At 40.9% G+C, this 213,182-nt stretch overlaps 6 protein-coding genes and 1 long non-coding RNA gene across 18 annotated transcripts; 2 read left to right on the top strand and 5 right to left on the bottom strand.

The window, feature by feature from the left end:
- Nucleotides 1-20,212: 20,212 nt before the first annotated feature.
- On the bottom strand, nt 20,213-42,199 carry CD47 (CD47 molecule). Of its 7 annotated transcripts, XM_040569106.1 has the most exons (12): nt 42,037-42,186; nt 39,946-40,293; nt 38,429-38,476; nt 36,281-36,370; nt 33,280-33,381; nt 31,488-31,580; nt 30,888-30,983; nt 29,289-29,381; nt 27,972-28,003; nt 25,687-25,711; nt 25,077-25,104; nt 22,324-22,528 (listed from the first exon to the last, which is right to left on the bottom strand). In XM_040569106.1, exons 1-11 carry the CDS (start codon nt 42,089-42,091, stop codon nt 25,079-25,081), a joined length of 1,008 nt encoding a protein of 335 aa, XP_040425040.1. In that variant the 5' UTR covers nt 42,092-42,186; the 3' UTR covers nt 22,324-22,528; nt 25,077-25,078. The 7 variants fall into 7 exon arrangements, with proteins under 7 accessions (XP_040425029.1, XP_040425063.1, XP_040425055.1 ...); XM_040569095.1 differs by lacking the exon at nt 25,077-25,104 and having other exon boundaries at nt 20,213-22,528; XM_040569136.1 differs by lacking the exon at nt 38,429-38,476.
- Nucleotides 42,200-42,387: 188 nt separating this feature from the next.
- Nucleotides 42,388-53,380, top strand: LOC121075655. Its single transcript, XR_005823087.1, has 3 exons — nt 42,388-44,890; nt 50,470-50,735; nt 50,832-53,380. It is a non-coding gene; the product is annotated as an uncharacterized LOC121075655 (long non-coding RNA).
- Nucleotides 52,473-76,680, bottom strand: IFT57 (intraflagellar transport 57). Of its 3 annotated transcripts, XM_040569067.1 has the most exons (12): nt 76,452-76,680; nt 74,170-74,332; nt 73,104-73,222; nt 72,070-72,160; nt 68,734-68,802; nt 68,099-68,221; nt 63,955-64,026; nt 63,231-63,362; nt 62,154-62,216; nt 60,407-60,473; nt 59,129-59,292; nt 52,473-52,636 (listed from the first exon to the last, which is right to left on the bottom strand). In XM_040569067.1, exons 1-12 carry the CDS (start codon nt 76,643-76,645, stop codon nt 52,571-52,573), a joined length of 1,323 nt encoding a protein of 440 aa, XP_040425001.1. In that variant the 5' UTR covers nt 76,646-76,680; the 3' UTR covers nt 52,473-52,570. The 3 variants fall into 3 exon arrangements, with proteins under 3 accessions (XP_040425001.1, XP_040425013.1, XP_040425005.1); XM_040569079.1 differs by lacking the exon at nt 63,231-63,362; XM_040569071.1 differs by lacking the exon at nt 52,473-52,636 and having other exon boundaries at nt 58,847-59,292.
- A 10,803-nt stretch (nt 76,681-87,483) lies between these two features.
- On the top strand, nt 87,484-96,672 carry HHLA2 (HERV-H LTR-associating 2). Of its 2 annotated transcripts, XM_040569034.1 has the most exons (7): nt 87,484-87,896; nt 88,660-88,749; nt 89,424-89,735; nt 90,196-90,456; nt 92,305-92,595; nt 94,285-94,379; nt 95,326-96,672. In XM_040569034.1, the coding sequence occupies exons 2-7, from the start codon at nt 88,686-88,688 to the stop codon at nt 95,344-95,346; spliced, it is 1,044 nt and encodes a 347-aa protein (XP_040424968.1). In that variant the 5' UTR covers nt 87,484-87,896; nt 88,660-88,685; the 3' UTR covers nt 95,347-96,672. The 2 variants fall into 2 exon arrangements, with proteins under 2 accessions (XP_040424968.1, XP_040424978.1); XM_040569044.1 differs by lacking the exon at nt 90,196-90,456.
- Nucleotides 96,264-143,133, bottom strand: MYH15 (myosin heavy chain 15). The gene is given in 43 exon segments (XM_040569058.1): nt 96,264-96,394; nt 98,211-98,348; nt 98,851-98,946; nt 100,066-100,170; nt 100,704-100,853; nt 100,855-100,875; nt 102,171-102,296; nt 103,615-103,818; nt 104,479-104,671; nt 106,745-106,860; nt 109,081-109,205; nt 109,941-110,290; nt 110,915-111,111; nt 111,584-111,702; nt 112,777-112,903; nt 114,377-114,766; nt 115,932-116,022; nt 116,584-116,729; nt 117,259-117,435; nt 118,039-118,281; nt 118,715-118,970; nt 119,350-119,486; nt 120,183-120,306; nt 120,544-120,661; nt 120,878-120,965; nt 122,899-122,966; nt 124,768-124,900; nt 126,225-126,404; nt 127,767-127,937; nt 128,707-128,856; nt 129,955-130,073; nt 130,649-130,787; nt 131,216-131,319; nt 133,660-133,758; nt 133,891-133,954; nt 134,916-135,008; nt 135,617-135,637; nt 136,956-137,049; nt 137,949-137,976; nt 139,260-139,416; nt 141,142-141,285; nt 141,816-141,919; nt 142,997-143,133. Coding segments are annotated over 43 exon segments (5,814 nt in total). The 5' UTR covers nt 143,088-143,133; the 3' UTR covers nt 96,264-96,376.
- Nucleotides 143,134-166,201: 23,068 nt separating this feature from the next.
- On the bottom strand, nt 166,202-192,383 carry CIP2A (cellular inhibitor of PP2A). The gene is made up of 21 exons (XM_040569026.1): nt 192,122-192,383; nt 190,482-190,629; nt 189,072-189,184; nt 187,418-187,512; nt 186,769-186,865; nt 185,668-185,790; nt 185,366-185,511; nt 184,579-184,654; nt 183,234-183,461; nt 182,579-182,738; nt 181,381-181,522; nt 180,592-180,691; nt 179,648-179,766; nt 175,596-175,785; nt 173,712-173,786; nt 173,517-173,627; nt 173,033-173,229; nt 171,419-171,532; nt 169,456-169,538; nt 168,815-168,954; nt 166,202-167,665 (listed from the first exon to the last, which is right to left on the bottom strand). The coding sequence occupies exons 1-21, from the start codon at nt 192,221-192,223 to the stop codon at nt 167,495-167,497; spliced, it is 2,730 nt and encodes a 909-aa protein (XP_040424960.1). The 5' UTR covers nt 192,224-192,383; the 3' UTR covers nt 166,202-167,494.
- A 72-nt stretch (nt 192,384-192,455) lies between these two features.
- SH2D1B (SH2 domain containing 1B) lies at nt 192,456-212,977 on the bottom strand. Of its 3 annotated transcripts, none has more exons than XM_040568999.1 (6): nt 212,873-212,977; nt 212,597-212,740; nt 204,387-204,611; nt 198,971-199,034; nt 195,197-195,365; nt 192,456-194,618 (listed from the first exon to the last, which is right to left on the bottom strand). In XM_040568999.1, the coding sequence occupies exons 3-6, from the start codon at nt 204,518-204,520 to the stop codon at nt 194,581-194,583; spliced, it is 405 nt and encodes a 134-aa protein (XP_040424933.1). In that variant the 5' UTR covers nt 204,521-204,611; nt 212,597-212,740; nt 212,873-212,977; the 3' UTR covers nt 192,456-194,580. The 3 variants fall into 3 exon arrangements, with proteins under 3 accessions (XP_040424933.1, XP_040424937.1, XP_040424945.1); XM_040569003.1 differs by lacking the exons at nt 212,597-212,740; nt 212,873-212,977 and adding exons at nt 205,788-205,959; nt 206,325-206,786; XM_040569011.1 differs by lacking the exons at nt 212,597-212,740; nt 212,873-212,977 and adding an exon at nt 206,325-206,786.
- Nucleotides 212,978-213,182: the final 205 nt, after the last annotated feature.

The raw sequence follows: 213,182 nt of genomic DNA, 5'->3' as shown, positions 1-213,182 counted from the left end.
ATCTCTTATTCTGCATTTGTTGTCAAGTGGTAAAATGTTGCTTTTAATTTTTGTGTCTTTCATCTACTTCTGTTTGAAATCTAACCTGGTGACTTTGTGTGAAAGAACTGTAGCTTTGCTTGTGTCAGGTGAGCAGACTCTCCGTGGTTTTGAGTGGTTAAGGTCTGTGGTTGAAAACGTTTTAAACTGCACCTACAAATGTAGAAATGATGTGGCTGAACAACAACAGCCTGAATGTGAATACCAAATGCCAGTGAATGCAAAAGTGACCCTCCTTCAGGCGCGGACTGGCTGTAGCAGTGCCAGACACTTGCAGGTCCATCCCTGAAGTACTGCTGGTATTGTTATAGTCTTGAGGCCTTGGGCATGTGTAGTTACTGCTGATGCAAAGACATTTTTATTCTCATATTATTGTTATTGTCATTGATTTAATCACGAAACATTAAATCAGGAAGGATGTCACAGACTTTCATAGTTAAATGTGTCACTAGACGATAGTTTTTCACCCACATGAAACTTATAAATCAAAAAAAAAAAAAAAAAGGGAGAAATTAGAATGCAGACAAGCCTATAGGAAAGGCCAGCATTTCAATAAATCAGATTCTGTGTATGCCACTTGCGTTTCTATGGTGAAGGCAGGTTAGCAAGTTGTTAAAATAGCTGTTCACTTCAGAAGTGGTAAACAGATGGATTCCCACGGCCAGTCGTAGGTGAGCAGCAGCCTGGTGCCACTGCTGTTGCTGTTTATTCATTTTCTTTCACTCTTTGGCAGTTGATTGCTATTGGTGTCATTGTATTAATTCCTCTCCATCACCAGCTGAGCGGAACTCATTTATGTGAGGTCAGCTCTGGAGAATTGTATTATGTAAAATGAAATTTCACAAATTGTCTTCACAGTAATGCTGATATTTCCTAATGATGTCTCACCTTGATGTTTCTGAGTGCCTGTTTATAATATCCCAGGGTCCTAGTTTAACTTCTCCTCCTCTCCTCTCCTCTCCTCTCCTCTCCTCTCCTCTCCTCTCCTCTCCTCTCCTCTCCTCTTTTTTTTTTTGTATCAGTCTTGTTTCCTGTAGATCAGGTAACTCTTAGGGCTGCTTCTAGCAGACGGTTAAAAACAGCTGCTTTTGGAATGCCAAACCCTCCCAAGCAAGAACCAGCTGAAAATATTTTAAGGATTTGGTGATTCCTGTCAATGTTGGGTTTTCTTTTTCTTATTATCAACTCGCCTGCAGTTTGGTGAACATTTTTCAAGACCACAAAATGTTGAATGAAAGCTCTTTATGGCAGCTTTTGGACTTGTATAGTGGTCATTTCTCTACACTCTTCTTGGTGCGCTCCCCAAGGGGTTTTTCGGGCCTATGAAAGAAGAGAGGTTTGTGATGGTTTGTGAGGAAGACAAACTTACTTTAAATAAGATGTGCAAAGAACTTGTGTGCATTACTAGATGAACAGCAAGCCAAGGCAGAAAACCAAACAGCCAGGCAAGATGTTTAACACATCCTAGGTTGGAGCAGGATAAGATTTTGGCAGTATTTATGTGGCATGGAGTCATAGGGTTGAAAGGACTTGGAGGCATCAGCTGGAGTGCTTCTCTGCCCCAGGTGGGGTAAGCTGTACTAACCACATACCTGACAGATGGTTGTTGAACCTGTCCTTACTCTCCCAGTGCCCAAGTACTAAATTTTAGCTTATAAGAAAAAAATACCTTATCCTCAAAAGATGTTAAACAAGTATGTTGTTTTTATAAACACAACTTTAAAAATACTGATTAGATAAAATCTGAGGCGAGATTTTTCACAGAGTACCAGCCCAACTGTACCACTAGCCACGGGACTCCCCCATGCCTTCAAAACTCTCTTCCTCTGAATGTTTTGTCAGGTTGATGGTTAATAGCCATACCAGAGAGGTTCAAAGCAACCTCTTTCCTAGCGCTGTGTTTTCTATCTAGCAGTTGCCTTCAATTTTTTTTTACAGAGGTCTGACAGTAAAAAAACAACAACAAAAACCCTGCTAGCTTTTTCCTCAGTACCCTTCTGCAGACACTACGAGTCAATCATTAAAGCCATATTACAAACCCAAACGAGGAAAGCATCCATCTCACGAGGCAGTGCTTGCAGCCAGTCGTGCCGAGACACTGCCTGTGCCTTCTTGCTGTCCTCTCGGCCACTGCCAGGCTGGGCAATGGGCATTTTGCTGGCTGTACCCCAAAAGCTGCAGCATGACCTGGGCCACTGCAGGGACATCCAGCAAAGCCTTGGCCGGGTGTCCGACCTGGCCTCTCCCTGGGACACGTGGAAAAACCACCGTGATGGTGTCTGTGGATCTCTACAACAGATGCTTTTTGCTTTGGTCCAGGGACCCAGGGTGGCGCCAGCCGTGCTCGCCCCCATCCCAGAACCAGGGCTGGTGGAACGGCACTGAAATGCTGAGGGGATGATGGAGCAAGCCTGACCTGTTTACAAGACCCACGCACTTGCCTGGCGGTTGGAGCTGTGAATTGACCGGGAGTTGCCATGGTGTGCCGAGGAGTCACAGGGGGACAGGCCTGGCTTTTCGCTGCTGTCAGCAGAAGTCGCAGGCTTAAGGGAAACGGGTCAGCAAAGCCTCTTCCACACCGACACCCTAGGCAGTGGCCGGGCGAAGGTCACGCCGGCAGGCGGCCTGCTTCTTGCTCTGCACGGGGCCCAGTTCCCTCATTTCCTCTGCACAGCCCAGACTGAAGGAAGTCAGGGCCCCAAGCTGCTGTCCATTGTTTGGCCCGGCCACCCCCAGAAGAAACGGCAGCAAGAGGCAGATCCTGCTGGAGGCATGAAGTGCCATCGGGTGCAGCCCTGCAGCCCCCGCCAAGCCGCTGCGTGTGGTGGCACACACCCGGGCACTGACATCCAGGGGGAAGGAAGGGAGAAGATCAGGGACTGGAGGCTGCCTCAAAGGGCTAAGTGAAGCGAAGCCGTGGGCAAGGCAGAAACACTGGGCTCCTTGCTCACTTGTTACAGACGCTATCTGGCCCCTGCTACAGGCATGGGTGTTGCAAGGAGTACCGGCGGGTAAGGGACCCAAGGCTGGTCAGCTGCAGTAAGAGCCTTTTAGAGAAAAACAAGTGAGACTGCCCACCGGCCGAAGGCTGACATTTGAAGGGCAGTATTTCCTCAGACACCCCTCTTCAGTAGCTGACAGCATCAGAGCGTTACGTGGGAAAGAATTTATCGGCTACAAGGAAAGCAGGTGCACCGGAGCCGTTCATAAAATGTGATTTCCTCAACAGCCTCGTGAGCCAGAGGAATGGCATTATAAAGGGGGAATCGAGGTGTGTGGAAGGAATTAGCTGATTTTCTCAGCCCTGGCAGGGACGGTGGTGTGCTGGGAATCTTTGGCTCCCAATTTTGCATACAACCTATTAAATAGAGTGGGTGTCTATCAAGCTTTGTTTTAGTTGCAAATTAAGCACCCTGTTCAGCCTTGTCTGGCTTTCACTGTCAATACAATCCTTCGTGATACCTGGAGAAGGAAAATTGTTTCCCTCCCAGTTTCCCCTGAACGGTATCCTAATCCCTCATCCTCCCACTGGTTTCCTCACCCTGCCTTGCAACCCCACCAGGGTAAACAAAACTGGGGTGCAGCAGAGCCAGAAGTGACAGACGAGGCTGCAGATTGCTGCGGATCAACTTGGGCACAACTCCACAATACACCCATCTCCCCAGTGGTCAAAAAGCAACAGCAACAGCTAGTGAAGGTGAAGCTTCAGGTGATTTTACATCCAGTGTAAGAGCTTCTCTCTCTAAATCTGCCTATTTTTTCCCATTCCAGCATAGCGGGGTGCATCTTGCATTTTCCCTGCTGCTGCCTATCAGTCCCATAGAGCCGAATAAGAGTTATAGCACCCACAGCCAGCACCAATCCTGCAGCCGCTGTGGGCACAGATCCTTTCTGAGGTACCAAATGTGGGTCATCTCCCTTCCCGTGTGCTGGCACGTCTATCTGCCTTACGCCAAGCATAGAGGAAGGTCCAGAGGTGTAAATAAGACGCAGCAATGCTCTGTGGTGATGCAGGAACTGGGGTAACTGAGTTTTCAGCAGGGTCCCCTCACAGTGGCTTTGCCTGCATAGGCAGAAGAACTTAAATCATGCATTGTACAGGTCAGCACCTCACTTTAGTGTATGCCTCTTTCCTCATGATACGTAGCTAGCTGTGTGTTCAGCATGGGTACCTGGGCGCCAGGGCAGGCAGTGGAGGATGCCTGCTGCTGCTTTCATAGCCAAGATAGCTTCTGAAGGCACGAGGATATAGCAGTCAGGGATTTTCTAGCTCTGCTGTTTTGTAAGCTGATGCCAAGGCTAATGCTGAGTTCAGCAAGGATATTGCTGCTTGGCACAATGCTAATTTTAATGACAGGTATGTTTTTAAATACAGTCCATCCTTCTTTTTTAATACTGCAAATATGTCCCGTTCCATCCGGACATCCGTCTTTAAAAACAGGCATGGTTAAGCTCCCCTATCCAGATGCCAGACTTACTGCGGGAAACAGTTTATCTATTGCCACACTTTTATTGACATACTTTGTGCAAGGCCAGCTCCTCATCACCAGAGTGGTGCGTGAGGTAGGGCAACTGTGTAACTGGCTGCTACCGCTGATTTATGGAGAGGGCTCTAAAAACACTTAGGGCAAGGAGTGTGTCAAATGAGTGGCGAACGTCCATCTTTGGGCATTGACCCAAGCATCCGAAAGGCGAGCAGAGCCAGGTGGCACAAGCGGTGCCCTTGGTCTTGCCGGGCCCTAATGGTGACGCTGCCGACCTGATGTCAGGAGCTGTAACAGCCCAGCTGAAGGCACGGCCCAAAACATGCTGAAAGCATCTCCTCAAAGAGAAGGCAGGCTGTAATTATTCAGAGCCGTGTGTTGTTAGCAGCCCTCAGAGCAGTGGCTGTGGCAGAGGGAAGGGTTATGCCCTACAACAAAACAGGTTGGGTGCTGCGAGGTCTGTGGGTGAGGCATTGCATCTTCTTCAGGTGGATGGATGTGGCCCTTTTAGTGCAGTTCGAGGAACGGGGGGGTGGCAGGGGAAGCACTTTCTATGAGAAATGTTCTTTTAGGTTAAACAAAACTGCATGTGCATACAGACTAGGTCTTCATAATGCGGTCTGGCTTTGACAGCGTATTGCAGCATTATTGCTATTTATAATCGACGACTACTAACACTATAATCAAGCAAACTTAGTGGTAGCAATTACAGCAACATAAATAGCAATCCAGACGACTAAAGGCATTGCCGTCAGTGTGGATGGCAACTACAGCATTAGAAGAAAATTTCAAGGGAAGATACCAGAAGCTGATATGCGAGCTTGGGTCTGCTAGTCTTTTATATACCATTTTTAATATACTTCCTGAAATGAAGCTTCAGAAAGGTACACTGCCTCTTTAAAATTAGTCTAGGAACTACAGGTAGTTCACGTTATTTTTAAAATAATAAATCTCTATATATATCTATATTAAAATATATATGTATACATAAGTTGGCTAGCCTACCTTATGGCAAGGCTGCAGCTGAACTAAGTCTGAGCTAATATTGTATTACCATGGTCTTCTGTTTTGTAGATAGCCCTTCCTTCCTAGATGAGGTTCTGTTCTCGCTCCACAGAAGGTGCCTGTGTATATAACTCCTTTGTATTGCTTTCTGCAGAGTCCCTTATATATTTCTTACTACTAATGCTGTGTAGAAAATGAAATCCAGAGATTTTACTACTGATAATTAACCATATAATGGCCATTAGCAAAATAAAGATTTAGTTGTTTGGGAAACAGATTATTTATATTGTGTATGGTTTATTGCCTGATAACTTGTTTGGTGACTGGATATTCTTTCCCTCCTCCTGGTCCTTTTCTGCTTTTTCCAGCTATGGTGTTTACTCCTCACTTTGATTATCTAGCAGGCAATAAAGTATATTGTATGTTTTGAAGCCAAGCAGTGTGCTTCTTGATTATCCCATAGGGGAATCAATGTCAGCAGAGGGCACGAAGGTGGAGTTGCGGCCGCCCCATGCAGACCAGAGCTCTCCACCATTGCCGCCCCTCTGACAGGAGTTTTTGGGCAAGATGGGGCCTAAGAAGCACACGGGCCACAAGCCCAGCACTTCCTGCTGAAAGAGGAAGGGAGGAGCACTACGAGGGGACGGCTGTGGCCTCCAGCAGCCCCCTAGCCTTGCTTCCTAACCATCTCTAAGCGCATGGGGAGACCACATAGGCCTGAGTCCTAATTTCATGCAGCAGCACTTTTCACTCCTCCACCCCAGGCAGTGGTGGCAGCACAGGTGCTGCTGGTGGCAGCTGCTGGCTCCCTCAAAGCCCGGTGCTGGCAGTGGTGGGTATTTGACCCTGAGGCACAGAGATCTGTGCACACACACCAGCCTCACAACCTCGATCTGGCTGGGCCGGGTGGGGTGGGAGCCCTGGCTGGGCACTGCCTGGTTCCCGCAGACAGTTCTACAACTCCTCTCCCTCCTGCCACCCATGGCATTACTTCTGCATTTCAGGAATTTCATTCCCCAAAATAGCCGGTCCTTTTTCAGGACCCAGGGCATGGCTGTGATGACCGAAGCTGCTCAGAGAACGGATGTCAGAGGGCAGAGCTGCTCCCTACCAAATCTCATAATAGGCAAATGGCTTTGGAGTCTGGGGAGATTAAGCTGCCAAAAAAACTCAGCCTCTGTCAAAAAAAAAAAAAAAAAAAAAAAAAGTTTATTTTTCCCCATTCTGCCACAAAGCAGAAGTTGAAATAGTGGCACAGAATTGGTTTGATCATGGCTCCAGTTCCCTGTGCCCCAAGGTGCTCTTGAGGACAGGCCGGAGCCCACCCTGGTGGCAGCCGCCTCCCATGTGCGCCCCATGGGCCTCCAAAGAGAGACCAAGAGGGCAAGAGCCCCTCTGCTGAGAATAAAAGCATTGCATGCGGGTGCTGCTGTGTCTCTGCTGGGCAGCCCTGCTCAGACAGGCAAAAATGATCTTCTGCTCATTTTCAAGCTGCACTTTCCTAGTTTGGAAGAGGGAATGCAATGTGACCCTCTGAGCTGCGCAAACCTCCAGTTTGGTCCTCTACCAGACTACCACCTCCTGCTGGGGGGGGGGGGGGGGGGAAGTGTTTTCCTGTTAACAAAAGTATGTAGAAAATTATTCAATTTGTTTTGCTGCCAACAAAGAAGATGAACAAGAAAACCACATTGAAGATGCCTGGCTTCATCTTGCTGCACTTGCTGCATTGTGGTGAGGAAAACAGGAATAAAAACTGTTTTCCATTCCTGAGCAATAACACTTCTCCATAGGCACATAAGCCCCCTAAACACTGGTCCCACATCCTCAGGTGTCTTGGATGCTTGCGCATCCCACCTAGAAAAAAAAATGCTGGTAATGTAGGCAGTAGCAAGGCTAGCAGCTGTGCAGCTGTGAGTGGGGCTACAACAGCCTGCAGTAACCATATTCAGCAGGTAGTGAGTGCTGGAATAAGGCTTCACTTATGAAGCGTGGGTTATATGTATGTGCCTTTACTTTATATATTTTTTCCTTTGTAAAATCACTTATTATGGCATATTTATGATTGATGGTGCACATTCCCTTGCTGGCAAAAGATCGGTGCTGACAGCAGGAGCTTGTTTGCTGCCACTTTGATGGCTGTGGAAGCAGATGCTGCTGGGATGTAAGCCCGTACTGCAGGCAGGTGTTACAAGGAGCTGCATGCCCTGCAGTGCAGCCCCCGACAGCTGCCCCAGCACCACCAGCAATTTCGGACAAGCTCGCTGCACGAGCGGGTGCTCAGCATTTACACCTGGTGTGCAGATGCTGTGTTGTGTTGGATTTGTCCTGGGCAAAGCAATCAGCTTGCTGGTATTTTGAGAGCTGAAGGGAAACTCTGGTTTTGCTCACCTAGTGGCTTTGATAGCCTCGGATTTTAAAATTACATTAAAAAAAAAAAAGCTAGGCAGTGCAAGCCATTTGCCATTTGGAGCAGAAATCCTCCTCCTCCTCCTCCTTACTGCAGCTCATCAGCTTCCTATTATTCATCTAGACAGGTCTGAGGGCATGCTTGGTGTAGCACTTAATTGCTTGGCTAAAGGACCTGTGCTTTTAATTAGAAGCCTGATACTGCAAGGTACAGTGAAGAATCCTAAGTGGCAGCAGAGCTCATGGATGTAAAACCTTAACCACAGAGTGTTCCACCTTTCCTGCTTTTATTTCTCTTTATCTAGATAAAAAGGGATTTTTGCCACTGAAATGTTTCACTCCTAAAACTTTTTAGAGTTTTCTTTGCTACAGGCGGTTGATATCTAGTGTGCTTTTCTCCTGGTGGCACACCAGGAGATTTAATAGCTGAAATATCCCCAAATCCCTTTGTCAATACACCAAGGGACATCAGTTCAAACTGCCCACAGGTGGAGGTTTTTCTCACCAGAGCAGGCAAGATGAGAGCAGGTGATGAGAACTTCAGCCACTCCAATTTGGCCCACTCTGGTGGTTAGAAGTGCCATAGCAGTAGGAGAGGGTTTGCAGTACAACTGAATACCAGGGACACTTATGAAACTTGCAGAAATTCCTTTTTATTCAGATGTAATCAGGGAAGGGGAAACCAAATGCAAATACTAATAAGTACCTGCAATCCCTTTGGATGGGAAATTTCTAATTTTTCCAGCTCTAAGACTCTAAGACCAGATCTTGCTTGATCTCCTTCCCACCCCCACCTAGAGAGGATGTTCTGCTGCCAAATCTCGTCCAGATTGATAAATCTGTTTGATTCTGAAGGTTTGACCCCAAGCTTTTTGGTTGGGTGATCTTGAGGAGGAAATTCAAAACTAACAGCTAGTTTTGGTATGATATTTTGTCCTTCCTTCCCTTCTGCAGACCTGAGGTTCTTTCTTGGAGCAGCAGAAAGTGTGGAGGGCTCTGCACATGTGCTGTGCTTGTGCTGCCTTCCTTTAGTTATGAAGGGAGATTTAGCTGTGTGAACTTTTTATGAAGGGGCACATAATGCGCATATGCACATCAGCCCTTGTCTACACCCTTCAGACCCAGCTCATATGTTTTGCTTCTACTGCCTGCCTTTAAAGAAAGGCTCTTCCACTTGCTGGTCTTTAAAAAGAGTCAAGACACTTTAAAACATGGCCATTCAATAAACGTCTTGAATTCTGACATGTGCTAGTGCTATGTCCTTTCCAAGCCTGCTCATTGTCTGGAGCCCCCAGTTTCTTGCCTGCCCTGGGTGGGGATGGATGGGGCCATGTCAGGAGTGTCACGGCTGGGCTTCCTGCCTCCGCCTCTCCCCAAAACCCCACTGGCAGGCAGTGTACCCACAGGGACGTGCTGTGGCCCTGGGCAGGCTGGGTTTTCACTGAGGCTGCTGCTGCTCCAAATGGGACCTTGGAGTACTCAGTGTCCTTCCTGGGAGGAGAGCAGGTCGAGTAGAAAATGTCCAGCACAGGCCTTTCCTTCTCAGGGTGCAAGCCCTGTTTCTTCCTACAGCTCACCTTCTTGGGGTTAATAATTGAAAGTGCTAAAATTAAGGCATGAAGGTGGAATTTGAGCTGTGATAAATACAGTGACTCCATTAAAGTGGCATTACAGGGGTTGTGCGTGAAATCAGAACTACAGAAATGCAGGCCCATGCCAACAGCCCCCTATTTATTGCCTATGTTGAAAAGCTGACCATGGACCACTTTAATATTTGAAGAACTGAATATTTTGAAGAACTCCAAATATTGCAGATGAGGTACAGGGGTTAATGCTCGTGGAAGGAGGGTGAGTGAGCTGGTCAGGGATCACCCTTCCTTTTTGTCACATAATTCATCCTTAAACATGAGCATAAAAAATTGTCTAATGATAAGAAGAGGAATCATTCACTAAAATATTTGTCTGAAACAGATGGCTTGGGTGACTCAGATAAAATACTCCCCCTGCTACAATCTATCTGAAAATCAACTGTGGTTTGCCATTTAGAGAAAGACGACACACTGCAGTGATGAGCCTGTCTAGGAAAAATGGAGGAAAAAAGAGGGCTCCAAGGTTTCCTTTACAAAGCCTTACCTGTCCCACTGCTCTTCCCATGTCCAGCAGTGGTTCAGTGGGGGGTGTGTGCATGGATCGGGGACGCTTCAGGAACTGATTTGTTACCCACTGTGTGTCAGGGTGGAGTTACACTATTTACAAGCTCCCAGAACACAGGAGAAAAAAAAAAAAAAAAAAAAGCCCAGGGGTTTGCATAAATACCTTATACCTTCAGCTCTTTGCTTTCAGACGCTTATTTGGCAATACCATTTTTTTTCTTTCTGGGGGAAATTACACTATGGGGAATTAATTATTTTGAATACAGCAGGCTTGTGACACTATAACAGCTTAATTTTGAAAGAATATAGCCAGTTATACAAATATGATGTTTAAAAAGAGGAAAACAAAGCATACAGTTTTGATTCTACATATACCTCAACTTTTGGCAAACCACTGTCACCACAGCTGCTGCAGGGTGAGCGGCAGGCAGAAGAATATGTCTTCCTCTGCCAAATACCAAGCCTGGTGTGCCCCAATTCTCTGTTTCTACCTTTGCAAGTTCTTTCCTTTTGTTGTTTCTGGCTACTGGCCAGCCAGGGCTTGTGTTTGCTCCTCTCCTCTGTCCATGCTTACAAATACCTGCCACCCTGCTCCTGCCTGCTGAGACTTCATGCTTTCACACCTCTTAGAAAATGTGGTTTTGGCCCTTGAAATAGCTGCTTGGGCTGTGGAGTTTGTTTTCTCAGTTTCTGCTGAAGGTTTCCCTTTGCTGCCTAAGGGGCTTCTCAGTCTTTAATTGAAGGCGTGGAAGGACTGGGCTTTTAATAAAGCCTATTAATAAAGCCTGCCAACTACTGGAGTAAAGCAAACATTCAGTGAAAAAACCAAAGGTCTGATTAATTACCTCTTTGTTCATTTTCCAAGCTGAAGTACCATTGCTGGTTACAAAATAAGGCTGCCCTTGCCTGTATTCACTCTGTATAGTGTGCTCACCATGCCTATATGCTATAACACACATCTGTATATGTATTTATGGCTGTCTGTATGTACATGTGTGTAATAACTTACCTTAACACCATGCTACAGGGGCAGACGCCCCTCTGTATATCCTTGCACTGGGGTAACTGCCGATCACCATATGGATGAGCAGGAACGAGTACTGGGCCCCTTATATCCATGCAACCGCAGCTGCCGTAGAGGCCACAGCAACACCAACGTGCAGTTAAAGGAAAATAAAGCAGAAAGGCAGCCTCTGGTCCCACCAGCGCTGGTGGTGGTGCCGCGGCAGCCCCACAGCAGTGCTAGCATCCCATCTGTCCTACCCAGCGTGGCTTCCCCTTCTGTAAGCTGTTTATCGCTGCTCCGAGCATCATGAAAACCATGGCATGGGGAGAGGGCTAGGAGGCAACATTAACAGGGCCCCCAAGGTGTTTTTTCCTTCTGTTTTATCCTAGTAATGGCATTTCTTAAGGGATGAAAACAGATGGCACTGCATTTCACTCACCTCAGCTCCCCGGGGAGTAAACATGGCTTATTTCAGTGTGTTTGTTACAGTGCTGCATAGGGGGGGGAAATAATCTTATAATAATATTAATTACTTTTTAATTTGTCAGTAGCACAACAGCAGGGAAAGTGCCACCAGCACCCTACGCTAGGGAATGAAGATTGAAGTTTTCCTACACCACAGTCCTCTGTAGGCTGCTTGTTCTTGCCTGGTGTGTGCGTATCTGGGCTTACACAGCACCTATAAGGCTTCAATGTCATTTTTTCTGTTGTGTAAAAAAAACAAAAGATATACTTCAAGAAAAATAGAAATTTCCTTGCACTAACCTTCCCATCCCAGCCTCGAAGTGCATGTTTGGCAATATTATAAGGTTTCACTTTAAAGACCTGTGTATTTACTGAAACAGCCTGTCCAAAAGCCAGTTTTCCTTTTAATCGCAAGTTGAGAGGTTAAAATACATGAGTCTTTTTAAGCAGTTTTTTTAACAGCTTATTTAAATCAGCTGCATTTAAATTCCTGCTCTATTTTTCTGCTTCCTTAAAGAAAAGTTGGTATTTCAAAAGCTCAGGGCTTCAGTTCAAGTGATTCACGCAGCTGCAGATACTGTAAGAATCAAAACAAAGCATGGATCCAAGAACCACACTCACTTAGGGAGAATTAAGCCACTAAAAACATTTTTTTTAATTGGCCTTTGTGAATAATCATGACTTATTTCCCCAATTGCTCTCTTAGCTCTGTTTTAGCAGATGTAATGCTAGTTTGAAGAGAATTATCCTCAAAGACAAACAGCATCTGGAGGCAAAACAGGCCTCGCTCTCAGAAACAGAAACACATGGGCTGGTCATTAAAATGTAATGTTGTCCACACGTCTCCTTGCAGTCGGATGGCTGTGTGTTTTTTGACGCAGGATATACACATGTTTTCAGAGGTATTGCCAGGGAATGGCAGTGTTTTGGTTCTGTTTTTGCAAGTCCCACAGTGTGCTCCCAAAAAGGAGCTGCTGCAAACCAAAGCAATAGTTGGGTGCAGTTGCTCCTCATGGGAATGGTCTTACCTGCTCCCATCAGAATGGACGAGCCTTTAAGAAAAGCACTGCCAACAGAAAGAGTCATGCTTCAATTAAGTGTGGCCATTCCTCTTTTGGGACACTCAGCTGGCGGCTGTCCTGGGGGTGGTGATCACCCGGCCTGGCCTTGTCCTAACCAAAGGTACTCATATAAGTCTCAGCTATGAACATCAGAGACAAACTTGCCCAAGGGCAACTCATTTCCATCTTAAAACGTCTTTCCTCATGGGCATGCTTTTTATCTTCCTCTCCCTCTTTTTTTTTTTTGGCCATTGAGTGTCCCTAGGTGAGGGGCTGACCCTCAGATGTTCAGCTGCTAGATGAGTAATGTGGGACAAGTAAGGAAGTCCTCTCCGCCTCCATCTGATGTAATCTGCAGGAAGGGCAAGAACTGTCCTCTGTGAAAGGAGGGTGCGGATCACTCCAGGCATCACACAGGAGGTGTGACATCAGGAATAGTTAGACACTAAGCACGGCTACAACTTAGGAAGAGGTTAAACACTTGCGCTACACTCAGTCTTGATAACCAGTATTTGTTTTCCAAAGAAGAAACAGAAGCTAGAGGAAATACAAAGAGCATGTAATCCTCGGTACCACAAACCTCAAGTTTTCAAATACATCTCAGATTGGAATTAAAAATAATTAAAAAAAAAAAAAAGCAGACAAAAAAAATGGGTGCAGGTTATTTTATTTTGCAGATTTTTCAGCATTCAATTTTCCCAGTCCTGGTAACCGTGGCTGCAGACCCGTGGCTGTTACTGCTGCTCTAGAAGGAGCACAACTGCGATTCCATGCAACCACGGAATCAGCACGCCCTTGGTGTATCTGACAGGAGGATAAGCAGCATGGATATCCGCCAGTCTCCTCACTGACTCTTCAGAAAACACCCACTTCCCAAATCAGACAGGTTAATATTTTAAAGTTGGACAAATCTTTAAAATTTTACTTCCTGGAGGTGCTGCTTCATTAACCTCGCAAAGGGCTGCAGAGGAAGTAAGAAGTAACGACGTATCATCGCCTCACTTTTGCCATCGCTTTGAGTCCTCTGTGTTCTGCAAATGGGAATAGGTTTGTGCCTAGAGCACTGGAAAGAACTACAGGTCCCCAGGTTGAAAACTTACACTGACTATTTCTTACCATAGCCATCAAACATCTGCCATGCTCAATCCTAAAAGCATTTATGTTTTTTGATTTATTTGCCTTTACATGAAAATGAAAGTAATCTTTCGCTTTTGTTTGCATAGGCAATTTTAATAGACTGCTTCAGTTTATTCATGCATTGCCAGAAGCGTTACTAAAGGAGAAAGACATGCTATTAAATCACAAGCAAATGAAATCTGGTACTTGTGCAGCATTGTAAGACCCTGGGTTGCTTTAATCAGTATTTTGGAAGAATATACTTCACAGAATCTGGTCAGCTTGGCTGAGTAATGAGAAGAGGATCAGTGCTGGCAGCTTGTGCGACGTGAACAGCCTCTGTGGACCTGAGGGCTCCAGCAGGAGCTGTGCAGGGTGAGGGTTAAAAATAATGGGACGAAATCTAAAAAAGGAACCTGATCTGCCAGCCACCATTCAAAGACTTGTGGCCATATGCATGAACTTCCAAAGGAAATAATAAAAACATACCCTCCTGAGCCATTTTTACACGTGCCTTTTACACGCCACAGCTCTCAGAGCACTCAGTCAGCCTGGGTTTCTGAACTCAGGTGCCTGGGAACGAGCACTGGTCTCTTACCATGCGCATGGTATGGCAGCAGTGTCTTTAAAAGAGCTGTCTTAGTCTCCCACTGTTTTTGTTTGTGTATGTTGGGTGCCCTGATTATATACTAGAGATGCCAGAACGTTGCTTTGGCATAATCAGACCATGGGAAGCGTAGGCCCATAAAATAGGCAGACTATTAATGCTGTAGTAAACAGACAAACCACTTTATGTAGGCCACCATTATACTTCTCTAAGATCACCCTTGTGTGAGGTATGAGGAGATTGAGCAATCTCCATGAAAGTGGTGATGGAAGCAAAGCTCTGCTCACTGCCATGCACCGCCCACCAAGTGCCACTGTGATGAAAGCACTCAGCCAACTCTCACCTTCATTCACTGGCAAAATGGTTTCTTGCTTCCTTTGGGGTCACCAGAACACCTTCAGGAATCTGACAGGTTGAGAGGTCGTCTCAGAAATGTCTCCAGACTTTCAGCTACTGAAAGGTATGTAACCTATAGAGCTTTCAAATGTCATCTGCTCTTTGACACTGAGGGAACTTAAGCACCAAAGTTCAGACTCCAATAAGATACAAATTTTGCCTAGATATTGTATTGGGTTTACGTGGCAAGAGTTTGGTAGCAGGGGGGGAGCAGAGGTGGCTTCTGTGAAAAAGAGTCCAGAAGCTGCCACATGTCAGGGCAGAGCCAGTTCCAGCCGGCTCCAAAAGGGACCTGCTGCTGGCCAGAGCTGAGGCAGGGAGCAGTGCTGGGTGGGCCTGCAGGACAGCAGATATAAGGAAGGGGAAGAAAACTGCTGTGCAACAGCAAGTGGGAGAGGGAGAGAGGAATGAGAAAATGAGAGAACCAGCCCTGCACACCCCCAGGTCAGTGCAGCAGGAGGGCAGGAGGTGCTCCAGGCAGGCAGCGGCAGTTCCCCTGCGGCCTGTGCAGGGAGAGGCCCCTGGTGGAGCAGGCTGTCCCCCTGCAGCCCATGGGTCCCACACGGAGCAGATCTCCACGCTGCAGCCCCTGGAGGAGCCCCCGGTGGAGCAGGTGGATGTGGCCTGGAGGAGGCTGCGGCCCATGGAGAGCCCCCGCAGGAGCAGGCCCCAGGCCGGAGCTGCAGCCCGTGGAGAGGAGCCCACACAGGAGCAGGGGGCCTGGGGGGAGCTGCCGCCCGTGGGGGACCCGTGCTGGAGCAGTTTGCTCCTGGGGGATGGACCCCGTGGTACGGAGCCATGTGGGAGCAGTTCCTGAAGAGCTGCTGCCTGGGGGCAGCCCCCGCAGGCTCAGTTCAGGAAGGACGGCATCCCATGCTGGAAGCACTCCTTCATGGGAGGAAAACATGAGGATGAAGGAGTGCCTGAGATAAAGTTTCATGGATTGTCCACATCACCCATGCCCTGTGCTGCTCAGGGGGAGGAAGTCAAAGGACCAGGAGTAAAGTTGAGCCTGGAAAGAGTGAGGGGAGTGTGGGGGTGTGGGAAGGGGGCAAGGTGTTTTTATCTTTGTTTTTAGTTCTCACTATCCTACTCTGTTATTAATTGGCAATAAATTGAATAAATCTTCCCCTAGCTGAGTCTGTTTTCCCTGTTATGGTAATTGATGAGCAATCTCCCCGTCGTTATCGCAGCCCACGAGCTGTTTCATCACATTTTCTCACTGTCTTGCTGAGGAGGGGGAGTGAGAGAGCGACGTGGTGGGCACTGTGTGCCCAGCTAAGTAAGGTCAACCCATTATATATGTACAGCTTTTAAAATAAAGTCTGTGTATGTATCACAAAATAAAGTGATTGTCCCCTCCTCTTTCCTTGGGCAAAGCTACTCTTTTACCAGGTTCCTTTCCAGGTGTGTGAGATGGCCATGTTCAGGAATGGAAAGCTAATGCCATGCCTACAACTACATGTACATAAATTTGCTTTATTAAAAAATGAAGCGGTCACAGAGTGACTGGCCCAGTAAAGTTACCTAAAAAGTCCAGAAAATAACTCCCTTTCTGTTTGTTTTGTGCATCACTAAGCTCCAATCAAAGCCCAATGCATACCAGCTCCTTGTAGGAACCAGACCTCTTGACATCAGGAAATACTTCAGCAAGAGATTCCCAAGTCTTCACATCAGTGTGAAGACTTCTCACATCTTACACGAAGCCTTCAGATCTTGCAGTGTGGACATTCTCCTTTTCTTCACGGAGGCTTAATATTTCTGGGAATTCAGGTGAAGCACGAGTCTTGCAATGGCCTGCATTTCACTTGCAGTTTCACTCCCTGGGGAGGGAGATTTTGCAAATGAAGGAATTTATACCGAGATGTGACTTCAGAGCTTTCTAACAAAGCAGACAGTCTCATTCCTAGTCTCCGGGAGGGCTGAAACCGACCTGGGCTCAACAGGTGATTGCAAACAACTGAGGTAAGCATCAAGTCAGATGGGGGTTTCTCCCGCCTGCCAAAGGGCCCGAGTGTCCTGCTCAGGCACATCTGCTGAACTTGCAGCTGTTACAGCAGCACAGAACCACGCTAAAGGCAAGGGAAAGCCTGGCCCATACTTTGGTAAGCTACCACCAGTTGCAGCTGCTCCATGCTCACGTGAACCCCCTCCCCGGAACCCCCAAGCTCTACATGGGGAAGATGTACCCTACAGTTGAAGCCCTCCCCCCAATCTGCCTCTTTGCCATCACTTGCTTTTTTCTTCCAGCCTTGTGAGCACCCAGTCTGATCTCTGCTGCTGACTTGGAACCAGATTTTGGCCTAGCAGATCCTACTGTATACAGAGTAGGTTATTTTGCTTTCCCAGTATAAGGCTGCAATCTAGATGAAGAGCAGTTTCAGGCATTCACACACACTGATTCAAATGCACGTGGGTAAGAGGGCGTGTTGGCAAATAAAAGAGTAAGTTGGTAGATAAAAGAGTAGTGTCTTGTACCTTTTGGTGTGGGGCTTTTTTCTTGTGCAGCTTGTTTTGTTTGAGCATCTTTTTCTTCCTGGTGCTCTTGCGTGCTTCATGCTATTAATTCACTTGCTGAGCCTGTCAAGAGCTCACAGGATCTCCAACGAAGTAGTTACACAAGTATTTGCTGTTAATTTAGCCAGCCCTGGGGGACGGGAACTACCTTCTCCCCTGTAGCCTTTATTGTGACTGGTGCAGTCATGACATGCACTATTGCTTTAATTGTACTTCCTCACTGATGTTGTAACCAGCTTCATGTCATGCTCAGCATGACATTTAGAGCTGTTTATGCTCTAGTGTACTTTCATTGCAAATGCCAAAGGCAGCCTCGTAGTCCAGAATTACTCGGTGATTTTTTTTTTATTTCCCGATCATCAATTGCTATTTGATATACAGAAAAAAGGGCAGCATAATGGGCGATGTAACGGGGCTATAGTTGTATGAAGACATCAGTGTTCTTAGACATGGTTTTAACTGCAGTGAGGTGTTACGTGTACAATGCACACCTGCCATCCTGCTCCAAATAACCGGCTCTACCGCACATCCATCCACACTCATCCTCATCCTCTTCCTGAAAGCCAGGCTGGGGCTCCTCCCTTCCCCATTTCTTTGAGGCAGTATCAGAGGAATGGGCAGGTCAGGCGTACTGTAGGGAAAAAGCAAGTCCCTTCCTGGACTGCAGAGATTTTCTGCCTTCTTTCTCCTCTAAACCTGTTTTTATGCAAATTACTTAACATTGTTATGATAAATAGCAATATTCTGGCACTGTTTGGCTTTCTCACTCCTGTATAAAGTTCTGCATTGCCCAGTTCCTAGGTACATTCCCACCATAAAGGTCTGTACACCTTACAGGACATTTATTTTCACTTCATGTTTACTGCATTGCTTTCTCTTTTCCATGGAGCTCAAGCTGTAGCACTTGTCAGAGAAACATAAATCGTCTTTTGTTTCAAGTGAAACCATCCTGACTGGTTATGCTCAAGGTTAAATAAAATTAAATGTAATGGATGGATCTTACAGATCCCTGTTCTTGTTACTGTCATCTTTGAACTCTTCACTGTTTGCTAATAACACAATGAACATTCTGGGGAATCGCAGAGTGAATTTCTGCCCACCCCCCTACCCTGTATGCTTAAGTTATTAGAAAGCATGGCTTTCTTGCACAGAAAAAAAAAAAACTACTTAAAAAAAACAAACACCCAAAATACAACCAAATGCTCTTGCTCTGAAAGCAATTCCTACTGCATTTATGGAAGAAAAAAGGGAAGTTAAATTAATGTAACAGATAACAATTTAACCTTAAAACTCTGACCAAATAAAATTGCCATAAAACTGACTCTGATGGAGAGGTTCTGGCAAATATTGTCTCCTTCATTTTTCATCTCTGGTTGCCATTCTAAGTTTAACCTGCACCTACCTTTTGTGCAATATTAAAGGAAAAAACATTTACTAACTAGCTAGAGCAACGAGTTTCAAAATCTTTCATTATCTGCAAGCACATGAAGCGTGAATGCCAGATAAGCTTTGGTACTTCCTTAAACAGGACGTTTCTAGTTCAAGCCAAAGGCTTTGCAGACCTTACTCTGCGTGTTGCTGTGCCCGAGTGGTATCACTGAGGTGTCTGAGGTAGCATGCCGACTTCACATGACAGCAGTTTGTTCCTAAATACGTCTACCTGATCCGGCTGTTAGACACAGAAGCTAGCACTATGTAGCCTTGCAATTCCCAACGGGTGCAAAAGCACTGCTGTTAGAGCTGGCTCGGAGAAGTTGCTCACTCTTCCAGGAAATGTGCAGTTCCTAAGCTCTTTAAAATACTTCTCTCATCAAATGCGTATTCATGACCGAGTCTCTCTTCTCTTCAGTTGCACCCACTCTCCAGCCCAATCATTTCAAAAGCCTCCTTTCTACAGCCTTCAAAAACAAGCAAGCAAGCAGAAGAACAGAAGGACACTAAAAATTGTTTCAGTGCTGCAGTTCTCCTCCCCCAAAACAGATGATCCTTGCCTTTGTGCTAATTATTTACATTAGTATATTATTAGCAAATTCCTTGCTAATTCATCAGTCCACTGAAATACAGTTTGGTTCTCCACCTCTCATACTTTATGACAACTCTTTCCCATTATGCCATAGCCCAGCTGCAAGGACAAGCATTCAAGTATTTTTCTTCCCCCCTCCCTGCAGGTTCGAGCATGCAAATTTTCTGAGATTCAGGACCAGGGTCACTCTCAGCAGGTCCATATACAGCAAAGTTCTAAAATTTTTAAGTCTCCTATCTCAGAACTACAGCTCCTGGCTTGTTTTGAGAGGAAAGTGAGGGTGGCAGGGAATCACAAAAGATTTCAGAAGAGGTCTTGAACAACCATGGTTTGAATCTGCCTTGAACAAGCTGAGAATGGCTAGTAAGTGGAACTGTTCACATCAACTCAGCTTCACTGAAGTGGATGTAAGCGTAAATGCTTCTAGAGAGGACTTAAACGTTTCTCTCATTGCTCCTCTCTGAAGAACGTCAGAAACAACTTCAGAAGACCTAGAATTTATGGAGTACTACTTTAGCAGTAACACGAGAAAGTTTTATCCCAGAAAAGTTAGTTCAGTGTTATGAAGACAAGAAGTATGCACTGCTCTGCTGTGTTTTTTAAGTTGTATGGGGAGCTTCTGTAGTTCATCAGCCCGTATTTCCTCCTGCAGCATATTCTGCTGACAGTTGATGATGGACATTGGTCAGCTCAAATGGAAGTTAAGAGGACAAGCTACAAGCTTCTTTCCCCAAATGGATGAGCTTTTGAAGGAAAAACAAAAGATATCTCAGCCAAAACCACCTGCAGCAATTTAAGTAACATGGAGAACATTCCTGTATATCTAAAAAGTCATCTGGGAGACAGGGTGTGTAAAGGGATGGAGAAGAAGACCTATGACTGAAGCAGTTACAGAAGTTCATTGTGACAGCAACAAGAAAATCTCTCACAAAAACAACTTAAAATGACTTTAATTAAAGTACATTAACACAATATTTACAAAATCCTTTCATGTTTCATAAATAAAAACATTTGCTTGAGTAAAGACTATAGATATTTAAAATGTCTATGCATTTATATATATATACACGCATATATACACCCATGAATGGTATCAAACAGTTATGAACTTTGGTTTTAAGTTACTGGTGGAAAAGGGCTGGGCATGTCAATGACTTTTTAAACTCTCATGTTTAAATTTGTACCTACAAGAAACCCGGAGCAGAGCCCTTAGCAACAGCACGCTAGGTTTCTCCCATTTCTGGAGCGATTGATTCTGCAGTCTGTACACAGTCACCGAGTTCTACATTTTTCAGCAGTGCCCTAGTAACAGGCTGGCCTCATCACCACAGAGACACACAACAGGTTCTACTGCAATTTGCTTTGCAGTAGTTAACATAAAGCTATTATACATTATGGTTTTTAATAAGGCAGGATACCTCAAAAAGAATTCCAGTGCTTGTTTTTTTCTTCTTCAACTGCTCAACTTTCAACTTGCCACAGGGAATCACTACTTACAAACAAGGAGCTCTGCGTGGTACCTGATCAGGTAAACTCTTACACAGAATTGGTAACATAGAAATGTCTCCCACCTCTAGGTGGATTGCTATGATTATGGAAAAGCCTGCATCAAAAAGATTCATATTTGGAAGCTCAAATCTTATATGAATACTCCCACTGACAAACTTTAAGTTATGCAAGTAAACGTATACCATATTTGCTTCTTAAACATTTTATCACATGAATAACCCTCTCCACTGTGGCCAATTTCACTGATTTTAGCAAGGGCTGGACCAAGGGTTGCTCTAGTGGCTGAGTCCTGCAGCCCTTGCAGTAAAGAATATTGTAAAATTAGATATCTCAATTTTATTTTGCTGAATTCTTGATACAAGGTGTCTGCACTGAGACTTGGAGGATCTCATGTGGATCTCTGCAACACACACCCACAACACGGATATGAACCCTAGTTTATAACTTCCAAATCTGGGACTTATCGCATTACTCAGAATCTTTTAAAAAAGTGGATTTTATTACAATTTTATTAGTACAAATTGGAGCCAGTGTAAAGATTTCCACAAAGTGTAAATGAAATTCAAAAGAAGCCAACTATATTGGAACAAATGCAGCTGTAAAACACTGTAAAGTCTCATGGAATGTGCAAGTCCTGTAGAATTGATTCTACACTTTTTTTTTTTTATCTGTACCACTTCCATATACAAAGCAACGAAGCCTCCTCACTTCGCATCAGCTCCTCCTACATATATTCTAGTCTATGCATTTGTGATGTAATGGCAGCATCACAAACTTGGGTCAGAAATGAAATAACTGCAATTTCTGTTCAAGAAAACTGATTTTAAAACTGTTAACAATATGTTAATAGGACAATTCCTATTTTTCTGAAGCATCAGAGTTTTACAAATGCAGTCAGTTAAGAGAAACTGAAATTGGTTCCAGTACCACATGCTGCACAACATGAACAAACACAAAAAACACTTTCAGCATGAAAACGACTAGGTGCTATGCTCTGTAATTCCAGTGCTGAATTTGGCTCCAAGAGCTGAGCAGTATCTTGTCAAAGAATACTTACGAGGCACAGAGAGCTCTCACTGGACTAAAATACTGGTCGCCACAGCATGTGACTGCTGTGCATAGATAGGAATATCATCATTCTGTGGAATTAGGGTAACTCGGTTAATCATTTAAGGAGAACTGGGAGTAAAGTTTATATTTATGTAACTTTATGTATAAGCAATTTTTTTTAAATAAAAGTTTTCCTGAATGTTGGAAAAGAAGTATTTGTATGATCCCTGCTTCCTGTTCATATCACGGACATTATGACCATACCTTGACCATGCACACAAGTAAAGAAAACAATAGTCTAAATGGTATTGCAATCTTCGGGCTGAGCAGGCCCATTATCAAAGCAGTGACTGGTGATAATTTGTAAAAGTAATACCACTAAGTATACTGCAGGGAGATGCTTTAGTGGGCAAACAGTGCTTTTTATATTCTCACCCTCAACCACACCATATATACCATAATAAAAGAAATGAAGATCACACTTGGGCAAACACACATGTTCCTCGCTACAGCTGCTGTGACTATAAAATTACATCATTTATATCAAAAGCACTTTTGCCACACATGCAAAACAACTAGTTTCCTGAATTTCTTCTCTTTGAGTAGTGCATCTTCAAGGCCACGGCGTATAAACAATGTACTTTTCACCCATCACTCATCTCTGCAGTAGATTCAGTCTCTGTCTTTAATGCTGGAAATTAAAAGAAACAAAAGATACATAAATATATATATATGTATATATGTATGTGATTATTCAGAAACACAATTATTATTTAAACAGCAACATTTTGCGCTGCCTACCTAAGTAACAGCTTAAAAAAATGCTTTTTTTCTTCTTTCAAACTTTTCCATTATTTGAGTGTTAAGCTTGTTTGCAGAGTGATAACTAATAGGCAACTGCTGTCTCAGCCTCTCTGCAACACAGAAGTGGACATTGTGTCTTGGAGCTCCAGCTTACGCATAGGATACAAGCTGTACTGGCTCCCAACTGAATCTGTCTGACCTGTCCTGTTTTTACTCCTAATGCTGGTTTACTTTCACATGACATGTTGTATGCTAGCATGCTTCAGCATCTGACTTACCCCTGCACATATGAGTGAACTTGCAAGGGACAGATAAGGTAGAAAGCAAGTAAAGCTCAAACGGTTCCTGCCTCCAGCTTGCAAGTTAGAGCCCTTGCCTTCAATCTGTGAAACCTGTTATTTTTAGGAGCCATCCGCCTTTCAAAGCAGACAAAGCGGTCAGGCATCTAACCCTATCCTAAAAAAAATCAAAATGAAATTGATAGTTAGCAATTTTGGTGTCTTTGGAAGCTCTACCTCAACAATAAAAGCGAAGCCAGGCTTTTGTAAGCCTAAAGGAGACGCAAGAAGAAACGGTTGACTTACTAAAAATTGGTTCTCCAAGAAAAATTCTACCTTTGTCTTCAGCAGTGAATGGTAACTATATTGATTCCATCCTCACCTCACTTCTTGAAAGGTTTGAAAAAAGAACACAATGGACTGGTAAGTATCTGTTTCCTGACATCAAACCACTGCTGAGGAGAACACGTAACTGTCACTTCTGCAGCATGACCTACCTTCCACTCCTCCTGCCTACTTCAGTTTATACTAACTGGTACACATTTTCGTCAACATATTTAGGAGACACCACCACAGTCGTCCTCTGTACTGCAAAAATACTTGTATTTTTCTATTGATTTAGAAAATAATCCTACGGCATATTTGGATGAATCATATACTTGTCATAAGCAGCCAGAAGTAGCACCTAGCAGTACATGGTATTTGTAGAGAATCCTGTTTATAAAAATCAACTGCCATACTTTTTTTTTTTTTGCCAGGTAGGGCTCTATTTAGTGCCTCCTTTATTGTCATATTGTCACTTCATGCCTTCTAGACACGATATATTTATATTTCAAATAAATTACAAGGCTTAACGTGGCCCTACTCTTTATCCTGACTAGCAAATTGTTGTATTTCAATGCAGGAGTACTCTGTTAAAGGTTTAATGATACCTCATCACAAGCTCACTCAGTTTCCAGCAAGAAACTGAATTTCCAACAGCATCAGCAAGTGCTCTTTATCTATCCAACTCCCGTGAAAATGAAGTACAGAAAAGCATGAATAAACAACTGTTTTCATTTTCAAACCCAAGCGTCTAATCTATAATGTAAGCTCTTAAGTAAGACCAATCTGATGTTTAACAATTCCAGACAAACTCTTGTCTTTCTGATGGATATGAGATGCAGGAACAGAGCATTTTCAAAAACTAGGCTACCTACTTTAGGTACCAGCTTGAGAACCTTGGGCTGAGTTAATATAGCCCTGCTAATTTCATGTCTTACTATCAATTTGGAGTAGTCTATTCACATACAGTTTGTGTTGCAATCTTACAAGCTGTTATAAAATCAAGACGGATTAATCCCAGCATTGAGAGCATTTCAAATCGCAAGAAATCTTATGTTGCTGTGTTCTGGCCTAGCTTATCTTTGATATCTATTAGATCATTAAATATCAAGCATAACTGATGAGCAGAAACCATACTGCACCTTTTGATCTTGGAGTTTTGAATTCTGTTTTGTCAAAAATATGTTGAGGTTATTTAAGCAGCTTTTAAATTTTATTGAAAATGTGATCCAGTTATGTTTGTTTTTAAATCATTACTATCTGACACAAATATAAATTAAGTGAAATCTGACTGAAATATAACCAACCTAACAAAACCTACAGAATTTAAAGAACATCTAAAGGTGTGGAAAGGGTGGTGGTGGGGGAAATACAGCATGCAAGACTACTTCTTTTAAGCCAATCTCCTGTGAACTTCCATGGGAGATCAATTCAAGAGGAAGAGAAGAGCTAACAAAAACAAAACAATATAAAAAAACAATACACAAATACAACCTACCACCCACAAAACAGTCCATGCATCTTACATACTACATAAGCACAAAGGAGGCATATAAACTATTTGACTTTCCACATTTGATCAAAAGCATCCTATTTAATGGTCGTTTCTCATTAACCCGTCCTTTTCACTGTTTACAAATACACATTTTTTCTCTTAGGTAGAATAAATATTTTCTGTATCATTTCTTATCAATTAAATATAATTTGACTAAAACCGGCACCTTCACTGAAACCTGCCCTCCAAGCTTCATTATATTAACACTGGCTAACTCTAAACATCAAAATCCCCAATTAAATGTTAAAGTAAATAGCTGGAGACGTATTTTGACTCACCATCATTCTAACATCACTCCTTTTGCATCTTTAAAAGCCAAGCAAATTGATTAGTAACAAGCCAAACAAGAAATGCTTCTTAATTATTATTCAAATTAATTCTAAAATTCACTTCAGAAGTTCACTCAGCATGCCAGTCAGTGAGCAGAATAGCAAGAATATCTCAGTTACCATTTCTCACTGTAAATTTCCCCAGTCGTAAGTGCTATCAGTTTCCCAACCCAAGGAAATAGTAAAAGAGTAGAGCAACAGGGATAGATTTTGCTAATAATCACAAGTTTTCCACTAAAATAAATGCTTATGAAGAATTAATACCACCTTTTAAGAGGAAACAAAGCAAAAATGATGGATATAATATCCTGAGGTATTATATTTGTCCCCAAACAGGCAAATGACGCCACTGGCTAGCACGCACAGTAGTTTAGAACAGGGGGGTCTGGAGCTGCAGACATTATTTCAGTGAGATCAAACTCTTACAGACTCGCAGAGCCACATGAATTGACATACATCTCTGCCACCTCAGTGCTGTTGCACTGAAAACTACGATTATTTCTTAATTATTTCCATAATTAATCTCTTAATTAGATGATAAGTCTTGAATATCACCTACCATTTAGTGGTTCTTCTACAGCTTTCTGCAAAACATTTAAAAATATATATATGTATAAAATGCCTTCGTGTTTACTTCTGGCTCGCCACAGTTAAATTACTCTAATTGACATATACAGTAAGTAGTGATTCTACAAAAATCAAGAAAGCTGAGCATTAATAAAATTAATGACTAGGACTTCCCCCCCAAATTAAAATCTATAACTGCACTCTCCAGATTATTCTTCCCCTCTGTAATTTTTTTCCTCAGATGAAATACCTCTAGGTGGCAGCAAAAGGTATGCAGATACTACTTTTAACTTCTAGAACCTGGGGGATTATTTCTCTAAATTGATCAATGTTTAGGAATAAAACAGCATGAGTAAAAAAAAAATTAGTCAAGCACAGTCAGGTGTAATCTTCTCAGAAGGAAATACACTACAGCTGTGCGTTTAGTCTGGTAGACAACCAGCAGAAGTGACACACACAAATTAGTAATTGATTAAGAGTGGTAGATTTCAAAATACGCACCTTTTCCCCCTCAGCCTCAAGAAAGCATCAAGCATCATTTTGTAAGTATGCCCCACTGTCAAAATGAAGCCCTCCATCGACAGGAAGTACTCCTTAGTCTTAAATTTACACAGAATAAAACTGTATTTTCAAAATGATTTCACGTCTGTTTAATGCCTCAAAGTACAGCAATATATGCTGAACAGCCCTTGATGGAAACAAGCAACATATGAACACACTCAGTTTTCCACCAAGGCCTATCTGTGACTTCCATAAATTCACGTGCACAGATTTTTTGTCATCCAAGTCCCTTGGACACTCCACTAACTGCTAGAAACACGTTTTTAGTGGCTGAGCTTTCTAACAACCTAAATTCTGTTAAATTCTTTAGATTTTATTCCCGTCTCCAATTCAGGGTAACATGAAGTTCTCTACTACATAAAAAATTACGGCCATTTCTTTATCTGTTAAATCCTTGCTGCAGTGTGAAAACCACCTCATGAGGAAAATTGCTTATAAAGAGAAAGGAGTTCCGCAAAGGATGTTATTTAACATGTCGGTTTGTATATCAAAGCTCATTTACAGAGAAAAACTAAGAAAAGAAACACCTCCTGTTGCCCTTTTTGCTTCAATTCTACAAGCAAAGATGAACATACAGGCAGGATTGCTTTTTGAGCAACGTATATCTGTAAAACACTTCTCAACTCATTATTAATAGTGAGCTTTGTGAACTGCCTCTATTTTTATTTTTTTCAAGCTCCATGTACTTATGTTCCTTCCCTAAGCAAGGTATCATCAATCCTCTGAAATACTATTCCTTACAATGGAAATGGAGAAAAAGCAAAGAAAAAAAATATCTGTTGTCAAGCTCTCATGCCCCTCTGTTAGAAACTGGCCTTTTTCAACAGCTGGGTCTCAGGCTATTGGCTAAAAAGGAGGCCTAGGAATGTGTCTCAAACGATGACTGGCATTCATGAAGATGGGATGACTTAGTATTTGCTGTGCTCCCCTGCTACAACAAAGTTCTACTGATATTTTACATTTGTGCCTTTTTACTTGCTTCTGCAGAATTCCAGAAATCAGGCAGTTCACATTCATGGAGCACCAGAAAGAACTACTTAAGTCTATGAAAATTACAGTTTTATGAATGACTATTCTGGAATTAAGAAAAAATGCATGAAAAAGCTTCTTAAAGAAATAAAGTGCTTTTCCATTTCTTCTGTGTGCCTCAGAGAAGGACTACTCTGCTTTCAGATGGTGTCGACAAATTATAGGACTTTACAGGAAGGTAAAAGAGGAAAAGGTCAAGGCTACAGTATTTGCATAGTTGGGAATTCCAGAAAACGTTAAAGGGTTCTGGTTCAGAAGGCCACAGAAAATCAACTCAAGCCTAAGTCTTTGTTATAAGCCACCTATATTAAAAAAAAACAACAAAAAAACAGTATTCTGCACTCACCTTAATGAAAAAACATTAACCAATGGTCTTTATAAATTAATGGCTAGGAGTGCATTTAAAGACACCAAACTTCCGTTCACATCCACCACCTTTGTGACATCCCTTTAAAAACTCTATTTGAGCACAACACTTGGTAAGGGTGGCAATAACAGTACTATAGACGCACTCAATAGGGACAATGAAGACCACCAACTCACTCAACATTAGACATCTGTTACACAGCCATAACTTTTGCTTGCTACCAACCTGGTCTGAATTCGAACTAGTGAAGAAAGGCTCAGTATCTCACTACAATCCCCTGAGCCATCTAGTCACCCCAAATTTATTAATTTTAAGCTTACCCTTGGAGTTTGATGATCTTTCATTCTGGAACCTAAAAACAATTACCAAAAAAAAGCAAGAATGAACAAGTGATCAGCCAAATAAAAACATCTACTGATAACATTTGGAAAACAGTAGCAACACACAAAATTGCAGCTTCCTCTATTCAAACTTACATAATATGATCTCCAAATTCTAAAAGCCTCTAAGCACTCCTGTGTTTAGGAACTAAATACGTGTGATCCAAATTATCTCACTCAAGGCATTCAGCTCTAAAAATAAGTTACATTACATGTTATTCTTTGTGCTTGTTTTGTACAAGCTTCGTAAGTAGCCCGATAACAACAAAAAAAATGTTATTATTGTTAAAAGGCTCACTTCACCTCTGTCACATTTTGACTTATTGTAATCTCAGATATTAGGCCTTCTGCCTTATTTTCTTCTTTAATGGAATTCCTCCCTGTCTCCGGGTCTACTATTTCTGACCATCACCACACATACTGAAACGGAGAGACCGCATAGTTCAGTGCAGACTATGGACTAAGCTGACTCAAGTCAGCTTAAGTCTGGAAGCAATGTATCTTCAATTGTATGGTTCCACATCCAAATTAACAAGCTGTTTGAAGAGCCTTCATGCACAGCTTGAAGCAAATAAAGCTACCCTGCTCTCTTACACACAAGTTATAAAGTCCACATTATGCTGTGGTGTGCCAGCTTAGAGATGTCTGCACCACATTCCAACCCACAGTGTTGATGTGCTTTTTGCTGACCTAGCAGGCCTGACCAGATTTTATACCTTCAAGTCATTTTGAGATCTGGTGAACAGACCAGTTTCTGAAACAAAGCATTGCTATCCTTTGCTCCTGGCTTTTAAAATTAAGTATAAGAAAAAACAGGACTGATTAAAACAAGAGGACCTCATTCAAATTGCTCTTATTTTAGCCTTCATCTAACCCATGGAAATCATTAGGCAGATTTTGCTTCTTCGAAATCGTATTCTGAGCATATCTACTATACGCTGTTGTCTGTGCCATCCTGTAACTTACTCCACAGACTCCTTGAAATGTTTGCTCTTTTAGTCCTAACCCTCAGCTTGGCAACTGTGTAAACTCAGATCTTAAAACAACAATATTTATCTTACAGCTGAAACACTCTTACTTGGGAAACCCAGGTCTGTTTATTATAAGCTAAAACTTTTTTTTTTTTTTTACTACAGACTCTCCAAAGTCTATGAAACAAATGCCAATATATACAATTTATCAGCAATTATTTTTTAACGATGTAATTGTGAAATCTAAAATAAATAAAATCAATGCAGAATATTCAATGCTACTTACAACTAGTATATATATAAAACAGAGCAAGCAGATCCTCAACAGCCATAACAGCTAAGCCGGCAATTACAACAGACAGAAGTTGTGAACGACAGGCTGTTAAGAAATAAGAGATTGTATCATATGACACAAGTAAAAACACAAACTTTTCAAATATAAATACTATATAAATAAGCCTGTTAAAACTAGAAGTAATTAATTTCTTTCGAGCCTCTCCCAAAGCTACTTTTGCATCTTTCTTTTTTTTTTTGGTCTATGTTCTTTAATGATACTAAGGCATTTATTAATTTATCCTGGTAACAGTTCAGCTGTAGTATTCCACTGACATTCACTGTGATTAGTGATATTATTTACATTTTATATTTAACTTATATCTTTGATCCCATTTTTTTCCAACAATGGCATTAGATTACAAAATACAATAGTGTTATTAATAGTAAAAAAAGGGTCTACGTTTCCACACACGCCCCCCTCCATTTTTTCCCCTTTACAAGGGAGAAGAATATAAGGATAGCTCTGATTTTCAAGAATATAAGGATAAGATAGCACTACAAATAACAGGAATGCTGTCAAGTTTACAGAGCAGAAATTGGCTATTACAAGCTACCTGGAGTCCATTCCAGAAACTCCCTTGTTCTCTGATCCTTATTAACCATCCATTTTTCCAGGGCCTTGAAGTCATTGCAACTCCCTGTGAGCTGACCCTAGGATGAGCTACTGATACTTAAGGGTTCCTGAGCTAAAATTCCAGAGACAGAGCTAACATCTACCTTCTATGAGCTGTAAAGAAAAAAAAGTCTCCCTGAAAAGAGAGGGTGATTTTCGATTTGAGAACATAGTAAAAACATCCACCATTTTGGATCACATTAGAAGGTAACACTTTACCAGAACTCTTGCATATTTCACTATTACACACTACTTGACAACACTTAGGTGCCCCTTACAAATACTTAAATCGGGGCTCCACTGAAAGGTCCATCATTTCACTCAAAGCAGAGAAACCTTCAGAAACCATCGCAAGGAGAAACACTTCCTTAAATCCCAAATCAAATAAATTAATAAAATGAAAATGTCTCTGAGAAACAATAAATTGGATGTCCAAATGCTTAGATGAACCCCAATATGTATGCTACAACTAAATACACTGCCAAAGATGGCTACTCCTAAGTTCACCTCTGTTACTACTTCCAGATTTGCCTTCTTAGGCTGTTTCAATGACATCCAACTCCCAGCAATTTGGTTATCATTTGCATAGAAGCAGAGATTAACAAGGAATTTCTGATTTATTCATTGAACACTAGAAAACAATTACGGCTCTATCTGTGATTTATTTTGTTTCTTTATACTTTAGGCATCACTAAAAGTACCAGTAATAAAGGTCAGTGTTTGTTTGAGGTGACTCTACAGGGTGCAACCAACTGTTGCAAAAATGAAAACAATTTTAGAAGTTAATTTCTAAAGCAGCAGCTCATGGAATGCAGCCATGATGGATACAGTCATACTTATTAAACTGATATAATAGTGCCTTTGGGCTATTCTTTCACCAGATAAAAGAGCATTAGCACAGTAAAAAGGCACTTTTACAGAAGATATATCGCTTACCTGAGATGCACAATGCAAAACCAACAAAAGCAATTATAAAACCAAAAATTTGAAGACATATCAGAACATATCCTTTACGTGTTACATCAACGAGAACTGGAAAAGAGAGAAAAAAAGAAAATTGTAATTTTAAAGTATCAAGTACAGAGATATGAAAGGTAGATCATTCACACAAGGAACATTCAGGTTCTCCTAAATTCCAAACTCAGCCAGCACGATAACAAAAACTATGCACGTCACTCAGGGAACTATTTTGTGCATGCATAGCAAAAAATTATAAATAAACCTTAAGCAGAAGAAATAAAACATACATTCCGAGAGTCAGACATTCATCCCAATCTCAAGACCAAGGAAGGAAGAGCAGGAATCATTCAGATGTCCTACCCTAAATCTCTTTTCTCAATTTATACATCTTCCCTGAAGCAACTCAGACAAACAAAGGTTAATTTGCTTTGAGAAACTAGGAAGGCCAGGAAGCCAGCATGCTATTGTAAAATGTATTTATTAAAAGTAAAGTATGTAGATTATGTGAGTTGGGGGAGGAGGTCCTAAGTTTTTCTAACACTATGGTCTTCAGCTGGTGAATAAAGAAATACTCACCAATTTTAAATATATAGTATTGAAGCACCATCAATATCACAGCAGGCAGTACAACAAAACCAAGACCAACTTTACTGATAGTAATATTGCCACCTGCAAACAGTTGTATGGAAATTAGTAAAACAGAAATCTTTGGTTGGAAGAAAGCACAAAGCAATAAAAGTAGAACATGAGCATCATCAAATTTTCAGGGTCCCCCAAAATCCACTGAAGTTAAGCACCAGAATTCCTCCCCAGCCTTTAGCAATCATGCAAGGCAGCAGCACAGAAAACATAAATCCATTTGGAGTCTGTATCTCTCTATGACCATCTGAGAACTACAAAGATCATTAGGGGACTGAAACCACCTCTCTTATGAGGAAAGGCTGAGAGAGCTGGGCCTGTTTAGCCTGGAGAAAAGAAGGCTGAGAGGGGATCTATGCTGGGTTTAAGTAGCAAGGTTTTCGTAGCAACGGGGCTGCAGAAGTGGCCTCTATGAGAAGAGTTCAGAAGCTTCTCCACATCAGATCAGAGACAGCTCCAGCCAGCTCCAAAGGTACCTGCCGCTGGCCAGAGCCGAGCCAGTGAGCAACGCTGGTTGGGCCTCTGGAAGAACAGAGTCAAGGAAGGGAAAGAACTGCTGCACAACAGCAGCAGAGGAGTGAAAAGCAGTCCAGCAGCCCCCAAGGTCAGTGCAGAAGGCCCATGGAGAGCCCCCACAGGAGCAGGCCCCAGGCCGGAGCTGCAGCCTGTGGAGGGGAGCCCACGCAGGAGCAGGGGGTCTGGGGGGAGCTGCCGCCCATGGGGGACCCGTGCTGGAGCAGTTTGCTCCTGGGGGATGGATGGACCCCGTGGTACGGAGCCATGTGGGAGCAGTTCCTGAAGAGCTGCTGCCTGGGGGCAGCCCCCGCAGGCTCAGTTCAGGAAGGACGGCATCCCGTGGGAGGGAGGGACCCCACGTGGAGCAGGGGCAGAGAGGGACACTGAAGGAGCAGCAGAGACAAAACAACAGGGACTGACCACATCGCCCATACCCCCATTCCCCTGCACCTCTCAGGGGAAGGAGGTGGAAGAGGGTGGATGAGGGGAACGTGTTTTTAGTTTCTCCCTGCTCTAGCTTGTTAGTAATAGGTAATAAATTTCATTAATCTCCCTATGCTGAGTCTGTTTTGCCCATGACAATAATTGTTGAGTCATCTCCCCATCCTTATCTCAACCCTTGAGCCCTTTCCATTGTATTTTCTCCCCATTTCCCTTTGAGGAGGGGGAGCGAGAGAACGGTTGTGGTAGAGTTCAGCTGCCCAGCAGGGTAAAACCAACACAGGATCTTATCAAGGTATATAAATATCCTAAGAGATGGTGTCAAGATGATGGGGCCAGACTCTTTTTAGTGGTGCCCACTGATAGAACAAGCAGCAATAGGCACAAATATTAACACAGGAAGTTCCATCTGAATATGAAGAAAATTTACTGTGAGGGTGACAGAGCACTGGAACAGGTTGCCCAGAGAGGCTTTGGAGTCTCCTTCTATGGAGAAATTCAAAACCCACCTGGACATGATGCTGTACAATGTGCTGTAGGTGACCTTGCTTGAGCAGGGGGTCAGACTAGATGATCTCCAGGGGTCCCTTCCAACCTCAACCACTCCGTGATTCTGTGACATTCACAGTGCCATGTCTGTTTTACTCTACAGTTTTACTCATTTTGAAATAAGTAGCTGGCAATTAATAGGCAGTACTAACTTCATATGACAATATTGAAGAGATTAACCTGTGCTCTCATTCCCTTAAACTAGGATTTTTATTTCACTTACCTTGGACAAAAAGAACAACAGCTATAACAGCAAGAACTGTGAAGATGGCACATCCTACAGCAACATACGTCTTATTCTTATGTACAGTTTCATATTTTAATGCTTAAAAACGAAACCAAGAGAAACAGAGAGGAAACCAATCAGACACACAGATTCTCTCACAAAAAATAAACAGATATTAAAACTACGACTTCTGTCCTAAACAAAGAAACAAACTCCTAAGATTTACAATTTTAAGTACCAAGAGTCCATTTGCTTTCATTGTTTGATATGGTCAATATGGCTTACTCAGTTAAGTGAAACCTGCCATTGGTCTTCTAGTTAAACTCTTAATTCCACCTTCTATACAATTCCGGTCCAATGCTGTCAAAATAACTTTGGGACATGGTACAGGTTAATTCAAGGAGATGCATTACTGATATTTAAAATTATACTATAGCAATTTTGTTACTAAGGTGAATGTCAGACACGGATTTAGAAACCCTCTTCCTAGTGACACTGCAGAGTTAGATGTGCAACAGGTGATTCTCCTGTCTCACTGGAGTGCTTTGAGGATAAGTATATAGGAATGATCTACATATGTTTAGATGCCATAAGACATGACTAATTTTCAGTAAAACTGCACTGTTAACATAGCTACTATCTCAGCAATGGTCAATTCCACTGGAAGGTTTCAAACCGGCAGCACTTGAAGGGTTTTAAAAAGATGGAACAGTACAAATATATCATCAAATAAACATCCGTGTTTGTTTTGTTTCTGCCTTATGCACTGCTAAAACGAAGACACAAAAAAGGCAATGCTAGCTCCAAGCTTGAGTATTCATATACCAACAGTCTTGGTATACGTCAAAGTTGGTAATCACTAGCAGAGAACAAATACAGTAAATAACTTCAAAAGGAATAACAAGGAGCATGTACAGAAATAACATCCTGCTTACAGGCATTGCATTAGCACAAAAACCCCCAACGTTACTAGGATACAATAAATACTGTAGAGGGTATACATGACTAAATCTTTCATAGTATTTTATCTATGGAAGGGTTACAGAATGCTCTCTCTTGTAATTAAAACTCTACCTTTAATTACGTTCACATGGCTTAACAGAACAAGATCTACACTATACTCAATTCCTAAAAGTTAATCCTGGTGAAAAACCAAACCAACCAACCTCCCCCCCCCATATATTCCCAAGTGTCACGCAGAAAAATCAAGCCATTTAAAAAATACATATATCTGTTACAAATGAATCTACAGGTATACCCTATCATCACTGGATTCACAGGTTTATTAAAATAGCATAAACTAAAGGAAAAAAAAGTAAGTACACCCACATTCAATGAGTTAGAAGTAGCGGGATTACTTTTCCCCAGAGAAGTTATAGAGCTCATGATAATGTACAGAGATGCAATAAAATCCAAGCAGGCTCAACTTAATCCTGTAAAATGATAGTGCTTCTCCATGGATGTATCCATGGACATCCCAAGGCAATTATTACTTTGCTATCAAAATACTAAAAATATGCAAGTTCTGGTACAAATGCAAGGTAATGGCAATTCCAGAACATTTCAGAACAAACCAGAGAGCCTTAAACCACTATAAATAATAACAAAAAATCAGGAATCTAACACTATGGAAATAAAATCATAAAAAAATATATGTATTAGTTTTCAACCTCTGACCACAGGTGAACCTTTCATGATTCATGAAAAGGTTAAGAAAGCAAGTTATATCCATAGATGACTGAATACATATGCGATTACTATAAATCACTCTGAGTGCGATTTCCTTCCATTTCTTATGGACTTGACTCTAAGCAGAATTTATTTAAGTCCAAAAATTAAAAAATGCTGAAAAATCTCAAAGATTGATATAACAAATTGCACCACAGAGAACTATCTGAAAGACTAGGACACAAAGCACTCTCTACGCTGCATACATGTTGGACACTGTTGTATGAAGAATGCCTAAGGGTGTCTGACACCAGTGAATGTATTGTCTCTGAAAACATTTAACAAAATCATTGATACCAGTGTTAAATTACAATTCAGCCAGAGTCAAGAAACTAATGTAGAATTTTACATGAAAAAGATAGCATGATCTTTCTCTAATGTTGATTTTGTGGCCAAAATGAAAAATGTTTTTGCTTTTCATCACCCACTAATGCATGGCGAACCAACAGTGAACAAATGCTTCTTGGTTTTAATCAAGGACAGTAGACGTTATTAATTATACCCCGCAAAACTTCCACACATGCAAAAAAGCTCATTATTTGCAACAAAACTGGGAGCAGAACCATTACCATATATACAGCAGACTAGCTCTGAACACGGGCCTTTTAGGCAACAAGCCATACCTTCTATGATCTTACAGCTGCTAAGTATGTTAACCTCAGGAAGCAACCCCTGGCCCCCACGCAAAGTAGAGCAGACTGGCCCAGATCCCAGTGCTTAGGGCTAGAACCCCACAACAAACTGCCTCTATCCACATTACGTATGTTTTGTTAACAAGTGGCATGCTGAAGCCCCAAAACACAGATCTTACTGATCAGGTCTTGTGCTCAATGCCAAAAATGTGTGTTCCATGCCCTTGAAAGAGCATAAGACCCGCTGAAAAGCAAAACTGAAAATTACGCAGGGCAAAAGTTTAACTTGGTGTGCTTTTTCTTTTTTTTTATTGACAATGCCTGCAAGTAAGAGAGCTTAGGAACTTTTCTGAGAACTGCAACCAAGTTAAATCTCTAACTGTGTTAGTTCATTTCAAAAGCAATCCCAGAAATGAACATAAATAATACATCGTGGATGATCAAGAGAGAGTTCCAGGGAAAACCAAATGCTAAGTTCCTAGATAAAGTAGACACACTGCCCTGCTGTATATTATCTGAATCGGTTCTACCACACATCCTTTCATACATAAGTACTGCCTTTCATCCTGCACAGATACTTTTATGTAAGTGATTTTAGGACAAGTCAATAGTTGCAAAGAATTAGAGTCGATACTTACCAATAACACCTAACTGAGCCCAATAAATAACAACAATTAAGAACAGCAACACCGAGATGACAACACTTTCCACGAAGTCAAACTGTCGCCCTACAGAATAAACAAAGAAAAATCATAGGAAGAAAAATGTGAGATTACTAGCATTTATTGCTCCTTTTAGGCTATCCCCTAGATTGTTCATTTAGCATTTAATAGCTAGCCTGTTACACCTCTTAATTCTAGGAAAGCCACGACTTCTACCTATGTAATTTTCACTCCAATCTTGTGTGACAACCTGTTTTTTTCAGGTATTTCTACTTACTGTAACATTTCCAAACTGCAAGTCTTGACCTCCAGTACAGCAGAGGTTATGTTTATGCTGCTTTCTAGCAGCACAAGTTGTGGAATTGCAAACAGTACATTAGACCAGAGAAATGGTGAATTTAGGCTAATCAGGGAAGTTAGGCAAGATCTGAAAGGCCCGATTTGATGCTTCCCCAGCTGTCCTACTCTACTCCCAACGGTTTTAACTCCCAAAGAAGTCCAGATGTGTGATAAGGAATCGAGGAGCTAGCCCAAGTTCGACAGAAACACTGCTTTGTTAATTTTAGAAGTCACACATTTTCCTTTATCTTCCCATCATCATCCATTAGCTTTTTTCCCTTGCAGTTTGGATGGCTTAGGCTGTTCAGTCACTCGTGCTGTAAGATCATGCAAGCCACCTTCCAACGTGCAATTCTGAAAACCTCTCCACTGAACTGGAAAATGGAGTTGTTTCTGGCATCTCTGCTCATAACATCATTTAGACTCACACAGCTGAATCCAAAGTCGCCTTTTCTTACATTATACTTGCTTCCAAAAAAATTTCTGATCTTCATTTAGATGCATACTCCTTGCACTTGTCATATTTCAAAACTCTACCTGCAGCTCCAGAAACGTGGAATTAAGTAGCAATGCCTCACAATTTCCAGTGCCAGGTAATACCTTGAGGACAGTCTGAAATTCATGAATTCCACAGAGAGCATGTTTAAGTAAAGCGGAAATTAAAGACTTCCACTGTACTTGATTGTTTTGGCTCAATTTTGTATTATTAAAGACTATCAATGAAGATTCATGTTTGTAAAACGACACAAATACCTAAGAGGAAGAAAAGCATTATTTCATGGTAAGAAAACACTTCTCCACACAAAATCCTTGCTTTCAGCCCTTCTCACAGTGCACAGTTGCCATTCTTTGGATAAACCAGCTCCTGCAGACAAATCCCAGTGACAGTGCTTGATGTAAAGGAATTACCGATGACTCGAAAGCATCTGCAAACAGAGACTGACAAGTAGCATAACTTCCTCTGCAGCACTTCCAGGTGGTGATACCACTTATTCTGCACACAAAGAAGCAGCCACAAAGCCTCATATCTGCTAGGATTTCAGCAAGCAACTATATGGTTGAGTCTCAGAGTCTAAAAGCACTTTGTGTATGGAGGGGCTTGCAATATTGTTGGTATGTGCACGTACAAGAAACAGCTGAACACATTTTCTTACTAATACATTTCCCTTAATGCAGTGTTTCATAGAAATAAACTGGCTAAAAACATTAGTTTGAAAGCCAATAGAAGGAAGCCAGCTCCAAATTAATAACAGATACTTCCAGATACTTTCCATAGGAGAAAAAAAATAAAATCCACACATCAAAAAAAACACACTGTTATGGTCACTTGCCAGTATAGGTACCTGATCAGGAAAAGGTGTGGCCAAAGACAAGAGCACAGGCATGGAAATCTTCTTCACTATACTAACTGCTTTCTAAAGAGAAAGCATGCGTTTACCAAGGGAAAATGGAGAATATTTGGCTTTTATAATAAAGCCTCTAAAAACAATTGCAACATAGTAGGAGTGACAGCATGAGTTCACTGCTCAGAAATGAAAGTGAAGACTACAACAAGATTTCCATTATTCACCAACCTTCTTCAAAACTCCTTTGCTATACTTCCTTCTCAAGGATATCTAAAATGTTGAAGAACAAACACCAAAAGATTAAGCCAAAGCTCTTAAAACGAGAGCAAGCAACTCTTTCACCTTCAGATAAAACCTCAAGCACAAGACTAGATTTTGCTTTTTTCAGCATATGCTCTAAAACCTAATGCAAGCTTGTAACAATAATTTCTTTACTAACCACATTTATTGTCTGGTGTTGGGGCTTTTTCCTCACCACAACTGCCAACTAGAAAACAGAATTAGAAAACTTACATTAGTTTCCTGCTTTGTAGGTCTTTACAACTATTTCAAAGTTCTAAGCAAACAGAAAGGATTAAAAAAGGCAAAAAATAAAAATAAAAAAAAATAAAGTTGTATCACAAGCAATGTTTTATTAAAAGATTACTGACCTTTTTTAAAAGGACAAAAACCTTGGTTTTTAAAAAGTCTTCTGAACAGAAGACCCAGTCTTCATAAACCTTAACACTGGCCCAGCTTATGTACAAATGTTCTCAGATCCTCAAGCCTTACTTTCTCTTCTACAGCTCAACACTGAATAACAAAAGCAGCCCAAAAAGGCTGAGCGAGGGGAAGGCAATAACAGAGAAGGAAAAAAAAAGTTGCCTATTCTTTGTCCTCTGTTTTTGTAGCATCCTGACTCTTTCAGTGGTTGTAACCCCAGCCCCCCCCCAGCCTATTTCAGGAGTGCATTTGTTTTGCAGTGGATACAATTAACTCTATAATTAGATTGTGAATTACCCAGATGTTTGCAGCAGGATACAAGTAACATCTGCTTGGTATTCAGAAACAGCTTAATGACAAATGCAAAAACAATAGCAAAATATTCTCCAGCAGACCCGTGAGACTCCACGTGCAACATATATGCAACGTGTTCAGCTCTGAGAAACTTTCCAGAAGCAAGAATCAAGTCTCCTGTGCCAAACAGATAAACTACACACACGTTGAGTGAAAATGCCGCTTCTGCAGCATACTAGACAGACTGCCCATGTATAGCACATACCATTATTCAACAGCTAAGGTGCTATAGCACGAGCTGTGTCTGACAAGATAGGGTAAAACGTTTTGCTAGACATGAAATTCATCACTTAGTCCCCGTTACTTCAGTCTAACATCGTCTGTCCAAAGACGACATTTAATGCTGCACAACCGTAAGAAGTTATCACCTAGTAGTAGCATTTTCAACCTCACTGAAAAACAGCATTTTAGATCAAGTCTTAGAACTCTTATACAACATTTCTATCAGTTCCATCTGTAATTTTTTCAGAATAGCTAAAGATTGCAAGATACTATTCATCAAACAAAACATCTCTGCTGCCCCGTGATGCCTGTATACATCTCAGTAGTACAAAGATATTAAGAATATGCGTCAGTATGTAACACAGTAACATGAAGGTGCTGAAAGTAACACCAACTACATAACCTAAAAGATTTGAGAAAACATAGACTTGATCTTATCAGACAAACCACCTTCAGCAATTGGTACAGAACAAAAAAAATGTGTTCAGATCTTTCCCACAGAAGCACGCCCCTCAACACAAAGTAACAGAGAGTAACATTCAAGTTAGAAGGCCTGGACCCAACAATCTTGGCACTATCAATTTCCAGTAGTAATACTGTCATATTCATTATTTTATTCTTTCCCATAAGATCTTGCTTTTCTCTCCCAACAGGTTCTAAGACAAGCAGACAACTCACCCGTGACGGTTCTAAGATCAACTTTTGTTTCTCCTTCTCTGTTTAATTCTGTTACTTCACAATTGTAATTTCCATCTTCTGCTTCCGAACTTTTAAGTTTTAGAGAGGCAATGCCCTTAGATAAATCCTGCTGAGACAGCAAGTTAGCTGATGGAACCGTCTCATGCCTGTAAATACGCTGTTCTGCTCCGTTAAAAGAAAAAAGTACTTTTCCTTGTTTTTTCCACGAAACAAAGATGTTACTTTCGTGCTCCTTTAGATTAACCACGTGGCAAGGTAAAACGACAGTAGTATTACAGGCATCTCTTTCAACAAAATCTACTGTACTGAACACCAGCTGGGCAGAACCTAGGAAGAAAAAATGAAAATTGATACATTCAGAATTATTTCTTAATACAAAAAAAAAAAAAAGAAAAACAGAAGAAAAAATAATTATAACACAACTTGGGAAAACAAGAACTCTCCTGCAAAATCATAAGAAAGCATCCTGTTCTAAGGGAGGAGCAAAAGAAGAAAAAAGGCATTATTATAATTCTATCACAGCCCTATTATACAGGCTTAGCCACTCCCACATGCATGTAACGTACAGATACCATAACCAGTCATAAATAAAAAATCATAATAAGGCTTTGGGTTGCCATTTGGACACTTCCCCTAAAATGCCATACACAGAAATACTGCCTTAAGGCTTGGTTTCTGCAAAGCACACGCATAACATTGACCATAAGCAGTGCCACTGATGTTCAAACTTTTCCTGCAGATCACACAGCTGTCTAGCAGTATAAGCACGGTGCCATCAGCTCCACGCAAGCATCTGTCACAGCTCGTTAAGGTCACAGGGATTAATTTCTACCTCTGCACTTCTGAAAGAAGGGAGGCAGAGCAGCTTAGTTTAAAAAAAAAAAAAAAGCTTATCACTTACTCCTCATCTCTGAAGGTGGAGCCAAATGCCTGCAGATTTAGAACACTTTCATTTTTCTCTTCCTCCCCAATGACGGAAGTGCACACAAAATAACATATGTAAACAATCTGTTTTACTAAGCATTTGAGTATACAAAACAACGGGATTGAAAATGGAGAATTTGTAACAATGAACTCACTTTCCCGTATTGTAAACCACGGTGCTTAATGCATGAATGGTATTCAATGCAAGTAATAAAAATCATCGTATGTTATGTTATTGCTGCTGGTTTTAACCTCTTTTCCAACACCGCAGCACCGTTCCAAAAGTGTACCACTGACCACTATTTAAGGAAGACCTAAAGATTTTATCTGAAACAAAAAGCCATTCTCCAGTTCCTGAGAACACCAACAATTAGTAACATCAATACTAAAATCACACCAGGAACCGGAAGAAAGAAGTCAGTTAAACTTGTTCGACTGTAAAGTATGAAGGCTTTTAATTTCCTCTGTTTTTCATCACTTGTACAAACCGATGGCTTAGTCGACCAGTAATCATAGCAGTGATCGTTCCCAAAATCCTCAGTGGCACTGGTGATTCAGAATGCTTGACATATTTGCCTGATAAAGACGGAAAGTGAGCAAAGGCCTGCGCGGTATGACGAAACCACGTCACTGCCACTCAGAGCGCTGGGCAGCCCCTGTGACTTCAGAGGAACTGCTGACAGTCACGCCTGGAGCAGGTCAGAACTGGGGTATGGGTTTGGTGACTAAATTCAACAAGGGGAAGGGAAATCTCAGAAGAGAGTTGCGTCACTGGGGTAGCACAGGTTTTTCGAAGCAGCGGCCTTGGATCAAATTTAGAAAGCCTTCAGCACTGGAACTGTGCTGTTATATTTTCGTACGATCACCGGGTTACAACCGAACACCAAGGCTTATAATTAACTTATTAACCAGGTATCCTGCACGAGGGCACTTTGCGGGGACAAGGTTTATTTTCAGGGCTCCTCGCTGCACTTTTAAAACCGCGCCTCACAAAACCAACAGCACCCACACCCCAGCAAGGGAACGCGCAGAAACTACTCCCCAGCCCCTCACAAGGATTACACACAAGCGCAATTAAAAGCTGCAGCGCTTCCCCAGCTCCCCCCCCCCCCCCCCCCCCCCCCCCCCCAGCCCCTCAGGACTCACCGTGGCGCAGGGCGCCGAGCAGCAACAGCAGCGGGCAGGCGGCCGGCAGCCACATGGCGGCGGGGAGCGAAGCGGAGCGGAGCGGAGCAGAACTGCGCCTTCCTCCGCTGCTGGCCGCCGCAGCCGCCGGGGGGCGGGGCCACGCTCGAGGCGGGGACACCCTCTGCCGACGCCGATTGGCCGCCCCCCCCGCGGAGGGGGGGCGCTCTGCCGGCGCTGATTGGCTGCCGGAGCGCGAGGGCGGCCGTTGCGATCCCGTCGCGCGCCCCTAACGGTCGCCAACGGCCGCCGCCCTGCCGGCGGCACCTCCCCGCCCCTGTGGGGAAGGGCAGGGCCGGCCGTCCTGTGGGCGGGGGGTGGGGGCGGCCGCCCCCGCGCTGCTTTCCGTCAGCGCCCGCGGCCGGGGCTCCTCTCCCTGCCCCCGCACGCATTGCACGAAGCGCGGGGGCCGCTGAAATGGCCGGGGCGGCGGGCGGAGGGGCACCCGTCGAGGACACGCGCAAATATGTACACGCATACACAGCTATTAAAGTCCCAAGGTTCAACACGGGGTGGATCGGTGAGAGCCAGGGCAGAAGCAAAATTCTCTGAGGAACTGAATTTCGTTAATGCCTCACACGCTCTTACAACATCTCCCTAGCCCTAACATCAGCACTGACTTGGAAGATCCACCCCACTTCCCCTTTCTGACTCCCTTGAAGTGTTCCCCCAGCCCTCTTGAAGTGATTACCCGTGCCCTGCCTACTGTGTTTGTTTTCTCCCAAAATCCCATAAAGCGCGCAGACACCCTCCAGCACTCGATGTTAGTAAAAAGCCTTGAGCAGCGGGAGCCGTCTGACTCCAGAACCGATGGAGGGGGATGGCGCGAAGCAGCTGATCCCGCTCCTGCCAAAGTGACTCAGATGATGTTCTCTGGAGGCCTGAAGAAGCGGGCTCGAGTGGAAGCCAGCGGGGCAGGCGTGTCTGTCCGAGCTGCAGTTCTTGCATCTGTGCCCGGACCAAGTGCCAGGATGCTGCGAGCCGCAGGCAGGCGCTGGGGACAGTGACAGCTCTGTGGAGAGCTGCGCAGCATGTCGCCTGTCAGAAAGCTGTGGGGATGCTCTCCTCCTGTTGCAGAGAGCAGAAGGCTACAGCTGCAGCATGCGTCTGTTGCTAAGGTAGCGCGTAACGCACCCATGCTCGCCTCCGAGCAAAACAGCGCTCGCTGGAAATCTCATGCAGCCAGGAGTCTTGCGTGAGAGGGTGCTGCTTTGAGGCAGGTGCTGCCTCCTATACTACTGAGCTGGGTTTCACAAATCCCCCCAAAATAACTCTCCGTGCATGCAGTTTCCCTGGTTTTCAGGGGGGAGCTATGCCGTCTAGCTAGGTGTGCTCTGCTTGCTGCTGCTGAGAAAGGTCAGCGATGCCTCTCCTTGCTGAGAATTTCAGGAAACTGGATTATGCAGCACAAGGCAGTTCAGAGGCTCTGGATTCCTACTGAGAGAAATGTTAGGCAGTTCTGCTCTCCTTTCCAAGCTAGGTGTGCAAAGCAAACCCCGCATGCTCTAACAGCTTGCCACAGGAACACCTCGAAAGCTGTGAAAAGCCAGCCCCATCTCTGACTTGCATAGTGGGCCCAAGTGCCCCTATAGCAATAGTTCATGTATTTTGAAAACTGTGCATGAGTCCCTCATTTATGACTTGCGAGGCACAGTTTTCCTCTTTAAATTAGGCAGCTATTTTGCTGCCATTACTAGGCACCGATCTGCCATTTTATGCTGGTTTACAGCTCTTTGGAGTGCCATTGATCATCCGTTATCTGTGTGCAGCAACTGAAGCTGCTACAGGCACGAAGCACACACACAAAACAGTGCACAGGAGGCAGCGACGGCCCTAGCTGGCAGGAAAATCCTGAAGAGTGACATAAAAGCCTGCATGCCTAAAGCAAAGGGTATCTGTAGATAGATTTGTCAAACTGGCTGTGAGAGCTGTCTCCCTCAGCAGTGGCCTGACCTTTGTGTTCATGGGCTCGCTCGACACACGTGCTGCCCCATGTCACAATGCTCACAAAAACCATCTGCATCCAGAAATCACAGTAAATAGCAACATCATAGGTGATACTTTGTTCTTCCAGCGCCGCAAAGCAGACACAAAGGAGGATGTTACCCCTTCTTTTTTTTTTGATCTGGAAACCAAAGCATGCTGTGGTTAAATGAACTGACTAAAGTCGCATAATCAGCCAGTGGCAGGGCTGAGAATAGGCTCCATGTCCTTTCCTCCAGGCCTAAGATCTAACTCAGAACCATCTTGGGGGCAGAGGCAGGCTACCAAAGCTATACATCACAGCTCTACAGAACATGACATTTTTAGAACAAGCTCGGCCACGAACTTACCACAGTTTGTCAAAAAAAAAAAAAAAAAAAAAAGGCAACAAAATTTTCTTATGAGAGATCCTGCCTGGGCAAGAGGGCAAAAAAGGGATTAAAGTGACATTTATAAATATTAATGGGCTTCTAAGCATTACAAAAGACCAAAGCCTGAATTAACTTTCAGGAACAGTTGCTGCACACCTAGTCAAAAATAAAGGAATGCTGTGAATAAGTGTAAACCTTTCACAGTTGTTTGATATGGCTAATATGCAGTCATTTTTCATCCACTTCAAAATGATTTTAGGGAAACGGTGCTTCTTTCACAACCACCCTTCCCTGGCTCTTACCCGTACTTCCTACTGCATGCCCAAGACACGTGAGGTTCCCTTTGCAGACCAGCAGTTTCACCTGTGGCGGACCGATGGCAACAGAGCAACTGTCTGCGGTGTTATCTGCAGCTGCCCTCCGCTGAAACGAGGCTCCCGGAGATGTGGGTCAGATAATCAGTGAGTTTATAGAAATTACATGTTATGTTATCTCAGTGGTGAACATGGTCTTCCACCCTAGGCATTGTGACACATCCAAGAAAATTATGTAATGGGGAAACAATGTGTTTGATTCCAGGGAATGGTTACGTTGTGCCAAAACTATAATTTTCTACTCTGTCCTCAAAGGCAGTACCAGAAACCTCTCATTTCAGTCAGGATTTGCTGAGAGAGAGGGTCAGTTGTTCTAAGGTATTAGAGAAGGAAGGTTGGTAGCTTTAAAGCTGTTTAAAGACCTGACTTCTGATGCAGTGTAAGTCATAGTCCCTTCTGATTTCAGAGAGAATTAGGCTCTGTGGATCTTCAAATACCATGGCTCCGTCACCTAAATATGCAAACCTGGCCTTAGCGGCTGTCATGAGTGTATTAGCAGGTCTCTGAGCACAGAACACGCATTGCCCACCACATTTTATTAGCAATGCCGTCACTGAGCATGTTCAGCTAGTTACAGCACAGAGCATATTCCAACCGTATCGAGCAAACCAGTCCTCCCTGGGGGCGCTGGCCAGCCCACCCCATCTGCCACACAAGTTCTGCCACCCACAAGTACAATTCGAGGGCAAAAACAGTGCTGGTGCCTGCTCCAGAACACCCAGATGTTTTCCTTCCATCAGAGTCAGCACAAAGACGGCCTGTGCCTGCTCTCCCTCCGCAACACAGAGGACGTCCCCTGTGAAGGTGCGCCCAGCGGGTGGCACTCCCTGTGGGACGTTCAGAGGGACACTCATGTCGCCCAACACTGCAGTGCCCGCAGGCTCTGCAGGCTGGCTGCTCATGGCCAGCGCGGGGACAGCCGAGGTCTCCCAGATTCCCTTCGCGGGACACTGTGGTCTTGCTCTCTGTCCTCTCCCTCCTCCTCCCCATCCCCATCCCCGACCCAGTCTGCTGCCTTCTTTCACAAAATCCATAGAAATATAATTATCATGGAGATGTCTGCCTCTGGCGATGTTTTTCTTTGGAAATAATTATAATTGGCTGTGGCAGTTAAAAACTTATCGGCATAGACAGATGACAGACAGCGCAATCACATAAGCTTCCCTCTGAGAAAATGAAGCTAAAACCCATTTATCCTCCTAGCTTGGAACAAAGGGCTTTACTTTGAAGAGCCAGGCTGTGAAAACACGGAGAGAAGCCTGTTATGCCCACAGATTAAATTTGCGGTAGGTAACCGAGCACAAGGAATCCATTCGCCGCAGAATGGCAATGTAGTAATTATAATAACACCACTCCTTTTGTAGTAATTATAATAACACCACTCCTTTTATCTGAGGAATACCTACCTAGGGACACTTCACCCTTTTCAGAGGCAGTGACTGGGGTCTCGAGAGGTTAACAGAGTGGCTGGATGCCACGTGGGCCTCAGGAGTGACTGGACCGCGGACAACATTAAAATGTAAGCACATCTACACAGTGTCTGCTGGGGCGACTTGCATTGGGAACCAAAGCTGGGTGGAGTCACTTCCTAGAGAGAGCCATTAACTGCACTCTCCGAGAGAGGAAAAATGCTGATTCCTAGGTGTATCTGAGTCACATCTTTTGTCTGACGGCTGACGTGGCACCCCTCGAGGAGCCTGCACCTGGCCCGCTCTGCTTGGTGACCCTGCTGCTGAGGGGGAACCAGTGACCCGGTCAGAGTCACCCAGCCACCCTGCCCACCGTCTGAACCCACGTGTTTTTTTCCCAAATGATTTCAGCATCTGGCCTCTCTTATGGCTGAAGGGGTTTCTCATGGCATGCTGGTTGGGGACAGGTGGGGAGAAAAGTGGGAAGGCTTCGCTCGGTGCTGATTTAAAACATTTAAACAACTCATGCCATTTCTGAGATATCCTTAAGAGAATGGAAGCTAAGTGAAAGTGGTTGTCCTATGGAAGTTGTCGATTACTCAGTACGCGCAAGCAGATGATATCCTCAAATTCATCGAGACATGCTTGGATCTAATGGTCTTTGCAGAGAGACAAAGAAAAGTATTGCCAGCTGGCAGTCAGTTGTTGTGTGGGGGAGGGCTGAGAAAGGGACAGAGCTGGGGGGAAGATAGAAAAGGACAGAGGAATACCAGAAACAGAAGTGCCTGAAATGATTTCTATAGCTGTAATTCGCAGAGTTACAAATAACACTCCAGCAAACCCATAGTTGACATGCCCCACATGCAGCCACACTATTTCACTTAGCCCAGTGCATGCACTGCTCTGACAAACTCTTCTGCCTTTGGATGAAATTACGAATTGTTTCTACATTTTTTATTATTTTTTTTGATAGCCTTCTTGGCTCTCAACAGCTTTGGCTGGTTAGATTTCCCCTTCTAGCTAAAAAAAGAAATTAGACTGATCTCTTTTGGCAGCTGTGAAATGGTTACATATTGTGTATGTTTTCTTGATGAGCTTGCATGAAATGGATTTTGGTTTCCTTTTGACGGATACACCACTTTTAGCACTATGTCCACACAAGATTAGCAAGTGCTTCATATTTAGAGCAATTTTTATGTGCGTATAATGTCATGTATGCTATTTCTATATAGTGTTATGTACCACGAGCAAAGTTGCCTGAACAGGGAAATGGAACTGGTTGAGGAACGTTTCCGCAATAAATGCTCAATATGATTAGTGACGGTCTGGTTTTTGTTAAAGCTTCAGTCGATGATGAAAACTACGTGAGATTCAGGTTTTAATTCTTACCACTTCCCAGAGCCAAATTCAGGCGCTGCATGAAACCGTCTGTACTGGATCTATTCTAAGAGCGATTTAGCCTGGTGTCCTAATGCCTGCTCAGATATGGATGGCAGGGAAGAAGGTAAACGTGTGTGGTAGTTCTCAGTTTCTCACTTCCTCTGCCTCCTGTCCCTTTTAGCTCAGACTCCCCGAGCTCATGGTTTCTGCTTATTTTAGAGCCCACAATGGAGAGAGAGGAGGTACAGCTTTCAGTGAACATGACAGATATTACACTGAACAGCACCGTGGGTGAATGTGATTGCTCTGTCTTCTTGGGTGGTTATGTGCATCACCCTCAGTCTAGCCTGTGTTTCAGGGTAATGCTATTACAAGAATAAAATCAATGAATGACAAAGGAGATGTTCTGTGGAAAAAGGGAAAAGGCCAAAACGAGTATAAAACAGGGTAATAATATCATATGAGATCATTATTATTATAATATCATGAAATAAAGAGGGCTGGCATTCTGCCATTCTCTCGTCCAATATTTCATTTAGCCGTGAAGGGTTTTTTTTTCAAAATGATAGCCAGGAGAGTTCATGTATGGGAGCAGGGGGAATCTATTCCCCGTTGAAATTAAAAGCTTTTGTGAGATTTATTTAAATTAATTTAATTGTTTCTCTGACAGGGCTTCTCAAAAGCAAATTCAAACGTAAGAAACACCAAGTACTGAAATAAATAGCAGCGTATTTTATTTTTAGTTTAGATATTATGTGCTGTGGACCTGCCTGCTTGGTGAAACACTTTAGTACTGGCAGGAGCCACTAGTGGCTAATGGACAGCCACAGGCTGGCCATGCAGGCTGCAGCTGGACCACCAGCTGAAGCAGGTCTAACTGCGGACTGCCAGCCAAAACATCCTACCTTTTGCTTTCTCCTTCTTCGCAAGGGACTGCTGAGCCGACTGCGTCCTTGTGCATTTGGGGGCAGGGCAGAGGGGGGGTCCGACAGGACTAGTTTTCAGCCTGAGCTGTAAACTGCACATCCCCAGCTGTGTGTGGAGGCAGTGGCAGAAAGGTGCCGCTGAGGAAACAAACCAGGCAACTGAATCCATCCACAGCTTCCAGTTCGATCAGCTTCAGCCAGCCGCAAAGCTGAACTCCCAGGACCGTAGGCAGAGTCGGTGCTGGCAGCTGACGATGAAATGCTGCCACCCCCAGCTTGGTGGGTCCGCCTCAGAGCCGTGGAGCCGGGGGCAGTCCGGGCAGCCTGGCCCAGGCCCAGGGCATGCAGGCGTATGGTTGGGTCTGTGGTTCTGGGGCATGGTGCCAGGGAGGCAGGCAGGGCTCCAGCTGAAACCTAGCTCGATGTCTGCGACTGATAGCTTCAAAAGAAGCATTTCAGTTGCATCACGTGGGCGTTGTTCAAACTGCTCTCGGTTCCATAGGAGTATTTCCAACCAGCTCCTCATTACAGGTCTTCAGTTTGGAGGAGGGACAGTAAGGAAACGAGGACAGAGTTACTTCCTGAATTTTATGTGGCAACTTTAAATACAGGTTATGCCTCTCCTCAAGGAGCAGGTGGATGTTTCTCCAGCTAAGTTTGACTTAAATATAACTGCCTTTAAACCTGGCATACCTGAAGCGGTAATTGTGAGTTTTTCCCTTTGACACCAAATATGAACTTGCAGACTGAAAAAATTATTCAACAGAAACGCCACTAGAGTTATCATCAGTGAGTTGCAAAACCCGTAAGACAGCTTTTTTTTTTCCAGTTTCACTATTTCCTGTAAAAATGCTGAACATACAGCACTGAAAAATGAACTCCTCTTTATCTATTGAGTAACTGCAGACAAATGCAGTTAATGTCCAACAAGGGAAAAAAAAAAAAAAAAAGACAGAGAAAAATAGTGCCCTGAAAAGGGTTACAGTATGATTTTTTCCCTTTCCCCTCAATTAGTAGCTAAACAAGGACAATTTTATCCCTTTGTAGCTGTCACAAGCAGACTCTTGCTTGTACTCTTGCAACAGTTTACACTGCTCTTAACTGTTTCTTTGTGGCTGCAGCAGATACTGTAATATCTCCCTACATAACAACTGGAACAGCTCCAGCCATTCAGAGACCAAAACCTGAAAGAGCTGCTCTCAAATCAGGTATATTTGAAAAACAGCATTATTCCAGCATATTCAGCTCACCAGACTTTGCCTTCCTCCTCCACCCTCCTCTTCTCCTTCCGTTTATAATTTCCTTTACTTGTGTATCTGTTTCACATCCTCCAATTTTTTCTCTTATCATTCTCTTATCATTTCCTTTGATTTCTTCTTGGGGCCTTGGAGCACCGAAGGTAGTTGTAGTAGACTAAGCAGTGTTTGGGGTGTGTGTGGTGATGGGAGCGCACACGAATGCTGGGGGAAATGTACAACTTTGGTTAACCTACGTTAACACTGTAACAAACTGTAATTTCATAGCAATCTGTTCTCCCCACCCCTGTTGCGTCTTTTTCCTTCTTCCTTTAAGCACACGGTTCCTTTTTCTAACAAACTGTGCCTCCCTCTTGCCCTTTACTCTCACGGCAAATATACTTGCTCCAGTGCTTTTGCTTCCTTGCTGACTTCCTCCTCCGCAATTCCAGCTCCCTTCTGCCCCTTTGGATCACAAAAGCAGCCTCATCCAGCTACTGCTGACTTTTCCCATGCTGCAACTTTCTCATTTCTTTTCTGAGATCGCTTTCTCTGTGTGTGCAAGTCCAGTTGTTCCTCGTGTTGACCACCTCCTGTCCTCCAAGCCCATCCTCCATGGGAGTGACTATGACCAGCATGTCCTTAACCCTGCCTTTCTTCCCTGCACACACTTGGCACAGTTTCAGGTGCCTTTGCTGTGTCTGTCCCATTTCCAGCTCCTTCCAAGGCAGAGGCACCGGATGTCCAGTCTGCTTCTGAGGGCTGGCCACTGAGAGCAATGACATCCTTTGCCTGAGGCAACATTCATAGACACCCACAGCCACTTCCTCCCGACCTGGTGCTGTGTTCGCCCAGTAACACGATCTGGGGAAGAGGAAGGTGCCGTTCAGTGATACGGGTAATACAGCTGCCCTGCCTAGTTGCGCGGTGGGAATGGAGATCAGCGGGGAAGTTTACACACCACAGGTTCCTGGGTGTCCTGGTAAGTGTAATGTAAAATAGTCACTCAAAATAGCAATCACCACTTGAAAGATATGACTCGTTTTGACAAGTTCGTCTGTTTTAACTGTATTTCTAGGGCTCTAATGACTCACTGTGAAAACCTCCCTGGAACATCATCACTGCACAGTTTGTGCAAGGGAGGTAGGTCAGTGCCAGAATTAGCCCCAGACGGAGTCTACCAAGACGCTACTTCCAGGAAGGCAGAGTCCTGAATGAAACAGGACCCTCAGCGCTGACAGCTGTACTCTAGTACAGGGTGAAAAGCACCAAGAAGTGACTTCCAGTACTATCCTGACCAGCCACTGAAAACAGAAGCCTTCTTGTCCGGCTTTTGTTTTCAAATGGCCAATACGAACTGATAAGCACTGGCACCATTGTCTGGAATAAATGTGTTTTCAACCAGTAGAAGACTGGTGTGTTGTAAACAACTATTGCATGAAGTAAAGCATACTCAATCACAGAAGTACAAGAAAGGACACTTTTGGAGCTAGCACACTTATGACAGTGAAAAGGAAGTATCATCATTCTCTGTGATGAAATATGAAATGGAGTGTTGTAAAATTACTTGATACACCTTTACAATTGTTGCATTTTTGCTGTCATAGCAAAGTTCCATCTTCTGCTTGTCAGAAGGTCCCTCATAAGTCACACACTTATGCACTAGCATTTTGAATTTCAAGTAACTAAAACACAAATGCCACGCTTCTTTTCAGATGCAGACCTATTCTGCTGGTGCACAGCAAGTATGCTATTCTGTATGCTGTGGGTCCTCTTCATTGCTGTGGTCTTGAAGCTCTAGGTTGGGGTCACTCTGATAAAATCAGAAATGGCAAAATTGGATGTTCAGAGAGACTCCACTACTGCAGGGCCATAGGCTAAAAGTCTAGGGGTTAAGGGGAGTATTACATTGTTCTAAAGGCTTCATAATGTGGCCTTATCTTCTCCCATTTCTCTTCTTCTCGCACGCTGGGACAGAACATTGTTTTTTCACAAACAAAACGTTCCCTCCTCCTAGCCAAACCTCATGCTGATAAAGGTCAGGTTAACCTGCTTTGAAGCTCTCTGTATCACTACAGCTCTTCAAGATGCAGGTAAGAATGAAGTTTCTCCACAGAAACAAATACAGTTCAAATACAAGGGGTTTTAAAAATGACAACACAGCAATGTTGCCTCCAGAGAAAGAAATAAGTAGGTCCATCCAGAGTTCTGAGGGTTTAAGGTATAAAGATTATTAAAAGAGAGACAGTAAAGATGTTTAAAAAAGAAAGTGACATAGGAAAAGTAATCCTTACTCAGAAGATTGGGTAGCCTGCCCACAAGAACAATTCAAGAGATCAAGCCTACCAGATGCCTTGAATTTGTAAGCAGCTTGTGTGGTTTTTATTTTCATCATTTTATTTGATTCGTTCTGGGCACAGAAGCTACTACCTGGCTCTAGCACCACTTCTTCCTTCCCCCTTATTATAGTGATCAATGAGACACTGAATTTTGATTAGCTGCTTTTAGTAGAAGGGTGCCAAGTACCACGGTGTTCACCTTCCTTCTGTCTGTAGCTGTAGTATCACATTGGGTTTGTCCTGCAGTCTGTGAGAGCAGTAGGGTTTTCTTAAATACTCTGTAGAGAAGCTAAGGTATACAACGGGATAGGTGGGTCCAACTTCCTGCTTCTCATCTCCTCGTGACAACCACAGGAAACGATGCCAGCAGGCCTCCCCTCCCAGCAGTGGCCGCTTGCATGTGACACTCTTACAGAGATGTATCAGGTACTTTCCACCCAGGTTAGCAGAAGCTCAGACAGATTAACTGCAGTTACATTCAGGTCATGCTGTCAAACTTTCCTTTGCAACCATGTAAGCTGTGGCTGTCAAAATTTGGGACGAACTGCCAACATAGCAGAAGAATTTGAGAGTTAAACTGGAAGCAGTTCTTAGCAAAGACTTGCAAGCACAACTGTGCAAAACAGTGTTCAAACCCACTCCTTTCTGTAACACTGCTATGTCAGCATAACTTTTAAATGTAGAACAAACGCTAAAAGCATACATTTTCAGTGAAACTGGAAAAGTGTGATGGAAGTACACAATCCTTTGTTGATAGGCACAGGACAGAATCTGGTCCTGCCTTGCTCTCTTAGCTGTTTGAGGTTAATGAGAATTTGTTTTACCTCTGTTGTGTTTTTGGCCCTTGACTATACGAGCAGTCGCTAAAGGACTGCAGGAGAAATTCTAACTACAAAATACAGAATTTTGATCGTTAAGTGCTTGAAAGGAATCATGATCATTAGAAGAAAAAGCAGTGCACCTAAGAGAGATAAGAGGCCAAGGACTAAGCAGAAGCAATAAAGGGAATGTGACTAAGTGGAGGCATATCTTTTATATTTAAGCTAAGGTAATACAGAAGAGCTTTTCAAGTGAAGTTTTTTTCATTCTACTAGTTTAAATTTGTTATCTGCACGTCAATCCTATACACAACCAGAGAAAATCTAATTGTATACCTACAATTGTATATTCAACTGTATATCTGTTCTAACACAGTTACTTGCAATCCTATTCTTTAATCAAGTTCTCACAAACTCATATGTAGTGTTAAGTACATTCTTATTAAAACAGAAATGTCAGAGTACTGAAGTACTTCTTGCAATAAAACTCTCCAAACCTACTACACCTTTCTGCCACACAGTCTTCTCAGAACAATAGGTTTTATTCTTTATTGCCAATATTAAACAGCTGAATATGACGAAAAACCCCAAATATGCTTTACTAGAGCACATAATAAGGGCATTCTACAGAAAGCTGAAATGAAATGGCTGCTACACAAACTAATGCAAAATTAGTAAATGACACTCTTAAGACCACAGAGTTTTCATTGTTTTTACCATTGTTTGATAGCATTTGTCAGACTCGGCAGAAATCCCTCTTGCCATCATACTGAGAACTTGTGCACTTCCTATAACAAAGGAAACAATGACCAACAGATGCTGCAAAACCTCTTGGAACCTTCTCAACCATTTTTTGGCACTAGTTTCCTGCAAAATTCCACAATCGTCCTGTCCTTTCTGACTAATGGCTTGTTATCTTGCCCAAATGGATTCTTTGAAAGGAGGTAAAATGCTCATGGGCCAGCAATGCTGACAGAAGGATAGAGAAAACTCTCAAAAACCTTACCAGAGCTGCCCCTCCCAAGATAGAGTGAGAAACTTCAGGCCAAAAGCTAAAGCAAGAATGGAAAATTTTTGATCCAGGGGATGCCTACAATCTGCAGCTTAATTCTTCACGTTACTACTGAGTAACACTAAGATATTGTTTGAAGTATTATCATCTTTTGAAAGCTAGAGAAGGAGGAAAATATTTTGAATGAACAACTACAATTACTGAGTCACAAGAGAAATATTGCTAAAAATAATTATTCTGCACTTTTGACCCCAAAATATTCACCTTTGTCAATTTTTACAACAGGCAGCTAAGACATGAGTGACTAGTATGTCTCAGCTGCTTCTGGGACGGAGTACTGAGGTACAACCACTCTTAATTACTTAAGACCAGGAATGAAAAAGAACAGAGCAAAACTGTAGCCAGTTTTCTAAGTGAAAGATTAGCATTACTCACATTGTTATTTGCTCTCAATGAAAAGCTATCAACCCTGCTCCTGTCAGCCTTGCCTGTGAACAATTGTTTCCAGAAGGGCAGGGCTGTTACTAAGCATCCAAAAGTCAGAAATTTCCAGCAACACCAAGCTCTGGAGTTAAGTATCAGCCCGTATCTAGAAAATAACCATGGAAATGGTGTTTGCTGAAGGGAGAGATACATGAAAGGAGGAAGTAGCACTCGAAAATATCTTCTGCAACCTCAAAGCCCGCTGTGGAAACTCCCCACCTATGAACAGTATTCACCTAGGAAAGCTGGAACTCGTATCCTCTGTTTACTTAAGCTCACAGGCACTGATGTCATAGGGCAGGCTTTTTTATGTTGTTTTATTTCAAGCCATTGTCAGAAAGCATTCATCCACTTGAAAAAAAACTGAATACATCAATGTGAAAGTGGAAAGCAGTGACGCTGCAGGAACAGGGACGGGGTATTCACAGTCATGTTTTTATGCTGCCAAAATCTACTGCTACTTTCCCAAAATGACAGGCAGGAGAACGTGCACCGCGTGTGCGCATGCACGTGCAGCTGCACTGTGGAGGCACACTGCAGCTCTGACATTCAGGGAGTGGGATGAGAGCCAGGATGAAAAGAAACAGCATCACGCTAATTTCTTCTTTTTAATTAACATTTGTCAAGTCTGGAGAGAAGCCCAGGCTGCAAAATTTGGATGCAAAATTCAAAGAGCTCTGAAACTGGAAATGTTCACATACAGGCTCTTGATTTTGCTTAGTCCTCTTTATAGGTCACACAGAGCTCACTTATTTGCTCTTACTGTAACTCACAATTAGTAAAACACTTTTTTTTCGTATGTCATAGCATACAGCAGACCTACACGCCAAAACAAAAAAAGTGTTAACGTTTAATAGCAGGTGGACATTTGTTTTCATTTTTAAGAAAGAATTTTCCCTGAAGTTCCTCTATTTCATACAGGAAAAGAGGGGAAGTCTTCTAATGCTATCAGCTGAAAAAGGTGGAGATACCAGATCTGGGAGTTGTTTGTACCAGGCAGTGGTTTCTCAAATTCATGTGAACTTCTGATTCACCTTCCTGAACAGCACTCACTGATGCAAGTTCAAGTGACAAATTATGTCATTACTGAAATACAGAATTTTTAGCATGTGGTTGAAGAGCCACTATTACACTCTTGCAACATCAATATTAAATCATTAATGCCACAGAAGCTTCATTCCCTATGTGAGAATCAGATTAATAGGTAAAAATCCAGCCCTTACTTTGCATTCTTTACTAGCACAGCACATATTATTCAGCACATCATGCTGTCCGCTGACGTTAGAAGATAAGGGGATTGGAATACCAAATGCATGACCTTCCTACTTTAGTAAATATGACATCACTTTCAAACATCCCTAACAGCCTGCAAACAGCACCTTTAATATGGCCACAAGCACTAAGGCTAATCCCAGTTCCTAAAGGGGCACTTGCATACGTTGCATTCTAGCCTAGAGATAAGAGAGCCCAGGAGACGGTGCATGCCAAGGAGTAAGACACCAAATCATACTATGAGGTTCAGAGGAATTTCAGAGCCACAGAAAGCCTAAGAAGCAAAACATGGCTGATGTTCCTTCTGGAGCTTTAGGCAGTACATGCAGGAGCATGTGAGCTGGCTCCAGATGAGCCTTCCTCAGCCACACGTTTCTGAGAGCCAAGTCTCAGCTCTTGCTAGGGCCACATGCAAGACTTAACTACTGCAGTTCTAGTGGCAAGGATAAAAAACCTGGTTTCTCCGACCATATACAGGAAATGAAACTCCTGTTCCTCCTCCATCTGCACTACTTACAGATCTGTCTGCAGCTAGCTTCTGTCTGCCTTCTAGATGACATCTAACAGTGACGTGGTGCTTTCATGCTGGTGGATTTAGAGGAATGCAGGCAGTAAAAGACCATGGAAGAAGAGAGCTCTACGTAAGAATTAACTCTTACGAGTAGTGCTTCTGCCCCCCAAATTCTTCAGATGAAGAAAGACACTTTTATAGCACAACAGAGCTTCACGTGTATCCTTCTATCTTAAGGACACCTTCACTTAGTTGGTCTCCAGTTCTGACATTGCATTAGATATAAGCAATGTATGAAATAATGTGATTCAAGTGATTTGGTTTTAATGTGATTTCTGCTTCCTGCATTGATCCAGCAGTGTAATGATTACACACATAGCTGCTTTTTGAGAACAGCCTTTCAGGCTGCCTACGATAGAGCACATAGCTCTCATGCTTTTAAGGAAGGTGGTGTGGCTACTTGCTGGATCAGTCAAGTGCTTTCAAAGCAAGGTCAAGTGATTTTTCTCTCTAAATGGGCAAATGCCATTCTCCGTCAGACGACAATTAAGGGCCACGTATGACTCCTGAGACAACAACGGAAGTGTCCTGCTTAGATTAATGCAGTTTCAGACAGTACCATGAAAAATAATGTAGATTAATTGCACACAATTAGCACATTATTTTAGAATTACTTTGGCATAAAGGAAGCTAGCTTTTCTTCCGGAGATTTTTCTACCAGATTACAGTTTTTCTGGCCCTGCTTGTCTGATTCATCCCTCAATAGATTCACTTATAATAATGGAAGAGACTCAATTCACATAAGGGAAGGGTTTCTTTTATTAATTTTGTTTGTTGTATTAGCATGAAGGAGGAGTTTCTGGGGAAAGTATTGACATAAACAGCATTTAAACAGCATAACATTTGCAATCCAAAAACACCAGTATGATTTGCAGGTGATGCAGAAGGGGATTGCTTTATCTTAAGCTGAAGTAAAAACAGTGTTAAAGTAAATATTCAGTAGCAACACCACCTAACAAAGGGAACATGAATAATAACTTTTCTAATTTAAGCTGAATGTGGGAGGATATAGGTAGGCAGCAGGAGAAGTTGAAAACCGATTTCCAGTGTGATTCATAGAGATTTTCAACAGTTGCTTGCACAGGTAAATTATACTATTTGGCATTTACCTTTTACTTATTAAAATCTGATGGCTTTAGGGCTTTTTGTTTTTGCCAAATGAACTACTGAAGCACAAAAAAGTTAAGAAAATGGCTTAGGATGTTGCCTGTGTCAAGTGTCTTGACTTTCAGGCACAACACATATCCACTGTTTCTGCAAAATACTGTTCACCTGATAAATTTCCTTTAGGTGAGAGAACTGGATGTCAGATGAATGGAATTACCTACAGAAGTCAGGAGAGGAATTTAACAAAACTGGAATTGTACTGACTTTGTCCCTGTCTTATGAACAATGGTAATTGGAAGGATGCACAAGTACTATAATAAGGTTTTCTCTTTGTTCCACATGCCTTCATTACTTATAACCTCTAGAATCACTCCCTACCTACACATTTGCTAAGACAAAGGAAACTCACTGTTGCCAGTACTTTTCAAACCCCTTCCTCGTACATTTTTCTTCTCATTCCATATTACATAACCAGATTTGGCAACATTTTTCCTTAACAGAGATCAAAATTGGATGCTCTGACACAAGAACAGTAATAAAAAACTATCCAAATGATGCCCATGGAGTTCTGCTACATACTGTAAATGAAAGTAGCATTTCAGTCAATGCTAATAAACGTTAAAAAAAAAAAAGTGACTATGAAAAACAGTGATGATACATAGAAGAAAATTAGGAAGTCAACAATAATTTCTTAGTCTACGAAAACCATCCTTATCAGTCTGCTTAGAGGATCCCTCCATCCTCTCCCCCAGAAAAGTTAAGAATAGGGTGGTGGTCCATTCACAAAGTTGTGTAGGGCTGTCCTAGGAGCATGCCAAAATCATTGCAACGTTAGCCTGTTGCTGCTGCCCTCCCTCCCGCCTTTACTATTGACTAAATCCTGCTTTGCAGTTCTTTTAATCAGGGTTATATCACTGAATTTACAGAAACAGAATAATAAAGTTGCTTACATTATCCTAACATCAGGGTCACAGAATAAATTCAAATCATTACTACGAATCTAGTAAAAATGAATCTTGTCTCATTCGACTCAAAATAACCTGGAAACATATATCCAACTAGTCACCTATGCAGAAACCATCCTGATTTGTTCTAATTGCAAATAATCACAAATACTCAGAATTTGAGAGAAATATCACCAGAGCAGCTCTTGAATGAAATACTACGTATCCACCCACCACAGAGCTAAGGAACAAAGCAACTCCATGGGCAGACCAAAGTTGTGCAGGGCTGGGAACAGAATCCACGCTTCATGTGAATGTCAGATGCAGTAGAAGCTACTTCACACTAATCTTCACTCCAATGTCAACAATTAAATACTTTCTACTAAGTGTAAGTAAATGGCAAGAACAGACATTTTAATTCTTTTTAAATCCCTTACAAGCAATTTTCTTTCAGCACTGTAGAATATCAAGATTACAGGCTGTCAGTAACATTCTATAGATATCCACACTACATAAAATTCTCCAATGAAGCGGAGAGACACGTGTGTTAATAAGAACTAATTAGTGTATTTGGAAGGGATCTGCAGTAAATCTTTACAGCACAAAACTAAACATGACTCCATGTTGAGTCTAAAGTGTTTATAATGTTACTTTTAAAAAGTGTGTGACAAACATTTTATTAAAAAGAAAAAAAAAAAGAGAGAGAAAAAATAATGCCCCTCTTTCCCCAAACAAAAGGAAAACCACCAGAATCACCAAAAAGCAAACAGTAGAAAATTGCATTTTGGGGAGACCAATTGAGCTCCAAACAATTTTAATAGGCACCTACTGTGGGTTCTGGAATCATTGTCGCATGCATATCTCTAGTCATATTGGATTTCTCCTTCAGCTTTGACTGGAGTAATGTGTGCTCCATTACACCAATTTGAATGTCCATCTGAATGGTTTCTTGCTTCAGTTTTGTTAAGGCCTGTTTAATCTTCACTAGAGGAGCTGTCCAAGAAAAGACAAATAGTGCAACTTTGTGTTAGATGACTTAGCACAAAAGCATTATTTTCTATAATTCACTCCTTAAAATTGAAGAGTTGAATGAACAAAAGGGTGTTCTACTCTAAAGACTTGATTGTACTGATACATCATTTTTAACATGCAAGACACTTTAAAAGGTAGAAATGGTGATGACAATTTTGCTGTCTTCTTGACAACTAAGATCTGTAAAAAGATGTGCATAAACATTAAGATAGGCTTGTCAATGATGTGTTTTCCTCAGCTGAAAGCCTCATCCCCACAGCTGACTTGGGGTTTGATAGAGAACTGAAGACATTTTCAGTAGGAGGTCGTTTTACCTGAGAAAAGTTATTAAAATGTTTTGTGCTCCATACGTTACTTTTAACCCCTCACTTCCCACTAACATCACCCTATAGATGCTGCTGCTGTATCTTACAGCTCCTTATAATTCTGGGCTCTGGAATTTATCCTGATCCTTGGCTATGCCATAATGCTGTTAAGGTGTCGAGAGGCAGCTGAGTAGCTCTTTCACAGTGAAGCAAGGGAGCACAAAATTTCCTTATACAGTAACACTTGCATCTACTTAAGTAAATTAGCTGTATGGTTTACAGGTAAATACGGATTCAGTTTGCATATTTAGCACTACTAGAGTGTGCATCAATTTATTTTTGCATTCGTACCTATTACATGTTTGCAGCAGAATGCATTTATCAGAAAAAATCACAAACCACCGAATTCCCAGATAGAGGCATACTAATTCACATAGGTACATAGCTTTAAATATTAAAAAATCCAAACACCAAAGCACCAAAATGAATTTTCTCACTGATTCCAGCCAGCCTTAGTCAGAGAATCCAATAGCTACTGCCAGTAATGATTTGAGAGTAAAAGGGCTTTTACCTTCTACAGACTTACGTAAGCTTTTCAAGGAGGGCTAGATGCCTAAGTTTTCTTAGACACCTTTCAAAAGTTGAATACCAGTATTTCAGACTAGTCACTCATTCTGGTTACAGTGGTGTTTTTTTTTTTTAATAAAAGACCAACCATGTATCTGTCACTGAGAAAACAGGTGGATGGTTTGAGATGGAAGCATACTTACCACCATCAGTCATACTGCTTCCTTTCTCTTCCGTTTCCTGCTTTACTCTCTCTAATACTTCTGTAATCTTAAATTAGAGATTTTTTTCTTAATTAAACAAGTTGAGTGAAAAGTTAAAAGAGAAAACAAAAAAACTCTCTCCTGAATGTGTCAGTTAAAAAAAAAAAGAATTAATCTATCTTAATTGTTGTATACAGAGGAACACTTTTTTTCAACGTTATTAAAATTTTAATTAGCCTTTAAAAAAAAGTTGTAAGCATTATGGCAGCAAGCAGTGAGTTTTGACCAAGCAACATGGTGTTACTGAGAATCCAAGTGTTGCATCATGATGAACGGACAATAAGAACTGTTATCCCCACAGACCATGATTCACCAAATGACCACAAGAAATGCTCTTCTAAAAGTGGCAGGACTTGGCAGGTGACAGCAGAAATCTGAGAAACAGCTCTGCAGCAAAAGACAGTGCAGCAGCCAAGCCTGCTGGCACTGGCAATAGGTAGGTAAAATCCATGTATGAGGAATAAAATTACATTTCAGCACAGACTATCAACCAGTTTGCCTTTGTAGATGACAAAGGAAAAGCAACTAGGCGATTCAAAAGTAGAGTCTAGGTAACAACCTACTATTTTTGCCTTTAATATAAAAACGGCCTTTCATTAAGGTTTCAGTAAGCCTTTTTCATTAAGAAAAAGAAACATCACTGCAATTTCATTGCATAGCTGCAATGGTACTGGTATTGCCAAGTGGGATGAGATTTGGTTGCATGCTTGAAAGCAGATCAGTAGCGATATCTAATGTGTCTAGCTTAGCTCAGATATACATCACTGCATCTACATAATTTGAAGGCTACCAATAGCATACTTTTCTTTAATAATCAGCTAATATTTTTCAAAGCACAAAAACATTACAGATCTGAAGTCAACTTCCTTGAGAGTCAAATAGAAAAAAAATCTAATTCTGCAGATGCCATGCACCAAGGATTTTTTGCTAGAAAACCCTGGTTGAATGCTGTGGTTACTTAAAAAAATCTCAACTCTATTTTACAATTTCCATCATATTCCTATGATGTGATCTACTTTATGTGACTATTACAGACACTTTAGTTATTTTCAAACAACAGAATCATTTAAAAAATCTGAATTGGACAAAGAGTGGAAATATTTTGAAGTCAGACAGTAAATCTAAATGAAAACTATGAAACAGTATGTTGAGGCAATTAGGAGTCTGGGGATTTTTTCTTTAAATTTGTCAGACCACTGATTAAAAAAAAAAGAGAAAATACAGTTTCAGGTATTAATATAATTTGATTGGTATTGAAAAGCTACTTTTTAGTCAACTATTACATTTAAATGCTTGCAAGATGAAAACTTCAAATTGCTATTGTCTATTTTTACTAAAAATAAGAGTTAAATTTTTCTTCTTCCAAAGACTTTATGGACATGACTTGATTAATCCTCAATAATTCTAGGAGACAGGTTATAAAATACAGAATATTTTCCCTCTTTTACTATCTGGCAAAATAAAGAAAGCTCAGAATAGTTTGCCCAAATTCACAAGTTAAAAATCAATGGCAGCATTGGTTTAAAATTTAGGGACTGAGCTAGATTGCTTCCACTAAAAACAGATTAAGCTTTAACACAAGAACGTATCAGAAAGAACTCACTTCATAAAGCTGCAAACACTGAACGCCAACTCTCTGAATATTTTTTAAAACAAGCAAAAGAAACAATGTGAAGATATGTTTTACCTCAGAAAGTACTCTACTCCTTTCAGTTACACCTCCACTTCCCTCCTGGTACTTCTCTTTAGCCTGTAAAGAAACATGTTTTTTGCTGCGATGACAAAGCTGAAGAAACACATGCATTCCAGATACTTTAGCACCTAATAAACAAAGTGGGTTTTTCAAACCTAAACAACAGAATCATTAAAAAAATAATCTGAACTTTACAGAAAGAACGTCAAAACTTTCTTATATATGCCCGTCCCAATTCCTGATCTTATCCCACAGAGTTCCAATGACGTTTACAGCACTATGCATGCAAGGAAAGGTTTGAAACATCAGCCTATATAATGACCAACATTCAAAAACGCAAAGCTGTTTTACACATTTTAAGTAACAGCCCTGATAAACAGTAAGAAGTAGGTTTTCTAATCATTTACATGAGGAAACAAACAAAGAAAATTTGCCAGAATGCAGGCCAAACTGAATCCTGAAATCCAGAACAGTTCTTTCTCAGCAATAAATTAGTCTCGAAGTTTCTTAAAGTTCAACAGTGAGATAAACAGAAAGCACAGAGGTCATATCTTGTTAGTCTTATTTTAATGTTGTAACCACAAACAGGAGGGCTAGCCAAATGGCAGCTTATTCAGGCTTCCTAACCAAAGAATCAAGTATCTTCACAAACAGTAGACTATTGGCATAAAAACTAAATGAAGTAAACAAGTAATCAGAGTGCTTTATGTAAGTTAGCATGAGTAATCAATGTAAGACATGAATGCTGGACCGAAACTGCAGTTTTTCCACTCATCACAGATGTCTGAACTTCACACGAAAAGCAGAACTAGCAATTTACTAGCTGCTCAAAATTGGCAACAGATTTACATAATATTCAGGCAAGAAAACATTTACTTTCCCTTGCAGAATACTTGAATAAAAATTGCTAACTTAGCTTAAATAATATATAATTTGACAGCCAATCAGCATCTCCCATGCGTTATATCCAAAAGCAGAATTCACAGATAACTCCTCCAATTCTTTGCCTTCTCCCTCACTTTATAGCAAGTTAATACTAGAGAAGGCAACAACAATAGATCAGTGCATTACCTCACTGAGCAAGGCTTGTGCTGAACGGTATTCTTGAACCAAATGCTCCAACTGATTGTTGATGTACTTTTCCCTGCTATTGATCTTTTCCAATGTCCTGCTGATTTCACTATAGAGTTTGTCCAGGTAACCCTAGAAAATCATATTCTGTGTGTTGACAGTATACAAAAAATACCCAAGAAGTATTAAAATGGTGCTGTAATTAAGAAAGGATATGGAAGTCTATGAGTGAGAGAGAAAAATAGTATGGAAATGCTATGTCTGGCCAATGAAGAGATATTCCCAATGTGTTTTTTTTTTCTTTTCCCAGCTCTACAACGCATATTTCAAGCTTTACTGCTTCCTTTAATCTTTTCTCAAATTAATTACAAATATCAATGTTGGTAAGTTACTCTAGCAACAGTATTTAAAAGTGTTTTTTTTTCATTAGCTGTTATTTTCAGATTGTATTATTCCATTCTTCTCTCTGTACTCAGGACATACTTATGCTAATGCATACATTAATGAAATCTCATCTCTCTGTTAATCCTCATACACACAAATCTATTTCCCACAAGATCTTTTACCAGAGCCTCTGTTTCTAATCACTATTGTCATGCTTCCCTTTTCAGTTTCACAACTTTATCGCAATTAAAATGAAGAAATAAAAAACATGTACATAAAATGAAAGAGAAAACAGTAGTGCAGACAGATTGGTGAAATATTCTGCATATAAAAAACATACCCGAGTTTCTTTCAAAGAAGATTCAATTCCATCCTTATGCTGATGCATTTGATCTACATGGATCCTCCAATCCTAAAAATAGATGCCATAAAGTAAACCATAGGTAAATACAGCTTTTATGTACCTCTGCTTCCTAAACAAATGCTGGTATGCAAGGAAGGGTGAGTTCTCATATATACTACTACCGTGTATCCTTCTACCACTGCCATGTTCATATCCAGATGCACTAGCTTAACGTGACGCAATTTATAAATCTCCTAAATATCCCAACGTTGACACTCAGATCCATAAACACTGACATCCTCAACAATACCACAGTAACTATATTTTTAGAGTCTGTTTGATCTTCAAGGAACTATTTCTCCTAGAAACCACTATGGGCACAAGTGTTGAAAATATTGATTACAGATGTACTAGCTCAGCTTATTCTTAGAGAACATGCATGCTTCAAATGTCCAATAACCACCAGTTCCAGACTATCAGATCTTCTATTCCTACTTAACCCTTGCTGCTTTCATAAGAACAGAAAGAAATGAAAGAGGCAGAAATACCTGAACTTGTTTTTGATAGTGGGACAAAATTGGAATGGGGAAAATTATTTGCAGCTGGTAACTCAAAGGAAACGTACATAGACTCAGGTATGGAGAATGAGAAACGGTGCTATTTTAACTTGACACATAGGCATCTTTTACTTAGGAATCAATTCCACTCCCCACCATTTATCACAAATTTATGCTTATCAGTGCAGAACTTTTATGCCTCCCAGACCCAGAGCGCAGCTGCAGACTATGGATTGAAAATAAAGCAGAGTAGTAGCACTGCAGAATTATTGCTATTGCAGTATTGCATTTCCAAAGTTGAAAAAAAAAAAAAAAAAAGATTTTCAAGCTTTTAAAACTTTTTGGCACTGTACTGGTCTAGGTTTCAAGAAAACTGATGTTAACAAATCTTTATCACTTGAAATCAAAACCTAGGATACTTTCTTGGAAAGTAGGTACTGTAAGGGTATGCAGAAAATGACTGCTTCAGTAAGATTACCTGATGAAGGACCTTGTCAAACAGGATGATAAGGAAAAATGGGAAGCAAACCAAAGAGGCACAAGCCTGACTGACAAACAGTAACAGAGACAATAACAAGAAACACACATCTTGCCAGTTACGCTATTAGGTAAGGGCATAAGGAATGTGAGAATGCTGACTTCAGTAAGATTATCTAATTGAAGACTTTGTCAAAAGGGGATGATAAGGAAAAAGGGGAGGGAATAAAAAACATACAAAGACACAGACCTGTCAGAAAAACAGTAAGGGAGACTGACAAGAAACAGACCTCATCAGTCACAGTAACCAATGAGCTATCAAGAAGCTGCAGGCATCACTTCAACAAAGGCACAACTGCACTTTGTAACCGAAAAGAATGCAAACCTAGGAATCCTGGACATAAGGGCCAAGGGTCAGTGCAACTACGCAAACCGGTGAATGCATAGTTTGTAGGGGAAGGGGACTGAGGAGGAACAAAGCAGAGAAGAGACAGGGAGGTTGGCCATGTGTAAACCACTGCCAGTCAGTACACTTGTCTGACTGAGCCCTGTGCTTGATCACTGCAGCAAGTCCTACATTCTTATTAAACTCTTTCTTCATGGTCTTTCTGTGTAAAGTCACTCTCTATCCCATGGGGGTTCACGTGCTGCAAGGACTAAGTGCCAGCTGCGAGCGAGTGTGGATACAATGACAGCAACTGGAGTCAGACCCGGGGGGGCGTGGGCACCCTGTGGGCCCCTGGTGCTGGCAACTGGTGTGAGTGGGGCTCTCCGTGCCAGGAGCTGGAATGCCGCAACTCTTGGGGGCACATCTGTCCAGGCCCTGTGGCTTGTGTTCAGGCTGCCAGCTACTGGGGTGACCAGCAGGAGTACCTAGAGGGCCAGCAACTGGAGTCAGGCCAGGGCTGTAGGTGTCCCTGTGCCTGCTGCAGCTGGCACGAGTTGGGTCTTGGTGGCAGCCACTGGAGTAGGTGAGGGTCTCAGCCACTGGGGCTGTCGGCTAGCAAGCATCAAGACGCACTAGTGAGCAAGGAGAAGGGCAGTGAAACAGACAAGGTGGCCCCAGATCCAGGTAGGGGTATTAGACAGTGAGAAGGACCGCGCTGACAGGTGAGGGATTCATGAATGTCCAGAGAGCAGGGGGTGTGTACTTTCGCTAGTGAACTTCAACCTTTATTAGCTGAAGAGAAGGAAGTGGGCTTGGCTGCCTATACTTAATGTTTTATGGGAGTCCTATAGGTGCTCCTGAAGATAGCGCCTTGTTTATGTAGTGTGTAGGTGGCCACGTCAGCATCTTCTGTGTGCGTGTAATATGTGCTTAACTTCACTACTGGCTGAATCTGCAAACGGGAAAGCAGCAGCAGCATCCATCGGTCTGGATGAGAATGCCAAGGTCCCCCAGGCACATGGGGCTGGGCTGCAGGACGTGAGCAAGAGGAATTCCCAGGCCTGGAACTCCTCGAGGGTGTGACCACTTATAATGTCTCATAACAGGAACAAAAGAAATCCTGGATTAAAACAGCTGCACACTTAAACATGTGTCATCCTTCAATCACAGGCAGTTCCACCGATTTGAAATGGGGCTATTCCCCTTGCACATAACTACCAAAGGACTGGTGCTTCTGTCTCACCACCTCAGATGAGCACAGCTGAGCATCTCCAACAGCTGTTCAGCCCCTAAGTTCACTTGCTGGCTACAGTTGTGCTGCTGCCCACTATTCTGTTCAGAAACAAAATAAAGTTTAGTAGAGAAAACGTGCTTATACTGTGTGTTGAGGTTTACGTTTGCAGCAGACTCAAGATTTTTTTTCTGCTCTGGTGACAACTGTTAGCTATTTGCCAAACTTTGCAGTATTAAAATAAAAACAACAACATATACACAACTCCCTACCTCCCACCCCTGCCAAGAACTTCAAAATTAAGTTGTAGTTTCTATTGCTGTCCAGTTAAACCATTAACCTCTCCTGGTACTATGGATATATGCACAGCTTACGAAACATAACATGATGCTTTTCTTACAGAATGAAAAAAGGCCAAATACTTGTTTTATTTCTGAAAGCATGAAAGTACAGAAGTTAGAAAAAGACGAATCCTATTTTCATATTCATTTTGGTGTATTCCTTAAAGCCAAGGAACAGTGCACTAAACTGGAAGCTAGCAAAACTCTGTTCCTACAGTGGCTTTACTTTTTAATGTACATCTTTATTAAGCTTTAATTTCTTACTGTGAGAATCAGGAGTGTTGCTCTCTGTAACAGATGGGCTTGCCAAGGACTAGAGGAAGGTGGCTCAAACCAGGAAATTCTTCACATTGAAGAATGCAGCGTAGCATAACACAGGGAAGCAATTTAACAGAGCATTGAGAGCTTACTCTATTTTTGGCAAGACAGTTATCCTTCATTGAATTCTGGATCACTGCAGACTCTCCCAACAATCCAACTAGTTGGGCCACTACAAATGAGCAATTTCAATACTGCACTGATCTATGCATGCTATATGAGCTCTTAGAAAGAATGCTTGAGGCAATGCCAGGAATAAGTCCAAGGCTTGGATGCTGATGTGCCAAAGACAGATGTCTGCTTCTGAGATGCTCGTTCTAGACTCCTTGGAACAGATTATGGACAGAAATACACATTTTTCTCCATAGAGAGAAGAAATGATGAATTTCATCTCGAGGTAGCCATCTGGATAGGTAAGTAAAATCAACTGAAAAAGTACTATTTGTTTTGTTAAACATAAGGAAAGCTCCTGATCAGTGGTACAGACCTACTTTATCATAATTTAAAGTTCAGCAAGAGGAATTCCATGAAATCAACCTTTTAAGTGGTTGAAAAATTGAACAGTTGTAAAATAAGAAGCTCCTTGGTTGTCTTCCAGGAAGATGTTTTAAGAGCTGCTAGACTGAAGGTACAATTTTTCAGAAGTATTTAACCATTTTAGAAGTTTCCACTAAATAAATATACAGAAATAGCAGTGGAGAGTCCTTTACTCCCAATTCTCGGCACGACAAAAGAAGAAAAAGAATTGCAAATGGTAAATCAACAACACTGCTGATTCAAACCGCATTTTAATCACCATGTATACAAACAAAAATACACTCTCACATACCTTATTGTCAGTCCTGACCGTAACTTTCAGCTGTGGAAGCACACGTTCCACTTCCAGATTCCATTCTGCCGCATCTGTCGTGGACTGTAAGATTTCTTCTTGTTTTGTAGAGTCATTCATGTCCTTCATAAAAATCACAAAGTTTATATACAAAACATAATCCTTATACACAGTGACAACTGTTAGAAATCACGTTAGGATGGCTTACAGTGTTACAGAAAAATACATATATCCACTAGAACTACAGATTCAATTGTATTTTTAATGCCCTTCTTTGAATTCTTAAGTATTAGGAATTAAAATAAATATACTTTCTCACCATGTTTAGAATTCAAACTAATAAAAATTATAATGCATTCCAGAAAAAAAGAGAAAAATAATTAAATTATATTTAAAAAACTATTGCCATGCTTTTAAAAAGTCTCTGCAAAAACTATTGCAAATGTTTCTATCAATGTTGTAGTGATAACTGTTTAGAAATTGGATGCAGTTTTCTTTTAAAATAAGACAATTTATTTCAGTTGGAAAGTTTTTTCAAACTTGGACTATGGATGTACTTTCGGACTTTAACCAAAATAAGTCGCTGCTAAAGATGTGCAAATGTCCCAAGGGAGGAGTGACAAGTAACAACCTACCGATCTGTACGTTTGTGCCTTCAGAACATTCAGATCAATGAAATTTTCTTCATTGTCTGACTCTTCTTCCTTAAGAAATGTTGCAAAGAGACATCAGTAAATAGTGTACAATCTTTCTTCAAAACTTTTATTTGCAGGAGCACAGGCCAAGGAGTATTCAATTCAAAATTTCTTAACCAAACAAGACGCGGGAAGTTTTTGATAACAGAGTTTGCATTTACTTAAAATCTTACAAGTACACAACATTTGGAACAAGCTAGAAGACAAAAGCTACCCCACATTTCTCTGGAGGTGCTACAGTATTTGAAAACTAAACCAACCAGCTAAAAAAAAACCCTCAGCTCCATTACAACAAATGGGCCATTATCAAGAACTTACCATTACCTTAAAACTATTATGCTTTGTATAAAATTTTGCAGTAAAAAACCAACCACCTCCCCCAAAAAACCCAAACCACAACCAGATCTTCAGTACAGATTAGTTGCATAATGAAGCCGTATTTTAAGCCTGCAGAATACTGCATTTCATACTGAGACAATCAATTTGTTTCATTGCACATTACACTGCACACTGAGCTGATTAAGTTTTAGAGAATTATGTATTAAAGGCTCAAATTGCATTCATCAGTGACAATAATCAGCTTAAAGCCCATCACTGCACAAGTAAAGGATGTTTTTCCTGTTTGTTACCCTCCACTCATCTATACTGAACTTCACCTGCCATTTTATCACCCATACATTTCACCCTTGTACAGTTCATCCTACTAGAGTTAACTTCTCAGTCTGCTGTTGTCTTTTCCACCAAAGTTATATTTAATCATTCACCTTCCTTCTAGACAAATCACAAGCACTGCAATAACACTGGTCTGAGTGTAGAACCTATCGTGACTCAAACAGTGAAAACCTGGGAGCTTATTCCTGTACCTTACATAGTCTTTGTCTACCAGTGACCACTTCCCCTATGTTAGTTTATTTTAGCACATTTGGACCCTAGCCCCCTGAACACTTGCAAAGAATTAATGGTGACTAGATTAGGAGCATCATTTGCTAAATGAACAATATGCATCTGTGCAACACTTAGAAGAATGTATTACAACACTACCAAAACAACAACAATAAAAAAGACTAATTATCAGAACCGAGGAACTAAATTGTAAAGATTGCCTTGGGCTGGCTACTACTTCTTCATCTAATTCCCCAAGATTTTCAGAACTAGGCTTGCCTCTGTCAGCCTCATCAATTTTATTCAGAAGAATCTAATCCAGAAGAACAACCAAGCAAACTCATCATTAGCATTTAACTACTGGAAATACTGCTAAATTAAATTTTGGATACAACTAATACAACCAGGACATATCAACATATTGGCAGCAAAAACGGACTGGGAAAAGGTTTACAACTTCATAAAACTAATCCCTGTAGAACCATGAGGGGCTCCAAGAAGTAGTTACCTGCTTGGTATAAACCTAGCTCAGTGGTTTTACTAAAACAAAAATGAAGAAGGGCTAATGGACCATGTCAGATGTGAAAATTATGGACTAGGATACTACCCGAGAGTAAATCCAGAGGTTCTTTGAAGGGTTTAAGCTGTGCTTTGGCTAACTGTTTCCTCCCCACTTCCCAATATAAACAGCTTAGACCTTAACAAGAGGAGGGAACGAGCAGGCAGCTGACTGTTTTCATGTTGGTTTTTTTTTTGAAAGCTCTTAGCCAACAGCTGACATTTCTGAGGCTAGTCAAAAATGCAACATATAATGTCTCTGATTGTTCTCAGAATTATTCAAGAATTTTTTTGGGTCGGCTTCAAAGCCGACAAAAATGCAACCAGACAGCGATACCCACACCCTAATACTTGCATATTGCATGAAATTTAAGAATAGAAGGATGGAATTTTTCTTGGCTAATAAAAATGATAAAAATAGCACAGTACTTAATAAAACTGTAAGAGAAGAAAAGCAAACTCTTCAACTGTTACAATCTTGTAGTCTATTGTGGCATATAAACTGGGACTGCAATCAGAGCCATATGGTAACATTACTGACACTAACTTTTATGACCTTTAGTTTTTCCCAAGCACTTGAAAAATGTGGACGCAAAAATGGGACAGCTATGGCATTTTTATCCAGTATTTCTGGGCCTTACAACTCCACAAAACTGTCTTCCCTGCAGGTAACTCACTGACCAAGCAAGTGAGCATTTCCAGGGTCACAGCTTTCAATATTTTGGTTCTGATCTAAATTAACTTTGTACAGAAACATCCGATTTTGGAGAAACCAGATGTGAAATGAACTCTTTTTTGTAATTTTCACTTTAAGCATCTTTATATAACTTCACTCTCCTGAAAAGTCTAAAGTCAGCAGTAAAGACTCACTTTGAGAAGACTGACAGAGGCCTGTGAAAACGATGAAATCTTGTGATCACATTATACCCGTTTACAGACAGCGAGACTCCAGCTCTCACAAAAATAATCCTCTGAGAAAGTCTTTCAACACGAAACAACTTCTGTTCAACATCCACCCAGCAGTAAGCGCAAGAAACATATTTGAACTTACAGGCATATTTTGTGGATTGTTTCATAAAAGTGATGACATGACTGCAATTATTATAGCTAAAAAGCAGGAATAAATAAAGAAGTTGATTCTCAAGCATTGCCATCTTGCTGAAAAAAGGTACAGAGGCTTATTCTGCTGTCAAAAGTGATGAGAGAATATTAATATTTCATTCATGGAATATATAGCGATGCCATGACCTTTCTTTTCAGAAACAATTCTGCAACCTTTATTTGCGTCTTCAACATTGTTTTTAAACAAATACTCAGTTTCCAGAAGTTCTTTTCCATCTACCTTGTTCCCAAATCTTAAGATTAACGAAGTGCCAAAGATACTGTTTCCTATTTGCACTGAAATCTGAGTAACAATAGTGAGCACTTTATTAAGTGCTGGGCAAATTTAAATCAAGTATTAGCCAATTCTGTAGATGTGGATTGATTCAAGTTTTATTTAACATCAACAACAGCTTGTTTCAGTAGAAACCAAACAATTCTCAATCCATGTAATTCAATGTATTGTTAGATTCAACCTCACTTTATAATAATTTAAATGCACACAATAACAAATGCTCTGTCCTGAAGAGTAAACCACCTTACCTGAAAAGAAAACATCCTACAGAGAAGGTGATGATGCAGAACAGAAGATGAACGAAAGAAGACACAGGAAAGAAAGGTGATGGAATAACAAGTAGGAAAGACTTCTTAAGGGCAAACAAAATGAACAGCAAGTAAAAATTTTCTCATGGTTGGCCAATACTAATATAATGAAAACCAGTCAAGTAAACCTACCACGACATCCTCTTCCAGTTTATTAAGTGTTAATTCTGCATCATCTTCTGTTATTTCTTCTTCTTCTAGCTCTTCTGTTGGATATACTGGTCTGAAATAAGTTCAAAGAAGAGCTGACCTTTTAAACACAATAAATTGGAAATACTTCTCTAAATTGCGCCCAAGCAAACAAAAGATTTCATGAGAAGTAAGGATGATGTGGAATATGACTAGACAATCATTGTTTCACACATATAAACAAATGAAATTAATGCTTGCCCTTAAAAGTGATTTACCTTGGGCTGTCTTAACAGTGAGGGTTAGTTATTATGCCAAGCAGTACAGGATATTCACAATGCCAAGACATCCGGGGGATTAAGTTTTCATTCATTTTCTCCTTTGGTCTAACTCCTTAAAATTCTAGTGCAAATCCCCACAAACTTAATTCTGGCTTAAAGTGGAACTTGTGTACTAAACAGAGGTAACAGTAAAGTATTTTGGAGGTAGAAATTAATTCACTCTACCATTTCAAAACCCACCAGACGGAGGGGATGAAATCAAGAGTATTTTTCAACAAGTTTTCATACACTTGAAATTATTCGTCATTTAAATTCTCTGAAGATTTCCTTTGGATTAAATACTCAAAATTACTGTAGTCTGCTTGTAACCTGATTACATTCTGTGCGTACCTACAGCTGAAGAGATCAACAATCTATTGATTGATAGGACCTAAACAGATGGATACTATTCATCCCAACTGTCAGAGTAACAAGCAGCTACACGCAGGAAAGTGACCAAAAAGAGGCAATCGGTCAAATCTTTATTAATTAGCTAAGTCTACTAAGGGCCCAAACTCACCCTTACTGGTAAGACACTAAATTGCGTGAAATTGCATTAGGGACTACTTTGTCCCACTTCTGAATTCTGCACCTCATGAAACATCAAGTAGAAGATTTCTGGTAAATATTACGTTTTGTGTGCCGCCCTTTACAACTATTTACATTTGTTCCTTGGAAGATAATGCATAAGGGAGGATTCTTAAAAGCGTACTGTACCTTTTCCAGCTAAAGCCACTGTATTTCAAGGCTTCATCAGCTAAACAATCAAGAACATAACATGCTTGCTCTCCATAACCTGCTTTTAATTTTGAAGGAGGAAAATCCACAGGCCTTCCCTAAAACAAAAAAATATGCCGTTTACTAATGGCTACCAAACAGTCAGAGTTTCCTCCCACAGAGGTTACCAGATTTTTACACTAAAACCAAGTGTCCATTGTGATCATAATTTTACCAATGTTAATTCATATTTTTCCCCCACGGAGCTCCAGTCAGGCAACAGAAGGGAAAACAGAACAATTCAAGGAACAGATGCAGTGTAGAAATCTTAAAGCACCTGGTAAGAAGATACTCATAGTGAGCAGAAGAGTCAGAAGCTGCATGAGAGCTAGACAGTCAAGCACAAAAGTGACACCCTGGCAAGGTAACAACAGGTACAGAGGAACTCAGGTACAGAGACTTAATTAATGGCTTTTCAATGCTGCCTTGTTTGTACCAGAATTATTTTAAAATATTTTATTATTATTTATTGCTGTCTAACTACTTAAGAGAAGGGTGTTCTTAACATCATTCACAGCTGCACCACAGTAGAATCTTCCATGAGATCATTCACTTTCCAACAACAAAAAAAAACACAACACAAACATGAATACAATTTAAACCATTTCCTTTAGCATGAATTATACTTTTGACTTTGGCAGCAGCAGGATCATAAGCACTGTAAATTTTCAAGATAAAATCTTTGTATATTATACTACTATAAACAACTAGCATATGCACAACAAGAAATAATCCTGATTTAATCCATTTCATAGATTGCGGAACAAAACTAATTAGAATTATATATAATAATGCAAGACCATTTTTCGTAGTGCCAAAATATTAGCAAGTAGGTACAGACAGTATAAGCTTCTAATTAATATTGAACAAACACATAGAAAGGAAAAGTCTGTCCAGTCCTTGGGAACATAATCAGACAGGAGAGGAAATGTGTTATTACTGATATTTCTGAAAGTGATGCCTATGCTTGAAATGCACTTGGAAAAACAGCATGTTCAACACTTACAAATGAACGCAGTTCTGAGAGTATGTTTGATATTACTGCATTGGGGTCATCATATTCTTGTGGCTGCTCAAAGGGATGTCCTGCTTTAGTGATCAGCCAAGCGGCAAGCGTGCAAAACATAAAGAACTGCTCACCAGGATTAGTGGGCAGTGCAAAGTAGTGCCTGTTTAAAAAGGAGGAAAACGGTAAATAATGTACTCCAAGCTAGGAGTATAGGTCAGCATAGGCTGGGAAAACAGATTCTTTAATTGACATCCTCAGACAGTAAACCATTTGAACTACATTCAGGATCTCTAGTTTCACACACAACTGCAGTAGACTGCGTTTTCCACATGCAGCTTATCTGTTTCTTGCTTTGAGCAAGTTTTAATCAATATTAGACTTCTAGGGAATCAAACTAAACCTGGGTACTCCTCTCCCCTGCTAGGAAGATGACGCAGCTTCAGTTAGACACCAGTAAATGAACATTTCCATATAAAGCCAAGTTACCTCTCTTATTTACCTGAACAGTCTGAAATTTTGTTGAGCTCAATTCCCTTCCCATTGAATTTTAGGGAAGCAGAATCCATCCCACTGCCCCACAATATAACACTAATTAAGAGTCAATAAATGTATCCATTCAAATGTCACTTACATAATATAAAATACTGAAAAGCTCAAAAGAATCTAAAGTCAAAGATCTGTAATCGCCAATAACTTGTAGGCTGTGAACAAGATAAGGCTTGTTCAGTCTCAGGCATTTCTCACAGGGCGAGTGATTTAGAGTGAAAGACAAAATTTAAATTTCAAAAACAACCCCTGAACAGATTAGTAAAAGGGACTGGTAACTACTGACAACAACAAACAGCAACCGGCGCACTTCAAAAATGAAATTAAAATGATCTATTGCTCAAGTTTTACACCTGTATGCATGACAAGGGAAGCCAGGGTGAATTTGTCTATTTTTTTTCTACTTTAGACCACACAGAAAAATGCTTCAGAAGCACATACTTCTTTCTGTTCATTAAATGGAGTCCAGACATATACTTAAAGAAAAGTGTCCATAGCTGGGACGTGAATATGCCTCATTAAAAATAATTTGTTATTTTTTTGTTTTGTTTATGTTTTTTTTTTTTGCACCAACTTACCACATGAAAACTTGAATGGCACTTCTGTGAGGATGGGAAAGCAAGTTTACTGAAGCATCATTGCTTGATGTCCTGTCTGCGTGCTGTCCTCATCCTCGCCACTGTACCAGAATAACCCTGCCGCCTTTGCCTTCCTTAACATCTCCAACTGCTCTTCCTGATAATGGCAATACATCCAGTTCCTCTGGCTTCCAAACTCCCCAAATCTCTTCCCCTTCCTGCCTTCCTCAGTTAGCAGGTAGGCAAGAGACTGGTGTACAGCTCGGATCAGGAACTTGCTTCTGAAGCAATTCTTCCCCTCACCCTCACTGTCTTTTGGGTCACTTCAGGGAGCGAGGTAGACTAACTGGACCTATTTTGAATCAAACTGAACTGAAAAAATATGGTCTATTGGCATACCTACTGAGCCCTGATAAGCATTTAGTCCATAAATGAGACCATGGTTAGTTCCTCAAAATACACATTGTGTGTACGTGGGATACTCAGAACCAAGTGCTTCCCTTCGCAGACACGGCACTCGCTCAGGTGGACAAGGTCTGTTTTCCTTGCTCCACGTATACAGGTGGTCAGACAGCTGGCTAAAACCAGCTTATAACTACCGAGCTCATCCTCAGACCTCTCCTTCAACAAGAGAATTCTTGGGAGTACACTTTTCCCCTCACCAAGCTGCTGCGTACAGAAAATTTAGGTGTGAGATATGCTGCTGTTGAACCTGGTTGACACTGTTGGATGGATCTGAAAGTCATCAGGGCAGCTAGATGCTAAGAAGATATCGGTCACATTACCCAAGTTTCCCCATCTCTCACCATAATAAAGTTACACCTCCTGGCAGTTACAAAGTCACACGCAGAGCCTTTAAGCTGACAAAATGCAGGTTTTTTTTTTTTTTTGTGTGTGTGTGTTTTTGTTGTTTTCTTTTGTTTGTTTTTAAAGCATGCCATCTGCGTGGTGGTCCCTTCTCCTCGCCCACACCCCCTGATCTCGACGTGCCGGGCTTTGTCCCTGGCGAGGGGAGGCGCTGGCTCCGCTCCTCGGCCTGCTTCCACCTGTGGTGCCCGGCCCAGCACCTCGCCGCCCCGCCAGGCCCTCGGCCGCCTGCTGGCCGCCCACCCCAACGCCTCCGGGCCGCGGCCACATGCCCCCCTCAGAGGGCACCTGGAGAGCGGGCGCATGTTGTGCCGCTGCAGTGCCTCCTCCTCCTCGCAGCCCAGCAGCTTCAGCTTGTCCCGCAGCTCCTCCATCAGCACGAAGGCCTGGTAGGCCGCGCCCGGGCCCCGCTCCGCCGCCGCCACCTCCTCGTCCCGCTCCGCCGCCATTTCGGAGCCCCCGCCGCTGCTGCCCGTAACCATGGCAACCGCGTCCACCAATCGCCGCCCGCCCCCTCCTCCGAGCCACCAATGGCGGCGGAGCATGAGGAAGTCAACGCCCAATCACCGCGCTGCCAGCGATGGGGAGGCCGCTTGGTTACCATGGAGACGGCGGGCGGTAGAAGATGGCGCCGAGAGAAGATGGCGCCGGCGTTAGGCGTCATTGCTATGTCACCGCCACTGGGGCGGAAGCAATGGCATGTAATGGCGGCTTCCAGTCCTCCCTGTGAGGCGGGATAGTTAAACTGCAGAAAAGTTGCAGAAAGTGTAGATAGCCTGCAGAAAGAAAAATAAATTCTTATAAAACCTCTCTGTCGCTCTTAGTGTATGAGCAGAGGTGGGGGGAAGGGGCACAGGTTGTATCTGTGAAGTTAAAATTGCGGGTCAGGTCTGCATCCTGAGGAAAACTTTGTATGGTTGTAGTGTGGGAGCCTTCTTCCTTCAGGAGTATTTCTCATCAACCGAAGCATGGGGTTAGGGTGTTAGGCATAGGGGGTGCGTTGGGAGGAGGTAGAGAACTACAACTATTTTCTACTACAGGAAATGTCTCCTGAAGATTCAGTGGGAAAATTCCAGAAAGTTAGTACCAGTATGGCTAGCACAGAGTTTTATCAATATGTGGAAGAAAAGAATTAAGAATTTTAGACATGCGGTTGTTGTGTTTGCTCGCTGGTAAAACTTGACATGCTCAGGCATTTCTAGTTTTCCTAAAGGAGTGCATTCTTGAAATGTGCAGTTATTATCATGTTATATTTCTGTAGGAAATGCATCCCCTGAAAACGGGAGTAGGAGTAACTCACATTACTGCAGTGATCTTGTTTCTACTTTCATGATGTCTGTATAAATTATTCCATACTGATCTTTCAAAGCAGAGACTTTGCACATAATTTCTTGATTATGCCGTTTAGATCCGTAACAATAAGAAAAGTGTATTTCTTCAGTGCTTGGCAGTGACTAACCATCAACATATGTATTCTTCACACCTGTAAGACCCCAGAGCTGCTGCTAAAAAGCAGACTGTCCAGAGCCAACACTCTCCATGCTTCTGCAGAAAAACTGAGTGAAACGGCCTTAATTGTGTTACAAAGAAACCACAAGATAATGAGAGTTTAGATTTGAAGTAAATTGACTAAAATCCTGAATTCTTCATAACTATAATTGCTGTTATTATGCAGGCCAAGAAAAACATTTTTCTTTACACGCTACAATATGAAGATCCAATGCTAAGATTTGTGCTGAGCAGGGAAATTTTTAGCTCATTATTTCCAGCTCTGTAGTTCAGTAGTGTTATGGAATACAATTCGAACAGGCAAGGCAAGCTGCACTTGCGGGCTTCGCTCCCTGATGCAGACCACACAGACAGCACAGAGGTAGTGTTGGAATCACGTTATTCCCAGATCACCTCTGCCAAACTCTGCAAGCTCTCTCTTAAATATAGCAGATCACTTAGTTAGGGCAATTTAGTATTGATTGCAGTTTCTGAAATTCAAGCCTCAAACACAGTTTGTTATGTTATCAAGCTGGAAGTGACGGAGCGAAGGACAAATAAACAAATGTGTCATCCAAGAAACTGTGGTGCACATCACTTGTCAATACAAGGAGAAAAGAAGGCAGATACTGGCAATTGCTGCTACTGGGCATAGCTAGCGGTACAAAAGTTTTACATACGGTGTTTGTTTTACTCTTGCATCACCTCTGTCTCAGGTTTAATACTTTGTGGCATATCACCCCGGTTCCCCAATGAAAAAAGGTAATGATAAGATAAAATCATCCTAGCTTTACAGAAGAAGATGCAAAAACCCTTGGGATGTAAGTTTCTCATCCTCCACAAATACAGTTGCACACACCAGTCAAAATTATTGTTCAGTAATGATGTAGCATATAAACCAGTTAGCAAGCCCAGCTCAGACTGTGCCCTGTCTAAGTTAGGAATTGTACCTATAGCTCTCCTCTCAGAAGAGGAGGAGTAGAGGAAGACTTTTAGACTCTTTTCAAGCTATATGAGTCATGAGGTAATTTCTTCACCATGTAGTGCTGTATTTTGAAGTAGTTTATGTGGACGGAGGAAAAGCGTGGTCTGTCAGTTATAGTATGATTATTCTTGTGTCATTCTGCATGTGAGCTTCTTCAGTTCATTGTCATTTAACTGGCAAATCAGCAAAGTGGATGGGAAAGCCTCCTCTGCGTTCCTACCCTATACTTCCTAGACCCTAGACACATTTTTGCAAGTTCAGCCAATGCACTCTTGATCAAGTAAAGACTTTATGCCTGCAGCATTTGCAAATTCAGGCAAATTCAAAAAGAAAAATGTTGCATTAATAAGAAAACTTTGTTGCAGTAACAAGGAATCTGTTTTAGGAAATGGAAAAATCTGGCTTGACAAGGGACATTTTACATCCTTTTGGAAAAGGCACTTGACCATTTTCCCTATTCATGAATTTTGAAGATTATTTTTTCCTAGCCTTGTAATAACACTGAGGATTAACACATGAAAAATAAATAGAAAGTGGATTACATTGTACTGAGAGGCCCTCAACCATTCTAAAACACATAGTAAGGGCCAAAAATCTGGTCCCAATTTATTGCAAACTAAAAGCATGATAAAGGCCTTGATAAACTGTACAATGAAAACAACACAGCTAGGGCAAATCTTTTACCTGCATTAAAAAAGGTTTTCTCCCCTCTTTTTACATTGTCAGTTTGAAATGAATAAATCAACGAAGACATGAAGGGACAGAAGATACCGTCTCTTCTCCTCTGTTTACTCTCCATATGTGCTACAATTTGGGGTAGGTTTTAGTTCTTTTGCTTATGAAAAATGATAAAGATGACAGCTCTTATTCTTTTTTTGATGGGGGAATTAATTCCAACGTTATTTATTAATGGTTAAGAATCAATTTGTGGTAAAACACTCCTGAAGCAAAAGAAGACAAAGATTGCGTCACAGATGTCCATGGCCACTGAGTGTGTTAAGCACCTGGACTTCAGATGCCCATGTTTCTGCCACACAGCTTGGCTGGTGGAGTACATTGTGACACCACTCAGCGGTCAGTAGTTGTTAGCGTTGAAAGTGGCTTGAAGTACATTGGGTGAGTTTGTGCTGAGATAGCTGAGAAAAAGTCATGCAGATTGCCCTGCCAGGGTTGCCAGATCTCCCTGAGCTGGAGAGGGCATCAAGCTTTCCAAGAAGGCAGTGACAAACAGCTGCATCCAGGCACTCACCACCAGCCCAACAAGGTTGTGTGACCTTGACCAAGAATGTCCATGCAGTGACACCAAGTGAATACAATTGGTTGTGAAAAATATTCATTTAAAATTCTGAAATTAAACATCAATAGCAATTATTTGTGTATTATTGATTTGCACTGGGGCTGGGACAGCATTCCCTGACACCATCTGTGGTGATGAAGCCAATTTGAGAAGTTCTGTCCTTCCTGTCAGTCGCAAAATTGCGTGCTTTTGTCCGTAAAACAGCTTGGCCTCTTCCTGCAACATTATGGGGTGTTACAGCTGGCTTCTGAGCCCAATTAAATCCACTACACTGCAGTGGGGCAGCATAGGTATGGCATAGTGCAAGAGGTTGCATCATCATCCTCTTTGAAAATCATCTGTTACAAGTAAAAGCCAGCATAAGTCCAAGAAGTGGGGACAGGAGGGGGTAGCTCACACTTCTGTAAGTTTGCTTTACTCTCAACATTTTTTCTGTATCAGTTTCACATTTCAAGGGACGCATAATGATCAAACTTCACACTGTCAAAAAAATTAACGAACTCAGACAAAATAAATGGAAACTTTAGTGAACCCAAGGGTTATATGAGGGAGAGGAATGTTTGTTCTTGATGCATATGTTTCTTTTTCTATTCTCCACGTTCTGCCAGAGTGTTTTCAGTACCATTCGATCCTTTCTTCATACTTCTCTTGAAGTGCACTCTTAAGTACCCCTGTTCAATCTTAAGTACCCAGATGCAGTGTGAGGGGTGCACGGGAGTGAAGAACAGCAGCACTGTTTACATTTGGGCAAACTGCAGCTGATTTTGTTATTTAATGGAAAACAGAGATATAAAAATTATATTCTCCATTTTGTCTCAAGCAATCCCAAGCATTCTCTGGAAATTCAGTAACTGGTACTTTTCAGCCTCTCATGTGTCTTAGGAAGTATTTTTAATTGGATCAAGAGCAATGCAAGAGCAGATCCCTTATCGGATATGCACGGCTGCCTCCATCGCTCTGATTTCTCCCTGAAGTGTACCCAGTACACACTCAGCTCCTAATCCACCGCATATGCTTCTGAACAAGAGTGGTGTTTTTAATTTACGTACCTTCTGACTCTGGAAGGTTTCAGCTATGGTATCAGAGCAGCTAACAAGCGCACCAGAAATGTCTGGTTTGTTAATCTGTCTTTCCAGGTCACAAGTGAAAAAGGTACATTTCATTACAGCATTGTTTAAATTCCCCTGCATCTGTCTGCTGTCTGACTGAAACATTTTAAGAATATATTGCTTTCCTGTTCCTTACATAATAGCAGCACTGGGTACCGTTTTGTTTTTTTCCTAATGGTTTTCAGCACCACACCTCTGCTTAATTGGATCCATGCACAGAAACCAAGTGTGGTTATACTATGTCACAATAACGTACTAAGTTTCCTCTCCAGCAGACTGCCAGCCACCACAGCCTCCTGTTTTTCCTTCCCTTGCAGCAGATCTCTGCAGTTAAATAGGTAGTTGTGTTATGATATTAATTTGTTCCATACTAGTATTTTATAGGATCATTAACTATTAGTTACACTTACCTGCCCATCACTAGGTCAAATCACTTTTATTAACGAGTCCCTCACAGTCCCCCAGTTTAGGAGACAAATATCAAAATGAAAACAAAATCAATTTTAATAAGTGTAAGCTGTTACCAATTAGATTTTTTTGAATGTATATACGATCAGTTTGCATTTAAAAATCTTGAAATGCTTCTAAAAGAACACTGTGATGTTTGAATATGAGAATATCTCTGGAGTATTTCATCACCTCACTACACAAAACTTACTGTGAGAACTTTGCAAGTTGGTAAGTTGCTGCTCCTTCCCTATCAGAGGGTGGGGACAAATGAGGGGAATACAGAGCCAGAGTCGTCCAGAAATCTGTGAAATATTGAAAAACATTAAGGTATATTTATTTAAAGACTTTTTTCTTTCTTCAAAGCACAGAGGGCTGTGCAGTTGAGAGCACAAAGAAACTTATGGACTCATATCCTAAACGCTGTGTTGGTAGCAAATACTGTCTTTAAAGGTAGGAGGGAGATGAAGGCATGCCCATAGAAGTGGTACAATTTTTTTTCTTTAGAAGAAACCTTGTTGAGGAGAACACGTAGTTGTTGTTTTCAAAGCTTTAATTCTACACAGCAGGCCTTTTTTACACTTGGAAATATGTATGTTTATATGTATGCCTTCCTTTTTATGTACTGTAGCAAATATCCATCTGTGAAGTCTTAGTTACAGTTATTTCATTATCTCTGGTTGCAAGCAGACTTAGGGATTAACTTCTCTATCCATTGAAAACTCTTACTTAAGGTTAAAAAAAAAAGACTCCAGCTTTTTAAAATTATAGTGCAAACAAATTACAAAGTTTTTCAAAAATAGCGTGCTGTTTGAGGGGGTGCCTCCTGAAGTCTCAGTTCATAACAAAACAAACACATTCAAGCAGTAGCAAGTAGGCATCAATTAAATGCAATCAACTAAAAGACTGAGAGAACTAATATATGGCACCTCCGTTATTTTTTTAAGAAAGAAGAAAACTTGAGACAGTCTGCAGAATGTGAAACGTAGAAGTAACAGCAAAAATGGGAATAGAATAAGTTATAACAACTGGATATTTGTCTTCCCTTCTTTCCCCATGATAGCTTGGTTTCTGCCTGAAAACTTGATATAGGGTGTTTTAAATGGCAGCAACTATATACATGGTATATATATGTAGGAAGGGAGTTAGTGTAAAGAAAACTGTTGAGTCAGACAAACATACCTCCTTGAAGCTCTAATTCCAGCATGATCTTCCTTATCCTATAAACCTCAGTTTACGGCAGAGTGTAGAATTTCTCATTTTTTTTTTTTTTTTAAACAAGATGCAGCAGTGGAAAGGAAACCTGAAATAGAAGAACTGTAGATAAACAAATGAGTCCTTCAAATGTGAGCGTTCTCATGTTGATGAAAGGAACTGAAACAATGCTGCCTAGAACCAGAGCCAACCTCTGCTAGATGGACTTTTATGTCCTGTGGAATCTGTTGTTACCACCCACTTCTGAAAATCGGTAGTACTGTTAATGGCACCAAGCACTGTTCCTGGAAGCAGCATTTACCCGCCTGAGAACTTAGTTGTTTATCAACAGGATTTGTATAAGAAGTTCTTAAATCATATTTATTGACAACACAATTTTCTATCAGCATAGTTAAGTAACGTAATTGGCCTTTACCCATTCACTCTTAATTCCTTACAGGGAAAGGCTGAGGGTGTCTCTTTAGCTTGGAGAAGAGGAGACTGAGGGGTGACCTTATTAATGTTTATAAATATGTAAAAGGTGTCAGGAGGACAGAGGCAGGCTCTTCTCGGTGACATCCAATGATAGAACAAGTGGCAATGGGTGCAAGCTGGAACACAGGATGTTCCGCTTAAATATGAGACAGAACTTTTTTATGGTGAGGGTGACAGAACACTGGAACAGGCTGCCCGGGGTGGGGTGTGGGGTCTCCTTCTCTGGAGACATTCAAAACCCTCCTGGACGTGTTCCTGTGTGACGTGATTTAGGTGTTCCTGCTCCGGCACAGGGATTGGACTAGGTGATCTTTCAAGGTTCCTTCCAATCCCTAACATTCTGTGATTCTGTAATTCATTAAAATATAATTTTGAAGTCTTCACTTACAGTATGAGTCAGGTAACTTGACCATTGTATCAGTACCATTAAGAAGAAATGGAGATGTTCTCCCTTAATCATAGGTATGAGATTATAAGTAAGAGGAACATCAGTTTTGATATACGTATCGAATAACTGAATAATTGAATATAAAATATCACAGATTAACATTCACTATTATTCAATAAGTTTTTGAGCTTCTGTTTAATGTTTTGGAATTTGTATTTTTAAATAACATTCAGATAACACCTGAACAAAAAGAGTTCCTTCGCCTTCCCTATTGAATTTCACAAAGAACCAAGTGGAAGTGCAGTCATCTGAACAACAGTAACAAACAAGTAAACTGACAGAAAAAATATACACAAGTCAATTCACATTTGTAAGTGAGGAGTCTGCATGAAGAACTGGAATGTGGGTGTACTAAAAGGACAATGAAAAAGTTTTACACGAGGTTGAGTTTTGAGTGTTGGTGGTTTTGGGGTTTGTTTTTGCATTATGAGGGGAAGAGAGGGCTTTCTGTTTTGCACTTCATTGAGTATTTTAATTCCAATTCCATGACAACTTTTCCCTGTGTTTTCAGTTTTGAAGTGGAAAAGATCTAAAAGAATGCTGTTTATGAGCCAGGGGCAGTCCTTATGGGATCGTAGAATCATAGAATATCCCGAGTTGGAAGGGACCCACAAGGATCATGAAGTCCAACTCCTGGCACCACACAGGTCCACCCCAAAAATTCAGACCATATGACTAAGAGTATAGTCCAAATGCTTCTTAAACTTCGACAGGCCTGGTGCTGTTACTACGTCACTTTGGAGCCTGTTCCAGTGCGCATCCATCCTCTCGGTGAAGAATCTCTTCCTGATATCCAGCCTGAACCTCCCCTGTTGTAGCTTGACTCCATTCCCTCGGGTCCTGTCACTGGTCACTAAAGAGAATAGATCGGCGCCTGCCCCTCCACTCCCCCTCGTGAGGAAGCTGTAGACCGCGATGAGGTCTCCCCTCAGCCGCCTCTTTTCCAGGCTGAACAGACCAAGTGACCTCAGCCGCTCCTCGTATGTCTTCCCCTCTAGGCCCCTCACCATCTGTGTAGCCCTTCTCTGGACACTCTCCAACAGTTTCATGTCCTTTTTGTACTGTGGTGCCCAGAACTGCACACAGTACTCGAGGTGAGGCCACACCAGTGCAGAGTAGAGCGAGACAATCACTTCCCTCAACCGACTAGTGATGCCGTGCTTGAGGCATCCCAGGGTTGGGTAGGCCCTCCTGGCTGCCAGGGCGCAGTGCTGGCTCATATTCAGCTTGCTGTCAACCAAAACCCCCAGATCCCTCTCTGTGGGGCTGCTGTTCAGCATCTCATCCCCCAGTCTGTACATATAGCCAGGGTTGCCCCTTCCCAGGTGCAGGACCCGGCACTTACTCTTGTTAAACTTCATGCAGTTGGTGATCATCCAGCTCTCCAGTCTGTCCAGATCTCTCTGCAAGGCCTTTCCACCTTCAACAGAGTCAACAATTCCTCCCAGTTTAGTATCATCAGCAAATTTACTCAAAACACCTTCTAGCCCTACATCCAAATCGTTTATGATAACATTGAAAAGAACTGGCCCTAAAATGGAGCCCTGGGGGACCCCACTGGTGACTGGCTGCCAGCCTGATATAATGCCATTTACCATAACTCTTTGAGCCCTGCCTGTCAGCCAATTGCTCACCCATCGTATGATGTTTTTATCTAGCTGTATGCTGGACATTTTGTCTAGTAGGATCCTATGAGAAACTGTATCAAAAACTTTACTGAAATCCAAAAAGATTACATCAACTGGCTTCTCTTGATCAACTAGATGGGTGATCTTATCATAAAAGGAAATCAAATTTGTTAAACAGGACCTACCCCTCGTGAACCCATGTTGGCTGTGACCTATGACTGCATTGTCCCCCAGGTGCGCTTCAATAACTCCCATGATAATCTTCTCCATAATTTTACCAGGCACTGACGTGAGACTGACAGGTCTGTAGTTACCAGGGTCTTCTTTCTAGCCCTTTTTGAAAATTGGCACAACATTTGCCAGCTTCCAGTCAACTGGGACCTCTCCAGATTCCCAAGACCGTTGAAAAATAATTGAGAGAGGTCCTGTGGTGATGTCAGCCAGCTCTCTGAGCACCCTGGGATGAATCCCATCCGGACCCATGGACTTGTATGGATCCAGGTGGAGCAGCAAATCCCGCACACATTCAGGGTTGGCTGGGAGTTTATCATTCCCGCAGTCATGGTCATCAAGCTCAGGGCACCGGGGATCCCAAAGCCCACCATCAGTGTTGAAGACAACGACGGCATTAAATCTCTCTTCTTTGTCTATGTCCTTGTCTGTGAGGTGACCATCCCCATCAAGCAGTGGACCTATGTTTTCTCTGTTCACATATTTTAAAAAGCCCTTTTTATTTTCTCCCACATACCTGGCCAGCTTCAACTCTAACTGGGCTTTGGATACACGAATTTTCTCCCTACAAAGGCGAACAGCGTCTCTGTAGACCTTCCATGTTGCCTGACCCTCCTTCCAGCAGCCATACACTTTCTTTTTGTGCCTAAGCTCCAGAAGAAGATCGCTGGTCAGCCAAGCCAGCCTCCTGCCCCGCCTGCTTGACTTCCAATATTTTGGAATTTCCTGACCCCGCGCTTTTAGGAGGCAGTGCTTAAAGATTGACCAGCACTGATGGACATCAGCGCCTTCAAAAGTCCCTCAAAAGGCCTGGGATAAGTCCCTCTGCAGCATCTCTTAGGCCTCTTGTGCATCTGGAGAACAGAAATCCTTTGGCTGATAATAATGGAAGTTTCTAAACTGACTGTTTGTACGAAATTTAGTTTCTCCTGTCCTAAAAAAGTGGTGCAGCCTTTGACTGGTAGGACAACTAGAAGCTGGCCTATCCCAGCTTTAATATGCCTCGTTAAAAATAACAAATATTTTTTTTGCATCAACTGACCACATGAAAACTTGAATGGCACTTCTGTGAGGATGGGAAAGCAAGTTTACTGAAGCATCATTGCTTGATGTCCTGTTGAGTTGTGTCCTGTCTGCGTGCTGTCCTCATCCTTGCCACTGTACCAGAATAACCCTGCCGCCTGTGCCTTCCTTAACATCTCCAACTGCTCTTCCTGATAATGGCAATACATCCAGTTCCTCTGGCTTCCAAACTCCCCAAATCTCTTCTCCTTCCTGCCTTCCTCAGTTAGCAGGTAGGCAAGAGACTGGTGTACAGCTTGGATCAGGAACTTGCTTCTGAAGCAATTCTTCCCCTCACCCTTACCCACAGTGTTTTGGGTCACTTCAGGGAGAGAGGTAGACTAACTGGATCTATTTTGCATCAAACTGAACTGAAAAAATATGGTCTATTGGCATACCTAATGAGCCCTGATAAGCATTTAGTCCATAAAATGAGACCATGGTTAGTTCCTCAAAATACACATTGTGTATACATGGGATACTCAGAACCATGTGCTTCCTTTTGCAGACACGGCACTCGCTCAGATGGACAAGGTCTGTTTTCCTTGCTCCACATATACAGGTGGTCAGACAGCTGGCTAAAACCAGCTTATAACTACCGAGCTCATCTTTGGGCCTCTCCTTCAACAAGGGAATTCTTTGGTCTCCAATCACCGCGCTGCCGGCGGTGGGGAGGCGGCCGTAACGCACCAGCGTCTATCACTGCCACTCGGATACCATGGAGAGGGCAGGTGGCAGAAGATGGTGGGTGCTGAGGGAAGATGGCAGCACAGGTGGTGGCGCCCCTTTGCTCCCAGGGCTGGGCCCGGGCAGTCTCTGTTCACGATGATGGTGGCACATAAACCCTTAAACCCTTCCTAAACCCTTCCGAGCTGGGCCCGGCGAGGCAGCAGTGCCTCCCCGTGCAGCGGGGGGTGGGCCAGCGCTGCACTCCCTTGTCAGCAAGCAGGGCTGCTTTCCTCTGCTTACTGCCTGAGTGGGCTGTAGGTTTTTTCAGCATATAAGGTTGTTGTTTCATTCCCTCAGGTTGAATATTTACCTGCTGATGACGCAACAGGAATATGAGAGGCGGCAGGCCAGGAGGAGGGGACAGCTTCTTGTACTTTCAGTTGCGGGGCAATAGTCAACCTGCAGGAAAGTTGCAAGAAGTGCTGATTACTTGAGCTGTCGGCCATGTATAGGTGTGGCTGCAGAAGAAATAGGGAAAAGATTTTCACCTTTAGAGAAGAGAGCTGTGTAATTCATTTTACTTACACATATATAAAAATCCTGCCTCCAAGAAACACCAGACTTAATTGGAACAATTAGCTGGATGCAGAAGTTTTTGGGTACTCATGAACTCAGAAGAGGTAATAAAAAATAAATTCTTATAACAACTCTCTGTCGCTCTTAGTGTATGAGCAGAGGTGGGGGGAAGGGGCACAGTTTATATCTGTGAAGTTAAAATTGCAGATCAAGTCTGCATCCTAAAGAAAACTTTGTATGGTTGTAGTGTGGGAGCCTTCTTCCTTCAGGAGTATTTCTCATCAACCAAAGCATGGGGTTAGGGTGTTAGGCATAGGGGGTGCGTTGGGAGGAGGTAGAGAACTACAACTATTTTCTACTACAGGAAATGTCTCCTGAAGATTCAGTGGGAAAATTCCAGAAAGTTAGTACCAGTATGGCTAGCACAGAGTTTTATCAATATGTGGAAGAAAAGAATTAAGAATTTTAGACATGCGGTTGTTGTGTTTGCTCGCTGGTAAAACTTGACATGCTCAGGCATTTCTAGTTTTCCTAAAGGAGTGCATTCTTGAAATGTGCAGTTATTAAGCTACCTTGAAAAGCAATTAATCAGAATCCTCTTACTAAAAAATAAATAATTTTGGTTTAACAATGCGAGGAGACTATTACTATATGCGTGTGGCTGCTGCCAAAGCAGATAAGAGAGGAAAGCGTGTTAAGTGGTGATTAATCCTATATGCCTTGATGAGTGTGCAGATAAAATGCAAAGTTCAAACGTAGTGCAAGACTATACATGTGGTTTGGTCACTGAGCCACAGACCACAAAATGAGGGGCAAATCTTTTGGCTGCATTTAAAAAGGTTGTCTCCCCTCCTTTTTCGTTGTCAGTTTGAAATGAATAAACCAACGAAGACATGAAGGGCCAGAAGATACCATCTCTTCTCCTCTGTTTACTCTCCATATGTGCTACAACTTGGGGTAGGTTTTAATTCTTTTGTTTATGAAAAAGTGATAAAGATGACAACTCTTATTCTTTTTTTGATGGGGGAATTAATTCTGACATTATTTATTAATGGTTAAGGATCAATTTGGTGGTGGTAATGCCATTTTGAGAAGTTCTGTCCTTCCTGTCAGTTGCACAATTGCGTGCTTTTGTCTGTACAACTGCTTGGCACTGCATAAGGGTCACTGATCACCCAGACCATTGCCAGCCAACTCTATGAACATACGAGTGAGGAACAAGCTGCAGCTTGAGGCTGGGGACTCCCTCACCAGGATTTGATATCAGAGGTGGTGCTTTTGGAAAAGCACAGGAAACTTAGGTGGCTAAAGCGGAGGCGTGCTGATGTGAATACATAGATGTTTAGTCAGGTTGCCCACTTAAACTGATTATAAGTTCAAAGCCCAGAGCCCTGCATTATAATAATGATTAAACTTAATGAAGTAGAGAAAAGTGCAGCTGCCACCCTTGCTGTCCCAGAGATCTCTGCTACAGAAAATCTTTGAAAGAGCGTGCTGTTGAAACACATGGTAGGAGTGTTCTACCTGTCAGAGCCAAAGAATTTTTTGGGTCAGGGATAAGGAGGGGCAGAAAAATGTTTATAAACTAGATTTAATGTAATCCACTCATTTGTACTTACACGTTTCTACAGAAAAGGAAACAGTAACAGGACTGTTTGCTAAGGATGTCATCCTTCCTTGTCCTTTTCCACCTGGTGATGATGAAGTAATTTACTGGAAGAAAGAGGACAACGATGTACACAGCTACTACTACAGGAGGGATTATCTGGAAAGCCAACATCTGGATTACAGAAACAGAACTCACCTTTTTCATGAGAATATTCCTCATGGAAATGCCTCCTTGAAACTTAGTAACCTGACCTTGACTGATGAGGGCCTTTACCTTTGCTACGTGGGAACACAACAAACTAAAACAGAAGTGGAAGTTGAGCTGCACGTGCGAGGTCAGTAAGATAACAAAAGTGCTTGGATTATGCTAGTAGAAACTGGATAACACCCACAGATTCTCTGGCATTATTTCTTACATGGTATTAAAATCCTCCAACCCAACAGAGCACCTCTTGGGCCTGTTGGTGTTCTCTTTTTCTCTGGAGAAATGTAACAAGTTAAAAAATTACAGTGCAGCATTGGTTCTGATAACCTACTGCACAGTGACTTCTAAAGGGCAGTTAGTGTACTTGAGTCATAAAACATCATATGGCTTTTTAGAATAGTATAGACCACAGCATTAACAATAAGTAATGCCATTCTTTCTTCTGAAATCAAACACATTACATTTTGTTTTCTGTTATGCTTATTCTCCCTAGTGTCATTTCAAAAGACCAATCACTTCAAGTTCGAAAGGATTTTGAAAATAATAGGACTACTATTTTTTTTTTGTTTGTTTGTTTTGTTATAATCTAGTTTCCTCATATTATGCGCTGGAATACCAAAAGAACGACACAGAAAGGATGCTGACATGCTCTGCCTTCCTTACATATCCAGCACCAAATATAACTTGGGTAAAAGGCAATATATCCATCCAAGAAACAGGTTGGGAGGAAACCAGGGATGGCATTCTCTATTCTCTTAGAAGTCACCAGAGCATTATAAACACATCTGATCCTTACTCCTGTCATATTCATCTCCCTCACGAGAAGTGGACTGCTGAATGGAGGATGCAAGGTAGGAATAAAGGGAGGCATCTTCCTGCAACATTATGGGGTGTTACAGCTGGCTTCTGAGCCCAATTAAATCCACTACACTGCAGTGGGGCAGCATAGGTATGGCATAGTGCAAGAGGCTGCATCATCATCCTCTTTGAAAATCATCTGTTACAAGCAAAAGCCAGCATAAGTCCAAGAAGTGGGGACAGGAGGGGGTAGCTCACACTTCTGTAAGTTTGCTTTACTCTCAACATTTTTTCTGTATCAGTTTCACATTTCAAGGGACGCATAATGATCAAACTTCACACTGTCAAAAAAAAAAAACGAACTTGGACAAAATACGTTGAAAGGGTTATATGAGGTAGAGCAATGTTTTTTGTTCTTGATGCGTATGTTTCTTCGTATATTCTCCACCTTTTGCCAGAGTATTTCCAGTACCATTCAATTCTTTCAACATATTTCTCTTGAAGTGCAGTATTAAGTACCCAGGTGCAGTGTGAGGGGTGCACGGGAGTGAAGAACAGCAGCACTGTTTACATTTGGGCAAACTGCAGCTGATTTTGTTATTTAATGGAAAACAAAGATATAAAGATTGTATTCTCCATTTTGTCTCAAGCAATCCCAAGCATTCTCTGGAAATTCAGTAACTGGTACTTTTCAGCCTCTCATGTGTCTTAGGAAGTATTTTTAATTGGATCAAGAGCAATGCAAGAGCAGATCCCTTATCGGATATGCACAGCTGCCTCCATCGCTCTGATTTCTCCCTGAAGTGTACCCAGTACACACTCAGCTCCTAATCCACCGCATATGCTTCTGAACAAGAGTGGTGTTTTTAATTTACGTACCTTCTGACTCTGGAAGGTTTCAGCTATGGTATCAGAGCAGCTAACAAGCACACCAGAAATGTCTGGTTTGTTAATCTGTCTTTCCAGGTCACAAGTGAAAAAGGTACATTTCATTACAGCATTGTTTAAATTCCCCTGCATCTGTCTGCTGTCTGACTGAAACATTTTAAGAATATATTGCTTTCCTGTTCCTTACATAATAGCAGCACTGGGTACCGTTTTGTTTTTTTCCTAATGGTTTTCAGCACCACACCTCTGCTTATTTGGATCCATGCACAGAAACCAAGTGTGGTTATACTATGTCACAATAACGTACTAAGTTTCCTCTCCAGCAGACTGCCAGCCACCACAGCCTCCTGTTTTTCCTTCCCTTGCAGCAGATCTCTGCAGTTAAATAGGTAGTTGTGTTATGATATTAATTTGTTCCATACTAGTATTTTATAGGATCATTAACTATTAGTTACACTTACCTGCCCTTTCTATCCCCTTCATTTTTATTTTTTTCTTTAAAGCTATTCATTAAGTGTTCAGCACAGAATGATAAAGTACTTCAGTCTACCATATTTGAAAGCTATTTCTGTCTAAATACAATCTCTTTATTAGCTTAGTTAAAACCAAAATATGTTGCAACAGGTTTGCCCTTTTGCATTAAATGCACAGGTTGCATTAAATGCACAGAATTTCATATTACTTTAGACTACACCTAGAATAGGTCAAATCAGTTTTATTAGCGAGTCCCTCAGAGACCCCCAGTTTAGGAGAGAAATATCAAAATGAAAACAAAATCAATTTTAATAAGTGTAAGCTGTTACCAATTAGATTTTTTTGAATGTATATATGATCAGTTTGCTTTTAAAAATCTTAAAATGCTTCTAGAAGAATACTGTGATGTTTGAATATGATATCAAAATAATGGAGTATGTTCTGAAACATTTGTGTTGTAGTAATTGGTGAAAAAACTAACCATCCTTCATAATATTTTCTAAAACAATTACAGAGTGTTTTGTAATTCTCTGTTTCAGACCAACTGTCAAAAGCAAAAGGAAGTAGCGTTTCCATTACTTGTGAATACAGCAGTGACACTTCACACAGAGAGGGCGTCAGTGTTGTCTGGATACTAAACAGAAATTCAGTGATCTCAGTCCTGGCCACCTTCAATGGTACATCTCACTCTTACCAGCCTCGAGTCCAGATTAACCAAAGTGACTATTCACTGTTATTGAGGGATCTTACCGCAAATGACAGTGGAGAATATCTCTGTAACATTTCATCACCTCACTACACAAAACTTACTGTGAGAACTTTGCAAGTTGGTAAGTTGCTGTTCCTTCCCTATCAGAGGGTGGGGACAAATGAGGGGAATACAGAGCCAGAGTCGTCCAGAAATCTGTGAAATATTGAAAAATATTAAGGTATATTTATTTAAAGACTTTTTTCTTTCTTCAAAGCACAGAGGGCTGTGCAGTTGAGAGCACAAAGAAACTTATGGACTCATATCCTAAACGCTGTGTTGGTAGCAAATACTGTCTTTAAAGGTAGGAGGGAGATGAAGGCATGCCCATAGAAGTGGTACAATTTTTTTTCTTTAGAAGAAACCTTGTTGAGGAGAACATGTAGTTGTTGTTTTCAAAGCTTTAATTCTACACAGCAGGCCTTTTTTACACTTGGAAATATGTATGTTTATATGTATGCCTTCCTTTTTATGTACTGTAGTAAATATCCATCTGTGAAGTCTTAGTTACAGTTATTTCATTATCTCTGGTTGCAAGCAGACTTAGGGATTAACTTCTCTATCCATTGAAAACTCTTACTTAAGGTTAAAAAAAAAAGACTCCAGCTTTTTAAAATTATAGTGCAAACAAATTACAAAGTTTTTCAAAAATAGCGTGCTGTTTGAGGGGGTGCCTCCTGAAGTCTCAGTTCATAACAAAACAAACACATTCAAGCAGTAGCAAGTAGGCATCAATTAAATGCAATCAACTAAAAGACTGAGAGAACTAATATATGGCACCTCCGTTATTTTTTTAAGAAAGAAGAAAACTTGAGACAGTCTGCAGAATGTGAACCGTAGAGGTAACATAGCAAAAATGGGAATAGAATAAGTTATAACAACTGGATATTTGTCTTCCTTTCTTTCCCCATGATAGCTTGGTTTCTGTCTGAAGCTAAGGGTGTCTGAAACTATAGGGTGTTTTAAATGGCAGCAACTATATACATGGTATATATATGTAGGAAGGGAGTTAGTGTAAAGAAAACTGTTGAGTCAGACAAACATACCTCCTTGAAGCTCTAATTCCAGCATGATCTTCCATATCCTATAAACCTCAGTTTACAACAGAGTGTAGAATTTCTCAATTTTTTTTTTTTTTTTTTAAACAAGATGCAGCAGTGGAAAGGAAACCTGAAATAGAAGAACTGTAGATAAACAAATGAGTCCTTCAAATGTGAGCGTTCTCATGTTGATGAAAGGAACTGAAACAATGCTGCCTAGAACCAGAGCCAACCTCTGCTAGATGGACTTTTATGTCCTGTGGAATCTGTTGTTACCACCCACTTCTGAAAATCGGTAGTACTGTTAATGGCACCAAGCACTGTTCCTGGAAGCAGCATTTACCCGCCTGAGAACTTAGTTGTTTATCAACAGGACTTGTATAAGAAGTTCTCAAATCAAATTTATTGACAACACAATTTTCTATCAGCACAATTAAGTAACGTAATCTGCTTTTACCTATTCACTCTTAATTCATTAAAATATCATTTTGAAATCTTTACTTATAGCATGGGTCATGTAATGACCATTGTATCAGTACCATTAACAATAAATGGAAATGTTCTCCCTTAATCATAGGTATGAGATTATAAGTAAGAGAAAAATCATAATTTTGATATACATATCGAATAACAGTGAATAATTGAATATAAAACATCACAGCTTAACATTCACTATTATTCAATAAGTTTTTGAGCTTCTGTTTAACATTTTGGAATTTGTATTTTTATAGAACATTCAGATAACACTTGGATAGTTGTGACAGCAGTGGTCGTTGTACTGGTGGTGATAGTACTGGCGGTGATAGGAGTCTATGTCTATGTCAAGGTACGTACAAACATTAGGCTATTTACTTCTGAGCATACTATTAAGCTGAATTTCAGACCTTGAATGTTTGACCAAAACAGATCTGATTTTCATGGGATAAAGGATGCAAACAAGACTGAAAAACTTAGAATAATAAATTTCAGCTTAAGTAAATTGTCCTCATTTTTTCTATATTCTGTGTCCAAAAAGCCCTCTTTAGTACATCTAGGCAATAATATTTTAGTTGTAACAATGCTAACATGCCCTTTCCTTGACCAGATTGCTCTCCTGCACTCTATAAAAAGATGAAAAAATTGGTTACCTGTCACATATACTTGCTGATAACTTGCTTTGAAAATAATCATTTTTGTAATTTTCTCTCACTTATATTTAAGATAAACAAAACCAATGAAGATCTCCAAACAATGGGCTGTACTAGTATTCATTTGGGCTCAAATTATTACTTCAGCTCTGTCCAACTTCAAAACTCAACAAAGCTCGTTTGTGTAAAGACATGCAAATTGCTTTGTTTGGGAGACTGTTGTGACCATATAGCCTCTAAACTCATCTCTCTGTACATCTGTCCTATTTACTGGTGATACCAAGTCAGAAGGACATATGGTTCTCTCCCTGATAGAATAATAGAACCAATACCTTTGAGATGAAGCTGTTTCATTTAAAGAACTTAAGCAAGATAAATGTATCTTGGGTCCTGTTGAAACCTTTAACATATAATTGGAGGAAGCAGAATAATTTAAAAATTAACACAGCTCTGTTTACATTGATGAAAACTAAATGGAAGAAACAGGAGTGCTTCTGCCCTTTTATGTATGTGTTTATTTTATTCAGCTAACGTTAAAATAGAAGATACTGACTTACCTCTAACATGAGTATGTCTTGTTCTGTTCCTACTGGAGGATTAATTTTATGCATCAGTAGTTCTCACGGATGTTTTTGTTTTAACTAGAGAGAATCAGGACTACTATAAGATACAGCGGATCAGGAATACTATAAGCACCTTGACATACCAAAAGAAAACGTGTCTCTGCAAACAAAGACTTTACTGAGAATGCTGCTGAAATACAAGCTTGAGCAGAAGAGTTCCTTCATCTTCCCTATTGAATTTCACAAAGAACTAAGTGGAAATGCAATCATCTGAACAACAGTAACAAACAAGTAAACTGACAGAAAAAACATACACAAGTCAATTGACATTTTATGTGAGGAGTCTGCATGAAGAACCAGAATGCGAGTATACTAAAAGGACAATGAAAAAGTTTTACGCGAGGCTGAGTTTTAAGTGTTGGTGGACTTTGGGTTTGTTTTTGCACTATGAGGGGAAGAGAGGGCTTTCTGTTTTGCACTTCACTGAGTATTTTAATTCCAATTCCATGACAACTCTTCCCCGTGTTTTCAGTTTTGAAGTGGAAAAGATCTAAAAGAATGCTGTTTATGAGCCAGGGGCAGTCCTTATGGGATAAGTCCCTGAGCAGCATCTCTTAGTCCTCTTGTGCAGCTGGAGAACAAAAATGCTTTCGCTGATAGTAGTGGAAGTTTCTAAACTGACCATTTGTATTAAATTTAGTTTCTGCTGTCCCCCAAAAAAATGGTGCAACCTTTGACTGGCAGGACAGCTAGAAGCAGGGCTATCCCAGCTTTTAGGGCTGTCCCCTACACAGGTTTAATCCAGAGTGCTTTAACAATCTGCACATGAAGGACGTGGGGCTGTGAAACGTGACTGGATTTGCCCTTAGGTTTGATTTCATCAGAGATCTGCCAATTAGGATTTGTTCCAACATAATGAAGTGGGTTGTTGGCAGTGTGTCATCTTTTATTGATCCCTGGGGCTCGACAAAATAGAAATACATAGAAATGAATGTAATACACTACACAGTCTCTTTGGGTTTTCACTTGATATTTATTTCTGTAAGTGCTTTTTTATTTTTTCCCGTACATCTGCTTTTGGTTATGCCTGATTATATGAAACATCTTCTCACATTTGTCAACTTGGACTGCACTTACTCCTCTTCATGAACCTGAAATGCAATTGAGAGAGATAGTATACAACTATTAAAATTAAAATTAAACTGTTACATTTAAACTATTAGAAATTAAAGTTAAACTGTTGAATTTGAACTGTTTAACAGTTTAATTAAAATGAAACTTTTAAAAACTGTTAAAGTTTTACAGGGGGGTTTAGAGTTCAAGTTCACATGTAAATGACAGAAGTTTCTGTTAACTAATGCTTCTGCTTCCTGGCATTACCAGCTTGTGTCTGAAATACACTAGCCCTAAATGGACATACCATATTGAATTTAGCCATCATTTCGAGTCTTACTTCAGCTAAGAAGACAGGCTTCTTGTCCTTATGCTAAGGTGTGTGTCATCCCTTTGATAGCAGAGGATTTCTATAGAGCCCTGTTGCAATGCATGAGCCCTGTTGCAATATATGATGTTCGCTCTGAATCACACATACTTTCAAAAGTTTCCAGGAACATGAATAGCAGTAGCAGAGAAGGTATTTTTAGGGCTACACTATTAAAAAAAAAAAAAAGTCTTTCCAATGTCTTTCTCTTACTAAAGGAGTTGTTCCCTGATTTTTGGGACAGCATTCATTGTCTGAACAAGCGTCCACTTCTCTATGACTTCTGCAGTTATGAGGCAGAAGAAGGTGCTAGGAAAATACAGGGAATAAACTACAAAGTATTTTGAACATAAATTACTTTCATGATTTACGTATTTTAGTGTCTGTGGCTTTGTGAAATTAGGAGTTTTTTTGGGGGGGGAGGGGGGAGCTGGAAAAAAATTGAAGAAAAATGTGGAAATTTTTCCTCTTAAAGCCTACAAAACTTCATGTGAGCTTTGGTTGCAGTACTGCTTCCATCATATGCAAATGCATGAGACCAGATGTTCATCTAGTTTTAACGTAGATGGTGGAGCTACAGTAATTCATTTCAACTAAAGATGATTTTATTAGTCCAATATAAAAGCAGAAATTTCCTCCCACAGAATTGTGGATAAAGTAGAGAGAAGGAAGGGATGGGATCAAGTGGTATAAAAATAACTAAATGGTTACAGAAAGGTTTCTTTTATGTTACTTGACTTTGGAGTTGTAACCCCCATTAAATTTATATGATATTAAGTATGGGAGTTTACATTACATTTGTAAATGAAATAGATAAAGCAATGACCCACCTCCTCTTTCTGTCTTTCCTACAAGTAGCAACGCCAGTATTCCTTGCTGTGGTTGCCATCAGGCAAGCATAGACAAGCAAGGGTTTGCTTTCAGTTCCAGACCACGTTCTTAGGCTCCTTTTAGTTTCATCCGTATTACTCTACTACCATTTTGATCAAGTGCAAAACACCACAAATATATTTCTAGTTACTAATTACTTCCCAGCATCCAAGTGACTAATGACTACTATTTTCATCCAGCTCTTCAATTCAAAACGATTTTTGAAAGAGCAGTCTTAAAGTATCTGGCAATCTGCTAGTGCTGTCATCCCCTGGCTTTATTACATATGTAGAAATCTACACCAGACAGAGAGAGAGAGATGGAGCTTTTAAATATCCCACATAAAAAGACAGTTTAGCAACTTCTGGATGCTGAGCGGAGAGGTTAAGTGACACCATTGAGAGAACAGAGATTTCATTTTGTATACGCATCAAATTGCTGTCCTAAAGATTTACTGTAACATTAAAATAAAGGCTTGACTGAAACTAAAAAATTTAGTAAACAACTATTTATTCTAGTCCATATTACTGTAGGAGATGCAACAGATCTTCCTGCATACATAGCATGTGCTACTGTGTATTAATGAGTCACATTTGCTCCATATAGTAGAACCATACCTTTTTCATGCCAATATCTCTTGACTTGCTCCTCAGCTTATTAACTTGAGATTCAGCTATTTCAGCCCTTTCTTCAGCATCATCCAGATCATGTTGCTGTTTTCTGTACTTTGAAAGGTACAGATTGGCTTGTGATTCCTGGTGAGAGAAAATGGTACAGCTGATTTCCTCCAGTCCACATGAAGCAAAGCCTTCCATTTCAAGCAGGACACAAGTGCTCAACACGAATAACTAACAATTCTATGGGAACCACTAGACTCTTGGAGGGATGAGGGTTTTTATTTGTTTGTTTTAAGGGTTTGATGTTTGCAGCAACACTCTTCAAGTGAACTGGGAGGCTTTCAACATGTCTCCTGAGGGACTAGCCAGAAAAAAAGGTCTTTCCTGTTCCTCCCCTTCCCTCCACCCCCTGCAAATTACACTCTAATCTTAAGATAAAATGGAATATCTTTTCTTAATGTAATCAACACAAATGCTATATACTATATATATAAATACATTTATAAGTATAGAGTTTCTATAAATACAAGTAGTAATAAACATAAATTCTGTACTTGTACTAAAAGCTTTTGCTGCTTAAAGATTGTGGTTATAGGGTAACAAATTTCTCAGAGGAAAAAAGGCCTAAATTGTCACTTACAGCTTCCTCTGCTTGGTGCTTGTAGCTCTTCACTTTTAATTGTAGCTTATCAATCAGATCCTGCATCCGGGCCAGATTCTTCTTATCTTCTTCTGACTGTACCAAAACACCATCAGTTAGGTTAATAGCGTAAAAAGGCCAAAAACATCTCCCACAGTCCACTAGTTATGGGTGGCATATATATTATTTAACAAATGTGTAGTTTAAAATATAAACAAGCCATGTTGTGATCAGCCTGTGTGTAGATGAGGAAAAATTCTGTAGGCTGAAGATTTGTGAGAGCCTGCTTGCTGAGGACTAAGAATAGCCTCCCTATTTATATATATGTAAATATGGATATATATACACACATATATACACGTATGCACACACACATGCACACACACACAGAGCTCCTTGCTTGGCAGGTGAGGACCTCTCTTGTCATTATAGAGTGTGTCATAACTGAGTGAAACAGACCAATTGGCAAGCCTAAAATATATGTAATTTGCAGGTTTTAAATTTTGTGCTGGAGGCAGGCATTTCTGGTAAAACCATCCAGGTTTAAGCTGTCACAGTCCATAAACAGAAGGACCTGCTAATTCTGTCTGCCTGTGCCACAGCACTGTCTTCTAAGAAAACAACCTCGGCATACACAAGTCAGAGTAAGACAACATGTAGGATGCTAAATAATGTCTTACATCAGATGGATGGGATTATCTTCTCAAGGATAATGTTGAAAGCAAGGGAAACAGTGCTCTGTGCTGAAGACCTTTTCAAAAGGCAAGCAGCAACAGCAGCTGTTAGTAAGCCTGCTGGAGGCTGAGACTAGACCTTGCTGCCCAGCAGTAGGTGACAGAGCACTGGTACTGGGCAGCCCTATGCAGAGTTAACTGACTCCTTCTGGCTCTTTTTAGCAACATCAGCACAGCTGTGAGACATCTGGGCTCTTTCTTCTCTTGCAGTATGAATAGTCATCTAAGCCTGCTCCATATTAATACTGTGCTAAAACTGTCCAAATCCCAGCAATAGTAAGCTTTCTAACACTGGTTACAATGAGTCAGACAAGATGATGGTAGCCCTAGGAAGATGTTCCTCCCATCCCTAAAGCTTCCTGCAACGAGAAAACTCTGGGTAATGTCCTATTTCGTCCTTCACTGAAACAAATTTAAGGCCCTGATGGGGAGAAGACATTTCTTTCCAGGGACCTAGTGGTTAATGCAGTCCTCAGTGTACCTGATAAGTCAGCTCTTTAATGCGCCTCTCAAACTTGCGGGCTCCTTTTTGGGCATCTGAATTGCGACGGAGTTCAGTCTCAAGTTCATTCTCCAGCTCACGAACCTGCAAAAAAGGAAAAACACTTGCCATTACGCTACAAATATAAAGAAGCATATAACTTAGTTCGCAGTTCAACACGTGCTCATTTTCTCAGCATCTTAATAGAGCTGAATTTCAGGAATAGATCAAAATGTAGCCTTTTCATTCTATTTTTTCCATAAATGTATTTAAGCTGTTACAACAGCCAAAGGCCCCACTCAGAACTAGATGCTCTATATACATATGCAAAAAACAAAAAAGTTTATCTGAGGGAAGCAGAGGCTTTTCCTAGTTGTAGATGTTTTGCCTTTTTTTTTTTTTTTTTTTTTTTTTTTTTTTTTAAATCAAGGGCTTGGTCATCTGCTGTGCTAGAACAGCTCACAGCAGCTGGATCTTGAAAGGGAAGGATGTGTCCAAGAGCTGCTCACCTGCATTTTGTGAAACAGAGGAAAGCATTCACAGCATCCTTTGAACTTACCAGGCACCCCAAGGGCACCCACCCACTCTTAAGTCTGTAAAGCAGCAGATAGCAGTCCATAGTTTGATCACAAACTTACCCTGGATTCCAGTTTCTGGATCTGTTTCTTGCCACCTTTCAGGGCTATTTGTTCTGCCTCATCCAATCGTTTCTGGAGATCTTTAATGGTTTGTTCCATGTTCTTCTTCATTCTCTCTAAGTGAGCACTAGTATCTTGCTCTTTTTTTAAGCTCCTCAGCCATCATTGCTGCCTGAAAAAACAACCAAACTGTACAGCACTTCTGTCATGCTGTTGAATTATGGCTCAGAAAAAAAAAAGATAGAAGATCGATGATGGATCATCCACTACTTGGTTCATTGACTATACCTAATGCTGCCAAGCATATATTGTGTATGTTTATCATTTCTGGACAGAGAGAATGCTTTTTTTCCCCCTCCATATTCTAATGCTGTGATTTAAGTCTTCGTTTGTTTGTTTTGGTATCCATGCTACACAATGTCCTCATTTATAATAGCTACTAGTAAACCTACGCCACTCACTGCAGACATTTCACCCATAACTTATTAGAAGTCTTATATTGGAATTTGGGGCTCTTGAAAGGTAGTGAATTAAAACAACTGGCAGGCGAGTTTCCCTGCACAGCCACAGACAAGAGCTGCCTGAGCAGCTGTAACAGCACAGCAATTTCTGCAGTCTGTGCTGTGATAGGAAGCTCAGTTTCAACATCTTACATATTCCCTGACCATTCTGTAAGACTGGTAACAAGGGTACCAATTAGCTCATGTCTGATTTGACATGTGTCCCTGCCTCCAAGAGCACAGATTCTTGTATCCATCACTGAACATCCATCGGAAGACAGCAATCATTGCAGTCCAGGCTGGAGCTGAATCAAGGACAATCAGTGTCTTCTCTCTGGCAGGCAGTAATAGTACTGCCAGCTGAGAAGCAGTGAAGACCGTGGTACAAGAATATCTTCATCCAGGCACTCCAGACACAACTCACAGAAACATCCAGTTCTAGATTTTACTCTGTCTGTTGGTATGATGTCATATGTCAGCCAAACTCTATGTTTCTCCAGGTCTGTGGGGAAAGAAACTATACTAGTCCAAATGTCATTTTCCTGACAGGAAGAATGCACTCACTGTCTCTTCTTGGGATCTTCATCCTCATGTTTTCCTAATAGACACCTCATTTTGGATTTGGGAATTGCACAGCAGATTCTATGCACACCTAGCAACCTGTTAGTGCTAGTTCAGTCTGAACTGGTTTAGCCTATCCAGGTATATAATTCAAAAGTGACATGACCTGAGACTTCGAGGATCAGAGGAATCTGCATTCTTGGGGAAAATAATAAAAAAAAGATCAAGCAGTATTTCCTTCCTCTTAACCTCTAGCCTGTTTACTTCTGTAGTTTCATCAGCTGCCTCCAGATAGCTGTGGAGCACTTGGGATATATCAGGTTTGTAACAGGTGCTTAGGAAATTTTGGGTTGTCCTAAGACAGCGTGGTACTGAAACAAATTGAGCAAGGAATGAGGCTACTTACATCTGTGATTGCTTTCTTGGCTTTTTCCTCTGCATTTCGGCACTCCTGGAGTGATTCCTCCACTTCGTTCTGCATCTGGGAAATGTCACCTTCCAGCTTCTTCTTCTGATTGATTAGGCTTGTGTTCTTTTATTACGTTTTCCGCAAAAGAAACAGTGGAAAATTAGGAAAAATGATTAATAGAGACATAACTTCTCTAAATACCATAGCACACTAAGGCTTAATGATATTTGCAGCCCCTGGATTACACAGAGCAATATTTAGGGAGGGAGACCCATGTATGTGGTAAGGGTTGGCCTTTACTATGTAGCTTAGCTTCAGAATGGGGAAGTATTAAAAATACTTTCAATAATGTAAATATTCAGATTTCAATTCAGATAAAATAATAAGCAAGAGGCTGAAACCGAAGAATGAATTCTTGTTCATCTTGGAAAAGTAATGATCCATAATCAGTTAGTCAATAAGGTGATTAAAACAAAGCCCCATGTCAAACTGCTGAAGTATCACAAGTGCTGAATATCATAAAATATTGCCAGCCTGTAGCTCATTTTCATTTTCTTCTGAATGTTGGTTGTTTGGTGAAGAGACAATTGGGTTTTGCAGCAAAAATGCTGGTGAATCAGGATATGTGCCTTCACAACCCTGTAAAAACTGTGGTGACCATTGTGACCAAGTCCAAAGGGTTCTCTTAACGAAGACCTGATGTGGTAGAGCATGCTTTGCTGCCGTGCACAATGCACCTAGTGTTCGCAACCAGGCATTGAAGTTTGCTTTGCTGAGTAATAACAGCACCTTGTGCAAACACTGTTGCTTGCTGTAGCGTGGTAGGGGTTGGTCTATTCTCCCACGTGCCTGGTGACAGGACGAGGGGGAATGGGCTAAAGTTGCACCAGGGGAGGTTTAGGTTGGATATTAGGAAGAACTTCTTTACTGAAAGGGTTGTTAGGCATTGGAATGGGCTGCCCAGGGAAGTGGTTGAGTCACCATCCCTGGAGGTCTTTAAGAAACGTTTAGGTGTTGAACTTAGTGATATGATTTAGTGGAGGACTTGTTAGTGTTAGGTCAGAGGTTGGACTCGGTGATCTTGGAGGTCTCTTCCAACCTAGATGATTCTGTGATTCTCCAAAGAAATGCCTCCCTATCCCAGCCACAGCCTAATGAAAGCAGGAAGCTGGATTTTTATAGCACCAACGAAAGTAATAAATAAAATTTATTCTTATCTCCCATCCTTATATTTCTGTGAACTGTTTAATGCAGTTGGTTGAGTCATCAGTTCCAGCTAACCTGAAAGTAATGAGGTGGCATTCCTGCAGAGTGACTTATGTCCTCTACCATTTTATACCTTGAAGGTGGGCAAGGAGTGTGTCTGCCTTATGACAGCAATGGATAAACAAACAGTGTCAGTGCTTAACAGGGAAGGCTGTTTAATCCAGAAAAAGCCAACCTGAGTATGAAGCAGGTTCACACGTTCAGTGGCTTCCAGCAGCTCATGCTCTGCCAGCTTCCTTGCCCGTTCAGTCTGGTCTAGCAAAGCCCTCAGCTCATCCAGCTCCGACTGGAGAAGATTGTTCCTCCTGTCAGAGACCGCCAGCTGTTCCTTCAGATCTTCATTCACATGCCCTGAGTCATCCAGCTGAACCTGAAGTTCCTATAACAAAGCAGACATGTTTTTACCAGTCCGAATGCATTTTGAGCCACTGTGCTTACATGAGAGGACCACCTCTAGAAGTTCAGTGCTTCTTTATTGGAGAAAGGCTTCCTCCAGACTGTAATCTGAATAGCTTTTGTGGTATGTGGTGCAAAGAGGGAAAAACCTGATCTGCAGTCTGTCAGAACTAGTGCTTCTGCCTGAGGCAGAACGAGCTTCATAGCATGGGAGAGATATGAGGCAGGCGATGACTTGAAAGGTCTCTTAGCAAGACTCTTTAAACAACAACAACAAAAAAATTACTTATGTTGAAGCACATTAGAAAGCTGAATATACACACACAATCTGTACTCTGGCTAACTGACTTGCTCTCCACTTTTAAAGGATTTGCAAGCTCACATGAAAAATCAGATTTTCAGTACCTCATGCTGTAACTTTCTGCCCCAACATGAAACTGTAGCCAGCAGGGGTTTTACGCCTGGATCTCATCCCACTTGTATGCAAGTCTTGGAAGAGATCCATAGTTCAGTGTTCTCTCATGTCAGAGGTGATCATTAAGCGCTTTTCCTGCATGTCCCTGAGAGTAGCTTCTCTTAATCACCATCACTGTTTTGCTGTGTGCTATGAAACCCAGCCTGGGACTGACAGCTCTCAGAGTACCTTTATTTGTGTTTGCAGGACACGTGTTGACTTTGTTGCTTCTGCAGCATGCCTGTTGGCATGGCTGAGCTGGATTTCCATTTCGTTGAGGTCCCCTTCCATCTTCTTCTTCAGCCGAATGGCCTCATTTCTGCTCCGGGCTTCAGAATCAAGGGTGGACTGCAGTGAATCTATGGCACGTTGCTGATTTCTCCTGGTTTTGGAATAATGTAGAAGGGCCATTTAGTGAATTTAGTGAATGGAATCATTTTACTCTCTGGAAAGGAACATAGAACTACCTGCAACAGTACTCACCTTCTCCAGGTGTCTTGTTGCTAGAAGCAGCAGTACATTCCTGAATGACATACATAGCATGTGTTTCCAGTGTCTCATTGCCATCTACCTGTCTGCTGTGTTTCACACTCTCAGCTAACTCCTGATCTGCAAGAACCTATAGTATTCATCTCCCTCATTTCCTTTGGCAATATTACAGCAATATTACAGATTTCCCTTAAATCTCTCATGAGCTCAAGCAAGTACAGGTTTGAACCTAGCAAGAAGCATTTCAAACTTAGCTGTCACTTACCAAGGTATTTACCAAATTGTTTGCTTGGTTGCTTTACATCTCAGCCTTATTATGAAGGCATTAAGAAACAGAATTAATCAAACTGATGGTAGGTAGCTATGTTCAAGCTAATCATTCTAGGCACCCTGTATATAGTAAATGACACTTGCAAGATACAATTTATCGCATCGTAATGTAGATGTTGAAACATACATTTCTTATACTCAGTTATGACAGGAGTATTTCAGGAATAGAAATCTGCATTATGGACATCTACAATTAGAAGAGATTGAGCGCACTGTAATTAACAGGCTGTGAAAGGCCATTTACTGTCTATTTAAGAGATGGCAAAACAAATAGAGACAGGTGCATTATTTTCCTCTAACAATCTGAACAGAGAGGCTTAAAAAAAAAAAAAACACAAAAAACCCCTGCAATTCCAGGCTCTGAGTCCAGTGATAAAGGTTTTGCCTTCCTGCAACCAGAAAGAAACTCAAAGCACAAAATACGACTCACACAGTGAATTTTTTTCTCACTGCCAGACGAGTTTTGCTGATTGCATAGGATTTCTGGGAAATCACCAAGTCAACAAGGGAAACCTTGAGGGTGTTATTGCTTGGGCAAGACACTGAACTGTACCCCACATTCCCAGGAGACACCACAGCCTGCCTGCTGAGCAGTCTAGAAGCAAAACATGCATGAGGCTGAGGCAGAAACACTAATTAGGATAGCCTGTCTGGGATCTCCGTAATCCAGACATCTGCAGGACACATCAGAAGATAGCCCCTGAAAGCACCAAAATCTTGTTTGTTTTTCTGAAGCAATTAACATGTTAATGCTTGTATCTGCTCTGGCCAAGGTGGACCTCCAGCCTCCCCTTTCCCTGGCCTTTACCCTTCTAGCAAATAATGATGTGCTTCTTGGACTAAGAACACTACAACACTAAGTGGTTCAGAGTTTCCTGAAGGACTGCATACACATTGCTAAAAATCTGGCCCAGCATCAGTGTAACTCTGCAGACTAGAGTTTGTACTGCAGGGAGGAGAGGAGCGACAAAAGACATCATCCCTCTGCCATCTAATTGCTTTCCACTTTTCCTGTTCGTCCCTTTCATCTGCAAACTCCTTCTATATCGACACTTCCTGTACCTCTGCAAGTCTCAAGGGTTACCCAAATGATGTACAGGTAACTGCAGACTCCTCACATCCTCCCACAATCAGTGTAGCCATGACTGCATGAATTAACTACGTGCAGAGGTAAAGATTGCCTTTAGCTAACACCATTTGAGCACCACTGATTTTGCCTGTGGTTCCCCTTGGGAGGCACTCATCCCAGCGGATTGGGAGGAGGCAGCAGACTAGCTAGACATGCTTGTCTCCGTGCTGTAAACATGTAGGATTTGCAGCTCATGGTTGTGTCCATGACTTTGGCTGTGCCAGTCAGCTGTTTAATGGTTGCTTTGTGATGTGTCTGATGGGCTTACGTGTACACGGGCAGAAGCTGGACTGACAGGAATATTTGAACTAAGAAAAGGTAATGTAGTAGGACTACCCTTTGGCAAATAACCAGAGCTGCCTTAGTTACTGATACCAAGTATCAGCTTTTGCTGGTGTGATTACCTGTGTTTTGTTTGGCTGGCTTGGGTCTTGAAAATATTTCTGATCTTTTGAGATTTTCCCCTTAAAAATAAGAATTAAAAAAATATTTGTCTCTGCACAGTACCTCATATTTTCCATTTCTTCATCCTTTTCTGTCAGTTTCCTTTCAAAATCAGCCTTAAGCTGAGAAAGTTCAAGCTGAAAACGAAGGGTCTTACTTTCTTCATGCTCCAAAGCTCCCTGAAACAGAAAGCACCAAGAGCTTGCAATTGCACAGATGATCCCTTCATGCTTTTCTCACTGTTCCCAGCAGCACAGTTACTTCCCTGCCCCTCTCTCTAAGCAAGGACATGAACAAAACAACACATTTATCTGCCTTCTAATGCAAACTGGCAGCTGGAAAATTGAGCAGCAAGCTCCTCAGAGTACAAGTTGTCAAACAGTCCATGGCTCACAAAAAGATATATTAGGCTTTGCCTGTATGGCTTTGATACCAACAAATGCATTCCCCTTGCACCCCAATACAGACGCTCTCTGGAAATTCATGGGCTTGTAAGTGATAAGGAAAAGCTAAAGCCAGATTGGTTTTGGAAAGTTGGAGGGATCCCCACTCCCTCCAGCTCATAAGGACCTCTCCAAATCATGGAGTGTTGAAAGCCTCACAGGTACACAATCTCGTTATGCAAAATGACTTTAAGGAAAGAAATAGCAGATACCAGCTCTGTATGAAAATACAAAACTACTCTGTCCCCTTTTTCCAATTAATATGAAAGAAGCTATGGAACAAGGCAGGTTAGTCCCAGCATCTTTGTTCTTACATCATCTCTCATGAATGGCAGTCAAAAACTGCACTGAGAGCAGCCTGTGGTTATCTAACAGGGCCTCAGACTCCCAGGTCTTGCCATTGTGACTCAGTGCTGCTCTCAAACAGGGAAGGAAAGCAGAAGGAACACCACATATTTTGGAAGTGCTCTCTGAAGGGTAAAATTGCACTGGCTTAGCTGTGTTTCCCTTAAGAGATGATGGAAACGGAATGGGGTTTCTGATGGCAAAGCTGTTTAAAATCCTTGCTAATCCCTGGCCATCGTGCAGCAGCTACAGGTCACTCAGATGCAGGTTTCATGCCAAGGAACCACCCCACATTAACAGCACACAGAAGTACCATGTCACCAGTGGTGAATGCCAGAAACCCAAACTCACAAGGGAGGGAGGAAGTCAACATTAAGCCATTGCTTTCACAATTAAAATAAGATACATCATCACTTTACTTTCATTAGCCAATAATTTCACTGAGCTTTAGGAAGGCATTCCACACAGTTCAGGAAAGTAAAGTATGCCCCTGAGAGCCCCCAAGAACCGGATGTATTCTTTGGTGTGAGAAAATCTCAGTGACAGAGCATGTAATCACTCTTCACATCTCAAAGCTGTGGAAGCAAGATGTGCTATTTCCTCTGCTCTTATCACCAGACCTGCTTGTTTGGCTGTGAAATCCCTGCAAACTGTAAAGCATCCTGTAACAGACAAAAGAAGTTGCACAATATTTGAGGTATTAACAGACCCCTGTCACCGCAAGATGTTCACTTTAGCATATGCTATGCAGAGAACAATTGAAATGAAATGCAGCCCTCACTAACAATCCCATGCTGTGTTGCTTCTAGCCAGTAACACCTACACCCCTTCCTAGCTCTGCAATGCACCAAACTTCCAAAAAACCTGACAACCTGCCTTTCTAAGTGAATCACCAGGATTTCCAGTCGGCCTGTTCCATGTTGTTGGTTTGTTTCTGGAAACTGGGATGGGGTGTCCCTCTTGGGTACATGCATACTTGTCACTACATAAACGAACACAGTGATTTTAAGTGTCTCTATCAAACTCCTGTGGGAAACAAAGATTTTCTAGATGGCCTGTTTTTGTCTCATTTCTGAGCCTGGTACCACTTTTTTTTTTTTTTTTTTTTTTTTTTATTTAAGCAGTCTGCAGTATCTAACACACTATCTAAGACATTAGAGTATTTCAAGTCATCAGGTTTGTTTTCTTATGCTCAAAGACAGGAAGTGGTGAATTTGCTGATTGAAATCTAGACACTAGAAATATCTGATAAAATATTGTAAAGCCATGATTCCCAGCAATTTCTGTTTCCTGAAAGACTGGAATATACCATACTAGATTTTCAGAACATGGGCAGAGGATTTCAGAGCTTTCTGAAAGAAAAGGAAAAACAAACACACAAAAACCTACAAGACACCTCCTTTGACATGGCCTCCATTTCATGATCTTAGAGGTGAAATCTCCAAAAGTCACCAGTCACTCTTGAAAACGATGGCTAGGAAGCCCAGGGGAGCTGGGTGCAGGGAAGTTCCACTTGCTATCAACACATTCAGTGTTGCTGACAGAATCAAAAAGGAAGGAGATTCATGACAAAGACATCCTTTCCTCTTCCTTTGAGCTCTCTTTCCTTACCTCTGCTTCTTCCAGAGCCAGCTGAACTTCTGACTTTTCTTGTTCAACCTGTTTCTTGATTTTTTCTATTTCGTGAAGGCTCTTGTTTCCTTCACTAATCTGGTTGGTCAGATCAGAAATCTCCTCTGAAACAAGAAAAGGTCGGAGGCATTTATTGTCAGTCTGAGTGTCCCAGACATAATGCAAGTCAGGGAGTGAGAATACAGGATCTGTGCCTCAGACTATTACTTCAAAGGCTCATCTGTACATCAGACAGCTTGTGTTCAGCTTACTTTTACAGCAGCTGTTTTTACCCGATGTACTTGAAGGCGCAAACTTTCTCATAAATGCTTTTTGAAGTGGTTTAGCTCTTATCTGTGATTGGCAGGTGAGCAACATCGTGCCCTGCTTTAGGAGCTATCTAGGCTTCATTTGTTGCACCTTTGCTATCTTTCTCATTCCTGCGGCTGGCACCTCTGCCAGTGGTGGTCTCACTTCCCCTGCCCCTCACACTGATGGGAGTGACAAGAAAAGCACTGGGGACAATTAGAAATTTTCTTCCAGTGATGTGAATTTCTCCAATGGTTTAACAAGTGTGGATTCTACTATCAGTAAAAAGCTAAATAGACTTTTAAGAGCATTCCTTCTTTCCAACAAGGATTACTGTTTTAAACAAAACTGTAGGCAACATTAGATTACACAGATCTAATCAGTCCTCTGGCCATAACATTTTCTGTGCTTAACCCCCTCATTTCCAACATCAGTCAGTATCTTTAAACACACGTGAAAGCAATTCCCAAGGACATAAGAAATGCCTTTCCCTACAACTGTCCTCCCTGCTGTGGCACTCACACCAGGCATGGGGCCTGAATGAAACCTACCTTGGAGATTCTTGTTTTCCCGTTTCAGTGTCTCCAGGTGGTCCAGTGTCTCTTCATAGGCATTCTTCAGCTTGAAGAGCTCAGTGCTGAGGCTACGGGCCTCCTTCTGGGAAGCCTCCAGCTCAGCCTGTGACTCTTCGTACTTCTGCTTCCAGTCATTGATGATCTTGTCGAACCCACGCTGCTTCTTGTCCAGGGTGGCAGCTGCTGAATTGGCCTTTTCCAGGTCAATCATCATGTCTTCCAGCTCATTCTGCAGCCTGTGCTTTGTCTTTTCCAGAGAAGAGCACTTGGCATTGGCAGCCTCAATTGCTTCCTCAGCTTCTTGCAGGCGAGCAGCAAGTTTCTTCCTGCCAGGTGGGGAGAGACAGTAAAATGACTGAGCAACCACTGCCATGCTATCCAGAAAAACTGATGCCAAAGCAGCATCTCAATAATTCAGTTTCCAAAAGGGAAATGCAAGGAAAAATAAATAGAAATCAAGCCTCTAGAGAGAAGGGTAGAGAGAGGTGAAGAATAGCTTAAATTGTGAATGCTGACAAGTGGCAGATAATTTTGTGCATGTGTGTGTATGTGTGTGAATGTTTGAAATTGAACTTTTCACCTCTCAAACAGAAGCCTGTCATTATTTGCTAGCTGTAACCAGTATGGACTGATTGTAAATTTTGATAAAACCTGGTCTAAGTGAAAGTTTCACATACTGAATTCTCTGATTAAAAGGCATAACCACTGATAAGGAATCAGTTCATGCCTTGGGGCTTTTGTTCATAGACTAGAGTAGGAAAACAGGGTTTGGTAGTCACAACAGGAGGAAGAGGTCCTGGAAATAAAGGAAAGGTCCCCAAAAGAATAAAATGAAGATGCTAGATGGAGAAAATGTAGTGGAAGTGGGGGAAGATCCTGCAGATTGGAGACATGCAGATGCTACAGTCCTCCCAGCTGAGGGGGAGATGAAACCTATAGTGCCCACTTACTTGGCATCTTCCAGCTCCTCAGTTCTCTGTATGGCATCAGTCTCATACTTTGTTCTCCACTGTGCCACTTCTGCATTTCCCTTGGAGAGAGCCCGCTGCAGCTCCGCCTTGGCTTCTTGCTCCTCCTCATACTGCTCCCGCAAGAGATCACAGTCATGCCTGGCCGCTTGCAGGGCATGAGCCAGGGCATTTTTGGACTGCAGAAATAGAAAGGTCAAAGCATTGGACGGGTACCTACTGAAAAACCCAAACAAACATACTCTAGAAATTCAAATGGAGACAGAAATATGTTTCTTTTTGCCTCTGGCCTTGACAGTACTGATCAAGTCAAGTCAAGAAGTACTTGAGGTCATCCCTACTGGTGACATGCTGTGCAAACTATCAAAACTGAGGATACCTCTGGAGAAATAGCCAAATTTTTAAGATGCAAGATTTAAGATTTTGGGTATACTATTGGATAAGTTTTATTTACCAGTTATGGACACCAGATATTTTCCAAAATTCTTCTCCTTTGACTTACTTCTGTCAGGGGCAGGAACTTATATCCTTACAATTACCAGGAAGTGTTCTCACTCCTATGTGTCATTGCAGCTTTTATCCAGGGTACAAATGAACATGAGTAGCTTTTCCCATTCCAACTCAATGAATGGGATACCATCAAAGCATTACCTTGGTTTCCTCTTCCAGCTGTCTCCTAAGTTCTTCAATCTGTTGGGTAAATGATGTTTTTCCCCGGGACAGCTGACTTATCAGTGACTCCTTCTCTTCAAGCTGTCTTACAAATTCACCTGTCACAGGATTTGACCAAAAAAGGGTAAGAACAGGAAGTGACACACTCCTGGCCAGAGCCAAAAATCAAAGTCTGACTTGTCCAATTCTGCAGAGGAAAAGAACTAACAATGATTGTGGCTGACCTTTTGTGAAGTGTCTTTCAAACTTGTAACCATCAAGATACTTCACTTTCTTCTCTCTTTTTTTATTTTTATTTTTTAATAATTATTATTTGTAGTGTCATTACTTTGATTCATGATTGTTAGTTCACCTCATGGATCAGGCTAGATTGATGCTTACTTTCACATGCAATTGTAGCTGGTTTTGCTTACATTTTTTCTTCACTATTTTGCTTTTCCACAGACCCCTTTTCAGTTGGCTCCAAAGTACCCTAATATCCTCACAACTGCCAGCATACAGAACAGGGGGATACATAAGGAAAACTATTTATCACAAGAAGGGCATCACTACAGGATGGAAACTGCAGCCTCATAGGAGTACATAGAACTAACAAGATAACTGGCAGAAAATGAAATATATGTGTCTGAAAACACATGGGAAGTTAATCTAGCAGAACAGTGATAACTGATGAGGATGCTGAGATTTAAAAGTTCTCTAGCTAAAAACATAGCACACACTTGGAGGATATGTTTGACTGGATCCAAGTATCTTCTAGGTTGCAATGCCTGAGGTTATGCTGAGGAAGGCAGTATTCACACAGACAACAGCAGTACGCCAACTTCCTCATCTTCCCTCTAGCTTTGCAAGATAGATGCACGTCATTGTTTATGAAACTGGATATTTAGCCAACACATCCATTTCGGCTCATGAGGTGGTAGCACATCATGCTGGTAACTACGGTTATAGATTAGTTTTAAAAGTCAGTCCAAGGCAGGGTCTCTTCTGTCAAGGTTATAAAAATACTGAAGACAGGAAAATTGGAAGGTACGAAGCTACAGCTCCATTCAGCAGTCCTAATCCAAACAGTTTCAGTACAAATGCTACTGCACAATACTCCTCTTTAATGTAGCCGCCTGACATACTGAATCCCAGTAATCTATCTGGGCTGAACACTCACATGTCACACATACCATTCTCACTCTGGAGCTTTGCCTTCTGAGTAGTGAGGTCGTTCATGAGGCGAGTCATTTCATCCAGTTTAGTTTTTGTCTCATTCAGATGATCTTCATAAGTGCGACAAAGTTTTTCTGCATTTGCCTAATGGGAAGCAGGCGAAAAAACATACAAAGCTGTAGCTTCCAAGTAACTATTTGGAAGTTGTAGCCTTCCAAATCTGTGTGTGTCCGCGTGTGCATGTGTCCCTTTCGGAGAAATAACAAAGGCCCATATATCACTTTCAGCAGCAGCATACAAGGAGCGATGAGGCAGAGGTTAAGGCTGGGTCTTCATAAGCTTTAAAAAATACTTACATCATGTTCTGTTGGTATCCTGGTTTAAGGAAAAATTTGACCTAGAAAATACTACTTTTCTGTTTTGCACCAAGTAGAACAACAGTGAAATGCATCTTCCAGGAACATTGAGCGCCTAGAACTTGAATAAAGAATTTGGGATTTGGCTCAGATATAAGAGTGACCAAGAAGAAATTATCCCACTCATCATCACGTGTGTGTAATTAGTGTTTTTCAAGATACAGTTCATGAACAGCAAAGGTTACAGAGGGACAAATGACATCCCTTGTTCTTAGTGAGCTTCTCATAAGTATCTCTTAAAGCTCTTCAATAAAGCAGATCAAAGTCTTGTCACGGTTTTGAAGACAGGGACACTGGAACTGAAAGATGAAAACCTGCTATGTCATCTTGGAGGACAGCAGCAAAGCAGGGAATAGGAGCCCTGTGTCTGCAGCCCCAGTCAGGGGTCTCCCCGCCAGACCATCTTCCACATTCATTTTCCCTTAACTGCATTCTGAACTGATTCACCAGAGTAAAAAGACTTTGCAAGACCTTCAAAAGCAATCACATGCCTATGAAGTTCAGTCATAAGCCTCATCTTAATTGCTAGATGGGAATATCACCTCCAATGAAAATTGCTTTACTGATTCTGCTCTAGTTGCCATTTATCATAAATTGAGGCTGATGACAGCCTTCTAACTCTCAGAGTAACAAAATCTCTTTTCTTCAGTTGCACAGAAAGGACTCTTTAGAGTGCCCTGAAAGCTACCAAGCCTATCTGCTCAGGAAGCAAAATGGGTAATTCAGCCATAGAAAGTAAAAATAAACAGGACTGTCACAAAGCTTTTGTTTTACACTCCTTGTTAACGTGACTCAAAACAGTGAGCCAGGAACAGGATCTGAGGGTACTGTGCTTGGGATGGGAGCCTAACCTTGGGTGGCATCACACCAGTCATCATGAGCCTCGTGGAGCACAATTTAAGTGACACGGTTTTGTGCTCTGAAATATATAAATAACCAGTATGTCTGGGATGGGGGATGCACTATGTGTTAGACAGGCCCTCTCAACTGCTGTCTCATCTCCAAGGTAAGAAGGGTTATAGCACCAGCTGAGGAAGGGTTGATACTACGCACGCATACACCACCAGATTGCAAGAAACCACCAGATTGCAAGAAACCACCTTCTGAAACACTCCAGCTCTACCAGGCGTCTTAGGAAGCCTTCAGACCAGCCTTGGCTACACATGACCATTGGGGGTTTGAAAAGCCTCAAGACACTTACTTTTCCCTTCACCATCTGCTCCATGTTGGATGATAGATCATCCACCTCCATCTTCAGCTCGCTTTTCTCCTTTTCCAGTTTCTGCTTGACCCGCTGGAGGTTGTCCAGTTGTTCCCCCATCTCAGCCACGCTGTCTGCATGCTTCTTCCTCAGGGTGGCAGCTGTGGCTTCATAGTGCAGCGTGGCCTCCTCAAGGTCCCGACGCAGCTTCAGGAACTCAGCCTCACGTTTCTTGTTCATCTCCAGCTGGGCAGCAGTGGCTCCCCCAGCCTCCTCAAGTCGCTCACTTAACTCCTCCAGTTCTCGGGCCAAATCTGATCTCTGCTTTTCCACCTTGGCTCGAGCAGCTCTTTCTGCTTCCAGCTCCTCTTCCAGTTCTTCTATACGAGCCTATCAAAAAGACAGAAGAACCTTTGGGTTACCCTCCATGATGATTCCCATCAGAAAAACTTGAGGCACCTTACAAATAATTAAATCTTCTGCCAGCCCACACTTCACAACAGAGATGGAAGCAGAGCAGTTAAGGACTTGCCAAGTTGTGCCAATAAATCGGATCTTGAGCTGGAGTACGGATGATGAGTTACATCTTTCTCATAGTAGATTGCTTTACAAGCTCTACAGTTTGCTCTACAAGCTTTAGTTGAAGACACTGAAGTACACTGACCTTGTATTCTGTCATGTACTTTACATTTAGGTCAAGTACAACAGAGTGAGAAGTTTTTTTATAGTAGGAAGGAGGAATAGCAACTAATTGTGATTGAAGGGGAGTGTAAGAGTTCTCTTTACTTCCACTCTAAGAGCTACATGACAAAAGTAACTTCTCTCTAGGAGTTTTAAGACTGAGGATTTTGAATACAGCAGTGTGTCAAACTGCATGTATAATGAGTACTCATTGGGAGTAGTCTTTATTAAAAACCAGTTATTTTGATGAACATGTGCTTCACATTCAAGTTACCTGAATGTTCTTTATTTATAAAGCATCAGAGCTGATATTTTGGGTCAAGACATTTAATTTGGACTGGGCTGGTTGCCTTTGGCCTTCTAATTTCTGTCGAAAATTTCCTGTGCATTTGAGCCCTTATCCTAAATTTCAAATCCATGCCTATTCACTGCTGAATCCTCCACAGCATCCCCACAACCATCCTCAGGTTCATTGTTCAGAGCTTAAAACACATCACCAAAACCTTTCTGCCTATCCTGAAACCACTAGCATTCTGTAGTCATAAGTCCTGCTACTGGGAAAGAACCACTATGGAGAGAGCGTCCTGAGGGGAAAAGGTACTAATACGGGCTGCTACAGAGTTACACCACTTGGTGTCTCAAAGTTGAGCTGCAGCTTGCTGTGAAAATCTCTTCTCTGCAAAGCACTTCAGTGAAGCATAAAAATCATAGAATCACTGAATGGTTTGGGTTGGCAAGGACCGTAAAGATCACCTAGTTCCAACCCCCTGCCGTAGGCAGGGACACCTTCCACTAGACCAGGTTGCCCAAAGCCACATCCAGCCTGGCCTTGGAGAGACTCATCCTAAGACAGATGAGAAAGAACCACACTGACCTGAAGCTCCTTGATCTTCTTCTGCAGCTGCATTACTATAGCTTGTTCATCTTCTATCTTGGAATTCAGCTGGCTCATTTCAAATTCTTTCCTGCCAAGGAAAGGAAAATCCCACTGTGACAATTTTCCCCATAATTCAAAGTTAGGCTTATGCAATTTTTAAAGTTGTTCAATAAAACTCCTAATGCATCTAAAAATGAAAACAATCCTCATGTATTACCATGTGCATGAAAACACATCCTTCTCTGAGCAGTTGTTTCCAAGTCAAGACTCTGCAATAAGTTGTGCAATTACATTTCTTGTTCTTTTGGTCATACAAAGTAATATTATTTTCTTACTCAATGAAAAAAATATCCCTAACCAAGCTGTGTCTTTCAACAGTACTGTCATAGTTAGTTAGAATGGGCAACTTTTTAGAGTCTTCCTTCAGTTTTATCCGCTAATATGCTGGTAAGAGTAATCAATTATAAAGTTTCAGGCATACTGTATGCAAGTAACAATGATTTTCCCCTCCCTCCTTGGTTATACATTCTCTCCTCTGTCATGGAAATTCCTTTTAGCCACCATCAGAGCAGGATGACACACCTGAAGTCTCATAAATGGCAGTACTAACTGTGCTGCTTTACTTTGTATAAAAGAAATAGTCTCTTACTTCTTCAGCTTTTCTTCCATCTGCAACTTATCATTCTCCAAGTCCATGACACTCTCTTGGGTCAGCTTCAAATCCCCTTCTAGTTTGCGTTTTGCCCTTTCCAGATCCATCCTCACTTTCTTCTCTTGTTCAAGTGAGCCCTCAAGCTTTTGGTACAAGGTCACTTATTAAATATATGCAACATAGATTGTTTCCAACAGTCAGTTGCGTGCTAAACCCATCTTTGTGTGGAGCTCTAGCAAGTGTTGAATCAGAAGTACTTAAGTATAAGCATCTGATCTTATGTTTTTTGGTTTCTAGCAGCCAGTAGACACATGGGATAAATAAATATAGTGTAAGGATTAGTCCATGCTTTACATTCGTGTGAGTATTATAGTTCTCTTGGTAGCAAAGCTCTGTTTGACTGCATGCCAGTTACAATGCAAACGCACACTGAGTGTGGATTTTCCCTTTTATTGCATTCCTTTCAGAGGCGTGTCTACACAGATAAGTATTTATAGTGTTGCTGTAATTTTACTTTTTGCAGGGTGCAACAAGGACTTCATTTATAAATCCTTGATTGTTTCTGAAAGAACAGGAATACATTGCAAAGTTCTGTGACATTTCAGACACATGAAAACTGTTAAGTGGTAGACAAAACAAGCCTTCAGAAAAGTGAAGGCAGAGCCAGCTTACATCGTCCACTTGCTGTTCCAGTTTCAGTTTAGCTTTGCTCAGTGTGTTGACTTTGTCCTCCTCTGCTTGTAGGTCATCCAGAACTTGCTGGTGAGCTTCCTGCAAAGACTTCTTCTCCTTAGTAAGTTTGCTGATGTTCTCATCAAGAGTTGCCATTTCCTCTGTCAGATTTTTGACCTGTGGAAGAGAGGATGGTGAATTTATAAGACTCTTAAGCAAGGGATTATCACAACCAGGCTCAGATGACTGTCAATACTGAATTTGTATGGAGGAAGACAGTGGAAAGAAAGGGATGTCTTCCCCTAACTCCTTGTGGGATTTTGAGTGAAACTGTCATCAAGGGAGCCAGTATGTGCCAATTCTTGTTATGGACATTTTTATTTCAAATACATTCAGTTTTTTTCAGTGTCACTCTCACTGTGACAAACTCCAGCTCCTGATTGTCTCTGGGAGAAGTAGGAGATGAGTTTTATATTTGCAGGCCCTCAGAGGAAGAGCTGGAAGAACTCATGGTTTCAGCAGAAAATTGTTTGCTTAAACATGCCAAAACTAGACATAATTCTTTAGCAGTGTTGGAACAAAACCCACTTCTGAAAAAGAGAAACTCAGGCTCAGACAACACTTTTTCCCTCATACGTTGGAATGACTCTGTAGATGCCGATCCTTTACAGTGGCCTTTGTAACAGGCAGTGTAAAGTTGTCAAGTACACCGGTAGCTCTTGTGAAAAAGGTTATCCTTGCCTGACCTCTTTTGAAAACATGGCAAAGTTCTAAAGGTACCTTATTTTCAGTAGCATGTTTCTCTTTCTCTACTTTTGCAAGTGTTATTTCAAGATCATCAATATCTTTTTTGAGCTCAGAGCACTCATCTTCCAATTTTCTCTTCTTGGAAGTCAGCTCAGAATTCATCTCTTCCTCATCCTCAACCCGCTCTGTCAGCTCTTTGACTTTGGCCTCCAGCTGAATCTTGGATTTAATCAACAAGTCGCAACGTTCCTCGGCATCTGCCAGAGTGTCTTGCTCCTGGTGAGAAAGGAAGAAGACAAGTGGTCATTGCCTCATTTGTCACCTATTCTCTAAGTGTTCATAGAGCCTGACCCAATGTTACATAGCAGTGTAGGAAAACTTTCCTACTCCTGATTCAGAAGACAAGACCAAAAGTTAATGGAGCAGGATGAAACTGTGGTGAAAATGACTAGTCATGCTTGCCCCTATAAGAATATTTCCACATCTAACTGCCACAAAAATTGCCTTGGACAGAACTCTGCTAAGAGTTGCATTGCTAGCCCACTTGGTTTTACGCTAGAACATGAAAATTTCTATCTGCTCTACTTTTTGGCAAGACTCTGACAAGACCAACAGCTTATTTTAGTCAAATTGCACTAACATGCTGGTCTGTAAGCTTTTGAACTTGAAAGTACATCTAATGAATATATAAATATACATCTCTACTCACAGCTTGGAGCTGTAGAAGCAAGTCATTTTTTTCCTGAACTAAAGAGACTTGCTTTTCTTCAAGTTCTTTTCTCCTGGCTTCAGATTTTTCCAGAGCCTCCTTCAGTTTCAGGAACTCTTCCTTCATATTGGCCATCTCTTTTTCAGTTTCTGCAGACTTCAGAAGAGGTTTAATCTTAAAGAAAAGCTTCATCCAGGGCCAGTTCTTTACAGCCATAAACGCACGGATATTCCACTGAATTACAAGAAGGGCATCCCTGTTTTAGGAAGAAAACAAAATCCCCTGATTGTTATCCTGAATTGAGAAAATTAGATTTTTTTTTCCCCCCATTCCCAGTTGATTTTATGGCTCTGGTCCCAGTAATACTGAGAACTTGTTCTAGGTCCTAACATATGCAAGATACTTTCTCCACAGCTCTTGATTTTCAGGGATGTGAAAAATTTTCCAAATCTGATATTTGTCAGAGCTGCGGGCAGCAACAATATATAGTTGTTATTACTGTTATCAGACATGCAAGTTAAACCTTTAATTTAGGACTAGCTATAGCTTTAGGGACTGTAATAAAGCCTCTATTCAACATATAATTAAATTGTAATGAATATTATCTGCTATGATTGAAAGGGGTGAATTCATACCTGCGCTCCACTATCTTCTGGAACTCAATACGCATCAGTCTGCCACGTGCCCTTGCTTGGATCATCGTTAAGATCTTTGCAAGTCTCTCATCCCTCATTTCTTCTAGATGGCCCAACAGACCAGCCTTGAAGAACACCTGGTACACGCACAGATGACATTTGACCATAACGAATGTGTTTTTTCCAGGGTACACCAACAATTACACAGACATTGTTCTAATTGTTCAGAAGAATGGTAATTTTATTGGCACATTTATAATCAAAGGAAAATAGAGGGCCAAATACTACCTGCATCAGGAACTGCACTGCACAGTTCCACAACTGCTTTAAAACTGGCTCTCCTCTCCCCGGTTTTGAATAGCCAAACCATTTTGTCATCACGCTACACAGTATCTTTTGGCCGTAGAAGGTTCAGAGCAGGTCAGCTGAACCACACAACTCCCAACTCTCAGGTCTCTGCTGAATGGGATCATGTCATAATTGCACATGGCTTCATTTAAAAAGCTACAGCTGATCTTGCAGTCCATATATGTTTGAGTTTATCTACGCTATAATAAATAAAATACTGTTTTACTGATAGGCATGGAGCATCAGCTGCTCTTTCATTTGCTTGCAGTGTTGCTGTAATAAAAGCTTTGTGGGCGCTTGCACTAGAGAAATAAAATTTCTCTAGCACACCTTAAAAGTTAATATCATTTTGCTGCCATATTGCTGGTTCCCTGTATTATCAACTCTTTCTTAATTGCTACCACCAGAGACTGCATAATATCCCATTCTGCCAATCAAATCCATCCTTTCTCTCTAAATACTCATTGATAGTCTTTTCTGCTTACCTTGGTGTGTCCAAAACGATATTGGTTATGGTCAATATCTAAAGATGCCAGCAGTTTTTCAGCAGCTTTTCTGCTATCGACAAACTTATCCTCTGGGATTGCACCTGGATTCAGAATGCGGTACCTGTTAACAACAGATAAGCAATGAATAGGACTAGCAAAAAAATGACCTAGACTAATTTCCTACTTTGCATCTACACAGGCACCAGGCAAAAGCATAATTCTGCCTTCTATGTTCAGGCAAACTGTATAGAAAATAAACTTGAATCAAATAAAATACCTCAAATAAAAATGAGAATACATGCTTTGCTTATTTTGACTGATAGGATAAAGACAGGAGACAACACAGCTCTGGCATTACCTTTGTTTAAAGTCTGCATAAAGCACCCTGTTTGGGAAACCCTTACGGCAAATGCGGATGCCTTCCAGGACACCATTACAGCGGAGCTGATGCAAGACAAGGAAAGCATCCATTTCACCTACGGGGGGAAAACAAAACAAAATTTTTCCATAGGCTTAATCTTCATTTCACAGTGGGAAATGAAAAATAGGAGGTGTTATCTGAGAGGGCAACACCATGGGAAAAGGTGAATAACACAGGTGGTATAGAAATATGTTCTGGGGGCTTGCAAGTAAGTACTGGGATGACATTGTTTGAGTATACTAAAATTTTAAGACAGTTGTGTTTTTCATACCTGGTGTTTTTGATTCATTGGGGATAATGCATCGTACAAAGTGAGGGGCTGTAGATCTTAGGTTAGTCATCAGCTTATTCAAATTTTCCTGGAACAGACATGCAAAACACTATTAGCTTTAATGGTTTTGTGGAATTCCAATCACTTATTTCTCTAGTTTGTTAGTTAAGTTTATTAAGGTCATCTGTGTAGTTCCTAGTAAGATTATAAGCTTTAAAAATCATTGAAGAGAAATGATTTCAAATAAATCAAAATAGAAATTAACTTCATTATAGGAATCCACATCAGTTTTAGCAAAATCTTAAGAAGATTTGTGTTTTACTTACAGTCCCAGAAACGTCAGAAACAACATGAATATCCAGCAAGATGAAATATCATCCTGCAGAACATTTTTGCATTTTTTTCCTCTTACACTATCTACAAAACGCATTCTTCATGTAATAGTATGTGAAAATGGAAGACCCTCAATAAACCATATTACATTGATGACTAACTTCATTAACAAATCACTGATGTTAAACCATGTTTTTTTCATTGAATATTATGGTGGCCTTAAGCATCGGGACGCTCTCTTCACGCTGTACTGTCTGATGACAGTTTTCATTCCATCCTGTGTAAGCAGTGACTTCACACCTTCCACTATGAGCACTAAGTTCCTTTCACCTGAAGAGACTGACTTGAACTGCATTTTTGCCTAGTCACTTCACCCTTCCCATCTGTGCCTTGTAAAAGCTAGGCTTTTGTCTTCCTGGCCAAACATTTTCCCTTTATTAATCTTAGACATCTTCCAGGCAGGCAGCAACGTAGCTCAGAAGGAGCCAAGCATTCGGTGCCTGCCAGTGATCTCCAGGCTCTCGGGAAAGTGTTTTGTCTAGTATGCAGAAAATAGAGAAGATTAGAGGTGAAATATAATGTAATCAGAGCAGGCTGTTAAAGCTGAAAATTTCTCCTGTGCCAGTCAGGATGATAAATGAGACAACCTGAGCCAGCTCCTTAGCAGCTCCTTGTGTTCTGGAAAATGGACCTCTATTACTGGACTATTAAATTGCTGTCTGCAAACACATCCTTCAGATATCTTTACATTTCTGCAGCTGGCAAGATATGGCTCTCAGTTTCCTGTGATTTCACTTCATGAGTAACACTTAACCAAATAAAATACATGACTAGGGGGAGACCCCTACCAACTTCCCCACCTGATGCTAGCCTATGTTACATCTTCCTCAATGTAACCCATAAAAAAAGCTCCCCCCACAAAAAAAAAAAAAAAAAAAAAAAACCAACCAACCAACAACAACAACAAAAAAGAAAACAAAAACACACTAAAATTAAATTACAAGCCCCCTTTTTCCCCAGAGATGATCCTAATGTCAGCTTCCACCAGGAATGCATTCCAGTGAGGGAATTACTCAGGAAAAAAGAGGTTATATTCCACTTCTTTCAACAACTTTTATTTTCTACAATTGCTCTTATCCTAGGATCCCATTAGAAGCAGTAACAAAGCAGGGACTAGCAAATGACTTGTAATCAGTTCCAGTTCCAAAGACTTGCACAAAGCTACAAGCCATGAAATAAATGATACTTTCTCAGAATGAAAAGTGATTTACCTACTGAATGCTCAAATAAAAGAAAACAGAGCAGCCCCTCACACATACAGTTTTAATAACAAAGTATTCACTTAGCCAGGGTCAATAACCCAGGCCCAGAATCCAATTCTGATATTGAATTTCAGTTTCCTTTGTCCATTACAGTTGTTAACAGAATCACAGAATCATCTAGGTTGGAAGAGACCTCCCAGATCACTGAGTCCAACCTCTGACCTAACACTAACAAGTCCTCCACTAAACCATATCACTAAGCTCTAAATCTAAACGTCTGTTAAAGACCTCCAGGGATGGTGACTCAACCACTTCCCTGGACAGCCTATTCCAATGCCTAACAACCCTTTCAGAAACGAAGTTCTACATCCCTCTTCAAAGTATTGTCCCCACACTAGCCATCAGGTGGGGGTGAGGTAAACAAACCTTGTGTAATGAGGACACGGTTTGAAAAGAGGCACCTTTCTTGCGTTTCTTTTCTCCACCCTGGTCAGCTAAGAAAAAAGAAAAGAAGTAAAAATCACACCATATATCTCAGTAAGGGGTGCGTGCAGGGGCACGGGAAACAGACAAACCAAAGATGACTTGATGGCTGTGATCATTCAAATATTATACAAAAAACTTCTGAATGTCAAGTTTGCAGCTCACTGTCCACAATCAGGATTTTTGTCAAATACCATTGCAAGCTTTCTGCACTGCATTTTCATTTCAAATCTGGACAGCATGACTTGTTACATAGAAAGACCATAAATATGAATAAGGCAGAAAAAGATAACTAACAACACAGAGTAGCTTGTATTTCACTAAAATGCCTATAGGGTGTGATGGTACAGAAAGGGAAGAAGCTAAAGAAAGCAATGCCTAGGCAGAATTTGTACTGCACATTGTACTGTACAGACACTGATTCTCAAGTCAGCTAATGAGACACTGAACTCATGCAAATTACGTTTGGCCAGAATAGATAGAAATAAATATTTATTTTGTAATTTTAGATACAGTAGCTTGGCATCCCCTGAATTTTGCTTAAAGCTTCAGAGTCAAAATCACTTAAAGAAATGATATTTTTTGACATGACCTTTACGAAGTTGCACAACACATGAGCAAAGCATGACCCAAAAATATACAGCAATTTCTGAATTTCTGCAGTTTTTAAAATACTGGACCATTAGATCATTCCCAGGAGGTCTGACATTCTGTCATCTGTCAACAGTCAATGTAAAAGATGAGGTGAAGAGTACAATGTGTTTGATGCAATTATCAAAATCCTCTCCCCTTTTCCAAAGTGACACTGCCAAGACTGGAAGAGGCTAATCTGGGCAGGCTGTTCTTTTCTCCTGACACTGAAGAAAAGCAAGGTAGCATTCTGACAGACAGGACTATCCATAGGCAAATAGGCAGTTAGTAACTTGCAAGAATTTGCTAATGGCATGATTTTTGTTATTTATATTCAGCTCCATCTCTTAACACATTATGAAGTCTGCATTCTGCTTGCTTTCTCAGCAAGTGTCTTATACTTCATGACAACATCATCCACAGGAATGAGGTTACTAATAAATAGGCTGTAAGTGATTGCAACTTCAGGACATAAGAACTACATCTTTGTAAAGAATGCCAGTCTTATTTACTCAATATCCTTTTTCTGGATGCTTGCTACTTGTCTTCTGTCAAGTAAAACAGTTCTGTATAATGCGCATGGCTTAAATGCATCCTTAGATGTACATTAGTCTATCAGTCTTTTCAAAAACAAACAAAAAGGAAAAAAGAAACACATATCAACAACAGCAACCAGAAAGGAAGATGTATTTGTAAAATCTTCTACTACTTTGGCCAAGGAGTTCAGTCGCATTCAGTATCTTCTTGCCACTAATGCAACAAAATATTTCAAGATTCTCTCTCAAACATTGTATTTCTTATTTAATTCAGGATGGCTAGCAAGGAGGACTACAGCATAGGGAAAAAGAGCTGTTCTTGTTGACAGGCATTTATGTACAAAATGTTTTGTGAAACACTTGCCTGCATAACTGAACACTTGCATGCTCAAACACCCACTGGAGTGTTCACAACACAGATTTCCTTGCCAAAATTGCTTAGAGGTATTATGCATTCAAACTAGCTGAGTTAATGGCCTACTTAGTATAACATGGCAGACTCCTACAGATGCTGTGCGCATCTAAATAATTAGTCATTGCCTCATTTAGCATTGAGTCAATTGCAGTTTATAGTTGTTTCTTAAATTCATTTCCAAGCACACACCCCAGAAATGAACAAAAACTCATGTGAGCTGATTCTGCTTACCACTGTCAGCACCAACGTAGCTTTCAAACAGGCTTGCCAGGAGTTTGTTGGATGATTTTTGGAAAATCCCTACTACGGTTTCATTAAGCGGGTCTTTGTTCTTCTCAAGCCATCCAATGATGTTGTAGGGAACCTACAGCAAGGTGTTGAAAGCATAAACCAGAGGTTGCAAACGCTCTCTGTCAAAGTAGTTCCTTAAGGCTTGGCTTGAAGCCAATGACCTTTTGTGAAATGCCGTTCTCAGAGCAGGACCAGCCACCCAGTTTTTCCATCACTTTCCATCCAATTCTCTGGTTCCTAATTGCCCGACCTCTCTTCCTAACAATTACCATCTGAATCCCGCACACTCTTTCCAAACTTGTTGGTCCCTATATCTTCTTATGAACTCCAAGTGGCTGGCTGTAAATACACCACATATCATCAGTGTCCCAGGAACCCTACTTATAACAGCTGAACTATAAAACACACAGGTAATAATTTCACTTCACAATGGTATACTACACTCAAATAATTAAGATTTTCTGACAGAAATGTAGTGATTAAAAAACTAACTCCTGGACTTTGCCACAGCTCTCTGTTTTGTGAAAAAATATGTTCTGTTAATAGTACCACGTGGAGATAAAAATTCTCATTTTCTTTGCTGAATACATTAACATCTACAGATAAAGAACAAGATGGGCATTACTTCTCATAATAAAAGCAAACTCAGCTTACAGTTCAATTATACTTTAAAATGAACTCAAACCAGTACTAGGTAGGTTCCAGCTCTGCTGTACTGAGGCTTCCTATCAATTCTGGTTTGATAAAAAATATTTCTTATGTCCCTCTCAAGTTCTTTCTGCCCATCTAGTCCGAAAATGCAGCTTTGGAATTGTGTATGTTTTGACTTGAGTGTCACAACATTGGATTGTATTCCTTTACCCCATCATCAGCAGACCTGTTAACTAAACCTTCACAGCAAAATCAATGACACTTCCTTTGGCTGTATTGACACACTGGTCCTAACATGAGTAATAAGTGATGTAAAATCTATTCTTTTAAACCTTCCTGAAGTTAGGCAGCAATTACTTAGTTCATTTGTACAGGGAAACAAGATGGAAAGTTAGATGCTGCTGCTGTTCAACCACTAATCTGAATCTGATTACAGAAGAAGTAAAAAAGAAAAGGCAAGGCTTATTTTTAGCAATACCACTGTTAGCCCTCCTCAGTTCACTTCTTTTATTTGTGTAGCCAAGAACCAGATGTCCTAAAGTCTGGTGGCATCTTACTGTGTTGCAATGTTTACGCAGAGAGAGCAGGCATTTGCTCTTAACTCCTTTCCATCTTCACCCTTCCCACCTTCCCTCCCTCACTGTCTGCTACAGGCTAAACCCCCCCCCCCCCCCCCCCCCCCCCCCCACACACACACACCTGGAAGACCTCTAATATAAGGTCTACTTGCAAACAGAGGAACTTACTGCACCAGCATAATGAAGAAGTTCAAAGTGAGCTTCATATTTCCTTTTCTTATCAGGCCTGGGCTTCTGAAAGTTAGGTGACTTGCCAAGATGATTGTCATAAAGTTTGGCTTTGAACGTCATATCTGTTGCTTTTGGGAACATGCATTCCTCTTCGAGGATTGACAGGATTCCCAATGGCTGTTGATTAAAAAGATCATAGAATCATAGAATACTTTGGGTTGTAAAGAACATTAAGGATCACCTAATTGCCATGGGCAGGGACACCTCCCACTAGACCAGGTTGCCCAAATCTCCGCCCATCTTGCCCTCAAACATTTCCAGGGATGGGGCATCCACAGCTTCTCTGGGCTACATGTTCCAGTGCCTCACCACCCTCACAGTAAAGAATTTCTTCCTTATATCTAATCTAAAACTACCCTCTTAATTTTAAGCCATTTCCCATTGTCCTATTACCATACTCTCTGATAAAAATTCCCTCTCCGGATCTTTTTTGGAAAATGTTTAGCCTGCCTACTGTGGCTGTGCAGCCTTTATGTTTGATCTGATGGAAGTTTAAGCTTGCAAAATTTCTTCCCATTCTGAGAATGAAATCTTTGACTATTCTGTTAAAATAGTAACCACACCTTTGGCTATTCAGTATGACATGTCTGCCTTAGGAGGCTTTCTGATGGCTTCCAGAAATGGTTTGATTTAGACAATTGGACCAACTCACATTTTATTGCTCATCTTTCAGAACAAGATAGACTAACTTCCTAGGAGTTGACAGGACAGATTTGTTGTGGGACGAGGGTGATATGCATAGACATCCTAACCCTGGAGAAGAAAATGATTAAGTACAAGAGCACGTAATAATCTGACTATTTCAGCTGTTCCAAATGTCCTGCTAATGCAAGACTCAAAATTTCATTTTTCCTCAAAGATCAACAGGGTTAGATGCTATGCCAGCAGAGATGGCATAAAGAGATACAGCAAGGGATACAGCAAGAAACATCTGCCCCAACAAGGCTACATTATGTTACATATGAGGCAGGGAAAAGGAAAGGCATATCCTATGCTAGGGAAGCAGTGGGAGGGAAGCAATGCTTTCAGGCTAGGGAGAGCCTGAAGGGCTTTGCACATCAACATGTAATGTAAGAAACAGGACATCATGGGTAGAGGTACAAGACACATGACTGAAACATGACATTTGCCCTGAAAAGCTGACTATTAAGTTTGACATTAAGCATATGTGGAACAAAGTAAAGTGTTGAACAGTAGGAGAAGAGAAAAGTGAAGTAAAAAGCAAGGAAGACCACACAGCCACACAAAACAAGTACAAGTTGTGGCTGCTGTTGGCTCTTTAGGGCAAACTTATTGAAATAAAGGTAAGTAGCCAGAAATGGCACAAATATTGATTTTTCTTTGATTCCATATTGCATATGGTGAGAAATCTGTCTTGCTGTTTATCCTGCTCTGTTGACTGGGATTTGAGGATAACTCCAAAGGAACATCATGAATAAAAACAATTCATAAAATACACCTTAGCACTCCTGTACATACCTTCTCAATTAGATCAATACAAGCCTGCAGGTCCATGCCAAAATCAATGAATATCCACTCAATGCCTTCCTTTTTATATTCTTCTTGCTCCAGGACAAACATGTGATGATTGAAAAACTGTTGCAGTTTCTCATTAGTGTAATTGATGCAGAGTTGCTCAAAGCTGTTGAACTGCAGGAGTTAAAAAGAGACGCATTTGTACGTAGTGAACTATGTCACAGGTTTAACAGAAAAGCAAGAGGGAAGCTATTTACATTTATAACCTTCTAAACAGTAACAGGTTGAGAAACTACTGAGCATTACACTGAAGGCAAAGGAGGGGGAGTTCAATAGCAGGCTGCTGGCTGCCTCGTGTGCTGTCCTCTGGAGCGTGAGGATGCCCAGATTTGTTCAGGTCTCTCACTTAGAATGCGCACACGTTTTCCTCAGCAGCATGCCATCCAAGTCCTCTAAAGCAGAGCCAGTGCACTCTTTGCTCTGCTTAATACAGAGAGCAAATAATAGCATTAAGCACTTACCCCTCAGGAATGGATTCTGAGAAACAGAAGTTATGAAGTGCTTTATGTTGCAGACATTTTTTATGGTGATAATAATAAAATGACGAAATACTATACCCTATAAAAGGCACTTTCTCTCAAAGAGAAAAAGTGGCTACAGTGGGCACACTGTCCTAAAATTCAGCTCAAACAATATGAGATGTTGTCTTTGCTAAAGACCCTCTTCCTCCCCAGGAACTATAAGCATGTCCAGCTGTGCTGAATACTGAGCGTTGTCTACATCTATTCATGGGAAAACCTTGTAAAGTCATATATGCTGTTTGCTTTACAGCTTTCTTGCCTTTTGGGTTTGTGTCCATTTAGAAGACAAAAATACCCATCGCAAGAGGTATTGTTAAGTAACTTCTATGTCATTCCCCAAGTCCTCACACATTAATACTCACATCAAAGATTTCAAAGCCAGCAATGTCCAGGACTCCAATGAAGAACTGTCTGGGTAGCTTAGTGTCCAATGTCTTGTTGATACGGACCACCAGCCACTTGAACATTCGATCATACACTGCCTTGGATAAGGCCCCAACAGCATACAAAACCTAAAATATGTGTTTCAAAATGCCACTACATACAACAAAATTCACTGTGGAACACAAGGATTTCAATACACTAGCATTTTTAAATCTCTACTTATATCACAATTTTTCCTATAATCGCTGAGGTGATTACAAGTTAATACAACACAGAGCTTCTTCCATTATCTATGCTGACTTCTCCTCAAATCATTGCTATATATATTTCAGTCATGTGTACAAACACGTACATAAAGTTCTAGTAAGGTTCCTCTTTGGAAAGAGCTGGATGGCAAGTAGCAAAAGGCTTCATCCCTTGTACTGCTGTGGAGTTAAGTACCACAAAGCACACAGGCCTGACGTCAGCCATGATAACCAGAGCTGTAGGCATAGGGGATGTCTGTGCTTAAGCTACTCCTTGACATTTGTTTCTAATTTTGAAGGATGCTATGTCATGAGCAGGACGTTGGAAAGGAAATGTCTGTGCCTCTTCTTTAGCCTACCAAATGCATGACTACACCAATAGGGCAGTAGCTCTCTGCAGCAGTTCTCCAGTTACTGAGCCTGTGCCATAGCTTGCCTTCAGACAACAGTTTTCATTTTAACCACAATGCTGAAGTATCTTCTAGAATACTACTACAGCCTGCAGCAGTGCTAATCCAAGGACATTTGTTTCCTAAATTAAGAGGTACCTTTAAGTGGATATTGCCTTTAGCTGATTGAGGTCACACAGAACTTAGAATTACATGAATAATAAATGAGTGTATAAATAATCCACAGATCATCTCTTCTAGGTAACTATTCTCATCCAGAATTAGATACCAAGTCCCATGTGCTTTTACTGCACCTTATTTCCTTGAGTGGCTGCTACTAATGCATCTGAAAAACAATCCCAAAGGCAGTGCAAGCCACTATCCCCTTGTCAATCTTTTTACCAGTATCCTGCTCTTTCATCATCTATTCCCCCATGTTTGGGGATATAAAATGAGAACAGTTACTAGAGGATCCACTGTTCATACAACACGTACTCATGTTAGTATTTCTAACAAGTGTCTCTCTGGGATGTTACAGAAGCCTCCAGCCTTGTGGAACAGGTATCCAAACACTGTGACAGTTTATCCTTACCTGTTCAACACTTTGACCTTTGGTCACATACTCATTTCCAACTTTCACTCTAGGGTGCAATAAACCCTTAACCAAATCAGAGGAGTTGATTCCCATTAGGTAGGCAGCTTTGTCAGCACCTGATCAGGAGAAAACAAGGTTTTAGCTGGCTCTGAACTGCTATGTGAAAACATACCTAGCCAAGAAAAAGTTATTAGTTCATCTACATCCAAAGAGAAACTAGATAAAGAACTTGCTTTTTAAATTATTCATCTTGGGTGTGCCTATGCTCAGTTCTGAGGAGGAGAAGGTCAGGTAGAAACACACTTGACAAACTCTTTAGATATAAGAACAAATTTTCACAATGGATATAGGCAGTTGAAACAGTACTATTTCATGTGCTAGAGGAAGCAAAGAAGAAAGCCTGAGGAAATGAAATGGAAAGCTAAAGCAACAACTTTTTACAACCATTTTGTTCAAATGGTCAAAAAATGGAGTTTCATTGTGTTGCTCTGACTGTGTCTATTCACTCTCTACTAAGTGAGGTTGCTTGCCACTGTACAAATCACTGCTAGAAATGAAGTGCAGCACTCTTGGCTGAACAGCAGCTATACTGCACAAGATCAAATCAAACAGGTTGCACCTTCCTCAGCACAGGGCTTGATAATATGCCAGACTTTTGAAGGTAAGGAGTAACGTTAAGTGTTATTCTTACTTTCAGTGCCATCAGCCTCTGCCTGCTCTTCTCTGGGTCGTTGTTTGAATTTCATGTTCCCAAAGTGCATGATGGCTCCTGTGAGTTTGTAGGCACCAGACTTTTCATCCAGCACAAATCCCAAGATGTCCATGGCTTGCTGTGAAAAGCAAACAAATGGGTATTTTATTGCTTGGCTCTTCAATAGCAATGGCATTTTGCAGCCCCACAATCTACCTTTGCACAGGAGATATTATTAACCTGCCAATGGGCATTATCTCAAAGCAGCCACTGGAACACCCTGATGACCCAGTAATGACTGGGAAGCAAGGGAAGAGATCCCATTATTTAGTGTTTTATGCATCGAAATTGTAAGAACATTGAGCCCATAGGCATTATATGGCCCAGATTCAAAAGCATAATATTTTATCAGGCCTCATGATTCATGGTTTGAATGCAATTGAGACCCATTCCTGTTTCCATTTATTCTAGTAGTTTCAGTGACAGAAATTTGGTTCCTGGCCAGCACTTTTCCTCCCCACATGCATCTAATCATTGAAGCAAAAAGTGAAATCAATACAGGCTTACATCTGTTGCCATCAATTCTTCTCCATCATCCAAGTTGTCCACTGTAACTACTCCTTGTGAGCAAAAGTGGTAGTCGTATGGATTGGTGGAGACCAGTAACATATCTGGAAAGGAATTGCCAAGGTAAAAGCTTCCATCCATTCAAGATATCCCCCCAAAAACAGAGATTGAAAGGATCAAATCTGACATACACTAGTCTTTACACAAACATGTGTGCAATGCTTTTTTCAAGTGCAGGGCAACAACCAACTCTTTCATTCTACTGTTCCAGTCTGAAGACCAAGATTTAGAGAAAGAGTAAACAAAAAGAATTTGGGTATGTTGCATACACTTCTATTAAGCAGTTTTTACAGTATACTGAGGTCATCGTTTCCTACATAGCCCTACTTTCTGCTTTGCATGGCTGTAGAGGGTAAGAACACTATCTAGGTACAGAGGAAAAATATTGTAGCAGGACTCAAGATGGGGACAACAGGAATGGTTCCCTCTTATGACAGACTCCCTGAAAAAAATGAGTTTCAGGATTCTTTGGAGAAGACTCTCTTCTCTTAATGAACAAAAGTCTGGACATGGCTCTTTACTTCTCTCCTCTTTCCTTTTTCTTCTCATCAAAAGTCAAAATTATTGTTTTATTTTCTAGAAAGCTATCAGGCTCCAATACTTCAGAGAGAGTCCTGCTTCCTTAAATCCACAGAAAGTTTCACCTGTATTCAGCAGACCAAGCTTTGACCAAGCTAGATGTCAATGTTTTATTTACATACACATACATCATAGAATATTCTGAGTTGGAAGGGATCCACAAGGATCATCAAGTCCAACTCCTGGCTCCACACAGAAGCACTCAAAAAAACAGACCATGTGTCTGAGAGCACTGTTCAAATGCTTCTTGAACTCCCTCAGGCTCGGTGCTGTGACCACTTCCCTGGGGAGCCTGTCCCAGTGCCCAACCACCCTCTGGGTGCAGAACCTTTCCCTAACACCCAGCCTGACCCTCCCCTGTCCCAGCTCCATGCCATTCCCTCGGATCCTGTCGCTGTCCCCAGAGAGCAGAGCTCAGTGCCTGCCCCTCCGCTCCCCTCGTGAGGGAGCTGCAGGCCGCCATGAGGCCTCCCCTCAGCCTGCTCTGCTCTGGGCTGAACAAACCAAGGGCCCTCAGCCACTCCTCATACTGTCTTGCCCTCTAGACCCTTCCCTGTCTTTGTAACCTTCCTTTGGATGCTAATAGTTTTATGTCCTTCTAATATTGTGGCTCCCAAAACCGCATACAGTACTTGAGGTGAGGCCTCACCAGTACAGAGTAGAGCGGAAGTACATATTTAAGTGTGTGTGTAAATATATATGTATTTGTCTGTTATTATGTGTATATAAAGTCACGTTCTCTATGTCTACATGTTACTTTGCTATGTAGTCACTATCTTATGCAATCACTTATAAATATAGACAAATACATATATTTATCTGTATTTAGATAACTATGTATTTATGTACAAAGATGTACATTTCTTGTCTACAAAGCAAAGCCACCATTGGTTTCAGACTTTTCAAGAGCCTGTAAACATGTCCCTCCTGGCTAGAAAAGTGAATGTTGTTTGTGGAATATACAGACAATTTATGACAAGTACCATATTTTCCCAGCACAGGGATTCACAGAGGAATCTCAGTGCAATGCTTCCTTGAAATCTTTCCCATAATTGTCATTAGGCCACATAAAATCTAAAAGGGTTAGGGACTTGACCACACACTGTCAGGATAAGACTTCAGAACAGATTATGATTGCTATGGCTTAACAGGAGTTTAGTGTAGCAACAGAGTGACTCTTCAATGCATTTTATAGAATGTGTTTCTTAGAGCACAAATAAAAGTCAGCTAACCACATCACTTAAATGATTAGTGAAGGCTCTATTTAAAGCATTAGTAGATGGGAGCAAGGAGACCTCATCTGTTCTCTGCTCTTCTCCAGCAGGTCTATGGGACTGCCTTCAGCCAGGGGAAACTTGAAAGGGGAGATCACCAAGCAGCCGTGCATACTCTCCTTTGCTATGAGTTGTGCTAGGATACTATGCCCATTTGGGACAGGAAGAGGGAAATAGTTTTTCTTCATGGATATATAAGCAAAGCTGCTCACACACACACACAAATAGCATGCTTAAAGTTTTATTGCCACAAACACTTTTAAAGGCATAGATTTTTCCAGATGTTTTGAGAGCTTGAAGTACATGAATTCAATATGATGGATTTTGGCTTTATAATGCTATGTTTTAGAAGTCACATCCAAGTCTCATTCCCTTATTCTAATATCTAAAATCACATCACTTTATTGGGTACTTGCATCAGTGGAAATATAAGGGACTTTCTGAACACAACTTTGCTCCCTGTCTCCTCTTTAGCTGCTCTCTATTCAGAGAAAGGCTGGTTCTTAAAGAGTGCATCTATTAAATGCTTACCTAGTAACTCTGGTTTCTTTCCTGACAGGATTTGGTAGAAGATGTGATAGTCTCTTTCGCCTGGTTGCTGGAAAATCACTCGGGATTTCTCCAGTAAATCTGGTTTCACAAAGAAAAATTCAGTGAGTAAGGTTCCCCAAGCTTTCAGATGAGGAATTGTATTTATAATTACTTTAAAAAGAAAAAAAAAAAAAAAGAAAAAAGAGAGAAAAAAGAAAGTTTGCTGCTTACAAATCTCAATATCAGCGGATGACAGTTTGCCTGTGGTTCCAAAATGGATTCGGATAAATTTACCCTAAATCCCAGAGAAAAATATTCTAGTTAGTGCGTATAGTATACCAAGAGGAAAACTTGAAAGCAATCATTTGGTTCAAAGAATCAGTTTATGCTAACTACTTGGCTTTGCACATGCACATTTTCAATGAGAAATACCAAACAATGATATAACAGTTTTCTAAGCAGCCTGAGTCTGTACCTACAGCTCTTTAATCAGCTTGTGGGGAAAGGATAACCGTGTACTGTTATACCAGGCTGAGATATGGGAAAGCATGTGGCTTCCAGTTTCAAGTTACAGCTTTACAAGAACGTGGGACTCAGAAGTCTGACAGACAGAAGTCTGTGTGCATGTGTGTGCGTGTAGTGACTCCCCCTCATTTGCAGTCCTGACTTATTATTTACAGGTCTAATGAAAACAAAGAGAGGCCCCCTCATGACAACACTAAGAAACAAGCAGGAACAGCTTATTGAGCCAAAAAAAAAGTAGATGATGTGGATCGAAAGCAGAACTGCTGTCTGTATGGGTCTGCAGAGGGTGAAGATGTAGGAGGGAGCAGGGATTGTGGTACATCTCTGACACTTCACAACAACGTAGAGGTATTGTAGAGAGGGGGGATGACTTGAGCTGGTGGAAAATGGCAGGAAAATAAGGTTATGCAGCAGAAACAGTCATGGAGAGAATCTGCCATTGCTGTTTAAAATTAGGTGATGTGAAGGGCTTCATAAAGTGAGGCTTTGCTTGGTTCCTGCTCATGGAATTGTTTAAATTACTATTCAAGGTGGATTGATCTTTCTTTTTTCCTCATTAATCCCTCCAATAGTTTTTCCTAGACAGATCCTACTTTGTTATTCCTTCCTTGTGAAGAAGCCCAACGATTTTAGTGGACAAAGTGAGAAGCAATTTATGAAATGATTACTGCAGAGATGTTACCAAGTGGCATTTTTGACAACGACATCATTATGTTGCATTACAGACTTACAAAACGTGACGAGTTGTCATTTCTCAGGGTTTTGGCATTTCCAAAAGCTTCTAGGGCTGGGTTTGCTTGAATGATTTGATCCTCCAAGGTTCCCTAGAAATCAAGGTTGCCGTACTATTGAGAAACCTACAGGCCACAAACTCATACAGTAACTCTAACTCAGGAATGCATTCACTCATAGAGAGAAGCCTCCCAAGCAAAGCAGCTTAGCTCCACCCGAGGGGTGGCACAGCATGAGTGGCATAACAGCAGAATTGGCAGTCAACTAGGAATGTTTAAAAGGCCTGAAATGTTCAGCGGCTCTCTGCTGTTTTGCTTTGTAGATTTGATAATTTATTTCATCTGCATGCAGATGAAATCACCATATCTTCCCGTGTACTGCAAAGTCTCTGAGGACATCCAAGTGCATGTGTGTAGGAGAGGGGCAACTGAAGACAGTGACAAGCACTGCAGTGAAATGCATTAATTTTTAAAGCACTCAGAGCTTTTAGTGTCTAGAACTTTTGGAAATGAGAAAAGTATTAACCACCACTCCCACAAACTTCAGTTTGCTGAAGAAAACTACAACTGCCTTGGCTTCAGGGAACACTTCAATAGGGGAACCATGCAAAGCAAAATGCTGAGGTTCATGAGATGGAATGACAGATCTGAGTACCATCTTCACATGGAAAAGGTAAAAAAAAGCAAAGCTGAATGCTTACCCCAGTTTTGGTAGCCGGTTGCTGTCAAAAGACAGGAAAAAAAAGTGAGTATTCACAAAAAGGACATCACAGAATATAAACGTTAGCGAGGTTAGACATCTAGTCAGGGCCAACATACTAGCAGGTATTTCTGAAATCTTATTTTGCATTCACTACACATCACAAAATAGCCAAGTGCTGTTCCTACCCAGCTCATTATTTTAACTCCCTACTCCAAACATATGCCTGGTTTTGCTCCAGAGGTGTTCCAGAAGGAACCACAAGATTAATAAATCAGACAGAGAAAAGAGGCTGGTACCAGATGGTAAGGATAAAAGAATGTAAATGCAAACAGGCATGTTTTAGACAATCAGATTGTGCTGCACGTGAATTCTTGGAGTATTAGAAACAAGGGCTGATGATATTGAAGATAAAATGTGACCTCAGCTGACAAGTTACATGGACAAAGTCTTCTAGCTGCAATATCTGTTATTTGCACAATTTTTTCATGAGCATACCAGATTTCTGACGCCATTATGAGCATCAATGTCAATGCACATACAAGGCTAGCTCTGGACCACTCAATCATTTCCTAAGAGAGCTTTGCAGACTTCAAATGAATGCATATGAGATTTTGGGAACATGAGGTGAGTGAACAGAATCTGGGGCTGGCTGAAGTCTTAGCTTTATACATATAGTTCATAGGAATCAATTTGCCACAAAAGAGCGTTGAACCTTGAAGTGCAATGAAGCATAGTGAATAAACTCATAGCAACACAGAATAAAAGGCAACATGAATGCAGTATTCACTGTAACCTTAGCACTTAAAAGCAGAACAGCACTTAACCAAAAGGAAATATAGAGAAGTTGATTTAAAAACCTTTTGTCAAAACATTCCTATTTTAGAGGACAAAAAGGCTTTTCAACAAAACAGACGTTTTGATCAAAGCTATGCTTTTGAAGACTGTTTTCCATGTGAAAAGAAATCTATTTTTCTTAATCTTCGTGGTCTTCCCAGCATTCGACCAGCTTTAACACATTCAGAAACATTTAACACATGTGACAACTAAAACTCTTAGAAAAAAGTATCAGCAACCAGCAGTAGTTCAGAACCAGAAGGGGTTTTGCTGCTCCACCTGCAACATGGCAAATTTGGATGAGCATTGCCTTCCTACCTTCAGGACTACATGGTTTCAGTAATGCCATTTAGATGCATCAATATCTTTTCCCAATAATTTCTTATCTTAACCATGCCCATTGAGGTCTAGCACATGGTCCAGCACTCAGGATGCAGACTTGCAATGTTGTGCACAACAAATAATTTGGAAGCTTGAAATGAAACAGCCGCTGGCAGACTTACGCTCTTTTTACCAGGTTCACCCAGGGCTGCCACTGTGGCAAAGTACTGGATGACACGTTTTGTGTTGACAGTCTTGCCAGCACCGGATTCTCCACTAGGGGAAGAAGGAAGGTAACATTAGAGTCGCTCAATCAGCTCTAACCCTTTCTTTTGCCCGCCCATCCTGTCAGCTCCATGCCCTGCAAAGGCTATTCTTACAGTCACTGACTGATTTCCACAGTCTGTTTTTGGGTCATTCCAGGGGAAATCATGTCATATTAACTGAATGAAGAGGTGAATGCCTACAACAACAGCAACTAATTCTTCATGTGACTGCATTCAGAAATCTAATGCAAACCCACACTACTTTGAGCTTCCTTTAAGTTTTAATAGAAAGTTTTATTAAAAATGTCCAGACTCAGGATCCAACCCTATACAGCTAACGAGTTAAAAAACATAGAGAAGAGCTACAGTATTTTGCCAGCATCATCCAGTAGAATATGTGAACTGTGTAGAGATAGAGACAGCTCTCTGTCTTTCATGACTGACAGTAAATGTGCCTCCTCTTTTCTTGGTCATCTTCCTTCCTGTGGATGGGTCTATTCAATGTTCTTGACTATGTTTTGCAGCAAGAACAATGACATTTTGAAGAAAATCTTCTGTGTCTGGAGAGGACAGACATAGCAAGGACAACCCTGGAAGAAGCTTCTCTAACTGCCTGTTGAGCTGTTTTCATGCCTACTTGGAAAGAACACCAAATGCAGATCAGAAATGGGCCAGCCTCCATCAAACCCTCAGCTATTCCTTTCCAACGGGGCTCAAGGCAGCCATCAGGTGGCTAAATTGCCAATTATTTGACTTGGATCAAGTTCCAGGCAATATAGCTGAGCTTTTAAGGGTCAACTTGTATTTCAATAGGATTTTCAAGGAGATTTTTCAATAGTATTTTTTCTCCCTTTGAAGTTTTTTTCCGCAGAAAAAGAATCTCAAATCAGCCAAAAGAGAAACACTTACGTGATCAGCATAGACTGATTCTCTCGATCTGTGGAGGGAAAAAAAAAAAAAAAAGAATTGAGGCAAACTTAGTTGGCTGTAGAAATTGACTGTTATCATTTCAAATCAGAACCAACTATTCCAGAAACAGTCCTGAATGGACAGGAGAGAATCACAGGAAGCAGCAGTAGAAAGGTAAAAATAAGCATTATTTAGTTCAACCTCCAGCAGTGCCAGTTTTTCCCGTACCCTGAAGCCTACTCTCATGTTTTGTTCAAGTCAGTACTAAAGACCTGCAAGTCATGCACATTCCCCTACATCTAGGAAATAAACAACAAAAAGAAAGTAATTTCCCGTCAGCAAAATGTTGCTTTACTTCTGTGTAGGTCTCTGCTCACATCTGACCCCTCTGCCCTGCATTATTGCACCAACCCAAGCAATTCTACTGCTTGTTCATGGGCCATTCATCACTGTATATATGTACTCTTCTTTGGTGAGCCATGCTGCTGAAATCAAGTTTTATAGTCTCGCTACTGTTAACAGCCTGAGCAGAAATAAACATTTATAAGAAAGTTTTGCAATCAATATATTATTAAACCAGTTCAGCAAATGCTAACTAGAAGCAGATTCTAGGAACCACTGGGCCTGAATCCCTCTTTTCTCTTTTAATTCCAAACATCCTGATGAGATACATATTGGGCAGCCTGGCCATATGTCACTCTCATCTGATAAAAGAGCATCTTTCTGCAGACATGCCTCTGCCCCAGCACCTTTTGTCCCCTTTCAGAACATGGTGATTGCCATTTTATGAAAACCAGGCGACAGCAGCGTGTGACCACACCAAGTCTCTCTGGGATTTATCCTGCAGCCTCACAGGACCCGGTGTAAGCACATCACTGCTGCCCTCTGCTGACAAACTCTTTTTCCAGTAATTTGAGGGCTGGGGCGAGATTTCACAGAAAAATAGCAGAGCTTGCTGCTGCACAGTAGGCGCTCAGACCCCACGCGCAGTCAGAGCGCTGCTGATCCACAGCAGGTTCTCGCCAACGATGTGCACGCAGCATCCTCCATAGCTGCCCTTCATTAACTTCTGAATGTTTGCATCTGATGAGCATCAGAATGAGCTGTTACCACAACTAGCACAGGGACAGGCAGGGCAGAAAAAACAATAATTAAAAAAAATTACTGATGCAGACTCCCAAGCCCCTGTTGCTTGTTGAATATCTGCACATTTGGTGCACACTGCAAATGCTCTCACAAACGGCCATCTGGTATCAATCATGTCTGCTAAATAAAGCAAAACTAAATTTAAAAGCAGGGAGCGCCACTTACTACGCAGCATATCGTGGTATGCGTTATCAGCAATGGAGAAGATGTGAGGAGGAGCCTCTGAGCGCCTCTTGCCTTTGTAGGCAGCAACAACCTCCGCCTTGTAGACAGGCAACCATTTGTAGGGGTTTATAGTCACGCAGAATAAGCCTGAGTAGGTCTAGAGGGAAACACAAGAAAAAGGTGGAAAAAAACTTTCAAGGAATAAGAAAGAAAATCTGAGTTAACCCAGCAGGAACTGATGTTGCCAGCTTTTGATCTGTCTTTGAATTCTGGTCAGAATTGCAGCCTTTGATCTGAATTCCTAAAGCTACTGGTTTGCTACTGGACTTCCCATTGGCAATCAATGGTACCAACATGACAGATATTAAGCAGTTTTCCAAAGGGGGGAAATTATTGTCAAGATGACAGCCAGAGAGAAACAGCCCCTCCAGATGAACAGAGGAGCAGCAAGGAGACCTCTGTCTGATTTTCCGCCTGGCCACCCACTGAAAGCCGTTTCCGCTTGAAAACAATAACTATGAAAAGAAGAAAAAAAAAAGAGCTTTTCTGTTTGAACTCTGTTATTAGGAAGAGAAATCTGGGAGAAAAAAATCTCCCATTACTAACTTGATGTGAACACCCTGGGGCAAATTTCAGTTGGATGTCCAAAGAGAAAATAACTTCATCGTACTATTCCCCAGAGCTTTTTCAGCTTTTGGAGAAATGTAGTTGGCAAATAAATAAATACATAAATTCTATCTTTATAGTCACTCTGTGGGCTCGCTTTATCAATTAGCTGGGGCCTGACAATTCTGAGGAAGAATGAGTTTCCGGTTGTAACACTGGGGGATTAGCATTAGCTGGTAACTTTTCAGGTACTTAGTCTGGGTCAATGCAGAAAACTTCTCAGAACCCAGATATTATATGGGCACATGCACTACGTGCATATAGATTAATGAGTTCAATGAGCTAACGATTGCAGGTGTCTTCCCCTAAAATAGGATTAGGACCTGCTCCAGAATGGCCTTGGCATGAGTCTTCAGTCCTAATTTTCTAAGCAGAAAAACAAACAAACAAAATAAAACAAGCTGTAAATGGATTAAACAAGATGATGAAATTTCATTTTTTAACTATAATGATCTACAAGACAAAGCTACATTTTAGGCCATACATGCTTATACAGGGGTTATTAAATACAGAAGCTATATAACAATCGGAATTTAAATTGAATTCACTCCTCTGATGTAAACCAAAAGCCTGAATAAGGATTGGCTAGAAAAATCCGTAGATTCTCCTGACTGACTTCAGACACAATTGGATGTAGCAAGCTGAGGGCAAAAGTTTGGCCTCATGAAACTAGATGCCACTGAAACTTGTTCTGGTGATAACAGAAATTATGTTAATGATGTCATAGGGAAGATACAGAGCAGGGAAAAAGGCCAGAGCAAAACAAGACAGATGTCCACACTGAAAATGAAGGGAATAAAATTACTGAACTAAAGATAGACAGGCTCCTAGTTAAAAGGAGTTATATGTGTGCTATAAGCTTGAGGCATTGTTTCTTAACAAGGAAATCTCCATAGCTGGTAATGGCATGGATTAGCATTAGAAGTGGAAAAATAAACTAGGTCTCCCCAGGGTCTTGACTGCTGAAAATATGTCCCATGACACCTCTTTCCTAGACGAGCAAGGAAAAACAGAGAGCTAGACACAATCTTATTCACTCTTGTCTGTATTCGGTCAAAATTACTGCAAGGAACTTTCCTTTTTCCTTCTGAAAAAGCGAGTGAGACCCTCAGTCTTATAACATATCGAAGTTGTAAACTTAATACGAAGATCACATGCTCAAATATCACAGCCTTTGAAATGCGTATTTCCAGAGATACAGAGTAGTGACCCTTACATAAATCATCCAGTTGCTGTAGCGCTTCCTCAGGTTGTACAACACAGATGCCTCATTCAGATGGGTCAGCATAGCCATGTCCTCAATCATGTCAAATTTGGGAGGGTTCATGGACTGTACATCGTCTTCTTTTATAGTCATGGTCTGCAAAGACAGATAGAGTACAGCACCACTGGAAAACATTGAGATTTTCTGTCACTTCACATACCCTAGAGGAGAACATATTTTCCCTGTAGAGGGAGATTCTTTGGCTCAATGTGGCCTATGTACATAATGCCATTTGTTTTCACAGACACTGAAAGAAGGAGGGAAGGCTGAGATGGTACAAGTAAGGAGAGTGGTGGTGTGGCTGTGGTGCCATGGGAATTCACTATAAGCATAGGGTTTTACCTCCCACCTCCTCATTTCTCTCTCTGGGGTACAAACCTGGACTGGTCCGTCGCATACCTCTGCTCACAGTGCTGTGCAAATACTAATGCTCCTTCAGGCACCAGCAAATTCCTATTTTTCCCTTGGCTGTTTCTTATTTGCCATCAGTTACTGAGGCTTCTTGTTCACAGCCTGTTTCATGGATGGCATGAACCGGGCAGCAGAGCTTAAACCGAGCCAGGTATGTTCTGGGGCTTGCTGCTCAGCCCTCATTCATCATGGGTCAGACAAAAATGCTATCGTACCCGTCCATCCGTTGTCTCGACGGTCACTTTGCCACCACTGGTTTCTGTAATTTCAGCTTCAACATAAGCCTTCTTCTCATCGGGAACCCAACATTTCTTCTTCCCTGTGAAATTAAGGAGACAGAGGGTTCACAGTCTTGAGTTGAATAATAACGCTGTGCCCTACTAAGTGAGATTGCTAGGGTTAGTTAAACCTCTGGGACCACAGCATATCAGCAGTGCTGCGGCAGCTGAGTGCCAAAACAGAAGGTTCAGGGCTTCCAAATGTTGTCTCTCCTTTGAAACTACCACTTGGCTTCCATAGATCCTCCCAGCACAAGGTGTCACAATATTTCACGAATGCTGGCGAAGCCTCAGCCTCCATGGGAAATCCACAATCATCATCACCAGTGTGCAGATGGAGGAACTGAGATCCGAGCCCAAATGAAGCCATTTGCTAAAAAGCCACACAGAGTATTGCTATCTGAATGAGGAATTCAGCCCATATTATTTGCCTGCCAGCTATCAGATTTAACCTCATTCCTGCACATTCCTTTGAAGTCTGTCTTGAAAAACAGTAATATTAATAACTCACACCGAGTTATGTACGCTGCTTTTTAGAGGTTTGGATTAGCTGTGTTGGGCTTCAGATGACTTGTTTTAGCAACTACTCTGAATATTATACTGCTGTGGTTATTGGTGAATTTACTCTTACTACTACACCTCAGAGTTCACAAATTCATTTCACGAAAAATAACTTATGGAAAGTTAAAACCTAGCACTGGGTTGTCAATAAAACATGCAAATCGAGCAGAGGTACACGTACAACAGGGACATTTAGTCAGGTCACAGAATTTCTCAAATTACAGCAACATCAGCGTGCGACATTTTTCTCCCAAATGGACAAAGCAGCGATCTCCCTTTTAGCAGTGCGGTGCAAGTATGTCTTGCTTCTAAATCTAGCTAATTACTTAGTACGAGTTGATAGATTGCTTCCCTTCAGCACTGCCTTAGGGCTCTTTGTAGCTTTGCAGAATAACAAAGCTTATTCGAACTTGGTTGAACCAGCCACCTCAAGAGCAGCAGCAGCAGCAACAGGGGCTTTGCATCCTGCTTTGCTCTGCACTCCCCCAGCTACATTATGGATGCAACCCTTACCGGGTTAACATGCCACCACCAGCATAAATGGTGCCACAACTCACCATCGAAGGCAACAGTCTGTGCCATCATCAGCTCCTTCTCACTCTTTCGTAGGAAGGGAGCAGCCTCCCCGAATTCCGACATGTCCATCATCTTGGCAAGTTTTCAAGGTGGCACAGCTCAAGGAGGAGAAAAGCAGAGACCCACTCTAACAAAAAGGAGGAAAAAGTTGCATTTCTTGGACCGTGTGATGCAATATGAAACACTCAGCAGAACGTGGCAGGTGGCTGATTAAAGCGATGACTATTTGAAACAGAAATACCTAAAGGAGATTTGGGGCTTTACTGAACCCTTTGCTAAACCCTTGCCTGTCTCAGTTTATTTAAAGCCAGACAGATTCTGTGTGGTTCAAAACCCCGACACGGGTCGCAGTTATCTCCATGGGAGAATGCAGTCTCCTCTTTATGGCATGAATGGTGCTTAAGAGCAGCAGATAAAAGGGACCACTTCAGGCTGTGACTTTGAAAACCACTTAGCAGTGGCTCTGCCTCCTACCAACTCACCTGGAGTGGGCTGCGTGCCCTCCAGTTCTGGGGCACATCCCCCGGGCCCTGCCACGCATCCTCTCTGGCAGGCGCTGTCTTGAAACCGCAGAGCGAGAATTCCCTGCTGTGAGCTGTTGCACGGGCATGCTTTACACCCCCTGGCGATGCTCCAGGGAGGCATGCCCATGCTCCTGCTGCAGAAAACTGGAGCTGGAGACGGTGGAGTGCCCGCAGTGCTCGCCTCCAATGGTGCCAGACTGCCTGGCAAAAACCCAGGACTCATCCGGCTTGGGTATGGCAGAAGGCAAACGTGCCTGCAATACTGGCACTGAGGCTTTGTTGTTTTCCACATTGATCTGAGTTTATTAGTCCAGCTTAATACCTACAACACTTGTTTTCTCAAATGACAAGGCCACAGTGTTTAGGAGCCTCTTATCATGTAAGAAAGGGCAGGGAATATTCATGTAAGCGAGACTGATTTGCTGGGTTTGTACTGCCAAGCACTAAGGCTGGTTATCCCACTCTTATTTTTAATGTTTGGAAAGCAGATAGCTCAAATCAGTGGCACTTTATATAATGGAAGCTATAAACACAGAACATAATCTTTAAGGAAAATTAGTCTAAACAGCTATACAATATATTTATTTTTAAGGATTCAAAACTTGATAATTGGGCTGAAATAAGTCTTACTGAATACCACTGAAACGGATAGCTTTTTACTAGGAATTAATTTGATTCACATGTGCTTTCTATATTAACTGTATAAATGATTTTTTATGTATATATATGCATACACACACGCATACTTACAAAAACTTACACAAACACACACACGTATGTAAAATACTCAGGATGCTGTCCAGAGACATCTTAAAAGTTGTGCTGCTAAAAGGTGTCCATCCCCTTCCACCTCCCTCCCGCAGTTTAAGTATTTCAGATATTTTTCTCTTTCAAATCAATACTATTTAATTAGTACTGAAACTGCATAAGTGACCCTCAGATATTACCTTTTCCCTTATTCTATTTACTACACAATATCCAGAGCAGCTGATAAAGTTTCAAGAGTCCTATCAAGACAGACACTGCAGTCTTTTAAAATTTAATTAAATTTCTTCCTAACAAATCTTTTTATAGATAAGAGATCTTCATTAATGAAGGCAGTATTTTTTTTCCTTCTTCTTCCCCCAGCACATTCCTCCTGGGGAATGTAAAGCCCTAAGACAGTTTGGCTGCCAAATGTTTTACATTCAGCCCTCTCCCCCTGCCACAATGTAAGCTTGGGATCTTCTGTCTTGTTGCTCTAAAGCAAAAAAATTTTCTTCTTCCCGGAACTAGCCTCAACTTTTTTCCTTTCTAAAGATGAAGAGCCTACCTAAGGACAACTATCAGCAATTATTTTAACATCATCTGAACTGACCAAAATTCCCAAATGGAGACAACTCAAAACTAGCACAGCAAAGTCTGTCTCCCACGGGGAGTGTCTTAGCTCTGGTAGAGCACAGAAACTACATCAGTTCATACACTTAAACAGAACAGTGTTAAGGCATGTAAGTGCCATTTCACATTAAACATGCAAAGGTAAGAGGAGCTACTCCAGTCTTTATCTCTAGGATTCAGGACAGATTCTCACAAGTCCAAATATACACCAAACCTTTTCCATGTGGTTTAGCTCCATTTGCAGACCTCTTTGCAAGGGCTGTCCTGCATTGACTTTTTGATGTAGTTTTGTTTTCATGTATATTTAGGGCTAAGCACTATGTCTAACATGTTACAGTGTAAGGAAGCACTTGCTACAGCTGGAACAGAATCCCTTTTTCTGCCGTATTTTCATGTGCTGGGAGTTAAGACAGAAGCCAGAGCCCAGGAAGCACACAACTTGCACAAAAGGAAGCACAAAACTTGGGGGTGCAGAGGACTCAGCATGGGAAATACACTGCAAGATATGAGAAACTGGAAGTGTTGTTTGGCTTAGGGTCATAGGATTATTTGTAAGAGGTGGTATAGTCAGGAGAGGGAAGGCAGAACTAAGGTCATTCATTTTCCTTTCAGTTTACTTTGGCTAATAACGAAAAAGAGGTAGCCCTTGTACATAAATTTTGGAAGATCCTTGGAAACACCTGCTCCCTGTAGAAAACCAGTATTGGGACAAAAATTCAAGTGGCACACCCTGGAGCACCAGAAATTTGGTGGTGCACTCAAATTTGGAAATCAGGGACCTCATCTTCCTTTGCTGTGGTTGTTGGAAGAGCTACCACAGTGCTGGTCGCTCAGCTGCTATACCAACAAAAGCCATCATTGCCTGCCTTTGAAAGGGAAACCAATAAATCTCCAAGGCTTGTAACTCAGTCTGGATTAAGGAATTCTTTGAAGCAACAAGCTGTTTAAAATTATGAACCACACAAATCATCACCTCTTACAGATGACAGAGAAGACACCAAACATGACTTGTAGGTAGCGGTCAACCATTCCACCCAGATGCATAATTATAATGGACCTGACATTTTCCTAAATGTTTATTCTAGCTGGCTAAATGAATGCACTGAAGTTAGAAAAAAAGAAGCACATGTTTGCCATTCTACCATTCAATCAGCATCCCAGGACAACCAACATAGTTCTGTACGTTTAGCGATACTCCTACTACTCCTACTACTCCTTAAGCCACATGAAAACTATGGCAAAGTGTTAGAGCACAGCCGGCCACACACATTTAGAAGTGAGAAAGGTCGGTACTCACCCTGGAGAGCACACACAGTGTCACCGCTCCGCCTGGTCCAGACTTTATATACTCCCACCTCAAGGTCACCAGTGATGGCTTTTTAAAGGCATCAGGAGTTTTTCTTCATGCCTATATTTGTCCGCCGGATGAGGAGACAATGCCGGAGCAGGGAGTGTGTCTGGCTGCGCCCCAGCCCAGGCGGAGGGCAGGAATGTCGGGGGGAGCGCTCCTCGCCCCCCGCCCCTCGCGGCTCCATTCTTGCTCCATGACTTCATGGAAGAAACTTTTCCTGCTTCTCTGCTGTGTTTGTGCAGGGGCAAGGATAGCTTCTTCTCCACGTGCCTGAGGACTTAATTAACATTAGCTTGGGGAAGGGGGAAATTAAGATTACTCAGATGCAGCTCCCCTAGAAAATAAGAAGCAAATCTTGTGCAAGGGATGAGTGACTTTAAAGGGAATTTGGTTATGTAAGCCAAACAGCCTTAAAGCATCAAAGCAAGGATGCGAGTTCTCAAATTCCAGTCAAGCATCTTAAATCCCCTTGCTGGGCACCAGAGAATAAAAGCCAAGCCCATCGGCTCAGGTTTGGGATATGTCGGTATTCCGCCATTTATAAGAAAGGTGAGATGGTGAAGAAGTTTAAGAATTTATTGATTTTGCCTGGAAAGTAAACCACAGAAAACAAATAAAGCAAGCATCAATTTTAGCGAATGCTTTGCTTCAGCAAACTCATTTATGAGACTGAGTTTAGGCAATATTTGGCCTTCTTGTCAACTCATTTTTCCTGTAAAACAAGTGCCATAAGTAAGTCAGGACTCATTTCACTTCAGCCCATAAACAGCAAAACAACCGACACATCAGATTGATTTGCTTTTACCAGCATGGATAGATATATAGGTTTCCTTTGGTTCCAGCACGAACTGAATATAAAAGCACAAAGGAAAAATAAAGGCTGTGGGCAATGCTTGCTGGCCAAAGGGGAAGAAAACATGTTAGCACTTCAGAAAACTCTATTTCAAGGAAGCAAGGGGGAGCAGGGAGGGAGCTTGCCCATAGCTTCATCGAATTCTTAGATAACCACAGGAACAAATGGCTTTGTTTGTGACCTGGCAAGAAGAAAAATATTTGCATACTGAATCTGCTATTTTTAAAGCTGCTGTCCTGAAGACTGGACAGTGACAGGTTGCACAGGCAAAATAATTATGGAAGCAATGGAGGGATTTGTGGAAGTGATAGGCTTAGAGATGGGAGATTGATGTGGCAGGTCTGAGGATCTGAGTGCTTCAGTGACTTGGTATTTTTAGTGTGAAGGGAATGCACCCAAGAGACAGAGAATCACTACTGCTTCACTAGAGACATGCCAGCTCCAGACAAATTTAAGCCGAGGAGAGGGCCCTTTGCTAAAGCTAAGAGTAAGGCTTTCAGTCTTGGTCTGGATCACCTGTAAAAGCAACCTGAGCTTGAGCTGCCTGTGTCGTGCTCTAGCACTCAACGGGCAGTCGTGCTGTTCTTACTTATTTCCTTAAATCAGCATCACTTCCCACCCTTCCAAGCCTGCTGCTTTGTAGATACTCAGTACCCTGCAGCATGGATGTGTTTTGATGTTGGATTTAACTCATTGCCTTTTTGTTTTTACATCTGGCAACAAAGAACAGAGCTCATGACCTCAAATGAGGTGAATAGTGAATGACTCTCTAAAGCTTAAGCAGATGCTCCTGACCATGTAATTGAAAACTGGATAAACTGCATACATCACCCAGATTCATGGATACCACTAACCTGCTGTCAAGTCTAAGAATATTTCATGCCGTGAGGATACAGCACACTGATGCTCTCTCCTTCTACCTCATTTCTTTTACTACCAGCAGCTTTAATTCTAAACACAATATTCCCATTACCACCTACTTTGGGCAGAAGGCGGCATCTTCTGCAAATACTCTGTTATCACTTACATGTTTTCTGTTCTGTAAGTATTCAGCTTTTATCAGTCCTGCACAAACACTACAGTCTCTCTCCCACGCCTCCTTTTTCTTTTTAGGGGCTGCAAACAACTGTTTCTACAGCTGATGCCAAGGCACTTCCAATGTATATGCCACTAAAAAGGGACACAAGACAACACTGGGTCAAATGTGATCAATTTATTTTCCTTGCTGGCCTGACATGAATTGGCACTACACACATTATTCCTGCCTTTCTGGAGTTTATTAGCTTTGTTTTAATAAGAAGCAGAATTCACTGAACATTTTCCCTAGATTAAATTTGTAACAGTGACAACCACAGACACTTGTCTCTCGCAGAGGCTACTTTTAGAAAGGTTAATGCTGGTCACCGTTTCTGGGGAAACAAGGGCCTTTGATAAGAAGTGCTTGTGACAAACCTATTTTTAATGACATTACATATTAGAAAAGAATGCAATAACATTTATCAGCTCTAGACACAGATAGTGTCAATAGTGTGGTCTTATATAGTAAAGGTGACACCCGGGATCTGTAAAAGCCTAATTATGAAACCCATTCTATTTTATTAGAAAAAAGCAACCAGCCCAGTGTGTTCTGACAAAGTTGGCCTTTAGACTACCGTCAATAAAGCATGCTCTGTAATAAACTGGCACTCCTGAAAAGCCGGAACAACAAGATAGGAGAACACTAGTTAAAGATACGGGTGCTTGGAGAAAGTGTCTTCTGAATCATGGTCTTCTGGGCTGCTCCATAAGAGAGCAGACAGACTGTCCATCCACAAGATGCATCTGAGTGACTGTATCGAAAGAGATTGAGAGCCTCTTATTCACCTCCAGGTTGTTTTGGTCATTGCTCCTTGCTGATGTTTTACTCTCTGTTTAAAGGACACACAGGAAAGAGGCAAAATGAACTAGCTGGGTGCTGTCTGAAAGAAAAAGGCCATCCATACAGGTGTAAGGAAGATACAGCATCACACCCAGCAGCAAATCCAGGCCCATTCTGTAGGAGCAGGTGAATTTTCTCTTGTGAAGAATTACACTGCCATTATTTAAGCTGCTGATGCCCCAAAGAGAAATTGGAGGGGGAGAGAAGCTTAGCTTTAAAAATAGCAGCACTCTGCTACATCTCAAGAAAGTTGGAACTAAACAGTGTATTTAAAGTATGTTTATGACAGGCAGATTAACATTATTGGGACAGGAGACTTCCCAGTTTGTGCAAGCCTTCCTGCTCCAGTGCATGTGCGGGGCAGTGGGCACAGACGTCTGCAACCTGCAGAGGGAGGAGTAGCTCCTTTTCACACTTTTTTCAGAATAATCATTTTAAGCAGTTTCCTCTGTTTAATTCTTTGCTGATAGCTACTGTGTGGTGTGCAAGCTTACCATTGATAGTATAAAGGAAAGCTAAGTTTCTCTATGGAAAGCACCTGCTGTTATGCCAGCGTGCCAAGGGAGATAATTCCTAAGCCAGAAAAAAAAACAAAAACCAACAACTCAAGTGCCTTTTGAACCACTGACATCCATGATCTATTGCTCTCGGTATGCAGACCCCTGCACCAGAATACCTCCTCCTGCATGAGCAGCCTGAAAACACCACCAGTGGTGGCAGAGGCCAAACGCACGAAACCGCAGGAGGCGAGAAGCCAGACTCGGGAGCATCGCCAGGCTTCCCACAGGGCTCTGCTCCCACCCCTGCCGAGATGAGCAACCTCTGAGAGCTGTCACTGGTGCCTCTGCCCCGCTGACACACGGTCATTATGCTATCTTCAGGGCGTTTGAATAGGTCAGGGCTCTAATGGGGGAGTGCAGCTTCTGGGAGCGAGACTGACAGCTCTTGGAGAGCGGATTACTGGTGCTGATAAATCAACCTCGGGTTGACTTACACACCCCAAGAAAAGCAAAAAGGTGAAAACGGTAAGGAATGAGCCTAAGTGAGTAAACGGCCTAAGATATTTGGCTGTGGAGAGGTTCTGGCAAAGGGAACAAAGGTTTTGGTCATGTGCCTTCTTATACCTGTCTCTAAAAGCTGGCATTCCCCACCCCGCCACAAAAAGCTTTCAGTCTTCAACAACCTCAAGTGTCCCACCCTGACAGTTGGGTCAGGGACTACACAATGGCACATTTTCAGAACTGCTCTGCATCCTTTGCCCAACTTCCACATATCCTGATAGCCTTCAGAGAGTTCCCCTCCCCACCGCCCCCTTCCAGTGCTCTGCATTACCTGTAACCACCGGGGAAAGGCAGAGAGTTAAATGCCTTAATAATGTATGTAAGTAGTTCAGGTTAATCTTTTCAGTATTCATTAACCAAGCATTTATTTGCACAGCACGTCATTAGAATTGCTGAAGCCCATTTGCCAGATTGTGCCCTTCTGAAGTTACTAGTCAGAAGCGATTTAGCCTTGATGAAGGCAGAAAAGAAAAAAAAAATCCATGAATTTCTCTCTAGAGTTTGGAAGGCAGGGTGCTTCGTTACCCAACCAGCCTGTGACTACAATGTAATCTCTCTGCTCAAATAGTCTGAAAGCCCCATTTCCATATCAACATGCAGCACTGCCCTAAAAATACTTGGAGGCCTTCAGACAACATATTCCAGCTCTCAGTGCCAAGCTCCTGCAAGACAACTTGCCTTTGTTTGTCTTTTCTACATTTCAGCCTCAAGCATTTAAAGCCTGCCTCTTGGAGATGGGCAAAGATAGGCGCAGACCTCACTTATTTTTGCTGCTGCAGAGGTTGATTTTTCAGAGGTGAGGGGGAAAGAAAGGGAAATATTCATGCCTTTCTAGATTCAAGCAACTTTTCAATTTTTTGCTTCTGTAACTCCAAGTCTTAGCTTGACTCCTTGTCAAGGATTGTTTGCTATCTTGTAGCTGTGTTTACCTTATGCCAATTGCAAACTATACCAAAAAAATGCACCGACAGTCTAATCAGCAAAATAATTGCCTTGCAGAGATACTTACTTAACATTGCAAGAGCTGAGAAAACAGACCCTATGTGATTGACATGACACTAAATAGCTGGGAGCCACTGCAGGAAGCCAACTGTGTGATTTTTCACTATTTACATTCTGTAAGCAGAGACAAGACACCGTCTCTTGCCAAGTACAGCTATGCTGAGCCGATCACCTCAGCCAAGAAACTCAGTCAGCAAAGCTTGAAAAAACAATCCCAGTTCTTAAAAATCTATTTCCAGAGATGTTACTTTCTGCCGTAAGCTTGAAAAAGCACAAGTCTGTGCTTTTGAAGTGGTCTAATGACTTAGAAGCTTGACTGACAAGAAGCATCAACACCTCCCAAAATGGACACGCCATCCTTCTCTCTAGTGGCACTGTTCTGAAGCAAGTTGTTGGGGTGTGCATATAAATATACATACATTTATATGCCTGTGTATATCTAAACATATATACGCATGTATATGTTTATATAAATATGGAAAAAAGTTTATTTTTCTCACCTCTCCCCTCCCAGCTATGGTGTTCCACACTTGCAGCTTAATAGGTGACAAAAGGGACTTGTCCTGTGCAGACCCCAAGAACTGATCCTGGGAACTGATGCTGTACCACAGCCAACTCTGCCACTGCTGTGCTCCCCCCATTTCACTGCACCCAGCTCCCCCAGATAGCTCATCCTTGCTGCCCAGGTTCAGCCCCAGCAAGACTAGGGTCTGTTCCTGAATGAGCACATCACACCTAAAAACAAAATCATTTATGAAAAGGCACAGAAGGGCATGACTGGAAAAGGGGAAGAAGTACCAGACTGCAGCATGCCAGGCTGCTGAAAATGCTTGTTGCTCTTTGGGTGAAGAGCAGGGGTGGGAATGCAGAGATGCCAGAAGCAATGAGAGATGGGTCAGGAAGGCTACAGTGAGAAAGGGCCATGCTGGACCAGCCAGAATAATCCAGAGCATTTGGAGACAGGCTGTGCTATGTGTCCAGACCAAAACCCAATGGGAGATCACAGCCAAGAGGGGCCAGGCATTGCATTTGCAGAGGAGGACTGCCTCTGCCACAGGAGCCAGCAGCAGCTGGGATTTCCAGTGAGGTTACACGCATAGCTCCCTTTGGAGTCATAGCAGCTCCCCGGCAGCAGCTAATGGTATTGCAACATAACTGATTTTAAAAGCTTTTTTTGTAATTGAAATATGTATTGTGTCTTTGGGGGGGGGAGGAGGGAGATGAAAAAAGTCAAATTATATGCTTGAGAATTATTGCACAAAGCCAAAGTGCACAGTACACATCCACAGTTTTAGGCACTTCAGTCTCACACAATGGTCTAGAAGAAAGAAGAAAAGAAATAACACATCTGGTAGGATGAGGTAAATGACAGAAAGACAGATTACTGGAAAAAACACTGAGCAAGAATGGGATATATGCCTTGCCTGCATCAGTGGGGGCCTCAGAAGCTTCACTTCAAATATCAGTAGCTCAGCAGCATGGAAACACCAAGCAATTCATTTGACGGGACCACCAGCCCGGTTGAGTAATTTGTTAAATTTTCATCAAAACTCACTCAACAGGAAGCATCAGGCTTCGATCCAGCACGTCCCACAGAAACTTCTCACCAGCAGCTCAATCTATTCAAACCTATTCACCAAAAGAGCACTTGGGAATTGTGCTGGTTCAAGGGCTGCTGCTGCCCTGCGGGTGCACAGAGCTGTGCACAAGGTCTCACCTCTCCTAGTGCTGTCCTGCAGGTCGGGCACCTGTGCTGTGCCTCTGCTAGAGGAGACCATGGGGTCCTAACAATGGTTCCTGCACAGCAACAACATAACATTTTTATTTATATAGCATAGAAAGATGTACATTTTTAAAATCATCACTGACATTTTTCAGAGAATCCAAACTTACAGCAGCAGGCTTAACTGAAAAATTTGACACAGAATTTTTAACAAAAATACAGGTTATTTTGGGGTATGAAAATTTGCTATGGAAAAAAAAGAAAAGGAAACTCTGTAAAATAGATTATTCTGCCTCTTGCCTGTCAGGATATATCGGTCCTGGTGGAAACTCTGGTCCTTCTTGTCATACTGCAATTGATGAACAGGATTTTTTCAGAGCAGAAAGATCTCTGCTCTCATTGCCACCCAAACGTGCACCAGAAGAACCTCAGAGTAGGAACTGCAGAACTTCAGGGCAGATGATTTCCGTTGTTTTTTCAGCATGGTCAGAATACCTACATTCATCCATTACTGATGCACCTCCATCTTACAAGACCTGCAATGTGTCTATTATCATTAAAAAAAAGTCGCAGTGATGCAGATATTATTTCTAAGAAAGAGGAACTGATCGAGGCCAAGGTAAGGGCTACGTCCACATATGCAATGAGGTGGACAATTCATGCTGATTTCTCGTCACAGAGTTACAAGGCTGATGACCTTTCAAAGAAAAGGGACTAAGCAGTCTGGTCATCGCCATGCTGATGGACCAAGAAAAGCCAACAGGAAAAGTAATCTGACAGCCTGCTCAGACAGTTTCAGTCTCCGTGGGGAGACGAGCTTCTAGCCAGACAGGTCACCCCTTTTAATGCTTACTTGGTCTAGAGTAGCAATTTTACCCATGTAAAAGCTAATGGCATGTCATTCTTGTCAGATCAGTTTATTTTGAATCAAGGAGAAAATTAAGATGTGTGAGAATCAGATTTTAGATGTTGAGAGCATAAGGAGAAGCAGCACTAAGTGGCACTGCTGTTCAAAACAGAAGAGGCAAACATAGTCAAAAGATAATAACAAACCCATTATATTTCAAGTTACAGCTCAGAAAAAAAAATTGGCTTACTCTACATTGGACACACAGATTGGAGTTCTAGCTACTTGCAGCTAGAAACCATAAAACCATCATGAACACACTTGAACTACTTACAGCTTTCTATTGCCACACAGGGTGTGCAGCTGGGGTGATGAAAGAAGCATGCAAATTGGGATATGGGTTGAATTTATTTCAAGAAGAGAAGGAATAGAGAGGGAATCAGGAGGCAGATGTATGGATCCTTTCCCATAAATAATAAAACACTCTCAGACTGAGTCCACCAGTGGGCACCAGCACTGTCCCATAGCCATGACACGCAGGCAGGTCTTACTGATTTGATCACACGGTACATGTAGAGTTCAAAGAAAGTAATTACTCCCTTAACCAGAAAAGATGCGATCCTTTGAACTACAGCTTCAAGATGTTTTTTGGTGAGTATTACAGACTATGAAACAAGTATGAACATGCACTTTCATACAGGTTATAAAAGGGAGCTTGCAAAAGGGCAAATGATACAAAATCCTCCACTCTCTTCCTGTTCCCCATCTCACAGCCTGTTTGTTAGCAGTAACAACGTGTGACATGTCACACACGGCTCTGCTGAGCTGAGCTCCAGACCTCTGACACTAAACCACTGATAAAGTCATAACATGGGGGGAAAAAAAATGCTGTCCAGGTCCATAACCACAGTTTGGTAGCCGGCAACGTGTGACTTAATCCAGCTGTCTCCATTAAATGTCTCCCACCACTGTTATCACAACCAGAAGCAAAAAGGGTGTTAGCAAAGGGGAGAGATTTTTGCAGAGTGCTCTTTAATTGAATAGGGTTTGCGTCTGCCTTACACTTTCCAGCTGAGCAGCAACAGGATGAGGAGAGAGTGCCTGTGCACCAGGGCACGCATGAGGACTGTCAGGCAGCTGTGAGAGTAGCTCGTAACCACATGCATTCAAAGAGTGGACCAAATAGCAATCCAGCTCTGCTTTAACATATGAATATCATTTATTTTTCCTTAGCTTCACCTCCTTTGTCTCCCTGCCTCAGCTGAGGACAAGGTGATTGAGGGGCCAGCTCCTGAACTCCCTCCTCCTCTTTTTGGACTCTCTGGAAGCGCACAGCAGGAGAGCACCAGGAGAGGTTGTCACTTTTGGCTCTGCACTTAAAAAATAAGAAGCAGACATATACGGGCAAGCAAAAAAATGAGTGGATGTCGTTTAATTCTTATTCCTCTTTTATTCATTAACGTCTCCAAGGACTCCTACTTTTTCACCCCCCAAATACAATCTTCCTTGGAACAACAGACTGAACACATCACCTCAGATGTTTTTACAACCTGACAAAATGTATTAAGCACTAACATCCAGTTCATCGTTCTCAAGATTCAGCACTTGTTGTGTCTATCAGAATTTCTTTAGAGGTCTAAAATACAAAAAAAAAAAAAAAAAAAAGGAATCCAGCAGCTGCTGAAAGAGTATATTCCTAGCCTTAAAGGATTAGGGGCTTTAAAAAATAATACTAAAAAAATCAAAAACAAAAAACAAACCTGAACTAATGATGGGAACAGATCATTAATATTAAAAATATTATGGGATATTAAAAATAATATACCATCCTACTGCGTTCACAGTATCTCTGATGAGGCAGTCTAAGTAAATCCAGCCTTGTACATATGCATTCAACTTAGAGAAAAATATTTCTTAAGGGTGGAATTACAATTAGGAATGTGAAGAGGAACACGACAAGGATGATCACTGTTCCAGGAAGCTAAGAGATTAGATAAAAGATAAACCTGACTAAAATAAAGTAAGCAACATACACAGCTTGGGGTGCTCACATATAGGGTACTAATACAGGGTCTTAATATTGCTGTATAGCGAGGACAGACCATGACTAAGGCATCTGCGTGTTTGTATTCCTACTAGCTTTTATAAGCCAATTCCACCTTTCTAAAGTCATTGAATGAACAATTGCTATAACCCATTCATTTTTACAGGCTTTAAATTAAAAAAAAAAAAAAAAAAAGGAGAACTTGTACAGAGAAGTGGTATGAAGATCCTACTCTGAGCTCTGCTAGCACAGAACTTGTGCTGTTCTCTGTGGCTCTGCCTCATCCCCACCAGCAGCCAAGGTCTCAGTGGTATGGGGGACGTTTCATGCAGCAATATGCAAGCCACTCAACCATTAAGGCATTAAACTTTTAAAGACAAAAGCAGAGTGGCACGGTTAATCCACTGGTGAAAATGTATGCATGCCTTGTCTCCCCCACAAGATTGGCATTTCAGGCAGTACAGTGCTTGCCTGCAAATTAACGTGCAGAAGCCTGGTAATATTTTGCATTCTCTCCGATACCACAGTGGACCAATCTAAGATTTTTTAGCCTGGTTGTATGCTATACATAACATTAAGTACAGCCATTATTAATAGCTTAGCTTAATTATTAGCTGATACCTTCATATGCATGCAGACATAAGACTTCAATTATTTTTAATTATATGGAAAGTTTCAAGTGTCTGCTTTATTCCATTAAGATCATTCAGAACTCAGTAAAAGTGACAAACGCTTAATTTTTAAATGACAGTTCCTAATTAATTTGAACTCCGACTAATTAAAAGATTTGCAGATTCCAACTGTCTAGCCCATTTTCAAATGGCAAGTCTTTAAGCCTGCAGAAAAAAATGCTCTACTTTCCATCGAGATTAAAGATTCAGCCCCTACTTTAAGTGCAAAACCCCCTTCAGCTCCAAGGTACAAACAACCTCTCGAGGATACCCAAGTCCATTGCTCCCACTCACATAAAAATCTAGGCTCTGGAGACAGGAACAAGAGCTTCAGCCAGAGCCTGTGATGGTGACAGCCTGGGGTAATCCCACTCACCTACCAAGCTTTTATCTTTGTGCAGCGCTATATAAAAGGGGAAGCCAATGCCCAGCTCTGACAGCTGCTGACAGACAGCCTGCAACATTAAAAAGGAAAATACATTTGCTAGGTACCCCCACAGAAATGCTAGCTTCAGGGGATAGCTTCAGCAAGGGACGATAAAAATATTTATATCTGTAACCAATAAAAATGAGGCTTATGGCTGTGCTATGGATCTCTCAGCACCCACAGCTACATTTGCCCTCGCTGATCAATTCTGATGACGTTCAACGAGGTGAAACTCAGAGCGACAGCCCTACAAGTCAGCAGCTGGACTACGAAGCCAACGTGGACAGAAGGTGGTCTTCTTGTATCATGTATACCGCAGCCCAAATGGCCAACCAGTCCAACCAAGCCAACACCATTACATGTCATTTCCACCCCAGCAGGAACACTAGTAGTGGCACAGAGACAAGGCAGCTGAGGTCACTTTTTCATGGAACAAAGCAGGGCTTAAGGAGGACAAAGGACCCAATCCCACAGTGTGAGAGTTTTACTGCTTTCATCGTGCGTTGCTTTTAAATGCCTGAAAATCAGGTTGTTGACTGGTGTGAATAAAGTTGGATTTTCAGCACAGCAGCTTCACACAGCTGCTAGCAACAAGCTTCCTTCATGCACAAATAGAGCTAATATACACAGAGATGGCTGGCTAGATTTCTCCAAGTAGAGTGAGTAATGCACATAGCCATAGTAACCAGCTCCTGCCTCTGAGCTTTCCTTTACTCTGAAGTCGACGTGCGTGTGCATGGATCTGCGGAGAGGAGTTTATATTTCTCCTGGTTGGAGGAGCGAGCGCAGGAGACCTGGCTCCGCAATTCCTCAACACACTGCAGCAATGACACGGAGCGACCTTGCCTGTTGGTCCCTAAGTGGTTTTCCAACATGTCACATGCATCTGTTACCCACTTATCGACCCACTTGAGTCACATAAACCAGCCAATACTCTCTGCTACGCAGGGTTATTTACTGCGCATTAATGTTGCATTTTTAATATCTCCAAACAAAATTCCCAGGCAAGATATGAATAGCTTTAAGGTGTTACAAAACCATTCCCAATGAGTTCCTAGTTTCACAGTAAGACAGGTTTATAGTTAGCCTTTACACTAGCATTTTGTCTGCCTAAACCATCCTGCATCTGAGGACATTGAGCATTGTGTTTTAAAGATACAGGCATGCCAGAGCCTTTAACGCAAGATAAAATCCAGTCTCACTTGCACACATCAGCATTTGTAAGTGTTGGCACCTGAGTTATGAGCTCAAGACCCAGAGCTACTAGGTTTTATTCCTTTGTAAACAGGTAAAAATAAACACATCTTTTCTTACCCTTTATGGAGATGAAAACATTGCAAAGAAGGAAGGACGTGTGTACTGTGAAGAGCAGAGTGAGCTGCAAAGATTACCCCAACAGGGCATACAGAAAGCACTTCTTCAGCTGGTGAGCTCTTCATTGTATATTGCAGTGTCTATATAGAAAATTAACGAATCGAATCAGATCATAGCGTAGACTGCAGAGCTGTGCCTGGAAGAGGGAAAAATCCCACCTTCTTCCCTCAGAAAGCACTAAAGATTACAGAGATCTCTGCACAGAGCAACAATATGCAGGTAAGAATAATCTCAAAGCTATTGTGATTGCCTACTGTTACACTGCCTTACTGAATGAAAGGGAAGCTGGCTGTGTATGAACTGTAGAAAGCAACTGATTTCATCCAGCAGTAAAGAAGATCTGACCTAAATTGCTGAGCTTAACTTTACCTTGGGCTATGGACAAGTGCAGAAGATGTTAGTTACCACTGCAGAGCCAGTCCTGTGTACCCCCATTGAATTCCTTCACTTACCTCTTGGTTGTGAGGCACCCTTGTAACTGGCTAACAAAAAACTAGTGGTTCATGTCAGTGGCAAGAATGATCACTGCTTAATATTTCAGTCCAGCAGAGTTCTCTTCCAACATGCCCTTGTTAGATTTGCCCATGACTGATGACGTTTAATGAGTCTGGGAGAAATCCAGGAAAATGTTATCACCGAACAACAGACAGAGACTAATGCCAGGCTTCAGCTACCTGCTTTAAAATTTTAATCACACTTCAGCACTACAATGAATGGAAAATACTTACCAAAAAGATTAGCACCATTCCTTCTATCTCTCCTCTAATCACTTTCTACCTTAAGGTCTAGGAAATGGAAGAATATGGGGCAGGCAATGGTAGAGGGGATGCTCCAGTTTCTGTAATGCAACCACCTCATGCTTCTTTACTTGTGGGGCAAAAGATGCTCCTACACCCTGCATATCCAAGGCTGTAGCACAGACTTTTTAAATTTGCATGCATCATACAGGATAGTAAAGTTCTTACAGAACTTAAGACTGATATTTTAAATATTTTCCTTCTAATGTGAGATTTATTGACACAGTAAATCATTTTCTTCAGACAGTCAACATGATATTAAGAAAAGATAGAGGAAATGTAACAAATATCATGCTCCTAAAAAACAGGAGTCTCCTGGAGGACTCCTTACCTCAGAATGGCTCTCACTTTGGCTCACCCTTTAGCAGCATTTTACAAGCCTCCTTGTGTGCAGACTCGGTAAGCTAATCAAATTGTATCTGCAGTTTAGGACTAGCTTCCACATTTCCTTCTCCCCAACTCATGAATAAACATGACAGCATCAGGCCCCGAGTAGTTAGATTTCTAACCAACAAGGCTTAGGAGCAGGAGGAAAAGGGGGGAAGGAAAAATCACCATTTGAGTACTCCAGGCTTCAGAAATAGAACTAAAATTGGAGGCTGCGCGACCTCGCTCCAGTACCTTCGTGCGTAAGCGCTGTGCCTCCAGTGATGTGATTAGATGTTATTTTTCCCCTGGGGGCTCTGCCTCACTCTGCGAATGAGAGAGGCCTGCGTGGGGAGGAAGGCAAAATCAGATGGCAAAGGAGACACTGCTGTCTGCATGCCCCTTTTTGCTCTGTTGCTGAAGCTGCCTTCTGTGTGAGTCAGAAGTGAGAAAAGATGATTTTAAGATTCAAGTAATTGCTGGCTGCATTAGTATGCCAGGATGCTTCACCTCAAAGCACCTGGGTGACAGCAGCAAGCAAGCCAGCTACACCAGCCTTTAGCCAAGCAACCATTATTCCTGGTTTTATTTTCAATGCGACTTGGTTGTGATGCCCTAGGTTTGCAAAAACCTACTGATTTGTAAGGGAATGCTGAGTAAAAGTCCATGAAAGTACTGTATACCAAGTGTGCAGCCAAACACATGAAGAACTATGTTTTGGAGGTATAGATACTCGTATAAAAACCATACCTGTGCATGCATGTATGTATTAAGTGTTATGGGCCAGGCTGGATGGGGCCTTGGCCAGCCTGATCTAGTGGGTGGTATTCCTTTCTATGGCAGGGGGGTTGGAGATGCATGATTTTTAAGATCCCTTCCAACCTGAGCCATTCTATGACTAACAAATGGAGGTTTTTGACATTTCACAAAAGGAATCAGAGATTAGCAGCTTACCTCTATTTGCTTTGTGGTTCTCTGTCGGTAACATGAAGGTAATTGTACATAGATACAGTTAATAAACGCCATACAGAAATGAAGATAGAAGGGGGCTACACATTAGATATGCCTTCATTTGTTAAATAGCTACAGATCAGCAAAGCTCCTTCACATGTACATAGGTGTTTGGACAGTCTAAACAGCAGCAGGTGTCCGAGCAGCTAGATCTGCAGCTCACCCAGAGAGGCAGGAGCAGTTTTTGTCCTGGCATTACCCACAGCCTGTAGCCTGTTACCTCTCTGGTGGGGACAAGTCACCTCGGAGGGCAGCATTCATCAGCCAGCCCAAAGATGGCGCTCCTTAAGTGCACCGTGCCTAAAAATAAATGGCACTTCAGCCACGGGCATCACACAGGTCAAGGGGTGACAACAGCCTCGTGTACAGAGGGTGCTGCTCCCTGGGGTATTAACGCCTCCCCCAGCAAAAATTACTTCTGTTCTTGCTAATGAAAGGCAAAAGAGGAACTTACTTGGCCTCTGCAGAACACAAGCAAGGCAACAGCTCAATACCTTCCAGAATATCTTGAGGAACTTCACAGCGTCAAAGCAAATTGTTAAACTGATCCTGCAGTGAACACAGTAGCTCTCAGATTTCTTACTGCTTTTGAAAGCAACAAAGAAGTTGTCTTAATTCATCTCACCCTGAATACAAGAAAGAAAATTAAAGGCTTCTTTTAAAACCTATATTCAAATCCAATTGCTAGATATGCGATAAAAATAAGCCTGAAGATATTTTGTTAAGCTTTATCCTCAAGAGATAAAAGGAGAAACAATTAAGGCACTTGATATGACACACAAGCAAGCAGAAATGGCTCCTGACTTTGGCACTCAGCCCCCATCAAGATTAAACAAAATATATTGTAACTGAGCAGCACTAGATTTTTTTTTTTTTTTTTTTCTCCTGGGGCTTACCATAAGCCTCTGGATTTTTAAATTACAATAGCCTTTTACTTCCTTCAAAGGTTATAGGACTTTTTGGCTGTACTGTAAAACACTGCTGAAATGCAACACTTGGGTATCAATATAAACAAATACATTCAAACAGATTATTCTGAGGTAAAACCGAGCCAAAACAACAGCTGCTTACTCACAAAATTAGTTTTTAATAACTTAATACAGTGCAAAACCCTAAAACACGTTGTAAGCTCAGTTGCTCAGAAGAAAAATGTAACTAATACAGTATTTACTGTTGCACAAAGGCTCCGTTACGTATGGGGAAAACAAGGTCTAGCCATTCTTGCTATGTGGGAGATCTCAGCATTACTGAGTGTTTGTTTTCCACGCAGAGATAACCTTTTCAGAAATGTACTTTGGCTCAAAGGGAAGGGATCCTACAGAATTCAATCAGCACATATTAAGTGACAACCCACAGGCTGGAGTTAGAACAAAGGCTCTGTATCATGAGCCAGCCACATTAAAGGAGAACTGCAGCCAATTATACTACAGTAGCTTAGCCAAGGAAATCTGGGCTTTATCCACTCCTGTGTTTCTTTAGGACAATATTCTCCCTTTCCCTACTCTCTGCTTTCTTATACCAAAACATAGGCAATGATGGAAACACCCCACAAAGAAAACAGTTGCACTTGCCATCTACCTGGGCTCCCCATCTCACAACGAGGAGCGTGTAGGCCATCTTCACACTTCTCAAGCACCAAAGAGTTCATTTCTGACACAGAGCTTTAAAAGGAGATGATGTTTTCAAACCCAGCAAGCATATAAGCAGTGCTTTCAAAATCCATCTAAGCATCCAGTGATGCAATGCCCCCTCTTGAGTAATATATGCTGCCCTTGGTTTTGTACCTCCTTTAAGAGTCTCAGAGGTCTGTATCAAAATAATAAAAAGAGGTTCTCTGTTCACAACTGAATTACATACTGCCCGAAAAGATACTTCAGATCATTCCCAAACATGAAAGAAAACGGGAGTCATTGACTGCTTTCTTCAGGGTCGTGCAAAAAAACTCAGCCTAAGAGCTTCAGATTCAGTTTTTAAGTGTGGCAACATTGGTGTTCGGCACCAGATTGACTGCTTCCAAATGATATTAAAAATTCTTACTAGACTGTGACCAACGCTGTCCTTGCAGGTCATTTTTCAAGCTAAGCCAGGGCCTGCACTGCAAGACTGAAGTTCTGTGCTCTGTGCATCTCTATTCAACCTCTTCTGATATTCAGACAAAGTTTTGAGCAGAGATATATTAGTATACTTTTCTATTTACATTTCCAAGGACATGCTCAGTAATAAAAGATCTATTGTTATGAGCACAGTGAATGCAACATTAGCTCAAAAAGCAGTGGAGCCCAACAATAATGGATTAGGAAGACAGACAATAAACACATTACTGGTAGCAACACATTTTATCAGAGCTCCCAGAATTCCTCAGCTTCCATTTCAGACAAAAGCTAATGCCATAAATGCAAACAGAGGAGAAACAAACAAAACCCACCACCAGCAACAACAAAAGAACAAACACAAAAACAACCAACACACCCCTAAACTCACCTTCTAGACTCAAACTTGCGTTTATGGTTCAATTAGGAAGTCACGCAGGCTTAAAAGGAGGCATGGAGTGCACACAGTGCTAATGCCAAGCCTGAAACATACCCATGGATGCAGCTAGCTGCTCTTATTAATTCCCCTTTAAAACAATCCCTGATAAGACAAGATGTTACCAACTGACTACCTGCTCTTCAGCCAAGACTGACAGTTAATCCAGACCAAAGGACAACGTGTCAAAATGGACACAAGGTTGTTCCTTAGGAAGAAGAGCTTCACAGATTGCCAGTGTCACAACCTCAGGCATGGCAGACTTGAGCAGAAGGTGGACATAAAATTAAGGATCTACAGTACCTTGTTATTTCTGTTCAAGAATGAATACCCTCTTTAATTAATGAGCACCCTCTTTGATTAAGATACTTTTTTTTTTTTTTTTTCCCCTCTCCCTGCAGTCACCAAACAATCCACACTTGCCATTCTGGAGATGCCCCTTGTCCTAGCTGTCAGGCATGGTCAAGGTCTACCAGGATACTTATGTGAATAGCTATATGGTTTTCAGCATGACATAATTCAACCTAATTCCTTGTGCCTCATTTCTATGTACTCCTAGGAAAGTATCCAGTTTAGACTGGGCTGGGATAGAGATACACAAATGTGTCACTGGGATCTAAAGCCAGCAGACTTTCCAGCTTCATCACCCTGCAGAAGGGAAATTGGTGAGAAAGTTGAAAAGGACGCATGTTTCAGACAGTGAACGAATCTGGAGATTTCACAAGTAACCAGACTGAAATGTATGGAGGAGTGTGTTTATATACAAACCAACTTTGTAAGGTTGAAAGCATTTCTTGTGAAACAAGTACTTGCCTAAAAACACTTGATCTTCGGTTGTTAACAGCAAATCCTTTTAAGTAAAAGGAGCAGAGAACATCTTACATCTTCACAAGAACACTTAAACTAAATCCATAAAGCTGTGTGTCAGTTTCAATGGAGTTTGTTCCATTTTTTTGGGAGAACAAGTGTAAATCAAGTGCATTGTTAAAGAATTCCTGGAGAATTAGACTCTCACCTCCAAATCAAGACAACTGTAAGCACAAACAATACATAATTCCTGGCCCACATTTAACACTTCTGACACTGATGAATCAGTACCATAAGAAGTGGTTTTTAGACTTCTTCACTCTGAATTTTGTATTTTGTTTACACAGCTTTTAAATACGTCTTACTACTCACAATCAGTACTAAACACTGCCTGAACATCTATCAAAGAGCACACCATCTGTTCATTACATTGCTTATTCTAAACAGGCTTACTTACCACCACAGCACTTAAGATTAATTTCTAAAGCAATGCTTTGTTTTCAGTTTGTAAAGCTCAGAAGTTGTACTATTTGTGCAGGATATTAACTACAGGATAAAGTTAAGAAGAAATGCAGCCAAAATTCCACATGCCTGGGAGGAAAGATTCCCCCCCTCCCCATGTTAAGTTGGGCATGATAGCACAACATACCTGTTTTGACCATACCAATAAAACTATGCTGTCTTGGTAATAGGAGTAAGCATAGGGGTAGGACAGTGACAACATAGGAATTGGTTCAGGAAAATCTTAGTTTTCCATTGTACGCGCTGGCAAGGATGACCAACTGCACTTACTTCAGAAGTTTGAGTTCAATGACACTGCCTGTTTTATCCAAAGGTTGGAAAGACTCCACTACTAGAACCGACCAGCACTGGGAGGCTTCCCAATTTACATACAAGACAGACTTCCCCAGGTGAGAGCAAGCAGTAGGCACTGTTGCTTGGAATCATTGGAATCAGTGCTGAAAGGAGTGGAGAGATGAAGAAGTATGGGAAAGTGAAAGTCTAGAAGAAAAAAGATCAATAGCAGGGAAGTAGTAAAAAGATCAGAGAATCCAGAATTGACACCAAAAAGAAGGGTAGTAGTAAGATGAAGACAACATATGACAAATCATATCATACGACAAATCATATATTGAAGGGCACCAGCTCCAAACTGTTGACTCATAGCAAAGAGGTACACCAAAAGAACTAATGAGTAGAGCAAACAAACACTCCAGATTTCCCCCATCCAGCATGACTGAGGCAATGTACAAAGCTACACAGAACCACATAAATGAAAACTTTCTCCACGTTACGTAGGATAAAAGACATCTACTCTCAGATATTAAGGATTAGAGTGCCTAATAATGAGACTTGGTGGTGTTCTGAATTAAGACAGCTCAAGTCTCTGCGCGTGTAAAACAGGCAACTGACAACCTGACATAATGCACAGATAATTAAAAATCGACTCTATTGAAGAGCTGTTCATTGTACCAGTTACTCTGCACTAAATGAAGGAGCCTGTGGGAAAAATAGTCCAATAGCATATTATGTGCAACAAGAATATTAAAACTGCATGGGGAACTTTATTACAGAACTGTTTTCAATGTTGATATTATCAACAGGCCTAAAAGCAAAATCCTAGAACACAATTCACGTAGAAAGAGAGCTAAACGTAAAAAGCTACGGATTTACTCTACAGTGAGAAGAGCTGTGTGTTTTGAATAAACATTTTAAACAGAAACAAAATTATTTGCTATTTCCATTAGCCACTATTACGTATTTGCTTCGTTGCTGATTAGAAAAAACACTGCCAGGAAGGTACACAGAAACGCTGTCAAAGTGGCTTGATGGGTCCATGCATTTGTTTGCTGTGTATCCCAATGGAGTTCAGCAACACTTGGCTTAGAACAACATCATATTGACATAGCACATTTTTCCAAGGGGGAAAAACAACGAGCTCAATCAATATTTATATACCATGCCTAGTACTGTGGATTTTATACTGTAAACTCCGAAGATTCATTTAGCATTTGCTGGGGCCATGAACCTTATTACAATATAACCTTACTCTGGTGAGTAGCATGACATTTTTGCCCTTGCATTCTACAGTTTGAAAACAAAGTAAAACCAGCATTTATCAGTTTAATTAGTAACATGCTTGACATTTCCTACTTAAATTTCTTTTCTGGCAGAAAGTGAGTAGAAAACATTTATTTGCCCTTGCACCGTGACCAAGAGTCTTAAATAGAAATGAATCCAGGTCTGCAAACTTAATTCTGACACTCAAATTTCTTAACTCATTACACTGAAGTAGAAATTTATAGTTAATGAGGCTTTATTTCCCCAATGAGTTTGCAAAACTAACAGAAACCCTCAGCACAGCAATTTTGTTGACACTTTCTGACCTTCCTAAGCAATAACTACATTTTATGCAAAAAGGCAGCCAAACTGCATGTATTCTGTACTGAGCTGGCAGTTATCCCTACAATATCCCTCACTTAACAAAATACGCAAGACACAGAAGATAGAGCAATTTTTTTTTTTATTCCCCTAGTCTTCACAGAGACCAGAACAACATCTCTAAATCTTACTTGGGCTTAAGTCATAAAAATATATATGTTATAGGAACAGGTTAAAATAGATACAATTCATCTGATGCATAGTTGCAACTGAATGTACAAGGCTATACTTAGACATGAGTAGACATTTATTATACAACTGAAAACCTACGGAAAGTCAGGTGTTTTAAGATCTAGCCATTACAAATTAGGTAGAAATAAAGTCAGTAATGCTACAGAAGAGGATATATATGAGATAACCCAAAACTCTGGTAGTTATACCAAAAAATATATATTAAGGAAGTAATTCTGCCAGCTGCTAAAAGACATGTTATTCAAGTCATATGTAAACTAATGAGAGGAAAGCGTTCTGCCACTCAAAAACTTCAGTTCTAGTCTTTCATATGAAAGTATACTTAAAAATTACCTAAATATTTATACCATGAACAGTATATGAAATCCCATTGGTGTACAGCAGAAAACAGCAATGCTGACAAGTATTGCATGTACCAGATTGGACTATTAAAAAAGTGCAGATCTTTTTTAAAGAATGAATAAAATGATGTGGGCTTAGGAAAGTAGTATCTAATATTTACGAAGTATTTGTAGATTCACATATTTCATTATGAGCATGCTTTCCCTAATTGATGCTCCTTTTTTAAAAAACACTTTTCTACTTGCTCAGATTAATATCTCCTCAAAATTAGAAACACCTCCACATATTTACTACATGACGTATTCACAATAATATGCTGATAAATACAGCTTGCAGTGTAATGTGTTCTAATTGATATAATCCATTTTATTTCTGTGTTTGTGCCTTAGACAGCAGGAAGCATCACTGCACAAAAGACAGATGGTATTCAGAAGAGAAAGTGAACAAGATTAAATGATGAAAGTGCTTAACATATAAAGCATACTTACCTGACTGCCAATAACAGAATAAACAGACAAAACAGTTGAGCGACTCCCATTTTTCTATAGATATTTTGGAAGGTTAGTCACCAACAAAAAGGTGCATTCAGCTCCCGATACAGATGGATAGTAGTTCTACCAAGACCACAAGAAGACCTTTTTGGTATACAGCAGTTCAGTGTTTTCAAACAACAGCCTTCACAATTAATTTTTTGTTCTCAATTGATTGTTAAGCTACTTCAGTTTTAGATGATTTTTAAGACAGATAGCATGCTAGCTTCAATTTTTTTTATTTTACATTTTTATTCATATGTATTTTATACTAAAACTTTAAAAGACAGAGCCCTATAAACTGAGGTTCACTGTTTCTGCACTTAACTTGCCACCACTTAGACTGTGGATCATTGCAATCATATTGGAATGTTTGTTCAGTTCTTCCTTCTGTAATTTTACAAGTGCTTCTTTTTCTTCCAAGCGTACTTCCAATTGAGATTTTTGAACTTCCAGAGAAGATGCCTGCAGAAAAAAACCCAAAATGTTACTATTTCCTCCATTGTTAACTGAAAAAAAACTATACAGTATACAGCAAAAGGTAAGTGACCTGGCGGTGAATTTAAGCAAGTAATTAAAAAGCACAGTTTTAAAATTATAAACTTGTTTCAGAAATTCTTTTCTCAGCTATACATTTGGTGCACATGAAAAGTTACAGCTACTGTTGCAATTCAAACGTTAAATACCAAGGGGAAGAACCAACCCCCACATTATCATTGTTCTATTTAAGCAAGAGAAGTGGAGAAGTGCTAGCGGTTAAACTATCCATGTTTCATTTCAATCCACACACTGGTATAGTAATTATTTATTAAGAACAAGTGAAATATTTGCTATATACAGAATATCGTCCTAGGGATTAGACTTTGCTTCCAGAGAATGCCAATACTGGAAATACTTTGACAGACTGCACACTCCGTTGCGATTACTGATTAGTTTGCATCAAAAATGAACCTCTCTGCATTATGTGTTTACTGGGAGCCTTACCTATAGGCAAGGGTATATCAGCTCTGCTGAAGTTTCCGGGATTTTAATTTATATATTTTAATAATATTACCCTGTTAACTTTGTGGTATAGCCAAACTGGTCTGTCTCTCTCATGTTTTGAGAGAAGACATTGTTTTTAGAGATGAAAAATAGATATTTTATTAGAATTTCAAAGACCAAGAAAATCAGATGTATTTTGTTGCATAAATATATACATAGCATCTTAATACAGGATGCAAGAAACAGGAGGGGGGAAAACAAAACAAGAAACTCCCCCCTGCATTTTACAGTAGCCAAAACTGGAAACTGAAGAGGAATGTTCTGTGTTCATTTATTTACATTTATTCACCACAGTTTTTCTTCCAAGTATTATGTACTCACACACCTTGACTTATACAGCCCTCTTAAACCCTGACTGTGACTGTTCTCTTGAATTCAATTTCTTTTCTCAGCAATTCAAAACTCAAAAGGTACATAATTAAATCTGAGAGAGTTTGTTCTTCACCACCACAGGGACTGGTCTAGTTTCTTCGGTCACTTTACCACTGAAATATTGATTATCCAGCTCTATCAGAGATATAGATGTCTAATACTCCAGTCTCTAGAGTGCAGATGCAAATAATTCCTTACCTTAATACTCAGTTCTTTCCTTGCTTGTTCTGTTTTACTTAATTCCTTTCTAAGAATATCTACAGTTTCTTCCACGTTGTTTTTTTCTTTCTGTTGAGCTCTCAGTTTTTCTTCCAGAACTTTTATTTTCTGTTGCAAGCCTTAAGAAAATCAACACATTAAAAGAGGGGTTGTCAGACTTAGAAAAGACATACAGCATTGCCTAGGAAACAAGTATACACATTTATTTTTAATACTCAACATAGCTGCTAATAAGTGAAGTACTGAGTAGTGCCACCTATTGCTAAGTTCTAGCAGCTGCTTTCCAGCATTTGCTGAAGAGTTGAAGTGAACTCTTGTAATTTGCAATTCCTACAGAAAATAGGTCTAGTGAACATGCTGTGAAGAGATCCTGAAAGAACATACGATGCTGTGCACAGATTCGGTGAAATCCATATAGTCTGGGAAATCACATTTTTATATCCTTTCAAAGATATGTATATATACACATTTGTTTAATTCAACTGTTAAATTGCATGTCCCTGGCTACTTTTAAGATCTACAAGTTACTAAGAAAAATATAGCTGCTTATCTATAGCACAAAACATCTATTTAAACCAGTTAGTTCTTTAGGTTCAGTGACCTTTACATAAGTGACTTACTTGCTATTTTGCCATCTTTATCCTGTAGCTGTTGCTGTAATTCTTTTCTGTGATCTTCAGCTTCAACCAACTGTGCAGCAGTCCTAAAATTACAGAGAAATTTTCCTTATCAAAGTGATATATATTACCATTTCTTTGTTCTAAGAAGCTAGAATGATTTTTGTCTAACTTCTAACTGCTGTCAGGAGCTTCAAATCAAATCAACAAAATTATGAAGGGTGTTAGCACAAGTTTTCTCTCCTTTTTTTCCCTCATGAAACCGTTATTTCCCTCCTTTGATCAAAGACATACAGTGAAAGCCACTGAAAACGTTCATTCCTAAAGCCTAGACACCAGAAATTGGTGCTCTTGATTACAGCCACAAGGCATTCAAGATACCTCGAAGAGATAGAACTGAAGATAATAGAACTGAAGTTGTCTTTCAGCCAGAGTCAGAATTCACTGACATTAGTGATTGATATATGGGGCTTTTAGCTCTTAGTATGCTCCTGATTTGACAATATCATTGCTAACACCCGTTTCATGCAAGTGTTATCATCTATGCGCAAAGATTTTCTAATATCATTCTGAACATCTACAGACTGTCACGTAACACTCAGCAAAAACTGAATTTCGTAAGACTTCACTGTAATCCATATATAGGTTATCTGCAGTCCTCACTAGTTAAGACTGCGGGAACTAAATATTATTCTAATTATCCTAATATATAGGTTCTCTCATCCATCCATTATAGCTGTAACCCAAGTACTTCAAACTCCACAAGGTCAATTTCCTTTCACCATTACTAACTAGCATGTATCACCTCTCATTTGCCTCACCTACATGATGCCTATTGTCACTCTTGCTTACTTTATCTGCTTACTATCTATCAATTTCTAAACTGCAGCCTCTGGCAATAAAGGGGTAAGAGGGATATTTCCGTAGTCTGTTTTATTTGTGGTAGTTCAAGAATATCTATGCAGCAACCGGTAACTGATCCTCCCCATTTGCCTTTAAAAAGGAGCTCGCCCCAATTACACTGAGCTACATACTGCACCAATAAGAGTTAGTGTCCACATTTATTCAGAAGCAAATAAATCCATCTGTATGAAAAATTTTCCATTTGAATCAGAACTCAAGGCAGTAATCAGAGCAGTCCGAGTCACTGACTAGGCAAGAACCTGGAAGGATGAAGTGAACTTTGCAAGTCAAACCAAGAAAAGTGTTTTATTTCTACAGTGAATTTCAGGCTTGCCTGTAAGCATATTTTAAAGATACCTTCTGCAAAATTAAGTATTAAATAAAATTTCTCCAATAGAAGCCCTATTCTTTAGATACATGGGGGAAAATTACATCAGACCTCTAATCTTAAGCCATTGAAAATAAAAAAAAATTATAATATGTCCTCAAGGCGCAAGTAGTGCTAATTTTATGGTCAAGGAATAAAGTTTTGCACCAGAGACAGAATACCAAATCAACATTATTTCTAATATAATTTTTAATTTAGTAAGTTCTCTCCCCCCCCACCCCCCTCCCTTCTTCAGTATCTTAAAGAAGCACTTAAATCCTCAAGTACTTCTGCTGATATCTCACAACATTCTGCAGGCTAAAATGGCATACTTGAAAACCTTGGGTGATAGTAGCATTCAACAATTCAGCAACCACCAAAAAGAACCCCTATCCCTCAAAAAAAAACACAAAAAATCCACCCCCAAATTGGGTTGTTATCATTAGTTCTTTCAAATTACTACTGTTGCTGTAGTCTGTAGGGATTCCCTCCTGCCCCCAACCAATATAGTAGAAAACAAAATTGAAGTCCCTACTACAGATTTTCATCTAATATACACATACAAAACAACCCTGAAGGATCTTTTACTTCTAATTCTACTTCTCAGATGTTGCTTAAAGCATAGAGAATTGAAAAATTGAATGCTGAAGCACTACTTAGTTTCACTGTCTACTTAAAGGACTGAATCAAACTTACCTGTCATTCTGCTGCTTGAGTGATTCATTTAGTTTTTTCATTGCTTCCATTTCTTTATTTAGGGAATTGCATGTAATCTGTAGATCTTTATGTTGTCTTTCAGTTGTTTCATACCTACAAATAAATTAGAGGATTATGGTTGAAGAGGATAAATGCTTCTGAAGAGCTTTTACTTTAATAGTTTGTCAAAAAAAAAAACTTGACATCTTCTGTGCAATCATCCCACGCAAGCTAAAAGATATATATTTTAAAAGAACATACTTGAAAAAATAAGCTTCCCTAATTATTAACAAAACTCCCTCCAGTAGAAAACTCTTAGAGACTGACAAAACACCAGATATCTGTGTTTAGATATCTGACATAAACAAACTGTTATAAATAAGGTTTTTGTAGTCATCTTTGAAGGGACCCTTTGAGACAGTTTATGACCTCCAGTTATCCAGTGATACTAAAAAATGAACATAATGGAGACAGTGCAAAGTAATTAATAACAGTTTGAGGCAGATTTCATGCTTGAAGCAAATTGCTCTGCTACTTTCCTACCAAAAGGAAAATTCTCACCCCCTTTGGTAGTTATCTTGTTATTTTTAAGGAACAGCATTTAAAGTCTACAGATGGTTTAGAAAGTATGTTTTTACTTTATAAAAACAGTATAACAATCAGTCATTTTATTCCTACTTTAGGAAAATTATAGCTGTTAGGTAACAGATTGAAGATGCTTTATTCTACACAGATTAGTCAAATGCATGCTCATAAAGGATATAGCTACATACAACTCAGGCAAAAAAGTAGGTACTTCCACACTGACAACACTAGATACTTATTCAAGAAAAGCCATAATGGACAAATTGCGTACATTTTTCCTCCTTCAATTACTTTCCTTACTGGCAGTGATATACCTTCAAGATTTCTGACATAACTTCTGCTTCTGTTATTACACAACCAACTTGCTCTCAATTTTATCAGCTTCTTTGTCTTGCTGACACCTAGTGACAAAACTGATGCATGTGAATTGAAACACTACGGATATTTTAAGCCTTTATTCTTCCAAAGCATGTTTGTTTTCTTCCATAAGTAATTTCTATCCCTACGTACTTTTTATGTCTCACATGCCCTATGTGGCTTTTTGTTTTATTTTAACTTTAAGAGCCTAAAGAAATAATGCTTGTAAATAATTTGGAACACATAAGGTGTGTTTTTTCCCCTACATGGATTTAACCTCATTTCAGTCATTTGCTACAAAAGTGATCAAAGATGCAAGCTCAAGAAAGACAGCATATAAGATCAGAGAAAGAAGCTGAGAGTATGGTGTAACACCATCTCAAATTAAGCACTGTCATTTTGTTTTAGAGAACAATGCTCAAAGTTCTTGCCATTTCCTGAGCTGGGCCTTCAACAACTACATTTTCACTTCTCACTCCATTTAACATATTAACTTCTTGAATGACATACTGCAACCTGCTCTGCAAGTATACAGAGAAAAAAGTACTTTTTACTTAAAACCATGAAGTATCATGTAATGTTGCCCTTCTAACATGCTTAGCTAACCCAAAACAGGGTTTCGTCACTTCGACTGACTATGAAGTATTTGCTTACAAACCCTAAGCTTTTTACCTCTGAAGAAGATCAACAGATGATTTTTTCAGTATTTCATGTTCCTCAGCAACTGTTTGCAGTTTCCTGTTGTGTTGAAAGAGCTGCTCAATATCAGTCTGTGCCCTTTCAGATTCTATCTGCTGAGCTTTCAGCAAAGCATTAAGTTCTTCATTTTTTCGTTCCGCATCCTTCAACATTGCAGCAAGAGTTCTTGCCTTTGAGGGGAAAACCCCCACCAAAAAAAAAAAATGCAATCACAAGCAATTCTGTTTCATAAGTCATGTTTTAATAGGAATATTAAAAGACATTAAAGAAACTGTTCCAAAGAAATGTCCTGTTTTCCTTTGGATTGTTATCATGAAAATTAATACTGTCCTCATTTGTAAGCATAGGTTAGCTAAGCAGGATAAAGTTTCCACATGTGCAAATACAGTTAAAGCTGCCCAGACAATTATTACTGTGCCCTACCCCAAAGTCCCAGAAAGAGACTCCTGTTACTCACCTCGGACTCAGCCTGGGCCCTCTGGCATCGGTACTGGGCCATCAGCCGATCAGCCTGAGCCAGAGCCTGAGCTTTCGCTTCCAAAAGGTCTTGCAGCCTAGATTCTTTAGACTGTGCATAGGAAGAACACTTATTTATTAACATTCCCTGAATCTACAGACAGCATTGTACCCCTGCACATTAGGTTGTACTCACAGCTAACGATGCCAGCTTCTGTTCATAGACATCCATTAGTTCAGATATCCTCATATCAGTGATTGGCTCCTTCATCTGTGGAAAAGTTTTGCAATTACTGCTACTGTAAATTTGTATTTACTTGGACAGATAACGCATCTAAAAGAGCTTGGTAGTTTTGTGAGCTTTCTGTCCTTTTTCTGTTTACTTAGCACATATGGCCCTACAGATCTTATTTATTAAACTATGTTTGAGTCAAGTAAGAATGTTACTTAATGATTTCAGGATACATTTCTTAGGCAGTACCGCTACTACAATGCCAATTTTGAACAGTTGTTCATATATGCTGATGCATGACTAAGTGCAAGTTCTCTCTGCTGTTCATACAATAAACAATTATTAAAAAGGTACCATCTCTGCACCATTTAGAACCATTATGTAAGATTTTTTTGGCATATTAACAACCCCCACATAGCTAGCTCCAGTTCCCAGCTTGCTTTCCTGTCCCTAAAACAGGAAACCAGTAGTTTCTTTTCCTGCTTGCAAAGTTGTAGTAATATCTAGGACACAGAGAAAACTATAAGAAAAGCTTCTGTAAGCTCCCTCTGCTTTCTCTGTACAGTAATACTATTAATAGTGTTCAAAATGTTTTTGCACGCAGTTGAGCTTCACACAACATACGGAATGCACAGAGATGAAGTACTACATGTTTTAGGTGATTGTGTATACGGATTTTTAACTAATGCATTTTTAAAGGAAAATTCTACTTACTAGAAGGTCTAACAAAAGATTCACTGAATATTAGTAATGTTTTCCCTCCCTCAAAAATCCAAAGAGCTGCACCAACTGTCACATCACTGGAAGCTGCTGCACTAGTGCTGTTAGGCACTGCTGCTGCTTTGACTTACATTACTAGATACTCAGCAGCATACTTACACACTGTCACATGCAGTCCTGAAGAGGATGATCAACACAAGTATCCAGTGGCAGAGTAAGAATGAAACCAATGAAGTGTCACTTGAATTTTTTTTTTTTAATATTATTCTAGCAGCTGATTGGTGGCCTGCTGAATTTTATTCTTTTCAGTTGTGACAGAGAGGAAGGTTGCAAAGCTAAGGCTGGAGGCAATGCCACTAATATAGCTGGCGAGCCATTATCAGGTACATTCTGTTCATTTTTTGCTGTTTGCATACTGTTCTTTTGAGTCAAAAGAAAACATAGGCAAAAACCCTTCACTCAGTCTAAAGTGGCTACAGAACAACTACTACCTTGCATTGAACAGAAAAGAGAAAAAGGAAGTATGTTCAGTATCTCACAGTATGGCGCCCAAAGAGGCGCACCATATGTGGTGCCTGTTTGAGTGTCTCATTTACAATGCACATTGCTGCACAGAAGTAAAAAGCTTCCTTCTGAAGTAGTAATACTGCCTTTCCCAAGAAGGTCACAAAAACTAAACTTGAAATGCTCAAGATATAGCTACAGGCAAGAAAATGTAAATGTTTGTGTGCCTGTTTAGACATACAAGACATGCACCGTACCCTTATAAAGCAACATAATCATCTTTATTTCATCATGGGTTACTTACAAAGGGGCAAGGGAGCTCCTTGTACATGTCTCAGCAAGTCTAGTAATTTACAACTATATCTGACATCTGCCTCCACCTCTGACAGAGGGAAGAACAAGGAAAACCCAACCAGAAGAAGGGATTTAAACAAGGAGCCCAGCTTCTGATACTGCACAAAGAATCATCGTTGAATTTCACTCAGGAACTCAGTAAAAGGAGCAAATTTTTATTAGGTAGGAAAGTAAATTGAGCTCAACTGACACTTGGAGGTTAAGGTTTTTATTTTTCCTTAGTAACTGAAAAAGTCAATTATATAGGAAAGGTATGTAAATTTTACTAACCTCTAGTCCAGAATGAAGCTTCTGTATTAATTCCTGAATATTTGAAGTCGCGGATTCATCACCTTTAGAACAAGACAAAGAACTTCTCGGTGTAACGCTGGTCACGGGTGACTGCATTTGGATTCTTTTTGATGCGTGCTCTGTTTCTTGTTGTCTGTAAGCATTATTTGCAGCAATGCTTTCACCGAGTCTGTATAAACATAAATGATATTAATGAAACAATCTGCTACAAGTATTGTTGCAAGGACTGAAGATGAAAACAGTTTCACAGCATAATTAACTTTTTTAATTGAAAAGACAGACTACTGGAACAGTTACATTTGCATTACCACACAACTTTAAGATGTGGTTCCAAATACGTGCCCATACTGTCTAGAGATGCTGAAAGCTGTAGGAAAAACTTAAAAGCCTATTAAGGCTAACTGTTAGAAACAAGTGCAGTACCTCACCAGAAAATGCATGTTGTTCAGCTCTCTTGAGCAAAACAGATCATCTGTGTCTTATTAGCCCAAGAAACAAGTTGAATAATGACATGCGAAACAGCATAACTGTGCCACTGTTTGTAAGTAGGAGGATCGAGAAGGTATTTAGTAGGAATGATTTTGTTTTTAGCAGGAATAAATGTAAGATTGAATCATCAAAAGGCAGAGTGCTACCAATAAATTTTATTTTTTCCCTCTGTGATGGTATTTCACAATATTATATTGAATACAGCACATTTCACTTTTTAAGCTTTAACCATACTTTAAGCATTAAGATAGAAGTCTAATAAATTCATATTCATTCCTACAAGGAAGAGAAGACAAAAGCTGAGACTTAAATAATTACAGTACATATATCCCAGTGTCTGCATGTAACTTGTGGCTGGTATTTGCAAGGCAATTACTTGGGACATGGTCCAAATCAGAGTTTATTTTTAAGTCACCTGTCAATTTCTTTTTCCTTTCAATAAATTCCTTAATTACTAAGTTAACCCAAAGACTTCACTGAAGTGCTGTCTCAATTGCTTAAGTGAACAGAGCCAATTTCTAACTTGCATTTAGGGGCATGTTATTTGCCTATTCCTTTGTGCAATGCCAGGCATATTGAATTGTACAGACCCTTTGTTCCTCCACCCAGTTTGTCACTGTCCATTATAAGAGTGTTTTATATACACTAAATCATGCAATCATAGTATAGTTGAGGTTGAAAGGGATTGCAAATATCATCTAGAACAAGAGGGTTGAACTAAGCAGGTCGCCCAGAACTACATTTAGTAGTTTTGAATATCTTAAAGGATGGAGACTGCACAACCTCTCTGGACAACCTTTTTCAGTGTTTGATTGCCCTTACTGCCTTAAGAGAGTTTATTTCGTATATTTGAACAAATTTTCTTGTTTGAATTTGTGCCCCTTACCTCATGTTCTACTAATGACTATCACCAAGATGACTCTGGCTCAGTCTTCTTTGTTCCCTCCCATCATTTATATACATCAATGAGATCCCTCTGTGTCTTCTCAAAACTAAACAATCCCAGCTCTCTCAGCCTTGCTTTCTATTATGACACATGCTCCAGCCCCTCAAACACTGTAATGACCCTTCACTAGACTCACTTTGATAGGTTTATCTTTCACATTGGGAAGCCCAGACCTGGACACACCACTCCAGATGTAGTCTGACCAGAGGGGAAGGATTGCCTCCCTTAAAACTCCTAGCAATGCTCTTCCTAACACACTCTAGGATGCTATTGGTCATCTTGGTCATCCTTGAAGACAGAAGTCACATTTGCTTTCTTCTAGTCCTCAGGAACCTCTCCCAGTCACCAAGACCTTTCAAGGATGATATAGGGTGGCCTCACATTGATATCAGCCAATTCCTTAAGTAGTCTTGGTTGCATCCTGTCAGTTCTCTCAGATTTGTATATGTCCATTTTGTTTACATGTTCCAAAACATGATCCAGTCTTCCTCCAGCCTTGCCCATTGATCTCAGAGACCTGAGATTCCCAAATGCAAAGCATACCAGTGAAGACCAAGCTGAATAAGTCATTGAATTCAACAGCCTGTAGCATGTCCTGCCCTCCTTCTGCACCAATCTTGGTGTCTGAGGAGTGAGAATTAGTCTTGCACTCTCCCAACTGCTAAAATGCAGCAGTTTTTTTTATTTCTTCCTTTTTTCCTTCTCTTAAATCTGCTCTCACAGAAGTACAAACAACATTGCTTGTTGGCTCAGCTCTGGGCAGGCAGCAGTAGGTCCCTTTGGGGCCAGCTGAAACTGGCCCTTATGTAACATGGGGCAGCTGCTAGCCTCTTCTCACCCAGGCCACCCCGGCAACCCACTGCTACCAAAACCTTGCCACGTAAATCCAATATAGTGCCCTACTGTGTTACATCTGCAGCAGACACCAGGGTGCTTGGACACCACGAGGACCACAGATCAGAGCCCTGTAACTGCAAGCAGGCCTCCAGTTTCTTCTGCTGCTTCCTAGCGCTGCATGCAGATACTTCACAGAAGCATCCTGTATTGCTGATTTCCCAGAATAAGTATGAGGGCTTTTTCCCCCACAGCATCTTGCTGTGGACAATTCCTTACTTATGTGCATATTAGGGTGACTCTGATTTAGCACTGCTGTTTTTATGGCTGTAAGGTCCCTCCTGTTCACATGTACCCACACCCTTTGCCTTCCAACCCAGTATACCACTTCTTCACTTGATCGACTGTGGTCATCCCTTCCCCTGTTGTTTTTAGTTTAAAGCTTTCCTCATCATGTTAGCTGGTCCTTGATCCAGAATCTCTTGGTCATGGAAACCACACCTGTTTGACAGGGGTTACACGACCAATCGTTGACCAACAAAATCTGTCCGCTCCTCCTCAAGCCCTTCCATTCTCACCCACAGGAAGAAGTGGAACACGACCATTGTTCCCCATGCCACAGAAGCCATGTAACCATGCTTGGTAATATTCAGGTCTCCCCTGCCATAGCATTTTTGCCCTTGTGGAAGGCTAGCAGATAGTAATAGCCTGAGGGCTAGAGAATCCTCTGTAATTTTTCCAAAAACTTCCTAAGCCTAGTCTCCCAGAAAGTAGCAAGCCTCCCTGAATGGTAAGTCAGGTTGCCACATTTTGAAGGTGCAAGGCCTTGAAGGAGGATCTGGTCTCTCCCTTTTTCAGCATCTCTGATGATGAGTCTGCTAATTTCCTTATAGCTCCTTCACTTGGCACCGCAGGTCCTCAGCAGCTGCACACCTCCTGCAGGTTAGGAGACCACCTCCTGCTACCCCAGCCTAGGGAGAGGTCCAGAACACTCCCTGCAGCCTGAGCCCACCAGAGTTGCATTCCTGTTCTGAAATTTCATCAGAGTTGCTGCCTCAGCTTTCAAAATTGATTTTGTAGCTCTTTTGATGATGTTACAGACCTTCTTCTACTTACAAAATAAAAACCCCTCACCCTGATTGCCCTTTTGAAGTCTATATCTAACTAGACATATGGATATTATTGATAAATAGTACTATCATAATCATAAAAACAGCACTTATGTTTTTGGGATGAACAGTTTTAAGCTGTTATCACCATATTTTTATTTAAAAAAAGAAATAACCTTCTGTACATGCCACCATCTCCCTGAGCTTTCTCAAAAGAAAAAACAACTCAAAAAACACAATGAAGCAAGTTACCATGATTAATCCATTTGATCATCTTTCTTCCCCATATAAAAAGCAATTTAGACACTGTTCCAAGTTAAACTTCTGTCAGAGAACTCTGACAGAACATCAGATGCAGTCCAAGTATAAAGCTCCAAGCACTGACTTCAGAAAAGTGAACCCTGAGGGATGGAAGTCACTATTATGCTCTCTAGAATCTGATATTAATTAAATAACTGTCAGTATTTCAAGTAATTCCTCTGGCCTCTAAAACCACTTCTTTCTCTTTCTCTTAAGTACAGATTAAGAGGAAATGACAATTTTTCTAAAGTTACTACCTCAGATGAACTGAAAGTCATATGTCAAGAAACACAAGCATCACTAAGGCCATAAAAATTTCAAATCCTACCAGACTACCGCAAAAATAAACTTACACAATGGCAGGAAAATCGGGTAAGGGTGCAGCCTCAAACAGTATTCTAAGTCCCACTTGGACTTGTTCTCTGTAGTCTGACATTAAAGCAAACGTCAAAGGTGTAATCAGGCGTTGATCCTAAAAAAGAAACTACTTTAGTCATAATATATGAGTAAACAACAAAACCAAAAATAATACCAATGCCCATGAGCACAGAAAATTTTTATTCAAAGCTGCCTTTTTAAATTTTGCCCGTCTAAGTTTCTGAAGCCCAAAGTTAATGAAACAGAACTGATTTGAAAAACAGTTCACACTTGGGTGTATTTAAAATTTTGTTTTCCCAGTTAGAGTTGACATAAAAGGCAAAGAAACTACTTAATTCCTTCAAGTTTTTAAGTGCTTGATTTCCATCATAAAGGATCACAAGTGTTAAGTTTTATTAGGATTTCCTGATAGCTGTGGGACTACGATTGCTACCTATTAAGTTACACAATTCCCATTCTTCAAAGAAAACCCTCCAAAATAGCATGAAGTGTTTGTTTGACTGTCTGGTTTATTTTCCATCTACAAAGTAAGCAGCTAATGTACTATCCAGCCAGAGTGTTTTGTCTATGTAGAGTTACATCATAGATGTATACATTTAATAGTAAATAACCTCACAAACTATGTGATTACACAGTTGTGATAACTTTGTTTGCTACTTTCAAACTGTAATCCTAATGGAGTCTTAAAAGGATAATCCTTACCATGCATTATTGAAATAAGAAGTATAAAATCAAACTGCTCTTATTTTAGAAGAATTAACAGTGAAACGGTGTTTAAGAACAGTACCCGGGGGACTATTTCCCTAACAGCTTTACTACCTCAGAGACGAGCATGCAAAAGCATTTAGAACTAAAACTGCTGCAGTGCTATTATACTTTTCTTCACGCATACACTTTATATGACATTTTAAATTCATACCTGCAGAATTTTGTAGAAGCTGACTTCCATACTAGGTACTTCCTGTTTCAGTCTGCTCATAAGATCAAGTGTTTTCAAGATAGTATCAGCAGCAAGTTTGCTTTTCAACATACAAATGCAAAAGCAAAGTGGGGAAAAAAAGCAGAGATCTGTCAAACCAGCACTGATAAATTCAGTCAATTTACAAAATGAATAAATACCTTCATGAAGATGTTAAACATGTCTAGCAAGGCATCAATGCCAACACCACAAGAAATCACTCAGTTCCTTGGACATGCTGTTGATTTTTTCCAGTGTACCAAGGACAGCAGTGAAGCTCAAAAACACTTTCAACTTGAAAGTGAAGTGGGTTTAAGCCCTGGTCAATTTTATTGGGCATATAACTCTGTTGTATTGATATTCAAGTCAATGACACTGAGTTGAAGGAATGTATGTTCTTTGTTAGTACAATCATTGGCTCCCCTCTTCCCATAGTATTGATGTGTGATATCACTTCTGGTAAGCTTCACCTCAGATGAGCTTAAATTAACAGATGCTTAAAATCATTGTCCCACATCAGTGGAACTCCAGCTTACACACAAAACAGTACCAGAACGTTTAAGCCAGGTTTTATCTATTGAACTGACCAATGTTACATTCTATTGCCACAGAAATATTAAATCTGATTTAAAAATAGTACTGACTTCAATTTAAATGGTAATTTCAACTACAGTATATTTTCTGTTGGAACAATATCAAAACTCACACGGGTCTAGCTAAATTAGATATCAGAAAAAACTGTGTGCTTACCACATTTTAGAGTCCACTACCTTTGCCCCAAAACCAGCATCAATTCCGCTATAGGTAAATTGGCGTTCGATTAGAGACACACATTGGCTGGCAGTCAGTACCTTTGAGGCATGCGTTTTCAGTATGTCATCTCTACAGAGCAGTAGACTGAGTTAAGTTTTATTCTTAATATATCTATGCTCAGGTATTGTCACCATAAGGAAATATTTTTAATAAGACAGTTGCTACACCCAAGCATGACGTACTCCAAAATACTTTTAAAGCCCAACTACATAAACCACTTAAGTCACACTTAACAGACAATCCAAGAAAACTCTGCTGTTCAACTAAAAAAAAAAAAGTACTTGGAAACAGACAGCTACAGGAAAATCACAATAAAATGAGGCAGCATAAAGAAAGAAGATGAACAAAAGGGATTGAACAACCAGTGCCTAACACAAGAACTAGTTAGCTAGGGGAGAACTAGCCAAGAAACTTCTTCACAGACTTCAGCTGAGATGCCGGACTACATCCTGCTGTCACATTCTCTTTACTTCAGGACACCAAGTTCAAAAAGGCAACAAAACAAAAATCAGAAGCAGAAGAACGCAACCTTCAAGTACTTTAGAGCTGTAGGCTTGAAGAGGACATGATAGATCAGCATTCTCACCAAACTCCTTGACAAATCTGGCCCAAATACTGTCAGAGACAGGATGTTACACTACGTGGACTAGAAAAGCTGTTCTGAAATTCTAATGAAGGAAACCCCTTAAAAAAAAGTAAAATGGTATCGTTTCGCATTATTTTTACTGTTATTTCACAAGTCTAAGTTTTTATCGTATTTGGCTGGACACTGCATTAGACTTAGCTAGGCCAAAATATTCTAATGATTAAGAAGATGGCCACCCACCCTCCTCCTTACAATTTCACCAAAAACACTCATCATTTTTGATCTGCAAAGCACTTCTATACTGTTGAACAGCCACCACATTTTATTCTGAATCCCTGTACTACAAAATAATTTCACAACAATTAGAAAGCTACTTAAGATCTTTCAAAATGACAATGCTAAGTAAAATTAGTGCAGTTATCGCCATTAAATGCTATCAGTGTGACCCAAAATGGACATTTCTTCTAATACCTTGGAACAGATCACAGTAGAGAAGATCATGGTGGAAAAACCATAAATTAACTGCCAATAGGCATGTAAAAAGGATATCTATGAGGACATTAATAGCCTTGACCATTCTTTCACACTTTCTCTTCACTAACAGCTCATCCACAATCTGTTCTGGCATCTGAAGATGATCAAGAAGAACAGGCAGCAAAAGATCCACAAAGTGTTCAGCTGAGGCACTGTTCCCACTATTAATAGCATCCTGTAATAAATTTTATGTAAATGTTTAGAACTACTGAAGAAGGAAGACAAGCCTACTCTACCTCTTCCTCCACCACCTTGTAATCAAGCTTTCCCAGGCTCTTGCTATTTTAGGTTTAAGACTGTTGATCAGTATCACACTGGAGAAGAAAGTTTAACAAATAACAGTGAAAGAGTAGGAACTCTCACTTCTACAAGTCCTAGAAAACAAGTCTTGTATAGCTTTGTATCTGCCACCTGGCCATATGGCAGATAGATATGGATAGACAGGTATGGAACTGCCATATCTTCCATTTTACTTTCAGAACAGATATATTTTTGAAATACATGTCTTTAAAAGAAAAGCCGAGTGTTAAAGTATGAAATTTTAGAACAAAAAAAGTCAGGTATATTTTAACATGCTACCTTTCAAGTAAAATGTTATTAGATGTTTAAAAATTGAAACAAAGATATAGCTGCTAAGAAGCACTTTAAACTTAATTATCAGCTCTGGTACCTCAAAAACCTCTTTGAATAGCTGCAATGCTAGAACTGAACAGTCTTCAGAGCTTTCCAATGGTTGGTTTGACAAGTGTACCAATGCAACAGATGGTTCAAAAGTCTTTGAGCGAGTCACAAATCTGGTATTTCCAGAGACTGGCAAGCCAGATGGTTCCAGTATCGCCTGCCGCAGGGTATGACGCAGTTCAACCACAGAACAGAAGGCGAGCAGCAGTTCTAAGATCTGTATGAAGTGAATGAAAGAGTTCAAATGCTTTTAAACCAATTACTCATACAGCAACTGCAACTCCCATAGCCCAAATCTAAAGAGATATTTAAGTTCTAATCAACTATTCTTGGCATTTTGAAGTTCTATGAACGATATTTTTCCCTCCATAAAGTCAAGTGAGCAGCAGCAATACAGTCCACTAGACCAAAGAAAACCATCGAGTGGTGAAGGCTTGCAACAGTTGGCATTCAGTGTACTGCTTTCGTTTCTTAAACAAGAAAAGAAAAAGAGACAACTGCTGTCTAGTGATCTACCAGTAGTAGAAATGCTTTGGTATGCACTGAATTTTAAAAAAAAATATGTAAGGGAAAAATAATCTGAGATATTAATGAATGCCCATGTGCAAACCCAGACGAAAATCAAAACCCCCCAAAAAGCACCATGTCAACATGTTTCTAAATAATAACCAATAAACAACAAAAGTCACGTACATGGAAACATGAGCGTTTATTTACTATGATGTGAAATGCACTCTTAAAAAAAGTTTAGGATTTGTTTCAAAGATATACTTTGCCCAAGCATTTTCATGACATACCATATTTTAGTCTTTAGCACCAGATAGCTGATGTTTCATTTATTTAAGGTGGTAGTGAGACAAAGCTGAATAGAACCCAACTTTGCATCAATTTGTTCAATTACTGTGAAAGCACATACTCCCTACTTTGAAACTAGTGTCATGGTTCCCTGACCATCAGTTCAAAATCTGAGTAGTATTAATTCAAGTCTTGGTATGTGAAGTGGGGCACACACTGCATTTCTGGTGCAGTAATCCACACTTCTTAGTAGCCAGAGTATGAAAGGTATTTATGTTTGCTTTTTGGCTTTATATCTGTTGCCTGAAAACAGGCACACAAAACCTGGCAAAACAAACAAAACCCAACAAAAACAACACACCAAGCAAATACAACCTGACAGGCTTTTGAATAACTACAAGACTTAAACTGATAAACACTAAGTCACTAAAGAGTCTTGAAATCAATCCTCATACACAAGGAACCTATTTATGGCTACAGAAGTGGAACCAGGTTATGCGTTGTACCCTCTTAGCCTTAAGCTGACTAAGTATAAATACCTTAGATGATGAATTGGGATCCTTTCCATGAAGGAGATCTAATACTTGACCAAGGCATGAGGTGAAGTGTTCATACCTATAGCATACATGAGGGGGAAGGGGGCGTAGAAAAAAAGCATTTGAAATTTGAACTTTCTTAGAGATTTATACCAAGGGATGAAACGTGACCTATTTCCTTTTTACCCCCAAACATTTCAAGTACAGTGATAGCTTTGATGGTGTAATTTTGCTAAAAGACAAGCTCAACTCCAAAAATATCCCAAGAATAAAAAAAATAATCCCTAAAATACACCAAGATTTTCCAGCTATTCTTATTGCTAGAAGATTCAGATGGAATTTCAGAACTAAATTCTACTAGCTGAATTTGCAGAAGCAATAGACAAGCACTCTGCACAATTACTACATAGTGCCCTACAGTAAAATTATTACAACCTCGACAATACTATTCCACCTCAAATTAGCGTAGGCCTGCAAAAAGGCACAGTAGCTGTTCATGAAGTTGTCCGACCAGTGATACTGTTGAGACAAAAAATTACTGAAAACAAGCATTAAATATTCCTTAATCAACAAGGAAAGGCCATGTTTTGATTTACACTTCTGTGTGAAACAGGTAACACAAGAATCCTTGAGTTTCAGGCAGGATAGTTATAATCAACTAGTAACATACAAGAAGCATCTACAGATTTTTTCCAGAGTGTGGTTCACAATACAAATGGCATATAGCAAAAGAGCTGAACAAAAGTTTATAAAAAAAATCTTCAATACTTTTGATAAAGTCAGGCCATACCTGGTAAGATAATCTGCAACTTTGGGGTTTTTCAGAAGATCCATGAGTAGATCAACAGAATATTTTCTTGTTAGAGTACCATCTCCATTTACAACAATATTGAATATTAACTGAAAAGTCTGATGGATATTCCGAGCATGAAAGAGCTAAAAGAAAAAGGAAAACTATGTTCGAGAACATACTTAACTTGCTCAGGTCTCTTGCACATTAACGTTAGCTGGAATTAGAACTTGATTTTACCACTGTGGCCAATAGATTTATGAACAACTTGAGAAGAGAACCGATTTCAAAGTATCACTTACTTTTTCTCCTACTTCTTCATTTAAAGTAAGGCTTGATAATATTGAAAGTGCAAACACAACCACAGTCAAACTACTGTGGGCCAGGAAACTTATCAAGGTACGATAAAAACTCTTCACATTATTCTATAACAAAAAAGAGACAGGTATTATAAGCTTCATTTTGTTCTGTAAGAGCACCAAACTTACATCTTGCTCATATTTTAAAATAAGAAACAAATCATGAATGATACAGAAATGTTAGAATGACAAACTTTCTCTAGGAAATCTCTTTTAGCATTCTTCTACTGCACAACTACTGGAGTTGACATCGATGACTAAACTCTTTGTTGAATTTGCATAAGGTAGAACAATAAAAAGAGAGGAAGGAATTTCATCACTATTTTAAAGACAAATAAGAAAGTCATTTTGCTAAGACTTCAAAGAAAAAAAAACCCACTGAAAATGGAACCTATCTCCTCTCTGATCAGATTTGAAAATAGTTCTTTCTTCCACCTCCCCTTCCTTTCAAGGTAAGCAGTACAACATTCACAGTCACGTAGATGAAATTTTATTTCTCCATCAAGAAACGTTACATTTGTACTGATTGATGAAGAGACATGAACTGGAATGGTTCGGATATGGACGTGTATTTGAGGATTCAAAGGCCCTGACCTGACATTGTTGTATTTTATTTTTTTAATTTTTTATTATTTTTTTAAGATTTATCTTTTGAAAATAAAGTCTTTTTTGGCAAGCTGCAGTAAGTTTTGCCTGAAATTCAACTACAGTCTTTATATTTTAACATTTAGTTTTTCTACAGAAGATATGTTCAAATTTTAAATTCACCTTTCCTTTACAGAGAACGGTTGCAATAACTGAATGTGTAATGCAAGCCTGTGCAACAGCAGAGCAACAAAAGAAAACCCAGCTTCCAGTTCTACTGATTGTTTTCTCCAATTTGAGAGAAACAACCACCAACACTGGACACAACACTGAACAAAAAGGTCAGGATTATTTCTTATCCGTGGAAAACATGCATAAGAAATAGAAAGGTAATTCCTCATAGTCAAGTAACTCTTGTCCTCAAGCCAGAGAGCCATGCCACAAAAACAAAACACTTACCAAAGATTTTATCTGAGTTTGAATAGATAAGTTGTGACGACAGAGATTCGCCAGAAGTCCTAAACATGGTATCGTCAACTCATCTTCAGTGGATTGACTGGAAAGAAAAGTCCAGAAGTTTAAACAAAGATGTTTTCATTAAAGCATCCTAAATCTAGTTACATTTTTTTTTTTTTCAGTAAGATACCATTCCTCCAAGCAAAGCAAAACTAACATCTGCAGGCCTCAGACTATGGGCAGCTTTTAACTGAGCTAAACAGCAATAACAAGAATTGGAGACGAACACTATCAAAGGTCCTTTATTTCAGGTGTTTTTAATAGTCATTAGACTCGCACAAAATTCATATTATTCTAAAGGAAGTCTGCTCATAGCAGCAAGCATAAATATTTCCCATGGCTTTTGTGTTTGTTAGCTTCCCCTTCCTGGGGATGGGCTAAGAGGCCAATTAGCATTCAGCCACCCACAACACTACATCTGACAAACTTTAAAAACATGGTTTTTAAGTAAAAATCCCTGGTAAATTCACAGCAAAAATGTCACTGCTTACTCTGAAGACCAGAAAGTTAGTGCAATGTGCAAATCATCTTCAGGAAGTTTAGAAACCTAGCTAGGGATTTCCCATGAAGAAAAATAAATGAGTACACTTACACGTGGTACATTAGAAATGAAATCAATTCATCGAGGTTGGCACCAGTGCAAAAGACTGGAATGTTGTAGGTTAGCCTCTGAAGCAGCTGAATACTCTGAGGAAATAAAAAACTATTCATATGTCTTCCCTATAGCATCTCAATGAAGAACATAACAAGTAAAAAAGGCTTTTCCTACAGCTGAAACTGAAAGGAGAAATAACCAAACACTACAAATGAATTCATTTTCCAACTGTAATGTTAACATAATAGTTATACAAGCTGCTGCAAGTACTTGAAATAAAATACCCTACCACACTGATTACTGTGTACTTACTAAAAGCCCAGACAGGTTAGTAAAGATTTATTTTAACAGAGGAGTTAAGTTTTTAGCCTATCAATTCTTCCCTTTTTCATCATCAGCCAATTCTCCATTCTGTCACTGAGAAAGGGGTTTTGTACCCAAAGTTTCACCAAAATCTAAAAGCACTTTGTAGCCTCTTGCAGAAAGCATGTTTATAGTAAAACATACCTGCTGTAAAAACCGCAAACAGACCTCAAAAACTGTCAACAGACAGTGATAGTACAACATTCTTCTGGCATATAACTGAGTTAATGTGACATGAATACACTTGGACATGACAAGAATCACAGCACAGCTAAGGAAAGCAGTCGATATGAAGTCTCACCCTGTAGAATACCTAACGTAAGAGCTTAAAAACCTTATAACTGTATCTATTTGATGACTACAAAACCTTTTCCATTGACTGGTAAGTCACCTGGATCCCCAAGTCATCTTGTACTCCCTAGTATTTTGAGAAATAGCAAAACATTAGAAAAGCGTTTGTACTGGCCACTTGATTAATTTCCAACAGATCAAGGGCAACATAACTGCTAGTAAATTCATTTTTCTGCTTTCCCTCTTCTGAAAAGAAAATTGTGACCACAGATAGCCAGCAAGTGCATGCTGAAATCTCAAAGCCACATATGAGAAATCCTGTACATATTTTCTAAAAAAAAGCCCAACATTACTGTTCAGTGCACAGAAAGGACAGGTGTAAGTTGGTGTAGTCAGACTGGGAGATGTCATGTGTTCACTAAAAATAACTAAAGCAATAATGTCACAATGCCTACACTTGACTCCTAAAAATAAGCTATTAGCACAGCCCCTTATATTCACTAGTAAAATAGCAATGACCAGAGGGAAGGAGGCATACACGCCCTGCAAGCCTTCAGTGAGAACCAGCAACCACAGCTTTCCCTTCACTCATTCCCATTTACCTGTCAAAATACTGATTAGACAAAACAATATCCAGGTTTTTGTTAGGAACATTAGAATAAATTAACAAGTTTACCTCAGCTGAAAAATAAGCTTCCAAGCTCTCATACAGTGATGTTATGCAATAGAAATTTCCAGTTTCAAGAAGGATTTTTTTTTTGTAACTTAATTAGAGAAGGTGAGAAGCACAAGCAATCTTAAAGAGAATATGCAGAAATCTACGTAGTGCTAAAATCCTGTCATAGTAGACTCACACAGCAAATAAAATACACAGCTTATGTCAACTTTCCCTCAACACACACTGTAGGTGTATATAACAATTCTTAAAAAGCTCTATCTGAAATAATGTATACTTCATAAAAATAACTAAATATTATTAAGCATTAGATCCTGTTACCTGTAGTAATACTGGATCGTTAAGATTAGTAGAGCTTCGATGAACCACTCCTGCCAGGACACTGGTCAGATTGTAGGTATCCTGAAGAGCTTCTCTAGTGTCATTGTCTAAAGCTAGAATTTAGGTGTTATTAACAAAAACACCGTACGTAACAGCAAAAGCAATCATTGTGTTAGCAACTTATCTAAGCATAAGCCCTAGTTTTTGGCCATTTTTTCCAAGTAGATTTCACAAATAACTACAAATCACAGCTCCTACACACTTGAAGCTCTACCTTAGTTCTGAGCTTACAGTGAATTGAAATGCTAATACTTTTCTTTGGGATGTTTCAACACTGAAGAAACCGCCTACCTCCAAAGTATAAGCTCTAACTTTTTAAAGATTGCAGATTTTAAATCCTGCAGTTAAAAAGCTTTACAGCTTAAAATTAATGACCTTAGTTTCTTGCTTCATGCTAAGGTAGCAAGTAGACTAAAACTGATACCTTGATAAGGTTATCTAGCAACAGTAGTACAAAAATCCAATTCTGCTTAGGCAGTCCTGGAAAACACACAGTGAATAAGGATGACAGGTAAAGCAAAAGATCAGCTGGAGGAGGACTGACTCTTAAAATTTTCCAGACTGCACAGGTTGGGAAAAATAATTATGAACCCCAGCAACAAGTTTTACAATATTTTACAACATTTTAAAATAACCATTAAAAAAAAAGAAAGACGAATAAGGGGTCATCCTAAAGGTCCCAAAACACCAAGAACCACCCACACCTAAGGGAAAAACTCTAAGCAGAGAGCAAAGGGATAATTTTTCCCTCTATATGTAACCTAAATACGTAGGTTATGGTGAACACAGAGCTCCCTAGACAGTTAAGTCCCACTTTTTATGGGAAAAGGGAAAAAAAATCCATCCCAACAAACAAGAGGCTCCAGAACCTGTTTTCTAATTTGGAAGTACATGGGCCCAGGACATCGTAGAATCCACACTGCTGCCTAACAAGCACTCCAATAGGAGAGCTAAACTGAGGCAAAGACAATCATTGATATAATATTGTTCTTCCCTCCTTTCACATCCCCATGGCAGGTTTCTTAACTTAGGAAATATTTTCAAGCTCTCAAGTCAATGCCCCTACAAGGAAATAATTTCTCACACAGCCCAGTGAGGAAAAAAAAAATTTGACAAGCATGATCATTGTCACTTCACATTAATGACTTGAACTCTGTTTCTAATAGTGATTTAAAATCTTTTTTGGCCTTGTATATACAGTTGGGTTGCTCAGCCAAGCACTCCATCGTGATGAAAAATACTTAGAACATAAGGTGTGAAAAATGAAGTTCAACACACGTGCCACAATCAGCATCCACCTTGTCTTTCCTTTCTCAGACCCAAAATAAGAAATTAAAATGCAAGCTTTACCTAGCTGTGATAGTAAAGTAACCAAAGCCAAGGTCAGAGAAGGGTCTATATTAGCATCCTCAAGGAGTTCTACTAAGAAATTAAGACATTCACTTGGTAGAATCTGGTTTGAAGCAAATAATCGTGTAAGCTTCAGTCCCGAGATAACCTGGAGATGAAAGGAGAAAAATAACCTCAATTACTTAACTGCAGCAAAGTATTTAATAGAGAAGTCAAAGCACTAAGTTACATTAACTATATTTTGCCGTGTTTGACAAACTGAGAATGTATCCGCCACTCTAATAGGACATCCATATTTGAATTTGCTCACACACACAAAAAAGTTTTTTTTTTTTTTTTTTTTTTATTCCTCTGTATGTACCTCCTTTACTCTTTGAAAATACCAAGTTTATGTTGCGGTCAGTTATGACATTTTGGGACTTGTTTTGTTTGCTTGCCTTTTGACAGCATTCATTGTAACAACACATTCTTGTTAAAATGTAGCAGAACAACACTTATTATTTCTTCGCATATTGAAAAGAATTAATACCAGGTTGTTCTTCATACAGATTTTAGCATAAATAAAAGACAGGATTTATTTGCTCTTAAGGCACAATCATACATTCTGCTCATTACAAATGTTTATTGATTAGCCTTCAGCTCAACCCAATAACCTATTTTCTGAAGAAGTGGACAGAAATACAAAGGTATTGCTCTGCTTGAAGGTAAAAGGTAACAGTGCTGTTTTGTGAGTACTCTGTGCTTAAGATGAAAAAAGGAACTTGTTTTCAGGAAAGCCCATATGTTGAAAATGATTCACCTGCACATCAACACAGGTAGACATGAGTTATATGTGGATAATAGTGCAACAAAGCATTGTTTTTGCACATCCCCTGTGTGCCTCTCTACAGTGGATATGGAGAAGGGAGTTAAGCAAAGTGCCAGTTTTTATGTTAATGTTTTAGTATTAGCAATAAAAACAATGTATTTGGAAAAGATACTTTGCATAGTAAGCAATTAAGCCAGCGTGTTAGTCTCTGATCTCACCAAACAAGCCCCCTGAAGAGGCTGTACGCAGGTTCTACACGAAGTCAGGGAAATAAACAAGACTACCCCTTAGGGGCAAACCCATCTGTTTACAAGTTGCATGAAAAAGAGAGAGGCCAAACACAAGAGCAGTCCATCATTTAGACTGTATTCTTAAGTCGCAAAACTGAATGATTCTTACTGGGAAGAATTCAGGGGATCTGGAAAAACGTCCTTTATACACTTAGCATATATGCATATAAGCATACAGCACACATCTGTAGGAATATACACACAGAAAACGCATACGATTGTACAACAATGAAGTAAGAGCAGAGGAACAGAACTAAACATTGAAACGTTTCTTCTGCCCTGGCCATCGGGCACCGGGAGGGTTTCCCCTTCCCCACCGGACACCTGGGGCCGCTGCGGGGCCGAGCCCACCATGGCCCCAGAGCCCAAAACGATGGTGGCGCAGAGAGGCCAGCTGCGGCCGGGCACCGTGGCGGTGCGAGAGGAGCCGCCCAGCTCCGCGACCCTGAGGGAACCCCACTGCCAACCCCTCACCCCGAGCTGTGCCGCTCCTCCGCCTCTCCCACCGCGGCCAGAAGCCCCGGCACCGGCGCCATCCTCACCTCCAGGCTGCGCTGGACGAGCGCCGCGTTGCACGGCGTCTTAGCAGCCTTATACTGCGTGGCTGCCAGGAGCAGCGACTTCATACAGCCCGAGACATCCATGGCACCCCCCTGGCTACCCCCTCAGAGGAGGGAGCAACAAAACCCATTCATATTTCCCGCCGCCGCAGCCATTTTGGCGGCAGCATCCACTGAGCAGGAGCGCCCGCCTACCGCGCGGGGCACGGCGGGAGGCGCCACAACCGCCATTTTCCTGCCGGGAGGCGGGTGGGTGCAGGGGTGGTGTCAGCAGGGGTGTACGGTGCTGCTTTAGCGCTGAGGGAAAAGAGGGGAAAAGCCGGGACATGGAGCCCCTGGGGTGGGCGCTTCCGCCGGGATAGCCCTCCCCGTGCGACTGCGATGTTAGGGAGTTGCTGCTGGGGGCTGAAACTTTTGAGCGTGCCTTTTGGAAGCATGCCCACGATTTTTTTTCCCGTGTACTAGGCATGCTGATCGTTTGGAGATGTGCATATTAACCACTTCCCCTCATACTGTTAACAGAATATTTTATTCTTACAAAATACAGCTGTGTATTGTACATCGTTTTCCTTTTCTTCAGGGCCTTTGCTCCAAACTTTAAGTAGTTGATCTGTCACAGGGTCTGTGCTTCAGCTGCCTGGCACAGTGCTCTAGGCATCGGAGGGAAGTCGTGGCTGTACGGGCCTGGATGTACCACTGGATATAGATGCAGTGTCTGGAGCCTCAGCCACTGTAACACTAACTCAGCGCTCATGCAGTACGGCATGTGAAACAGCAGTTGCCAGCTAAAAAGCGCCACAGACCAGTCCATTGTCATGGTCAGCTCTTCAGGCATCAGGAGTCACGCCATCAGGGTCATGAAGCACAGTCCTGGATCTGGTGTCGCTTGCCTTTTCCTAAGGCCGATCATAAGTCCGACTGATAAAGCCCATGGAGGACTCCTGAGACTCTCATTACAGAAAAACTGCAGTGTTTATACCGTTGAAGACCAAGGTGCACTAGTTTGGATATCAGCATGGCAGCTGCTTAGTCTGATACATGTGATAACCAAGTATTGGGCAAGTTGTTGAATTCTCCAAGTAGGGAAGACACACCAGTGTATGTGCTTCTAGAGAGGGAAGGATTTCCCCCACCTCCAATAGTACTGTTTTTTAAGAACACTTGCTTTTTTTTCAATTCCTTTTTTGGGACACATATTAGTACTTTTCACAATGTGAGAATTAGTTTTTCTTCTTAGTTTTTGTCTCCTTCATGCAACAAGTACCACTTTATCCTGGCACCAAAAACCATTAGTAAGGTCACAATGAAGTCCAAAGCACTGAAGGATCTAAAAGCCTTTCAACAAACAGTGGTGGAAAAGACGTATAATAAGAAACAAGTCTACTAAAATGAATGCATAAATCATTTGTGAAAGACCTTAAACATACAGAAAATATAAATGTCTTCCACAAGATTACTGACCGAGGGGGAGTTGGTGCTAGCAACAGGAAGAATCAGGACATACACTCCAGTTATGACTTTAGCTGGCAGTTACAGGCCACCTTCAGAACACACACATACATTAAATATTTAAAGCAAGGGGTTAAAGATTAAAGGAAGTACTTACATTAAAAAATAATAAAACCCATACACATAACAGTAATGGCAGCTAATGGCAGTGGTAAATGAAATGGAAGCATTCTCATGTATGCAGTACCTATTGGAAAAAAAAATATGTGCGTAACTACACAGATGTTGAACTTGCACTCCTCTAATTATAAACCAGAACCATTCATCAATATGAAAAATATTTCAAATCATTTTCATGTTACTGATTAATTTTGTAAGGCATGAATTTACAACAACCTTTTTGTTTTAATTTAGATTATTCCAACCTGCAGGATAATACTAGTATTCCTTAACACAGCTGAACTACTACCCATATATCCAACAATGAAGTAACATGAATCACAAACAAAATAACAGTTTTTAAGCATCATGTGATGCAAATAAAATTTTTAGCATATATCATTTTTATCAACATATATCATTTTTGCCATAAACTAGGGCTTCAAGCACATTCATTTATTGTCTTCACATTGCTGGCTTTCTAACAGATTATTCATTTCAGCAGTTGATACCTTGGAGAGTTTGCTAAAAACAAAACAAAACAAAAACACAAAATGCACAAACACACACAACCCCCTTTCCCCTCATATATATGTATATGTATGCATGTGTCAAAAAAATAATTCTCTTAATAATGCACAAAAATATACAGTATTTTGTACTGGATCTACTGAGGCAGAATACAGTTGCTCTGACAGTCTCCAAAAGGCACTAATTCCAGAGGTATAGATCCACTGCTGTGAATATCCAACCATTAACTCTCCCCAGCTGTCCTGTTTTGCTGTGGTGCTGCCTAGAAAGGTGGCTTTTCAAATCATCAGATCACAGATCATTCAGGGTAAGACAGCAACGTAGTCACTTTCATCAATTTCTGTAAAGAAATCAATAAATAAATTAAAAAACGAACAAAACTTGTGGCTGGAAATTGCTCTTCTGAAAGACCCCTCTAAGCAGGATGGCATGTTGCCGTGTTGATAGACAGATATTATTAATTCAGTTTGATTTCTTAGTATTCTGTCTGCTATTGCAGGGCCAACTTTTTAAGCTTAGTGTCTTATGGACTGGGTCATCCACTCCATAAATCCATGAATTGCCTTTTCTGAATCAGCAAGCTCTGTTATTAAACAGTTGTATCCACAAGACCTTTTCTTCCTGAGAAAGTCAAGTGCAGTGAATAACTGATAGTCAATAAATCAATAAATCAGGTCAATAGCACAGGTATTGATCTGATTGGAACTCTCTGGTACCAAGGCTGTGATCCTGAGCACAAGGCTATGTACTTCTTATTTTCAACGTGCTAACTAAATATAAGTCGTGTTTTAACACAAATCACAAGAAGCCACAAATTAGATGGCTTTTTTTTTTTTTTTCCCCTCCAACATCTCCAACATCAGACCTGTCAATGCAGTTGCCTTAATAAAAAGACAAAGACTGAACTAAATTTCTCACCATCATAAATGTCATCCTTTCCTAACTTGAGCCTCTGGCTTCTTTGTAGGGGCTTTGTTTTCTGGACTGGGTAGCGAAGATTTGTTACTAGTCCTTGGTTTGGTTTCTCATAGTTGTATATTAAATCCTTTAATGTTCTGAATACCTTTTCTGGAATACCTTCAGAAGTCTGCAAGGAAAGGAAAATAAAGTTAGTTTACAAGTCTATTTCACATAAGGTACCTTAAGCGAGAGGAACTGTGCCTAGCTTATTGTTCACCAAGGGACTGTTTTGTAAACCTGTTTGGTGACAGAATATTGTTATATCACAGAGGTACCTGTATGGTGGTGCGGTTATGGTACTCAGCATAACCTCCCTCACCATCCCTGCTTGAGTGCACTGCAGCCTAGGGGAAGCTGTTTAGTGCTCTCTGTCTGGGTTCAGATCACAGGCTTTCCATCCTAGCACAAAGAAATTTTACCTCCTTCAGTCCAATAGTCACTGCTTCTAACCAAACCCCTTCACAGCTCTGCATGCCTGGCTACATCTGTCTAAGTTCCTCCCTTCAGGAATCCCTGACCAGGGATGTAGGACCAGCCAGCTACTGAGAACAAAATTCATGTAGTTTCACATTCATACTTAGCTGTTTAAACAAAACATTAAAAGGGATTTCAGTCAACAACAGTCCACGTGCTACTGATTTTCACTCTTTTCATGAGTCAGATGTTGTTTTCTTACATTGCAAAAGAACAGAACCAGTTGCTGTCTTCTCAGTCAAATGTTTCACTCCCTGAGTCTGCCCTCCAAGACTTGCAAAGGCAGCTAACATGTCTGGGGACCCATATGAATGTTCCAGGCACCAGCTTGTGCTTTTAGGTGGGAGTTTATTATTTGTCTCAGATTTGTCCAAGTTTATAACCAGCATCAGAGACTCCTGAGGCCAAACATGGATGACACTCTAAATGTAGGAGAACAGGGTTCTCACAACTGCCTTTAAACACATGGACTGAAATGCTTCCACAGCACAACCCCTGAGTAATCCGTACAGAGGCTTTTGCAACACTGGCAGCTCAAGGATAGTAATGTCAGAGAGTAAGCATATTAATTATCTCTATCAAATTGAGGGTCCCACTCTCTCTACTAGTCATTGAAAGAGAATGGGGCTTTGGATTCACTTCACTATCTGGCAGAGATACCTTTTTTTTTTTTCTTTTTTTTTTTTTTTCCATCCTCTATCTTTTCTTCAGTTCACTATGGACTGGATGACTCTGCCTCTGTGTACTGGTTTTGGCTGGGATGGAGTTATCTTTCTTCATAGTAGCCCGTATGGTGCTGTGTTGTGATTTTATGATTAGAACAGCGTTGATAACACATTAGTGTTTTGTCTTTTGCTAAGAGCAGTGCTTGCACAGCATAGAGGCTGTCTCTTTGATCTTTGAGGGGATCGAGTGCACCCTCAGTAAGTTTGCAGATGACACCAAGTTAGGTACGTGTGTCGATCTGCTCAAGGGTAGGAAGGCTCTGCAGGAGGATCTGGATAGGCTGGACCGATGGGCTGAGGCCAACTGTATGAAGTTCAACAAGGCCAAGTGCCGGGTCCTGCACCTGGGGCGCAACAACCCCAAGCAGAGCTACAGGCTGGGAGAGGAGTGGTTGGAAAGCTGCCTGGCAGAGAAGGACCTGGGAGTACTGGTTGATAGGCAGCTGAATATGAGCCAGCAGTGTGCTTAGGTGGCCGAGAAGGCCAACAGCATCCTGGCTTGTATAAGCAGCAGCGTGGCCAGCAGGTCTAGGGAGGTGATTGTCCCCCTGTACTTAGCTCTGGTGAGGCCGCACCTCGAGTACTGTGTTCAGTTTTGGGCCCCTCGCTACAAGAAGGACATGGAGGTGCTCGAGAGAGTCCAGAGAAGGGCAACGAAGCTGGTGAGGGGTCTGGAGAACAAGTCTTACGAGGAGCGGCTGAGGGAGCTGGGATTGCTCAGCCTGGAGAAGAGGAGGCTCAGGGGTGACCTTATCGCTCTCTACAGGTACATTAAAGGAGGCTGTAGCAAGGTGGAGATTGGTCTATTCTCCCACGTGCCTGGTGACAGGACGAGGGGGAATGGGCTAAAGTTGCACCAGGGGAGGTTTAGGTTGGATATTAGGAGGAACTTCTTTACTGAAAGGGTTGTTAGGCATTGGAATAGGCTGCCCAGGGAAGTGGTTGAGTCACCATCCCTGGAGGTCTTTAAGAGACATTTAGATGTAGAGCTTAGTGATATGGTTTAGTGGAGGACTTGTTAGTGTTAGGTCAGAGGTTGGACTAGGTGATCTTGGAGGTCTCTTCCAACCTAGATGATTATGTGATTCTCTTTACTACTCTGCTCCCACATCAAATAGGCTGGGGGTGTACAAGAAGCTGCGAGGGGACACAGCCAGGAGAGCTCACCTGAGTTGACCAGAGGGGTATCCTGACATTATGCTGATATTATGCTCAGTATTAAAAGCTTCAGGAAAGTGGGGACGCTTGTGGTTACAGTATTTGTCTTCCCAAGTAATCATGTCTGCTGAGACCCTGCTTTCCAGGAAGCAGGTAAACATCTGATTGCTGATGGAAAGTAGTGACTAGATTCCTTCTTTGCTTTGCTTGCACACATGACTTCACTTCACCTAATAAACTGTCTTTTGCCTTCATCAAAGTTTTCTCACTTTTGCTTTTCTCTTCCCTATCACCAACTTGTCCTGCTGTGGCGATGCTTAGCTGTTGGTCAGAGTCAACCTACTACACTCCAGAAAGGCCATGGCTGGACCTGGCCTTCCCCATCACCATCAACATATTATTTCAGTATATTGTTTTAGTAATCCAAAACAGTCTGACTTAAAAAGGAGAAGAACGGAAGTCTTCTTTCACATTTGTGGCAAAATCCAATAAGGAAAATTGTGTTTGAAAAAACGTAATGTTTATTATGTGCTGGTAGGCAAAACCTAGAAGAGTAGCTATAATCTCTCTCATATCTATGTCTATATATTTGTCAACAAACCATTAAATTCTGCATCGGAAATGGTATTTTTCATACTCAGCCCAAAACACTAATAAGCAAGAGTGACCAGCATGTGACAGCTTGGTGTGTCCTTTATGAAGTGAGTTTTGTTGCCTCATTCCACTTAAATGCTACCTGAATGTTGTCAGTCCTGTTGTCTATCCTATTACAAGCAAAGGGTTGAGCCAGCTTATTAAGTGTCCTCTCTACTTGCCTATAAATTGAATCTTTCTTTGTGTAGGGTTCTGATTCATGGAATCACAGAATCACCTTATCTCCGGAATCGCACAGAATTATGGGACGTGTAGTTGTTTCACACTGATGGGCAGGTATTTTATAATCAAAGATTATTCCATTATTCAAAACCCTACAAGATTCTGGGTGCCATGGCAGAGCTTTCAAACAGAAAAAGCTAATTAGGAACAGGAGTAAGTAATGAAAGTGATAGATTTTTCTTCAGTACTATGAAAAAGAACTGGTCAAATCAGGCAGTAGCTGGTCAACAAAAAACAGATTCACTTAGGTTATTAGGGATTTCTGTGAAGATAATAACTACTTGTAAGCTCATATGTAATAAGTATAACATTAAAAAGTCAGGAATTGAACAGAATATAAAAGAAACTTGGAAATATATTCATAGAATCATAGAATATCTGAGTTGGAAGGGACCCACAGGATCATCGAGTCCAACTCCTGTGTCCAATGCATTTCATTTATTTTTTCAGGAAAATTGTCTTTAGTGCAATCTGTACTGATGAAATGAAGGTTACTTACCTGTATTTTATAATATCCTTGCTTTTCCCTGAAGATACGGTAAGTGTAGATGAGTTCTTCAAAGCTGTGAAAAACATTGTATACATTATGTTTTTCATCAACTGTCAGACTACAGCAAATTGCTTGGACTGCCACAGCTGAACTTGACAGTAAGGTTTTGGTTTTGTTGGCTTGTTTTTAAAGTAAACTGCAATGCTATGAAAGACTAAACCCAAAGAGACACATCTAAAGGAATGTGTGATGCTAAATACCATCAATTACATATATATTCATTCACTTTTCTATTTCATTCATATATGACGGCCTTCAAAATACTTCAGATTCTCTAAGTCCTGTTTATTCATCTATTAGAAAAAATTAATCATGCACATTGTTTTCGTATGCCTCAGAAACCCAAATATTACTTTCTCCCACCTTGTCATTTCAGATTTAGCCCTCTGTACATGACAATGCAGAGCTGTTTGATTTTTGGAACAAATGTATTGCTCTCTTTTTTGCCCTGTGGAGTTAGGCCAGGTATGGTAAACATACCTAAGAGTGCTGTGTCCAATCTGCACTCACTGCACTTTCCCTAGGATAGACTTGGACCAAGCATAGCCAGTTAGCTCATAGACCTCCACATCAGCTAGCTGCCTGAGCTCTCCTCCAGCTTCTTAGGTCCATTTCCTGTGCTGTGTTTTGTACTTCTACAGCTCCGTTAGTATAGATCTGGTAAGTCAAGGCAATGAAAATGCTTCAGGTTTACACACCCAGACAGGGCTGGATGTCACTGCTACTTATTCTTGGGCAGTAAAACACAAAATAGAGCCTACAACTCCATGCTGAGGTGCCATGCATGTGTAAGAAATCTTTGCTTCTGTAGGATGCCTGATTCCTTACTCACGGTCAGCAGTATTGCTTCATTGCACTAGGAACCATTTTGTGCAAATGTCAGCATGGGAATAAAATGGAGGCAAAGAGCAGACACATGCATCATTGATAACTGCAGTATCTCCATTAGCAGTGAGGAGAAGGGGGAGCTGTGGCCTTGTTGACTCTCAGACTCCAACCATGTTGGACTTACTGTCAGACATCCTTTTCACACTGGAAAGATGGTGTTAACATGTACCCCTACTTCAAAAATGGAGCTACAGCAAAGACCCAAATAGCTACAGAGAAAAGTGAGGTGCCTTTCTTTCCCTAACGTCGTACACCAGGGGAAAATGGGCTGCCTTCAAACTAATTAGCAACACCACAGGAGAAACCATCACCTTTCAAAAGACTGATCTACACCGTAAAACACGGTTGAGAGAATTACCCAGATTATGACAGAAGATTGCAACGTTGTATGGAAAACACACACATTGGCCTGAAATGACACTAGAAGGCTGTCTGAGGAAATTTATCCTATTGTACTGATAGAAGTTGGGAAGAATGAGAGAAGACACAGAAGGAAAACCACATTAATCAAAGGGTAAAGAATGATTCTGTAGAAAACTTGCAGTTCACCTTTCACACGAGACCTACTGGCATTCCTCTGAAGAAAACAGATGTAGAAGTCTCCATGGCATACACAAAAGTATGAAGTTGTAGAATACTTTTCATGTAAACTGCTTTCCTTGTGAGAGCCCTCAAGTAATTGTAGCAGCATAAATTCATACTCTTAATTTCCCCCACAGTTACCCCTTGAGCTGTTCATACTTCCACGTATACCAGATGTGATCGTGTACCAGGCTACTTCAACCTCGAATGTGTTTGTTTTGACCAGATGTGTATGATACTGGATATTTAACAGTGAGCACGTAAAAAAGAACACACATGATATTTGGGTCTCAACACTGGGCTGAGTCTCTGACCCACAATGTTGAAAGCAGACACAATGGAGGAAGGAAGGGAAACCGCATTTTTAACAGACATTGGGACTGGAAATATCTGCCAATAGCAGGTGATATTAGAGACACAAGAGGTTGTACAGTAAGATTGACTGAGACTAAGGTGGAAAAGTAAGACAATGGGGAGTCCAGAGTTCAAAAACTGGGAGAAGGTTTTAAATTTTGAAATGTTTGCCCCAACTAAGGGTTTCAAAGAACTCATGAACTAAACCTAACGCGTGCCTTTGCATGAGAATAGTTTGATACCATAAGCTTCCCATCCTCTTGTCTATCCTCTTCTCCCCATGTGATACCTCCCTAAACTTCACTTTGCAGTTGTATCACAAGACGAATGTTGAATTCTTGGAGAGATGTTAGTAGAAAATGGCTTCCAGTCACCAACACGCAGAAAATGACTGCACAAGTTCTACTTCTAGAAAATTATTTGTCCTTTGGATTTCCCATGGTTTTGCTTACATTATTTTTTTAAATAAAAACACAAAAAAATAATAAACGTAGTTTGAACACTCAGGGTACTGATGACTTTGGATATCTTTTATCAACTGAAACAAAAGCTTTATGAAATATAGCAATGGCAGCTGTTCAGAAGATGAACTGCAGATCATGATCAAAAAAGGCAGTAAAGTTGCAGAGAGATGTAAACCACAACAAAGCAACAACAACAAAAAAGCAATATCTGAAGACAAGTTCTCTTAATTGGTATGTATGTTCAATGGAAGGATTTCAGCTATAGCTAAATCAATTAAGCTGTCCTGAAAGGGAGAATCTTAGGGCAAAAACCTAGTTTAGGCGACTTGCATGTAAATGGATGGTTACTCTGAAGAAGGTACTATGGACTGAAGTTACATAGTAATTGAAGAAGTTACTATGGACTGGAACCAGTATAAAACTTCCAGTTAGAATAGATTTACTTTGATTCAAAGAGTTGCATCCCAGGGCTACATCTTTTTTATTTTTTTCCCCTTCTTGAGATACCTGTGGAAATTCATGGTTATCTATCTGGCTTATGAGTTTTTTATAATGTTAGTATTCATTCTTTGAACATAATTTGCAAGTAAAAGTAACACACAAAGGTGAAGAATAATAACCTAAACTGATTTTTTTGAAACTCATTCTTTACCTGTCAAACATTGGAAGGTTAGTGCCTGTTAGTGCCTACTTTGACTGCGGTAGTTATGACAAAATAAACATGAAACTGCCATTACAATGAAAACTTGTTATTCCAAATCAACTACTAAATGCACTTCAACAGCTGCATATTATATTTCAAATTAACAAACTGCCTGGTCTGGGCACAAGGAAGATCCAGAGGCAGACGAACGGGATGAGATGAGTTTGTTTTGGTAGGCTGACATGTTGAACCATGAGAACAGCAGCAAGTGCAATAGGTCTGGACTACAGGAATGTCAGAGACCTGCGAAAGCTTGGGATGAGAACAGCAGTACACAATGGAGGAAGAGCTGTGCATTGTGCCTGATTAGTGATGAGATGTTTTTGAATTGGTGCCACCATTCTGACTCTCAGGTCCTCTGTGGGCATATCACCTCCCCTCAGTCAGTCGGAAGGACCAAAAATTTTGCTTGTTCTATGTAGCATGTGAATTGCTATCTATGTCTATTGACCAGCTAAGCTGAGAACAACCTTTTTTTTTTTTTAAAACACAGGTGAGCATCAGTTTGTGTATCAACCCTGTTAGGTGCTAAGCAATGTTTTAAGATGTAATTCTAATCCAGAAGTTGTCTTGAAACAACACTGAAAGTTTTAGTGTTGATACCTCCAATTTCAGAACAAATGCATTCCCCTCGAACAGTTTCTCTCCCTACTCAGTCACTGACAGTCTCTCAGTTTCTGAGCCAATCCTCTACCACCCTCCCATTTGCTATCTGTAGACAATCCTTTCACCTCTACAAGCCCAGTACCTGTTATACCATTGCTGCCACTCCTGCAGTTTAACTGTTATTTTTGTTAATGCACAAACTAAATTCAAATACGCTGCCTTCTTTCAGCATTAAAAATCCAGAGGCTAGCTGGAAGCCACATGCTTTTGTATATGCTTGCCCAGAACACTGTAGATAGACAAATTCACAACTGCAGACTATCACAAAGTGGATCTGCTTTGCCCTTAGCAAAATAAAAAAAGAACCCCCTTCCCCCCCCCCACCCTCCCCCCCCAAAAAAAGGAAAATAAAAAGAAAAAAGGGAGGGAATGCAACTGTGCTAGTGCAGCACTGCACTTAACCTTTATGTCAGCTTGCATCTGCCCACGATGTACTCAGTAGATGTGCACTTTGTTACTTCAGTAGTTCAAACTCATTACACACACAAGTATATCATCGCTTTCTTATCTACCTCTACTGCATAAGATCTCCAAAGCCATCCTCCCAAGTCAGGGACTAATATTGTCATTTCTCCTCTGTGCCGGGATCTCCATTTGTCCCTTCTGACAGGGTATATATATCCTTTCCCTCATATGCTCCCATTGCTCTGAACATCTCCTTCCACACCACACTGCAGGCAGGTTCCTGCAGTTCCCTCCCCAAGTACTCTGTTTGCTCCCCACTTGCCATTTCACTTCTTACTCCATTTCTCTGTCATTTCCCGATCCTTCTTTCTTTTATCCACCAACACAATACTCCATTTCCCCCTCCTTTTTCTCCCTTCTTCTTTGATTTGTTTCAAAAGCAACAAGATTTTGCTTATTGACAAAAAAATGCCCTGATATTTCTGAATTAATTAATTAAATGTGGTGTTGATTTTTTTCCCCACATCACACTCAAATACACCCTCAAGGAGAGCATAAAATCTTTTAGGTTCAAACAGAAAAGACTCAAGAGTTATTAGCTTATAAACCATGAGCGTGTTAGGAACAGATCAATTCTATATGAAAACATGTAAAACAGGTGTCATGAAAGGGAAATAAAAGTACTATTCCCTACAGGAAAAGAAAATCATAAGTTTTTAATTGTGGTAAGTTAGGGACTAGTGGTAGTAATTTTTTATGTTCATCTTGTTCATGGGTTTGCCATATGAATTTGAACAATACATTACAGCTTTCAGTCTCAGCTTATATTCTTACATCAGATACTGTGTAAGAAACACAAGGCTAAGGTTTCACCAAATAGTCAGAAAGCATGTGAAGAAAGACGTGCTTTATATCGTACTATGAGACTTTTCAGGGTCTCGATAGTGCTAAAATGCTATTTACTCATCATTACAGAGGCAGTAACTTTGAGTGACTTTCTTCTCACCATGTTTTGGCAGGCTGAAATATTTCCTCTGGGCTCCCTCTATTGTCTGTAGAGAGAGACCAGCATCACCAGAGAACAATTAATCAATCCTGTGTTGTATGAATTGTCTTTTGCAAATGCCACCCTCTCACCACTCACTACAAAGGAAGCCCAAGGCAACCAGCATTGCTTGAGTACATCTACACCAATACTTTGAATCTTAATGTTAGGGAAAGAATTAGTAACATTAGAGAATATGAACCCTTGGTTTTGAATATATCTGAAAACTCATAAGAAATCTAGTATTCAAGTACTTACAAAACACACAGACACAAGGCTCCTTCCACGCTTTCGCTTTCTCGTATTAAATAGCTACCATTCTTTCCATTCTTGCACAGCAGTTCTTCACAGGCTTTCCTTGTTATCTTTCCGTGAAAAAATGGGAACTCCATGGACAAACAGGAACGAGCTTCCTTGTCCTTCAGGCCACTTCCAGGAACAGTCAGAAGACTGACATTAAAAGAAGACTTACTCCAAATGCAGCTGTTGAGAAACAATTGAAACTGGAAGTTTGAAGTACAAACATGAGTTCATCTGTGTTGCTGCCACCAGTCTGTCGGTAATGCAGTTATAGTTACCAACTTAATGCTTGTGACAGCAGGCAGGAAATGGGAAACGGTTTATCTACACTAGTCACAGTCCACATCAGAAGATAAGATTGTTCTCTCATGCCACAGAGTTGACATTTGAGTCGTGTATCATGCTCTAAGCAATACAATAGCTAAGTACAGTACAGTAGCTAAGACACCTTAGCATAGTTATATTTTAAAGTCAACTTTTACCTTTAAAGTTGCTCAAAGCCTTGCCAGATTCGCCTTATAACACAGTTGTTGATTGTTGTTATTTTTATGGTTTAGTCAAATTTTCAAGTTTCAATGAAAGATGATCAGCAATATTTGAGAATTAGATTTTTCAAAACAGGCCATTTCAAAACAGGCCCTGCTCCCTTCTTAATTTTAAAGTATAATAACTTTTTAAGGTATAACAACTTTATCAAGAAGTTCCACTGTACCTATGCCATAACTTAGAAAACATGGCAGGAAGGAACAGGGGGTTGGACAGGGTCTTTTGGCACCCCAGGAGGCTGCTGTGAGATCCACCAGGGCAGGATACAGCCACGTGTAGAACTGCTGCTCCCTGACTGAGGAAATGCTGCCCAGCTCCATGGCAGATGCTCTCCCAGGCATTTCATAGTTTCCCTGCTGGAAGGCAAGGACTTGGGGCTGGGGGGACCACACAGACCTGCAGAAGCAGGGGGTAAGAACTAGGTTGGACTGTGTTTCTGAAAGAAAGGAAATTGAGGGAGGACCTAATGATGTGAAAGAAGCTAGATTCAGAAGGTGAGACTGAAAAGAAAACAAGCACTGATCATGCAGATAGAGTGAGGCTGGCTTTCCAGGGGAGAGGGATGGAACAGAGAAAGCAGGAGACACAGAGTCCTCCAAGCTGGGGAGAAGGATCTGGGTCTGCTGCAACACAGCCCGCTGCCGAGGTCAAAACAGAGTCCAGATCCATTAGTGCTGGCACTGGCAAAGGCCTTCCCAATTTTAAAGCGCACCATTTGCATGTTCACCTCCCAGCTCTGTCACCTGAGGACAACTCTGAAGTCATCTCATAAATGTGAAATTTCCATGAGGCAGCATGGTGTGGATGACTCACCCAGAAGGACAGCTCTGAACAGGAACAAGAGCAGCTGTTTGTTGCTGCCCAGATTGAGGCACTTTATTTTTCCTCTGCAGTGGTAGGAAAACTAATATTCAACAACAGCAAATTTCTCTTTCAGGAGCATAATGACTGTTCTTCACATTTTTATCCATAAAGACTTCATTAGCTAGAAACAGAAGACAGTAAATGCAGTAGATCTTGTGGGTGTGCATCTAGACAGTTATTTAAATGGAAATGGCAGCCACACATTATATTATGGCTAATATTGTACCGGTATAACATCTAAGGATTATCAGAAAATTAATGTTTTTTTTTTCATTTCTGAAATGAAGAGTCAGAACTGGGAGAAGGCCTTAAGTATGTAAAAGGGGCTGGAGTAACACCAAACTTTAACAGATTTGATAATAAATAACTGAATATAATTAAAGACAGTAAGAATCAGCTGTGTTCTTTAGCATGTGTAACCTCATTCCTTGTTTCAAGGTCTGGGCAGTTACTGAACTCATGTAGTATCATAGCAATGGTACTTACACTGGTGAAAATGGCAGATTTTGAGCTTGGTATTCAACTCTCAAGTGGCATCAGATGTTGATGAACTGCTCCTGTTGTGTCTAAGGAAGCCAACTCCTCTACCTGCTTGTTAAAGAATTAGTTCTGATCTGGACACAGAAAAATTAAGGCGAAACCAACAACTTCTTTTCAAGAGAAAGTGCAACGGGCTCAGAGGCTCCCCCCTTCCAAGAAAGGCAGCAATTCCCCTGTATCGAAACAAGTGTTGGCTCCCCTTCTCTTTAGGAACACTTCTGTTTTTCTTTTCAGGAGAAAAAGGTGTCTGTTTCTTTCCCATTAGTTGCAGATCTGGGTGAGAACATGGGACCCTGTACTTCAGTTGTGTACAACTGTCAAGCCAGCTTTTTTAAGCTTAAGAAAAACTTAAAACTTTCAGCCATCACAGTAAGTTTCTGTTAGGAAGTGAAGAAATTTTGTGTGCCACTGGTCAGGTGTGTAACACCCTTCATGTGTTTATGAGCACAGTCCCATTTCCGATTTATTTCTTTCAGCTGGAGATGGGGCCAACGACATGCTTGATGCAGCAAGATTGGAACTGCCCTCTAGTCAGATCATTGTTTGGAAAACCTCCTTCCTTTTAGGGTTTCCCAGTTTTTTATTCAAACAATGAAGTAATAATCCCAGACAGAAGTTCTCACTGTGAAACGGAAACTTCAATCATACAAAACCTTCCTGTGGTTCAGTGTGCGTGTTGCAAGTTTAGTAGAGCTCAGAATTTAAAGAATACATCAAGGCAATATGGTTCTGCAGCTCCTTGACAGTGTTCAATAGAAGAGGGTTACCCAGGGTTTGATGTGATCCTTTTACCTTACCCAGCTGTAGTATTCAAGTGGAGTTGAAAATAGGAATTTGATTTAAAAGCAAAAATCAGAAAAATAGAACAGAAGAAAATCTGGGAGGATAAGAGAAGAGAGAGGCTGTAAATACCATTTGGTCTATCACTAAACCACAAACATGATTCACTGACCGGACATAGACTCGTCACTGTCTCTTGCATGCATACGTACATGTACATACACTTTGCTCTGGCACTGGTGGGCTAGTCCATGGTGAAAATGCAAAGCACTGGCAAAGATGAAACAGGACTTTCAGGTCACAGTTGGGGATACCTGTTGACAGACACTGTATAAATACCTGGAAGGTGGTGAGAGATGCTCTTGTTAGCCACCTCAGAGCTGTGCCATGAGCCTCTACCTCATTGAATTTCCACCATGTACCTTTGGGTCACATAATGACCTACTTCCACGGGCCAAATTTGCCAATAAATTTAGACCAAGTATTTCCTAATAAGTATTTTTGGCTTAACAAATTTAGCGAGCAATTTTGACTTACACAAGCCTGCATATGCAGGCTGCTCTCTCTATATAGTCTGAGAAGTGGTCAGAAACATGAGCTGATGGTATTGACTGCAATGAAACCTGAAAGTATTTCATGTTATGGGCCAGGGAAGTTCACAGAGAGCACAATACCTGGGCTTCTTCACAATTGTTCACTGACAGAAATTCTTAGCTGGTATGATGTCTGAGAGGGTCTCATCTGAAATCTGAAAGGGGTGTTGCCTACGTGACAGTGAGGAGCAGAGTCTTTCTTGGTGAATTCAAGAGAGTAATAATTCAGGATTCATAGTAATTTTTGTGCATCCAGACTTGAGCCTGGGCTTCTGATCAGTGCAGAGGAGCTGCTGTAAGCTATAGTGGACAAAGTTGTTCTTGTTTCTCAGCCACAGCTAGTTCTTGAGCTACCTGTGATCACAGTGGTGGTAGGGCCTGAAGCCGCGCTAGTTCATGCTAAGGACAGTTTGTGGCAACAGTGGCTTTTCGTTTCAGAAGAGAAGTCTGAGAACTGCTCAGTCCTGGGTAATTTGTGACAAGAAGCCTGGGAAAGTAATGGAAATGATGCCTCAAAACAATGTGCTGAGGAATCCATTGCACAAAATTGCCTGGTCAGAGGGCAGGGAAGGGTGCAAGAAAGCCACCATGCACCAGCTGGGTCCCTCCAAGCCTGCTGTGGGCTTGCATGATGGAGGCAGTCATGCTGAAACGAGCCTCTGGGCATTATGAGTCACATTTTAGCAACACTAAACCGGGCTGTGGCTGGTGTGAATCTGCTCTTAAAATCATTTTGCTCCACTTCAGAATAGGACTGGGTTGCATTTTTTTTTTTTTCCATCGTCCACTGAAGGATGGAAAGTTCCTAGCATAGCCTCCTACAGTGATTAGCTGACTTTTTAAATGTTAGAGGAAAAAACAAATCTTTTTCCAAAGAGAAAGACTGCTTACTCTCAAACTTACATGGAAAATCACTCCCTAAATATCTCGTATATCAGAATAATCATTATTCTATATTCTTAAATAAATGCAACCATTTCCTTCAGTCTTTCCCCAGAGGTTTTCTAACCCTGCAATAGTTCTGTTTTTCTCTGACACAACTTTGGCCACTACTTCTATAAAATTTGGTGCCTCTGGCTGAACAAAGTCTTTTGACTAGAGGAGCAAGATAGGTAGCTACTATTCCTCGCACAGAACAGCTGGTACTGAAACAAGACCTGCAACGTTTTTTGCAGCAGTGCCAAGCCCCAGTTGCCTTTAACTCCAGTTTTCTTTCTGCCATATTGCTACCTTCACCCATTTTCAGTTTTTCCTTCTGTTCACGTAAAACCTAAAACTTACTTTTCATAGTAACACCTCATATTAGTGTGCACATTTGGCATTTAGGTTCTTCCCCTTATACAGGCTGCAGCTTTAACACAGCAAAGCTCGTAATAGTGGCTCTGGTAAGAAAAGGAAAGCTAAGGAAAAGCTAGATTGCTTGACATGAAGAGTTGTTTTCAGTAAATAATTGTAGGGCACAGGTTGGAGTTAAATTGAAAGCTGTGGTCAAAAGATGCTAAAGGCAAAGTCAGTGTGCTTGAAAACTGCTAAAGTTGTGAATAAAACAGGAAGCTGAAGGATCATTTGTAATTTGACCAGGTAGCAAAAAGCACAACATATGAAAACAAAAAGATGACTTCTAGCTAAGTCTCCTGAAAATTTGACACGTTCTTGGGCTGTGCTGGCAGACAGTCGTGTTACTGGGGCTTAACTTTACAACCGAACCAATAAAGGGTTTTACAAGTAGTTAATATTCTATAGTAACAAATTACTTTTAATTTTGAAAACTTCACAACTGTTGCAAAACTGGAGACTGATGTAAAAATCACGCTATGTATTGCACCAGAGCACAAAGCTTTTTGTGATGTTGATGGCAAGATTTCCTTCAGATTGAAAGTAGTAGTTATGGTGTAAATTCAGTAAGAAAATTTCACTCGTGTCTATCACTTATGATTTGCTGTTGCAGTTGATTGTGAAATGTTAGAATATTTACCTAAGGCTCCAGAGTTTTTCCATTAGCATTCTAATCAAATGTAAACCTAGGAGGAAAAGCATGATTTATAATCCTCCTAACAGATTGACTATTTTTCAAAATACATTTTTTTAAAAAAATACGAGTAAATTTCAAACTTCTCTGTGCTAAATTAGAATTAAACGGTCATAGAGCTGAATAATTAAAAACATTGTACACCTATAAAACATATACATATGTGTAAGCAGGGGGTTTGCTTATAATTCAGTATCACGATAGAATACAAAAAAAAAAAAAATGCCTTTTCAGTGGCAACCTGGTCATCAGGGTTGTCAGAGACCCATATTCAATTATTCCCTGAAGCTACAATATTTCTGATTTTTGTATTTCAGCTAACATATTTCTTGCAGAAAATGTCAGAAAAAAAATGAGAGATTAAGTTTTTCGTTACATAAGTGTCTTCAATATTTTTAAAGTGAGCAAACTGGTGGCATAAAGTGACCTCTCCAAGAGACCATGATGCCTTCTGAAAGACTTTGGCCAGCCAGAGGGTTTTTGAGGGCTATAGAATCCCACTTGCACCAGAGCATTTCACTTGCTGAGCAAACGCAGAGAAACAATTCAGCCTGACCTGAAACACACTCCAGGTATTAGATTCCAACAAATTTCCTCTTATAATTTAGTGAAACACAATTTCCACAAAGAATAAAAGGCCTTGGAGAATGATATGAAGGGAAATAATATATAAAGACCATTTAAGCTTATCTTAAAAAAAAAAAAAAAAAATGACCTACGTGCAAGCATTGATCATACAACAAGTAATTCATTAGAGCAGAGTAAATGCATTTGAATCACTGAAGCAGGCAGGAATATTTTTTTCTCATCCCCTCTTGCTCATGGAGTTCTCAGTTCTGGTTCATTTTTACTCAGTTTGGCAGATAAAGCCTCCTGCTGCTGCTGTTGCTGCTATCAAATTCATATTCAAACCAAATGCTCCATCTCGCAGCATGCAAGCTGTGTGAAATGATTCTCTGACTTGTTGCCTCTTTTGGTGGTTTTACCCTGATGGACAGCCAAGCTCCACCACAACCACTCTCTTACTCCCCCTCAAAAGGAAAGGGAGAGAAAAAAGTATGCTGGAAAGAAAAAGGCTCATGGCTTGAGATAAGGATGATTCCATTAAAGTGGAAAGAAAGAGGCAAACAAACGAACAAGCAAGCAAAAGCCATACAGAAGCAAAAAGGGTAGGAAAAGAACAACCATGCTGTACTTCCCATCAATGGGCAATGCTTTCACAAGAACTGGTTTTCTCACCCGTGAAGGAAAAATTTGTCATAAGATACCACTTAAAGTATATGCAGAAAAGACAAAAACACAATAAACAAACATGGCACTGGGAGCTGCTTTCAGTCATGGCCCAGCATGAGCTCTGGCTACTGCTAGAACACAGCCCTGCCGGGTCCCAGCCCATCGCCAGCACCAGGGTGAAAGCCCTGAACATGGCTCTAAAAACTTACAGGAAGAGATCTGAATTTACAGAAAAAAAAAAAAACAGATTTTACCGATGGGCTTCCTTGCAAATTTGAAGATAATCAGTCCCAAACAAGATATCAATTTTTAACATGGCTTTCAACAAGCTCTCAAACCGACCTGGTTTGCTGTGCGCCCTCTTGGGGAGCCCAATTAGACCCCTCTACTCCACAGCCCTAGGTCTTTACTACATGCTGGGCATTTTGTGTTAGCTTGGAGTTATTTCCTGACTGCCAAAAAATAAGGAAGGCCTGTCATGCTGATTTGTCACATTGAAGTGATTCAACAAATTGCCCTGTCAAACTTAAAGGAGCTCTGTTGGCTTCCTCAAGATCTCTCATAAAATAACAGCTCACTTGGCTTGTTACAGACAAATATACTATGGTTACATTTAATACTGGGCGACCAGCAGGTAGACTTTGGCTATTTGAGTGGCTTTAGAAAGGTACTCAAACATTAAAAACTTAAAAACCCCCCAAACATACAAGAAATTCCTTTCATAGCAGGAATGAAAACAGATTTCTGGATAATGTTTCAGAATTCCTCCAGTTCTTTGTTTTTTGTTTTAAACTATGACTAAATTATGTACAGAAACTAAGAAGGAACCAGCAAAGTAACTGATACAAAACAATGAAACAGAAAGATCTCCTGCCTGCATTACTCTATTGTAATAAAACAATACACATCCATCTACCTAAAGAAAGACACAGAGTGAGTTTTCTGCCATTCTGGGCCTAGTCCTACAAAGGGATATGAAGGAATGACATCTGTAATTGAGACCAAGCTCAAGAGACTTCCTAAGAACTCTCTTGCCTAAATATTTTTGATGGATTAGGACGTGCTGCAATTTTCTTTCCCTATTTTAATGTTTCACTTAGCTGAGTGAAAAAGAAAGGGAAGGCTGCAGATCCAGGGGAGACCCATCTCTTTTTCCTCACAATAGGAAACAGCGAGGCTGATGGGTGCATGGCACCTCTTTTGTTTTGATACTACCCCTGGACTGAGGGCCGCAGCAGGATACTTAGGTCAGCCCCCGTTTTCATATATGCTTTATTTTAATGGACCCATTCCTTTCTTATTTAAGGCAGAAAAAAATATAATTTCTTAGGTGTTAAGAAACAAAACAGCAAGGAAGGATTTTGCATACCCACCTCAGCATGGATCTACCCTGTTTTTTTAAGAGACATTGCTATGAAGGTGCAGGAGGAGTGCATTGGAGCTGTGCCCCAATGGCTGCACAGCAAGTGTATGAGCAAAAAGCAGTGGTGTGTCCTTTAGCAAGGACTTCCTTTGTCCACCAGATTCTACATTACCCCAACACAGACACTCTATCAGTTGTCTCAGGAAAGGTCAAGACTTACTTTACGTGATGATCACCTGGAAGACCCTTGATAAATATATGCACAGTTGCTCTTCCAGCAGAACAGTAATCCTGGGCTGGTTGTAGTAGTCATTAAGCTCAATGCACCATTCCTCCTTCATCTCCAGTAGACAAAACCCTTTCACTAGGCAAAAACAACACAGTGAGATCAGAATGTAGTAGCTAAAAACCCTCATACTCTCATTGCAGGAGCAATAAAAATCAGGGTCTCCCTGTGTCAGGGGAAGAACGTTTTCTTCAAGATGTAGAGACGTACCTTTGAAGACTTGATGGTCCAGCATAGACCTGCTGCCTGCCAGTGACTCTTCTGCAACACACAGAGTATTTATTATTATTACTGAGATACCCAGTTTCCATTTACATTCTGTTAAAGAGAAAGAAGAGCTTAAACTTGCATGGTATACAAACAAGACATGCATCTTCAAGCATCTAGTATTAAGAAAGTGGGTCGGGGTACAGGGAGGCATCATCTCAGTTTTCAAATAGTTTTACTTGAACTAAGAAGGGCTGAGGAAGCAGGACTGCAAGTCCAGTGGAGTTGCTGGTCTTCCTTAAATAATTTTTAC

The sequence above is a fragment of the Cygnus olor genome, chromosome 1, assembly GCF_009769625.2.
Source record: "Cygnus olor isolate bCygOlo1 chromosome 1, bCygOlo1.pri.v2, whole genome shotgun sequence".
Taxonomy (NCBI): Eukaryota; Metazoa; Chordata; class Aves; order Anseriformes; family Anatidae; genus Cygnus; species Cygnus olor.
This window is presented reverse-complemented; position numbering and strand designations above follow the sequence as displayed.

Bases quoted from the DNA above. Each gene is read 5' to 3' on its own strand.
- CD47 (XM_040569095.1), bottom strand. From the start codon at position 42,091: ATGTGGCTGCCGGCCGCCTGCCCGCTGCTGTTGCTGCTCGGCGCCCTG. The intron at 36,371-38,428 runs GTTAGTAAAGAA...TTTATTCTGTAG, and splicing joins AACACCAGACAATAAATGTG to GGCGACAGTTTGACTTCGTG. The intron at 25,712-27,971 runs GTAAGCTTAAAA...AATGTTTTGCAG, and splicing joins AAGATCATCAAACTCCAAGG to AAAGCTGTAGAAGAACCACT.
- IFT57 (XM_040569067.1), bottom strand. From the start codon at position 76,645: ATGGTTACGGGCAGCAGCGGCGGGGGCTCCGAAATGGCGGCGGAGCGG. The intron at 63,363-63,954 runs GTATGTTTTTTA...ATGATTTTCTAG, and splicing joins CTTCTTTGAAAGAAACTCGG to GGTTACCTGGACAAACTCTA. The intron at 62,217-63,230 runs GTAATGCACTGA...GTTTCTTTACAG, and splicing joins CACAAGCCTTGCTCAGTGAG to GCTAAAGAGAAGTACCAGGA.
- HHLA2 (XM_040569034.1), top strand. From the start codon at position 88,686: ATGAAGGGCCAGAAGATACCATCTCTTCTCCTCTGTTTACTCTCCATA. The intron at 89,736-90,195 runs GTCAGTAAGATA...GTTATAATCTAG, and splicing joins AGTTGAGCTGCACGTGCGAG to TTTCCTCATATTATGCGCTG. The intron at 92,596-94,284 runs GTAAGTTGCTGT...GTATTTTTATAG, and splicing joins TGTGAGAACTTTGCAAGTTG to AACATTCAGATAACACTTGG.
- CIP2A (XM_040569026.1), bottom strand. From the start codon at position 192,223: ATGGATGTCTCGGGCTGTATGAAGTCGCTGCTCCTGGCAGCCACGCAG. The intron at 181,523-182,578 runs ATATCCTTTTTA...AACTCAGTCTAC, and splicing joins GGCTATTAATGTCCTCATAG to TGCTCTGTAGAGATGACATA. The intron at 173,230-173,516 runs GTGAGTAACAGG...TTCCCCTCAAAG, and splicing joins GGGCCCAGGCTGAGTCCGAG to GCAAGAACTCTTGCTGCAAT.
- SH2D1B (XM_040568999.1), bottom strand. From the start codon at position 204,520: ATGGAGTTCCCATTTTTTCACGGAAAGATAACAAGGAAAGCCTGTGAA. The intron at 199,035-204,386 runs GTAAGTACTTGA...TGTTTTTCACAG, and splicing joins GCCTTGTGTCTGTGTGTTTT to CTTTGAAGAACTCATCTACA. The intron at 194,619-195,196 runs GTGAGAAATTTA...ATTTCTTTACAG, and splicing joins AAAGGATGACATTTATGATG to AAATTGATGAAAGTGACTAC.